The sequence below is a fragment of the Cinclus cinclus genome, chromosome 2 (assembly GCF_963662255.1).
Source record: "Cinclus cinclus chromosome 2, bCinCin1.1, whole genome shotgun sequence".
Taxonomy (NCBI): domain Eukaryota; kingdom Metazoa; phylum Chordata; class Aves; order Passeriformes; family Cinclidae; genus Cinclus; species Cinclus cinclus.
In genome coordinates, this window is record NC_085047.1 from 57,050,986 (window position 1) to 57,339,343 (window position 288,358).

The 288,358-nt window shown below is 41.3% G+C and overlaps 8 protein-coding genes and 2 non-coding genes across 17 annotated transcripts; 5 read left to right on the forward strand and 5 right to left on the reverse strand.

Annotated features, from left to right (window-relative positions):
* Window positions 1-24,699: 24,699 nt before the first annotated feature.
* On the reverse strand, window positions 24,700-25,671 carry CBY2 (chibby family member 2). Its single transcript, XM_062514766.1, has one exon. The coding sequence runs from the start codon at window positions 25,669-25,671 to the stop codon at window positions 24,700-24,702; it is 972 nt and encodes a 323-aa protein (XP_062370750.1).
* A 48,036-nt stretch (window positions 25,672-73,707) lies between these two features.
* COG3 (component of oligomeric golgi complex 3) lies at window positions 73,708-104,381 on the reverse strand. 3 transcript variants are annotated; one of them, XM_062487716.1, is made up of 23 exons: window positions 104,214-104,381; window positions 102,207-102,353; window positions 101,626-101,687; window positions 99,808-99,973; window positions 98,964-99,038; window positions 98,752-98,844; window positions 98,334-98,459; window positions 96,060-96,140; window positions 95,793-95,836; window positions 95,460-95,586; window positions 94,873-94,964; window positions 92,315-92,454; window positions 90,934-91,094; window positions 88,662-88,767; window positions 86,686-86,810; window positions 84,988-85,077; window positions 83,025-83,145; window positions 80,657-80,745; window positions 80,423-80,557; window positions 79,329-79,404; window positions 77,756-77,883; window positions 77,075-77,173; window positions 73,708-75,854 (listed from the first exon to the last, which is right to left on the reverse strand). In XM_062487716.1, exons 1-23 carry the CDS (start codon window positions 104,379-104,381, stop codon window positions 75,825-75,827), a joined length of 2,481 nt encoding a protein of 826 aa, XP_062343700.1. In that variant the 3' UTR covers window positions 73,708-75,824. The 3 variants fall into 3 exon arrangements, with proteins under 3 accessions (XP_062343700.1, XP_062343701.1, XP_062343702.1); XM_062487717.1 differs by lacking the exons at window positions 73,708-75,854; window positions 101,626-101,687; window positions 104,214-104,381 and having other exon boundaries at window positions 76,642-77,173; window positions 102,207-102,269; XM_062487718.1 differs by lacking the exons at window positions 73,708-75,854; window positions 98,334-98,459; window positions 104,214-104,381 and having other exon boundaries at window positions 76,642-77,173; window positions 102,207-102,269.
* A 2,904-nt stretch (window positions 104,382-107,285) lies between these two features.
* SLC25A30 (solute carrier family 25 member 30) lies at window positions 107,286-116,698 on the reverse strand. The gene is made up of 10 exons (XM_062514767.1): window positions 116,678-116,698; window positions 114,693-114,771; window positions 113,009-113,156; window positions 112,250-112,344; window positions 111,893-111,978; window positions 110,609-110,704; window positions 109,625-109,749; window positions 108,976-109,114; window positions 108,055-108,135; window positions 107,286-107,327 (listed from the first exon to the last, which is right to left on the reverse strand). The coding sequence occupies exons 1-10, from the start codon at window positions 116,696-116,698 to the stop codon at window positions 107,286-107,288; spliced, it is 912 nt and encodes a 303-aa protein (XP_062370751.1).
* Window positions 116,699-138,953: 22,255 nt separating this feature from the next.
* TPT1 (tumor protein, translationally-controlled 1) lies at window positions 138,954-144,066 on the forward strand. Of its 2 annotated transcripts, none has more exons than XM_062487720.1 (6): window positions 138,954-139,057; window positions 139,321-139,394; window positions 140,039-140,229; window positions 140,951-141,056; window positions 142,294-142,410; window positions 143,840-144,066. In XM_062487720.1, exons 1-6 carry the CDS (start codon window positions 139,030-139,032, stop codon window positions 143,840-143,842), a joined length of 519 nt encoding a protein of 172 aa, XP_062343704.1. In that variant the 5' UTR covers window positions 138,954-139,029; the 3' UTR covers window positions 143,843-144,066. The 2 variants fall into 2 exon arrangements, with proteins under 2 accessions (XP_062343704.1, XP_062343703.1); XM_062487719.1 differs by lacking the exon at window positions 143,840-144,066 and adding an exon at window positions 143,715-143,778 and having other exon boundaries at window positions 142,294-142,427.
* LOC134041466 (small nucleolar RNA SNORA31) lies at window positions 143,644-143,774 on the forward strand. The gene has a single exon (XR_009933009.1). It is a non-coding gene; the product is annotated as a small nucleolar RNA SNORA31 (small nucleolar RNA).
* Window positions 144,067-144,731: 665 nt separating the features above from the next.
* On the forward strand, window positions 144,732-144,867 carry LOC134041467 (small nucleolar RNA SNORA31). The gene has a single exon (XR_009933010.1). It is a non-coding gene; the product is annotated as a small nucleolar RNA SNORA31 (small nucleolar RNA).
* Window positions 144,868-152,053: 7,186 nt separating this feature from the next.
* On the reverse strand, window positions 152,054-232,851 carry GTF2F2 (general transcription factor IIF subunit 2). Of its 2 annotated transcripts, XM_062514769.1 has the most exons (9): window positions 232,742-232,851; window positions 226,252-226,325; window positions 225,762-225,780; window positions 224,801-224,945; window positions 218,034-218,078; window positions 194,588-194,669; window positions 162,391-162,490; window positions 157,452-157,595; window positions 152,054-152,843 (listed from the first exon to the last, which is right to left on the reverse strand). In XM_062514769.1, the coding sequence occupies exons 1-9, from the start codon at window positions 232,805-232,807 to the stop codon at window positions 152,724-152,726; spliced, it is 795 nt and encodes a 264-aa protein (XP_062370753.1). In that variant the 5' UTR covers window positions 232,808-232,851; the 3' UTR covers window positions 152,054-152,723. The 2 variants fall into 2 exon arrangements, with proteins under 2 accessions (XP_062370753.1, XP_062370754.1); XM_062514770.1 differs by lacking the exon at window positions 218,034-218,078.
* On the forward strand, window positions 204,445-205,218 carry KCTD4 (potassium channel tetramerization domain containing 4). Its single transcript, XM_062514768.1, has one exon. The coding sequence runs from the start codon at window positions 204,445-204,447 to the stop codon at window positions 205,216-205,218; it is 774 nt and encodes a 257-aa protein (XP_062370752.1).
* Window positions 232,852-247,823: 14,972 nt separating the features above from the next.
* Window positions 247,824-267,998, reverse strand: GPALPP1 (GPALPP motifs containing 1). Of its 4 annotated transcripts, XM_062487724.1 has the most exons (9): window positions 267,842-267,998; window positions 266,481-266,546; window positions 262,329-262,470; window positions 261,244-261,345; window positions 257,292-257,400; window positions 254,591-254,722; window positions 254,195-254,359; window positions 253,676-253,774; window positions 247,824-251,578 (listed from the first exon to the last, which is right to left on the reverse strand). In XM_062487724.1, exons 1-9 carry the CDS (start codon window positions 267,924-267,926, stop codon window positions 251,360-251,362), a joined length of 1,119 nt encoding a protein of 372 aa, XP_062343708.1. In that variant the 5' UTR covers window positions 267,927-267,998; the 3' UTR covers window positions 247,824-251,359. The 4 variants fall into 4 exon arrangements, with proteins under 4 accessions (XP_062343708.1, XP_062343711.1, XP_062343709.1 ...); XM_062487727.1 differs by lacking the exon at window positions 266,481-266,546 and having other exon boundaries at window positions 257,316-257,400; XM_062487725.1 differs by lacking the exon at window positions 266,481-266,546.
* Window positions 267,999-268,004: 6 nt separating this feature from the next.
* Window positions 268,005-287,167, forward strand: NUFIP1 (nuclear FMR1 interacting protein 1). The gene is given in 11 exon segments (XM_062514927.1): window positions 268,005-268,101; window positions 268,104-268,649; window positions 268,902-268,990; window positions 270,093-270,197; window positions 270,828-270,890; window positions 271,222-271,298; window positions 277,651-277,743; window positions 281,380-281,642; window positions 283,090-283,218; window positions 284,085-284,317; window positions 286,829-287,167. Coding segments are annotated over 11 exon segments (2,034 nt in total).
* Window positions 287,168-288,358: the final 1,191 nt, after the last annotated feature.

Genomic DNA, 288,358 nt, shown 5'->3' on the forward strand with positions numbered 1-288,358 from the left:
AGGGCTGACACAGCTTGGCTTTTAGACCAGTCAAGTTGGGCAGCAGCCAGGAACAGCTTTTATTCATTACATGTAAACTGAGCAAATTGCTCAGGGAAGGGAGTCAATAAACATGGAGCCTCATGGCACAGTTTTCCCAGAGTGACCTTTCAAAGTATAATTGCATGTTAAAAGACTCGATGGGAGTTGTCTCTGATAAGAGAAGCACTAATTGAACTGGACTGGGAACTTTTTTTACTCAAGTGGGAATGTGTCAGAAAAGGGCTGTCTAGTTAGAGACTGCTTTTGGCTAGCTCCCATGTGAGGCTGTGATCAGGAGAACCTCAAAAATTTTTGGCCTCAGCCTCCCTGGGGAAAGGAAGAAATAACAGTGGTGATGCTGGGAAACATCTTCATTACCACTAAAATCCCTATGGCTTACTGCTCTCTTCTCATCCCATGGTGATAGCCACATTCAGATCACTTCATCTAGGAGAGATTTTGATTGTGGTCATGGAGATGCATGACCCCAAGCATGATCCTCAGTCCTTGGGACCACAGCCTTCAGGCTGCAGCTCCAGCTCAGTGTCATGGGGTAAGGGTCACCAATCACAAGAAGAGCTGGATATCCTCTCATTACCCCACCCCCACACTTCTTCCCTGGAAAGCCCAAACACCCCACAAAACTATCCTTATTCCTCCACAGGTAGCAATCTCATCCCCTTCCAATGCTTAAATCCCTCTCTTTGATTCCTTTAAAAGGAACATTTTCCAGCTGGAAAAGTAAACCCAAAACACCTTTGTAATGTGTCAATATAACTGCACAAGTATTCATATCCCCAGAGGGTTAGGGGATCCTGGGTTTCTCTTCAGCCTTGTGTTGGATGCCACATGTCATAACACAGTGTCATTTCCCAGGACAGACATGCTGAACCCTTAAGGCAAGCTAGCCCAAGGCATTGCAAATCGCGTGTCAGTCAGAAAAGCAGCAAGAGACTGAGAGACATCCTTCCAGTTCCAGCTAGTTAGAAAGGCATCAAGGAGTGCACTAAGGAGGGCTTGGAGCTGGGCTGGCAAGGTGAGCACCCCTGGAACTCAGCACAGGATTTTGGAGGAGAGAGTTTCCTGGAAGATGACTGCTGCATTATTAATGACTGTTCAGGTCACTTCACCCAAAAACTTAGATTATCCTCTGAGAAGCTGAGATGTGTCCATCTGTGAGCATCAACGACAGAATTGCAAGAGCCCATTTCCTCTTTTAAAATTCAAGCAGTATCACTGCATAACTATGTCAAGAAAATTAATCCTCTGAGAAATTGAAACTGTTTTTTTTTTTGGATAGACAGTTAAAAGCTGATCCTTACAGAACCATTTAATTGTTTAGGTTGGAAAATACCTCTAAGATCATTGAGTCCTACAATCAACACAGCATTGCCAAGGCCACCTCTAAACCACATCCTTCAGTGCCACATCTCAAATCTTTTAAATGCCTCCAGAGATGGGGGCTCAATTATTTCCAACGGCAGCCTATTCCAATGCCTTACTACCCATTCCATGAAGAAATTCTTTCTGATGTCCAACCTGAACTTCCCCTGGAGCAGCTTGAGGCTTTGTCCTCTCATCCTGTTGCTGGTTGCCCAGGAGAAGAGACCAACCCCACCCGGCCACAGCCTCCTTTCAGGCAGTTGTAGGAATGATAAGGTCCTCCCTGAGCCTCCTTTTCTCCAGGCTGAACACCCCTGGAACACAGGCTTCAAGGCTGTGGACTTACCAGAATCAAGAGCAGGGGGGCAATCACTGCCCTGATCCTGCTGGCTACACTATTGCTGATACAGACCAGGATGTTGTTGGTCAAGCACAGACTTGAAGGCACAAATAACCTGCCTGAACTCAGGTGAGGTATGCCAGATTGGAATTCAAGTAAAGAAAGTAGCATAGGAATAGGTAATTTACTGTACAAATCCTAACCAGTGTTTTTCTCCACACGTTTTGACACATATTTGTATTTGCTTTCATTCATCTGCCACCATCTCCCCAAATATTTGACTTTGACTTAACACGTTACATTGCATGAAGTGCTCTAATTTAACATGCAATGGTACCTCAGAGAGAATTTCTTAATCTGAACCAATGTATATAATCTTCTAGAAATTCTTATGATGATGAAAGAGCAGCAATAAACATTTCTATGGGTATCTGTAAAACATTTCACAATGTGTGCCATGAAAATCCTATTTGACATTCTCAGCTTGTATCACCTGCTTGCAATGGAGGGCTGTTTTTATAAAGAGGATGGTGCATCATGAGACAGTTAAAATTAAATACTAGGAAGAAAGATAAATTGTCAAAATGCACTGCCTGCTAAAGCTTGTCTTACAATTTGTTTGCTACATTTAAACTTCTATAGTCACAAATAGTTTGAAAAGTGTCACCATCACCAAAGGCAAAACAGAGGTCCCTGTACGCCTGCTTAGACTGTCCCTCATAAGCTGGGTTTAGCACCACCTGCAATTTGTAGCAGGAGCTTGAAAATCCACTTAAGAATCAGAGTTTGGACTCGTGCCTAGCCCAAAGCTAGTCCTGTGGAGAAGCAAAGAAAGGGGTTCTTGGCATTTTCTAATCTTTCCGTCATTTCATTAAATGGAATCAACATGAATCTGCTCCTCATTTCTTGCAGGCTTTGGGCATAGATTTTTTGTCTCTTTGGGTTTTTTCTTCTGGATAATTAACAGGGAATATACTTTAGCATTACCACACAAGTTATCAAAGACCTTCACAGATTAATTACTTACTTTCAGGTCAGTTATTTGCAAGATCAGATTTGGGCAGGATCTCTAACCCTATTGCCTGTCAATTCCTTTTAACATCATTTTTTTTTCTTTGCCTTCTTATTGCCAAAAGCTGTTTCAGGCAGTCATGAAGCTTGATAGGAATTGCCTTGAAAATTCAGCTGAGTGATCAAAACTGACCAGACATGCAAGATGAATATTCATGGTTTATTGAAGCAACTTCCACCCTCTTCTCAGAGCAGGATACCTTCAGCTGACCTGTTGTCTCTCATACAAATTACTGCCTTATTACCATTCCTTCCTCTGGAACTTAGCTGCAAGGGACATTGAGCTCATGTTAAATAATTCAGAAAAAAAGTGAAAGAGAACTGTATCTGATCCAGAGTGGAGGCACCTGAAATTACCTGCTGTATCTGCACGTGGAAGTGGACTTGAAGGGACTACAAGAACCAGCTTCTCACACTGGACATGAAGCATGGGTGTTACCCCCTTTGATTTTAGACAAGTGGAAGGTAAGTGTCTGCATTTGCTCAGGTGACCTTTAGTTTCTCTTGTGGAGTGTAGAGGTAAGGGCACTTTGAGGATGTGATACATTTCAGGTATTTAGACATCGACTTCAGGAGCCAAGGAATAAAATCCTAACATTGTTCACATCAACCTCCACTCTTCTGGGGGCTCAAATCTCCAGGAAAACCAGACTGAAACCTGTCTCAAACACCACAGGCTAGGAGCAAAGGGTACTTCGTGCTTGCCCTCTTCCTGTATGTTAAAATTGCTGAGGAAGGTCATTCATTTACCAGATGGCAATAACCAAAGGTTACCAAAGGAGGACCCTGGGCTGTGGGTTAGCACTGGGCTCCAGTTCAGCAGCAAACAGAAAATTTGATTTTCATTGTCCTCATTTCTATGGCCAGCCAGAGAAATCCTAACCTTTATTTCGCCAAAGTTCAAACAGGAGAGCTCTGTGCTTTCAGGATTGACAACTTTGTTCACAACAGAAACAGAAAAAATTGCTGATGGTAGAGAAAGAAGATGTGAAAGGTGATTTTCCTCCATTTACCCATGAACGAACACACTGGTGGTTGCGAGAAGATGCTGATTTGCAGAGAAGTCTGTTGTGCCTTAAAATCCCAGGCAGGAAGGGGCAGAGTGCCTTTTGTGGACCAAAATGATGTTTGGGGAAGGCATTGTGGTAACTCCTTTAGTACAGCCAGATTTTATGTGCAGCAAGAAGAGGGACTAAAAATAGAGCAAGATGCTAATGAGGGCCTGGCACACACCATCTGCACAATGAGATGATGATTCTTTTTGAAAATGCAATAATTTAAAGGGTTGTTTCGTTTTGTTTCTTTCTGCTGCTGCAAAATGTTCAAAACATGAGGCTGTTTGGGTCTTCAATTTTTTCTCCTTAATCTTAGGAAAATGAAATTGCAATGGACAAAGAAGAAAACAACTAGAAGCAAGAGTTGCTTTATTTTTCCCAAGGCTGCTCGCATGTGATCAGCAAACAAAGTGGGTCAGAGCAGGCTTTCATAACACTTCAGGTGGATTTCCATACAGCCCAAGATGGGGGTTCGGGATAATTTTTAGAAGATGGACTTTGACTCTTTTTCCCAATTTGTTGCCTCTGTTGCAGGCACCACTGGGAGCTCCCTGTCTTCAGCTTGGTCACTTCTACACCCAAAACCTACCTGGCAGCCGCAGGTTAACCTGGGTACACTTGCTTTTGTGGTACACAAGTGATTCCTTGTCTGCCCCTTTGGCTCACACATAGACTTTCCCTGGGGATGGACGTCCCACTACCCTGGGAGAGAGACACAGCAGAGGGAAGGACTTGCTGATATCTGTTAGGAGCATGGGCACAGCAGAACCCAAATCCAGACTGGGATGCAGCTGCTGGTGGTGAGGCTTAGCTATCCCCAACTCTGGTGCACCCAGGCAAATTGCTCAATTGTTTGGGCATGATAAGCACATTGAATGATGCAGGCCCATGTAAACTACATCTCTGAAGGAAACCAGGCTGAAAAATCACAGCAATAATTGCTCAGGATTTTTTTTTTTTTTTTTTTTTTGGTCAGAGAGAGCCAACTACCTGCAAGTTATCAGTCTTTGTTGGTGGACCATAAAAGCATGAAGCAGATCAGGAACAGTTTTCTGTGCTTTCTGGCACAGGCACACTCATCTCATACACTCACTCATCTTCCTTATTTATAGGAATAATTGCTGCTCTGGGAGGTAACAAAACAGGTATTGTCTTTTAATGCTCCCATTAAACAGAGCACACAGATGTTAGTAGTACCTCATAGCATGGCTAAATTGTAAGGAGAGATTGCTCCAACAAGAATTCGCCCCAAGAACAGCAGGATCCAGATTAGTGCTCATTTCATGATCAACTGCTTCTTCATTCCTTGAAGAGCTAGGGACCAGCTATTCCACACTACTGAAGATTTATTTGTCTGCTTTCGTGAGCTTTGCGCCACAATGGAGCTTTGTTATCTTTAATAGATTCATGTACTCCTTCCCTAGTGCTTTGTCAAATAATAATACTTACAAGGCAATAAAAGGGAAAAGAAAACACAAAGTAAAGAACTACCCCCTGTACCATAACTCCTGGGTATGTGAATGTTTGTGTATTTGTGTGTGTTTGTGTGTAGGAGAAGGGTTGTTTATTGCACTGTCCAGAACAGAATTAAATAATATACGTACCATCTACATGCAAATGTATCCTTCATTTAGGTAATAAACGGCACCCTTGTATAATTTACCCAAACAAAGGAGCTGTGAAGACACCGCCACTAATCTTCAAAAATCAACTGTGCCTTTTCAAAAGGGATTTTTGTCTGTCTGTGAATTGATCAAACTTGACAAGTAATTTCAACCTAATGTTCACGGCTACCCTTCTCTCTCTTCACCATCTGTAGGTGAGAAATCCTATTTTCTGGAAGTGACAGGGTAATGCAGGAGGCTGCAGACATCTGTAAAGAAAAAAAAAAAGAAAGAAAGAAATTGGTTTTCCCAGAGATACAGGCAAACCAAGGGTGGATTCAGGAAGGATATGAGTGGTTTTTAACAAATTATAAATTCTTTATGCCTGCAACTGCCCAGATGGAGTCATGTATTTTAAGCCCCTAAATTTAATGAGAGCATCTGAGAGATTAAAACATCTCTGTATTTAAAATACTATAGTAGAAATGCTTCACTGGAATAGCCTTGCTCTTGTTAACAAATAAAGACCCTCAGAAGAAATTAATTCTACAAAGTTATTACATCAATGAAAACTACATTATAAACAAAGGGACTGAATGTAAACTCATTTTGCTTCCAGATTTGTTTATAAAAATACCAGCTTTGACTGAAAGCTGATCAGTCCTACATCAAGCAGTGGAGGTGAAATAGGAAAAAGGTCAGTTATCATGCCAGCAGGATCACTGACATGACTGAGATTAATCCAAAACAATTACAAGAGAATCTTGTGCAAATTTTGGTGTTTTCTCACAGGAAGTACAATACCAGATTTAGGGCCATCTGGGGCCATATCAGGACACTTCAGGGAATACAGCACAGCCCCCCTGCACCAGTGGATGGAGATTCTTGTATCCCTAGGCCAAGAGCATCCAACCTCAAACATAGGCACATCTGTGTGTAATCCATATAAATACACCAATGCTGAGGGAGTAATTATTTTCTTTCTACTGTGCACATGCTTTCTCCCTTTCTGGATCACTGCTGCTCCTGAGAAATTATTCAGGGTTATTTTCCCTAGCCAGTTGGAGGTTTTCATGTGACACCTCAGATGCCCTCACACCCAGCTCAAAATGAAAGTGTCTTTTATTCACCATACCTCAATCTAGATAACTGGAGCCATGAGCTGCCTCAGCTTCTGGGTCCTGCTGCATGTGTCCTGCCTCCAAGAGCCTAAAGGCAGGCTCTTCCCTACACACATTCCCCACACAGAGGCATTCCCTACATCCTCCTCTCTTCAACCCTCTTCTGGGGATGCCTATTGGCATCTTCAGGACAGACACATAAGCTGAAGTGCTCATAAGCAGAAAAGAGTTAAGGTTCAAGGCCAGCTGAAGATCAGGTTAAAGCACCTGGCTGGCCAAGGCACAGGGGTCAGCTGGAGGATGGCAATGCACTTTGGTGACATGGTAACTTTTGAAGTTCTGAAATCTGCTTTCATTTCCCCATTAGAAGAAATCCCATAGCTTCTGATGGTTTTCACAGCAGAGGTTTATGTCAAAGGAGATTGAAAAGGTCCCTTGGAAGATTGAAAAGGTCAGGGTTTTCAGGTCTTTCTCTATTTCTGTATTCAGGTCTTTCTGTATTTCTCTCCCTTTGTTTCCCTCCCTCAAGGACTTAACCAGACGGTCCACCACAAACTTCACTAAAACAGAATGAGAAAACACAGTCAAAATCAATATATGATTATAAAATGTCTTCTTCAGGAAAAAAAAGTAATAGAAGATAGTAAGAAAATACTTTCTTTTATTAAAAAGAAAAAAAAATCTCTGCCACTTGCCTAAATGCATTTTCCCAGCCATCCCAGCTGAAAGAGAAATTAAGGTTCTTTCTGTTATCAGGTAGGTGGACATTATATTTGCTCCTCAACCAAGACAATTATCTTCATCTAAAGGTCTGGTCATTGCTGGGCAATGCAGGTCGTTGAGTTTTCTGATTGCACACTGAAGAGCTGATCCCTTCGATTTGCCCTGCGAGGGCACTGGCAACAGTAAAGTCAGTAGAGCAGGGGCAGACTGGCCATGCAAAGACAGAGATAAGATTGGGTTTGGTCACAAAACTCAGCAGAATGGATTTCTGAGTCAGGAAAAGGCCAGGTATGTTTGTTTCTACTTCAGTAAGAGGGATGAGATTTCATTTTAATTTTGTGTAAATAAATAGCCATTTGCCAAAATACATTGTCCTGTACTAACAACATTACTATTGCACATAAAACAAAACAGAGCATTTATAATAATTCATCAATTTCTTGAATCATTCAGTCCTGAAGAATACAAATATTTTTTCCCTCCAAACCTTTGGGCTTCCTGAGGTTGTGGGCTTAAACTCATTGAGAGGTCAAAGAGACACTCTCCTCTCCTCTCCTCTCCTCTCCTCTCCTCTCCTCTCCTCTCCTCTCCTCTCCTCTCCTCTCCTCTCCTCTCCTCTCCTCTCCTCTCCTCTCCTCTCCTCTCCTCTCCTCTCCACTCCTGTCAGTCATCCATCAAATCAAGCAGAACTGGACATGCTGTTTTTACCACCAGTAGAAAAAGGTTTATTAAGTTTGCTAGATCATTTGAGGCACTGTAGGGAGCAGGGCAAGAGCTCAGTGCCAACAAAACCTCCATTTTTCTCTGAAAGGAGAGGCAGCAGCCTAAGTTACTGCCAATTTTCACAAAGCCATAAAAGTCCAGCAGTATCACTAAGATAGGATTCAGTCCACGGCTCCTCATTATTCAAAGGGATGGGAGGATATGGAGACACCAAAGTAATCTGGAGCAGACAATGAAAGTTGTCAAGTCTCCTCTGATTAAAACTGCAAATCCTAGCACCCTAACCCTAATCCTTTCCTGTGGAAAGGGGAGATTAGTCTGGGTCCCGAGAAAAGATAACTCTATCTTTTCCTTAAGTTACATGTTAAAATTCAATCTTCTCTCAAGAGACGGCAGGCATGGATATTGCTTTTTCTCTCCCTCTAATTAGAAAACCATACGAAAGTCAACACTGCTGCTTGCACAGTGAGTGCCATAGCAGAGCTCTCTGCTCTCTGATTGCTTCATTAGCACCCCAAGACTACCAACTCTGACAGGGAGGCCAACCTTTTTCCAGCCCTTGGGGGTTACATGGTGTTTTGTAAGACACTGAAGCAATCCATAAAGTTTTGTGTCTGTGTGGATAGATGCGAATCATCAGCAAGCAGTCATGCTGTCAGGGAGAGCCCCAGCATGCCAGGGCACTTCAGCCCCTCTGCCTTCTTGGTTCTCTAGTCATTAGGAGCAATATTTAAATGGGACTACACTCTACATGATCTGCATAACCAGGGGTGATCCTGATGTCTCTGAGGCTCCCAATCCAGCCAAATCTTAACATCCCTAAAATCCACCTTTAATGTCAGCAGGTCTTCAGGCTGTGAAGGCAGCTTTCTCAGCAGCACTCTGAAGTGATGCAATTCTGTGTTCTGTAATAAGGAGCTCACAGCCCACGGCAGAGCCTGAAATGGCCAATGTCCTGTGGGGACAGAGACAGGGACAGAGGCAGCCCCACGACACAGCTGGCAGCTACTGAGGTGGGCACTCACAAGAGGCTCAGGGCTGGTACATGGTGAAACACTCCCCTCTCTGGTGTCCTCTGCCACCCTCAGGTCCAGTGAGAGCCCCTTGCATTCTCTCCTGGCTGACACCTGGGCAAGAACAGGAGCAGGCATGCAAGGCAACGAACAGGGAAGGACTGTACCGAGCAGAGGGGCTTTTTCCAGCCCCCACTGGTGTCAACACTTCCTCCTCACAGCATGGCATATCTTTGACAAATTTTCTTCACTCAGTCTTTCAAGCCATTGTGCTCACCAGTGCCTCCATATGGGGCTGCTAGGTTTCAGCAGGAAAAGGCCAGTTTGGAGTATAAGGTGGAGCAGAGAAACCCAGCTGGAGAAGTGCAGCCACCACAGGGCAGGGGTCCGCCACTGTAGAGGTCAGCAAGGCTGAGTGGCACCAGAATGGGTCTCTGCCTGTGAACAAACCCTTCACAAAGCCTGGAGAAGATGACAGTGTAGCAGCCTGCATTGATGTGATACTTTTTTTGTTAGCCCAGCTGAGATTGTGCTCAAATAGTGACAATAATAAGTCTCTGTGTCTTGGTTTCCAAACCAAACACAGATGAGACCTTTGTGATCAACTGGAAACCCTGCTGATGTCTTTAAAACATGTCCATGGGAGGACTACAAAGCATTAACAGTAATATTTATTTTTCACAGCATTACTGTGTTTTGAGAAGGAGGGGGCAATGCTCATTAGCAGCACAAATGTATTAACCTGTATTTTCAGGGTATTAATATGGTGGCTAGTGGTGGTTAATGGAAATATAATGGAATTAGATGCTTTTAAGGGTATGGGATTTAGCACAGTCAGGGAAAAAAATCAAAGGCATTAATGAAATTTTAATGAGAAAATCAGCCTGCAGTAATTTTACAGGTAATGATTATTTCCTTGATTTGACTGCCCTGAATAACTTTGTCTTTGGTATGATGCACTTGCAAGGTTCACACATGAGAGCAGTGAATGATGCATAACAGGCCACAACCAAGACTGTCCTGGGAAAGAAACATAGTTTGACGTACAGAAGATCATCTGCCTGAAAGGCTAGAGCCTGACTATCCCCTTTCCACCAAAGAGCCAGAAAGAAATCTCAGACCTGCTTTGTCCATTGGCTGCTAGTGACACATCATATCACAATTCAGTTATTTCAATATTTGGAGTCACCTACCCTCCTCCTTTGGAGCTGGAGCTGAGGCTCTTGGCATAGGTAGTGCACTCTGCCCTCCAGCAGCATGTGCTCCTAATTAGGCACTCAGTATAAACCCAGTAATGCACAGGATTTTCTCACTACGTGCACACGCATGCCCACCTTACAGAAATTTTCTCTTGGTTAGGAAGTGGCCAGTGCTTTCACCCCTCTCTGGGGCTTGCTAACATCACAGCTCTCCATCAGTGAAGCTGATCTGGAGGGACTGAGTGGTGCTAATCAGGTTAAAAGGGCCAGGGATTTGTTTCACCTACCTTGGGGTACCAACAGAGCAGTCATCTCTCTCAGCTCACTTTAAAAGTCTGTAGGGAGAAGCGGGTGCATTCAGCATCTGTCCCACCTGACTGCTTTTGGACCTCTGAGCTAAGAGAGGCCTTGCTCCTTGAAGGTGCCTGTTTGCCTTCACTGGAGATACTACTGATCATATCTGAGTTTGAAACCGCCACAGGAAACTTCCCATTTGCATCCAGACAGACTTAGTCAGTCCTCCCAGGAGTGTCCTGTAGTGAGGCCAGTGTATAGACCTACATCTGTCTTCTCTGCTGATGGCACCAGAAATGCCCAGGGGCCCAAGGAAAGAGCAAGAGAGGCATTTCAGGGACAGATCATGGTAGTTTCTATCCTACAGTTCCAAGTGAGTTTGCTTGAGCCTGCCTTATAACTCCCTGCGGTATGGAGGATCAGGCAGGAATATGTCTCCTTTTTCCACTGAGACAACATCACCATGATCCTCTGCTTGGAACACATCTCACTGACCTCACATGGCTGTAAAGTCATGTGAGTGGCATGGTTAAATCTGTGTGCATCTTAAAGGACATCGCCTCAAAGAGACACTTAGTGCTGTTCCTGGAGTCTGACATTTAGAATATCCTCTCACCCTTCTCCAGCTCTGCACTAATTACAGAGAGATAACTTATTCTATAAGGTATAATGTCTCTGATCCCCCTAAAGAGCTGGATCATGGTAGTTAGCCAGGGAAGAAATTCCCTGTGACAAAGACTTGAAACTGCTGGTGCCAGCCACTACTGGTCCAAAATTCATAAATATTTGGGAAAGGAATGAGCAAATCTCCTAGCATGAGCCCCTTGACAAAATTAAGGTCCACTTGATTTCACTCAGTACTCTGACACTGAGCTCAAAACTTCTTGCTCAGCTGTGTCATGCACTTCAGGAGAGCATCCAATTGCTTTCCAAGGTCACCAGCAAGAAAACAAGACTGAAAGCATCAAGGAAGATTGTCACTTACGGTGCCCTCTTTCTGAGTATTGGTCATGCTTTTCATAAAAAGAAAACTTCAGCCCTGTCAGACTGAAATGATTTGCTAATTTTATGCTCAGTGTTCTGCCTCCACTTTTACTGCTCACTCAGATGAACAGTGTGTGAGCTTCCAGTGTGGGAGCTGTGTGCTTTGACAGGCTAAAGTCCAGGAAATATTATTACTTAAGATTTTATTGTCTTTCTTTTTTTTTTATCTCTTTCCATTTTTATGGTTTCTTTTTGTTTGTTTGTTTTCTTCTGGATTTAAAAGAATTAAAGTGAAAACTCAGAGCCAAACCTTCATGCCTGAACTTCAGTGACCATAACACAGCAAGGCAGCTCTGGCCATTTCAAAACTGTATTACCCATGAAATCAAGTGCACACCTCTAAGATTCAGAAGTCACTGGAGGGACCATCCATGATTTCAGTTTTCCCAATGGATTTATTCTGTTATTTGTTTTTGGGGTTTTTTTTCCCAACATACCATTAAATTTGAAATTAAAGATCTACTCTAAGGAGAAAGGAGAGCAAGAAATGTTATGATTAATCTAAAGTGCTAAAGAAGAAATGAAAAATTCAACAAATATGTTTTTTTTGCTCTCTGCCCTTAAAACTAGAGTATATTGCTCTGAAACATGTATAGTTCTGCAAAGAACGCTTACTGCCATTTGGAGTATTGCTCCAAGCTTGGCTGCCTGCAACTTAATTTCTCCAACAGTTTCTACCTAAAAGCAAATTTCATATTAGGGAATGACACTGCAAACATGGATCATGCAGAAACCCTTTTTATCATCAGCAGAAGTATCAGTCCCAGAAGCACTGGGGAACTGCGGGTTTGCGCAGAGTTCTTGCCCCTCCATGCCCATGGAGCCAAAAGGGATGAAGCAACCTGTGTCACTGCCTCATGACCATTTTCTTTCTATGTCTCCAGCAAGTATTATATTAGTGAAATGTCATCCCACAGAGTTTCGTTTTAGTCCTTGTCACAGACAAAGCAAAAATAGTCACCCTTCTTTTTAATTTCTTACTTTGATTTCACTCACTGAATTTTCTGCGGACTGAACTTGTTTGCTTCAAATCCTGTGTCAGCAGAGTACAAAAATATGCATTTATTATTCAATGGGATATTAGTAGAATGTCTTGTAAACACTTTCAGGATGGAAAACTCTGTCTGTGTTAAAGCTATCTCTTCCTGTCGAGACAGGAAATTAATGGTAGTGAATTATTTCAAGTTTTTGCTGTTGTCAGCGTTTTTAATGCAGAAAGCTGGACTTTGCAGTGCCAAATGTTTTAGTGTGAGGAACCAGAGAACTTTCATCCAGTCTTATACTTTAAAATGTAGATGTTTACATCTAAAGAATTTGCTGTGGCTTCCTTTATATCCAAGGAAATAAGTACTCGGTGGGTTCTGCCACAGGTCCCCAGTGTAGATACTGGTGGCAGCAGACCCCCTGCATGCCAGAGACCAGAGTCGTGGTGGGTCCACACAGCCTTCCTCAAGGGTAAGCCAATTTTTTCCCTAAAACTTGAGAAGCGTGTGTTTCCAGCTTTGAGCTCAAGTCATTGATTTCTTTCTTCAGCAAAAAAAAATGAAGCCAGTTTGCTGAGAGTGGCAGCATTTCTTCCTTCATTATCCATTTGAACGAGGCAGGTAGTACTACCAAGCTGTTCAGTTCATGGGATTTATTGTGTTTTCAGATCACTGTGAAGCTTCAAAGTGCCATGTAATATTATTGGGATTGTGTTTCCAAAACTATTTGTTACCAGTCTTACTGCTGCATGTTTGAGCATGTAGCTATACCTTGAAAACATCAAACCCCTCCATCTTGTATTTGCAGTATTTATTTATTTATTTACTTATTTATTCCTAGATACCTTTAAAAAATATGGAAATTAATTATATTTAATTACTCACATATATATGTGTGCGTGTGCACATGTGCATACACATATGTATATAGGGTTCATGTATCTTTTATATATTTATGTGTAATAAATTGGAATTACGTTCAAAATGGATCATCCTGAAAAATAATTAACAAAGCATGGCCTGTGCCTCTTCACCTTCATTTTACCTCTAATACATGTACTTGAACAAGTGCCTTGTTTCCACTCTTGCTGCCTGCATTAGTGTCAACACAGCCTGCTAAAATAGATGTGGGAAGGTGAAGTTGTGATGCTGAGGAAGCAAGAGTTCAAATGACTGAGAAAACCCCAACCGTAGTATTTCCTGGGATATTTATGTGGCACACATATTGGTTAGCTTACTAACAGGAGGGTCAGAGGCCAGGCAGAAAGGAAAGCTATGTCTGCAGATGAACAATCCCCCAGCAAAGAAGGCCATCCCAAGGGATACTCAAGCTCTGAGAGGCTGCAGTGCTGTAGCCCCAGCCCCAAGACTCTTTTCCCAAGGCTGAATGCAGCAGGCAGCTAAGCTCCTTTCTGCAGACCAAGAAGTTGTCAAGGAGCCTGGCTGTCTTCCAGGGCATGTCAGTCCCTAAGGTAAAATGGATGGGTCTTCAGATCGTTTTGCATGTGTTTCCTGGAGACTGTTACTGGGAATAACTTTTATTACAGCACTGAAGAAGAAAAAAAAAAAAAAAAAAAAAAACAGGCAGCTGCCTTTTTGGTCTCTGACTTCACCCCGTCTCTCCCAGAGCAAGTGGGTGTTGACTGTCCCTCTGTCATAGCCATCAGGCTGGAAGCAAGTCCTAGGGAGGGCCCACAGTTCCTTGCTATCCCTCTCCCTTCCTTTGCATGCTTTCTCTCTTGAAAACCATGTGTTTTCCTGTCCATCAAAGTAGTGGAGCAGCACAAAGTTGTTACTGGGTGCTGCTGTGATGGGACAGCTGGGTCTCAAAGGAGGGAGTGGGTGAGGTAATATTTTGAAATCTGAGAGTTGACATGCCAGGAGGGTGCAAATCCTGGGAAAGGGGCTTGTCATCAGTTCCTTTGCCTAAATCTATGCCTCCCTCACATATCCTGCAAATCACTTATTGCAAGGCCAGAACTAATATGCCTTTAGTCCTCAGGGGGAAAGACTCTTTGCAAGCCATAGTGAATCACAATATAGCAACTTTTCTAACATGATGTCTCCCTTTTCATGGAGAACTCAGCTGGGTACAGGCAAACAAAAGGGACTTCAGCCATACCTGGCTGCTTTTTCTATTCAGAAAAATTAGTACAGCTCCATGTCTGAGCAAGTCTGTCCTGCCGTGAGCCAAGGAAGTTTAAAAGAAGTTGGCAGGTCTTATTAGCATAGCACAGCCCTCTACACCTGTGCAGTTCTGAGCTACATCTACATCAAGTCCCACTGTGTTGGAGTGACAGCCCTGTGGCTGCACTCACCCTGCAGATTTGCCACAGGTTGCAGTGGTAGAAATCTTAAAGCTAGATTATTAAGAGGAAATATTTCAAACAGGGCAAGAAATTTTGCCTGCAAAACTTCTATCTCCATGTTAGCACTTGCAAAATACTTCTCTGTGTACTTACATCTCTCCCCACTCCCATTTCTCCCAGCAAATAGCTGAAGTTGTATCTGAGCTTGTTCTTTAATCCCAACTGGAAAGAGTCCATGCAAATTGCAAGGCTGACCTTCTGAAAATGAGGCCTTGAGTTATCCCTCTCTTGTATTTAACTTGCAATTTACCACACGGAGGGAAGATGAATTAGATAGGTTAATTAGGAAGCTCTGGAATACTGTTCATCATTGTGCTATGCAATCGTAGATGCATCTTGCCTTTAGGACCCTGAATATGCTGACATGAAGCCTTTTCTGCATGCCAGCCTCGTGGCATCTCCATCACAGTAAAGGAGAGGGAGGGGAAGATGGAGTAGCCAAGCAAATCAGGAAAAACAACCATCTAAATTGAGTGCTTTCTAATCTAATGCATTTAAGTCATACTCAATAAAGCTTGCCAACAGTCCCTGCCCTCTCTGCTGCAGAGTTCACAGAGGCATCTGATTAGAATAACATGTGTCTTCTAAAAATCCTCTTTTAAAAAGATTTTCATTCTGGATAGGGAATAGTAATGAATTGAAAATGTCCCTTTGGGAGAGTGGGGTGAAGTGGGGCATTCAGCAAGCCCACCCAGCCCCAGAAATCTGACTGCTCTCTGCCTGCCTCAAGACGGAAAATCCATCAGCTACAGCAAACTTTATATTCCCTGCCAAAAATAAATAAATAAATACAACAGAAATAGCCCTGATCTGTTTTATATTCAACTATCTTCCTGAAACTATGGGAAATCCAAGCCCAGTTTCAAATACCAGCAATGGCAGTGACATATCCAAGAGTCCCTAGGAACCTCATTCTTCAGAAAAGTGTCAATTTCAACATGTGTGTTACGTGACTTAGGGTAACCCATTCGAGGTAAGGTTTTTGAGGTTTAAGGGATGAGAGAGGACAATGACTTGAGGAGAGATTAAGAATATGGTGAGAAAATGGACAATCACTGTATTGTATCATGAGCAGAGGGGCAGAGTCAAGCTGTGACATGTGCTAACAAGAGTAAGAGGAGAGAGATGTATTTTTTCTTTTTTAAAGGCAAGCTTTGTGTCTGAATCTTGAAAACCAGACCACATGATATGTAGTAAAAGAGTAAAGATTGCCCAACAAATGCTTTGTCTGTGGCTATAATTGCCTGGAGCGTCTTCATGGACTCTGTGCATCCATGCTTTTTTTTTATACTTCCTTGGAGAGTCAGAGCTTTTTCCACTTACAGAATAGGTGGAGTCAGAGCCAGAAAAAGAGTTCTTTCCTGGACAGTCTTGGTCAGGATAATGCTAAAGCTGTGGAGATGTTCTCTAGCAGTGTCACTTGCTGCTTCCCCCACTGCCCTCTCAGCAGAGCACATCAGCCTGAACAATATCATAAATGGAGTCTCAAACCTTCTTGAGCAGGACTGTGTTGGCTTGTTGTATTTCACACAGGTATTAGAGCCAAGAAACCCCTCAGGGTGTCTCAGACCATACCTGGGCAAAGCTTTGCTGGCAGCAGTGATGTTAAATGTACCTTCCCTTATTACAGTCCCATTTCTCAAGACTTCTGTTATCTTTGCAGCCTGGGAGTTTTAGAAGACATATGATGGAGAAGCTGTTTCTGTCCAAGACATGCTTATTGGTGTAGTGGAGAAGGGAAGGGATGAGTGCATACTCAAGAGAGATCCATATTGGCCTTGACTGGACTCAATGACCTTAGAATTCCATTACAGCCCAAATGATTATATGGTTCATTGCCCTTGTCCAACAACTTCCTGAAGTGTTGAAATACAGCAAAGCTCATGGCCATTTAGAGGTCTTTATGCCCAGTCAAAGCTCTACGTCTGGCCTGATGGGGTGGGATAGCCTCCCTTTTCTAATCCAACTTCACCTGTGGGAGGTGATCAAATCTGCATGGCCCTCTGCTCCTTGCCCAACACCCACACCACTGTAAAACCCAGCTGATGATAAAAGCCTAAGGTAGCTGAAAAAATGTACAGTCAAAACAGAATTTCTGTGTACTGATGCATGAGAGGAGCCTGTGCTGTATTCTTCAGTTGCATCAACAGTTCCCATGACCTCACAATTTCTTTGGAAAATTGGACAGGAATGAGGACATACCTCATGATATCTGATACCTGGAGGATCACTGAGCTGTCTTGGATTTGAAAACACACTTAAACTGAGCAGTAAACCATTCTTGAAACTTAGCACCAGACTCTGCTTTTATTTGCTCTGACAAAAGGTTTCAATGTACTACTGGTTTTACCAGGAATTAGACTGCCGGCTTCAGTGTGGCATATGGCATTTTGTTGTATCAAGAATTTACAGGCATGTCATTTTATGCCTAAGGCCAGCTTCTGCCACGCAGGAAGGATTTGCACATATGGTGCGGATTTCCATAAACAAGGAACTTAGGTAGAATAGCAGAGCACTGGAAGATTGTGCTCAAGTCTGATTGTATCATGAAGAATTATAATTTCTCCTTGCCTGTTTCATTTTGGAACAGCAATGCACTACCCCTAACCATTCCCTACAGTGTGTGACATAGAAAATAATTTTCCATACTCTTTATAGAATTATATTAGCACTGTTACAATTCCTTCTTCAGGATGTTTAGGAATATATAAGGAACCTGCTCCTAATCTCCAGCTGACACACGCACATGATTTTATACTTGAGTATAAGTGAAATTTGCTCCAATCCCCTGGTTACTTCCTTGTTGAGTGCTCTTTTGCAGTGCATATGAAATCTCTGACTTTTAAAATAGTTAAAAATAGCTATGGGTTAAGAGCACTTGAACCCTCTCATACTCTTTGAAGACTAATTTAGGAAACCTGACAGGGTTCATCATTCTGTTTCTGATCAGTACAATCTATTAACAGCCTTGGCAGTGAAGTACCAGCTAGACCAAGGGAAAATGACTGCTCTCAAGTAAGCTGTTGAAATAAAAATATATTAAGCAAAAGGCTTGGACATAATTCAGTAATGACCTTCATCAGCTGAAATGTTTTTGTGTTTTAAGTGAATTAATGAGCTATAATTATTAGTGATCTTGGAGATGGTGATCAGAGGAAGAATTTTGCATAATGCAAACAGAACAACACAAATGGAAGCCCTGTCTGTCTCAATCAGACAAGGTCTCTTTTGTTATAATTAAATGTTATCACCTTCATTACTTCTTAAAACATGCTTCACAGTTTACACTTTGACATCCTCATACCACCACACCACTGCTATTTATGGTACAGTCACACCTGCCATAACAATGGAGGTTTTGAAAATGTTTTACCTGACTTTTAACAGATGGATGTTAATGGGATATTTAGTTACAGAATAAAATTAAATTGAAACTGAATCTTAATGCACAATTTACATAATCAGCTTTGTTCTGAGCTGGTGAGCTGTTTTTCCAGCACTTGGGACCCTTCAGTCACAGCTGCATCAAAGAAACAGCCACTGAGAATGGAGATTAAACAATTTCCTAAAGCTAGAAGTCTTGATGAGAATCTATTATTCCCTACTAGAATCCCATAATTTCTCCAGACATTGCCATAAGATCAAAGATGTATGTTAGAGCTTTGGCATAGCCCACGATCAAAAGGAAGATGTTCAATTTGCATTTAGAAAACATTTTGGCCAATTCTATTTTTCTAATGATTTAAAAGTTTTGTGATTTTACCTTTTGCACTGAAAGCATAAAAAAATCTATGAAATCAGAGGCATAGAAAGTCCAAAAAACTGAAAGGTATGCATTTGCAACAAATTAGGAGAGATTTGCTCACCCTGTTTATGTGATCTACCTACAAACCTCTGCCCTGCTGATGTGCATCTCGGCTGGAGTTTTAGCACAGGCTTCAAGTGGCACAGAACAGAAGCCTCAGATGCACCGCTAAAAACTTCCTTTGTGCCTAATCCCTAATTCTGAGGCCACATGAATGGCTGTAGGGCTGCATGGGGTTGTTTAGACCCAAGTTTGGGACCCAGAATTTTCCCTTGTTGAACCTCACACAACTGGCATCAGCCCATGGATGCAGCCTGTTGAGATCCTTCTGCAAAGCCTTCCTGCCTTCCAGCAGATCAACACTCCCACACAAGCTGGTATCATCGACAAACTGACTGAGGGTGCACTCTGTCCCCTCATCCAGGTCAACAGTGTAGATATTAAACAGAACCAGCCCCAATCCTGAGCCCTGGGGACATCATTAATGCCTGGCCACCAACTGGATGAACCTCATTCACCACAGCTCTCTGGGCCTGGCCATCCAACCAGTTTATAACCTAGCACCCATCCAAAGTGTGAACAGCCAGTTTCTCTTGCATAATGTTGTGGAAAACTGTGTCAAAGGCTTTACTAAAGTCAACATGGACAACAGCCTTTCCCTCAGCTCTTAAGCAGGTCACCTTGTCACAGAAGGAGATCAGGCTGGTCAAGCAGGATGTGCTTTTCACAAACCCATCCTGGCTGAGCCTGATCCCCTGGTTGTTCTGCATGTGTCACATGATGACACTCACAAGGGCCTGCTCCATAACCTTTTCCAGTACTGAGGTCAGGTTGACAGGCCTGGAGTTCCCCAGATCTTCCTTCCAGTTGAGGTTAGAGAGTTGACTCACATTTAGCCAGAACTGCTGGTAAATGGTGGGGAGTACCTTGGTGAGCACTTCCAGCAGCTCCTTCAGTATCCTTGGGTGGAGCCCAATGGACCTCACACGCCTGTGTGTGTCTCAGTGGGGAGGCAGGTCACTGACCTTCCACCCTGGGATGATGGGGGCTTCATTCTGCCCCCTGCTCCTGTGTTCCACCTCAGAGGGCTGGAGACCCTGAGAACAGCTGATCTTACTGTGAAAGGCAAAGAAGGCATTAAGTACCTCAGCCCCTTCCTCATCCTTTGTCACAATGCTTCCACCCACATCCACTTAAGGGTCAAGATTCTCCTTAGCCCTCCTTTTCTTGCTGATGAATTTACAGAAAGATTTTTTACAATAGCAACCAGATTAAGTTTTATTTGGGATTTGACCCTTTTAATTTTCTCCTTGTATAAACTCACAACATCCCAGTGCTCCTCCTAAGTTGCCTGCCCCTTATTGTCATGAACTCCCTTTTTATTTCCACCCCCCCTTAGCTCTATCCAAAGGTCTCTGTCAACCATTCATCAAGTGATGTGACCATCTCTCCAAGCCTCAACTCTCCCTACCTAATCTTGGCCCCTCCAGGCTCTCTGCAGTCAGCAGGGAAAGACCTGTACCTTCTGGCATTTCTGCCTACCTCCACCAGCTGCAGAAGTGACCTCAGGTGGCACTGGGACTCAGTTACGGCTTTCATTTAAGTGTCTCCACCTAGGTGAATTGAGTACCACTTAGGAAAATGTGGCAAAGTTTTAAAGCTTTGTGCTTCAAAACCAGCCAACAGCCACTGTAAGAAAGAATTTCCTTATGAAACTTATCTGAGGAGTTACACCCCCTCTTCTTTGCACCTCGCTACAGGAATATTTTGAGTAGTCTGTGCTCAAATTGGATGTCAAAAAAAGAAGATGACTTGTTCAGGTTCAGCACAAAGGTTGAAAGACTTCCACTGTATCCTGCATTTAAATGTACACTTATGTCTAATTCTGAGCTAAACTGGAATTGGCTGGGAACTGGCTGGGAAAGAACAAACTGGGCTGCTGAGAACAGCAACGAGCAGTCTGCACCACTGTGGAGACCATGGCTTTTGGCCAGCACAACAGCTTTTGTAGTACATCCTCAACTTCATGAAATCACAAGCAAAACTCTGGGAAAACTGTCTTCAGCAGTTAAGAGGAGCAAGTCGGGGCTCAAGGAAGCTCATAACACATTGAAAAAATTCCAAAGTTGCAATTCAGGGATGAGAGGATGTGGTGGGGCTGATGAGATGAGCACAAAAGGCCAGGGCAAGTGTTCTATGAAGACAGTACAAACCCAGATGTATTAGACTGTCTAGAAAGAAATGAGAACAGGAAAGTCTGTATTTCCAGAGAGCCCAGATAGAGGTAATAATCAAATTTACAAGGAAATAAGAAGCTGATAGTGACCTTGCCAAAAATCCAGTTTTCCAAAAATAGTACTGATAAATGTGTAGTAAAAATAAGGACCTAATCAGCAACAATAAGGAGACGCACAAAGTTTGTCTCTCTGCAAAAGGTAAACTATGCACTATAAGAATGACATCAATTAATTTCAAGCCAGAATAGCTACCAGTTTCCAGGGACTTGTAAGCCAGCGAGCAGACTAGAAAAATGTATTAAACTTACTCAATTTTTTCCCAAACCTGCCTAAATTTTATAATATTTAGTTCTTCCTGTAGATGCCTGCTGTTGCACTTTTCTTCCATTTGTACCTGCAATAGTGTACAAAAACTGTCAATCCAACCATTCTCACTCGCACGCACTCTAGAGATGGAGACCTGTAGGATAGCCCCCAGTGAGCTGGTAAATGGCACTGGCTGGGGACATGGAACAATTCAGAAAATGGGCAGTGCTTAAGACCCTCCCCATGCAGTCCTGTGCCACTCTGCAGGCCACTCAGGCAGATCTCACCATCTGTGCCCTTAGCATTAACAGATCGAGCAGTACTCCTGATCATCTGCCTTTCCAGCACCACCCAGAAATGATCCTCCACTGTTGTCACTGAGTCGCTCCGGCTTGTAACCAAACAAGCATGGACTGGAGATTTGGTACATTCTGGGATTATGAGAGTGTCCTGGGGTGACTTTATGATGCTTATATCCCCAATTGTCTGTTCTGTCTATGCTGGATATTAAGTTCTGCACCTCTAAGACTGGTTCCAAGAGCAAAGTGGGGGAACAGAAGCGCAGATTGTTTTCAGAGACTGCACTTGCTCCCCGTATTTCCTCTCATGGAGTGTGCTGTCTGCAGCACAGACAGCGGAGAGAGCTCTCCTCTGTTTTTATTTCGTTTTTAGTTAGCTGAGGCAGAGAAGTTCCCTGGACTGTGGCTTTTCTTTCTCTTGGAACTGATCAGCCCTGCTCTGGACTGAAAACCCAGAGGAACACCAGGAGCTCACACCTCTGTCCCACTGGGGCTGGGACGTGGCATTTCCCAGCAAAGGAGGGATTGATAAGAGACTGAGTGAGCCAAGCTGCATCCCACAAAAAGGACTTTGTGAATTTGTCATCTCTTCAGTACAATGAGAGATTTTATTGTTTAATATTATTCATTTTCCCATGTTTTTGAGTACTTTTCTTGTTAAATAAACAAACTTTTTCCACATTTCTCAAAGGAGATTTATGTCTCCCGAACTGGTTGGGGAAGGGACTGCTTGACTTTGCTTTCTAGGGAGACCCCTTTGGAGGTTTCCTCCCAAATTTGCCCTAAACCAGGATAGAGAGTTGGAACAGCAGAGTCCTCTGCAAGACTAAGTGCTGGGTAGTCTTTTATGGAAATTGTCATCTCATTTGATAGACTTGAGAAAACTTAAAGGAATGAGAAATTCTACTTCTCTGTGAGAGATGCCAAAAATATAAACCAGGTATAGATTTTTTGTAACTGGGAATACCAAAGATCCAAAGAAGTGATCAAAGTGCAAAGGACTCACAAAACCTAATTCCTTCCAGAAACATCATTAGCATTCAGGAGAAGTAGCGTGTTCCCCTCAGGATACTACATGTGTGCATGATATTTAAGCTCTGCCCAAACTAACTCAATTTTATTCACAAAGTAATAATTTCTCTGCACAATAGAGAGATCTGAGTCAGCTGATTAATGAAGGCATCTCACAGAAAGCAAAGCCAGGGCCTGGGGCACACTCCAAGCTTGTGCCACTTCACCACTTGATGAAGCATCTCCTCTGCCTAGAACTGCCAAGTTTCTCACTCAGAGAGCTCCAAACCAAATGACTAAGTTGGAGTTAATTGTCCTTGAAGTAATTATAGAGGCACGAGAGAGAAACAAGGGACTCCAGCTGGTGACACAGCCTACTTTTAGTCTAATAGGAGCCAGATTAATCACAGCCTGAACATGCCTATTCTTTCCTACATGATAGAAAGAAAGCCCAGGAAGACTAGCTGAGATCTGGATGTCCTGTCCTGGATGGACACCTGACATTAGATGGGATGACTCCTCCCAAACACTCCCAAGTGTCTTTCTTGTCCATGTGTAGCGACATGGCAGGAGTCAGTATTCTGACCACTGGCAAAAGAGTGGTTCATTTATTCTAATGGGACACAGATTCACTTGTAAAGATATGAACACATGATCAGAGCTTTTTACTACTGTTACCTTCCTCTGAACCTCTGCATTAGGGTCCTCGAAGTCCTGTTTCTCCCTCTTACCAAACATTATGTTCAAGCCTGGTGAGGGAGATGGCAAAGAGAAAAGCAGCGTGTCTGAAGGCACAGAACACACACTTGTTCCCCAGCACAGTGCTAAGGTATTTATCTATTAATAGCTGTGACCTAGTCATTAAGAAGGAGCAACTTGCTGTCTGCACATCCACTTATTAATGAACATTTCTCCTCTTCTTCTCACCTGATCTTTACAGATGCAGCCCTACCCACATCACTGAGAGCCAGCCATTCAACTTCACATGTGAGAGATTTGCCTCAGCATCCCAAAGCCTGAACAACAGAAGAAAATACCTGTTTCAGAAGAAAATACCTTGTTTCAAGCCTCTCAAGTAAACAGTCATCATTTGCGGTTGGAATGGTGTTGTCTGAGTGAAATGCAAGGTGAAACATAGTTCATGTTTTAGGTAATTTGGTGCCAAATCACTTAGAGACTTTTAAACTAGAGTGACAGCCTTCTTTTGGGGTCCTGTTGCAACAGATAAACCTCACTGTAACTTCTCCTTTGCTTTACAGTAATGCTCCTACAATTGTTCTGCAGAAGTCTCCCTGCATCTGTCTTGTCAGATTACTTAAAGGCTCCCATATTCTGTCTGAAAGATTGTGACAAAGTGCACTGCATCCAGACTGTCCAAGACAGAGGAAATGCATTTCCAGCCAGTCTGGCCGCACAATTGAGACTAGACCAGAATTTCAAACCTGAGAAGATCAAAAGGCTCACATCTTCTGTGTCAGCACATCACTGGAGACTGACTTGTCCACTGTACTGTGACTAGATGCCCTTCTAAATACTGGCTTAAGCCATGGAATGGCCATAAAAATGCTAGTTTTGGCAACCTATTTTCTTGTTCTGGGGGCAGCTAAAAACCTGCTTTGTCTGACTATCCAAGAAATCAAGAGGGACCTCACTGCTCTGTGCAGAAGAAGTCCTGCTGCCTGCTCCATTCTCTCCTGTGCCACCCCCCCCCCCCCCCCCCATGATGTCTGGGAGGAGGAGCCCTCCTTTATTAAACTCTGCTTTTTTTTTAGCAGAGACTGTGAGTATGTCCTCGGACTACAAGCTGGCACACTGTAATCAGAGTTGAGATCCTCAAGCAATTACCTTCTGAAGATCTAGGCCTTACTATCAGAAACTTTGGAAAAAAAATGAAGAAAAACATTATTCCTGACACTAGACAAATTCATGACAGTCACCTACACCATATAACTAGAAGGTGAAATATATCTAAGTAGTGCAAGAAAGTTTCAGAAAGACACGATGTTCCCCAGATGTCTTCAGGCTCTATTGGGATTTTATTAGGTTTCCTGAAAAAAGGGATTCTTGGATCTGAACTAGGAGTTCTTATGCCCAAGCTTCACATATCTCCAAGCTGATGCTCAGTTGCCTGCTTCTGCCCTGCTTCTTCATACACTGGGGAAGTAATAGCAATGATCTCCTTTTCCAGCATATCCATTTGAGCTGTAATGTCCAACACAGTGTTCTTCACAGCATTCAGCTGCAGCTTCAGTTTATTGTAATCTTCTTGGAAGGTACTGCTCACATCATAGAGTTTGTGACAGCACTGTTTCTCCCCAGGAGGATGGTTCATTTTCAGGAAGGTGTGGAGGAGCTCACGTAAGTCCTGGAGAACCCAGAGGATCTCATGCTCTCCCGGCATCCTTGGGGCAGACTCAGCCTTATTCTGAGTTGGAGCAGTGCTCTTCCTTTTACCTTCATGTTTCTGCTGGGAGACTGGGCCTTTTTCCACAGCTGCAATGGTATCGGGGTTCTTCTGAAGATCTGAGCTGGCATCTTTACTCTCTTCATGCACAGTGATGGCTTTTTGGCCTTTCCAGGTAACAGGGAGTGCTTTATTCTCCTGCTGGAAATCCTCAAAGATTTTATTCTTTTCCTGGACTGTCTGAAGAGCTTTTTTGCCTGAGCTGAACTGAAATCCTCTGCTCCTCTCTTGGAAGAATGGAAATGGCTTATTTTTGTTCTTGAGGCTTTGAATAGCGTCAGTATAAATTACCTGGACAGATTTGTTCTGTGACTGGAGATATTGTAGGGCCTTGTTTTCTTCCCAGAGCATCCTGTTTTTGATCCAGAGGACTCGGTTTTCCTGCCAGAGTGCTCTGTTCTCCTCCCAGATGCTCCACTCATTCTGTGCCTTCTTGTTAAAGAGTTTCTGGTGGGAAGGAAAGGGTGGCTGGGAGAAGATGTCATTCACCCACTTCCCATCAAAAAAGACAAACATCTCACCCCTTGGCTTCACCCGAGGGGTGATGTAGTCTGTCTCAGGCTCTGTGTGCTGCATGCTCTGGTTCCTCTGATCAAAGGCAGACATGGCCCTTCTTTAGCAAATTCAGGAGGACTGTGGGAAAAGGCTTCTTCCAGGGCTTCTACAAGAGGCCACTGACCAGTGTCAAGGAGTAGGTGACACAGTGGGGGTGGAGAAGCTTGATTAGGACTGAAAGAACAGGGAACACAAATGCATAGATTTACTGCCAAAATTCCAAATCAGAATTAAACTGCATTAAGGACAGGAGCAAGCAAATAAAACAGTTCTCAGAGTTAACCATGTTGCCCCTCTGATGCTGAAAGGTAAGGAATCCACCAGATACCTGGCTGATAGAAGATGAGAAAATTGGTATTGGTAGATGAAGCAGCACCATGGCAGCACTAAAAGCTTTCTTATAAAAACCAGGACTTTCATTTTATCTCTCTACTTCATTTTTACAGGTCTGAAAGGGAGTAAAATGCAATAATATCTTCTGCCTCAGAATATCCTGCTCTCAAATGACTGATGCACAAACACATTAAAAATTGTTATGTGGCTGAAAAAAACTTTTCAAAATAAAGCATTTTTAAAGGTTCATAGAAACATCTGGCCTTGAGAGCTGGTTTTTCTTGCTGATGCTGAATAGCTTGTGTTAACAGGATGCCAAAAAAAATGTAGTGACAGTTTTGCTTTTTAAAATCCTCAATATGCACAGATCACTTGAAACTCCAAACCAAAGCTTTGGGATATCAGGACCGAGACAGCTCTGTTGCTCTTTGCATGGATTTTTGACAAGGTCCCATCACCATGGTACAAAAACTGTCACAACCCATAGATAATTCTCCATCTTTCATTCTCATTTCTCCTGTCACTCTTCTTCTTTATATCCTTTGATAACTCTGTTATTTTTCTTGCTTTCTAGCCCTGCAATAGTGATTGCTTATCTTTTTTCCTACAGTTCATCTGCCTTTTTTTCACATCATCAGAAAACTCATCTCTAAAATCCATATTACAGGGACAAACCTCTAATGTTTCTCATTTCAGACACAGAAACCTCCAACTTATCTGTTGAACACTCTTCCCTCCTTTCCTCTACTCAAAATATTGCAGCTTAAATCACCTTCTAACCATGAGTGAACTGGGGAAAATGAAGTATTTCAGTTTTTGACATGGAAAAAAAAAGACCAAACAGACAATCAAAAAGTACTATTTTGTGCCAAAGAAAAGCTTGTTTTCTGCAGCTTTAACAGAAATTAAATTTATGTGATTTTCATGATAAAGTTATTTGATCTGAGGATGAACTATTTTTATAACTAAATTGTTGGAATTCTCAGGGTGTCTTCACAGAGTTTCTGACAGCACAATGTGCCATTTTATAATTAAAAAAAAAAAAAAGAAAGTTACTTGTCAAATTTCTCTTAGGTGTATTCCTGCTGAGGTCTCCCAGCTTCCCTGCTGTCCCTTGGAAAGCCCAGTTCTGCTTTTCTCTCTGTGAGGAGAGTTTTACCTTCACGACTCTTGCCCTCATATCTCTACCCCAAACATTAAGCAGGAGTGACCACCACACACAAGCCCCTCATAGCCTCCAGCTCTGCCATCACACTGTGCACCCCCAGTCCCTGTTGTTGCCCTCTCCTTCACAAAACTTGTGGCTCTCCCCTTTCTCTCTCATTGCCACCAAACACTGCAAGCCCAGGATCCTCCAAGTTACTTCTGAGAGGCAATGTCCATAGATGCATCCTGCACCCCTTCCCAAGCTTGTCCAAACACTCATAAAATGACTGCTTTATTTAAAATCCAAAATTCCTTCATTTAGGAGAGGGCTATAGCAATATAGGTCTGTTTGCAATAGCATTTGATTTTATTGCAACCTGTTTACTGTCTGAATTTCAGGGCTGTCTTCCACATCATCTGCTGCTTTATCTCACATCACACTTGCCTTTTCATAATATCATTCATCTGCTTAAAAGGTATTCCCCAAATGCTCTGTTTCGGACAATTTTTTCCACTTACGTTATGTCCAGAGCTATGCATTGCTCCCTCCCTTACACTCTTTCCAACACATCTAATTACATTGGGGCACCCAGTCCCATTTTTTCCCCTAAAAGCCCCAAAATGGGGGTGTGGTGGGGAGTGAAGGGGCAGAGGGCAAATCAGCCAAGGAGGGAACAGACCTCTAATTATCCAGGGAAGATGCAGAACACATCCAGCATCAAAAGCCAGCCCAGACCAGCGTGCCTATCATGGACAAGCAGCTACAGTTCTTAAAGTCACTTACAGATAAAGTGTTTAGATTGCACATTTTCAGGATAAACAGAAATGTATAATATATACGACTTTGAAGGACATTATCTCAGGGGCAATTAAACTTGACAGTGGCTCTGTCAGCTCTTTTGCACTTCCAGGGAGACATCGACCCAAGCTTGAGGGAGACATTTCAAGTTCTCAATGCCTTCCATATTATTTTTTTCCCTCCATCTCTGAATAATCCCAGGAAATGCCAGGCAGCTGGGTGGATGGGCAAGGCAGCCAGCTGCAGGGAAGCCACACCAAATGAAGGCAGGCTGGGCAGTTTGGGAGCACAGCATTACACATTACCCAGCCCATGCTCACCTTGTCAGCGAGGCCAGCGGTGTTCCCTCCCTCTCCCCAGAGCAGAGTGAAGCAGCCCGGTCTGAGGTCTCTGCTGCCAGGGTGTCCAGAGCAGAGGGATCACAGCAGGGATCAGGGGACTGAGGCTGATGTGAGCACTGGCAGGGACCTTGCCCCAGAATCAGCCGCCTGTCCCCTGACCGGTGGCTGTGAACTCCTGCACACCCTCCTTGCACAGCTCACTTCTGCGCTCCTTCCCCACTGTCCTCTCAAGATTAGCTTTGACTTTTCCCAGCACTGTTCTTCTGGGTTATTTCTCATGGAAATGACCTTTCTGCTAGCTCGGCTCCCATGCCCTTTCCTGAACCCAGACTTCCCGATCTCTCTTTGATGCTCATAACTGAGAACAGTTTGGATGGATTCTTTCTCCTTCACTTCCTCTTAAAACAAATTTTGCTTTTATTCTGATTCTTCAAATTCTGTTTGTTGCTGAACTCATATTGATACATTCAAAAATCACTTCCTGGTATGCACTGTGAGAGTTGAAGTTATTTTCTGGGGACAACATGAAGTTCTTCTTTGACTATAAGTTTAAGAGATGACTATAGCTGAACCCTATTAAGAAGAAAATAGAATATATATGACATTCAAACATTGCAGGTTTAGATATTATTTGTAGCAGCCATTTCCATTTCCACATCTTTACATTTCTAATTAAGTCTTTCTTATTTGCTACATCTTTCAGAGCAGATTTTTTTTTTTCTAATCAGGGTTCTTGAATAATAAATACAGCATTTAATTTCTTTTTCAGTGAAAATTACTGAGTTGACATCACCCTCAAGGTGACTACTATTGCTTTAGGAACTTGAAGGTACATTTCAGCTTTGGTGTTATATGAAAATCATAAACTCAGGTATAAAATCCTTCTCTGTAATTGCTCCCTTGCTTATATTTAATCTTGGACAACAAAAACAAATCACAGGTTACTATGGCAACTCCCCAGGGAGTATTCTTCTTTATTTGAGCTCCAGTATCCTGTACAGGAAAACAGAAAAATGTCCTCAAAAGAGAAATTATTTTATCATGGTCTGTTTGTGATTGGCCTGTCATCAGATGGGAATGTAATGGTGCTACCCAGTGCAAACAGTTTTCAGGAGAGGTGACTGAAATGTCCAATCTGAACTTCTGCAGACCCAGGCTATGGTCACTGCGAGTGACCTTTGATGAACATTTTATGGTCTAAAAGCTGACTAGAAATAGAATTGAGAGAAGTGCAGCACAGGACTGATCAGCAGGCAAAGCCTGCTTAATCCAGAACCATGGAGAACTGATTTAGTGGTGAGGGTGCTTTTGCTTTCCTTATGCAGTATTTTCCTTAAAGTTTTGTAAAGTTCTTCTACCAAGTCTGAATTCAAATACCAATACATTTGGATCAAATTCAGTGAATATCATCTGATGTGTTTATGCGCACATCAGAATTGGAAATGCTGCAAGAGCTTACATCAGGATTTTTTATAGTAGCTACACGGATTTCTGAGCTGGACTCTCAAAAGAACTGAGATGTCACTCACAAGATTATAAAGGCAGAAATAATGCTGAGTGCGTTCCACTCCCTGCCAAGAGACAAGTAACCCCTCCTCTGTAAGAGGGGTTTGAAGTAACTTCCCAGCTGCATGCTTTGTCCACAGCTTCAGACCACTCCGATTCTCAAAGGTGTTTCACTATACAAAGAATTAAATATTAATTGGAACCAAAGCCTTTTTCCCCATCCTACCTGCACACTTCATCCTCAGCTGACTTTGTTGTCCTTCTTCTTGGAGATCCAGTTGGATCTAGAAAGGATCCAGTGGGAAGGATGTGTGATCCCAGACACACTCATGTATCATTTTTGATGCTTCAAACTGGGTTGCAAGAAGTCACCATCCAGGGACAGGTTGAAAGCCAGGGGGAAGAGCACAGTATAAACTGCTGCCGTGAAGATTTTTCAAGAAGGACCCTGAAGACCCCATACCAGCATCCTTTATATTAGATAGTAGCATGTACCTGCAGTAAATGGCAGCTCTTTCCACCCTTTGCATCCTTTACCAGAAGATCTGGTAAAGTGTCTGAGGTCAAAATAATCTGTGTAGAGGCTTTTTAGTAAAAAGCATGCTGCATTCCCAAATCTTTATTTGATAAAACCAAAAGTATCTGCTGCCACTTTCTACCATGCCAAACACATTTGTGCTTTTGAAAACCAGCCTCTGTTCATTTCAGTGCAGTGGTCTCACCACGCACTCATCCACTGTTCTCCAGGGCATTAAGCCTGGATGTGAATCCCATCTAGTCACTAAAACGACTCTTGCATAACTGAGTTCTCTTGAATCATCTCCTGATCTCGACAACTGTGTAGGGAGCAAAAATGATGTTTTCTCAGTTTCTGAGGCAGTGAAGTATCTGGAGGGAGAGGTGGTGATATCTCAGCATTGTATTCTGCCCAGGAAGTGACAGTCAGCAGTGTGAAAATCAGTAATGAATAATTCCAGATCAGTTTTTTTTCAGGCAGATAAATGGCTTGAGTGACACACCTATGTCATCACCTATTTGGACTAATTGTCCTTCCAGGTACACTCTCACAGTGCTGCTGCCAGTGTGCCTCAGTGTAACCCTCACAACACTGAGTGTGCAAGTCAACAACCCTGCATTCTCCTGTCAGCACTGGGTCAGCTGAGAGCTGAAATGAGGGGTGGAAATATCTACTTTCATACCTTCCCTCTGATCCGAATTTTATTTTAGACATTGGGTAAGTCATCATTTCCTCAGGTTCTCAATGAGTTTGGGATGCTGACTTTCTGATGCAAGCTGTCAAGAGAATTTAATTCTCCCTTGTAAAGTGCCTTGAACATGAAAGCATGACAGCAAAGAAGCCCTATACACCACTCTTATTTATCCCCCTGATCGTGATACACACATAGTTTACAGGGTGAAATAAAGCATTTAAGTACTGCTAGTAATAGACTTGTTACAGACATGTCAGGCTTTGTGTTGTTCCATCTCAGATCTCATTCTCACTTTGCTTGCTTTGTACTTTAGCTATGAATATTTTTTTAAAAATCATCAAAACCCATGTGCAGTCTCTTGGTCAACTCTAAGCCATTTCCTGTCAACACTGCTCCTGTGTGTTGTGCCACTGTGAGCCTTGCCAACAAAAAACAGCCCAATTACCATGTCACTCTCCTAGTTCTGTCTGAACAGATCAAAATTTACAGAGCACTCCATGCTGCTGAAACAGCCTGTTGTTCACTGTTGAGTAAATACTAGAAGAAATGATCACTGGTGCACTTGTTTCTGCTCTGAAGGCAGAGCTGGCATTGCCCCTGGAGGAGGTCTCTGGCCTTCCCATATATAGGGACAATTTGGAGGGGTACAGTCACCTCAGTGTACTATGTGGGAACATGGGGTATCCCACATGGCTTCCCTGGGATGCCCTGAGAGTCAGGCCTGCCAGCAGGCTGTGCTGGACACACTGTCCCTGATCTCTGATATCCACAAACCCCGAACAGCAATAGGCAGTAGTGATCAGGGAACAGACTTGAGCCCTCAGTGACTTGTCAGCCAAGTGATGCTTCAGCCCTCACCACTGCTCTGATTAGGTCTCTGGTGACTGCACTTGAGCTCTGAGGTCCTGCAAACAGATGCAATGTTTGGGAGTTGGGGGCATTTCAGCTCATTCTGAACCCAGAGCATCTCTTCCATGTGACAAGTCTCTCTGGGTGAGAGGAAAAGTCAGTGGCTCCATTCCTGATTGACAGGGAGAAAATTAAGGGTTCAGGCTTATTAAACAATCTCTAATAGTGATTTATGGGGTCCTGTATATTTTAATCTAACAAAAAAATTTAAATCATCTAATTACCTAAGTGTTTAATCCTGTATATTAATTGTCTATTAGCCACTTCTTAATTATAATGGAATGCTTATCAAATAACATGTGATGGCCACGTAGCACCAATTTAAGTCATTATCAGACTAGCTCCTACTTTAATAAGGATCTCTTTAACTGGAGGCTAACCATTTCACTTTATTTTAAAAGCTCTACAGAAGAGGAAGCAATGACCTAAAAACATAGTATTCCATTAGGACTTTCTAGACCCTTTACTGTAAACACTATCACAAAACCAACCTAAAAAATCCAAGGAACTAGCAAGGAACCTGGAAACCCAGATCTTGTGTTTAAATTTGTCCAAGAGTTCCTTGCTCATGTACACAGGCCTTCCAGCATTTGTACTTGACTTCCTCTTTGTTGGGATGCATCACTCCTGAGCTTGGAGGAAGTGATCCTTGATTATTAACCGGCTTTTCTGGGCCCATCCTCCTTCCAGGGTATTCTACTAAGGAGATCCCTGAGGAGATCAAAGTCTGCTTCCCCAGAGCCCAGATGAGTTTGTTGTATGCTCTCCTCAACGTCTTAAGTATTCTAACTTCGTAATTTTGTGGTCACTTTCAGCCAAGGTTGCCCTCAAGCTTCATATGCCTAGTCAGATACTCTTGTTGGAGAACACAAGGCCCAACATTAGCAGCTTCCCTCATTGCCTCCTCGCTAATATCAGCACATTCCAGGAACGTGCCAGATGGTTTATGGCCTGTTGTGTCGTTCCCCCAGGAGACACCACGGTGGTTGAAGTTCCCTATAAGGACCAGGGCTTGTGAACATGAGATGACTCTCACCAGTCTACAGAGGAGCTAATCTACTTCCCGGTCAGGCAGCCTGTAGCAGACCCCTATTATAATGTCACTTGTCCCTGCTCTCCCTTTAATCCAGACCCAGAAGCTCCAAGGTGGCAGCTGATCCATCCGCAGGCAGAGCTCCATGAACTCCTGATGGTCACTGACATGGAGGGTGACACCTCCTCCTCATCTCCAGACCCTGTCCTTCCTGAAGAGCCTGCATCCCTTCATTCCAACTCTACAGTCCTGCAGGCAAGCACAGTTCTCTAATTCCTCTGGTTTATTCCCCATTCTGCTTTCATTCCATAGAGACATTGAAGCTGGGCCCCCACTGAGCTGAGTTACTGTCTGGAGTGGCTGGAATCACACTGTGCTCCTCTTCAGGTGCTCTCCTACTGACCTGTGACCTCTCTCCAGGCTCTGAGCATCTCTGGCTAGCACTGGCATCACACTGGTGGAGTGGCATGGATTGAGGTTTCCCTCCCCTGGGAACATTAGTTTAAAGCTCTCTTCACCAGCCTGGCAAGTCCATGGGCAAAGATGCTCTTCCCCTTCTCTGGCAGATGAACCCCATCAGCTCCCAGGAGGTCAGGTTTCTCAAAGAGAGCCTCATGAATCTAAGTAGCTGAACCTCTGGTTGTGGCACCAGTGCTGTAACCATCCTAAGATTTTATATGGACCCTTCCCCTGCTGCCCTTTCTGGTTACTCATGCATCATCTTCCAAGAAATTTTGAAACATCTTACTCAGATTTGTACCCATGTTCTAATGAGCAAACACTGCTGAGTGCATCTCTCTCAGTCCTTATAGGCACGCAAGAGTTCTTCTCCCTTTTTTTTTTCTTACTAGATCTGCAGGAGCAGACTTCTAACAAGGGACAGTACCCCTCTGGTAATCTTACCAAAATCAGACTCGGCTTTCAGAATCAATCTTTACCCAGTGGGTTTCTCTAATGGTAGCTGTATCACCTGGTTTTTGCAAAGAGCTCTGCGCTCAGCTCCCAGGACTGTCCTTCCACAGAATTTTTGCTTGTTACAATGGCACACAGATTTTTACTGGAGCTGATGGGCCCATGCAAAGCAAGCATCTTATGAAATATATAAATATCTTGAAGGATGTCTGAAGCTTAGTGCTAGACAGTGTAATTTTGCCAAATTAGAAATGCAAAAAGCACATTAAAGAAAAAAAAGATAATATAGGCTTATAACTAAACTTAAATGTGGAGCAGTACTGAAAGGAGACCATTTCAAGCTCTGTGGAGCACTGGTTTACCTTTTCTAGCACATATCATGATTTGATGGGCCATGGCACTCTTTGCTTAGAGGAACACAATTTTAACATCTGCTCATCCCAGGGTTTAAATTGGTGCCAGAGTACTCTTTTAATGGGATGCCAGAAGGAGAGAGGTTTCAGCAATGAAATAAGAGAATAAACAGTTAGAACACAGGTACTATGGTTAAGCACACCTAGGAACAATTAAACAAGAAATTTTAGAAATGCTATGCAACTCCTAGGAATGATTTCATGCCAGAGAAGAAGCCCCTTTTTATCCATTTCCCTCAACTTTAAACCTGCAAAGTCTGTCCTGAGGTGAATGGAGGTTACAAATTTACCTGGTTTTCCAAAATTGCCTGCAAACCTCTATGCAAGTTTAGGGTCACTGTCTGTCCAAGTGCTCTGTGGTGGCTCTTGAAAAGTAGCTGGAACCAGAACACACATCCACCCAGAGAAATGCAATGAAAAAGAAATAGTTTAACCTGTCTTCATAAGTGTCCAGAGGATATCATTAACATTAATGTAGTCATAAAGCAGCACCTGCTGGCTCAACACAGCACATCTTTGCCTACTGCCAATTAACTCTTCAAAAAATAATAGAGAATAGTTTTTGCCCTTCTGCCCCAAGCACGATAACTTGTTTCCTGTTAAGTTTTATTAATTGTAATGTCCCTGATGCTTTGTCTCACTGAAATGAACAGTCCCATTAGTGACATAAGCTTCATAGCAGGGTGTATCTCAGCAGGAACAAGTGCAGAGTTATTTGGCTTCAAAGATATTACACTGTTTTTTATTACTATTGTTGTTCCTTACTTGTTATAGAGCTTTCACTCCTAACCATCCAGAAGGTAAAAAAACCCACATATCTCAGTCAAAGCACAAATCCCACCTAGTTAAAGGCACAAATTCCACAAAGATGTTCATATTATGGTAATGTCAATGATTCAGTGAGCAAAGTCCAAGGAAAAGGCTTAGGTGTGGCAAATTGTGTGATGAGATGGGCAGAGACACCTCCCCAAAAAAGCTATAACCACGTTTTGCATTGCTAAATGTGAACTGCAGTCAGACTGCTGATGGGAAGAGTGAAGGTGAAGGTGACCCTTCCTCTGCGATCAGGTGTAAGGTGCTGTGACCGTGGTGCTGCACATCGGCTGGGTGCTTCCAGCTTTCACAGCCCTTGGCTCTTCTCCAGGGTCCTTTTAGGATCAGCTCTTGCCCAGTGCACTCAGGCTATACAGCCACCCCTTGTGCAAGGTTTCTGAGTTGGTGTCTGATGAGGTCACTCACTTATACGTAAGCTTTGTGTCTCTGATTTACAGTGTGAAGGTCGCTGTCTCTTCTGCAAGGTGTCTCTTACAGCCTATTTCATGTTCTGTGGCTGAGCTGCCAGCCCTGTGTGAGCAGACACCACCAGGTCTGAGCACTCCTGGTCTGAGCAGAGTTGGCTGTACAAGAAGCAAAGCTAAGCCTGTTCTGCTTAGGGAAAGGACTGCTCTTCCCTTTCCACCTGTATGCAGGGATGAGGTGGCAGACATATGAAATGCATTAAAATATTTTGCATGGTATTTAACCTGAGCATTTTGGCAGAAACCATAATCCATCTGAGCTGTCTGTACAACATAAACATACATTATATGGCAGCCAGCCCACTAACTGAAGAGCTGTTTTGAATAGCACATACACTGAGGTTACACATCGTGCTTATGTTACCCTTCCTATCTTAACAAAGTCACTTGCTGCACAGACAGGATGTCAGGAATATGATTTACTGTATTTGTTTCCGAGTGCATTGCAGGTGATCACAGAGCAGGTATCATTGCTGAATGGACAGACACCAAGGGCACTGGCTCCTGTATTTAGAACAGAAAGACAGCAATGTGCAACCAGTTTCTGTCTAAAGCCAAGTTGCCATTAGTAGCTTGTAGAAAGCTGCACAATTGCTCCTCTAAAAGTGTGCCTGATTGCATGTTTATTCACAAGTTTGAAGTGCACATAAAAGTGCTGCTGCTTCGGTTGCCAAATCTGTCAGTCCTTCTTTTATGAGACAGCCAAGCCTTTCCAGAGCCATGAAATGCTTTGTATTATTTGCTGCTGGGATTGTGACATCTTCTGTATCTAACAAGGTACCTGGAGACCATCCTTCTATTTCTAGGAAAGATTTCTACCTGACACTAATAAGATGACAGCATCCCAACACCACATTTTTGAGGCAGAAAGGGGCACTCCAGTGACCTGGGAAGCCTCATCTGAAATGACTAAACCAAAATCTTACAGACAAGGTACAAGCCATCAACCCATATCTCACTCACCTTCCACCTCAATGCTGATTAATTTCTCCAAGTGTCATCCCAAGAATTGCTGAATGACACAAAAAGAGGTATTTCTGCAGCTCACAGGCCAGTTTTTGCAGTGCATCTTTATCTGCTTTGCCGGATTGATCAAAGATACCATTATCTGCTGTACTCTGCAATCTCATTGACTAGGTTCAGCCTTGCTAACTTCTAGCCTTCAACGATCATAAAGATTGCTAAAAATAAAGTTTGAAAAAAAAGGAAGGCTTCTTTTTTTTTCTGGATTATTGATCTTTATAGAGGTCAAATCTCCTTCACACTCCTCAGAGAAGTTACTTTCTTTCTGATGACAGTGGACGATCTCTTGCAAATTATGAGAGACTAAATAATGCCTAATTATTTGTCTTTGTTTTTTCCTTCTCTTTGCATCAGCTCCACCTCACCAAACACAGAGCCCTTAGAAACCATAGCCAGCCATGTCCATTTACATCCACACATATCCCCCATATTTCTTCTTCTGGGCAAGCCCCAGGCAGTACCGTTTAAAGGCAAAAAGTTCAGATGTAATAAGCACACTTGAGCAAACAAGATCAGAAATTGCTTGCCTCGTTGTTGAAACCCATCACCCTTGATGCACAGCTGCCACCAGTGCACAGCCATACCTGGGTGATGGCAAGAGCTGAGCTGCAGGTCTCCTGGGAGACCTGCCAAAGAAACTGCTTCTGAGATTTAGGTGAATGGTAATGCCAAGTGAAACTATTATCATTCTGTGGGATAGCTGTGCTCTTCGTGAGGAAAACATAGAACTGGAAGCACAGGCACTTACAGGAATCTGAAGCAGTGTTCCTTCCACATTATGCATACTGAAACATCAATACCTGAGAAGTGACATCCCACAACCTTTTTTTTTCCCAAACAAGAGAATCACTGCCAAACTTCCTAAGTAAAGAAAAGCAGATTGGTTAACAAAAGAAATAAAATATGGTTGGAACAAGAAGCTTCTTAAAAATATAGTTCTTTTAAATGCTTTGTCATTTGCAAATACATTTAAAATAAATGATAGAAATAGTGGCTCTTCCTTATATTGACATCTTCTGTACTGTGTCTGAGAAATCACAGGTACAAGTTCACATACATGTCACTGTGCAAAGTGCTTGTGCTAATCATTTTCATGGAGAAAAATAAGCACTTGAAGGACCATATATTTTATGTCATTAATTCAGTTAATGCAGACATCAATCAGATTGTCAAAGCTGTTTACAGCCCATGACTGGATATTTCCAGCTTTTGACATATTATTTCAAAGAGAACCAGAATCCTTGAAACCTAATTTTATAGCTCTCTCTCTCTCTCTCTCTCTGTCTCTCTCTACTAACAATTTTCTTCCCATATTCAATTTTTCCAGTAAACTCTCTATATCATTTGCAGCTGCTTCAGAATTCCACACTCACCAACTTATTAGCAACATCAAGATCACATTATTCCTCTGCCCTGGGTTTCTCCCAAAATTTGCAAGAACTAAGATTAGCCATATTTAGGTGGCTTCAACTAAACTACCACATCCTTCTAAATTAAATTGCTCTGATAATCCTTCATGCATTTGCACATCACTATCTTATAGTTTCTTCCATCCAATTTCAAAAATATACTGTCATTCTTTTCTCTCCATGGTCTTGGTTTTTTTGTTTTTATTTTTTTTCCTTTTGTGCTTAATGACTTTATGTCTGGCTGTTGATTACAAGCTGTGTCTCCTCTGGGGCTTCTTCAAAGTTTAGAACTAGTCTAAGATATATTAGTCCCAAAAGAGGTGTGAGAAGGAAGAAGCATTGGAGAATCTATATTTTTTCTTGTGAAAATTTAGAATCCTGGAATTAGAAATTACCCTCTTTTCTGTATTTTCCTCCAGATGAAAATCATTAAGAAATACCATTTTTTCTCACCATGTATACCACATGTAACAAAACAGGGATTTTGGAGTCAAGTATTTCAAGCCATGAAGACACAACACTCACTTAATCAGTACCAGCACAGGAAATTTCTAGCAACAGGCACTGGAAAGATAAAAGCTCAGATGGTACTTTACACCATCACCAAATGAGATCAGCTCCACCTGATGGACTGTCTTTAAGAGACAGACACTGGACTTGACAACCAGCCCATGAAAAATGAAGAGGTGTGATTTATTCAAAGGACCAAATATCTCACAAAACTGGGCAGGGGGAAGGGACAAAAATGCAGGAAAGGAGAGGGGTCAGACACATTCCAGAACTTGTGCAGGCAACTGCAGCATAAAAACAACCAAACAGTACTACTCCAAGAACTTGGTCATAAAGTTTAATGGCTTATTATCTATACAAAGACTTCAGCAACACAGTAAGAAGTGCCTGTTTTCTCTCACTTCTCATCTTTATTGTTGAGTGCTTTCTTTTCTGTCTCTCTCTCTCTCCATTTTAATCTAAACAGTATATCTGGTTTGAGTGTGACTATAAAGCAGACTCTTAGCAGGGACAGAGGTGTGTGCCAACTGGAAACAGCTCTGCTCCCATCCTTTCCCAAGGTCACTCCCCACCAGCCCCACCTGAGGGCAACAAGCCTGCAGTGCTGTGATCAGCCAAGAATGTGCTCCAAGGGTAACAAAGAGACAGCATGCCCCTAGTAGCTTGCTGGGTTGTGCTTGCATGCCGCAAGATTTCGAATCTTTGAGGTGCTGTCAAACATTGTTTTCCTTCAAGACATGTATTAAACACTGGATTATAGAGTGTCGTGATAGGTTTGCATGAAGGACATTGTGAGACTGACTGACAGACTGATGGGATAAAGATGTCAGGAAAACATTCAAAATTTACTTTTGGCAAAAGTCGAGAAACAGAAGTAGAAAGCATTCCAAATCTTGTTGCAAATAGGCTTTCCCACAGATTTATTGGGGAAAATAAATGTGCAGATTCTGAGACTCTACTTTGAATCAGATTAATGATTTGAGATGCTCCATCATTCTCTACATCATATGAACTGCAGACTTTTGATTTCCCAGACTCTGCTAATAACAAGCCTTGTAATTAGGTATCTGCCCTTTGCAATCAGCACTATGGCTTTCTGTTCATAGGAGAAAAATTGTAGGGTAGAAGAACCACTCAAGAGCACAGGAAAGCTGTCACTGGTGTAGTGTGGCTGGCTAATGGTTTCAGACACATTATTCAGTATGTAGCATGCTAATAAAAATGTTCTTACTCATTTATCTGTCTGATTGAACCCACACAAGTTTTGGGTGCGAGCTCATTTTCTCAGACTCCAGTAATTAAATAACAGATTTCTTCTGATTTCCTCCTTCCCTGTACCCATGAGCTATTTGCCTGGATGACTGGATACAGACTGTTCCTGCTCATTAGACAAGATTTGCTTTTGAAGTTTGATACAGCAAGATGATGTAGAAAGGTGTGATGGAGAGATGCTGCCTAGGGATTTACCCTCCCATTTTACCCTGTTTTTTATTTTGCCCATGCAGTTTGCTGGTTTCTGTTCTTTGACTTAAAAAGAAGAGCCCAAGCATGTCAGCAGCCAAAAATCAGACTGTTATTTGACTATCTTGGAAAGCTTTGAGAGTCAGCAACAAAGAGACTTCAGTGTAAAACCTTGGCCTGTTGAAGTCACAACAACATCAAATGCGTGAGGGATTTTACATCCTATGGTAGAGAGTCTTGCCAGTCTTATCACAGCCATTAGAAGCAAAAGTGTGAGAGAATAAATCTGATTACACTGCCTACAGTAAGATAAAAGTCTGCTGCTCACTGCACTGCATTGTTGATAACACAGCAACTCCACAAGCCATTCTAGTGGAGCTCCTCTGGACCCCATTTTAAGTCTGGAGAAGTAAATTTTTCAACCAAGTTGTCTCTGACTACATTTTGAAAATTAATTTAATGCCAGTGCATCCCATTCTTCACTCCAGCAAAACTGCCTTCGGAGAAAGCAATGACAGCTCTCAGACATAATTTTCTGTGCAGTACTTGCCTGAGAGTCTCTTCATCTCTGAGGTTTCCAAAGCCAGGAGGGTTATTTTCAGGGACACACATATTAAAATTAATACTAAATTCAAAGGACCACATGCTGTGGGGCTTGATTGGATTTGGACAAAGAATGTCACTTTCTGAAGTCAACCTGCATGTAGATAATTTTTTTTTCACCACGTAATCATGATTGTGAGAACGTAAATCATGCGAATTACAATGAGTGGAGTTGATGAACGTGCACCACAGGAACTCCAATCCTCTTGGAGGTCACCACTGGAGAAAGTCCCTTCCCTAGGGTTTGATTTCTACTGCCTGGCACATTCCCTCCTTAGCCACACTCTTTTGAGGGAGATGAGAGGTACACTGCCTTTGCTTCTGCTTTTTCTATAACCTATCTATCCTTTTAACAGGAAAATGAAGCCCAGTAAGTGTCCTGGAAAGACTTCCTGTATTTTTTCTACTTTTCTTTACAACCAGGCTCTTAATAATTGGATATAAAGTGAAAATCCTCAGAAGCTCAAGAGTGAAGTCTGCAAGTATGCAGGAATTCAGTCCTCTCAATATTTATGTTTAGCATTAAATACTTCATGCAAAAACAATGACTTTGACTCCCAAGGCCTTCCCTCTCTTATCTCAAAAACTGTTCATACATATGCTGCAGGATCCCTATGCAAATATAAAAAGGGGATTAAGTTGTACGTGTAGTAAATCCTGTTTTTACATTAAACAGGCAAGAGCTAACAGAGGGCCTTTGGATTATAAATAGATCCCTCTTTGCTGAGCAGACTAAAGCATTCTTACCTCTGGCTTCCCTGCCATGGAGGAATTGACTTTTTCCTGGTGAGAAACTAAAGTGAATTATAAAATCTATAGTGTATTAGAGGTATGTTCTGTAAAATAAACTATTTTGATTTAAATAACTGTATATTAGAGAATATGCCCTGCCTCCACAATGCCACTCCCTGTTTTGCAATGGGAATCTGTGCCCCAGTCCATGTATGACAGTAGCATTGCATAAGAAACTTCCATGCCATTAAGGAAATGTTGGGGACACAAGGTGAAAGTTGACATCACAACTCTCTGAGTAGGAGTTGAGCACTGCCCCGGCCTCAGACATCATCTTTGGCCATCACCTAGTGTTTACTCTCCACCCCTTGCAGCAGGATCCAGGACCAGGAAAACTCCAGTCCCACCGGATCAACTGTTACTTCTAGGACCACACACCAAACACGTTGGCATTGCAATTGGCAATTTTGGTTCCATTTTTATGGCTTGTCCCATGATAAAGAGGAAAGTCAGGCTGTGGTGTTGAGCTGAAGGACACAGAGAGCAGAGGGGTCAGCAGGCAGCCCAGCTGCATGACCGCTGACCTGGCCATGTGGTTCTTTGTTTCACCCATTTTCATTTGTTCCCTTAAGATATTTTTTAAACGACCAAAACACTGCTGAGCACAAGGCAAATTCCTCTCTCTGAGTCTTGTGAGACCAGAAGGGGTCCACAATGAACATAGTCGCTAGAGTGGAAAGCACCCCACAGAGTCTGATGGAGGGACTTAAAGGAACTGACTGCAGAGGGTAAAGCACAGCTGGAGGAAGCAGAGATGGAGCCACAACTTCCTGAGAGCACAAGTACATCTCACAGCTGGACTCAGGCCAGCGTTCCCTTTAAACCTGGCTTTCCTTTCCTTTCCTTTCAAGAAATCTCTGGGAGAAATGTAGAAGCAGTTTTTGCCCAAGTCATTAACCTTTGCAACTTCCCCAAGCCCTTTCAGCTCCGACACTCAGCTGATAGAATAAGCAGCAATCTTATTTCACCTCTGGATGTTAGAAAAAAAAAAGGCACATATACAAAAGTCCTCAACCCAACAAGCTGGAGAGCTCTTTTTGAGGACAGCAGGGGTTACTGACACACTCCATGCTCCAGCACAGGCAGATGGATGGGGTGAGGATGTTGGTGTGCTGTGCCCCCCACGGGGGCAGCTCATGCCAGAGAAGGCTCAAGATGCAGGACACAGTGAAAAAGAACAGCAAGGAACACTTGGGTGGAACCTGTCCACCATGACTTAGATGGTGAGAAGCCCAGGCTCTCCTTTTGGAGAAGCACAGAAGGGCAGGTCACCCACCTCCCCTCAGGACTTGCCAGAGGCAGGGTAGCTCAGGCACCAGCAGTAGGATTCTTCCTCCAGACAAGCTCTCAGGCTGGCATCCCACTTCCAGCATGCCAGGCAGGGTTGACATCTCTGGATGTGATCTCACACATCCTCCACCACTGCAAGACCCTGCCTGCTCCATTCCCCAGCCTTGGTCAATCTCCCACAGTCCCACCAAAATATCCAGGAAGGACTGCAAGCTGGCAACCCTTTACTGAGAAATGTGTCGTGGTAATGTGGGAACTATGGCAACAGGATGCCCATAGAATCCTTTCAGAACCCCAACAGAACCCCAAGTCCCCAGCAAAACGTGGGGGGTGGGGGGCCAACAGCCCAGCAAAACAGTGAGAAGAAGAGTCCCAACACCTCCCAGGGACACTGAGAACAGCCAGAAACCTCCCAGCCAGCAGATCTCCACCTGGTCCTTGTGGTGAGGAGTCTCCTGGATATTCCTGCCCAAAGAGGTAAGCCTGTTCTGTGACACCTGTGCAGGGTTTGATGGGGAAAAAGCTTTCTTTTTTTTGTGGCTGCTTTACCATTTATCTCACATGTATCCTTGTTGAACTCAAATTTGCTGTTTTCCTTTTCTGGTTTCCCTTTCATATGGAAGATGAAAACCAAGTCCCTGATTGAAAAATCCCCATCCTGTGTGGGAATTAGGAAGGAAGGAGGAGGAGGAAGCTGCAGGACGCCCCAAGGGCCATCCCTACCCTGCAGCAGGCAGGGATAGAGACAAGAGGGGGGTAATGGGATGTGGAGAGATACAGAGCCAACCTCCTTCCTCAACCATCCCTGAGATCAGACTCTCCTGAGATGTAGGAGCAACAGTAGACCAGACCACATTATAACATACCTTAATAAAAATTAAAAATGGAAAGGTGCTGATGGACAGGGCACAGGCAAGAGGTTTTTAAGGCATCTGGTAGGACTGTGTCTCAGCAGGGTCAGTGCTGACAGCATTGTCCCTTGGCATCTTTCTCATTCTCCATGTTCTCTTCATAAACAATATTCACATTCCTCTATCTCTTTATTTTCTTCATCATAAATTTCTACTTCAGAGCTTGTAGTTTTAATAGACAGTTCTGTGAGTATATGTATTTTTACCTTTGACTTTACATAACATTAAGATATCTGGATGTGAATCATAAATAAGAGGCTCTGTTGAATAGCGTAAGGATAGTTTATTCCATCAGGGTAAGGAGGAAACACCAGAGAGCTTCTCAGCTCTCTCTCAGTACAGCTGGCTCAATATTACTGTGATTTTTTTCTGCTTGAAACCTACAGCAGTTGTAGTTACTTGGTATCACTACAAATTTACACCACTGGCGTTTGACTGGGTGCATTGTGACTATGACCTTTAGTTCCATGTTTAGAGGATTAGTTATGTATTATTTGCCACCTCTTACAAATGCTGCTCTCTACTAAAATATTTGACTGCTGCAGAGGGCAGGACAAGAGCTGAGGCTCCCCTTTTGCACTGCAGGACATGAAGCAGGAGAGACTGTCCTTCCAAAATTCCTTTGCGTGGATGAGAGGATCAGGCCCTGTGAGCGAAAATGAGGAAAAATGTTTCCACCTGCAGTTTGCTGCAGTGTTAGAAATCAAAACCACAGCCAGCAGTAACTTCAGCTCTGTGTTACCCAGAGCCAAACTCAATAAATCCCTGGCGTTGCTGTCAGATGAGTCCTTTACTCTTCCAGAGCATGAAAGCGACGGAACCACCGGCAGTTAATCGGGGACTTCTGTGCTGTCAGACAGTCTAACTTCAGCCCACTTCTTGAGTCTCACACCACAGGTCCCAGTACACACACTAACAACCATGATTTATGGCTGGAGCTGCTTTGCTTTACTGTGTAGTGTAATTGCTGTGCTCTTGAAGTGTCAGGCATTCACGGACTCCAGCTCCTCAGCCGTGGGTCCTGTCTGCTCTGTGGCCCAGGCAATGGCATTTGCCAAAGTCTGGTTTTAAATCCCAACAGTAGAGGTTGGTAGTCTGATTCTGCATACCCCTCTTAAGCTGTTTATGCTTACATGTTACAAATGCAATTTTTTTCTGATTTACCAGAATAAATGGGTTCCATTCTCAATTGCAGGTGTTACTGGTTGCAAGCAGTAACAAGCTGGTTCTCATCCCTACACCTGCAGAACTAGCATGGTCTTTAAAACCTTGAGGCTTAGTGAATTCTCTGGGGCCTGGATTATCACATATTTGTCATATATTTCTATAAGCCTACTAATGGCCACTGCATGTTACAGAGCCATGTTATCAGCCACTCAGCTGGAGCCAATGTCACTTCTATGAAGAGACCCAGGCTTTTGGATGCAGCCCTTCAAATGGAAAGATACTGCTGAGATGAGTATTGCTGGCTCTGCTGGTGCTTACAGGACTGGTAGGATGCAACAGGCACAAGAGCTGCACAACAGGAGACCACTCAAAGAGTCTTCTGTGTGATTTACTGTGACCAATTGCTTTCCAAACATCTTTCAAAGTGCAAAGCACAGAAACAGAGTTATTTTAGGAGATTGTTTTCTCTACAAGAGTTGTGCTTATAACTCAGAATTTGGAGACCTATTCTGCGTACAGCTGCAATGGCAGAAATAGATAAAACAACCTGCTTGCTTTTAATAGACTTATTTGGCAATTAAAGTCCATAAATGTGTTGGGGTTTTTTTTAGAGAGATATATATTCTATTGCATTATGTTATATATATGAATGTATATAATATGTGTAATAATAACAACAGTACAATGTGTATAATGTGCACACTATTCTCATTGTGCCTGTATGTACATACACACAAACATATCTGCCTCTTTAGAATTTAAGGAAGTGTGGAGTCCACCACCCCAACCTGCCCTTGGTAGGCGGTGTTAAGATGTAGCTCTGAGCATCACAGCACCCGTGGTGCCAGCACATCCCTCTACCCCCCAAAAAATGGGGAGACTGCAGTGATGCTTTACTGGAGACCCCAGTCCCTGCTGGACTGTGGGTCTGACAGCTCCTGGCATCAGCTATTGCACAGGAAAGTCCTGCCAGAAAGTCACATCTGAACAAAGTCGAGGTACCATCAGGTGCCTTGCATTGCAGTGGGCTATAAACTAGGAGATTATACATCCCATAGGATCAAGCAGGCATTGCTCAGAGGGAAAGATTCCCTCTACAAGCACAAATATCTTGAAGATTGCGATGGAAAGCAGAGGCTGACTAAACTCTTATTTACATTTCATTCTCTCCAGACCTGCTGTAGAGCAGAAATTCCACTGCAATGTCTGTGTGTGGATGTCTCTCTAGTCTTGTGTACACAGCCCTCCTCTACCTTTTGCGATATGTGCAGGGGTCTTAGAATCAGAATTAATTTAGTTGACATTTTGCAGTATGACACAGAGTTTTGTGTTTTCATCTCATTTGATGGTATTGTACTCTCTGCTTTCTTCCTCTGCCTGTGGAGTTACTGATGTGCAGACAAAAACATTTCCCCTGAGATGATCCTACAGGGAAGATATTGTCTCTTTTGCAGCACCCTGCAGAGCTGCCTGGGACACTAGCAGGTGCTGTCAGTGAAAGAGCTTGGCTATGTTTTCCTGGCCATCCTTCCCCACAGTGGGAGACCCCAACCTAAGGGATGTGGTCATAGAAAGGGTCAAGCCCGTTTGATTCTTAATGGAGGATGATGGGAGAGCTCAGAGTAAGGAAAACAGGGCTTTGATGGTGAGGCTGGCAGTTGTGATGGGAATACCCATGTGGGGCTGGGCAGCTCAGTTTGCCACCTTCACTTTGCCCAGGGAAGTGCAGTAGGATGGGGATAGCAGGAGGTGCTGCTGTGGCCTGCCCTGGACATATCCAGCCTGGCTGTGTCTGAGAGCACAGGAGTGGGGTGCTGTGAGATGAGACATGACAACAAGAACTAAAGACATATTGGGGTAAGGGTGCCAAGGAGGCAATTCCACTGTTATTAACACAAACACAGCTATCGCTCTGCCTTTGTCTCCTGATGAATCAGAGGAAATTGCCTCCCAAGCCCTTTGCCTTCCAGCTACTTCAGCTGTGTTTTGTTTCTCTAAGATTCAAATATTCTGACTAGATTTCAGCATATTATTATGAGAACAGAAGAGCTATAGAGAAAGTGAAGCTTCACAGAGGAAATAGCCAGTAAACGTTGTTTTGAATTCTCTTGCTTTTTATGACAAACTCTGATGTCAAGGACAGATATGGCTTTGGAGAAGATGAGTTGCAGTGCTGCAGATGTGTTTATGAATACTTAGTGACAATCTCCTGTAACATTGCAGTGGGCAGTTTACCATCATCTATGAGATTTTTAGTCCCGACATTTTGATATCACTGATTCTTCTACTTAATACCAGTGCCCATGAACCAAGAGCACTCTTCTTTGCATGGCAATCCTATCTGGCCACATTAGCAAAATGTTCTATTTGCATTTTGCAAAAATATATTGGGCTTTGTAACAATAATATGTATCAAGTGAAAAGTGTCAAGTGAAAAATACGAACAGTTTGATATCAAAATCCTGGAATGATGGAGAGGGTGAGGCAAACTTCCAAAGCAGGAATATTTAATTTTGGCACTTTCAAAATGTGGCATTCCATTCCTCCAATTCACCATGGTCTTTTTGTTTCAAACATTTCTTCTGATGAAAAGAAGAATGAAAAAAAAAAACAACCAAACAAACAAACAAAAAAACTCCATATTTAGAACTCAATAAAATACTTCATTTGATCCTCTTCAGTTTCTTCAAAAAGTTCAACATGAACACTCAAGTGCTGCATTCCTTCAAACTGTGTGGAAGTTGCTGATCCAGGAGTTAAGCAGCTTTGATGTGCCAAGTGCCAAGAAAAGGTTCTCTAAAAGCTGCTGTAATTCAGATTATTTGGTGGGACTGTCCTGATGGGTCTGAAACCTCAGTCTGGTAGAGTACAAGAACAGAGACAGAAATTGTTTGTCCTGAGGGCTTTACCCTCCAGATCTATGATTCCCATAGGGTCCGGTATACGTTTGTTTTTTTTTTTATGGAGTGACACAGAGAGAATGGGATAATCCATTCTAAACGCTTTTCCACCAGTGGATAAGTAGTTCTCCACACTTCTTGTATGAGGTGATTTTTCTCTTTTGTTTTGGAGGAAGTCAGGATAGGAAGGGTGACAAGGCAATGTAAACAAGCTGTATATGAAGGATGAGATCCTGCCCTTGGGCACTGCTGCTGCTGCTGCTGAATGGGGTCAGGCAGGGAGCTAAACTCTCAGGTTCACGGCTTGTGCTCTTCCACTGGGTTTGAGAAATGCTCAGCCTCAGCTGTGTTTTTTATTTATACCAATTCCCCATCTTCAAAGTTGCAAGAGAAAATATTTTAAAATCTTACTAATAATACATAATAGAACATCCTTTAAAACATTCATGAAGAGGAAGAGTTCAAGGAGAGCAGTCAGTGTTAAGCGATGGTGGTGTGCAGGGATGCACATGGGTGAAACACTGTGCACACACACAAGGCCAGGACAGCCCTTGCCACACAGACATTGTGAAAGTGGCACCAGCTTGCCCCAGAGCAGACTGAGATTGCCCAGATCCATGCACTACAATCCCAGGCAAATGGCAAGTCCAGGGTACTGCAGCATGGATGCAGGCTGTCCTGAGTTGAAGGAAGACACAGCTGGGTTAGATTTAACTTCCAAACACAAGGTGACGAAACATAATTATAACCCTCTGCTTGGCACTGGTGAGGCCCAGTATCTGCTTGGCTGTATCTTGTCCAGGACTCCCCACTGTGAGAGACAACATACTGGAGCAAAAATTCACCAAGACAGATAGAGGCTGGAGCTTAAGTGCACAACAGGAGGTGAGGACAAAACAGACTTCTAAGAGCTGCACTGTGGTGGGATAAGGGGCAACAGAAACACACTGGAGCATGGGAATTCCAATTAAATATTAGCAAAAATATCTTCAGCAAAAGGGTGGTTCAATATTGGAGTTGGAAAGGTTGTAGAATCTTAGCTTTTGGAAATACTTAAAATTTGCCTAGGCAAAAACCCAAGGACTCTGATCTAGTAGACTTGCTTTGAGGAGAGTCCTGGGCACTGGTGGCCTCCAGAGGTACCTTCCAACCCTGCTTGTTCTACAGCTCTGTGACCACAAAAACTTAACAGGGAAAGTAGAATGACAGCAGTAAAAAGATCAGCAGAGCTAATGACATAGAGATGTCTTAAGGTATGGTTAAGAAACAAAGGGATATTAAAAGTCTTTTACAAGAGAAATGGCAGAATTGTTCATGAAAGGCAGAAATGACAGACTTTTCCAAAACTAGTTCCCTAAGGAGATTAAAATTAAGCAACATAATTACATTACATGATAATAAGATGCTTTGTGTCCCAGCAATGAAGGATGCAGTGTAAAGCTAGGTTCTTTACAATCATGTGTTGTCAGCTAATCTAGACCAAGGAGTATTAAGAGAAATCTTTGAGGGTCTCTCTGGGTCATTTGCAATTCGTTTTCACCGTTACCTGGATCAGAAGGACAGGTCCAGAAAACTGAAAAGAAAATTATCCCAAGGGTAAGAGGAGAATTAAATGTCATCCTTAATGTGAATTCAACTGAGAGTTAGGGAACATGGCTCTTGCCAGACCAACTAACTCAGTGATTTCTTTTAATGAGATATTGTGCAAGTCTGATTGACGAAGGTGAAAATACTGACACCCCATACATGTGCTTCTCTGTAGCACTTGAGTTCATTGTGCCAGGCAGTTGTATTACACAAGCAGACCAGTTTAGCCTTGTGGATTCAAATACCCTAAACACCGTGTCTCAGGCTTACACCTTCAGTACACAAGAAGTGGCAGCACAGGACCATTTCCAGAGCACCTCAGAAACAGTCCTGGCTGGGACCTTGTCTGGGCAGCATCTTCAGCTTGGACACTGCTGTGTTGGTCTTGCTTGGCACTTGCCTACTCCCTTCTCAGAAATTATTCCACTGGGGAAGCCCAGCCAAGGGGTGAGGAGCATGCCCCACTGAGCTATCCCAAGGGCACCCGCAGTGCCTAAGTGTGGATGTGTCTGTGAGCTCCCACAGTGCTGGCAGGGCAATGGAAGGTTTTGGGTCTTCTATGTTGATAAAACACCTGGAAACAGCTATCTCAGTTTGCATTCAGACAAAGCAGAGGAGCATCATGCCTGATGGGAATTGACAGGGAGGGGCAGGCCAGGAAAGAGGAGGTTGCAAAGCACTAGTTCTGCCAAACTAACCTTATTATTTTTCCCTCCTTTATCTTTTGACATTAAACAGACTGAGTGGGTGAACGGAAGATGCAGACACAATTAAGCAGATATTGCAAACAGGAGGGTGAGTTGCTTTTTATGGCTAGTTTATGTTTCAGGCACACAGCTATACAGAATAATGCAATAAGAAAAACCATGCAGTATTTACCCTGGGTTTATTCACTGCAGGTCCTCTGAGAGCTGCTTTTGTTTGTCTTTATTTAATTGGCATGGTCAGATGGCCACCAGCAGGTCCAATTAAACAGATTCAATAGATTCCACTGTACATTTTTTTTCTCCATCAGCGTGTAGCAAAAACTGTCCAAAATAATTTGTCTGAATACTAGTAATGAATATAAAGTGTACTCTATTCCAGCCTGCACACAGTAAGGTTCAGCTGTACAGCATTTTACAGCCAAAGAAAACCAGGTTAGTAATGAAATCACTGATGCAATCTTTAGTACAGCCTTAGTGGGGAAGAGGGTAACATAGTGTGTTATGATATATTTACTTGCTCGACTTTGGGCATATCTGAAACACAGATAGGCATTATGTCATCCTCTGTAGCTATCTTAAGCTTTGGCCTTAAGTGTGAGGTGGGAACAGTTTAAGAAAACCCCACCAATAGAACCTGAGCATGCCCTTGATATCAGGTATTTGTTTAAGTGCTTTGTTGAATTGGAGCCTAGTAGATCCTCTTGAAAAGAAAGTGATTTTCAATCTAATAAGGTTATCTTAGTGTGAACATTTTAACTACATCAATCAATATGGCTATCAGGAGTAAATGACTAATGGGATTTCTCTTTTCTTTCTTTCTTTGTTACAAGAATGATGAATTGACTTTGCCTGTTGCTAAAGATTCTCATCTCCTTAATGCATTGCAGATATGTTTAATGGACACAAGCTGTCAGGGTCTTGCAGTAACCTGTTCCAACCAAAAGTATTTCCCCTTCGGATTTGGTCATCATATCCTAGTTCTGCTCTCACAGTGGAAAACTTGAAAAGGTTGGAAGAGGAAGATGCAGCTTCTAAAGAAGCCTTCAATATGCAGAGAATTCAAGATTATATTGAACAGACTAATCTTGCTCTCTTCAAAAAAAAGACAACTAGGAGAACCAGCAGAAATTTGGTCAGTGATGCAGAGCCTGAAGGAGCCTCCTCATCCCTTCCTGCAAAACAAGCAAAAATTGCAGTCAGGTTTCCTGAAAGAACTCTGAAGAAAGAAGATATATTGACAGGTATTTTTTAGCAATCTGTTACAAGGGAGGAGAGAGAATAAGTCAGCTGTTCTGGAGCTTTCCTACATTTCTCTCTGCATATCATAGAATCATAGAATGAACCATCATAGAATGTCTTGGGTTGGAAGGAGCCCTAAAGATCATCTCATTCCGACCTCCCTGCCATGGGCAAGGACACATTCCACTAGACTGGGTCGCTCAGGGCCCCATCCAGCCTGGCCTTGACCCTGGCTTCCAGGGATGAGGTATCAACTACTTCTCTGGACAACCTGTGCTAGTGTCTCACCAGCCTCACAGTAAAGAATTTCCTCCTAACACCTAGTATAAATCTCCCCTCTTTCAATTTAAAACCATTCCCCCTTGTCCTGTCACTATCTGACCATTTGAAAAGTCAGTCTCCTGCTTTTTTATAAGCTTCCTTTAAGCACTAAAATCCCTCAGCCTGCTGGTCCCATCCCTTTTGGTGCAGCCCAGGATGCGTTTGGCTTTCTAGGCAGCAGGAGTACATCACCGGGTCGCATCCAGCTTTGCATCCACCAGAACCTCCAAGTTCTTCTCCACCCGGGCTGCTCTCTGTGAGTTCTTCCCCCTGTCTGTATCATGTCTGGGATTGCCCCAGCCCAGCTGGGTCACCTTGCACTCAGACTTGAACTCAGGAAGCTCTCATGGGACCACTTCTCAAGCTTGTCTGTGTTCTTCTGGATAGTATCCCTTCTGTTGTGTCAGCTGTGCTGCTCAGCTTTATTTCTATCTGCAAACTTGCTGAGACTGCATTCCATCTCACTGTGTCATTGATGAAGATGCTAAAGAGCACCAGTCCCAAGACTGATGACCAAGACCAGTCCCAAGGTGCCCTGAGGGACGCCACTTGTCACCAGCCTCCGTCTAGACTTAGAGCCATTTACCACAACTCTGGCTGCATCCACCCAGCCAATTCCTTATCCTCTGAATAGTTCACACCTCAAATCCATGTTTCTCCAAACTGGGGAGAAGAATGTTATCTGTGTCAAAGGCTTCAGCCAGTCTTCCCTTGTTGAGTGTTGAAGTTGTTCCATCATCTGGTGAAATACGAGTGCCTGGGCACCTAATATGGTGATGGATTGTGAGGATCAACACATGCCTGCTCTTCCCTGCCTGAAAGTGTGGGCTGCTGGACTGTTTTGTACCATGTTTTGGACAAAAAAGTACTGAGCTGTGAGAGCATGGTAAGGCACACCAGCATCCAGACCTTCATGTCAGCTGACATCACAAATGAAAAGTACTACTCTGGAAAGAAAGGAAAATCAGAATTAAACCAAAAAAAGAATTTAAACACAAAACCCACCTATCCATTTCAGGAGCACCCCTTTTCATTTCATCTGGATCAGAGTTGCTCTGTTGCATGTAAATACCAGCAAATAAATATTAGACAGTTATCTCTCTTAAAAGACTCTTCAAGCTCTGTTTACTTCAGATAGGTAGATATATAAATTGATAGGCATGTAGGTAAATATAGCTAAATATACACATCCTGCTTTTAATAACATTTTACAGCTGATTAAGTAATCCAGCCAGGGTAGGGTCACAGATGTCCCCTGCGAGTGGGTGAGGAAGGGACAAGTGGCTCCATCAAGAGCCACTGGAAGGGAGCAACACAGCAGCCCTAGAAAACAGCATCTGGTTACCTACACATGGGGAGTCTGGCTTTCTGCAACACACACTGGAGCACAAACTGGGGTCCAGGTAGGACAGCTTTGCATTATCTGAGGTCTAAACCATTTTTTGGAGGAAAGATTGGACTTTTTATGTTAATTCTTCTTCGAACATGTTATGAGCAGTGATTCCACCTGTCATGGAAGAGCCCCTGGCACAATCAGAAATGCACAGCCAGCTTGAAAGAGCCAGGCTATTCCTTGAAGTAAAGGGTTACCTATTTCCTGAGGAATTCATTCTTTGGTCCTCACTGGGGGTTATCAACAGAAGTGTTTTCTGCTCACTTTTGTATTTTTCTCAATGTAAATTTGCCAGCTCCTGAGAATGAGAAAAATAAACTGTTCACACGTATAAGGTTAATGTATTAAAGAGATTTCCATGTGGAAATCAAGTATTCTTATCAGGGATACATGTGAGCTGCATCCTAGAGGACAAATCTATCCTGCCAAGCGGCTGAGAGTCTGAAACCACCACAAAAGACAGGAAGCAAATGCATGCAGAAACCTCTCTTAGTGCTATCCTAGGTAGTAATTTCTTGGATTTGCACATCATAATTAAAATTCAGGTGATATATGAAGTTTGTTTCAGGAGAAAGCTAGTATGTAGACACAGAAAGACTTATCAAGGAAAATCAAATATGGGAATGCCTCATTAAGGACCAAGTGTCAACATTTAGTACGTCTTCAAGAATTTGTATCTTACAGTGGTTCACGGGGGGGGGGGGGGGGGAAGATTGGCTTCTTTTGATCTCTTTTCACTGTTTTTTGTCTTTCATAAGAGTGGCTTATGTAATCTGAGCAGTAACCTGCATTTCAATGCTTTTTTCTGGCTCCCTGTCATACCTATCTATATTTCTCTCTTTCAGCATGTGTCTTACTCTTCTACATTTTCTTTTCTACCATCTCTTCTGCCACCCTACTGCCCTTCTCAAATCCCTCTTGTCCCCTCTCTTTCCCCAGACCCCTGCTTGTCCACAGGCACCTCTCCTCTCCCCCACCTTCTTCTGCATACGTCTGCCCTAAATCTCTTCCCTCTGCTCCCTCTGATTTTCTGGAAGTAAGACCACTTGGTATGGAGACACTGAGGTAGGTTGCATAAGAGCTGTAGGACCTGATAGAGCATGTGACACCAGCCAAGGTGTGCAGCTGAGCCATAGGTGTGGACTGTAACAGACCCCAGGTCTGCGCTCAACGCAGAGGGAAATGTGCAGCCTGTGGCCACTGAATTAAGGCAAACCTGGAGGAGAAAGGTGCTGTTCTGGCAGCAAATCCCTCATGGCACGGCAGCCAGTTGTATGACATGTTTGGGCCAAAATCACCATTTTGGGTTCACTCCCCATTCTTGTAGCATCATGACCTTCCCACAGAGGGGCACCCCCAGCCCTCTGCACCCCACTGCCCCTGTGCAGCAGCAGGGAAGGTAAAATACCCATGGGAATGTGCCCTTCCAAAGAGTCTCTAAAATGAGGAGACCCAAGCTGTTTACAGATGAAACCTGAACAGAAAGGCAAAGTAAATTAGCTTGTTACTCTTGCCTCTTCCTCTGCAAAGCCTGCCCTCAGTCTCCAGCAAGTTTTTTTACAGTTCATTTTCAGGAGCTTTTTCTTTGCTCTCCCTCAATTTATTATACCATTAAAACCGATGGGGAAAAATGTTCCTCGTTAAGGTGAGAAGGTTTTATCTGAAATACAAAATAACGAAACGGCAAGAAATCTCAAGCCTGGAAAAAACCCAACCAGCCCACTGTTCTACACAAAAAGAGGATCTTTTTTATTTTTATTTTTAAAGAAAGCTCCTTCTCTCCCCTCCAGCACCAGTGACATATTCTCCAACAGCTCAGCCCACAGGACCTGTGCCAAAGGAATCCAGGCAAGCAGAGTAATTGGTAACATTTTTCTATATAATTCAGTCACGTTAGGCTGTATTTATGCCATACACAGGCAAGCAGCAGGAACAGTGAGCAACTGGAAATTTACAGTGTGCCTGAGACACTCACAGCCTGGCAGCCTCTGCTGTGCCCTTGCTATTAGTAAACTGGAAGTTATGCCTGTCCGAGGGTTGTCTTTGGGCCCCTCAGCATCAGCTGTACTAAAAGGGATGCTGCCAGCTTCTGCAGAGGGGTTTTAAAATTTTTTTATTTTATTTTGTAAGACAGATAAATCCTACACAGCATCTCTCAAATCAACTGAGATGTGTGATTTTTATTTTATAGGCAGCTCTTCCAGCTGGGGAAAAAAATAAGTCTGATTCCCCAGCCACAGTAAATCAGCATAATACCACCTTTCCCACCACCAGCAACACGGATTTACACCATCTGGAGATGTGGCTCCCTCCTCCCACCTGCCTGATGTAAACATATAGACACATCTAATCTTCCTTGCAGAGAGAAGGCAGGGAAAGAAAATTGAATAGACCCTCTTGTTGAGAGGCAAACAAAGACCAAATTCTTTTTCAGTGACCTTAAATAGCACTCAGTTCATTAATAACAATATTTATAGGAATATCCAAATTATTTTTTTAAACTTCTTTCTTCCTTAGGCACCAAGGGAAAGGGATATAAGCAGCTGTTTTAGGGAAAGGTGTTACATTGTTACATGAACATGCTGCAAGGTGTTTTTTGATTATATTTTATAAATTACATTCATATAAATTGTAAATATGTTGTAGACATTAAATAAATTTGTCCAACATTTATACAAATTACTGTTCTAAATTCATAATTTTCACCCTGAAAGAGTGCAGACTCTATTTCTTTCCCAAATTTTGAAAATGTTATGGACTGAAGTAAAACCTCTGAAGGCAAATCAGTCTTAAAAGTTTCCTGGCTAAAGTCACTACACGAATGAAAAAAAAAAATACTTCCCCCCACCTGAAGGTTTGTGAGAGGGCACCCTGCAGCCCAGCTCCCTTCAGGGCTGACTTGAGCTGTCCTTAAGGGCCTGGCCATGATTTGGGGTGCAGCAAGGAGCTGCCCACGCATTGCTGAGGCTGCCCCCAAGCCCCTCTTGGGCAGGCAGGTTGGTCAGTCTGAGCACATGTCGCTCTCAAGCAAACACCAACTTGACCCAGGGAGCATCCCCAGTCACCCACCCACCCACTGTTCCCACAAACAGGGGTTTCCATGAGATTTGTTACTGGTCCCAGTTAACCTGCACATAGTCCTTTGCTGGGCTCTACTCCTCATGTGCAAGGCAGAGAAGATGATGGCAATTTACTGCCTCAGGAGAACTGATAGAGCAAACACACAATGGAAGCATCCACCTGTTCCTCATCAGCTTTCACCCACAGATGCATTATTTTGTGGGTGCTCTGCCCAGAATCCTTTACAATTCATAGGTAACTAATACGAAAGCAGTGATGTGTGAAGGTCTTGTTGAATTACTAATGGAAATAAATAAATAAATAAAATTTTAAACACTCTTTACTCCTTACCTTGAATCACATCGGAGTCAAGCCCCAAACACAGTTTGTTCAGTATCTTATTTTCATGATTTTGTGGTTTGTTTTTTTCTTTTGCCAAGGTCACAGTTATCTTTAAATTAGTATATCACAGGGACTGTAAAAATTATCCCTACATTACACAGATAGTAGTGTCTGGACACCTTGATAGCTCTGTGTTATAGGCTCAGAATGATCTTGTACCCCGACTGACAACTTCAGGTGAAAGGAGAGAGTAGAAGGATGTATGGAAAACCTCAGTTGCTGCTGGACATGCTGTGGTAAAAGAGAGGTGTCCCAGCAGGATCCGAGTCCAAGTGGGTGCAGAGGGATACCACATTGTCAGCAGAATGGGGGTCACCTACTGCCATTTGCAGAACTGTGTAAGCTGAGATCAACAGGAGAGTGACTTTAGGACTGATAAAGCCTTGTTTTGTCCACGGTCAAGGAAAGCAGTAAGACCACAAAAGAGTCTGCACAGCTGCTACCCATACTCCTTGTCCATCCTGGTGTGCTGGCTGTTACCTTCTCCTCTGTGCTGTCCTTAGCTTTGTGAGGGCAATTCTCTCCCTCTGCTTGCTGCAGAGCTAATTTCAAGAGCATAAGTGCCTTTCATACCTGTATCCTGAGTTCTGCTCCTCTCCTCTTAAGCAGGTTGCCCTCCTGGTAAGCCAGGGCAGTGCTAAGCCCTGACAGCCCAGCAGGGCTCACCTGATAGCCCAGCAGCTGAAGAGCATCATCAAGAGCACTCTGAGGAAATGTGACCCCAGTCCACTCTGCCAGAGAGCAGGGATTAGCTCCTTTTGCTGCGCTTGGAAGGCTGCTCTCCATCACCCTAAGCCATGATGCCACAGCTGAGGGATGACACCTGCTGAGGTGGGAGGATGCCCAGAGGTGCTCAGCATCTCCAGCCTAAGTGTGTCAGTGTGGGCTGTCTCATCCAGCAGAGATGATCGTGACCCAGAATGGAGGAATACTCCAGTCTTCAGCTTCTTGATTTTAACAGGCCTCCTCAGGGAAGTTAATTCACTTGAAATTTTGCAGTTCAATGGTGCTCTCAGTCTACCATCTGTGTGCAAAAACTCTTCATCCCCTCCCTGCCTTATGCAGTCCTCAGGTTGTGCCTCCTCCTTGCCCAGCCAGCAAGGTGGCTTCAAGGCCAGCATCTCCTTTTAGGCTAGCACAATTCCTCCATCTCCAGACATCCAGGTTTCAAAGGACACTTGAGGGCCTTCTGAGCCATTCACAAGTGTGATTCAAATAAATCACATTGATTTCCAGGGATTTATTAGACACCTCAGTGTTTTAGGGGTTCCTGGCCTAAGGGTTTCTCCATGAGAGAAGCACAACGTTGTCACCAGGCTATCTCAGCCCATGAGGGTTTATGAAATGCTTAGCTGGCAAAAACCAAAAGCATTAACTTATTGGCTACAGCTTTCTGCCAAAAGATAGGCAGGTCGTGCTTCAATGCAGATGTCTTAGGGAAAAAATGTGCAGTGCATTAGAGAGCTGTGACTCACAGAATAATTATCCTTGTTTCTCATAGTTTATTAATAATTTAAACCCAATCTTGATGTTATTGATCTATCATTGAATTGGAGATTTATTTCAGATCTGTAGTCACTGAAGCAGTAAATTTAATCCCCCATTCCTCCCGCCCTTCCACCCACTAAACTCACTTTATAACTAAAACATGATGTTTAGACGGTTTCAGTAATAGCACAGGAGAATAAGAGCTCAGAGGCAGTGGGTGGCAGGAGAAGCCTTAAGCCCACATAATACCAAGGGAGGGCATATAAGGTTCTGGCTTTAATATGTCATTTTGACCAAACCATCCTTTTCATGGTCTCGGGGATGCCAAAAGGATCAGAAGCCACTTGCTGGCATGTGCATCACTACCAGATCCTGGACCATTTTTTGCCTATTTTCATATAGATTTGATTATCCATGCCATAGTTAACCATCAGTTTTGCACACATCACCCCAGCTGTGTATCCCACTCCTACTCTTTGTCACAGATATGAGCTCACTGAGGTAAAAGTGCCTGCAACACGTGGGCTGTTGCAGGGCACATAAGCTCTTGGGTCCGATAATAATCTTACTTAAACTGGCAAAAACCTGAAGCAGCTGCCTGGGTGTCCCTGGAGCATCATGAGTGTAAAATCCATTTATGTGTGTGAAGGATCAAGCCAAGAGAACTATAACGTGAAGACTCCTACAGCAGTGCTCACTGGGCTGCACCATGTGTCTGGTGAATTCAATAACACAGCAGCAAGACTTGGCCTTTTAGAAGAAGCCAGGAATAGAAAACAGCATCCTTTATGGCTGTAATGTGCCCAGAAGAGTGATTTTTGTAGGCAAATGAAATACATTTTTATTAGACCAATTGTAGTGTGCAGTTGGGTAGGAAAATGTGTTCTTGGCTGTACCAACTCTTTCTCAGGTCTGAAAGAAAACAAATGTGCCTAAATGCATGTCTGTTCTTTTCTATCTATATTAATGGACACAATTAAATATATCTCCATCTTCTTCCATCTTATCCTTGCTGCTGACCTTAGACCCTGCAGCTGAAACCACAGCAAGGGGTTTCATCATCCACCATGGCCACCATCGGGGTCCCTGCAGCTACAGAAATGTGTGACAGGGCCAAGCTGTCACAGCCTTGCTCTAAAAGGCAAACCAGATGGGTATCACAAAACAGAGAGGATATGTTGGAGTGGTTAGTGCTGCATGTACCCACAAGTGTGTGCTCTTAGTGTGCCTGGTGTTTCTTGCCCAAGTAGAGACATTCCTAGAGAAGAACAGCAGGAAAACAAGGCACAGCAAACTCAATGTAGTTTATTTATGTTTTCTGGAGGTATCATTCTTAATGAAATAGTTATGAAGCTCAGCTTTCCTTTGTTTGGGTTTGTTGGGGAAGTTTTTGGTTTCAGTTTATGTTAGCTAAACCTGGAATAGAACCAGGGAAATGCTGCTATTTCTTTAATCCTGCAGGACAAGGGATGGTGCCAGCAGTAACACATGAGGGTGCAGGTGCTGGGTGTCGCAGGGCTGCTGGGAAGGGAACAAGCCCAGGGAATGGAAATGTATGTATGGAAATGGAAATGGAAATGGAAATGGAAATGGAAATGGAAATGGAAATGGAAATGGAAACGTATCCCCCCCATGTATGAAAATGCTGCTGGATGGCTGGGTCCCTGTGTCACTGGGTGCTCCTGCTCTGATGGGACTGTTGTCACTGGCAGGTTTTGCTCCTGCAAGACCCAGGCTCAGTGGCATTAGACCTTTTTCTTCTTTGAGGCCTGAGAGCCTTCTTTGGTGAGTCTTCACCTGAAGCCATGAATTCCTGGGAATTGGGGCTTTTCTGCAGTTGGAAAGGAGTGACCACCCTTTCTCCCTGTCCTTGGTGAAGAAGGTGGAGTGAGTGATCACAGGCATGGGCGCCCATCACCATTGCCAGTGCAAGTCTGTTCTGAGCACCCACCTGTGACAGGAGCAGATCTGGTGCCTCTCTAAACACATAACCTCAGCTCCCAGTTTAGTCCTACACCAGGCAGCTTGGAGGGTGTTTTCAGTACTCAGCAGCCAAGTAGAGAAGCTGAGCACCACTTCAGGGCTTGGTCCCCCCACGCTATGCCATTTAACATGTCTAGGTGTCACTGCACCCTGGTGAGGTGAGGAAATGTCTTTTGCTGCCCTTTTAGAGTGGGTAGATAGAGAGCTGTTTCCATATCTCTTCCCCCCCAGGATGCCTGCCTGCTACTCCAGCAGGAGGAGGTGGCTGTTCCTTGCTGTTGACAATATTAGGCTCCTAATTCAGGTTAAGTTTCACTTAGGGTGTTGACCTTGGGCCCTAGTTCAGCTCACACAGGACATGTTTGGCCTTCTGGGCTGTGAGTGCACATTGCTGGGTCGTGCTGAGCTTCTCCTCTCAACAAACACCCCAAGTCCTTCTCCTCGGGACTGCTCTCAGTCCACCTTCTGCCCAGACTTATTTGTCCTTAAGGCTGCCCTGACCCTTGTGGGGGACCTTGACTTTGTTGAACTTCATGATTTTCACATGAGGCCATCTCTCAAGCTTGTCAAGACCCCTCTGGATAACGTTCGTCAGGCAGAGAGGGGTTGTCCAAAGCAGAGGATGGGCACTGTGGTGAGGTCTGCTCCAGTGTATTCCAGAATAAACACCAGGCAGAAGCAGTGACACAACTGCAGAGTCACTGCCTGTGCCACTTCTCTTTGCCCACCTCAAACCTCTCAGTCTCCCATCAGTGGGGTGCAGCAGCTTGAAATCTTCAGAGGAAGAATTCCTGGAAATCTGGCTCTATGCCTTGCCCTGCCCTGCAGCTTGTCCCAGCAACCCTCCTTCTGCTTGCCAGGCATTTGTATAAATAGGATTAACATCCACAGTTACGCTTAGCTAGGTTGCAAATTACACAGGCTATCAAGGCTCGTGCTTCAGGGCATACACTGATTACCATCAGAGGGGCAAAAATTAGTTTTTCCAATAACAGAATATTGCATGATTGACTGGGAGCATTAGAGGGCAGAGTGGATTAGCCTTTGCCATCAGTATCAGTTATATGTCATTACCACATCAAAGCACCAGCCCGATCCCATTCAGGCAGAGTGGAAGGCAGCTGGGTCTCCAGGAGCAGGGTTGGTTGTTAAACCCGACACAGATTTTGAAGCTGTTAATAAAATGTGCTTCCAGCAAGCTCTGCTCCCTTCTTCTGCTTGCCTACCTCCTGAGCTGCTCACCTTCCGCTGGCCAGAACCTCTCCCCTGCCTCCTGGGGTTTGCTGGCTCAGGTGGGATCACAGGGTATCAGAGCATCTGGGACTCACTACAACAGGAGGCTGGGAGGCACCTGTACTTACAGGTCTGTTGATGCCATCCTCGTGGTGTTTCCAGAGGCTTGCAAGGGGAGCTGGAGTCCCTGTTAGCTTTCTATTATGGATGAACAGCTTTACCCACTTTTAAGTCATCTCATTTCCTTCATCTTGGCAGCAAATGATTTTCTCATTTGAATGGAAGAGCTAGAACTGACAGAAAATCTAAAATAAGAAGTATAATTAGCAGCAAAAGTTTTAATTCTCCTTTCTAAGCCATTTCTAAATGTGTTAGTGCTTATTTATTGAACCTGGCATGGCATTTAGACAGTTACTTTTAGCGTTAATAGGGTTGATTACTGGGTTGAATACTACAGCTTTGAGGAAATGGCTGCTCAGTATTCAAAGATGCCAAGTTCCCTCCACACAGAAATACCCACCTTTCTTCACAGGAAATGTGTTTTATTCAGCACAAATATATTAAAATAAGGCTGTCACAGGAGCCACAGGTGTCACAGATGACCAGTAGCCCATGCACGAGATGTGTGGCTGTGGGATGCCAGGGCTCAGCCTTCCTGGGGCTAAAAACTCCCTCCAGCTCAGGCAGGACAGTGCCAGCCTTTGTGATGGGAGTTGGGCTGGGAATTGCTCCAGATCTTTGGCTTGGCTCTGGTTCCAGAGGGCACCCTGAGGGTGGAAGGACCCCTGACAATGATCCATGGGGAGATCTGAAGAGGAGAATTAGGGGAGAGGGCAAACAACTGGAGGAGAGGAGGAAGAGGAAGCTGCCTGGTTTCCCCAGGTAACAGTCAAGATCTGGGGTTTCCTTGCCCACTTGAAGTTCACACTGAAATCCAAGACTCTTGTCTTCCATCCAGAGCCAAACAGAGCAGGGTCTCCTTCCTAATAGAAATCTGGGGGCAAGAAATGTGGGTGGGGATTTTTTTTTCCCATAACAGTCATTATCAGAGTAGTTGCTCCAGTGTGTGTGTAATGGACCTTTTTGTGTTCCCTCTCCTGCTGATCAATCAACAGGACAGATGTCTGATTATCCTCCTGTTCCAATGTATATCATCATTACTCCTTTGGAACTGCTGCAAAATAGCACAGGTGTCAATAAAAATAGAATTTGGACTTTCATCTACTTTCATTTAGGCTTTCTAGGTAAAAATGGTAGTTTTTCAGAAAATAAGCCTCACCGTCACATTACTGAGCATGTGATGTCAACACAAGGCTGCTTGTGTGATGCAGCAGCCTCCAGAAATAGGGCAGGCTCCTAAAATCTGAGAAAGCCAAGCCAGCCTGGCCTGATAAGCTTTGCCAGTGGCTAGCCAAGTGCAGTGAGATTACCCTGATCTGGGGAACAGAGATACTTGAGCTCAGGAATTTCTCCCTGGGTGTGATTATCTTGTAATAGCCACTATCCCTCATTCTCATTTCTAGCTGGGAAGGAGGTGCAGAGTTTACTGGTTTGCGTCCACGAGCTTGTAAACTGCCAAGGCATGGCTTTTAAGGCAACCTTGGAAAAGTGCACAGGAACACAAATGTCTCCATCATTAAGGCACTGAGATTTCAACTAGAAGGGTCGTTTGCATTGTCAGTGCAGCATCCAAGTGTTTGTTTTTAATTTATTGGAGGAAAATTCAGCAAATCACTCAGGTTTGGACTGACCATTAGAGCCACTGCTGTACATTTTTTTCCCTCCCTCTCGTTGCTCATAACCAGGCATTCTCTTTCAGTGGTGCCTTGGAACAAAAAGCCCAGGGTGACCCAGGCCAGGCAAAGTGAGATGCACATGAGAAGTCTTCATGGAGAACAAGGCTTCATCCCTTGGTTTCCTGGCACATTCCAGAACAACTTGTAGTCCAGCTGAGAATCCTTGTCCATCAGGTGAAGACTTCTTTGGGAGCAAAAGGAAAATGGGATGCACCTGCCTGTGGGTCTTGGTGGAAGACTTTTTAGGATGCAAATTGTGCCTGATGTAGGAACAGTACAGGCAAGAGCACCAGACACCTCAGGCTTTGTTTCAGCCATTCCCCTTAGTGAGATGCATGGTCTGGTGTGAAATGAAGGACAGAGGGATGACTGAAAATGGCTAGCCCCCAAAATACACCTGGCCTAGCATTCTGCCCTGGATGAGACCCAGCAGGTGCTCAAGAAGTAATACAAAAATAGAGCAAACATTTGTTTTCACTTCCCAGAATACTTTCCATTTCCCAAGTGGTCTGTGAATCAGGAACCTCCTGAACTGTATAGATGCCATCTCTTCATTTAATAGCCCTTGATGGATTAATCTTCTATCGATCAGCTTACACCTTTTTGAACCAACACAAATTTTAAACATCCACTGTACCCTATGGCAAGGAGTGCCACCTCCAAAAATCTCCTGTTTATTTTGAACTTGTCACTTGATAGTTTTTTTTTGATGTTCACTCTCTTCCTTTGAAGAGCACTGAATAATATGAACAGCTGTTCCCCAATCACATTGCTCTTCCTTTCACAGAACTCGGTCATATTTCTTCTTCAGTCATTTTTTTCCTCCAAGATAAAAAGTCTTAATCTATTCAGTCATTCTCTGAATGGAGGCCCTTTTGTGCTTTTGATCATCTTCAATTGCCTTCCTGTGTAACTTTTCTATTTCTTCTGTATCATATTTGAGATCAGTGAATCAGGACTGCACAATGGCATTCAAGAGAACAGAGTCCAAGGATTTATACAGCAGCATAATGATTTTCCCTGTTTTGCTTTCTCCTCCTTTCCTAATAATTCCTACTTTTCTGTTTGCTTTTTTGATTGTTGCTGAGTCTTGAGCTGACATTTGCATAGAGTTATCTATTTTAACCTGAGGATTTTGCTCCCAAGTGGAAATAGCCAGCTTGGAGCCCATTATTTTGTACATAAAGCTAGGATTGTCTTTTCCCATGCACATCACTTTACATTTATCTGCATCAGATTTTATCTATGATTTTATTACCCTTTCATTCAGTGCCACAAGGGTCTTTCTGAAACTATTCACTGTCAGCCCTTTGCCTCAACCACCCTTAATATCATCAGCAAACTTCTCCTCTCCCTGCTCACTGCTATTTCAAAATTATTTCTGCATATTTTGAAAGCATGAGACAATGTTTTGGCTAATTCAACAGCTTCCTCTCTCAAATTTGAAGTGCCAGCTCCCAGGGAGAGGGAAGAAGCGCCACTTCCTGAGCTCTTGGGGCGTCGCTGGAGAGCAGCTGGGGATGAATGACATTGTGCCTAAGCAGCACTTCTACCTCTCCCTTTGCATAGATAGGATGGGGACTTGCTGGGAAGTGCGTCAGCCCTGTACCAAACCAGCTAAAATGGCATCAAGCCCAAGGAGGTGAGCAGAAGCCCTGGGGCCCCACGAAAGGGCACAGAGTGGAAGCAGTGGATGGCAAAGCCTTTCTCTGAGAAAACCTCTGCACACAGAGTTGTGTTGAAGGAACAGGAGCCAACTGGGAGCTCTTCCTCACAAAAAGCAATCTGCGAGCCTGTCAAGCTTGCCCAAGGCCAGAGTCAGACAAGGAGCCTCTCTCCAAGGGAGGAGAACACAAGGGTGGTGGAACATCCACTGCCCTCTGCCCAGGCAAGGTGACACCCAGCTCTCCCAGGTTGTTCGGTGAGAAAAAAAAAAAAAAAAACAGAAATGACCAGTGAGGAGCACTTTCCCAGTGTTGTGTTTTCCCTGGGAAGCAGCACCTTGCAGCAGTGCCTGGCAGGGGATCGGTGTTGGGTAGCAACCACTGGGGCTCTGCTTTTTATTGGGAGCATCCTTGTTTGGGGCAAGAGGCTGGACAGTTGCCACTACCATTTGTAGGCAAAGGGAGCCAGACTGAGCATCTCTCCAGCACCACAGGGGAGCATGAAATTAATTCACCTAGAGGAAAAAACCAGGAGCGGGTTCCTCACCCCTGTCCAGTGGCACTACTCAGAGCCACAGTGTCACACAGAATTTGTTTCCTTGTGCTCTCTGATCCTAGTAAATTCATGTTGCAGCCTCTAGAGACAGACAGTGCAGGATTTTCCCACTCATTGTTGAGATGCCTTTCAGAAAAGGCACGTGGCTTTCAGAAAAATGCTCTGTGGAAATGAGTTGATGCTCCTGCACCTGCAAGGGGGAAAAGAAAGCATCTCTTCTCTGATTATAGAGCAAAGGTTCTCCCCTTTTAAGAGACTTAAGCTTGACCATCACAAAACCAGAACCGTTCTCATGACAAAAGAAAAGAGCACACCTCAATGACTCGAGCACCAAGTGTTTCTTGAGCTATGGGAAAAATTTTGTCTCCTGGCAAAGAGATTTGTGTGCACATAAAGAAAAGACCAACTGGTTTCACAGAGCCAGAGAGCAAAACAGAAATTCAAGAGAAAGCCAGTGGCAGACCCACTGATATTGCAGCTGTCCACTCCCTGCTCATCCCTGTAGGGAAGGCACTCAGCTACCATGGCAGGAGTCATTTCTACCCCAGCCTTTGGGTTCTTGCTGTGCCACTGCCCACTCCAGGGACTGAAGCTGAGGACCAGCAAGTGGCCAGGGCTCCCCCAGAGTGGGTGAGGATTTCAGCAGTGCCCTTCACCTCTTGTAAGGGTGAAGTTTGGGGTGGAAACCACGAGGTGTGACCAGTGCCAGCCCAGCATTAGTGACCCACACCTGCATGGCTCACACATCTGCACAGCCCCACTGCTGCGACAATGGGGATAAAATCAGCCCCTTCAGATCCTGTTACAAACTTTGCATTTCATTCAGGTCAGAGCTAGATGGTCTTTGCCTTCCTGTCTTGATGGGAGGTTTTGGAGAGGAATGAGTAAAGAGTAACAACTCTTCTCACTGCCAGAAAGGCAGATGTGGATCATACACACAGCACAGCTTTTGTATAAGCAGCAGTGGCAGCAGCCTGTGTAACTCAGCCAGCACAAATCCACAATGCCTGCAAATAAAGCTGGAGTAAGTTGCAAAATGCACAGGTGCCATTCATTGGTCCTGGTGGCACCAGGGTTTGTGCTGTCAGCCAGCCCACCCAGCCCTGGACCACAGCTGGTTGACACATAAGGAAAACCCATCTGGAAAGAAATCTGGGAAAAGATGGGCTGTGTTTAGGTGACAGGACTGATCACAGTAGAAGGCACCAGAATGGCTACTATAAATATTACAGAGAGGAAAAAGGCCCTCACTGCTTTTGAGTTATTATCATACAATCACAGAATGGCAGCATATTTTGGATTGGAAGGGACATTAATGATCATGTAATTCCAATCATCTAGTTCCAATCCCTTCACCCTGGACAGGGATGCCTTCCACTAGATCAAGTTGTTCAGGGTCCCATCCAACCTGGCTGGCCTCGAACACTGCCAGGAATGGGACATCCACAGCTTCTCTGGGCAATCTGTTCCAAGTGCTTCATCACCCTCACAATGAAGAATTGCTTCCTAATACCTAATCTAAACTCTCTGATAGTTTAAAGCCATTCCCCCCTTGGTGTATCACGACGTGCCTTTGTCACAAGTTCCTTTCCAGCTCTCCTGAGCCACCCTTAGGTACTGGAAGATTCTATAAGGTGTCTCTGGAGCCTTCTCTTCCCCAAGCTGAACAATAGGCTGGAGACAGGCTCTCTCAGCCTGTCTTCAGAGGAGAGGTGCTCCAGCCCTCTAACCATCTTTGTGGCCCTTCTCTGGAACAGGTCCATATCTTTTCTTCTCTGAGGACCCCAGAGCTGGATGCAGGGTCCCAGGTGGGGTCTCACCAGAGCAGAGCAGAGGGGCAGAATCCCCTCCCTCATCCTGCTGCCCCCACTGCTTTGGATGCAGACCAGGACACGTTTGGCTTTCTGGGCAGCAAGTGCTCATGTTGAGCTGCTTGTCAACCAGCACCCCCAGGTCCTTCTCCTTAGGGCAACTCACAATCCATTCTTTGCTTGGGAAATCCCCAGTCAGGAAGGAGGAGAGCTGACCATGAATGTTTCCATTGCAAATGCTTTGCAAGTGCAGGCTATTTTACTTTCCAAAATGAAAATTTTCTCATTTTCCTTGAAGATTCTTCATATGAATGTTGTCTTAAAAACTGAGTGTGTCTTGACTTCTAATGTAGTATCTCAGGGTTTTCTTTCTAAAGAAGAGACAGGAGCTGTTTTTTAAAAAATTGTTCTTAAAGTTTTAAGTTTTTAAAAATGCATAAAGACTTTTTTTTTTTCTCTTTTTTTTCCCTTTCTCAGTTCTTCACAGGATGTTAAAAGGCCAAATTCCCAAGTTGTCCATATTTTCATATGAAAAACAACTACAGCTTTCCATTGAGCTCTTAAGAAGGAAGTGTAAACATGCCAACTGTGTTTATGTGGGAGCACAGATAATTAAATATAACCTACACTTCCTAACATTATATACATATGTATGTATATATATATGTATATGCCTTTATGAGAAGAGTCTAGATCTACAGTGTCTGATCAGAAGGAGCAGCCCCAGGAAAATGTGAGTCTACCCATACTGTGTGAGCATGGCTGTAGCACAAGCTTCTTCCTGTCAATAAGGGAGAGTGACCATCCCGTGGCAGTGGCAGGGAAACAGACTCTTCCCACTTCCATGGGAAACAGACTCTTCCACTTCCATGCCATTCACCTCTCTTGCCATCCAAACCAGGCTGCTCCATACAAACTACCCAGTGGGGTCAGATCCAGGCTCCTCAGCTAGGAATCACAAGAAGTGTTCCTGGTCCTAGGCCAACAATTTAACAGCACAGGCAAAAGTTTTACAGGGTTCAGGCAGCCTTGAATTCATGAGTAAGGATATCACCACTGCATTCAAAAAGGGATGGGTTATCTTGGGACATGCCCTCCAACGAAACTGCCAAGAGAAGCAGCACCCCAGGCCCTGTTATCCCAGCTTCTGTGACCCTGGAATGGCAAGCAAGGACTGGAGTTCTGCTCTGTGAGCCAGGGGCTGGAAGGGATCTCCCTGACAGCTCAGATCCCTGCAGCATGGCTCTTCTCTTCCCTGCCTGCTTCTCCTCTCCCTTCCCCAGCCAGACGGCATTGCGGTTTCTGCCAGCATGCAAGAAAATTACCTGTGATTTATCACACAATCAATGATTTTGTTGGCTTTTTTATTTTGGACATAGAAGCACGTTATACTGCTCTCCCACACTGAAATATAGGGGTAGCAAATCCGCCTGCCTGGGACTGTCTGTCTTTTTAGCCTCATAAAAAGCCTGAAAAATGAAAGCAGGAACAAAATCGTTAGTTTGTTGGTTTTTTTTGCTCCCCTCTCTCCCTTACAAACAGGAAGGAATTCTTAGCTATTCTGTAGATCCAAAGCCTGCACCTTCAAGTTATTAAATTGGTGCCACAGCTATTGAAGTCACCTGCTTCAAGCATACAAAATGCCTCCACCTGGGAGCTGCTGTGGATGAGTCCCTCAAGTCCCTACCACAGACACAGCCCAAGAAAGGTCCCTTTCTGCAAGGGAGAATCGGCTGCTGCATTAACAATGATCTCTCTGCTTCCCCCTCTCCTAGTTGCTCCCCATTCCTCCCAGAGAAGCAGGTGGTATTGATGCTTCTTTCTATTAGAAAGTATTAAACTCTGCTCCCTTGTAATGCTGGGAGCTAAGCCCCTAGTGAAGAAATGTTTCTATGTTCCTTGTCAGTACCTAGCAGGATAAATTACATTTCTGCCTGATGAAAAGAGGCCCCTTAGCAAATCCTATCATCAGAGAGCAGCTAATAACATAGAATAAAAAGAGTTATCTTTATATGGAATGTAAAAACACAGAAGTGAAGGATGAGTTTTCCTCAGTTATTTGAAAGGGTTTAATTAAACAGTAAGCAAACAAACAAAAATACCCAAGGCGAGGTAGAAAGCACAGAGTGTGATGGTCTGGGGCTGGTACCAGTGGAGAGGGTAAGAAGGCCTGGGCCATCACATCCCCATCCCCTCTGTCCAGGCAGGCATCCCCATCACACTTTCCCGTGGAGCCCCAGGTGGCCACAATGGAAAAAATGTGGGCTTGTTACCCGCACCTGAGAGGGGAACATGCAGTAGAGTTGGTTAGCTTTAGGTCAACATTGCTGCTGGATTGTTTCTCATCTCCAGTGAGTGCTCCTCACTAAAGATTGACTTAGGTGACCAATTTCTTGCAGTCTAAGTTGTTATATGAGGTAAGTGATGACTTTAGTAAAAGCTGCAAGCATCTGAGCCATCAAATAATAATTTTTGACATCCCATTCCTAGTCTTCAAAGTTTCCCTTCAGAAAGCCCATATCTGGGAGAATCACTAAATCCCATCTCAATTTTACAAGTCCTCCCTGTGCTGAGGCTAATTAATGGACATCTTAAATGTCTAACCGGCTATTACAAATCATTTTAAATAGCTTTTGCAATAACGCTTCCATCAGACTCCTGCAGTCCTGCCGTTTGCCTGCAGAGATGTTGGTGTTCCATCCATCACACAGCAGCCAGGTTTTACAGCCTGACACCGAGGAGATCCTGAGCAGCACTAAAACATCACTGACGTGCCACCAGTCTCTCCCAGCTTCACAGGACCGACCGCGCTGCTTCCCATCGGTGCCAGCCACGTGCCGGCTGCTGGCTCACCTCAGGGCTGCTGCAACACACCCAGCCTCACCCAGCACCTGCACATTAAGGGCAGTGCCAGGTGACTACTCTGATGTTTGTGAATAGAATGTGGTAGTTTTGATGGGAGGAAAAGAGAAAATTGACAGCTTGTCCTGCTTACGGACGGGCTCAGGCTTGCCCGTGGCTGGTGCTGTAACACATCACAGATGCAAAGTTAGATTTCTTTTTCCTTATTGTTTTCCAAGCTGTAGCACAAGGTAACACTGAGGTGGACCAAGTCACTTTTGCAGCCTGGTAAGAATCAACTTCTTCATGCTTGGGCAGGAAAAACTCAATGCAACACATGCTGTGAATGATAAAAGCTCCCTGTGTGCCACGGTTGAGGGTTGCATCAGAACCCAGAGCCGTCTACCCAGGCCATCATGAAAAGGAGAGAATCAATTTGTATTTGTATGTGTAAATATCGGCTGCCTTTCCCTCTCCTCCATAGTTTGGCAGGGCTATTTCCCATACCCAGCCACACACAGCCATACACACATGCCTGGAAAGCCTCTTTTTAGGGACTTTCAGTTGTTGACATGAAATAGGAAGAGAGGGATTGTGGAAAGATGACCAGGGTAAACAGGATAATGGTGTGGAAGCTGCTGCGGAAAATACAGCCGTTACTCCCTGGATGGAACATGGGCAGCATACCCAACCTTTCATGCGCAATACAGCACTATCTAAGGGGGGCTTAAGGGAGGGTGGAGTGAAGACACCACAGCCAGGCTCTGTTGAAACCCTCGCAGAGGAGGGAACTCAGTGGTACTTCCCAGTTGATAAACCCCACAGCAACTGAAAACCAAGGGAGATAAAGGAAGGTGTCCTGCTGTTGAATCAGCAGCCATGGTGAAAACACTCACCTTGGACCAGTACATGTTCCCATCACATGGGTCCCATCTTTCTTGGGGTGTTGGCAGACCAACCAAACACAAAGGGTTTGAGTCAATCTCCCCTTTTCACGTGACAGGGACTTACAGAGCCCATACTCCCACCCAAGGGTTTTTTTGTTCTATGGGGACTCACAGTTCTCCAAGGGGCCATCCAATTTCTGTAGCGTGCACTTATCAAAGGACAAAAACTTACCAAAAAACAGCCCCTGATTTGATGCATCAGGTCCCAGAAGCAACTCTTGAACAGAAAAATGGAAGTTTGGTCCAGCTGCAGACAATATGTGGTACTTGGGACCAGTAACTTCATCTAGCTGTGTATTTCTCCTCAGGGCCACCCTGGACCCATGTACTGAGATCTACTTGGGATGGGAAGGGAAGGAGACCAGAAGCACAGATCTGGCTTGGCTTCAGCCAGCACTCTCACAGCCCTACTTTCCGGGCCATCACCATTAAATCCCAGATTTAGGATCACACTTACTTACTGTTCCTCAGGCACAACAATCTTGTGTGTTTCAATGTGGGGTCCCAGCTCCTGGTGAGCACTTTCTGTGACATCCCTGCCTGGCCAGTTCCTGCCTACCAGCTCCTTGGAGAGCAGCAAGGAAACCACCCAGTGAAGATAAACCTGGGACTGCTACATGGTCACAAATTTTCATGCAGGAAAATCACTGTTTTGCTCAAAACCAAATGTCCTGCCTGTGTGACTCTTAATGAAATTCTCTCCCAGGAAAGCATTAAGAGGAGTAGAAATGCTGTTACTGAAGGGTAAGAACAAGACTCACAAATCCATTTTGAAACAGTTTCTTTTAAAAGCATTAATATTGAATGTCAATATAAGTACAAAGCTTCTGTTTTTATCTAAACACCATTTCACTTAATATGAAACAGGCATGTGGGGAGAACACCAGAATCCTTTGGTATTTGTTGTCACCCACTCAGGTTCCCACCTCTGACCCTTAGAGGTGGAAAAGCTGTTCTGGCCAGGGTTGAGCCCTGTTTGGTGCCAGTGTGACGGTCCCAGCCAACTGGTGTGCAACCCTGTCCCTTACTAGAGGCAAACACAACTGATCAGCACTGAAATTACATATTACCCATGCTTGGATGGGGGCTGAGGTCTCGGGGAAGGATTCAAGTTTTCTTCCCTGGTGCAGGCACAGACTAAATGCTGCCAGCCCTCACAGCAATGCACTGTACGTGGTCACAGGTACATTGCTAATGGAAATAAACTCTGCAGTGGCTGTTCAGGAGGGTGGCAGTGAGCGAAGGTCCCAAGTGTGCACAACCACAAAGCTCTGGCTACTGCTCTTTGACCCCTAAAATTCAGACTTCTTCTCAGGACCATCTGCTCTGTTAGATAAGGAAGTAATCTTCCTTTTCCCACTACTTCTGGGCAGCCCACCCCCACTCAAGCTGGCTCAAGCTGTGAATTCAGTTCTTTGCTCCTCAGTCCCCTTGTACATATGCTGGAAGAGGATCAGATCCCAGGAGCTGTAGGGTTAGTGTGCTCCAAGGGCATGAAGGGAAAGGGCACCCATGGCACATTGCACAGTGAAAGGCTGAGTTACTAGAGATTCAGGATGCTCTCCCACTTGGCCCCCCCTTAGTTTAGCATCAACATCCTTCACTCTGCACAGGCTGTCTTTGCAGCTGAAAGAGCCAAAGAAAAGCCACCCACTTAGGCGGCCAGAAAGCAGAATTCCTCCTTCAGTCTAAAAACATTCAGCTCATGAACCTGCTCTCCAATAATCAGTGTTGCAATACTTTTGGCAATCTTGTTCTCACTAATACCACTCCTTGCATTTTGTTATCTTCTATCTGCCTGAAATACTGAAACACAAGAAATTAGTGCTCACAGCAAGCAGTGACATCAGCATTTCAGACCAACTTTTCCCTTACCAGAGTGTTAACAGTCACTTAGCAATAAAAACTATGCTCCCTTCTTCGAGCTCACAGTGCCTATCTGTACACCAGGTTTGCCTCAGCTGAGAGCGTGTGATGGATCCCAGTCTGGCCAGCAGGGTTACACACCAAACACAGTGCCTTGAAGCACACGGCTTCCATACTGCAGCTGAGGAACTGGAAATTTGGAAACTGGCTGTGACAAGTGTGCTTGCTTTGGCTCTCAGCCAGAGACATCTGTGCTGGTGCAGAGGGGATGGCAAAGAGCAGCCTGGGCATCGTGACCACAGGGAATCCAAGAGAGGGAGCGCAAGGTGTCTCCTGTGTTTCCAGGCTCCAGCTGATGGCAATATCCATGGCTCAGTGGCATGGTTAGCCACCACTGAAAGGAACTGACTTTTTCCTTTTGCTCTATTTAGAGGTCTTTATACCAAAGACCTGACTTGTTCCACATTTTGGCTTGGTTTTAGGGCTCAATGAGAATGCAAATGCACAAGAGTAGGAGGAAACAGCATTTGTGGATAGAGCTGGATCTACCTATTTGCTTCAGCAGCACAGACTATTCCCCCTTTTCACATCCACATCACTTTGTCAATACCAAATATGCAGTTTGAGGAAAGGACTATTAAGTTTCACTTGGAAAACACATGGCACAGCATGAGATTTTGCTGCAGGCATCACTGTTGTCCAAAAGCTGGCCAGGCATTCATGTCATTTACAAGATGCAATGCAATGGGCCAGACCCCTAGAGGAGGCTCCAAGTGACCAGGAAGCTCTAGTCACATATCACTGCCTCATACCTCAGATAGAAGCCAAATTCCACAGGGAAGGAGAGCCTTTACTTTGATAGCTCGCTCAAATGACATTGTGAAAGCAGAGGGTGAAGGGAAGCTTCATGCTGGCATTACAGGGGACAAACCACAAGCTCCTCCATGATGTGTTTTGTTTTACACCACCAAGCAAGGGCCAGAAGAGCACTACAGGGTAATGAGAAATCTGGGTAGATGAGCCTGTGAATAACCAGGCAAGAATAGTCACCAAACACAGTAACACTTGTGTTTTCTGCCACCAGCTCCCAAGCTCTCTTAGTAAAAGCCAACTTAGTTAAAATATGTTATTGTATTACAGTTGTGGTTCACAGTTGTGGTTTCTTTCTCCTAACAAAACTGCAAGGAAAGAGACCATTTAGTCACACAAAGACTGCTTGTCAGTAAAGAAAATACAGATTTACTTTTATTATAACCATGAAGAGGCATTAATTTAACAATTACCTGTACATTCAGCACTCAGGTACATATCTGTGCCAAATAAACTCAATTCTCTTACTGCTAAAAAAAAAAACCACTTCTCAGCAATACACAACCTGTGCTTACAGGATGTTTATTGTCTCTGTATTAGTTATCTTGACAGACAAGCCTCAGGATACAGAATAAAGCTTTACTCTTGGACCAAAATCAGAGGCAACATTTTTATTTTAAAAAATTAAAAACAGCAAGTTTCTAGTCAGGTAATATAAAGCATCTTAAATTAATCTTTTGAAAGTATTTACACTATTTGTAAACGTAAATATCTGAAACTGTACATGTTTAAACAAATGTTCATTTAGCAAACAAGCTGTATAAACTGATTGCTTTTCTAATCCTTCCACCAGCTGTCCTAGAGCTGTCTGGGTACCCTATGAGAGAAAAAGATCCCAAGCACAGGAGTGACTACTGCCATGGTTTACCCTTCACATCTCCTCTGTACTATGTCTGTATTAAGTCAGTCATAACCCTGTACAGTGACCATGCGTTTCTTCTGAAAAACTTTTATAAAAAACAAATATACATATATTACAATGCACTGGACATTATTTTACAACCTGTATTTCTACATAAGCAAAGGGAAAGGGCAAGTTTTTCTCCTTGTTACTTCCTTCACTTAATTTTTAAGGAGTCACGTAAGGTCCTATGAGTACCATTTATGTATCTCAGCACCACTGCTTTAACACTTCTTGTGGTAGCTTTTGATCCCACCATCTTACACTCCAGCCTTGTTATTGATAACAGGAAAATTATTAAATCAAAATACCACCAATGTGCAAGGAAATTTCTTCACATTCAAAAGTACAGAATGGGCTTTATAAATAAGTTAAAAATCTGTCACATCACCCACTACGTTTCCATATTGCAGTGCTGCACAAAGAAGATTTACACTGAGACACCCTGAAGTTCCATTAAGTGCCAGGCATTTGGCATCCAGCTTTGCACACTAATGTCCAATTAATGCTCATTCAACAGCATGCACTGTTTACCAGTTGTTGAGTACTTATCCTCTCTTTACAGTGCAGTTTTGACAGCCTTGCACATGAGGTTCAGGTGTCCCCACACCCCCTGATTAGCACTTTCTCCACAGCACAAAGGCTGTGCCAGTTCCAGGTACCCTTCCCATTTCAAACAACGTGATACCACCGTCTGATCTTGGCAAAGGCAAAAATACCAACCCTGCCCTAAAATTAGGTAGCTGAAAACTTCAGTGATAAGCACTGCTGTAAAGCATCTGAAAACATGTGGCTCCCTCAGAAACAACAGAAATTATGTTGCATAGCTTTCCATTGCAAATCCCAAGGATCTGAGACTCTTCACATGGAGAAAGGCTAGAGTATGACACTTCAGGTCAGACCTCACAGCTCCCAGTCACAAGAGTGTAAGAAAGACAGCCCATCCAGAGTTTCAATAAACATTTCATATGTGGGAAATTAAGCTTTCCCAAGCAAGAACCTCTGAATTACTTTCAAGCATGTGGTGGATTACCAGGATTTTCAAGGAAGTTAAAGAAAAACTCAGAGCATGCCTGCTTAAGTCAAACTGTCATACCAATATGGTCATCTCACAAACATGTATCACTGCTCTGATTTGACTCCCTGCACTGTATTTCCAATGCCTCTTTGAAAGTGTGACTTTTCATTGGGTTTATCAAGGGAAAGCAAGAATGCTTTTTAAATAAAAAAAACAAACAAGAAAGGTTTTCAATTTAGAAAATATCTGGAGAAGGCAGTATTTGAGCTTCCATAAGAGTGATCAGCAATGGGGTTTTTGTTTCAGTTTCTTCTGCTCAAGAAAATTCTTCTGCCCGCTGCTCAAGCCAATGAACAGGAGGAAGACCTTTACCAATGAACAATCCTGTTCATTTTATGTTTTTTTCCCTTAAACAGGGCTAAGCAGCCTAAACAGTTTTGATGCAGACCAGACTGCATAGTGGGATCCTTCGTTCACTTCAAGCAAATGTGTCTGCATTCCCTTCACTCCCTGGCATTTGACTGAAGCTTATTCCAAGCAGCATCACTGTTGGGCTATTTGGACATCGACAACAGTAAGTTCACCTGAAAGACAAAATGAAAGCCTACGTTAGACAGACCAGCCAAGTTTCAGAACTGATGTGTCATATCTTAACCTTTAAACAGGATTCCTAGGAAGCACATTAATCAGAAGACAGTTACAAAACAACAGCCAAAATTTTCACTCAAATGCCTACTCACAGGCTTTTTAAAATGCAGCTGTTGACCATGCTGACCACTCATTTCAGCAGTCACAAACTACTGTGATAAACTTCCTAAGATAACTTCATGCATTGTCAAGACATTCCAAAACACTGGCAAAAATGTTACCATTCACCTCAAATATCTGAAACACGTTTGGGATCCTTCACACTACTTGTTTCCCATAGATTACAATATGGTTTCCCACACACTTCAGTTTGTAGGATAAGTGATCCTAAGGTTCATGAGATAAACAATTAGAGGAAGCCATCTCCTCTAGGATAACCCCAACTCCTTAAGGCACATCACTCCCACTCAGTGCTCCAGGACAATTATCACACATTCCTGCGGCCACACACACTACAGGCAATACCCTCTAATCCATAAACTAGATTACCTGTTTAAATACCAGCATGCTGTGATAATCAAGATTCTACCCACGTTCTAACCAGTTCCCATGACTACTAAGGTCAAAGCAATATTTCTAAAAGCCTCCTTGGTTTCTGACAGAGAATCCTAATATAGGGAATTCTTAACCCAAATTACCTCTGAGACTAAAGACTATGTAGGGTTACACTTCCATAAACATCTGTACATTTTCTCAATACAATTCACTTTAAATGCACTTTAGTAATACATTCTTGTGCTTCCTAAATGTAAAAGCTGCTGCTTTTTGCATTTGTCAAAAGAAAGACTGCCTTCAAATGCACAGGTTTTTTAAAGGCATATTCACTGGCTTTGATACTTTTCCAAGAAGACAATGCCAGGAAATGGCAAGATGTTTTTACAGTGCTGTGCAACTCAATCTCCAGCAACATCAATCACCACCTTGCTTTAAGAAAATCTACTAGACATTCATTAAAAAAACCCAACCAAAGTTCCCTCCTAGCTAATAGTCTTAAGATCAGATAAAGCCCAAAGTTTAATCATCCAGGATTAAGGGGGATAAGAAATAAATAATGATTCTGAACACTGAAAATAGGAAAAATGAAAAAAAACCCAATGTTTATAAAAGCCAGTCACATGAAAGAGCAACTGATAAAACAGGGAGCTTCAATATATACCTGTTCCATCGAAGGACAAGCTATGATCTGGAGGTCTTCATTACTAAATTCTTCCTTTAACAGAGCATGGAGTCTCTGGAACATCTGCTGGATGTTATTCTTTTAAAGGAAAGAAGAAAAAAATCAATATTAAAAAAACACAACACCCATCTTAAACATGAACCAGAATGCTCATGAAACACAATGTGCATGGAACAGCTACTGAAGTGACCAGGTAGGAAGAAGCAGTCAAGCTTCAGAACTTCACTAAAACAAGCCCCAAAACAGCAACAAGGAATCCACTTTAGTTGTGACATAAGAACTTCAGCTAAGATGTGCTAAAGTGAAACACTGAGCCCTAAAGACTTAACCTGGAAACTTAAAACTCAAGCTTGGCTCTGCTGGTGATTTACAGCAGGTTTTCCACTGAATCTGTATCATCCTCTCTGCCTCTGATGCTCCTGCCCATGCATAACTGACCAAAATCGACTGGTTGGTGAGGGACTGAGTTGATTTTCCTTACGGTAGCCCATTTGGTGCCCAGTGGAAGATGCACACAATAAAGAGCAGCAGTTACTTCCCTGTAAATACGTGTGTGTTGCACAGTACAGGCAAGAGCAGTAGAGCTGTTTGGATTTGCTTTTTTAAACTAAGGATATCAGCCATGAAACATCTACAGGAAAACACAGCAGCAATACTCACCCTGACTGGCTTAAACAGAATTAATTCTGTATCTTTATTGGACAAGTATAAGGACATGCTTCGTAAAGTTGATGGCAACTTTGTTTTTATTGTCTTGTAAGTGGAAGAGACCAGATCGTTGATCTTTGCTGAAAGTAAAAGAAAATATGTTTACCAGGCTAAAATGGAGTTCTGCTTGCTGCAACTATGCTCCAGAAAATCACCTCAGCTCTCCTGGGGCAGATCATTACCACAGGTTTGAGTGGAAGGGAGAGAGGGGGTGCTGGGCTGTGCAGTGTCAAACCCATCACAGGACCACAGCCTGCCAGACACTGCTTCCTTTCCCTGCAGAAAATGTACCTACCCCATTTCTGACAGCTACCACATCCTCCTGAGGTTTCTGAAATCACAGCCCTTCAACAGCAATGAAGTTCTACATAGGTTCCCTCCCAGAAAACTTACCTGGAAAATAAACTGCTGGGAAACAGTGCTAATAAAGAGAACAGAATATCACAAATTCTCCCTACTGATCATAGGCCATGTCTGTGAGAGGAAAGGCTGCAAAGAAATCTGGATTTTGAATTAACCAGACAGGAATCCTCTGTCAGACAAGGCCTTTCTTTATTGCTATGAATTTTAATGATTTTACAAGATCATTGTTTAAAGGCCAGGGGAAAAATATATTTTGTAGTTTTAAAGTACTGAAGTTAATATCCAATGTGGGTTCTTCCCCTCCTCAACTTCTGCCACATCTAAATTTTCTGCCTAGTCCCACTTCCCAGACAAATGACTCCAGGAAACAGCAGAAGCTCTGCTTCAATCTGCTTCTACACACATAATTATCTCCAAACAAACATTAAAAATACTCCTGAAGAAGCAGGAGATGTTAAGTAGAAGCTCGAGTTAGCCCTTGAGAGTGTCTGACCCATGGAGCAGCACTGAATTATGTATGAACATGGCTGGCTTTGCATCTTAACAATATGATGCAACAGAATGTTCCAGAGAATGATTTGGAATAATCAGATTTTTTCACCCAGAAGTACAATTTTGCAATGTGAAGAGCAAAACCAAGGAGCATCTAAAACTGTTCCAAATGTTCCTATGAAGCGCTCACATTTGAATTTTTAAAAAAGAGGGAAACAAACCCAGATTCCATTTTTGCATAGAGACAGGAAAACTGAGAACAAAGTAAATACCAAATGTATAGACAATAAGGGCTTCAATGAAGATCCATTCTTTCTTACAAAAGCAAAAGCTTTATCATAACATAATCAATTAATTCCTTAAGCACATTCTGTATGCAGTTGCAGAAATGCTGTTTACATGCAAGAACAATCACAGCCTGAGAAATACGCAAGGGATTCATCTACTGCACCAATTAAATACATATTCTGAAGTTTGTCAGGTTTTTAGAACTGGCTTAAGACATTTCAAATAGCACACAGGCTAAAATGGAAGCCAGGATTTGCAAGAAAAAAGGTAGACAGTTCTTATGTATAATTCTTCAGAATCAATCACAGTCTCTCAGTCCAAGTTATTCTGACCACCTCTTCAGATTCCTAACAGTAATATGAATATAAACCAAAGTAAATACCTGGTTGTGCCCAAGGTTGCTGTGAAAGGCTGTAATTGGGACCTCCTTGACTGGCCATTGTTCTTAAAGCAGCTACCTAAACCAAGTAAAATCAATAAAACAATGTTTCTTTCAGTTGAGCTCCCAACAAAGTGACCAAATAAAAATTGCACAACTCTCTCAGATACTACAATGTACAGAATATCCACTGCTCTGTCTCTTCTATGACCTGACTTAACAACACACAGGGGAAGCAGCTTGACAGAAATGCAATTCAAAATTACAACCATGATCAATTCTTGAAAGTAAAATTCAAAATGGGATTAAATTTACAAAGATGCTTAGGCACCTAAGGGATAAAAAAACCTCAAAAGAGACTTATCCTTAAGCAGCTTAGTTAAACTCCCCAGATTCCCAATGAATCATTGAGATCACTCAGACAATCTATCAATCTCACCAGTTAACCATTTATATTTTAGGCATGCCTCTAACCCCTACCCTAGCATGACAGGCATGAGTAAATTTAATACTCTAATCTTCTAACTTCTCAAAAAATCAGCAGCTGGGATATCTGGAGTCCATGTAGTTATGTAGCCCCAGTTTCTGAGAGGTCATGTCAATTATTCTCAAGACCTAAGGTTCAGAATAGATCCTGTTGCAAGGTTTTCTCAAGAAACCTAGAAATCCTGACCTCTAGAGCAGGTTCTAGAAAGAAATGCTTTGCACGTAACAAGACATCTAATACTCTAAGAGCTCCCTCAAGAACACACACGACCCAAGACAGTTTTTGAAGGCTTACAAATGCAGTCAAACTAGTTCCTGCAAAAACAAAAGCTCCTGCCAACCTTCACACACCTGTCACAATTCAAGGAAAAATTAAAGCTTCTTGATCATAGAAAACACAAGGGTTGCCTTTAAAAACAAACTACAACATGCTTGTTTAACCCATTAATCTCAAAAATAATTGGAAAATTGCTGTTGGAACTTAAAGGAAAGCACATTATCTTCAGCTAATCGTGCAGCACTAGCAGCTTGTAATATACCCAATTTAAATACCAATTCCCTTATCTTACAAGTACTTCAGTTATGTTAACAAACATACAACACATTTGTACCTTTGTCATGAACTCCTCCAGCTGTTCTACAAACTGTTTGGTTTGCTGCTGAATAAACTGCTCACAAGCTGATTTCAGATGACGATCTACATCTTTCTTGGAGTCAATATAATGTTCTCTGATTTCTGGAGTACCCTTGAACAGAGAATGACAATTCTCTTCTTTTTATTTGCCAGAGATCACCACACACTTAAATGACTCAATTATTCTTAATGCAGTAGGACTCCGCATTACCTCCAGTAAGAACTGTATCAAAGCGTTGTTGCTGTTTAGTCTAAAAAATCTTGAAACTGCCTTAGGATTCAGGATTTTAAATGCTGCATCTGTGAATGAGAAAGTCACTCACACTGTAAGTCAATGCCACTCTGGAACTACAAACTCTAATCACTCATTTATGCGTAAAAAATGGCCCAGCATGAATGATTATGACTGTAACATTAATGATTCTAGCACTGCTTGGAGTGGATGCACAAGTGCACGTGCACAGAAGCACACAAAGCTTAATTCACTACTTTTCAATGGCACCTATGGTACATCTGTACCTAACAGTTGCACGGTGTAAACAGATAAATACATTACAAGAAACTGTCAAATTGCTGATATTAACTGCAGCACTATGAACATGAAAACTGTGTGAGCTCTCCTCCTCTTCTTGTTACTGTATCTCCAAGTGGAAGACTTTTACATAAGCTATTTAAGCATTTACAAACAATATGAAAAATTTTGCACACATATCCTGGGAAAACCAACTACAGTTGTATGAAATGCCTTCAAACTGGCACTTTTTATCTCTGTGTTTAGCTGTTTTAGTTCGGACTAAACAACAAAATATCAAGGTCGATAAACATTCATGTTTATGTTCTCTACGGAAGTCTCAAGAAGGCAAAGCAACAATGTCTGTAATTAATGCAATACTGAAATTACACCTATAGTCCTAACAGGATGCTGTCAAGCTGAAATCTAGTCAAATTGGGAAAAAGAAAATTATTAGTTGCAGTATAGCTTTTTACCCTACTGTCAGCCATTTATCATCCTACACATCCATCTGCTTTTTTTTTTTCATTTCAAAAGGAATTCTGCACTCTGTATAAAACAGGGGGAGGGAAAAAAGACACAAAAGAAGTGCTCTCTGAGGCATTAAATTAAGAGAGAATACCAAATATATAGGTTTGTAGGTTTTGCACTGAACTAAGAATCTGCACTCCTATGCAGTGAAAGGTGAACACAGAACAAGATTGTTTTTGTTCTCTGAATTTTTTATCAGCAATTTGAGAAATTCCAAAGACTTCCCAAATTCTTGATTAAAAAACTATCATCTAGTCCTTTGTCCCACCCAGTTTTTCAGTTACATAAACCTTAATGTTATACTACTTCAGAGAAATTGGGCAAAAGCATGACTTCTACAGTAAGCAGTATCACTTCATTTGTAAATACCAAATTAAATCTTAAACCTGTATGCAGGAAGTTTGGCTAGAACACAGTAAAACTATCAGCCACGTTATGTTTCTTCTACAACTCATCCCAAACATAAAAGCCCTACTGGCCTATGTTACACCACAGTAAGAATTAAGCATAACATACATCTTTACAAAACCACTGCCACCACCACCCAATATAAAGAAAATGTTTTCCATTACTTACCACTACCACCTGCAAAGCACTGGCTGGCACAAAAATTTATTCCATTAAATGAAGATGGAGAACAAACTTGCGTGTCAGCCAGGGCAAGACACCAAAAGGATGTATTTGCCCTTCAACCTCCAGTCAACTAGAAACCACTCAACAGGTAGGAGGTTTCATTGATGTTCAAATGCAACAAGTGAAATGGTTAGTGTAAGAAATGCTTGCTTCAGAGTTAAGACTGCAGCATATTAGAAGGAAAGAGAAGTTATTTCTTGAGCTTTCTCTTCTGGAACGGAAGGAGAGAAACTTGACATGCTTCCAATAATTTTCCCCGTTATCCTTACAACTTGGAAAGTGCATGACAATTTAATTCTGTACTGAGAGCTTTTTTTCCTGAATTTTACAAGGGAACAATAGTACAATTTCAAAAACCATGACCATGGCCACTACTTCTCTTTTCCTACAAGAGACATGCTTGCTACATAATACTATAGTATCGATACTTTTTATTGAACTTGCAAAATAAGAAATCTTTCTCAAAAAAAAAACCTCACAGAAAGGTCAAGGAAATCCAAGTTTGCTCCAGCTAAGTTGACTACGTATTGTTAAATTCACCTGCTAAGCATCAATAAGGAAAGATATTCCTTTAACATTTAAGAAAAGAGGAAAGACATCTCCGTGCAACAGAAATGTAGATCACTTAGCTGTTCTTAAAAAAGACTGGAAAAATTAGTTAGGTCAGCAGTGGAAGTAGGGAAATGCATTTCATACAAAAATAAAGGATTTATCAGATACATCTTGAATTGCCCTAAACAGGAAAATGGTTGGGGTTTTTTTTTTCAGAGAAGCTAGGAACAAAGCAAGAGATTAGGAAAAGCATACAGGTCATTGCAAGTGAACATAAAATAAACCCAAAACTTTTGCTGGCACAAAGGGAGGAAAATCCCATCCCATTCCATAGCCAGCAACTGTTCAGTACCTCTAGTTTTCTTAAGGTCCAGGGAAATTTCCTTAATGGTGAAATCAGTGTGGAAAGGAGCAATTTGTTCACGAAGAATCAGAAGGTGTTTTATTAAGAATAGCTGTCCATCAACCTGGGTCTACAGTACAAGAGAAAGAACATGCATTACATGTTAAAAAAAAAACACCTCAAGCAATTAAATGCAGAGCAAAGTTTCAGCATTTCCACTTTTATAAGTTAACAAGCTTTTTCCATTAGTCTTTGTGTCATTAACTACACTCTGGGATCAACAAATCCCACTTCTATATTATTCCTAATACACTGCACTACAGAAGCAGACCTCATTCCCATTTCTTAGAAGAATTAGATTACACAGCCATATTACTAAATGTCCTCATTAAGTAAAGGTATTCTCTATTTGAAAGATACACATTTATTCTTCTTCAGAGAGAGGAATTATCTCATGTAATTCATATAATTTATAGCTGAAAAACATGAGGTTCTAAATTTGTTTTCATCATTACAATGACTAAAAAAAGTTAATGTTCCTGTAATAACCTTGATTAACTGTGCTGTTCTGCAAAGGTCTTACAATGCATTCTTCTCATGTCATTAAACACAAACCCTAGTTAATTTCTAAACAGTACAGCAAAGATACAAAGAGTAAAAGAAGGCCAAGTTCACACCATCAAAATTATCAGTTTTGCATTGCTTGTTATTTTAACTACATACTTTATACTGCGTGCTGGTTTTAATCTTTAAAGTTCATGGTTCATTGAGGTAAAAGGAGGAGGACTCTAGAATTCAAATTTGCTTTTGTAAGCTGGAGGAGAACTTTACTTGATATAATGTTAAATAAACCAGAAAAGAAATCAGATTTAAATCTGCAGTTTCAACAAACAGAAATTTCACTAAAAATGAGGTGGTAAGGGCTTCTTGAGTTGTTTGGCTTTTTTTTTTAATTCTTATTCTTATATGCATCATTTCACCAGATAACATTAAATTAACATGCATCAAGAATAAATTGGTAGAGATCCTAATTCTGGGCCAACCTATTTAGGGTTCATTGCAGGATGAGATTCATTCTCTGCAATACTTTTAAGTCAATGCTGGCCAGGTGCACAGAGCTGGAATTGGTATTTAACTGTAGAATTCTGAATCAGTTACACAGGAAACAGTTATCTGCTCAAGCTAGAGAGAAATGTGGCTTGAATTTCTTTTTAAAGATGCTATGTTTAATAAATATTTTTCAAAGGACACTCAAAAGAGATACTTTAAAACAGATCATTTCCAATCAGAACTAAAACCTTTTTCATTACTAAATATTTACTGCTTATAAAAATCCAACAATTTACCCTGCTAAGAGGTTTTTTTTTTTTTAATTCACTTCCTGGCTGTTAGGAATTAACAAATTACTGCAGGATTTAAAGGACTGTGAGAGGAAAAAGAAAAGTTTACTCCAACTACTTAAACACAGTTAAAGTTTTAATGACTTGATGAACCTGCATTGAACTCTGAGCAATACATGAGATCAAACCTTTTGATAATACAGTTCTGAGAATGCTTAAAACTTCTTCCCAGTAAACATAAGTTAGAAAGATTTTTGAAAATTCAAACAATGAAGGCAGAGAAAAAGAGAAAAGAGTAACAGACAGTGAAAATAAATAGAGAGAGAGTAGTCCTCTAGCAGAAATTTCCCTTTAGGCATCACCTTACTGAATTCCCTTGAGTTAGAGCAGCCTGTAAACACAATTGCTATGATCTGTATTCCACCTTTTCAGACAGGCTAGCATGTGAATCATTATCTTTGCCCTGCAATACATTAACCATAACTAAGAACCGGCAAATCCCTCAAGTCTCTGGGGGTAGAGCAACATGCTTTGACTAAAATTTTAACACAATTCTGAACCGCTGCTTTGTGACTTTAGATATACAAGGGGCTGGGGGCTGTGAAAATCATACCCAAAGCACAGATTCTGACCTTGTTTTTGCTGATGGAATCAGCAGCTCCCAGCAGCGACTGGATGCAGGCAGATAAGGCCTCTTGCGATAATCCCTGAAACACTGCCCTCTGCAGGGACGAGGAAATCAGACGAACAAAAGAGGTGTTAGCAAAGCTTAGGCAGAATTTTAAGAGTTGCACTTTGTGAACGATGTGTTTACCAGCTTATAAAACTCCAGATTAACTAGCTGCAAACATGGTGGCTAAATGCAGTGACACAGGATGGAGCATTCACGTACAAAAGCTTGCTGCAAGCACTCAGGCTGGATGCAGGTACCCACGCAAGCATGCCCTGCTCACCCTGCAGCTCTGAACAGGCACCTGGGTGGTGACATGGTCAGTGACACCTCACACATTCAGAGCCAACAGCATGAATAGTGTGCGTGGGTAACCTGACCAGACACTTCTTCGTGTGCCAGGGCAACTACCTGTGCGTGCAAGCTACATCTGAAATAGACACGAGATCATTCGAGTGAGCTTAACCTCGGGCAGACTCAAATTACCTCACATTTGTGACAGCTTAGTAAACAAACACGACAGCTGCCATGGCCCACGGGACACAAAGCAAGTCCTTAAGTGGCAGCAATATGATCCTACAGCTGAGCCAGCCGTAGGAACACAGCTCGCCCCCACCAACACTTCAACAGAGCACAGAAGAGCCCTGACTGCCCCAGACTTGCCAACAATGCTTCATTCACGTCTTCTCTATCTACAGGCTGCAGGCAAGGGGTACCAGTTCTGCTACAGTGTCTCAGAGGAAAACTAAACGAACCTCTGTACAGACACACTGTAAATGAGCCTTGCAAACAACGCAGCAATCACCTCATTTACAAAGGTCCAGCTGAAAACAAGGGCAAATATTCATCTATCTTTAGCGGGATTAATACTTTAAGCAATAAAGCATTAGTACTTTCCAGCTTCTTTTTTTGAAATAGCATCTTGGCAGGAGTTTCATGTAACACCTATCAAAGATATTTTGAAATCCATTAAATGTATCTAATAGAGATACAACGCATGCAGAAAAGCAAAAACACTTGCATTAATTTCCTCCGAGACTTAATCAGTCTTATATGCTGTTAAATGAGCAACACAAAACATATTCTAATGGTAAAGTCTTAAAATACGTGTTAAGCAAACACTGCTTTTGTTTCTGCTAGACAAGAAGATTTCCACTGTCTTAAACTTTGAAAATGTGTTCCTACGTTTTGGAACATGAAGAGATATGCCACAAAAAAAAAATTTCAGAACTTTTTCAAAATGTAGAATCAGTAGAGTCATGATTTTTAAGGCGAGACATCACAACAATGAATTCACCTAGTAATCTCAACAATAAAATCATTCCCTGTAATTGACCCAGAACCTTCTATTGTTTCTTGTCCTATTCACTCCTCAGCTTTGGTAAGACCAGTATCTTGAACATCAGGCACTAAATTACTTCTGTAACAGCAAAAGATGTACAGATCAGTGCCATTTTTTTTAATCCTACAAATATAAAACTGTCTTGGAAATTAAAAACCTAAATTTGTCAGTTCACTTGTTTTACATAAAGATAGCAGCAGAAAGACCAAGAGGTTAGAGACCAGTAATCGTCCATTCCTAGTTTGTATTAAAATATTAACACATATCTACACACTTCATAACTTCACCTAAAAATTAGATAAAGAAATTTTTGCTTACATCTATACATCTGTACAGTTTTGAGAGACACACTAGAGTCCTTCTGACAGTAGGATACCACATTCCATGCAGATCTGCAGGTGAAATCGTGCTCTGATGCCTGGGATTAAGGGATTCAGCTGAACCTGTTTAAAAGCAAAATACGCACATGAAAAACTTGCCCCTCTGTCCTTTCAACCAAAGGAGACTGTAATATCAACTGCATTTTAAACTCTCTACAGAGAAATATGACATTTTATTCTACCCAAACAAGTTAATTTTTTTTCTTTCCTTCTGAGCAGGTCAGTATTAGATTTCTCATGTGAACCAAGCACAAGCCTGTGAAAGACATGAATTTGCTTTCAGGGATGGCCCAGCTCGACCTTTTTAATGAGTTAGTTTTACAGGCATGTCTCCAATGACATACACCTCTCACTCAGCTAAACAGCTGAAATGATCAAACAGTTACTGAAAAAAGAATAGCACAGGAGAAAAGAGAAAAAAGAAATGGTTAGATATCACAGAATTACAGGAAATGTTTAGGGAAAAAACCTTCTATTTTATTTCTTCATGCTTTCCTTTCTGCTGGGGATAATCCTACATTAATTAAATAGTTGCAGAAAATATAAAGTTTAAACATAATTTTAATAACTGCAAAAATAACAGCAAAACCAATTTTGCCATGAGGTTGCCGCAAACATTAAAAAGTGCTCCTCCTGGGTAAGCTTCATAGTAATTCTCTGTGCTCAAAATGGATATTCACAACACCTGACAGACAGAAGTCTGCTTTCATTTTGTCCTTAAATCAAGCTGGGAAACATCTGAGTCAACAGCATCAGAACTCTAATTTCAAATACCAACCATTTAAAAAAAGTAAATCTTTTGTAGTTTCATCTACTGACAGAAAATGCACTTGTGTTTATGCGATCAGTGCAGACATCATTTGAAATAATCCAGTAATATCTTTCTAACTTTTGCAACCATAAATTTATTGTCACAGTAATTAGAAAGTCTGTAAAATCTTACGCTATCAGTTTGGGATTCCTAGGCCATTTATTAGTCATTTCAGCTACTCCTGCAGGTACTGAAATGGTAGAGGCACCTCTGAAGGGCAAATAATCCCAATTATCTCAGAAACATATCTTCAAATTATATCATATAGGTTCCTTCCATTTCCTGAATGCAGGTGGGATTTACAGGACTTGCAAATTCCATACACCTGGGGTGAAGAACGATGAACTCCAACCTCAATGGGATTTGCTAGAAACACCTCTGCAAACCTTCCAAGCCAAAAGCAAGAAACTACCATGTAATCAAAAGGAATATAAGAAACAAGTGATAAAGAGCTGAGAAAGATGCTGCTGGGGAAATAACACTGTACCAGTCTGAACAATGATAAAATGAGAAATTCTTCATGGATCTTCAACAGTAATTTAAAAATTTGTAACACTCAAATGACTGGCATCAGAACAGCCACATTTTATGGCATTTTCTTGTTTGCTGTAATTTACAGACACATGGGTCACATGTTTAAAATGCCAAGGACTAAATTCTGAATTACTGTAAATACCTATAATTTATGAGACGTGCCTGGCACACCAAATCACCTTTCTCATCTTAGGACAGCTAACAAACAAAAGTATCCTCAAGTACACATCTTGATAGCAGGGATACTTTTCAGTGGAGAATACAAAAGCTCAGGTTTATACAAAGTACAGTAGATGCTGTTGGCTGTAAAAGTAGTTGCTTCACAAAATGGACTACATTGGAAGCACAGAAAAAGAAATGGCATCAGAAGAGCAAGATTAGGCTGTTTCTCATAAAAAATACAAAACTAAAACTTTGAGACAAAGTTCACCTCTCAAAATCGCTTATGAATTTGTCTGGGAAAATAACCCTTTTAGAAACATGCAAGTTTCTCACAGATGGCTCAAGTTAACACTCACATTGCATGAGTTTTTATGCATTAATTTGACAATATGAGATGCATTTCATACCAGATTTAACTAAACTGCACGACTCAGGATCTTCTAGCCGGACATCTGAAAATGAAGCTTCAGATGGCAGCTTCTTCTGTTCCTCTTTCAAACTCTGTGCAATTTGCTGCAAAGAAAGATACACAGTCATATTCTAATATCACATAACACTGCTTTGGTTGCAACAGATGAAAGCATACTGAATTGCAAAAGAAATCAGCCATACTCAGCTGCCAGTGTTACAAAGACATTTAGAAGAAATAGGCAGATGTTTCCAAAACAGTAGCAGAAATATTGCAATATGATAAATATCCACAAATACCTATCTGTGTAAAGCACTGTTCTTTCCATTTTGCCTATTGATCTCTCAGTAATGACCTAATAAGGCCACCTAAGAAAGAGAAGTTCAAAATAGGGTAACCCAGTTCAACACTTACTTGGATTTTAAACAGGTAATTTTTTGGTGGCTTTATTTCCATAAATGGTATGTGCAGATGGCCCAAAAGTACTCTCTAGTTTATTCCCTGTGGGAGTTCAACCAAAAGCTTTCCCCTAACATTGCTCAACATTTCCACACTTCAACCTTTTCTACTACTTGGTCTGCTTCAAAGCAACAAGAGGCAGCAAGAATGGGCAATGAACTGCATTAATATTTGAGCAGAACAGCACAAAGAACACTTCTGCCCTGTGCTTTTAACATTTTAATAATTCATTTACTAAGACAGAAGTTCTCTCTAAATAGCAAGGTTTTGAGGTTTAGAAGCAATCAAGTAGCAAAACGAATCTCAAACCAGGCAAGCACTGAAGTCTTATGAGGACATATGAAGAGCAGTGTAATTTCTGAATTTGGAATGAACTTTCTCTTCCTTAACTGAAGGGCCATAGCACCTTTGTTAGAAAAAAAGGCCTCATACAGACCAAACAGCAAAATCACTTTCCTAAAGATGCTTATTAGTCCTTAAACTTTCAGTACTAAGAGCATGTACTCAACAAACTCACTAGCTTCAGGGTTTAAAACCCCATGGATATCCCACAAAATTGCCAAAGTACAAGCTGCAGCACAATATAAGCTTTAGATGTGTATAAAGACAATATCATAGCAATGTAAGTTCACTACTGATAATTTTCTCAGTGTTTTGCTTGTTTGCAGCCAAGAATTGAGCACAGTTATACAATGTTAATTTATTTCAGCCCACAGCACAATACATATATTTTAGGTAGGTAGGGAAAGAGAGAGAGATATAGATATCTATATATAGATATAGGTATCTATATCTATAGATAGATAGATAGACAGACAGACAGATAGATAGATAGACAGAAAGCTTCTGTAGTTTTTATAAGTAACATTCTGATTCTCTAGTCAAACAGCAGCTTCTCTACAACAGGTCAGCTGGAAATAAGTCCTACAATATTCTAGGCACCAGCCAGCTATTCTGGCAGCTAGGTGGAAAGCAAAATACAACAATAAAATTTGGATCTTGCCAGTCCATGTTGGAAAGGCCATTCTCAATCACCTCAGTCCTTTGACAGCTTGGGCCTCCCATTATAAAGTGAATAGAAATAGTTATTCAGAGGGGGATCTTTACTACACTGCCTCCATGCAATCTTCATGCAGTTGCAGCTTGTTCTAGTCAAAAACTCATTAAAGGTTTCTCATTGGCCATTTATTTATTCCTGTGAGATGTTTCATTCTGCAACTTTCATCAATATAGATAGCATTAACCTTTAAAAGTAAGTAGAATTAGTTTGATCCATTTCAACAGAAACATTGACTCAAAGGGCTTGGAATGACTAAAAAAAATACTTAATACCGATAAGAACTTGAAAAAAGCTTCTGGTAGCCATTGCTAACATGTTAAATTGCCTAAAACAAGTCTCCTCTCACACTGCCCAAGCACAAGGTACACACATGCCTACCAAAAGCTAGTAGACCAGTAATTCTGAAAACAAACTTGCAGCTAGCTGGGACTGTCTAAAGCATCTCTTCAATTCCAGCTCAACTAGAAAACTGGGAAATATCTATTACTTAAGAATGTAAATAAAAATTCAGAAGCTTCAAGTTTTGATAAAACTGTTAACTGTGAGAACTATTGCCAGTGCCGCTAAGTTTGACATAAAACGTTGACTCCTAGTTTAGGGTCATAATTTAATCAGCAGGTGTCAATTTAAAAATGCCAGTATCACTAAATACACCTAAGAACAGGGAAACCCAAGCTGCAAAGCACCGTACTGCACAACTGCATACACTGCACGTACAAAGCCAAGGACAATAAAAAAGCTGAGGCTGTACCTCCATCATTTCCAGCTTGTCAGGATAGGCAAGATCTCCCGGCGCAGGCTTGTAGCCGGTGATGTCAGTCTGAATGTAAATATGAGTCCTATAGACAAGGCGCTCTTGCACATCTTCCAACATCTGCTTGACACCAGCTGCAAATGCACCCAGTTGTTCAGCTGACAAAGGTAAAAAAAGGCACAAACTTGTTAATTACAAAACAAGCTTATGGAAACAACTTTGAAGTATCACATATAGGACCATAAAAACCTGGCTTGCTGCAGATGGAGTCAGGCTATTCCTGGAACAGCGGCATGCAGATTTGTGATGAACAAGGAATTTACTGTGCCCCATGCTGCAGGTGCTTCAGCTATCCAGATTTTCATTAGACTATGAAACCTCACACTGATGGCATCAGACGCCTTGTTAGAATTAAGGGTTCTAATTATTTCAGACCTGGGTACATTAAGTGGAATTTTGGTGGAAGCAACAAAGCAAGGTGGCTTTGGTTCTATCACAGCCAATATCCATGGTGTGACTGCTGGGAACTGTTAAAATCAGATGAACAAAAACAGCTCATATCAAACTTAAGAACTACTGTATCAGCCCAAATTTAAGTAGTAGGAAGACACTTCTTATGATAAGCCAAAAAGATTAAGTCAGCAAGTTTTTGCTCATTCCCAACAGTGTTACAATTAAGCTTCCAGAAAAGTGAACAATTCTTCAGGATTATTGGCACAGCTTCGGCAACAAAGAGCTACATTGGGGTGATATACCAGCTACCAAGGATGATTTCTGTTTATTGTGTGGTGCAGTAAAGATATGAAAGGATTCCATTATACACTGGTCATACTACGAAATAAGACACCAGATCAGCTCACTCCTGAGAGTCTGAGACTCTGCATACTTACTAAACTCCAAAATCTACACTGCTACTTAACTCCTCTACTGAAGTTACAATTTCTAGTCTGGGAAACATGACATTAAGGAGAATTGAAAAAAAAAAATCAGTTTGCATTCCTTTGTTTTATCATCATTATGCAGAAAGCTCTAAATGGATGATGCATTAGCAGGGTCAAGTGAAGCAATTAGTTCATTTGAAAACTTAATTTAAATCAACCCTGGTGCATGCACGTGCACTGGGTGGATGCTTGCTAGCATTTGTACAATCTAGAGAAAACATGACTAACATCAGTACATTACTTTAAATGTGCTACGCAGACCCAAAGATACAGACCTTCACTATAAATGAAAAAGCATAATTAATTTTACATGTCAAAGATGAGGTTAGAAGATTCACTAGGAAGAAATAAGCATCTAGAATTTCTGACTATGCAATTAAATAATTTTATCAGTTAAGAAAACACTTAAAAACAATAATATTCAATCTGTGAGTTACCATTGTTCTGTACATGATCCTCAAGCATCTCATTTTTGAGAATCCCACAGAGTTCAGAAAGTGTCTCTAAGTGAATGACATGGATGATCATTGGCCTCAGGACATCATACAATGAAAGACATAACTTCTCCAAGAGTTCACTGTGAAGGAAAAATAAAACAAAACAAAGTACTTTCAGGATCCCCCAAAAACAAAAGAAGATTTTATCACAAACACAGGTTATTTTGTGGCAAAGATTTTTGAAAGGAAGGTGAGAAAAGAAGTGTCATAGAAGACTTTAGACAAGACTGTTTAAAACATAAACCCACTATTTCCTACAAAGTGGGAAAAGTTTTAAAAGACGTGGCATACCAACTGCTTAACCATGGTGTTACAGCTTTTCATTAATTTTAAAAATCCACCTTTGTTTGGGTTTTTAACAAAAAAACTACGCACACCAAACAACAACTCAAAGAGAAGATAATGCAAACCGGTTTACTTGGCTTCTGTGTAAAAAAGTACTCCTGCTGAGCTCAGAATCATAACCCAAATTTTCCCTTGAGAAAAGGCTCATCTGATTCCAAGTACTCAACAGTGTATTAGAACGAGGAGCACACAAAGAGGGATGCAGGAGGAGAAGCTTGGTAATGTTTTCTGTAATTGCTACCAACATCTCAGAGCACACTTCCCAATCTAACTAAAGCTACCATATCAATGCAGTTACACTCCACAAGTCCCATTTCAGTTTTTTTTTTCTTTCATATTCAAAGTGACACATACCTTGGTTAAGACACCAATAGCACTCACTCTAGACATTTTTGGCATTCTCAATGCTCCCTTTACTAATTACACATTAGGAATTAATGTTATTGCCAGTAGCTGAAAATTCAAGTAATTTCCCAGTTAGAGATGGAAATATAAACATCAAAAACACTGAAGTAATCACGGTGTAATAAAGATATCAAGTTTATTGCACAATTTGTTTTTTTCTAACTCACAAAGAATGTCTGTCAGTAGAACAAGGATACCTCAGTTCCTCAAACAGAGAACAAAAAAGTTAATGAAAGAATACTCAGAAGAAACACTTTGAATGCCTCTTCCTTTGCATCCTATAGCACTATAAGCAACTTGGTAAAACAGTAACTCTCCACATCAAAAGCAGAAACAAAAGAGAAAGTTTTAGCAGCCTTATCATTAAATACAATACTCAATCTCAGATCTCTGCTCTTGGGTAAAATTTTGGTAAACTCTTATCTCTACATAAACACATGCCTCCAATGTCTTCAGAGCACCTTAGCACTGCAGAAAAGAAAATGAGGCTATGTATTATGCTAAGAGAAACCTAATAAAGTAGCTACTATTTGAAACATTTTTCTTAAAATATTTTATTTAGCTGTAAGCAAAAAAAAAAAGAAAAAAAAAGGAAGCAAGTTCTTAGAAAACGAGGTAATTACATTCCATCAAAATTAAAAAAAAAAATCAGAAGTTTATTCTCATTCTTGGTGTGAACAGCACTAGTGACAAAATTTCTGGATTAACAATATTTTACACTATTTTCAATTAGGGGTGTTTACTCCAGGATTTGGACTGAAATAGCTAAACTGATTTTTAAGCAAATTTATTTCAGTCACCTCACATTCTGAGCATCCCCCACACGAGCCCACAATTCCTCAGAAAAGACTGTGCCTACTTGGGCACTGTGGTTTATCTCTAGTGAGGCTTTATGCAGTTTTGGTTTTCCTTTAGCTGTGAAGGATGGGGAGGGCAGCAGGCAGTCTTTTTTTCAGATTACACACTTGTTCAACTCAAACTATACTCAATTTAAGATATTGCAACACTCAAAAACAGTGTCTCAGTTATATTAATAGGAATATACTTTAGTCAGGAACTTTATAGCAAGGGAACATGACCTACCCAAATTTCAAAATCAAGTATCATTACTAAAACATACCAGAAAACTGGAGGAGGAGCATAAACTATTCAATTGCTTTACTATTACTGGTCTGTTGTCAAAACTTCACAATACTTTTACAGTGCAATTACTGTAAAAATCTGTCCCTTTTTTTAGGTTTAGGCTGAGGAGACTGGGACACTGTTCTCATCAGGCATCCACTACCCTGCCTTCTGTCCAGCCCAAATACAGGCAACATACAAATACTCCTTGACAGTAAGGGCAGATTATTAAATCCTTCTGGAAAAACAGCTGGCGGGCAACAGCCTAATTTCAGGCCGAAGCAAATGAAAGCACTTGTGCAACAGGCTGCACAAAACCAGCAGAGAGCTGTAGGCTTCTATAGCTATTTTCAAAGAACCTGAGTATCTTTAACTTTTTCAGACTATCTACAGAGCATTTGCAAAGATTATTTATGGAGAATGGGAACTATCAGCTTTGCTTCAAGAGAAAAGGAAACACAAGACCATCATATTCTGATGCTTAAAGAGATTAAGCTGTTTTTAGTCTTGCTAATTCTTACCAAACCACTTGAACACAGCCCTGTTTGCCATATAATGTTGTCTGCTACATCACAACACACTAAATACAAACATGCAATAAAGCAAAACCAGCATGTACCACCTACTCCAGTTTTGGTGTTGGTTTTGTGAAGAACTCATTGTAAAGCTGGTGCTCATCCTGGCATACATGGACCATAAAGGCACAACCACTTCGTACCTGCATTCACAGAAATACAAATACTTGATTATTAAATTATTTTCCTTCCATGAGTATCATGAGAGATATGACAGGTATTACTACTATATATTATATATCGTGTTGTGATTATTACAGCTATGATTAAACTGAAGCTTTGTAAAATTCAAAAGTAATGAGATGAACTCTAAGACTATGGGCTGAAAAGATGTTACTAGCCAAATAAAAGCTCACTGTACAACTTCTGTCCCTTTTTTGCTTCTGAAATTTACATTCTGAAATACATTTAATACCTCTTTTTTTATCCTCCCCCCTCTGTGAGGTTTGTAACAGGGTGAAGTTTTTACAGAAACAAAACATGTATGGCTTGAAAATATTAGTAGAATGTTAATGATTCAAACCCACAAACAACAGTAACAATTCTGCATGTAAATGACTGAATTAAGTACATTCTACGTGGGGGAGAGGGGATTAAAACACAACAAAACTCACACAGCACATGACTACTTTACCTACCAGAGCACAATGATCTCTGTTATTCTGACTGGTTAATTCTGTAACAGTGCTAGCAATACTTGGACCAAGCAAAAGCTCCCGCTGGTCGAGATAACATTGATGGATTTCATTGAGAACTTGCTGATACCTAGCCAAGAAATTAAAACAGTAACTGCATCCTGAAAATAATTTTCTGGCACACATAAAATGCATTCTAATACCGTCTGTAGGTCTGTGTAATTTCAATTTTTAAATCTTTCTTTTAAACATGTAATGTGTGTAACAGTATTTAAACAATAGTAAATATTTTCAAAACTTAAAACTGCTGAAGAAAAATTATGTAGACATACTCACTCTGGCATTTTTTCAGATCTCTGCTCTACTTGTTCAATAAGAGTCTACTCAAAAAAAAAAAAAAAAAGAAAAAAAGAGAAAGAAGCATTATCAGTAAATTACTTTTTTGTAGTAACTGGAAAAGAGTTCATAGTATTTTCCCATGGATACAATACGCAATCTTTGGACATTCACACTTGCACAATATGCAATCCTTGCATTCAGACAAATAAATTCAACCCTCATTTTCAAAACTTCCTTTTTAAAAGTTAGTTACCCGCTACTTACTCTGACTTTAGGAGCAGCTGCTCTGAATTTCACATAAAACAGCGTGAAGGCATTGTCAGAATTTGGCACAGCTGAAGGATCCTGAAAGAAGAGATAAGTAATTGATTAAAAACCAAAATGCTGTATTTGGCCACTAGTATATAATGGCTGAGATAATTAGCTTCTAAAACAGGGAACTGGTTCTTTATGGACATGCTTCCAGTGGAACAGCTCTTTGCCACTTCCCACCAACAAAGGCGTGCTGGTTTCAGAACTCGAAGTCAGACAGAAGAACAAAACCCAACCCAAAAGTTTCATCCAACAGCCTCTACAGGAAAAGGAAGATTTTCAGTAATTATGACATTCTCCATTAGAGACAACAATTTTCTCTGGACCTGCCAGAGTAGTACTAATTGCTGGACCCTAACATGTAGTATGAAAATGGGACAAATTTCCCTTTTATCTGCTGATCCAAGGCAGAGAAGCTAAGTTTCAAGCTTGTATTTAAGCTCCAACCAGAATATCAAGTCTTGAGGCAGCTCCCCCTACAGCTCCCCAGCCCAGCAGGGCAGACAGCCTGAACTTAGAAAAATTCTAGCACTAATAAAGCAGAGCAGAGACCCAACTTACACACCAAGCTTTCTTCACCTTATCCCTACTGAAGCGAGAGACAAGAGATGATCTTCTTTGGAAACATGATGGGGACAGGAAAATTCCTCCATTCTCACCTCCTATTTTCCTCCCTGTGAGCAACCCCATAATCCTTCTACAAACATACATCAAAACCTCCACCCACATGTGTGCATCATCAAAAAACATCCAAATCTCAGTCCCTTTGCAGTCCTGACAGTCTTATTCTGTTGAACAGGAAAAGTCAGCACTACAACTAAAAAACACTGATCCAGTACTGCACTTTAGCAGAAGGTGCCATTTGATGTTTCAAAGTATACAAAATATCCACAAAACTCCCACGTACATGGGAAGCAAAAGGTCATCCGACTCCTAAAAGACATATCCTTCCTGACTTAAAAATCCTAAGCAGCAATTCAAATCCAGAAATTAGGTTATACTTCTTTCTCTAGATATGCTTATTACCAGAGATGTTCAATTTTGTTTAAATTCAGCTCAGTCAGAGCAACCCATTGGCATCAAACCAAGCTATGATACCTTTTTTTAAAATAAAACCTAGGTTTGTACCAAACACAAAAAACATCCAATGCCACTTAACCAAGATCTTCACTCCAGGAGTACCCTTTCCATGAACACTGCCTAAAATTCCCTTATTTTAGGTGTGCCAGTTCTGAATTCTAGCATCTCCCAGTTTCACCGATTATCCCTCAGGACACCCAGTTTGCCAGCCATAGAACTGAGCACAAGGTACACAACAATTATTTGGAGAAAGAATCAAAGTGCACAGGACGAGACATTCCCCTCACCCTTCTGCTCTGCCAGAATATTGCAGCATGAGACTATCAACATTTTAATGAGACCAAAAAAACCTCCCTGCTCACGTTTATGCCTAAATCTCACTGGAGTGAGGGGGAGTAAACAGCTGGGACAGGGTGTCTCTTTCCTGGGACACTCTAGCATCACTGTCAACATTTTATAAATGAAACAAAAAAAACTGGCAAAACTAGTAGGAACCTGGCACAGCTGTTATCTGCAGCTACACAAACCACTGCAGAATAAATGAACATTTACATGACCCAGAGCACCCAAGAATACCTACTGGAATGTAACACTGAAATGATCACAGCATGAATCAGAGCTGTCCTTTACAATTACCATCCTATAATACCCAGCTCCTGTATACTTTTTTCAAGTATTCCCCTCAGTCTCTCTCCATCTTCAAAGCACTCCATCTCCACAACAAAACACCACAGTACCTCTGTTTCTCTTATGCACCTTCCCCATTTGGCAACAGACCAACAGGCAGGTCAGAGCTCCAGTGCACACTCTGGTTCAGGAAAGCAAACTGTCTGGCCATCTGCTGTCTCTAACAACAGTCCTTCATCCATCCCTGGCCTTCACCAGCTTACTGCTCACCTACTTCAATTCACCGACTTCACCTTCTTCAATTGCCATAATTTTTTAATTATTACTGCTTTTACATCTTTTGGATCACTAGGTCTCTGTCATATTTGGCTGAGTATTGGACAACCTACACAAACACCACAGCACTGACCTATTTTCACAAAAAAACTGACACATCCCACTCTTAAAAAAATAAAAAAGACAACTGCTTGATGTTACAATAGACATTTCAGTACAGCTCCACTTCCCGAATCACCTTACCCTTTTCATTAACTGGGTTGTGAGGTTCTGTAGTGTATTCACAGTGTATGTCTTGATAAGGTGCATAGCTTTAGAAAGGCATTGTTTAAACTTTGTCAAATATACAGGATAGTCTTTAAAATTTGGCTGAAAGAAAGAAAAAAATCCATTTTAAATAGAAATAGTAAGAGTCAAAAATTTATCAAAACTTAAAACACTCACATAACTAGCTAGCCTATACAAACTAAAAGCAGTATTTTACAAAAAATAAGCAGAATAGTAAGTATATTCAATAAAAATTTCCTAAGTCTATAAAGCACCATCCTTAACTTCTTCCTGTATTTGGCAGAAAAACTTTTTATAGGGAAAAAAAAAACATTAAAAAAGTATGAACACATAGTTGTGACAATTTAACTAAAATTAATACAGAATGACTTACATGTGATGAAATATATGCAATACAATCATCAAGTTTAGCCAGCGTGGGAATGAATCCTTCACTGTTCACCGACAGCGTAGGGGAATTCAGTTTCTTTGGAAAACAAGACAAGGCATCATTGTAAGGAACCTAAGTGCACTACTGTTGGTGACTAAGTTCAAATCCAATACATTTTCATTTTCTAAGACTATTAACAATGAAATAATACTTACAGTGTTGATGTTTTCCAGCTCATTAAAGTAAGAAAGTTTCTGCTGGATGTTTTCAGCCAGGTCAACAAGTTCTGACTATTCAAGAAACAACGAATGAAAGAAAATCATCTACTTACCAAGCAGTTTAAATATATATATATACACACACACACGTGTGTGTATAAAATTATTAAGCCTCCCTTTCAGCTCTCAGCACACATCATTGAATAGCTCCAAGTAACTTAAAACTAATTACATACAACAGAAGATGCAGAATACAACAGCGCTCTCTTGCTCTCTCTTACCAGAGATTGACACATTATTTTCAGTAGTGTATTTAAAATAATATATACTACAGGTTTGTCAGTATTCCAAAGACAATGCTGCATACAAACAGCAGTGCTGCCATCAGCATTATGGAGAACGGTAGAAATCCTGTATTTCAGGACTGGAGTCTTAAAAAGTTTTCTCTTATCCAGTCTGACTATAAAAAAAAATGTTCACTGTATCACTGTTGCAGAAGCTCATCAGGAAAAACAAAAGCATCTGGGAAAAAAGCTCCCATATGTAGGGATCTTGCAGTAACCAGCTCAAAATACTTTTGCAAGTGATATGCATTAGTAGTTCCAATACAGTTTGCACTTGTCAGGCATCAGTTACAAAAGCTGCCCTCAGCTAGCTTTCTTCATTAAAGCATTTACTGACAAATACTGAACATTTTACTGCAGAGCCTGACACCCCAGCTGCAGGTGAAACACACCCAAAAAATTAGGTCCAAAGCAAATGGACAGATTGTTAACACAGCTCACATGTTTTCCCAGCCCAAGAAAAAGCAGTTCCCAGTAATCCTTCAATCAAAGATTACCTGCTCTTTCAAAAGCTGTTCACAGGCCTCATGCAGTGTTCCTGTCTTTGTCGACACAAAAAGATACTGTTTTTGCAGTGACTCCAGGTGCTGAAGGGCACTATTCACATCATCCAAGATAGCATCACACTGCTCCTGAAAGCCAGACAAGTAATCCCTCATCTGTCTAGAAAAAAGAGAACCAACAGATAACAGAAGTAAAATTTCCCTTCCTGTATTTGCAATCCAGCTGCCTGCAGGGACACTGCCACCACTTTTCTCTCCCTAGGAATAAGAGATCGCTTGCATCAAGCAAGAGTGCACAATAAGCAGATGCTTCATCACCTCAGTAATAACAGAGCTGAAGGGTCTGGAATAGTCACTCCATTTCCCTGACATTCCTTATAGCAAGCCTACCTAGAAAGCAGCAGCTTGCACCACAGTTAGTCTGGAGCGCATGAATACTGTCTAAATGGGCAGCACAAACACAGTGACTTCTGCAAGCAGCCAAATTCTACCTGCTTTGCTCCCAACAGGGGTGTTAATTTGACTCACTTCTCTACAATCTTCAGTTTCCGTTTAGAAATTACTTTTTTTCTCCTGAAGTAGCTGAAATTATCTAGAAGATTCAAAACTTATTGCGAGGATTGAAAGAAGCTTAAATTAAATAGATCCAGTGCCTACTGTCACCAGATTCATCTAAGGCTCAATGCAGACAAAAACTCTAAATGATAACTGAGTGTTATGTCAAGCATTCAGCTTATCTAAAGCATATTAAAAATTAACACTCTTGGATGTCAGCTAAAACTTCTGAGTTCTACTTTACCACTTACAAAGCCGCAAGTAAAACAATTCCCTCTGTCCATGTACAACAGGCAAAGAACTTATTTCTTTTCCTCCTGCACCTTTGGCCTCCTGCAGACAGTAGCATACTGGCCAGCCTACAAACCACTGGTGTGCATCCATGGCACACTTGAGCACCTGTGTGCAACATTATGAACATGTCAAGTGACAAAGTGCAAGCCTGCTACTCCTTTTAGGTTCTTAATTATCAGATCATGGGAACCAGTATATGCCTCACCCTCTGCTTTTAAGAAAAGTCATGTCCTCAAATGTCAGAGCAAAAGAGAAAGAAATAGCCCAAGGAAAAGCAGAAGAAAAACGCAAGAGGGAATACAGCAGCATCTCTTTGTGGCCAAGGGCAAGTCTGTGAAGTCTTAAAATAGAAGCCAGTTTCCCTAAAAGCCACCAGCAGATCCAGCTAAGCCATTCAGCAGTACTTCAGACGCCCAAGGAGTAACTGTCAAAGTCAGTGGGAAGGGGTTCTTCTGAGCCTGATGGGAAAGTCAGCTACACAAAAACAGATGAGAATGACAAGACTCAAAACTGGAGTTGAACAAAGTGTCAAGGAATGCAGATACAGAATGACAACCATAGTCTGGTGAGCCAAATGGTGAGAACAAAAATGACCACAGTCACCGCTGCCTATAATCTCACCCTCAGAGGATGCCATTCCAACAGCAGCAGCAATTGAAACATCACAGGAAAGCTCTTACATTGCCTTTGCCTACACCCCTGTCTGTAAGCCAAAACTAATTTCCATCTGTCCAAACATACTGGGCAATTCAGAAGGAAATCTGCGTCCCCTTTAACTGCTCTGCCACCTGGGCAATGGCCTTTGGGAGTGAGGCACACAGCCTTGGAAAGCTTCAGCTGCCCCAACACATTCCCCCATTCCCCACCAGCTGAATGTGAACACGTGCTAACATTAATGGACAAGATGAAATCCTTCAAGGGTGGAACTGCTTATAGTGAAAGGAACTGAGGAAGAGCACGTACCTATACTTGGCACCTTCATCTTGATCCATCTGTGTTTGCACCTGAGCAAACCACGAGAAGAACTAGAAGAGATTTTATGGTGTGAACAATATAGATATCACATGCAATCAATTTAAAAAAATCAAATCTATGATCTATGAAATGAAGATGAGCTTTTGTTAAAAACAGAGCTGTTTCAGAATTCAGTTATTAATCTAGGGAACAATTTCCTCACTGTGGGTCCCTTCCAACTGAAATACTCCATTCTATCCTTTCACTGAGTTGAAATGGGAAAGAATTTCATCTGGCTTTATTTGCACAAGAACAAGGGTATCACATTAGAGAGTGGGGGTTCTTCTTCTTCAAGAGCAACACCACTTTACCAAGGGCGTGCCTTATTCTCACATTAGGTTCCACTCCAAATGCAAAAAAGTACCTGTCACTTCAGACCTAAGACTTCAGTGATGCTTTCCCCTCAAATTCCCCCTTATGCATCTTGGAAACGGCCCAAAAGATTTAGCAAACCCACCAAAAGCTAGGCAAGACACAGAAACTAACAGAATTCTCTGAAGATTACTGCATCTTGGAGGTCATGAGCTTACCTGCTGTGCTGTTTCAATTCTTTCATCCTCCATCCCTAGTGTTGCAAATCCCTTCAAAAGGACATCCTCCGTGGATTCTGGCACCGCAGCTGTCAGCAGAACAGGGAGCGACTGGGACGTCAGGCTGCACAAGTCCTCAATGGGAAGCTGCTCACAAAACACCACAGATTTGGTCAGACAACTCACTGAGAATTCATATATGCAGTTCAACTACAAAGCAACCCCAAACAGTAAGATGAGAAAATTACAGGTATATACTCCTGAAGAAAAAAATACAACAGATATTTTATCTATCAATATGATAATCACAGAATCATTAAGTTTAGAAAAAACCTCTGAGATCACTGAGTCCAACCATTACACCAACAATTACAATATCCATACATTTAGAAACACCACACAGGAACTGTCAGGTTTTTTTACCAGACATTCAAGAAAAATTAAATACCACTGCCATAATTTATTCAGAAAACAAAGAATAGCTCTGCTGAATAGGTATTATTTTTAGCCACAATTATTTTGTTTAAGCAAGAAAAACATGGAAAAAAATAACTTGAGATAAACTGTATTTAAGTATGACCAGAGACTATAAATTAGCCTATAGAGAAGAAATTAATTCAAGAAGAAAAATACTGTTATATACACTTAACTAATATAATACCCTCTTTAACTGCGTGATGATGAACTGCATGTTTTCTGAGAACATCAGTAGGGTAAAACCAGAAAATACTGCTTAACTATAAACTGGTATCTCTCTAGCAAACAACTCGCTTTCTAAAATATTCCCTGCCTGGTAATACTAGTCCAACAAGAAAGAACCATCAGGGTTTCAACTATTTGAGAAAAAACAGATCACCATACATTGCCCAACTTCCACAAACTTCTCAGCCCTGCCCCCCAAAATATGCCTGAACCTAGCAGGGGAGACAGGGTTTCTCTCATGTCTTACACAAAGGAAAAGGTGAATCCATCAGAGTCAGCTGTTTCAGGACAGCTGAGACATCACTATCCCTATTCCCTGAAGAACTCAGTATCTTGGCTTTGCTGTTGTCCCCACTGGCAAATAGAGAACCTGCCCTGTTGCAAAGCTGGTTTAGATCCCTAAGAACATCCTCTGACAGCAGGATATCCTTCTACAATCACTCTGGATGCCTGCCAATATTTACTTTTTGCATAGTGCTTACACAAACAAAAAGAAACCAGGAAGAATTAAATTTAAAAGGTGCATTTGAGGAAGGAATTGCTCCCTTTTGCAGTTCTGAGCTTTCAGACACTTGCTGAGAGCAAGCTTTGTTGATTTTATGGCACCGTATCTTGCACCACAATCCTATTTAAATACAAACCCTCTCCTGAAAAGTGCAGTTAGGAATGCAAGCATTCTGTTCCACCTTCCTTTGCAGACAAGGGAGTGTTCATAAATAATCACCTTATCAGAGTTTGGAATTTTACACAGTAGGAGACCATGTCCTCTATGGTGCCGACAAATTATTAAGCTTTATACCACTATTCCTGGCTTTCCTCAGTTCGCTCGAGAGCGTGCAATTCGTAGCAGGAAATAACGTTGGCGCCAGCAGCTATGCTTTGGCAAGGAGCAATTTAAGAGGACCACAAGAATGAACTCCACGACTAAAGCTCCCAACTTCATGATGACAAATGCTGGTTGACTGAGGGAAGCAGCTAGGGCAGGCAGAGAAAGCCTGCGGATTCTCAGGGGAAGCTCCCACCGCTGCCTACAAACCCATGCCAGCCAGGGCGGGCGGCGGGAGGCTCCTCGGGAAGACTCCCGGAAGAGCGAGCCCTCCCGAGGGAGTGGGAAGGCTGGGGACGCGGCTGTGGGTGCGACCCAGAACGCAAAACGCTGCTGAGCCCCCCGAAACGCGGGAGCGGCCGCGGCCCCGCAGGCCCAGCCGGTCTGGGCTGTCACCCCCGTCCGCCTGGCGACGTGGCACGGCGGCCGTTCCCGCCCTCCTCCCGCCTCTCCGGGCCTGGAAGCGCCGCCGCCCTCACCTCGGCAGGCACCGGCAGGTTCTCGGCGGCCGCCTTCAGCTCCAGCACCGAGTCGGTCTGGCGGTCGCTGAGCGGCGCGGTGGGCTGCGGGCGGCGGTCCCAGAGGCTGAGGAGGTCCCGCACGTCCCTGCCCGCGGGCGGCGGCTCCGCGGGCGGCGGCTCCAGCATGCTGCCGGCGGCGGGAGGGGCGGGAGGGCCGGGACGGGCCGGGAGCGGCGCCGGGAGCGCGGCGGAACGCCGGGAGCGGGGCGGCGCTTCCGGGGGAGGCTCGGAGGGCGCCGCGCCGCGTCGCGTGGGAGCGACGTCATGGGCACGGGGCAGAAAAGGGCGTCATGAGGGGCGGCGGGCGGGGAGGGCGCCCCCTGGCGGCTGGGAGGAGCGCGGGCGGGGGCGGCACCCCCGCGTCCCCAGGTGTATCCGCCTGGAAAACACCTCGGATGGTCGAGGCCAACATGTGACCGAACGTCACCATATCAGCTAGAGCATGGCACTGAATGCCACATCCAGTTATTCCTTTAACGCCTCCAGGGACAGTGACTCCACTGCAGCCCTGGGTAGCCCGTTCCAGTATCTAATGACCCTTTCTGAGAAGAAATTGCTCCTGATGTCCAGCCTAAACCTCCCCTGGTGCAGCTTGAGGCTTTGTCCTCTTATCCTGGCACTGGGTTCCAGGGAAAAACGACCTCCTTTGAGGCAGGTTTAGAAGTGATAAATGCTCCCTGAGCTTCTTTTTCTCCAGGCTGAATGAACAGCCCCATCATCTGAGTTGTGCTCCAGACACTTCACCAGCTCCACCACCCTTCCCTGGACATGCTCCAGCAGCTCAATATCATTCCCAGGCTGTGGGGCCCAGAACTGGACAGAGCACTTGAAATGCAGCTTCAGCAGTGCTGAGTACAGGGGCACAATCCCCATCCTGCTCCTGCTGGCCACGCTAGTGCTGATATAGGCCAGGATGCCAGTGCTTTTCTTGGCCCCCTGGGCACACTGGCTCTGTCTCAGCTGAGATCCTGAACTACTGCTTCACTGCTGTGCTGCTTTTGGGGCTTAGCAGCCAGTTCCCATCCATCTTACCCAGCTATGCCTCCACCAACTAGCTGGTGCAGTCACTGACACTCCAAACTAGCAGATTCCTCATCCCTCTTAGCCTTAGTCCATGACATTGACCTACCACACACATGAGCTCAAAAAAAAATCCATTCTGGTTACAAGTATGATAAAACTTACTCTGTTGCTACATAAAACTAAGCTGATAGATCTGTTTCAGGCCAAGAGCTTTCTCTAACAGAGAGGGAAATGGTGTTTCTGTTTAAGATATGCCAAAGAACCAAAAACGTGTGATCAGTACATGTTATTCAGCCACAAGTCACAGGAATACAAGCTCTTAAATACAAGCAACTTTAGTATGTATGCCTTAGCTAAACAGGGAACAGCTCACTGCCAGCAACAGCTTTCATTTAAGTACCTTGAAGTATCTGAAACTTCAAAACTGGAAGCAGCTCTAACTCATCACACTTTACATTGTAGTGCTTTTAATAGGCTTGAGAATAAAGTAAAACATTTTACTTGTGTAGCATACAAAAATATTTACATTTTTTTTTATTGAAGCACAGAAACAGTTGTAAGGGAAAACACTGCACTTCAGCATACCCCTAATATATAGAAAATGTTTTACCTTAGGAAAGAAAGTGCCTTGTGCATTTAAAAAAAACCTGTGAATTCAAAATTAGTAATTTTAAGTGATTATAGCAATTTTGATAAAGAAGTTTCATTGCAGTAAGTGGAATGCATGATTCTATGAAAAGTGTGTAAAAGATGAACATAAGGCCACAAAAATCCAAAGCTATGGATCCTGCTTTGCTGCCCTCTGTAAATACAGAAGATCCACCCTACAACTTGCCTCTCACATATTCCTTTTCCCTGGAAAAGCTTGATATAACTGTTGGAGTTAATGGCCCTGAAGTTTTGATGTACCTTTAATCCTAAAGGTAATATTTATAGAAGGTGTGGTTGATTTCTACATCAAATGTTTCCTTGCATGTAACAGCAACTTGAGCCTCTTTGGTATATGAAAGTGTTCACTAGTTCTGGACTTAGGTGTCTTTTTAAAGAAGGAAAGCAGTCTTCACTTTTGGAAGGGCTGGTTCTTGTCACACATGACAGAGCCTGCCTGCTCAGTGTGAAACGGCCGGTAACCAATAGTTCTTCCCAAGGATGGAAGAGGTATTGAAAGTTCCTTTGCAAGATCAGCAGATGGGCATGAACTTGTTTGAACTTCATTCCTATTCACAATTTCCATATGAATATGCTGAAGAATCACTTATGCTGAAATCAAGAATTATACATTGGAAGAAAAAAGAAACACTTTCTTCAAGCTATACAAAGCTGTCAACTGTACCAACCACACTTGCTAATGAAGCTGGATTATTCCCAGAAAATTAATGCAGATATCTCAGGACTTAGAACACAGGAAAGCTTCAAAACCAGGAACAGATTTTATACTGCAGTAGTTATTTTGCCAACCTAAAAGCCAGCAACAATGTCTTGTGACACTTCCAGTTAAATGGAAGCTTTAAGCTATTACAATCAAATTGTATACATTTCTGGAAGCAGGAAAAGCCCAGCTCCTTGGTTCTGCTAGTCTTCCCTTACAGAAATACTTTTTTCCTTTACAGAAATATTTCTTTCCCTTCCTTTATGGAAATATATAGAAATACAGAAAAAAAAATACCTGTTCTTTGACTCTTATAAAAAACGCTATGCTCTGAGACTCAGATGCATGAAGTTGCATTGCAGACCTTTACATTCAAGAACATTGAAACAGTTGACAGAAGGTATTCCAGCATGTTTGGTTCAGTCTGAAAAGCAGTGCACATCATCCACTCAATCGCATGCACAAAAGATGGTTACAGGAGCCAGTTTGCCTTGAAATCATTTCCAGGTTCTTCTCACTCAGTCTTGCAGTGACCTCTTCCTTTGGCCAGCAGCTCAGACGAAGAGCAAACACTCAAGACAACTTGCGCATTGCTCTAAATTCAGATAGTACATTAACAGAATTCTGTACACTCAATGTCAGGCATCCAATTTCTTCAGCTGTTCATATGTCAGAAAGAACTGGCACAGCTGATTAAGAAAAACTGTTTCCTGTTCATGCAGTGAAAACTGATCATTTCACTACTGAAGGTCAGATGCATCTGTGTGCAACTGTGTTCCACTCCTTGCTCCTTCCTAAACCATGCTGCAGGTTGGCCACTTTTTTTACAAAGTGCTAGGCAGAACAATGAAACTTGCTATAAGGCTGGTGATACAAATTACTTTTCCATCTCTCATCCTGCAAAAAGCCCTTTAGAGCCTTCACTCATTTAGCTTTGATAGGCTAAAGGAGGTTTGTTTATTTTAAAAAAATGCTTCCACCAACCCACTTCCCAGGGCTCTGATCAGCAGGCTCTTGAATCAAAGCCAAAATCATGAGACTAAGATTGCATCAGTAACTGCCCCCAGTTCCCCTAGTTCTGGAAATAGCTCCCATTCCTAATTCACCTGGTCAACTTTGATTAAAACTAGGCTCATAACAAAGGAAATGGACAGGTATGAAATTGGCAGAATACAATTTTTTTTGCAAGATCGTATTTTAGTATTGACTCTGTGTGAATCACAAATTCAGTCTGACTGGAAGCAGTTAACCAAAAAAAAATCCTGTCAACTGCACAATTTTTTATTCATTAAATAAAAGGAATATCTGTGCTGATATGATAGCTCTCACACTGAGTAATTTTTCAAAAAGCAATACTTGCTGTTGTATGGCTAACTTAGTAGTTTTGCACACCTGTGGAAAGGATACAATGATATTCCAAGGACCAAGTCTTAACCAGTTTGGCCAAAATCCTTTATACAGTGCAAAAAAGCCTTCATTCTTCCATGTCTAGGACAAAAAACACAAACAAAAAAACCACAAGACACTTATGTAATTATTTTTAGTGAGAAATCCAGACACCATCTCAGCTAACAAGACTGTACCAGACAAGGGGGTGGCCTAGTCCTGTAATCTTAATTTAAATTTGTCTAACAGAACAAAAAAATACATTTCATTAGATGCAAACTTGCAGCTCACATTTGGTAGCCCCTTGAAATTTGCTGCATGTAAACCTGTAGCTAACATTTGGCAGTCCCTTGAAATATTTCAGTTTGCTTTATGGACCTCAAAGAATTTCACTGGACAATGTGACTTGGACTGTTCAGTCAACAGTTGGACAGCAACAGCTTACTATCCATTCTTCACCATGTGAAAGGCCATCATGGTCCCACCTCATACCAGAGTTAAAGACTTAAACCAAATCAAAGTAATCAAATTCAGAGGCTGACCTTGTCTCTGGCTGTACTAGGCTTTCCATTATGCAGTAAGCAACATAGAAAACCATCTGCTCCAGAAGATCTTGTTTGTCAAATACTATGAAATTATAATTTCTTGTCAGCCTGACATAGTATAAAGTTGAACAAGAGAGACTGCTGCTGAGAGCCTTCCTCTCCTCATCCAAGCACCCAAAGGAAGTAAAAGGTTCTGCAGTAGACACTTTCTTCCTTTCTGTTCAGACAGTAGATACTTTTCACACTTGAGTGCGTTACTGACAGCATAGTCCTTTTAAGCACTGTGGCAAAAGGCATATCTAAGTTATTAGATAAAACAGAACAATTTTGAGCTCTACAGCAAAACCACTGCTTGGTGGCAGCAGTTCCTACTTATGATGATACATTAACTGCTTACCTGTAACAAGCAATCCAAAGTACCCTTGTAGGCTGAGTGGCCCCCATGTTGTTGGCTTTTCTGATTCATCATGCGTGTTCTTACAACATCAACTGGGTTGGATGCAAGGGCTCCAGCTAACCCACAAAGAAAACTGGAACTAGTAATAGAAGGGTTTAATGAAATCTGATCTACCACACAGATGTACAAGAATTTCCCCTTCCCAAGAAACACACAACAATAATGACTGTTTAATGCTTTTAGTGAAAAAAATTAAATCAGCCAATGGAAGGGAAAAGTTACTTTTCATTTACAATAAAAACAGTTTTGAAAATGTACTATACAACCCTTACAAGCAGTGTGTTTGAAAAGATGTTCATGCCCCTGGGAATAATATTTGACTGTAAATTTCTTCTAACCTCAATTTGCACAGCTGAATGATTCAGACCACCCACAAAACAAATCTCCTTATTTCAAAAGAAAGCTAAATCCAAATGCTAAATAAAATTAGCTTCCACGCTACCGTGTGAGATGCTATTACACTAAATATTATAAAACACAACAGAAGTATATTTACATCTAGACAGATGGTAGGAAAATCAAAATACTCATTTCCCCCATAGCAAGAACTTGCCAATCATGAGGTATACAACCATTTATACACACTTACAGGAAGTGAGTATACACCGTATCTCCCATATAGCCAGACACAATTATATGCTTCTTGGTAAGGTCATACACTGGCAGCTCCACTCCAACAACAATAGCAGCTCTCTGTGCTGTCAATGATACCCCCTGGAAAAAGAAAGGATAGACCTGAATTTTGAAGTCAACCTTCATGCAGTGCTAGAAAAGCTAAGCTTTTATAATACAAAGCAAAACATCACAGATGTGTTAAGAAAATTGCAAAGTCAAATAAGGCTAATTAGTACAAATCTTAGCTGTACATGCTCCAAAAGCAGAAATTTGAAATAACAGCTAAATCACTTCTCCACACAGAATAGCAACTTCAGACCCTTTAAGTTATTTTCTATCTCTGCTTAACATCTCAATTCTTCCATCAAGAACAGCTAAAAACTCAAAACCAGTGTTCCATTGCTGCTAGATGAAAAACTGACAAAGTAAGGAGGGTGAACAGAAAACTGGAGATTAATAACCTCTGTGAGAATAGCACACTAATAGAAAAATATTCCTACTGTCTAGCTGTTTCAAAACAATTGTCCATTTTGGCTCTTCAGTTGTTATGCAGTCATTGATTATAACTGGCCCAAGAGACAACATCTCAGACTGAATATAAGAATTCCTGAGCTACAGGGGATGCTCATTAGCTCCTTTGCTTCCAAATTTTCTTTGGCACATGTTTTAAAAAAGATAGCATACAGATTGAGAGGTGTCATGCCAAGGGTTGTTGAACTATTCCTAGAGTCAGTCACCCTAACTGAACCCTACATTTGTCTTCCCTCTCCTAAGTGGCAGCTAATCCTCACACACAAAGCTGTCTGTAACCCTTCACCAAAAAGCACTGAGACACCAGCAGTGAAGCAATCAGGACAAATGACAGACATTACATCCTCCATATTTCAGTTGAAAACATGACATTCAATTGAGCAAGGATGTGTAGTTGACACGTAAGATACAGTTAAAAAAAACTTGCCTTCCATAATCCTTTAGCACCTTCCTTTTGGTAGATCTGTATGAAGTTGCCCATCATTCCTCCTTGAATCATTCGACCTTGAGCTTGCATTCTGATCTGAGAATCATTTGAAGATACCATTAAAAGATTAATCTAGCTTTATTATTTTATTGGCTGTATTTAACTATTAAGTTACAATCACAAGTAGTAAATTTCTCTTTGAGTATAAAAGCAATAGCTGACATTAACACAACTATAGCACAAACTTTTGCCTTAACTATCCAAATGAAGCTGCTAATTTTGAACAAGTACGTGGCAGAATTCTTAGCTGCATTAAGTCACTTCTATTTCTGTATGGGTACACGGCTCCATTTAGATAACACTGGCAGATGGGTTCTGCAGGATGTCCTTTACAGTGCTCTGACAGGAACATGTTGAAATGAAAAGTTAAAAAGATTAATGTTTCAGCCACTGAGAACCATGGTCTTCAACCCTGTAGATTTATAAGAATATCCATAGGAACCTGCCAAGGTAGCTTCCAAATACAAGTTGTCAACAAGTGACTTGGTAAGTAAACATAATTTTAGGAAGTAACTAATTGAAGCCACACTTGAAATACAAGCTTATGTTTGAAACACCACTACATAACCCCACTAGCACTATGAAGGATTAAGTTTTTAAGTAGATTCAGAAGAACATAGTTTTCTTGACTTTCTTTTCATTAGGAGAAGATATAAAACTGGAGCTTGTGACTTAGACAAAATAAATACTATCAACCCTCTCAAGTAACTGACTGATTAAGCTAACATTCTTAGAGGTGGTTGCTTCACTAATTCACTTTAAATGACTGATGCTGGAATGCCATTTCCTTGCAACACAGGTTTGCAAAGCCTCTCTATGGTGTTAAGGTATCCGAGTACAAGTAGCATTCACTGGAACTCTTGCCTCTGCATCAATTTTCACCTATTTTGAGCTCTAGAAACATCTAAGTGTAACAATGTTACCAAGAAGTTTAGATGAAATAGGCAGTGTGGCTTCCACACAAACACTACAGTGTCAAAGCTATTCTCCCTTCACACTCAGAAAAATGTGGATCTAACTACCTCCCCAGCTTTCACCTTCCTCATGTGTACTTCCAAATGATTAGTGTGGACCAGGAGGATAGTTCAAGAATTCAGGATGTTACTGATGTTTTTAGAAGTTAAGAGATGAGAATAAATAGGGCTACACAACAAATCCTATATTCACCAGGTGACTGTTTTAATTTCAGGAGAGAACAAAAAAAGACAAGCTCTACATAATTACCTTTAAGACGTCTGTAGGGTTGGCGATAGACGAGGAGATTACTCCCGAAAGAATGCCACACAGAACATTCATCATGAGGGTTTCATCTATTCCACAAACAAAAAGTTTAGATGCAGATTTACAAAGCTTAAGATGCATTAGGACAGGATGATGCCTCCCCTCATTTAACCAGAGAGTGCCAATTACAGAAGCCATAAAACCTGCTCTGACGAGTTACCCTTGCTGACTAACTTTGCCCTAACTGGTATAAGGAATGTCTTCTCAGTAGACTTGTTCAAATGCTACAGTAAGGTACCAAATGGAAACCATTATCTTCAAGCAAACCACTCCTCAATTATATAGAAAATAACCACTCACCTTCTGGATGCTCAACAAATATTCTTTTTAAGCTCTGGTAAGTGCCTATTTTTATAGTTCCATATGAAGCTTGTCGTAGCATTGCAGGTGCAATTCTGTAAAAACAAGCAGCAATAATGTTTATGCTCAAGATCTAAAACTCAGAAAACTCTTCCTAGTGCAGAGGTAACTAGCAGAGAAAGGTTTATTCATTTAAATCAACAATTTAAACTCACTATAAACAAAACAAGCTTTTGAGCTTTTTAGGTTTTGGTTTTTGTTTTGTTTTCTTGTTTGTTTTTTTTTTTTTTTAATAGAGCCTGCAAGACCACGAATGAACTGTGAAGGGATTATTAACATTAGACCATGCTTCAACTTGTAACCTATAAAATAGCTGGCAGTCATGTCTGAAATGCAGTTCCTCCACATCCTGCATGTTTTTAAGAAAAGCAAAGCATTCTCATTTATAGACAAAGATAAATTCAGTTTCAATTCTGATGGATGGAGTAACCATAGCAGCACTGTAGAGAATAACCTTATGCTATCTTGTTTCATGTAGGTTTTGTTGCTTGAGGGTTTGGTTGGTTTTTTTTTTTTTCAAATATAAAATACTATGGCAGTGAAGGTATACTGAAGGTATCAAAGCTGGGTCTTCCAACTTCCAGATTAAGGCTAGCCAAATACCTTGTAAACACAAAACCCAAAAATTCACATACAGTGGGCTTATACTGATATCAGTAGACTGTTCACAAGCCATTGCTGCAACTCAGTTAATCTTACCCAGAGTATAAGGCTTTCAATCCTTCTTCTCTGCATATTCTGACCAGTGCGTGCAACATTCCACGGTAGCGGATCTCTTTATATTTGGCATCATTAACTTGACCTTGAACCTGGAGACGTGTTTTGGTCAGATCAATGGGGAAAGTACCTTAAAGGAAAATCAGTTAGAAAATTAATGAAAGACCTACCTAACCAAAGACAGCAGAGAACATCATATAAGAAACAGCAACATTCATTGTATATCATGATATATAAAAGTACTCCCATGGGAAAGAAGCCTTTCTTACCAAGACATTCTTTTAAAGAAGTGATGGGTATTCTATCACCTTGTTTCTTCTAAAGGCCTGTCAGAGGCCCTGCCTACCTCCTGTGTTTACATTCCACAGTCACTATATTTTCAGGCAGCATAGCATTTCCTGGCTGTCCATAGCCACACTGAACAGGAGTCTGCAATCCCAATCAAGCGCTGAGTTTGCGCGTGTATGCCTACCAACACCTTCGAAGAGGATGTCACTGAAGGCAAATAAATTCCATAGGACACGTTATACAGATTCTGGCCTAGTATCTGAAAAAGCAATAGCAGCAGTACCTATTTCTGTTACTGCTTTCCCATAGCCTACTGCTTATGTTATGTTCAATTCATATTCTCCATGCTCCCCTTATAAAAGGATTCAGAAACTGTATCCATCCAAGTAAAGGACCACCTCAACATTCCATACTCACCTAAGCACTAACAGGAGTCAGGATTAACTCCATCTGTTCAAATGAGATTTACCAGACAAGCAAATCTTTCATGAACTGTTTGTCTTCTTGAAAGCTTTTGGCATTATTTGCCATATTCAGTCAAGTCAAGTAATGACAGGTTTCAAACTCAAGTTTGCACAAATTTCCTAAGTAGAAATCCTTCCCATCCCTGGAATTATTCAATATCAGATTAGACAAGGCCTGAGCAACCTGATCTAATTGAAGATGCCCCTGCTCAAAGCAGGAAGGTTGGAGCAGATGACCTTCCAACCCAAACTACTCTATGAAAACAAAATAGTAGTTTTTAAGTGTAATTTTATACTGCATCTGCTTCACTAGACAGACCTTGCATGCAAGCCCACCACATGCCCAATCATGTCCTGCTATGAAAATCCAGATTTCCTTTATTTTCATGTACACAAATTTCAGATACAAATTTACAAAGATGTTGGTATTTTAGGTTTGCCTTTAGAGCAAGCCTAAAATATCAGATGCACTGTCTCATTACAGCAATTATTCTCTGCTGCTCACTATTGAATTTAAGTGTTCAAATCTAAGCAGCCATTTACATTCAGGAGAAGATAATTTTAACTGCAACATAGATAGTAAAGTTAAAAGAAAAATTTAAGATCATAACTTGCCTACTGCAGCAAAGCCAAAGTTGTATCTACCTATGATCACTGTCTAGGAACAGATCAAACAAACACCAAATAATAAAACAAAGGCAAAATATGCATAAAAAGACTCACCAGGGACGAGAACTTACAGACACAAGTCTTCTGACATTTCAACAGATCAAAGCAACTTCAGTCAGCATTAAGCAAAAAACTCTATGCTGCAGACCACCATATACTACTGTGTCACTGGCAGCATGGAACCAAACATGTTTTACATAGAGACAATCAAATAAAGAAAATAATGTCAACAATTAAATGCTCACCACATTCTGCAGTGATTGATGCTAAACCTCCATAGACAAAGGGCTTCCAGTTCAGTGCTGGCATTATTGGTTCCTCTTTCTGCGAAAGAGGAAGATTTAACGCTACTGTAAGTACATGTCAAATATACATGCTAACACGTAGTAAAAATTTTGTGCCTGGTCCATTTAAAATGGGCCTTTCAAGCAAAAGTGAAGAATAAAAAAAAAGCATAAAAAACATTTAACACTTTTGACAGCGAGAAGAAAGACAGGAAGACCATAGAAAGACATCTGGGTTCAAATCTGTGTCTGCTAAGTATTTGGGCCACCACTCTCCTCACCGTGAAAAGTTAAAGCATTTTGTCTCCCAGGCACAATGTTCAGGACCACCACAGTGAATAGCCTCCGAGGACTTTTACCAAGCTGAACTAGTTTGACTACATCCTGCAGTATTACAAAGCTTCCCTTTATTCCAGTTATTAATATTTAGCATGAACCAAGCTGGTACATTTAGACAGAAAGTAAGGCTGCATATTCCATTTTGCTTCCAGTCAGACCTATTTCTGCTACCAGTGTTCATTCTTGTGAACGTTACATGAAAGTTGTGTCAATTAAGTCAATTTGACAAAGTGACCACAATTCATAATTAACTACAGCATATGCTTTGCAAGATGTTAAAGTAATCCAATTACAGTAGAAAAGAGATAAGAACTTCAAAAGCAAACTAGTCCAGCCAATACAAGACTGCCCTTCCCAAAACCAAGCACGTCTCTCAACATCTCATTTTTCCCCCTTCCTCACAATAATTACTTTTCATTCCCCATATTCTATAATAGCCCACTAAGCATTGCATTCTACAGGTATTTCTGCCAATTAATTTTATGGGAAAATTGTATCTGAAAGTACATCCCTTGGCACTTACACTCCCTGTTATTCTCCCGTGCTTAATCACCCATAGTGCCCAACTAGAAAATATCACAAATACACTAGTTAGCACTGCCTTTTGTATAGCTGAACCTTCTTTAGTCACTTCCTCTAGAAATGCCAACAACCCAGCACCTAAATGAATTTTCAGAGTTGCAGACACTCAGCAGGCCTGAACAGTTCCTCAAGCAATAGTTTTCCTTCTATCATCTTTAGTTCATTATGAGTTACCCAGTCTTCTGACACATGAGGAAAAGAAAGAAGCTAAAACCAGTTTCACATACTCAACACCTACATGCACAGAAATCCCTCTTACTCTTTAGGCTGCTGCAAAGAATGCCATTGGTGGAAGAAAAAAAAAAAAAAACCAAAACAAACAAAACAACAAAAAAAAAACCAACAAAAAAAACACCACGAGGAAAAGGCAACTAAGGTTCCCCCCCCCCATACTGCTAAAAGGCGTGCAGTATAGAGGTCTGGACACGCAGGCTTAGATCGTGCCAGCTTTTCAATACAAAGGAGGCAGAGCCACATGGATATGACACTGTATCAGAGGGAGGCCAGTTCTAGCGCCTCATAATCCTGTTCTGCCATGATTAATGGAAGATCATTTAATTAACAGAGAAAGTAATAAATCACTAATAAAACTAACAAATCCTTTTTTCTGTTTGTTTCATAGTTCACTCTGCCTAGGCAATGAAGGCTACTCACTTTTTCTATGCAACTCTGAGCATGGTCAAATAAAGTTTTCAATTTGCACACAGATTTACATGCATTAGTTGAAGCTTCAAACTATAAATAGGATACCCTAATGCAAAAACTTTATAGCACACACTTCATTTGACGGAGCCCTAGGTGAAGGTCAAGGTCTGTACATCTGAAAGGCTTTCAGGTCTTATCTCCTGCCAGTATGCTAAACTAACCACATGAATCTTTCATCTTCTAATCTCCAGACCCTTCTTCTAGATTTTTATACTTTAGGAAGAAGTATGAAAAAGAAGAAAAAATAGAGCAAAGAGAGAGAGTTTTTCTCAGGAAAAAAAAAAAAAAAAAAAAAAAAGAAAAACATCAAAAAGACACACCATCCAGTAATTTCGCCCCATGACCTCAGGTATCTCATTTCCCGCTTATGTTCCAAATTCTTGGTTTGCTTCTTAGTCAGAATGTCTTCCCTAGATCAATAAAGACAGTAAGTATCTCTGCAGAAGACTTCTGTATCAGCTGAGTGAGTGGCAAACTAGTTAAAAAGAGAATCCAGCCATCATTATAGAAAAAATTACAGTCTCCACCTTTACTAGAAAGATACTGACTTTACAAAACATACGTTGCCATACTCTAAATATCAGTGATGACAGAGGAGATAGATATTCGATCCTAAAGGACATTGGGTTGAACTAATAGATATTCATTCATGCACTTTCTGCAGAGGTCAGAAGAAAATCTTCTCTCTCTTAACCACAGTGTGACCAGACTAAAACCAAAAGCCCAGGCTCCACAAAACAAAAAATCACTTAAATAGCTCGATATTTCCCGACGGGGAACAGGCTTGAAAAGTCACACATCGAATTACATATTAGTTGAAAACATCACTAGCATATTAAGTACGCAGTATACTCGAGCTTATAGTAGTTTTAGCTATTTAAAATAGATTCGGGTCTAGGGACACAACAACGACTGTGTGAGCTACACACAAAAAATTATCTCCCGCCCTCCAAGACCCGAGGGCGGCAGCAGCCGCTACCCCCACTCACCACCGAGCCTTACTCCTCCAGCCGTACCGCTCACGCCAACCCCAACTCCCAGCACCGCTCCCCGCCGCGGCTTTTTGGGGAACACGGGGCTCCGCCCCGGGGCGGGCTGGCCCGAGGAGCCGAGCCAGGAGCGGGTGTGGAAGGGGTGGGTGTAAAGCCGCAGCTAGTTTGAAGGGCTCGTCGAGCAGGCTGCAATTAGCCGGGGCAAAGATTAACCACGCTGACCTTGCAGACAGAGGTCTCCCCTCGCCGCTGGCCTTGGGAGACTGCTGGGCTGGCGGGGCAGGCTGGCATTTTCCATTAGCATTCCTGCCCCAGGAGAATGGAGCGGCTGTGTCCGGTGTTTCAGCGCTCCCCGATTAACGAGCAGGTCACTCGCCCCGCAGGATTCATCCTCGCCGTTCTGTATCAGGACAGTGGTTTTGTCCCTCGGTTCACGATCCTACGGGCGCCTGTGCTGCCTGCGACACCCTAGCAGTACCTGTGCTCTGTGGAGGAACAGAAAGGGGCAGGGTGGGCTTGAATAGCTACTTCGCTCTCTAAAACACACTCTTCTATATTTTTGGCAGAACAATTAGACGGGTGATTCAGTAGTTGTAGTGGCATTACATAGTTCTGTGCCATTCTGTGTTTCTTTGCATTACCAGGGCACAAACTCCGGATTCAGTACATATATTTTAGATCGCTTTGTAATACACACTCAGTGCATGTCCACAAGGAAAAGGCTATCCGAAAGGGCAGGTCTTAGCCCCTGTACAGGTGGCAGTGACCAGTGCATGCAGACTGGATGAGAACCAGAACTATTCTGCTTCCAGAGCCCAGGGCTCCTTGTGAAATAGTTGGAATCGGCTCTTCTGCTGCCCCTAAAGGCAGAGTGTTCTGGCAATTCAGTGCTTTCTGTTTTTGTCTGAAGAGCTGCCAGGACCTGCTTGTAAGGACCTACCCCGACGGTGCAGCCCTGCTGCCTCTGTCAGTCCGCTGCCTCGCAGGCGGGTGGCATGCCTTACTCCGGAAAGGGCAAAACATCCTGCGGGATTGCTCCCCGAGCCGATCTCAGGGCAAAATTGGGGGCTGAGAACCTTTATTTAAGCTTACTGGCTGCTGAAGAAAGGGGGTAACACCTGCTCAGCCCTTATGAAGTAGCTGGATGTGGCTTTGCATGCAATCCTTGGTAAAGCATAAGGAATCCAAAATTCGGGTTCCAGTATGCATAAGTACTTCATACAATGAGAATAGTTCTCTAAAGTAATCCAAGTCTGTTACAGACTTCCCACAAATTTTACATTTCACTTATTAAAGGATGGGTACCCTACAGAGCTCATGCTTTAATCACAGTGTTGCAAAGTTAACTTTGCAGGTGGGCCTCACAGACGGTAGCTACAAACTCCCACCTTAGAACTGGTATTCACGTTCTAACCCCCTCCCGGAATTCCTAGTAACTGGATATTACTTTACAGGTTTTATATCTACAGCAAGTAGTAGTATGATCTTACTTGAGCTAAACTTTGAACAGCTCCTTTCTTTTTGCACAGAGGCCATTTGGACTGATTCTAACACTGAGTAATATTCCACTTTGGTGCAGCTGCTTTGGTTTTCTGACTTCTCAAATTTCTGCCTCCTTTTAAGAAGGACTTCAGTTACACTCTGATACTGAGTTGGGCAGCTCCTTCTGCAGGCAGATGGGTTTTGTTACCACTTATGAAAATCAATTCCTGCTCATGTTATATCTTGCACCCAATTGTGTTTCTTAAGCACCTAGTTGCTAGTTCTCAACTGTGTACTTCTGAATACAGAAGAATTCAGGTTAACTTTTGTAACCGCTAGTGACTTTTGCATGGCTTCTCTGAAAAATGTCTTCTGCTGTATTCTCAACCCAGTTCATACTACATATGAGGTACGTAATGCTTTTGTCAACAGGCAGTAGACTACTTTTGGCAAGATGCCTTGAGCCTGGCATCTGCGTCATACCAGCATTGACTGAGGTGCTCAGCATCTTTCCACATGTGCTGCTGATTGCAGTCTTACAACAGCTTTATCCAAGTGCCAGTTCTTTCCCAATGGGTGGTTTAGAGATACACTATAATTAATTAGTTCCCAGACCCCTAAACTTACTGCTCCTAAATTTCCTCACACAGTTTTTGTTTCTTTTTTTAAGCAAAAGAATACAGCCATCAAACCATTTTACCAGGGAGCTCTGCTTTTTGTTCATTCATTCCTGTTTCACTATTTCCACTGCTGCTAAAAATGGAAAATCATTTCACTTCTGGTCTCTGCAGCGAAGACAGTTTTGCCAAGTCTCCTACTGTTTAAATGAATGGTTAGTGGAGAAACACAGATGGCTACAAGTATTGTTCACACTGTCTTGTGGTTTTGTTGCTAACTGTAATCCTGGAGAGCTACCTTCTTGGAAACTTCCACGATTATTACATAATTGATCTGCAGTTTTTGTGTTCCATTGGCTGTGTGCTGAAAGGAAATCTAGGATGTGGGAGTCAAGAGCTTCCTGCCCTAGCACAGCCTCCTCACCTTCAGTTGTTTTATCTTTCTCTTTGAAGAGCATTTCATCTGACCCTCAGTCATACAGCAGATGACTTTTTTGGAAAAAATAGACAGTGTGCTATTGGCATGTGTAAAAATGTAAGACATAGCACTTCAGTTGTGTTTCCCAGGGGCAAAGCCTCAGCCTGGGACAACACATCCAGCTATATGTGGTCCATTTAAGGAGTGCTGTACAGAAAAGCTAGGGAAAAAAAGGCTAGGAATACAAAACACAATCTGAAAGGAAAAATTAAAATAAATAGTCTTTAAGGAAGATTAGGATAACATAATCTTCAAGACTGAAAGTTATCCAAAAATAGGAACTTAATTAACTATTCTCCACCGCTTATATTAGACATAGAACAGACTTGCTAATGGTGTGGACAGTGCTAGATGAGACTGACTGTGGAATTTGCAGTACCTTCATCGTCACAAACTTTTAAAAACTGTTAAGCAGCTGTTTTTTAGACATAATTCAATGTGGATTACCCAGCCCAAGCACTGGGATGGACTCTCAAGGATCTTTCCAACTCTTTCTTTCTGTAATTATTCAATGACATTTCCTCCTCCAGCTGCTAGCATATGTCATGTACAGTGACAAGACAACTGAAGTTTCCAACTTAGTAACAGACTCTACTGTGCAGAAGTCAAGGAGAAAGGAAAGTGAAATCAGGATTAACAGTAAATGTTAGTTCGTATTTTTAAATTTTTTTTTTATGGCTCTGGCATTGGCAGGAGCCAAAGGTCTTTACTGTGTCATTGTTTTGTGGATATAAAAGGGTCATGTTATTTGTTTTTAATGGGTAAAGGGTGAAGGAACAGAGGGCAGTTCCAGGCTTTGAGTGGACAAGTCATGCAGCGTAAGGTCCCAGCAAAGGCAGTTCTAGTAAATGTAAACTTGTAAACCAAACAAAATCTCCTGAAAGTGTTGCAATCTTGCAGCAGGTCCTGAGAAATTGATTTGTCTTCTTTCCTGAGACTGCATACAGAGATAATAACTCCTATGTACGTCACAGTGGTGGGCTTGATGTTATTTGAATGAGCAATGAAAAGCTACTAAAGTTGTTCAGACAGGAAGGCACTATAGGAGGCTTTTCACTACTACAAAATACTTTCCAACCTCAACAGGTGATCATCCAGATCCTTGCTAAATAAAGATCAGTCACAGTTGCCTCACAGAGGCTTTTGTATTTTTTACATTGCACTGCACTCAACAAGTAGGAACTGGAAGAAACAATGCCAATTTAAATGCTGGTAGAGGCAACACAAAGAAAAGCAAATATTTTTCTATGTGCTACTAAAAACCAGACAGAATATGGTGTAGAGATACAGCCTAGCCTTTCCCACGAGAGAGATGATTCAACTCTGAATGAATGACAGAGGTTGATGTGACACCAAATAACCTCTCACATATGGTATATTTTCTGCCACTTTCAGTACACCCCTTGCTGGCAGTATTCAATATCCAGGAATACTAGGGAGCGTCTGCTGAGGGAAACATCGGTGGAAGTGTCTGCTGGGGGAAATATATATTTGCACTAGACCATCCTGTGAAAGCAGAGTTGCTGTTGAAATAGTTCTACAGTGAAAGAAATGTGACTCAAACAAGACAATGATCAGGGAGATGCTGGCAGGTGACCCCAAGCCATTTCCTTCACAGTGCAGGATTTAGGTTGATCAGAATAAAGAACTGCCTGTGTAGGAAAATGTCAAGCTTTCAGTGCTATTACTTCTTAAAGGAGCCAGACTATTCCCTTTCCTGATTCTCAAGTTTTGATGTTTTTCCTCTAGTCTTTACAGAATGCCTTGCATTAAATCATTACCCAAATACAGCTTTTCTTCTGGTAACTCCACTCTGGCTCTGGATAACCTAGCTTTCACTATCAGCATCTGAATACCATTTCCTTCCTTTTAAATTTAAATATGTACTTTATAAAATTTTGTCAAATTAAGCATTTAAGTAATTTTTTTTAATAAAAAAGTTCTGAAAAGGCAGGATGCTTTCTGAAGAAGTATTCTCCTGCCTTGTAGGCCTGCTGATCCACAGGAGGACAACACCATAACTAGCAATGTTTGGCTGAGATGAGCTGATTGCTTTTAACCTTGAGCAAGACAGGTTATTCTGCACAGCAGGGAAAATAGCTGTAGAATTTTGTCCTTGTGGTAGCTGTCTGCCACAAAAACCACATCCTGAACAAGTAGCTCAGGACCTTTAATGTGCAGTGGGATTCTTTGCTGATGCTGCAAAGTGGCAGTCATGGGTAGGAACTCACATCTCCACTGCTCCTAATTACAAAGCCTGGCAGAGTGGGAAAACAGCTGTCTTCCAGAGGCTGAAGAAGCACAGACTACAGTCACAGACATCCTGGTTTTCCATGAAACACAGCATCTGACATGCTCATGCACCCCCATTTCCCACAGTTCTCCTTCCCTATGCTTGGTGCAGTGGATGCCAGCTTTTGGACACAGCTCATGCCTTAGGAGGCAGCACCAGGGAGCAGAGCGATGTGCATCACAGCTGTAAAAAGGGTCTTTGTTCTGCAACAAGGCAGCACTGATGTAGCATCTCACTGCCAAAAAGGTAGATGCTCCCTTGCCTTCCCATATTCCCCTCCCATTCCCAGACACAGTTCTGGCCCTTTGCTTAGGCTGGTGATTGCTCTCACCTGACACAGGAGTGGGTTCAACTCACTAATTAGAGAATGCACCCACTGAACCCCAGGCTTCTGCCTGCTGATGGAGCTGAACTGGCTTCACACTAGCAGCAGCACTAGTGTAACACAAAAAGCAGCAGTGCGTGACTTGAAGTGAGTTCATCCTGTTGGGAGCATTGAAATATTAGACTGTCTCAACATCTCACAGGACTTAGCCACAAATACCTGGCAGAGCAAAAACTCTTGAGGGGTTGCAGTATGCATCCTGCCTTTAACACCCCATCCTAATACCTCTGGCCTTCTGTCTGGCTTGCAGTAAGAACAGGAGGTGACATTAATGCCCAGACTTCACACAGTATGCTAGCAATTTTTTCTGACCTTCAAGGCCAGAGGAAGAGGCAAGGCAGAGCCACTTTGCAGCCTGCAGGCTGCCAGCTGGATCATGTGTAAAACCTCATAGAGGAACACATCAACAACACAACAACACATCAGCATAGAAGAACTCTTACAACATAGATAAAAATGCAAAGTCTAATTCATGCCAAAGAGGAGTTGGCCCTGTTTCAGCTCTATGGCCATGGGGAATCCAGTCTTGCTAATCAAAGAAGCAGCCTACAAACATCCTTGCTTTTCATTTCAAATACAAAGCCAGCAAGAAGACAGGGAGAAGAGAGACAAAAAAGCAATTAAGAGTAACAAAGACCAACAAGAGAAGATAGTTCAAATGAACGTTGAGACAAGAGATACGAGGAGAACAGGCCTATATAAATTGTGCAGAAGGTTCTGCTGGTGCTAGACCGTCTGAAATTACAAAAGGGCTTTTTGTAAGCGAAAGAATAAGTGATGCTTTGAAAACAGATGGTTTACCAGTTCAGTGATAGTTGCCATGCGGACTAAGACATCTAGGAATCTTGTTCCAGACTAAAGCACTACGGGTGAAAGCTACTTCTCACACTTTCAAGATTCTTAGAGAAGAAATGTTCTAAGGAAGGCGTCTGGGGATTGAATGATTGTCTCCACTTCCTGAAGGAGGTGTTGCAGGATCCTGGAAGGTCGCAGCACTATGCAGTCACACCTCAGGATACGCAGCATGGCCATCCTTCCAGGCTGCTTGGAGCACAGGACTTAGCAGTAGATTATGTACTTCCCCCTGGATGGGGTTAAACTTTGTGGATTTGTAATATCTGTAAATTATATAGGAAACTAGCCCAGCTCTTGTAGTTCTTGAACATCCTAGATTTTACCTGATTCCAAAAGATATGCTGTTTTTATTATTTTTATAACTTAAATAACAGTCCCTATCTGAAAGGTTTCTATAATGGAGGTAACTAGAGAAGCTACACAACTTTTTTTTCCCAATGTGTCTCAACAATATGTAAATGACAGCACTTTTTTCTGATGTTGATTTTCTCTGCAGACTCCACTGTAACATTGAATTTTGGAGACTATAAACAGGCTGTTCTCTATTTCTAAAACCCTGAAGTACAAAAGCAGTTCCAGAAATAGGGGAACCCCAGAAAATGGTTTTGATCAGTAAGTATAGAGCATCTGAAAGGAATGGGAGGGGTTAAAGTGTGAACAATAAAATGTAGGCTATAGATGATCTTACTCACTCCATAAAATCCAGTACATGGTAGAGGCATTTAAATTGTGTGGTTGAAGACTAGGTGGGGAAGATAACAGTGGTGTACAGACTCCTGCATCTCCATCTGGTTTATCTGAACAGAGCTCATTCAATTTGCTCAGCAAGTCTCTAATCAGCAAAAAAGATCTCAGTTTAACCACTGCCCATGTCACTGGTGCAGAAGGAATTAGCTCCAAAACTGAATTCATCTAACCATGTTAGTACATAGTTATGTGTCTGTCTTTTCCATGTAAAAGTTAACACACCTGACTTCACAGGTTTCAAGCATCAGATTAGTTTTGTCCCAAAAGCCCTCTAAACTTAGCCAAACGTAGGCTTCTGGATGCCAGCCCAGAAACAGTTGTAAGAATTTTCTTACAGTCTGCATTTTGCTGTAATCCCCTAACAATTGTAAGATAGGAGACAGAGCTGCAGCAGCAGTGAGACCTTCAAAACTTTCTTTGCGTGTTGCAGGAGGACAGCATCAGGAATTAATTCTAGGCATGCTGTCAGAAGTGCAGCAGTTAAATCAGAATCAGGACTTTTATGATCAAAGCTGTTCTGCCAGTGCCGCAGATGTTTTGGTTTTGCTGTTTTGCATTAGAAACAATGAGCAAAATTTTTGCATTTTCATTAATTAACATTCTTGGTCAAAATCAGTTTACACAGAAAGCTCAACTGAATAGCTTCTTGTTTTTTTCCTATTAAATCTTCTAAATCCACTGCAAAATACATCAGTTCTCTGGAAAACAGTTGTTCAGACAGGCTACAGCATTTTTGCTCCCATCCATTCTCTCAACAGTTCCAGCAACCCCAGAGTGCATTTGCAAGGTATTTGCTATTTACTGGCAAGTGGCAATGGCATCAGGCCCTGGAGTTTCTCACTGACATTGAGTTCTTTCTCCTTTATTTTCCCTGTTTTGTTTACTTAAAATGCACTGAAACAAGTGGCCATATAAATGTTAATGAATTACAGGCTCATTATTCGGACTTGGGTTTGCCTCTAAGATCTAGCTGATCTCAGCCTTGTGAGCAATGTAGTATGAAAATTCTTGAAAAGCCGGTTTAGTTTCAGAGGGTGGTTGTGGGAGGACAATTATTATTTTGTTATGTTCTCAGACCATTACTTTTATTCTAATAAAAGGGGGGGGGAGGGGGGGGAAGCCTTGAATGAAAATCAAGAGCAAAATATTCTTGCAAGGAGAGCAACTGCTCATCCTGATCCAAGGGTCTGATCTTCCAAAATTAGGCTAGACACAGTAATGTCAAATTATTCCACGTCCACCAGCACTCCAGGTGCTACTGCAAAAGATGTGGCTGTATGAAGCAAATTATCCTGTCTAGTGTACATTACACCTAGAGACATCCTGTGACAATGGCAATCAGTATTGCACTCTAAATACAGAGATGTGTGTTCCAACAGTGCTCTGAGCTCACAGAGGCTCTGCTCTGCTGATTTGAGTTGACTGTGGCCATTGGGATGAGGAATCAATTGTGCTAGGCACATTTGTAGTGAGTCTGCATTTTTGTTGACTGAGATTGGCTGGTTTTATTCACACTTAAAGGTTGGTTCAGCTTGGCTCCAGTACGTCTCAATTTTAAAATCTTCTAGAGCAGAGACTGAAATGTTTTCCATTTCCATTTCCATCACAGAACAAACACACAAATAGAGATACTCTCCACTCCACTCCCAACCTTACTTCATACTTGAAGAAGTGCTTGCAAACATGAACCTTAAGAAGTACAGCCAAAAGGGCAGCCAGGAGCTCTGTGGGACAGGTAAAAAGATTATATTAAATCTCCTCTGTCAGAACTGCATCTTATTTCTTGCTGACTCTGCTTTTAAGCCCAGATTTGAATGTCTGAACTTTCCCCCAAGTAGCACATGACAAAGCCAGTTTGTGCCAGGTTCCAAAATCAGCTCCTAGAGACCTTTCCTGACCACAGACAGGAGCCAGATCAGGCAGTGTGACCTTTCTGTGGGGTCACTCTGTGACCATGTATTAAAAAATAATTATTTTCTTTCTTGCCTTTCACTTCTGCAATTACATGAATGTTTCATTTCATATACACTATTAACACAAAAATTGGTGTTTGAACTAAGTCAAAACAAAGCCATGATATCACTTGCCAGAGCATGGAAAATAAAACATTGCATTGAAAATCACAGCTCTTGTCTTGTAAACTGCATGATTAAAAAATATAACAACTGCAGCCAGCTCCATATTACTATTGGATCACACACTAGGCAAAGCCAGAGCTCAGGTATTCAACAGTCTTAAGCTCTCAGATAGCTACTGAACATTCGTATTAAAAGACTAAAGTACTTTCTCCATGAGTTCAATATGCAAGTCCAGGTGTGCAGTATATACAGTCTGTAGCTTTCATATTTTTCACATAAAAATATGTTTATATAAGCCAACAGTAGTTATTATTGTGTGTGCATTTTTATATAATTTTTAATTTTTGAGATTGATATATGGATAATATTATATTGTTTAAATGTTGTGGTGATAATACTATCTTCTCTTTGTGCCTTTCTGGTAAATTCATAGCTATTCTTGGTTACAGTTTTTAAGCTAGTAGGTCCTTCACATTAATTGTATTAAAAAAAAACAAATAAAGGACTTCAGGACTCTGAGTATGACTGAAATTGCACTGACTGGGAAAAAAGGCTGTACCAATGCCTGATGCTGTTCACATCTCTGCAACCAGGCTTGAACAAGAGGGTGCAATTCTTACATGTGTTGTAATACTCAGTCTTCTTCCTAGAGGCCTTAAAGGGATCTCATCTCATAGACTGCACTTCTGAGCTGTTAGCAATGACTCTTCAGGGTACTTCTTTGTGGTCTGGTACTGCTTACATGTACACATTATGAATAAAGGGACTGAAACCAAAAAATGGAAATCCAAACTGAGTGTCAAGAACAAGACCTGAGCATCACAGGAAGCTCCTGCCTCTGCTGGGAAGCAGAAAAGTACTTTGATTCCTAAAAGTTTACTTACAGGCTTAGCCCTGAACACCCTGGAATGCAGCACAGCTCAGCAGGGCTGGGACATGGGAGTTCTCCACTGTCAGTCCAAAACTCAGCCCTTTTTCATGCTTCTCTTTCAAGATTAACATTTTGTAACTTGGGCCAAATGCCACACTCTGCAAACAAAGCTTGTGCCTCTCTGTAGACCAAGCTTCAGCACCAGCACCACTGAAAAATTATTATCATGGCAAGATCTCAGGTTCTCACTACCCATCCTGAATATCCATGATCTCCACAGTTTTGTTTCCATACCTATGGAAATAAGTAGTAATATGTTACAACTGCATTACACCAGGAGAGAAGCTATGAATGAAGAAACACATTTGGTCGATATAACTATCAACCATCATGACTGCGTTCAAGAATGGAGAATATAATCAGAAATCAAGGAAACGACAAAAAAGAATTTTCCTGGTCCTTAATTTTCAGTGGGCTACAAAAATCAGATGACTTGGCCCTTATATTTGCACTTTTCATGTGAAATGCTAAAAAAAAAAAAAAAAAAAAAAAAAAAATGCCCTGAGCCTTTGTCTGCCTAGGTCAGACTCCAGGTAGGAAAGATGCCCACAAATTATCAGGTTGTAATTCTGAAAAAGCTGACCCTCAGGGAAGCAGCTTGCTTATAAACAGAACCGCATGCAGAAACCGAAATGATGCCTTTTGTATTCAGCAGCAGCAGACCTGTTCAATAAACTAATGGAGAAATTGCTATTTTTCTGTCTGTGCTTCTTGTGTAAAGCATGTGACTGAGGGGTTTAGATGAAAGCCAAGTCTTTCAATAGTACTGGCCACCACCAGAAATCCAAAGCAGTGGACAGTAAACTCAGATTAACAAAAAGAAATAAAAACTATCTCCATTTTCACAGCATTGCTCTTATATGCCTGGCTGGAGCTCACCTCTCTGTCTTGCCCCAGAGGATTCTGAAGCAGAAGCCAATTTCTATCCTGCTGTGTAGGGGCCTGGCACAGCTCTGGGTGCCACGAGCACATCACACCATGCACGCTCTCACCCTGTGCCTGCAACATCCACTCTCCCCAAAAGCAGTTTCTCTCTAGGATGTTCAGCACAAACTCATCTGTGAATAGTGAGAAAATGCACCAAAAAGACGATCAGAATAATTTTCATATATTTGATGTTCAGCGTAGCGCATCTGTTGCATGGTTTCCGTATTCATGCTGTTCTCAGAGGAGAATCATTTGCTTTGTGCTGTAAGAGCTACGCCCACGTGCCTCCCTCATTTCTCTGCATTCACTTGCTCCCATATGTATTAATTTTTTTCAGTAGGATTTCTTCCTGGTTTCCTATGCCCATAGACTAGTAATGATTTGTTCTATGAAGCCTTGCAGTAGGTGGATAAACATTACTGGCCTCATTTCATGCATGGAGAATCTGAGGCAGGAGAGTTATGCACAGACTGCCATCCCAGAGAGGAGGGGCTATAAGCACCAGTTTTGACATACAGGAATTTCTCTGTTGCCTCACAGGTGTGTACTGTGCTCCCACCCATGTCCTTGAGCTTCTCAAAACTGAAGGATAGCATGACCTTTTAGGAAAAACAAGCCCAAACCTGCTAGGCACTATGTGCACCATGGCCACTGTGGTTGTTATTTACAGCAGAAAAATATGTGTGCTCAACTTTGGAGCATAAATGTGTTTCCTACGTCTCGATGCACTTTGCTTGTACACACGTACATGTTTGTGAGTTGAGGCGTTCATGTGTGACAGGATGTCCCAGACAGGAAATTTGCTGTGATTTAATGCCTGATGAGCCATAGCTGGAGGAACATAGGACTAGACCACACTGCAGAACAACTTAAAAGTGAGACACGCAGAGGGGGCCTGTGGCTGCACAAAAGAGTGCAGAGGGTGGAGTGATTTATTGGCATTGCTGAAACAAGGCAGCCTGACCTCACAGCACCTCTGTAATCCTTCACTTACTCAGGGATATCTAATACTGCCTTGGCTGGGCATTTGAGCACAGTCATTAAACAGCAAGGAAGCTGGTGGCCACTAAACCACCTGTGACATGTCAGGAAGGTTTTGATTGCTCTTTCAAATGTCAAAACCAGGTCACAAATGAAAGACAGCGGACTCAGACGGAGAGAAGTCCTCAGGGCAGCAGCTAATGTAATTGGCATAGCTGGGAGCTGGTGAGGCAGAATGGGCAGCAGTCCTCCCTCACCCATCATGGCCCCACAGTTCACCAAGGGTTATTTCAGGCCAGAGAAACAGACAGAGATTATTCCCTAGCCTCCTTATGACTTTCTTTCCCCCTCAGTGTTTCTAGAAATGTTCTCCCCTAAGGCTGCATATGACTGACAAGTTAATAAAGGGTATTTAAGGATATGGAGATATCATCCAAACTCCTTCCTGAAAAACATACAGATCTATGCAGAGGAAAGCAACATCTCAGTGTTAAATTTCCTGACCTCCAGCAGTCCTTGACTGTAGGGCTTCTTCCTGAGCCAGAAGTGCTTGGTAGTCCTTTCTGCAAGTTTTAAAAATTGCTTTTTCAATAATCCAAACTTTTGGCATCCACAGCATCCTCAAGCAGTATGTTTCACAGGGTAACTGTACACAGGGTATTAAAAGGAGCCTTCTTTTGACCCTTCTGAACTTGTTACCTCATCATTTTCTTCATATTCCCGTATTTCCTGTCTGCTGATAGATGGTGAATAGTTGGTGTCTTTTCATTTTCTCAGCTCTGCTGCTGATTTCAAAGATTGCCATCACACCCACCACACCAGATATCTCTTTTTAAAGTTGCTGAGTCCTATTCCAGATTAATATTTTGGTCCTTGTCTCTCTTCTTGGTACTGGTCCCCCTTTTGTTGTACCTTTTTGATACTGGGAAGCCAGGCCTGCACATGGCATTTGATATTCAGGCATATAACAACTATATACAAAATGTGTGTTTGTGTGTCTGTGTCTGTGTCTATGTGTCTGTGTGTATTTACTCAATGTGCATGTATACAGATACATGGGATGTTTCTGGTTTTATTCTCTATTTCCTTTAAAATTTCATAAACAGTTTAATCTTGTGATCAGCACTGAGAGATGTTCTTATGTTTTCATGGAGGTATCTATTATCACTTCAGGCAACTCTGCCCTGAATTATATTTGTTAGCTAAACTGCTTTTTTTTTCTGTAAAGCTCCTGAAGAAATACACGAGATTAGCTGGCTCTTCCATTTTTTCCATTTTCCTCTCTACCTTCAGTATCACGGCTGTGGAGAGACTTCCACGTGCCTACTGACCCAGTGAAGGAACCAAACAGTGAGGAACACCCTGGTTCATCATGTGTGAAAGTACCCACAAATAATACAGTTGGGGTTTTTAATATAAATACAGACATCGTGTAGCCAAGTATCTGTGTAGAATGGTGTACATTGAGCTCCATAAAGATCTGAGCATCAGACAGACCTCAAAATCCACATTCATACAGGTTATGATCCATTCTATATTTGCAACACTCACAGGGGAATGGTAGGGGCCAGCCCATTTTTCAGTAAGCATTTGTTCTGTAGAGGATGATGGAAATCTCCAGCATCAGGAAATTTGAAAAACAAGGTGAGCAAATATCTTCCCAGAGTAGTGCATGTCTAATTAATCCCCCTGATTAAAGAAGACTGGCTGACTGAACTCTCAAGGTCCTTTTCTACCCTTATCTTGAAGTGCCTCAGATTATCAGCCACCTCAAAGATAGATAAATGGATCAGCCTCTACTTACCCAGAACATATTTGTGGATAGAATCTGCAAACACCTTCTTCTCTCATCCTTCTCTTAAAATTCCCAATTTTTGAATAGCTCCTACTGTGCCACCATACCTTTCTGAAACATTTGAGCAATTAAAAATCACTCAGAAGCTGGGAGGTACCTTCTAAGTGTCCCACATACCCTTTGTCACCCAGGTACCTTTTTGATTTTCACAGAAGGGAGGAATGTAGTGGACACATTATTATCAGCAAATAATAAATATCTGTCGTGAGATCTTTGAAAATGACAGCAACTTTGTATTTCCAGCTGATATGTGTTATGACCTCAAATTACTGGATTTGAGAAGATGTTTTCCAGAATGGAATATTTTAGTCCTGTTGCATGCTGTCCCCCACAGTAATTTGAAGTGATGCTTTGAGAGACCAAAAAGTTAATCTACCCATATCCTTATAATGTGTGTTAAATCCTGCCATGTTCCTGGAGCATCTGCAGCAAAGTTTGCTTTCTAAATGTAACTGTGTTATGCGCTGGTAGTGTCAGAATTCTAGGGACGACACCATTAACATACCTAGTGCTTGATATTATTTCCCTATTGACAAGACTGGGAGCTCACACTGTGTAACAATGACCTAAAAAGCACACATGGAGGGATTAAAATGGCAGAACTCAATTTCAAGCTTCATTAAGATTTCCGAAATAAATGCCATTTTGAAAAATGGCAACTGAGTGAGTTCAGCATGGCAGGATTAGCCCCTGTAATGGTTAAGGATTCAGCAGATCTCCGCTCGCCACGAGTGGATGCTAATTATCTGGAGTGAATGGTATCTGTGTGCAGCACCCAGCTGGCCGGGAGCCCAGAGCGGCTGCATCAGTTACAGGCGCAAGATCGAATTTTACTTGTGCTGGTCCTGGGGCATTTCAGGTGACATGGGAACGGTACCAACAGCGGTGGAAAAAGCTCTGGCCTCCTACCAAGGTGAGCAGAGCCCTGCTCGCCATCCACCAGCTCCCATCCCGCCATCTAGTGGAGTGACTCCACAGGGCACAGGCGTTCAGAACGCCTGAAGCCTGGAACGAAAATAGAGAGCTCGCGGGAGGACGTTGTCTGTGAGTCTTCTCAACAGGGATCGCTAAGTTTACTGAAGATGTCTTCAGGGTGAAGAACTGGACAGAGACATTTGCCTTAGCAGCACTGACTAACTTTGAAGTGGTGCCTGTGGACAGAAATTGCAACCTTGCTTTTTTTTCAACTTTTACTCATGTTGCAGCAAAACCAGCTCCATGGATGGAGCGGTGAGCTGCCCTGCTGGGACCCTCTTCCCCAGGGCTCAGCAGCTGTTTGTGCTCAGGCCCCACTCCTCACTCCCCACCTGTGCTGTGCTGCAGCAATGCTATGTCCGGCCCCATGTCTGGCTCATCCCAGCCCTGGCATGGCTTTAGACATTGGTCCCACACCACTGGTCCAGCTGGGACACCCTGGGACTGAACCTTTGCCGGGGAGGACTTCCCCTGCCTGCAGTTCCACCTCCCCTTCCCTTATGTTATCCCCTTCCCCTGGCTGCTCCATGACAAGTCAGCCTGAGCTCTCTTAACAAAGGGATCTACTTGTGAGCTATCTCTGCTGGAGACATTAAATAGGATAAATTCAATTTCCATTTTTTGCAAAACAATTGGACTGGCCAGGCATTTACAGTTATATTTTTTTTTTAAGATGACTTTATAAAACCTCCACTCTGCTGTATGAGTGGATCTCTCTGCAGAGAGACATCCAGGTTTACTGTCCACAGACTAAGGAGAGTCCCAGACAACACAAGAAATTAGGTCTCTGCTCACCTTTGCCTAAGGTTTGGCATGGAAGAAGCCCTTTCTGCAGCATACCTCTAATCTGAGTCAAAAGACTATACAACATTGTATTTAAGTAGGACTAAAATAGAGGCTCACTAGGATTATAGCTTTGAGCACTGTACAACCTGAACGCTTCTCCTTCTCTGCACATGTGATTTCCATGTAGACCCATCTTGCCACACAGGGCAACATTCCTCTTTCATAATGTCTCTTTTCCAAACCCTCTTGTTCATTCCGAATAGGGATTTGAGGATATTTTTTTCATCCCAATTGTGTAAACACTCTAAACAGGTATAAATGACAGCAAATAGCTCATCTAAGAATCACTTGGTGATGAATAGGGTTAAAATGGACCTAGAGGCAGTCTGTCCCTTTGCTGTGGGGCAGAATCAGCCATTATCTGTGTCAATAATAACAGGTCTAACATGATTTCTGATCTCCCATTAGCTGGTTCCTAGATTATTCTCAAAAGCCTGCCAGGACAGAGAACTAGGTAGAGAGCCTATTCTTTGCTTCTCTATTGGCTGTACTGGAGAGCATTTCCAATGGCTAATCTATATCTTCCTTGCAGCAAAACTAACTCATATTCCTTCTACTCATTCCCTCTGCTGTTGTGAACCTTTGCTGATCAGTCCATACCTTTTTCAAAGTGTGTTGCTAAAGCTGGAGTCAGTGTTCCAGGAAACACCAGCACCACCAAACAGAGCTTAGCTCCTTATAACTACAACAGTACAACTTTCTTACATATAACATCACCACTAATCTACTCCAATAGGTGTGGGCTTTTCTCAGAACAAGTGAAATAGACATTAGAATTTATTTTTTCCACTAAAAGGCTGGTCAAGCATCAGAACATGCTGCCCAGGAATGTAGAGTCACCATCCCTGGAAGTATTTAAAAGACACATAGATGTGGCACTCAAGTACATGGTTTAGTGGTGGACTTGGCAGTGCTGGGTTAATGATTGGATTCAATGATCTCAGAGCCCCTTTCCATATTAAATGTTTCTATGACTCTATGATTGTGGTTCAGCTTTGGATCCACCAGTATCCCAGATCCTTTCTGTAGAACTTCTGCCCAGTTCTCTGTCCTGTGCCTGTGGCTGATCGTTTCTGCTCTGCACTCACAAGCATGGCATCAGAGCACCGATATGAAGCACATCATCATCTCAGCATTCCCTGGCATTTGCCAGCAGCAGAAGCCTACACCAGACCAGAGGACCAGAGTCAGGATAAGGCAGTACTTCCCCTATGTACTCTTTCAGTTTCTAGTAATGTGTGGCTCAGAGCTTGTTTGAATGTTATGCTGCATCTTTGTGTTCAAAAGCCTTTGGTAGGTTTTCATTTTAGCAAAGGTTCGACTGCTCATTGACCTGCTGGCTTTGTCCAAATGCCTTCTGACAATTCAGGCCACTTGTCCAATGTGTCAAGAACACTTCTTAATTCCAGTCTTAATATCCAACACACCTGTGGTCCTTCCCAACCTATTGTTACTGCCACTTTAATGAATGCACCCTCTATTCCATCATTCAGCACATCAGTACGACACACTGGCAGCAGGCCCAAGGATCAGGTGCAGGCCTTTCTACCACAGCCCTTTCAGTCACATGGAGGTTTATGAGGTTAGTAAGTACAAAACTGCAGGTGGGCAGCACCTTGCTTCATAGCTCTTAACTTGGGAATCGCAGCCCTTTTTTCCTAAAAACGCAGCAGTTGTAGCGTGGGATGACAGCCTCACACCCCCCCAAGGCTGGGTTTGGGTGAGCTGGCCTGGTGCAAGCAGTGCCACAGATAAAAGGGGGGGGGTTGTGGCTGTGCAGTGACCTTTGTGTCTGCTCACAAAAGTGCAGCAGCCAGCGAAAGAAACAGAGCTCTCAGGGTCCCAAATGCAGTGAGAGGAACTGTAAATACTGAAAATGCCAAGGTAATGGCATTTTCAAATGCCACCTGCATTTGTTCCAAGTGCAAGAGGAGCTGCTGTTCCACCGAAGGCCTTCCTTGTATTCTAAAAAGTGATGCCTTTTTCTGGGATACCTTCATCTATCTAGTCCAGTATAATATGGTCTGTCATTTATGAATAGATCTGAGCTGATAAGCTATACTAATGATCAAAGTTCAACTCTTTCAAATACTAATCTTGGGATCAGGAATTCTGGCTTAGTACACTGCCAATGTAAATCTAAATTATGAATTTTGGCTTGAGATCCAAAACAGCCGAAGGATTGCCAAATACTGGAAGACTGATTATAGTCATAACATAAACTTACCTGAAAGAATCAAACCCACGGTCTGGCTTTGTAAGATCAATTCCCAATTAATAAGAAGGGGTAACAAGCAGTGATCAAATCTTTACTGCCTGGAAATGCCCTGGGGAAAGAACTTGAAGGAACCAGTTAAAAGCTACAGTTTCCATCTGTGTGTGTTGAAAGAGTGACTATAAAGTCACAGCTCTTTGTTTCAGTCCTAAATTCCAGACAGATTTGTGAAGACATGAGCTGATCACATGCATCCTCTCTCCCAAAGCCTCTGTGCTGGGAGATGCACTGGGGAAAGGGGCACTGGGCACAGATTGTCCTGCCAGCCTCTCTGCAGTGCTTGGTCAGTCCTTTAATCTTCATTTTCCCAGTTTCTTTCTACCAGCAGACATATATATACATATATATATATATATATATATATATTTCTGTATGTATGTATACACACACTTAGGATCCTCTCCCCCACTCCCAGGAAATTATGTAAAACATCACCACTATTATGTGACTTTCACAGCCTTTTGCAAAGGTTAGTAAGAACACACTGGTGCCATCCCTGATGTTACAGCCCAGTATCACCTCTCTACCTCCAGCCTCACCTCTGCTTTATTTCCACTGATTGCACCCTGCAGGAGACTTAGTGGAAGGCCGGATTTCCTCCCTTTTCTAACAGCTCAATGGGAGTTGCCACAATGGGCTGCAAATGTACTGTTTTTTTAGGGAAAGAATGATGTAGTATCAGCTGTCATCTGGCACTTTAATCCAAGACACAATTAGTTGAGCACAGCCATATCCAGATGCTAACACTTGATAGAAGTAATACCGCAGTAATTCACAACTCTCTGAGGCATGGCTTTCCATGAGAAAGGCTTCTTGTGAGACTCTGCAGACACCTGCCTAGAAAATCTTCCTCAGGTACTACCAGAAGACTCATCTATAAACCCACAGGATTTCCATCAGTCCTTCGGGATTTACACAATACCAAAGGTGAGGTGCACTATCAGGAAAACCTGTCAAATTATTCTGGTTGTCAATAGGCAGCTAAAAAGGAGGAGAGGGAGGGAGGAAGGGAGGGACAACATTTTCAACCTATCACTCTGAAATGTGAATCCTACTCTGGTTGGATGTGAGAAGTGCTTGAAGAGGCTGCCTGGACAGAAAGCGGGTGAGGAGCACGAGGGGTTTTTCTGAAAAAAAGGAAAAAAAAAAGCATTTTCAAATCTATTTCACAAAGTATCAGCACATGACATAATTCTCTGTTTATAAGGGATCACAGGAAAATTTCAGCACTGGTACCACAGTGAAGCCTATGCCAATTAAAACACTGCTAACTTCAGCTTGATACTGATTTAACTTAACCCCACATCAAACTGGTGTTCACACAGGAGTCTTGACCCATTTAACAGACACATTTTCAAATGACATCTCAGATTTTACACCTGCAACTCTTAATACAGACCCACAGGCAAGGCAAAGCAACCTGAAGGTCCATCTATCTTCACACACTATGTTAAAGGCTTTCTACCCCGACTTCAACAAATTGAGTCGACTGATAAATTCGTAAGAGTTTTCCAGAGTACTGCAGAAATATCCATTTTTCTAGAACAGTCTCTCGAAAATAAAACCAATTTGAAGCACACCTACTAACTGGATGCTTTTAGCTGCATATTACACTACATAGAAGGAGCCAAATGTTCCCCTGTCACTCAACACACTGCTAAAGATGTAAGTTGCTCTTTTTCTACTGTGGTTTGTAAAAAGAGGGGCTATCTTTTATCAGGCCAGCTGCCACTGAGGGGAAAAAAGAAACAGGGTAAGATTTTGGGTAGAAGCCCCTTCTTCAGGCCTGAAATAGCAGCAGTAGTCTTGAAGGTGAAAACCAGCAGAGAACGACTTATAAATTTAATTAGATTATGTAAGCAGCTAGACCATCTTAAAAAAAAAAAAAAGGCACTGCTTTCTGGAGCAAAGGAAGAGCAGGGAAGAAGGAGATAAAAAGGAAGCTTCACCGGCACAGGCAAAGAAAGCAATGAGCAATTTACTGCCTAAGGAAGGTGAGGGACAGGGAATTGTGTCCTGTGCCCTGATGTCTCTGCCAAGTCCAGGATCATTAGCACCATTAAGCGCTTCAGGTCCCATGATGTCTTTTGAAGCTATTTTATCAATGTCTCTTAAGAATCAGAGTTCAACTGAGGTCCAGATTTGTTACAGCTGTGACAGGCTGCTGCAGAAAAGTATGTCCAAAGGGAGAAAACGAATTCTAGGCATAACTGTTCTTCCATCTTTCATCTCGACCCTGACTACTGGGCTAAATCTCACTTATCCTTAGAAAAACAAGAAAAGCATACCTGCCCCAGCCAGCCCTTTTGCAAGTGCATAAGCAGTGTCTCTGAACATACCCAACTCAATTTCCCTGAGGGATTAATAACAGGAAGCGTCCAACAGCTTCCTAGTCATTTCCCTGTTCTGAAAACTTCACTTATCTGGGGGAGATGCAGCACCCAGTAGAGCAAATGTATGTCCAGGTACAGCCAGTAGGGTGAATGACTTTCTGTGTCCCCATGTCACAGCCCTTGCAAGGTCCAGAGTGCCTCAGCAGCGTGTGGGGATCGTGGCGAGGAGGCAGCATCTGGAAGTGGCCAGGACAGCTCACACAGACACACACCTGTCAGGGTGCCCATGAAGGGGACACTCTGCCTCTGTGGTGGGACACCGGCAGCAGGGCTTCCCAGGGGTGCTTGGGAAAAGCTGGGAGCACTTCTCCTTGGAAAGAAAGTCAGTGTGTGGATTTACAAGGCTGCCTGTGTTAAATGGGAGGCTAGTTTAGAAAATGTGGGTGCAAAGATGCTTCCTAATACAAGGCAAGGAAAAGAGAGTGGATATACATAATTGTCTCCCTGGGGAAAAAAAAAAAAAAAAAGCGAGGAAAAAGAAAGGATGCAAAAGCTGTACCATCTCGCACCAACTGGCAAAAATAAAGTGCAAATGTGATCATCCCAGCTCGGTGACGGTGAGTAATGAGAAAAAAGCAAGTGAACACACACTCCAGACATCTCATAAGAAGTTAGACAAAAAGAAAAGTGTTGCTGAGAGCTTAAAAGATTAGAAGAGGAAAATTGGTGTCGAAACCCATGAAATGCAACCAAAGGCAATGAGGGAGGCACCAGCCCTGCCGTGTCACAGGGCAGGACCAGTTGCTCTCCAGAAGTCCCTGCCAGCCCTGACTTGCTCTGACTCGGGAAGGATGAAACCCTGCTCCCTGATCCATACAATGAATCTGAGCAGTGCCCTGGCAGCCAGGAGGGCCAGCCCTGTCCTGGGGTGCATCAGGCACAGCATCACAGCCGGGCAAGGGAGGGGATTGTCCTGCTCTGCTCTGAGCTGGGGCAGCCTCACCTCCAGTGCTGGGGGCAGTTTGGGGTGCCACAATGTAGGACAGACATGGGGCTATTAGAGCGTCCAAAGGAAGGCAATGACGTCGGTGAAGGGCCCCGAGGGGAAGCCGTGTGAGGTCACCTGGTGTGTTCGCCCTGGCGGAGACCGAGGGGAGGCCTTCGGACAGTCACAGCCCGCTCTGCGGTCCCCGCTGTGCCCGTTGTCCCCGCTGTGCCCATGCCCGCTGTGCCCGTTGTCCCCGCTGTGCCCGCTGTGCCATGCCCGCTGTGCCCGTTGTCCCCGCTGTGCCCGTTATCCCCGCTGTGCCCGTTGTCCCCGCTGTGCCCATGCCCGCTGTGCCCGTTTTCCCCGCTGTGCCCGTCCCCGCTGTGGCGCTGCCCCCGGCCCGAGCTGCAGGAGCCCCGCGCTCGCGCCCCCCTCGCGCGGCGGTTCCGGGCGCGGCCGCGCGGGGGCGCCGCTGGCGGAGGGGCGGGGCGGCGCGCAGTGCGCGTGCGCGGTGACGCGCGGGGCCGTGCCCGCTATATGAGCCCCGGCAGGCGCTGACTCGGCCCTTTCCGCCCCGCTCCCGCCCCGCGCCCGGGTCGCTGCGCTGAGACCCAGCCGCCCCCCCGCCGCCGCCATGATCATCTACCGGGACTGCATCAGCCGTAAGGCCGCGGGGGGAGGGGTGGCGGCGCGGCCGGGAGGGGCGTCCGGGCTCCGCTCGGAGCGCCGGGGGGGGGGGGGTGAAGCCGGGCCCGAGCGCCGGGCCCGGCGGTTCCGCCGCGCATGTGCGGGGCCGGGCCGGGCTGGGTCAGGGGGGGCCGCGGGCCCGGGGGCGGGAGCGATGGGGGGAAAGTGGTGGGCGCCGAGAGGCGGAGGCTGACGCGCCTGGGTGTGTGTGTTGTGTGTGTTTGTCTGTCCCCCGCAGAGGATGAGATGTTCTCGGACATCTACAAGATCCGGGAGGTGGCGGACGGCCTGTGCCTGGAAGTGGAGGGGAAGGTGAGTGCCCGCCCGCCCCGAAGGAGGGAGGGAGGGTTGCTGCGGTGATTCACGGCCGGTGGGGAGTGAGGGTGGCGTCCCTGGCAGCACGGGAGGGAGAGAAGGGAAGAGCCATCTCGGCCTGGTCCCTGGTGCTGCCGTGGATGGTGCTTGAGAGAGCCCGGGTCAGCCAGGCTGGAGTGTGATGGAGCTTGGGTTGGGAACCGTGGGGAGGTCGTGCTGGGGAGTCACAGAATCATAGAATGATCTGGGTTGGAATGGACCTTGTAGATCACCTAGTTCCAACTTCCCTGCCATGGGCAAGGATGCTTTCCACTAGACCAGGTTGCTCAAAGCCCCATCTAGCCTGACCTTGAACATTTCCAGAGATGGGGCATCCACAGGTTCTCTGGGCGACTTCTTGTCATTGTCTTCCCACGTAAAGGATTTCTTACTAATACCTAATCTAAACCTACTGTCTTTCAATTTGAACCCATTCCCTCTTCTGCTGTCACTGGGAAGTTAGTGCTCTAGCTGCAGCCAGGTTTCTTGCACCGAACTGTGTCTCTGGAGTTGTGCCCTGCTGTCAGGTCATAGGTGTGTAAGAGCAGTAGCGTTAAGGTTTTCTGCCGAGCCGTTAAGTTTTTTGATGTCTCTAAATCTAGATGGTCACCAGGACAGAGGGTCAAATTGATGACTCTCTAATTGGTGGCAATGCCTCTGCTGAAGGTCCTGAGGGAGATGGAACAGAAGCCACGGTCATAACTGGTGTTGACATAGTAATTAACCACCACCTTCAGGAGACCAGCTTCACAAAAGAATCCTACAAGAAGTACATCAAGGATTACATGAAAGCGTAAGTGTTGGTAGGGTTTTCCTTTCAGCTGGATTGCAATGGTTTTATGTGCCTGAGATTATAAAAACAGCATTGGATTTATTCCTAGTAGGTGTTAGTTCTGATACAGATATGAAACTGGCTGTGAACTTCAGTAATGTCTTAATGCTTGGCAAAATTGCAGCCCTAAAGAATGGGTGCTGGAATATCTGTGTTTATTTTGGCTGAGGTAGAGGACCTGCTCATGTGCTTTGGATCTTATTTGTAACCTTGCTGTTTTCTTTTGTATTTCTCCATGCCAAACCTTCATGTGGAAGGGACTGAGATGGTAAAGAAAAGCTTCCAAAGCTTTTCTAGTGTGACAATGTAAACAGCTAAAAAATGTGTGTGAAGGGGTCTTTTTGCTGTTCACAGTGTAATTTCTGTTGGTTGGTCTTCAGTGGGGTTAATACTGAAAGTGAAAAAGCTTTATGATATGGATGGGTGATGCACTTGGTGCTGTGGAGAGGGCTTCCTGATTTTTGCCTATCGCTAGCCTACTTGGTAGGAGTACCAGGTACTGGTCTGTGATTTCACTTGCAACATTAAGTTAAAATTTGGGGGCTTTGGTATGGAGTGGGGGGAAAGGCAGCAAAATCTGAGTTTGACAGGTAGCTACTATTTCTGCTATGACCTTCTGCCAGACAGTGAAGTTATTAAGCTAGAACATGTTTTCAGAGCATTTTTTTCTTATTCCTTCCAGAATCAAAGCCAGACTTGAGGAACACAAGCCAGAGAGAGTAAAGCCTTTCATGACTGGGGCTGCAGAACAAATCAAACACATCCTTGCCAACTTCAAAAACTACCAGGTAAGTTATGTCTCCTTACAGCAGTATTGATAAGCTGTGATTGGTTCATCTGCTTAACAGCTTGTTGAGAATTTTGAGGGCTTCTGTTGTGAGGATGCTAACCTGGTCTTCTCTGGGAGTATGAGGGGCCCTGAGAGTCAGGGAGGAGGAATAGCCGAAAACTGTTAGCTGTTTGGGGTTCTCCTTTCAGCTGGTAATGCTTGTAGCTAGCTATGTTTGTCACAGCAATTCAGGGACTGTGCAGTTAGATTTGGAGGGCCTAACTAAGGGATCCCTTTGGCCCTTCCTGTCTCTTACTCTTCTCATACCAGCATGAGCCACAGAATGCTTTGGGTTGACAAGCATCACTGAGTTTCAATCGCTGCCATGGGCAGGGACACTTTCCACTAGACCAGGTTGCTCAAGGCCCCATCCAGTCTGGCCTGGAACACTTCCAGGGATGGCGCTTCTCTGGGCAACCAGATTCTGTGCCAGTGTCTCACCACCACCACAGTAAATAATTTTTTCCTAATATATAATCTTAAATCTGTCTTCTGAGTTTGAGTTGTTCCCTGTTGTCCTATTACAACAGGCTCCTGTCAAAAGTCCCTTTCCGGACTTTCATAGCCTTCTTTAGGTACTGGAAGATGCTGTAAGGTCTCCCTGAAGCTAGGGGTGAGCAGCCTCAGCTCTGTCTGTCCTCATACGAGAGGTGCTCTAGGCCTGACCACCTCAGTGGCCCACCTGGGCTTGTGTCCATGTGTTGGGATCCCAGCTCCAGAGCTGAATGCAGCGTTCCAGGTGAGGTCTGAGAAGAGGAATAACCTGCTGGTCACTCTTTTGTTACACTTGTGTTTTTGGGCTGCAGGCTCATAGTGCTGGGTTACATTTGGAGTTATTTGTCATCCAACATCCCAAGTTTTTCTCCTGAGAGCTGCTGTCAATCTGTTCTCAAGCTCAGCCTGTATTTGTGCTTGGGGATACCCATACTCAGGTGTACAGTATTGTACTTGGCCTGTTGCACTTCACAAAGTTCCCGTGGACCCACCTCTCCAGCCTGTTAAGGTCCCTCTAGATGGTATCCCTTTCTTCTGGTGTGTCAGCCACAGTGGCAGCAAGATGGACAAGCCACAGAGAAGGAAAATCCCTGTGGCTGGTCAGGGAAACTGAGCTTGGTGATGGTGCATTGTCTGTGTAAAAAAAGCATTTTCTCCTGGCATTAGCCAATTAAATGTCTTAGTGACATATTCCTCTGAAGTTCTTTGTAGGGGAGAACATGAATCCAGATGGAATGGTGGCTCTCCTGGATTTCCGTGAGGATGGTGTGACCCCATATATGATTTTCTTTAAGGATGGCTTAGAAATCGAGAAATGTGTAAGTACTGAGCTAAAGTGGGTGAATGTGGCCAAGTACATGGTAAGCTCCTTCATCTCTTGTTCTCCTCAGTCCCTATTAAAGTTGAACAGTAGCTGCCAGTTTGAAAACTAGATTTTATGTAAGTACAGCGTGATTGGTGCTTTCATATTATACAAAGTGCCTGAAACTTTGAGTACTATTAAGCTGTACTGAAAGGGCATGTAGTGTCACTGCAGTGATTCATGGTGACTTAATGGCTAAGAAATGCAGAAGGGGTGGCCTTGCTAAGATGTGTGTAATTGGAAATGGGTTTAAACCATTAAAGAGCAGGTCCTCAGAAATGGAGCGCTTCTACTTTGGATCCATTTTGTGGGGGTTAATTGTGAAGTTCCTTGCATGGTCACGTTCCGTTTTCTTTCACTTAAGATGGTGCCCTTGCACAAGAACTGTCTGTATAAATATTGTCCTAAATTTGGGAACACAGTAATACTTGACCAGGTACTTAACCTTATTCTATTTGGAATCTCCTGCTATCTGAGCTCAGGACAGGTCCTGTGGTCCACTTAACTACTCTGTATTGGAATGTGGTTGCCACAAGACAGTATTTGGATCCCAACACTTGTGGGTTTTTAGCTTGCTTGGAGACCTGTGGAATTCACTGCAGTGTTGGATCACCAGTTGCTTTGCCCAGTTGTTGGGGACTTGTGAAGTCTGTATATAGACAGCTAAATTTATCTGTAAAGCCTCTCACAGACTTTCTGGTATGCAAGTCATGTAAAGATGAGCCAGAGTCTGGTGTGGAACAGTAGCCCAATTAAAGGAATACTTTAATTGTCCAGACAGACACAGCACCTCCCACCGCCTGGTGGTGGGGGGCATGTCTGTCCTGGCCCTAGAACAGGTGAACACCTGGAAGGTACCTCCTGGGAGCAGAAGCTTCTGTGCATCTCCTCTACAGGATCACACCTTTTGGATGTGTTGTTTGGGTAACTCCATCCACTTCAAGGTGGAGTAAAAGAACAGTGGCAAAGTGTTCCCATGGGCAGAAACACCTGCTTTCAGCTTCTTGGTGCAGCTGTGTTCAGATACAGCAGGTACATTGTAAGCTCTGGTACTTGTTTAGGATGTGCTCTTACTTGAGAGGAAATCTGAACCTTGGTGTGTCAAGCAGGAAAGGTGTGAATGAGTGTTCCATCTGGCTTGCTCAGCAGCTGGTGGGTGCCAGTTGCTCTGTACAAATGTAAAAATGATCAGCATCCTCTGATAGACCATGAGCACTTTTCCTGTTGCTCCCTGGTTTGCACTAAGATGCAAAAATAACTTCCTTGCGCTTTCTGCCTGCCTGACTTGTGGCAGCCCAGATTGAATTAGGGAATACACAAATGGGTTACAGAAATTTGCTGTTACTGTCATGACCTTCAACTAACTCTTGCTACTCTTGTTTCAGTAACAAATCAAACAATATGGTTTTGGATCACTTGTCTACATAGCTGGCTACTGTTTCTTCTTCATCAGCACAACACCTGGAATCAGCAATGTCTAACAACTGGACTGATGTCATCTTGAGCTTTATTCACTTATTTTTGACCCTGATTTGGAGTGGAGGCATTGTTTTCAAAAACAACAAAAAAATCTATCATGTAGGTTGTCTAAAATAAAACTCATTTAAACCCATTCTAGGTGATGTCTTTTGGTCTGATGTGTCTCAAGGTGACTCGAAGGAGAAGTTGCAGCATGGATTGGGTGCTGTCAGTAGCACAGCTGGTGCTAGTGCACTACAACTGGACTGTTTCCAGACAGATTTCACAGTTTGCCTGCAGCACTGGAATACAAAAGGAGGTTAGGTCAATAAGGCAAAGTCCAAGAAATGTCATAATGGAGTGGACCACATTCATCTTTTACGATTGTGCAGAGGCTTATCTTGAACAGATAAGAAATACATAATAAAAACATCCCAGAATGGAATATGTGCTACTCAAGCTGAGTGATGGCTGAGCTGCTTTGTCAGACAAAAACAGTTGAGCCTCTCCTGAGCTGTAGTCTTTCTCCAAGATCAAGGCAGAAGGTTGAATGTGAATACTGTGGAGGGAAAGTGAAAAAGCTCAGTTTTCCAGCACAGCCTGGCTGTGGTACTGTGTATTTGACAGCTGCTGGGGAGCATAGGAACTAGAATTCAGTCAAGTTGCAGGATTTGGGGTCTTTCTGTAGTTGGCCTCTTGGAGAGAGATGTTGCGATTGCCTGGCCCTGCCCTAGACTTGCTCCCAACCAGGTGAATGCCTGTATTTGAGACTTACCGGAGTGTTTGTAACTTAGTTCCTGCTGTGTGCCTTGTTAGGGAATGCATCTGTTTGACAGACCTGGAGCAAACACTGTTGCTTCTCAGGTTCTCTCTTGAGATGCAACATTAACAGGTTCCTTGCGCTTTCTGCCTGTCTGACCCAGTGGCAGTTCAGATTGAATAAAGGAACACAAATTCTTTAAGAGCCCCACCTGGAGCACGGGGGTGTCTGTTGCCGCTGACCTTATTCGTGGCTAGGGATGATGCCTTGGACTGCTAATCATTAACTTTTTTCTTGCTGCAGTGATAGCAGAGGTATAGGAGGTTAATGTGCCTGAAAGGGGAGGGCATGGCCCACTTGCCAACTGTTTATCTCCTTCAGAGCTTTCCTATCTTTGCTGTCTTGTGTCAATTTTTGGTCCCTCAGGGTGGAGGTGGAGATGGGAGTTCTGCATGGGTGAGATAGATGTGGCAGCAGGCTGGGAGGAGTGAGAGACTGGAGGAGGGAGGAGAGTATGCCCTAGTTTTCTCCCAGGTTCTGTCTGGTTAAATACACCCTATTTTAGTTCTATGGGAACTTCATGTATAGGGGGGGGGGGGGTGTGTGTAAGTTTTTTTAAGCTCTTAGAAGAAAGGATTTTGGGTCAGCTGAATTCTGGATGCAGTACAATTTTGGTATAACCTGCTTCACCCAGTGGGGCTGGGAGGCGGGTTCAAAGCCTAGGTAAACTCTTGTTTCCTTGCAGAGGGTGTGATTTTCCCTTTCCCACTGTATTTGCATTAAAAAATGGGAGCATTAAAGGAGAGGGAGAGGAAAAAGACTTAGTTGAGACTTCTCAGTTGAGCAAGGTTAGAGTGGGCAGGGCAGTGCTGGTATGGCCGTGCTGCCCCTCATAGCCCTCCCACTTCCTGTGAGTCAAAGTTTAAAACTGGGTAGAGCTGATATGTGGGAGTGGAAATGACTCCTCCCCCTGCCTGGCTGGTCCTGCCGAAGCTGGGAGCCCTGGGCACGAGCCTGGAGCCAATTGCCACGTGGCACCTGTGCAGATGCAGTGCTGCTTTGAAAAACAGGTGCTTCACAGCACAATGAACGCAGCCGTGCTGCGTGGTTGAATGGCGAATAGTGTGTTATTCTGTCTGCAATCCAGGCTCATTGGGGTATTTAATTGTTGTGTGCAAACGTTCCTAACTAGGGACTTCAAGCAGGTGTGCTTTTCTTCATGGAACAGCCTCTGGTGGGAAGGCTCCTTTCAGCCCACTGTAAGGAAGTGTCAGTTCAAAGGTTCTGGGGCAGCAGGATTTTATTTTTCTTCATTTAGCTGCAAGAGAAGTGTTCTTGCTTCACTCACTGCATTTCCCCAAAAATGCATCCCTGCCTTCATTTTCTCAGGGAAGAGGATAAGTTTTGCTGCTTTGCAGCATCGAGTCTGTCAGGTGCACCAAGGAGGGTGTGGCAGGGAAGGACTGCGGCAGTGACAAGTGCTTGTCACAGCTGCAGTGCTGTTGTAGCTGCCTGCTGTGGAGTCAGGGTGACGGAGAGGTGGGAGTCACTACATGCTGTGAAGGGGGAGGCCTGTGCTGGTAAATGCACTTTTCCACAGCCCGTGATGCAGCTCTGTATTGGGAAGGAAGTTTGCATATTTCCTCACAGCATAATTCCTCTTCTTGTAGCCCATCTTCATGTTGAGCAGCTGTTTCTTTCCTGGGCCTGAAAAGCTGAAGTGATTTGGAAAGGAAAATCTTCATACTTCAGACAACAGCTTTGGAGTTATTAAATTGATAAAATCCCCTATGATAACAAATTGTCCTGGTGCTGCCTAAAATACAGCGGGAACTGAAGAACATCTTTAACACTTGGTCTTGTCTCGTTCTAAAATGTGCTTATCAGTCTTGTATCTCATTCCTGGAAAGATGCTTTCAGTGGATTTGGGAAGGATCTTAACTGCATTTTCCCTGAGCCTCATGGAGCAGGTTAAGCAACTGGGTAGAAACTTTCTCTATGCTGACTCAGGTCTCAGGCTCTAGGGGCCAGCAGGCTGCTCCTGCACCCACTACGAGCTGGATGCTGACAGGAGAAGGAAGGGTGATTTGCTTACAAAGAACAACTTGCCTTTTTAGTTTCATGCCTCTCTGGTTAAAGGAGTGGTGCCTTGGGGCTGAAGGAATCAGCTGCTATGCTGGGCACATGTCCCATGGTCCCCATAACTTTTTGTCCTCCCACCCCACTGTTCCCCTCAATGTCTGCTTTTTGTCTTACAGTTTTGCTACACCACCTACAAATCCACTTCATTTTTGCCCTTTGGAAGCAAACAAAACCCCCCAAACACTTTCCATGTGCCAATGACTGATGTTAATGTCCAAATGCTGCTAGAGCAGCATTTTGCTGGTTGGCAATCTGCTTTGAGAAGAAAGGGTGCAGACCTAGGGGTGTTCATGCAGTGCAGGCAACATCTGGTGTGCTGAGAGAGGCACTGGTGTCCCCACTGACTTTTTTGGGGTGCCCAACCCTTAGCTTAGCCATCTGAGCATGGGCTGGGGGTGGATGCCAGAGAGCCCAAATGGGTGATGGTCTTGGAGCCTTGTGCAGCCCTCACCTTTGACTCGAGGAGGGAGAACCTGCAAAGAGAAGATTCTAAAACTATGTAGGAAACACGGTTGGGTTTGATTGGTGCTGGAGGCTTTTTTTGTGAATTTATTTTTAAAATCAGTTTAGCTTGCAGCCAGGAGGCAATTACAATAGGCTTAGGACATGGTTGTTATAATTTTATTTTTTTTTAATTTGGAAAACAATGGAAAAGCTGCTATTGCTTTCTTCCCTAAGCAAGTCTGCTTTTGAGCTGGCACAGGTCAGCCCACTGCAATCTTGGCAATGTTTTCAGCGACAGCCGTTCAGGGAGGATGCTTTCGTTAAAAAGCAGTAGTATCTACATCAAGATACTTCTACTTTTTCACACTCTGCTGCTCGCTTGGAGCAGATAGGATGCCTTCCTCTGCTCCTGCGGACCTCCATCTATGCTTTAGTTCTGTAGCCAGTTCCCTGGGGTGTTGCTACTATTGTAAGCTGGGATGTTTTGCTTTGGTCTAGGAAATCTCTGTGTCACTGTAGTCGGCAGTGGGAGAGCAGCAGTTAAACACCATGTTCATTAGCTCAGGGATAAACGTCTTGGTAGGAGGAAAAAACCCTAGCCAAGCCTGGAAATTTTTACCCTAAACAGTACTAAATCCATTCCCAAGAGTACAGTGTCCCTGGTTTGCAGTCCCTGTGTCTTGGCTGTCTTTTGCTTGAAGCTGCAGCTGGAAGCTGTTGTGCAGAGATCACAGCCAAGTGCCTGTGGCAAGGGCTGGTGGCTTGAGGGAGCTTTTTTTGGGTGCCAGCAAATGTTGGCAACCCTGCCAGTGTGTTGTGCAGGAGTGGGTGGGATGTCGTTGAGAGTGCACATTGCTGCCGGGCATTTTAATCCACTAGAGCTGCATTCATCACCTCAGGCAGAAAGGTTCCAAACACCATTTTGGTGGTGTGATGCCAATGTTGCCAATGTGGCAGCAGCTGGACACACTGATAAAAAGTTGAATCTTGTTTCTCTGCAGCCCACACTTTATCCAGGGAGCTAACAGCTGGGATTCACCTCCCCATCTGTAACCAGCAGCAGCAGGAAAGGAAGCACTGCTGGCATTTCGGAGAGCAAACCTCTTTCTTCCTATCAGCAAGGTGCAGGTTGCTGGCACAAAGTAGTCCAGCTGTTAGATCACTTTTAATATGAAATGTCCATGAACATACACGTCGAGAAAGTTTTTTAGAGATTGGCTTCCCAAATGTAACAGAGTAGTCAAAAAATGGCCATGTAAAGCTGGGTACTCCCACCCTTCTCAGCTAACAAAACAAAACCCCACCGTTTCAACTGGAATAGTCCGGTCCAAGTTTAGCTGCTCTACCTACAGCTGTGTCTGCACCCGAGCTGGGCACCCTGGGCCTCTCCCGTGCCAGCAGGGAGGGATGATTTCGCTGCCCTGCAGCTGTGGGGTTGCTGCAGCCACACAGCTGCCTGCAGCTGCTGGTGCTTCCTCACGCTGCCCACAAAAAGGTGTTTTGGGAATCAACTCTGCCCTTCACCCACCGGCTGCAGCTGCCCCAGCCCGCCAGCCCCCCCCCCCCCCCCCCCCCACAGCATGTGCACCCCAGTTCCCGTGTCCTGATTTTCAGCCGTGCTCATTTCTGAGTTAATTGCTTCTCGGTAGCTGTTACAGTGCTGTGTTTTGGATTCAGAATCCGAGCAGTGTCGATAACACACCACAAACCAAAATTCTGTTTTTCTGCTAAGTCGTGTTTACCCTAAGTCAAGGACATTTTTCCATTGTCTCATGCTCTGCCAGTGAGAAGGGATGCAAAGAAAGGCGGGGTGGGGGGGAGGGAGAGCACAGCTGGGACAGCTGACCACAGAATGCCCAGTATATAAATGGGGGGGACTTACCCATAAAGCGGAACTGCCCTGGGTTCAGGAAGGGGGGGGTCTGCCATCAGTCAGAGGGTAGTGACCACTTGTATCGTCCATCACTCGCTTTTCCATTTCTATTACAATTTTAACATATTTTTTACCATTACCATTTTATTTTACTAATCTTCAGCTATTAAACTGTTATTTCTCAACATGGAAGTCTTATTTTGATTCTTCTTATTTCCCTGGGGTGGGGGGAAAGAGAAGGGAGGTTGAGTGAACAGGGAATCTCTAAAGGGGTGGCTGTCACCTCGTGTCTGCTCAGGTCCCTGCTGGCACTGCCTGAGCTTACCATGTATGAAATTTCCAATGACTCAAACTGATCATTCAGGACAAGCAATGCTGGGGAGTGGACACGCTTTTAATTTCATTTAATGGCATTTAGCACACAGAATCTTGTGCTTGTGCCTGTGAGACCTGCTTACCAAACACCATTTTGACCACTAATATTCAAGAACATCTACGTGAGCAGAGTTCAGTGTCGAGCAGAGACAGCAGCAAATAGGAAAACCAGCAGGGAATTGTTCATCACTGCTGCAAGTCCAGAGTGTAGATTAATCCAAATGTGTGGGCCAGGGAATCAGACCTGAACGCCTTCGAGCCTCCTCCTTTCTTCTGGCAGATGGAAAAGCTGCCAACAGCACTTGTGTGAGGGCCTTGTGCAGAACAAGCACAGCAGAACTGGAGAGATTTTGCTGGTTATTAAGTGATGGATCCAAATGAGGTTCTCCCAAATGCTTAATTTTTATCTCAGCCTTGAATGAATTTAGACTAGTCCTGCAGTGCCTTGGGTTATTGCAGAAGGTAGAATATGGGGCCCATAGCAGCGTGTTCATCTTGCTGCTTCTGTCTCTACGATGGTTTGTACTGCAAGATCGCATGGCTTATCTGCAGGCTAGACGATGACCTGCCAAGGGCATCTAAAAACTCCCATCTTCATCTTTACCATGTGCTCCTACCACGCAGGATCCAGCAGAAGAGCCCTTGAGTGCACGGCACAGGTCCTGCTGCCAGCACAGGAGAACATCTTTCATTGTCTAGATCAGCATCTCTGTGGGGTCATTGTTCCCTTCTCTCATGCCATTTGGATTTTGTGGCAGCTTTTGAGGCTAAAATTCCAATTGCACCCTAGCATGCTGGAAAAACTTCAAATTCATGCAGGAAGCAGGTAAAAAAAAAAAAAGTTCACGAGCTACCTGGCTTCTGGACTCTCCACTGGTTATCTTTTCTTAGTTTACTCTGATATAGCACTTCCTAGTTCCATTTTTGAAATGGTCTTTCCTCACTGTCCTGCTCATCATTATTTGTAACTGGTGCTACTTTACAGAAGGCTGCAAGCAAACCAATACACCTTGGCATTCCTCAACCTTTCTGGCTGCTTGCTGGTTGAAAACTCCATGGCTTCTTTTTTTCTGTTTACTTCTAGCACTCTACATGTTTTTAATGATACCCATAAAAAATCAGCCCTTTGCAAAGACCATAAACCCCATAAAAAACAGAGTGCTCTGCACATTTTCCATTACTCCTGAGCAGAGTTTATTTACCCTGTCCAAAGGCACTCTGCAGATCAATAAAATATCTCCTTTACTTACATGTTCAGGCATTTCATGCTGACTGATTATGTCCCTCTCGACTGAAGACAAACTGTGAAGCAGCTCACATAAAACCAGAAATACAATCAGATCAAAAACTTTCCTGCTAAACTAATCTTGCTGGGGATCCCACTCAAGCTAATAATTTCCTTCTGAAATGTCACAGTCATTTTTACCTGTGGTAAGGAATTACACCACTAATCAGGATTGCAAGGCACCCCCTGCATGGTTTTAGAGGACCATGTGAGGAGCAACACAAGGGAGAAGCTGACCTTGACTTGCTGGCTGGTTCAGCTTCAGCTGCTGAAACAGGACCTCTGCAGGACACAGAGGAGTCCAGCTCATGAAAGGCAAGAGCTATCATCCTACACATCCCTGAACACAAGTCCACAGAGGACTCAAGCAGTACAATAAGGACACCAGTGTGAGCAGGCCCTGGCTACTGCTGGGGAGCACATCATGTTCCACAGCAAGACACAAAGGCTGACTTCCTGCGTTCCTCAGCATCCTCAGATGGCTCCTGCAACCATCTGCAAGCTGGGTCCTGCTGTAAAGCCCGAGGAGACACGAGTCAGTGGCAATATTTATGAAAGTACACGCCCTCCTGGAATGTGATCTGCTCTTCAAAACTTTCAGCAGTCCCTCTACTGGGAATGGACGTTTAATGCCACAGGATGCTGAGCACCAGTCCCAAGTGTAGCTGTAGAGAGATACCTACACAAACAACTCTAGAAAAAAAAATTAATTGAGCAAAATTATGATTTATGTATAAGAGTAGTTTTACAAACCTCTGAAAGCATTTGACCACTCCCCGAGCCTTTTATTGCTTCCAAGTTGGCCAATAATGGAATATTTGAATCTCACACACACCTTCTGTGTCATTAGGGTGAGCAGAAATTAGGCATATACCTGAAGGACATGACAGAATGTGAAAGCTGAGCTATCAAACCTCACCTTCTTCTTCATTTACAGGTATAATAATGAGGTTATCCCACTTTGTGTTCTTTGCTCTTTCTTTAACATAAAAGCTTTGAGAATATAATTAAATAGTCCCCTCCCTGCTCCCTCCTAAAAAGGATGTCGAAGGGACAACCCTTGCAGTGTGCATTTCAAAAATGGGGGAACAGAGACACAGACACATTTAACAATCTTTCCCAAACCACAGATGAACTCAGTGGCAAAGCCAGCAATAAAAACATGCTTTGAAGAAACACTTCAGCCTTATGCCATCTAAATCACAACGTGTTCAATCAATAATGTAGAACATTGTGTGGTACAAATTAAAATAATGCTTTTATTGGTATGCTTAAACAGATCACAGGTATCAGCATAAAAATCAAACAAAAGATAAAATTATTCCTTGCTGTACCTAACAGACATTTCAATTTTTTTCTCAGTAATCACATGGAGGGGACTGACATCTTCCCACTGACTTTATGGGTTTTTAACTGCATTGGTTTGTTCCCAGGGAGTCTAAGGACTGTGATGAGCACCATGGTTGTGGCAGTTTTTCCTAAAGCCTGATATCCATAGGAGCACAAAGGGTTGTGCACATTTGCAGGCTTCCAAAGCCTTAACAGATCCCAGTAGAACTGAGGGTATTAACCTGGTTACACTGGAATGCAAACCCACAAGGTTATGGGTTCCTCTAAGACACATATTCCATCAGAGTTATCAAGGCTTGAAAAAGCCACAAAGCTACCAAGACAAAGTAAGAGGAAAATTCAAAAGATTTCTAATAAAGTTAAATCTAATACAAAGTTTATTCTATAAACTTTTCCTGTCAAAAGACAAAGCATATATAGAAACATATAAGAAATATTCCTTGGGGAAAAAACTACAGAAAATTACAAAGTATCAGCTGCTTTAATTTTTCTTTATCACTGCAGAACTGCACTGTGCTCAGTCCTGTCTGTAAACACCACAGTTCCCTCAGTGCAATCACTCTTACATCATAAATGTTTTTGTTAATCACTCTTTTCTTCTCCTTGGTAATGTCTGTATTCTGGCTTCAGCTCCCATGTGTTTTTGTGGGTCCCCTTCACATTGTAGATGCCTATTTCTCTCAAAATTTCTTTCAAGTATATCTGAAAGGAAACAAAAGTTCAAATTAATCAGGTGGGCAATTGTCACAGTTCCTACACACCTGCTCAATTGCAGGGACTCAGTTCCTAAGGGGCAGACAGCCTGGCTGGCTGATGGGCACTAGCTAGTGTGGGAAGGACTCTGGGATAGACTTCTACCCTCAGGAACCAGGAGGGATTAGTGCAAGCCCCAGGGGTGATGCATCAGGGAGCACCTGAGCCCCAGGGGTGATGGCTCCCAGGCAGTCCTTCTGAGAGGCAAGTATTCCAGGGGCTGCTGAAATGAAGTTACCAGCACCTCTTGGGAACTATTATCTTGTACATCTTCCTCCTGCTGGAATTCCTCCAACTGAGCTAAAAGCTCTTGACCTTTCTTCCTGCTTGGGCTGGGATTATCTTGAAAATCCTTGCCTTATTCAGACTTTGTCAAAGCCTCAAGCTGTTGGTTTTCATGCCATTTTGCAAAGCTTTAAGCATTTTATTATGCCCTCATTTTTAGAGGAGAGCTGAGTATGTGTCTGAGAATTTTCTAATACCTTTAAATATCAAGGCTTGGAAGAGAAAGAAAAAAACCAAAACAAGTAGAGCTATTATACCAGTAGTATAATCTTTGAGAAAAACCAATTCATTGATGTTGCCCTCCTTCACTCTTTATAATAAACACCAGTAATTTTCTTAAGAGTCACAAGAGCCTGCTTGTGTGTTTAATTATTAATTGGGACTGAGATGAGTGGATTGTCATGGCAACCACAGACCACAGTTTAAGAATCCCCATATTAAATTCATAATTGCTCTAGTTTGAGCAATTTAATCCTGTTGGAGTGCTTATATTGAACTGGAGTTGCTGGAAAGCTTGTATTTTCTGCATCTGCAGTTCCACTAAGCACAAATATCAACATATTCCAAGCAATTAAAACCAACAAATAGATATTGAATACACAGGAAAAAAGAAAGGCTGATTGTCTATGACCTGTTCCTTACACTCTTCCCCTCTTTGCTAAATGGAAATTAAAACCAACAAATAGATATTGAAGACACAGGAAAATAAGAAAGGCTGATTGTCTATGACCGGGTCCTTACACTCTTCCCCTCTTTGCTAAATGGAAAAGCTAGGAAATACATAAACAAAAACTATGTTCTCAGACAGTAAAACAAGTGTCTTTTAGAGAAACTTATCCTTACTCTCCTTCTCCAGGTACACATCAAAAATATACAAAGCAGCCCGACAGGTAAGAAAGGTTGCATGTGCATATGAGCCAGTTCCTTAGGGTCCTTTTAGGGTGTTTCCTTTGAGCAGAGCAGCTGGGCACAGGAGCAGAGAGTTCACTGTGCAGGGATGGCTCCTCAGCCTTCGGGGCACGGGATGCGAACCCCAGCAGGTGGCAGCAGGAGATCACCGACGTCCCCCCCGCACACCTCGTCTGTTGCAGAGATGCCGTCATTATTCCCGTCTGGTACCCGGGACACACTCTGGCTACGACAGCGATGCACCACGCCCCGTGTGAAAGGTGCTGGGAGAAACAGCCATTTCTGCACGGGTGTGTGCAATGTGCACACCCGTATATCCACTGCTTGCTTTGCAATCCCTGCACACGAGGCAGTGTCACCGACAGACACTTCAAAGCATGGCTGAGAGGGTGGGAGAAACACCTGGCTGCAAGGTTAAATTCTGTTCTGGATCACATGGCCAGAGAACTGGAAGAAATCCCCCATAACTGCACTCAGTGCCATGAGGTTCATTCATGTGCAGTTCCTGAACTGGCAGATGCAGTCTGCTTGGGAAGCTGGGTCACAAGGTGTTGCTGGGCTCAAGCAGGGTGAAACCACTATGGCTGAACTTCCCACAGCACCCACCCAAACCCGCCCACCCAGGTATATGAAGGCTATTTTTAATTTCAACTTCTTTTCAGACCTAATTACCCAGGCAGTTCTGCTTCTCTCAGGGCAAAACTTCCAAGGATGTAGCAAAATGGAACAAAACCAACCCAAGCCGAATAGTAAGGTAATGCCTGTGCCACAGACAATGGCACTTCAAGCTGGAACCATGACCTGCAGCAGCTGAAGATTTGCCACATATTCGTATTTCCCATCTCTGCTGCAGGGGACATCCAGGCAGCAGAGGTGTTAGGGAGGGCAGCTGAGAGCATTAACCCGAAAACATCACTGTGTGTGCACAGACAACACTGAACTGCTGGAGTTTTCAGACAATTATGAAACATGGATAATCCCACTGTGCTTGTACTGTACCTGACAGCAAGTGGCTTGAAGAGATGAGTTCAGAAGATGCTATGATTTTTCCTGCAGGATCAATTCTCCTAGAAACCAGGACTCCCCACCTGGGTCTGCACTGCACCAGGCTGGCCTATATATCTTGAAGCATACTGCTCTGATATTGTACCATGGAGAGAAACCCACACTACTCCCAGTGATACCAAATACTGAATTTTAGAGCCTGGGGATTGATAATCAGGGGGCCACAATTTTTTCTCAGAAAGGGATCCAGTGTCTTTATGTACATACAATTCTAGCACATAAGCTCATCTGTAGGTGATCTGTTCATATATTTAAAGCATCCTCTGCTCTGTTCTACTTTTTGTAATTATTTTTTCCACATAAACTGAAATATTATCATGGAATTATGGGATAAAAAATTTCTGAGGAGCTAATTTACAAGCTCTGAAAATCCTTCGGAAACTTTGAGGGGGAAACAAACTCCACTGTATTTAGGATAACCATTACTTAAAGCTAAAATAGAAGAAAAAAAATCCAAACAATATACTCAATTTTTAAAATATACAGCTCATCTTATAGCACTCACTCCATCCTGGTTCCATTCTTCACAAATATTTGATTCCTCACAGAGAGTTGTATTATGTTCTCAGCCATGAAGCCCAAGTCTGGAATTACTGCAATATTTCTAGGGAGCATTCAGTACTTACATCTGGGTAGGTGGCAAAAGATTTGCCTACTACTGCAAATTGTTATTTTGCATTAGAATTAAAAACAAATAAATCCAGGTTTCCCTAATATAGCAGTAATTTACATTCAGGAAATATTTGTTTTGTGATTTCATTACACAAATAAAGATAGCAGCAACTTTTTGTGTAACATGCAACATAGTCTGTAGCAAGGGTTTAATTTACTATTTACATTTACCTTTATGTAAGAAAAATACCTTTATTTATGTGTAACTTCAAGTTCTCCGATGGCTTAAGTGGGAGCTGTGGGTGACTACTGCAAGCTGGTGTCATGGTAGATGAGATAAATCTGTTCCAACTTGCATTCAAAGTGATCAAGATAGCGACTGCAACACTTCTCTTACCCAAAAAAAAACCCACTTAAAATTTTCTTGCCACTTCCTCCATATCTTCCTCCTTCTCAGCTCCCATGACCCACGCACCTTCTCTGCCACAGAGATAAGGAGCTGACTCATGAGATAGATGAATGGAAGACATGGATATGTTACTCAACTTTCAAGTTTCTTTCAAGGCACTAGAACACAGTGAACCTACATGGATTTGACCTGGGTAACATCTTCGTGCAGCTTCTAACCAAAAAGATTGTTCACTTATACAAATGCTCTGACAGAGATACACTTCATTCTAAATAAGTGAGCAAAACTAGTAAGCATCTTCATTTCTACCCTTTTTATTTACAGAGTATTTTTTTCATAATCCAGCTGTTACTGTTCTTTCTTCTGCCTTAGCTCTAACAACTTGTGACATTGTTGCTCCATTTAGACTCAAACATAATTAAATCCCCTTAAACCTTCTGAAATCTGCAGATGGGTTGAGGATAGATATTGAAGTTGGCAGTGAAAAACATCAAAAACACCAAAGGTCCTTTGCATGTTACTGTCTCCCTCTCACTCTTGCCTGTTCTGCTCAAGGGAAGCTTGAACACAGAAAGAAGGGAAAGAACTGTAAAGTTATGGTTCATACATGAAGAGACTAACAGACACTGCAAGACAACAAAACCATCCCATATGCAGACGTCTTGGTGCTTTTCTTGTCTGTGTATCAAAACACTTTAAAATAAAATCCCAAATAAATCCTAAATATCAACCACCTAATTTCTTAACCCTAAAAACTACCCTATTTTTAAAGGAAATCCAGTGATTTTGGAGGCACTGTCATGATGCCTAAGCTCCTAACATGGATAACCCCCGCATTTAATACAAATTCCATAAAATACAGAAAAAGAGCAACCCCTGTTGCTGTGCCAAAATAAAGTTCAGAAGCTGAGGGAAGGACTGACCATAGACTAACATAAGCTCACTACTGCCAAGAGAACTAGGCTTCAGTGAGGACAGGTGTAGCAGGGTAGATAGAATCTGGTTCCTAGTATTAAAGGAAACCTAAATAAAAAAGAGACCATTTAGGTGATTTAAACCACCTCTGTCAAGAAAAAGCACACTCTCTGCAATGTTTGGTGTCCTACACTGTCCTACAGTGCTGAATTTAAATCTTGGTGATTTCAGTTTGTTGTAAAACGTATTTAGAGAGGAGTTTCTAAGGCATATAATATTTGTTAAACTATTTCTGGATATGTAAAATGCACACAGTAGTAACTACTGAAAATGACTGTATTTACAAGACGTACAGTACATACCACTGGCTGTTTGGTTATGTCCACCAGGTCTTTAATGTTATAATACTGATGTTTCTCAAAGGCTGAAAAAAGCATGTCCAACACTTGCTGTTTATCAGCTCGAGCTCGTTTTCCATCTTCTTTCTTCTTCTTCTCATATTCAATCTGTTACAAAACATGTTTTAAAGACGTTCATATGTAATGCTGTGTAATTCTCAGTGCTGAACTTCAAGCTACAAAAAACCCTCTTCTATTTAATCAAACACTGTTCAATGACTCAGTGCTTTTCATCTGGAAAGTTTTCTTTTGAACATTCAAATATTCTTTTATGAACATAAACTAAGCATTTTGTCTTCAGCACAATAAGCTTCTCAGACGCATGTATCTGCTTTAACCAGAAAAAAAAAAAAAGTGGAAACAGAGCCTACAGGTGCCCAAACCTGGAAAGAGAATTAATAATAGTACAGGAATCCAAACTGAGATGGTATTCTCACTCCACCTCTGTTGTTATCAGCTTCTGAGGTACAGTGACAAATGTCAAACAACCTCCAAACTGCCATTCTTGGGAATATCCACAGACCAACATGGCTACATCCACAATCATAACAAGCACCTGCCCAAAGGATGTTCCCAATGGCCCTTGGGCACTGCCTCATTTTCTCCAGAAAGGAGCACTCAAGGCATCAACTCCATCATCATACAACCAATCTTCAAAGACACACTTTGAGGATCTGGACAGTTTCTCTTCAGGAGAAACCAGAGTAGCATGCATGAAGTAGTTACACTAGTCCCAAAAACCCAAACCTTCTAAGCAGACAGAGGCCCCTTGTCGCCACACATCATCCTACTTCAAACTGTACACTAAAAGTTACTTAACCATTATAATCTGCACCAGATGACTATATATTTTCACAGAAACTTTCATCGCCTCCAAAAATACTTCCTCTGATTCATCATCAGAAGCACAGACCAGCACACCCCAAACAAACCCCAATCACCAGAGAGCACCAACCACGACACCTCCAGCATATCACCCCATCCACCCCCAATACCACCCTCGAACAGAAAATCAGCCAGCTCCTTGTAACCAACAAAAGTGATCCAGAAGGTAGTGTAAGTCATGTAATCATCAAGTGCTTTCAGGCAAACTGCGTGGGTGAATCCATAGCGGCACAATGTACAGCAGAAAAGATGCATGTGATCAGTAAGGGACACACGCCTGGCTGTAAATGGGATAATTCTGTATGGGAAGTCATTCTGCTTCTGATGGCTCAAATCTGGTTCTCAAAAGGAAGATCTTCAAATGAAAAGCCTAGAAATGAAAATGCACATATCTACTGGATACTAAAGATCTTATTTTTAAGAAGAAAGATTGGTTTTATCGCATAATTTATTTTTTCCTAGGTATCCTTGCCAGCTAACGCCCTCCTACTCTCACGGTGAAAATAGCCTGTCTCTTGGTAGCTGTCCCAAAGTGGCTAAGGACAATTGCCACCTTTGCCATAGCTCCCAGGTCCCCAGCCTGCCAATTACTTCCTTCACATTCTGAAATGGATGTACACCATTAAACTGGATGCAGACCAATTGCTCCCAGCCTGCAGCTTGAAGTCCCTTACTTCTGCTTTAAACCTAAAATGGGTGTGTGCAACCAAATACTTGCCTGCTTTTCTAACTCCATGTAGAGTTATAAAAGCTACAATCTCACCACACAAACCTCTAATGCAACTGATTTTTATCCAGTAACACAGTTTAGTGTAATTATTTAACTCTTTAGCCACTGCATTTAAAGAAGAATACATCATCAAAGAGTAATAGCTTTGCAATATAGCAAACTGTAACATCAAGCAAACCAGCTTGACAGTACATCATCTTGGTTGCCATGATCCACAGCAGAACTGCTGCACCACAGACACAAGAGGAGGATCATAAACCTATGACCCTGGCCTTCTTTTAAATAATAGCATGTCAAAACATTTGCTTCTTCTGGAAGTCCCAGAGACAATTATAAAAATTCCATGTGAATATGCTAATATTCTTAATCCATTAATGTGTAAAATCAACTCACATAGAAAACTGACTGACAAACCTTCCCTTTATTGAAAAAGTTATGAGCAGCTGGTGCCTCAGTTGCCCACTCTCTAATTAGCAACACTCTAGCATTGCCCTCTAACTTCAGCAGCATTTTTCACTGTTATCTAAAAACAGAGCACATTGAGAAGTGCTTAAAAAAAAAAAAGCTTGGTATCTTCTGTTGCAGATTTTTTCGTTTTGGTTTTGTGAATACACTGCTCATAGCAAGTTACAATGCAGCCTTTCACTTTTTTCCTTCTTGTTTTCTTTGCAAACAGGATCTTCTATGCAGTAGGCTGAAAGCACTTTTTAATAGTCATGCAATAGAATGCACCTACTCTGTAAACGGATTAGATTTCTTTAAAGTTGTGTGGTTTTTTTTTAATTTAAAAAACATTCAAATACTATTTGATTTCAAGGAAGGACCATTTTAGAACAAGCTGTTTAGCATAGAAGCTGTGAGTTTATCCCCAGAAGACTTTACACTGAAATCAATTTCTCTTTGTTTACCTTCCCAGGATGGTGTTAAGCTTGCTGAAAAGCTGCCAAAATTGCCTTCTTGAAAGGACCGTTAATACTAAAGCTGATGTAAATGCTTTGGTAGACAGCAAATACAAAGGACATAGAGAAGTTAGAATAAAACCAAAGTTTTATCTAAAGATGATTTAAAGTGATCCTAAAAGGTTTTCTTGTGTCCTGGAGCACGGGTACCAACCTCTACAGTACAGGACATTGGGAAGAGAGGACCACAAAGAAACCACTAAAAGAAGACTCTGAAGAGATAACCTCAGAACCACTGAGGAACTTTTCTGCTGCATTACGAAAAATAATTAAAGTCACAGAAAGTTTCCAGCTCCAAGAACATTAACCTTGCAACTTTGTAAACACATTCATTATTTATAGATATAATGGAGGGAGGTCTCTTCCCCAGAGAAGTAAAGCTAAGTTACAATCTTAGCATATATTGTAATGGAGTTGCAATTTCTTCAACTAGAAATGTAGGCTTAGTATAATTTCTTGCAAAAATAACCTAATCACTTTCCCAGGCCTTGAATTCAAACAAGCTATTGCTATTCCCCATCCACATATAATTTATTTCCCTCCTCCTTCCTGTTGTATGTCCATTTGCAGGCACATGGGGCAGGCACACTTAAGCCCCATTTTATATTCTTTCCTTCAAGAAATGTTAACCCTTTCTGTCTCACTTAGTAGACATTCATTCTTCCCTCAGAAACTGCCCAGATGATGAATGTATTAGCATATGTGTCAGTTTGTACATTTTTATTTCTTTCTGGTTAAAGTCCTGTCCCCAACACAGCACCCATGTGATTCAGTGCAGCAGGTTCTAAGAAAGCAGTTGCTGCTTGAAAACAGCAGAAAAATTCAACGAAGAGGTTTTGGAAATTCATAGACTTCTCCCAGTTAGACATCCTTTTATCCATCTAACCTGAGCCTTAATAAAAGACTTAAAATAAAGATTTTGTAGAAAGTAGTCATGCCTCAGCCTTTAGAGGCAAGGCAAGGTCAAGGTGACTCAAGTACAATTATGTCTTACAAGATTTTCCCATCAGAACACCTTTAAGCTGGACATGAAAACTAAACACACTGCTGATGGATTTCCCTGACCATGGACAGCTATGTAACCAATAAAAACATTACAATTAGGACACAAGAGCATCATCACTTTTAACAGGCCTAATTATGTCTTGGTTATACCCCCTCAATCTCACATAAGATTTAAATTTCCATAATGATATGATGACCTGCTGTTTGCAGCTGGAATAAAGATAGAAAATTATCTCCAGGTTGAAGTCATATTGCTGTAATTATGCTGGTGTCAGGGAAATGGAACAGCAACCCACTGAAAAGAGAAGCTGTACCCCACCAAAGCTTATTCCAGAATTAAAGAAGAAGAACACTAGCAGCATCATAAAACAATATAATGATGCAAAACTGCATCTGCATAGTAGGACATGTGTGACTGTTTTGGTTAAATGGCATTCCCTCAGCTGCAATAGTTATATTGGTAAGATCATCCATGTAGAGAGTAGGCTTTGAACAGTAACTACTATAAAACAGTCCCATGAGAGATAAATTATTATTTCTGGTTTTGTGGCAATAGACTGACTTTCATAATAATGCTTAAATATCATCCAGTATATTGTCACTTGTTTTATGTAAATAAAATCTTAATAAAAAGTGTAAAAGTTTAAATGACTAACACAGTGATTCATTTTCAGTATGACTTAATGTTCCTTACATTCAACATATTCAAAGAGGATCTTTAAGGAAAAGGACGTTAGAGTTTATATGTACATCAACTGATCTGGAACAGTGGTGTGGGTGTAATATTGACAAAGCCAAAGATGCCAATAACACGTACTGTGAAGGTATGAAACTGAGAAAAATTATCAGCTGTTACTCTTTTCTACTTGTTGCCAATTCCTCCAAAGGACTGGAAACTAATGACTCTTTTCAAGTCCTTTACCCTCCTGCAGATTATAAGTTATTTGGCTCAAAAGAGTGCTTCCACATCTCATAGCATAAAGCCAGAACTGCCTTTCATCCACAAACGTCAAAATTACATTAAAAAAATAAATTATTAGAAAAAGAACGTAATAAAGCCATTAGAAAGGGTTGGGTGAAGGTGGTCTGCCCACCATCAGATAACACAAAACAGCTGCAACTGGCAGACCTTTGCCCCAAGGGTGATATTGAAAGACGATCCCCAGAAGACAAAATCAAGGAGAAACCAGATGACATAGAGCATTGCCAAAGACAGTGGCCAACTGTGAGCAAAAGAGCTGTTGGACAGCAGTACAGTGAGTCCTAGAGTCCTAAGCCAAATTCCTCCTGAAGAAAAGAAGGGAAAATACTAAAAGCTACTTACATTATACTGATGATTAGCCACTGGTTTGTAGTTCGTGGTTACAGCTTTGTCCAGCTGCTGTGATAACCTTACAGGTTTAGAAGATTCTTCTATCTGTAATCTACAAAAAAGAAAACAAGAATAAAAAGTTCAGACAAGCACACACTCAAAGTGAATTCCAAAAACCTGCAATTATGAACCAGCTGTTACCAAAGGTCAGTTGCAAACAATCCATAAGGCAAAACAGATGCACTCTTCTGGATTAATTCCTCCAACTCTATTTTTGCTTAAGGATATTGAAGTATTAGGGTGCTCTATGCGACAGAAGATACTGAAATGATGAAAATCAAACAACTGAAGAGAATATACTAAAACAAAGTTTGAACACAAATTTCACTGCAAAAACCTAATGCTCAGATTGAAAAAAAAAGCTCTTGCTCTTAAAAAAGACAAACCGAACCCAAATGAATGCAAAATCTCACAGCTTACTCAGCTGAGGGATGAAAAAGCTTTTCATCCACCTCTGCTTACCCATGACCTTCTCTTAGATATTGAAATGTAAAAACATAAATTTCTGTGACCTTTCTTTTGGCACTACAAGTATAGTAAGAGAGTGCAAATAACGACACCAAGAGCATTATAAAGACAGGAAGGTAGAAAAAACCACCTAGCTTCAAATCAATGTGCAATCAAGTCTCTATCACACAGATAACAATAGGCGACCTTCAGTTCTCTTTGTGAAAGACTCTCAGAAGGTTAGAGGTTGAGGACATCTTGTTGGGTTCATCCCTATGTAATTTAAAGTAGAGGGAGTGCTCCATTTAATACATATTTAGCACTCCAGAATTTCTCCTTGATTATAAAGAGGCAAGAAACCAGCTCTAGAAATGCACAGGACAATGGCTCTTCAGACACAATGGCTTTATGATACATCCAATTAACATGTTAATTATCAATGAAGGTGTTTTGTTTCCACAGGTGTATGTTGTAGGCAGAGGAGTCAATTTCCACTAAATGCAGTACAACACAGCCCAATAAATGCACGGTGATGCTTGCTTCTTTCCAAACAAAAATTAATATGGTGACATTAATGCATATAACAACTGCATGGTTACTAGTGTAAAACATAAAAATGATAAAACTGACAGTTTTTAAAAACAACTGTAAATGTTTGACATCACTGATTTATTTTTGTAAAGGTATCATTTACACCCAAAAAGATAACATTTCAATTCAGCGTGCTTCTGATTTAACACCTGAACAACATAAATATATTTGAAGGAAATACCAAATTAAGAAATAAATTCTCTAATCATAGCAACTTGACAAAAGAAAATAATCCCTCATAGCTGATATTGCTGGACAGTAGGTGGGTGTAGTTTTTTTCTCATACATAGATAAACTTGCTTCCTCTTGAATCCTTGCAGACTTGTCATTTTTTCTGTAATTTTAACTAGTCTTAAGCAATCATTGCCTCATATTCTACATTTTTATATCAATGCTGCCTTCTGTCCATATGTAGCATATTTCTTTCTTAGCTTGAAGGAAAATCAATTGGAAGGTAAATGAACAGTGAACATTTTTTGCTTATCACAAGAATTTATCTCTTGGCCTTCTATCGAATTAAATGATTTTAAAGATTTTCTTGATCTGATAACCACAGGTCTTCTAAACTCATGTTTCACAAAGAGGCATAGACCAAAACTAAAACACTATCTTTTCTACAAATGAGTCTTTTTCTCTGCTTCTCCATTACTTAATATTTTATTTCTTGGTCTCAATGACTTCTTAAATTTTAAAATAGTTTGTCTTTAATTTTCACATGGTTTGGCTTTAATTCTTTAATTTTTTTTCCAATTCATCATGTTTCCCATTGGTTTGATCAGGGGAGTTTTCCAGTCCTCCCTCTCCTGTATTCTAGCTATTTTTCATTTCACTTCTCTCCCCATTTTTCCTTTTCATAAAAGAGACTCCTGCGCAGCCTATTTACTGATACATCTCCCGTTCATGAGACAGGGGTTCCTTGAGATGAACTGGGAATTCTTGTCACTCTCTTCCCCTCCAAGGCCACTGCACCAACTTCTCGTGCACCAGATTAAGTTATTTGGTTTGAAATGTTGCCCCAGAGTCCTTCTCATAATGGCTGCAGCACAGGATCCTAACAATACTTAAATACATCAGATGGCGTCATGTTTTCAGGGAGCACCAGGCATTCAACAATGGCATTTCTTCACAATTAATCCTCCTTGCATTGCACTTTATATTCATTACTCTTTACAATGTAAATTTACAATATCCTCCATTTCTTCAGGTAAACAGCCAAAGGACATTAGCTCCTCAATGATGAATTTTCAGCCACGGACTTGAGACACCATTCATGTTCAAGGCCTCTTCCTGATCTGACATTTTAAACTTACGATAGTGGAAATTTCAACCCCCATTCAGTACAGCTTCCTTAAATTAATTCTTCTTTGCATGAATGTACACCAGCAATTTATTTCTTAACATTTTGCACTCACTGTGCAGGATATGCATTTCAGCTCTTTTACATTAACCTCCCAGTTTCCAAACCAGCAGAAAACCAAACGTGTAAGACAGCTAATACTCTTCTCAGAGGACTCCCTCCAAAGGTTGATGGAAGTGAAGGTACATTAACAAATAAAGCTCTCCAGCACAAAATCTTGAAAACAAAGAAAAACTTACTGCCTGCTTAGGAAACAGAATGGAAGCCAATCAAGTGAATATGGAGAGGGACCATCTAAGTTTGTTTGTGAAATGGCTGAAAACTTCAGAAAGTTCTATACATAGCAAGCAACAAATACATCAACTACAAATGTATGTCTCTGAAATTTCAGAGATACTTGTGTTGTATGTCAATATTTCTTGTCAAAGATTTCCAAATTACAACCACAGATCTCACAGATCTCAGATGGTCTTTAGGAAACTGGCTTACAGTAAAATGTTAACCCTTTTTTTGTTTGTTTGTTTCTACTGCTGTATTGAGAGCTAAAAATACATTACATTCCTGATACTACTTTTTAATGCAAACAATTACAGCAGTGGCCACGTGCCAATATGGAAATTTATATAGGAAGCATGGTGACTCAGAAGGCAAACATTTTTATTAATAGCTTTTATTCTACACATGCATCTTGCTCTTCTCCCTAATGGCTGACCTTCCCATTTATTTTTCTGTAGCTCTCACGATTTCACAGAGCCTCAGGTTACCTTCCTTTACCTTCCTTCCACCGGGCTTCCAGGTGGAATATTGTCACATAATCCTATGTGGAATAATAGCTGATGCACATCCGGAGTTGGCCTCCCGAAAATGCACGAATAAAGGGACTGACAAACATAGTATAAAAACCAAATTAGTAAATGGTTCACATGGGGATGAAGCACTGAAATTTGCTTAGTGCATTACAAAGGGTGAAGACAAATAGCCCATAATCATTCTGTCCAGATGATTTGTTGATACAGACACTATCTGCAGGGAAAATATAGCATGGTTGTTTGGGTTTTTTCCAAAATCACGCTGCAACTCTGTTATATTCAGAAAGTAGTATGTCTGAGGGAATATAATTGACTTTTTAAATTTGCATAGCTGTTGTCTGAAAAAATTTGATGAAATAAAATTACATTCTAGTATACACATATATATTCACACTGAAATATAATTACATTCTAGTAATTATACACTCAAAAATACATGACAAAACCTATAAACTGGGAATTATACTAGCCTTTTAGACAGATGTTTAACTTGTTACAGATATAGTTACTTTTAAGTGCTCATTTCTTAAACAGAATTTAAAAAGCACTATTATCCAAGAATATCAGGCAGTGCTTTATGTAGAATTTTCTCAGAGTGGACCTGCCGAATCTTAATTGAAACTGCTTGTAGGAATAAAGAAAAAAATCAATAGATATTCTGAGTCATCGGTGACACTGATTTAAAGGAGCAGTGGCTTTTTACCTATTACTCTTTATTATGATTTGCAGGAGTTAAGAGACTTAGTTATGGCTCTGAATGACACACAAATCTTCAAGAAATTAAGTTTTACACTGCACTCTTGTTAAAATATCTAGAGCAATAATTAATGCTAATATCTGGCCTAAAAAATAAAGAGAAAATGCAGATATTTTTTCCCCAAAACTGCCAATGAATTAGCAATGGAAGAGCCATCAGCCTATACACTGTGGTTTTCCCTTCCACCACCAAGATCAAACATAGCTCTTCCACCTTGAAATACAACATGTAACTGGCACAACATTGAATTCATCATGGTCATTGCCCAGTGAAACACATTTCCTACCACAGCTTTGATTCGACACTGTGCTTACAGTTGAATAAGGGGAAAAAAACATTCAGACTGGAAATAATTCCATAGGACTTGGCAATATGTAGCAAGCTCATAAAAGGAGACAGATAAAGACAGTATGTACATTCCTAGATATTGTTTTTAAAATATGTGTAATTTTCAGCAACAAAAAATAAACCGAAGACGTTTAGAAGTGATAATCTACTGTGATTAATCTTTTGTCACAAAACAAGGATTTGAAGCAGGTACTTATCAGAAACACTGCTAGGGCTTGAATTCTTCGCCTTTCTAAAGAAATTATTTTACAGATGAGAAAGGGAAGTTTATATACCTTTTTGTGCTTGGCTTTATGTACACAGGGCACTAGTAAGTAAGAAGTCAGTCTTACTGTTGCAAAAGAAGAGAAGTTGTCTCTCTTCTCTCTCTGCAGTATCATCCAGCAGAGATGCACTGGAAGAAAGCAAGCCCACTGCCCAAAGCTTTGGAGGGGAAGAAACAAACTCTCTATCTTTGCACAGTTTTATAGCTTTTCTCTAACTGCTCAGAGAAGTTCCCAGTCCACTACCAGGGAACTGAAAGCCAAGGACTAATGCTCTCATCGTCCCTTACTCAGTAATTCTGTACTAGAACCTGCATTACATGAAGTTTCATGATACTTGGTATGGGCCACGAAGCTTTTTCTTTGCTTCCTTATTTTGCTAAGTATCGCAAACATGACAGAAGTAGGTACATTCTGAAAATCTCATCCAAAACAAACTAATAAAATAAATGTGTAACAATATAGTCTCACACCTACTCCTCTTGCATTCATTTGGACTTCTGCACCTTGCTGAGGTTCAGATAGCATCTCTTTTGATTTTCCTTCCAAGTAAGAATAGCAGTAATATAAAAAGCAAGCAGATGATCAACAAGAGATAAACATTCTTATAAGATACTGAAACTTTAAAAGTTTTTATAATTCTGTGAGAACTAAGGGAATTCAGCACCCTGCAGTGCGCATCTTGCTAAAACAACCCCATGGCAGTACTCAAGCACAAACAACATAGGAAATTACCAGAATGGCCACACCACTAAAAATACGCACTATCCAATAATAAAAATGACAATCTGCTGCTACACCAAACAATCTGTCACATATTCTCAAAGATAAGAACAGCACATGAATTCTGCACGTTGTGTTTCATTGCAAGGAGCCCTACTGTCTCACGTTCCATGGAGGCGGATGACAGCCTCCATCGCACAGAGGAACGAAGCCACTGTTCTTCAGATACTCAGTGTTACTCCAGCACAGCTGAAACAAAGTGAGTCTGTCCCCATTTATGAAGACTAGACAGGCAGACAGAGAAGAGCATGAGCTGAATGAAAATGGCATTAAAAGTGCATTTGCCAGTGTTAAATAAAGAAATGTTTCGGATTGTTAATACAGGATATGATTTATAACTAATTTTAAGTCCTGAAACCCTAGCATTTCAAGAAAAGTGCTGCAATTATTATGTGCTCAGATATTAGATTTTTCAGAAGTTGACATCTTCAACCATATATGTTGAAGGATAAGCAATGAATCATATGTATAGATGATAATTCCATGTCTAATACCCAGACAGGCACCACAGCCACAACTCAAGACTCCAATTCTACATATTGTATCTTCCTTCAGTACAGAACATCAGAGATTATTTTTTATCATCAGAGATCATTTATATCAGAGATATAAATGACAATTTAACAATAAGTAACAATTTCTTATGCATTTTATTTTCTGGATTGACAAGAAGTGAATAATTGATTAAAACCAACCCAACTTTTCCTCTCTGAGTTTAGTGTTGGAAATGACTAAAACCTTCTCAGCTAAGCTTGTGTGATCAAATAATGTAAAGACAAAATAAGACCTATTTTACCATTCTATGAGTGATATAATGGAATAATTTTCTCTATTTATTTGATGCACAACTTTAAACATGTTAAGAGATGCACTAATGCAATTAGCATGAAGAAAGTTGTAACATCTGCTTGACATCACAGATATTTTTAATCAAGCTCACGTGTGTCGACAGAAACTTCCACTGGAAGCATTCTGACCCTCATGAAGTCAGGCTCTGGCATTGCCTGATACACACTGGGGACAACACAGTAGAGTTCTACCTGAGGCTAAGTTCAAAAAGGAATCATACCTCAGAGGTATCTTCTATGACTATATTCTATATTCTACATTAAATAAGGCTATAGTTAGCCTATCCATTAATGCATCTGACAATGTTTGTTTCTTGTCCCTGCCTCCATTAGGGTTCTCTGTCCAGTCTGGGTCTCTATGTTTTGTTTGCTGCCTCCCCCTTTTACTCAGCACCCAGCCCTCATTGCAGTGAAAAGGGTACATGACCTGATATCCTTAAGGGCAGAGATTCCCATTCAGCCTCGTGAAGCGAGGTAGCCTCTGCACCCCCCTTGTCCTTTCAGGAGGACTTAGGTCACGACTTGGTCACAGCACCACCCCCTTGCCCCCAGGTGAAAAGGCCCTTTCAGCACTGTTCAGGCTGTTGATTGACAGAAAATGGCATAACCAACCACAGAATCACATAGTAATTTCAGTTGGTCATCAGTTTCAAAAGTCATCAATTTCAACCATTAACCCAGCACTGCCAAATCCACCACTAAACCATGTCCCAAAGTGTCCCTACAGGCTGTTTAAATGTCTCCAGATATGGTGACTCAATCACTACCTTCGGCAGCCTGTTCCAGTGCTTGACATCCACTTCAGTGAAAAAATATTTCCTAAAGTCCAATCTAAACCTCCCCCGCTATAGCTTGAAGTTGTTTCCTCTTGTCCTACAGCTCATTGCGAAGAAATGAACACCTCCTTATTACAATTCATGTACTCCAGAAGAGCAGAGAAGTTTGCAGTTTTGCAGTTGTTAAAAATGTCAGGATTTTGCAGTCCTTTCCAACCTATGGTCATCACAGTCAATCAATTAGTGCCCAAAAGGAACTTTCTGGTATTGGTTCCTGCCATACTTCCAATATTTTCTTATTAATACATATACCACGAACATCTCTGTTCTGCCCAGTTTCCTGCTCAACACAAGTGATAAGGTCAAGTTTGAGAGCAAGCAAAAGCAGAGCTAAAGGGGACAGTCTTCCTTGAGGACTAAGTGAGGGTAAAAGTCCATCCATTCATGCTCAGTTGCATGCGGTAGCTCTATATGGGGCATTTCATCTTAATTTCTAAATGGATAAAACACAGTAGATTTTTATAACAGGGTGCTTATACTTGTGGCTTATTCCAGAGACAGAAAGGTCAAAAATTAGGGTGAAGTAAAGCCTGGATGTCCCTTCGTGTTGTCTGGAGAATGCAAGGGTACCTTGACCACAGGCATGAGACAAGGTTTGAGACTATCAGTGGTGAGCTATACCAAACAAAATATTAGGCAACATGCCAGGATAAATGGTAATGCAAGTGAGACTTTGGGGAGAGAGCTGTAAAGAACCATACAAATGTACATGACACATATCAGTCCCACATGGAAAAAGAGAGGGTGGCAACACAGAGGCTGTAAGAGAAGGACAACACAATAGGAATGGCCGTATAGGCAGAAGTCTGGTGCACATACTCCTAAAAAACAGCAAGAAGGGGAAAAAGTAGGTTGAAAAGCCTTTGGGTATATTCAGCTAAGACACACAGGTGACGATCCATGGGCCTCTGCTACTGAGCCAACCCTTTGACACTGCAATCTGTACAGCATGGGCAGATGCCAGCATCTGAAATACCATAGGGATGAGTAACCACGGAGAGGTTCCTGGCTCCGGGGGAAGCACCAGCCCATTACTAATACTAGAGAAGGTGATCTAGGAAAAGTGACTCATTTGCAAACTAAGCAAGACAGAAAAAGCCCAGCCCTTTAATTTTAACATGAATATTATCTCCTGAATTAAAGCCAGATAAAGTCTCCTTTCTTACTTCCATTTACAAAGATGCAATTTCCTTCCCTCCTCCTGTTTTTCTCAGTCCTCAGATTTCTCCAGAACAAATGGATTTACTTGCTAGACACAATTTACTTGCTAGACACAATTAGGTTTTAGAAGAGGAATTCTAAATTCTGAACTATTATTTTTAAAAGTAAAACAAGTAGACTAGTCTCAGTATTACATAATCTTTGTTTTTCTGCCAAAACTAATCTGGTGTGCTTGGAGCTGTTTGAGAAACCAATTGTAGAGGTTAACAGGAGATTTTTAGGTCCAGGCAACAAAAACCTAAATAGTTCTTGTCAGTCCGCAGATGCAGAAATCATGTACTTTGCTAATGGGGACAAGAAAAGAGAATTTTTAAAAAGTAGTTTGTTAGACAGAAAACGGACATTTTTACCATACCCTGAAAGGCCTAGGTCTTGAATTAATGGTAAAAGCATGTATGATTTACAAGCTCAGTGAATTCACTCCACAATGAAACTGCTCACAGCTAAGAAGGTAGAAAGAAAGAGGCAGACTTTTGGCTACAAGTCCTCAAATGAAAAAAAAAAAAAATCCCTACAGCACCTCAGCTACATCTCTTCAATATGAACCTCTTCTCCTCCCCTTCTCCTGCAAAATGACTTTATCAAGTTACAGCTGCCAGCACTCTGCCTCCAACTACATGCTGCCATCTCTTAACTCCAATTCCCAAATACTTCACCACACTCCTGATTGATCTGCAAACAGCCATGGCATCTGGCTCAATTGGGGATCTTCCAGTTAAAATTTACTGTAAACAATTTAACAGTTTGTGACAATCTGGAAAACATTTGGACTGCTTCCCTAGAAAACCTAGCTGGCTCAAATCCTCAAGGTTTTTCCTCTGTCTCTTCCTTCCTTAGCCTGCAGACCCTGAAAAGCTGAATAGCAAGAACACCTTTTTGAGGACCCACCCTTCCCTTCAATTAAAATACACTTGGAAATAACCATCAAGGAACTGCTGCAAAGGGCACTGAAGGCAGCTGCTGGGAGGCTGTATTGCACATGCCTATGGATTAATGACTACACACTGCCTTTGATAGTTTAGAGTTGAATCTTGCACAGTTCAGCTGCTTCAATGGTTTAAACATATGGTTGCATTAAACTGCAAGATTAGCTCACACTGAACTGCTGAATTAACCTACCCATTACTCTTTCCTGCAAGCAAATAGAATGAAATTAGTTTTAAGTGAACTCTGAAATCATGTTTAATCCAAACAAAATCATCATTAAGTTAAAAAGAAGAGCTGGGTAGGTTCAACAACCTTAGAAACCCCACGCTACAAAAACCAAAGAAAATGAAGGAAAGAAATCTGTCTTCCCCCAGGTGGAAAATTTATCAGTTTCTCCTGCAAGCCACAGGAGAAAAAGTGGTAACACAGCACAGATTGAAAGATATATCAATTAAACCAGAAAACTAGAGATATTTTTAAACTTTGATCATCATTCTTTCAGCCAATTGTATTTCCTTTGCCAGTTGTACAGAACTCCTGTTCTGCTATATTTGCTCAAGTAGTCTAATTACATTTTACCTCCTCCTGTTTTGCAAAACAAGTGCTCCTCCAGCTCCCTCTCCCAATATACTACATACCTGCCCACCTCCACCGGAAAACCACTGCTGGATGTCCCTCACCTGAGGCAGAAACCAGCCGTGCAGAGGGAACCCAGAAAGCAGAAACAGGGCTGGGAGCTGCAGGGCTGCTCTGCAGCTGGGACATGATGGCAGTGGGCAAAAAGAGCCACCAAAGGGTCACCTGCCACAGGCCTCCACTCCTGCTCATCAGGTTGTGAAGAACGGTTTTATAGCAGCCCTGCATCATCCAATTTGGTTCAAGTCACCCTCCTCAAGGTCTGGTCTTTGAAATGCTGCCACAGAGGGCAAACCTGGATGATGTTTCCTTAAAAAGCCTTAATTTGGTTTCTGTGCATCATCTTCAGGGTGGTGTTTATCAAAGCCTCAACTGTAACACCATTAGCCCAGAAAAAAGCTCTCAGTAAAGTGAACATACCTTCAGGGTCAGGAGACTGTGGCTCAAGACTCAGCTTCAAGCTCTGCTCTAGCTTTAAACCAACAATTCTCAAAGTTATTTCAAAATACCTTTCTTCAAAAAGCACACTGATAACCAAAAAAGCACAACAGTGACATGACTAGATTTTAAGGCAACTGAGTCCAGAAAGCATAAGATTTCACTTTGAATTTGAAAAATACAACTTTTAAAATATCTCTGCCTTTGTTTCAAAGAAGAAATCAACATAAGCTTAGTAGTAAAGAACATCATCTTTGAAACACTCCCTAGAGAGCTTACTTGTTATGAAATAAACCTAGCTCCCCGCACTTTGAGGTCTGCTACATTAGTATTCTCTTAATTAGAAATTTTCAGAAGACTGCATCTTATTTGTAAGCACAAAGAAACTCACCCAGACTTTGTGAAGCCATACCTATTTTGTTATTAAATAAAAAACTCCAAAGATTTGATTATAGATTTGTCTGGCATGACAAATTCCAAAAACAGTTAGTGACCGAAGCACAAACATTGTCTAGCTTCTCCAACAGGAAGCTGGATAATTGGGTTTTCCATAAGATCTGTGTGAAAGCAGACTCCATTCATGTGTAATTTCATTGAGTATGTCTTCCACAAGGAAGGGAGGGGAAAAAATCATGAAAGAAGTTTCAGGACCATTGTATTTTAAAGCTTGCTTTGCATGGTGCTCCTTAATTAATGTTGCAATTTTTAAAAATGCATACATATAAAAAGAAATGCTCCACACAAATTTCACTAGTTTGTCATGAACTGCATTTGTTAGTCAGTAATCCAAATGTGAAATGTAACATGAAACCATTATTACTATACTAATAAACTGTGAAACCATTATTACTGAGAAAAGTATCCATTTTCCAATAACTTACACAGTTTTAAATTCAATGTGCATATATTTCTCAAATGGCAGAGTAAAACAGAATGTATCAGTGCACTGACACTGACAGGGATGGGTTGAGCCTTCCCCACAGCAGTCCCTGAAGTGCCTGAGCAGCACCCATACAGCATCAACACCCCCAGGGGCCAAGAGGCTGGGAGTGGGCAAGAGGCTGGGAGGGGATTCTGACAGGACAGCTGACCCCTGCTGACCAAAGGGATATCCTCTATCATTTGGTGTGATTCTTAGCAATAAAAGTTAAAGAGAAAGGAGGAGGATGACATTCTTTACAAAGGCATCCTCTTCTGAAGCAGCTGCTATGTGTACTGGGGCCCAGCTCCCCATAAAGCGGCTGGACATTGCCTGCTGATGGGAAGTAGAGATTAAATCTATATTTTTGCTTTACTTCCATACACAACTTTTGTTTTCTTAAATTAAACTGTCTTTAACTTGACCCATGATATTTTCCATATTATTTTTTTCCACTGCCCTGATGAGCAGGGAGTGTGAAAGAACAGCTAGGTGGGCATGTGGCAGTCAGCCAAGGTTAACCAACCACACTTAAAAATGCTAGAAAATTTGTAACTTTATAAAATGTTACCTCACCATTAGAGATATTTAGAGCTGTAAATGTTTATGTAAATGTTAAAAACACTATGTCAGTGGGAGAAGTTCTCTGGACTCAACAATACACACACTGCTGTTGGCAGACAATACACAGCAGTTAACATAGGTCAGCTGAGAATGATGTGAACAGCTGGGTATCTGCTCTTTCTTCAGTGGCATACATGGTATACTTCCAGGAACAATCATGGGATATCACATACACTCAATATTTTACTACACCTTCTAGTGGAACGTGTCCCTGCTTATGGCAGGGGTTTGGAATCACATTATCCTTAAGGTCCCTTCCAACCCAAACTATTCTTTGATTCAATGAAAAAGGAAGTACTCTTTTTTTTCTACTGGCATGTCTCTTACTAAGTTCCTTTTGGCTTACACAATCATCTTGAAAGTCACACATTAATTTTTGTTATTATTTATATGCTTTGTACAAAAACAAAGTTATAAGCATCTCTAGAAGAAAAGAGAAACAAACCATCTTTTGTGAAAGCTGTGAAAGCTCTTTGGTGCTGGTTTAAATTCCATGGGAGATAAATTTTAAAATTCTAGCTCTAAGTCTAGAAGAAATGAAGACATTCTAGAAAAATGAACTAGAAGAACTTAAAAATCCACCTAAAAGAAAACAGCTGTAGCAAATATTGAATTTTTAAAATGTAGAGAACAGTCAAGCAATTACTCAGGAAAGTAAGAAGCCCAACAGTTATTTTTTCCCCCATACAGATGCTTTTATATCATGTTATTTCCGCAATACTTTTTGGACCACTTGCTCTACTCCACCACATCCTTTAATTTAATAATTCCACAAAATTTTGGAGGGTTCACACATCCTTCACTGCAGCAGGAAATGAAACATAAATTACCTACCACTTTCCTTTTTCTATTGCTAGAGCTGCAAACATTTGTGGTAAGTGGGGAGAAGAAAACTGCCTCTGCAAACCTCTTTCTCCAGCTATACAGAGCCTCAAGACTTCTATGACAAGTCAGCACTTTCAGGCCAAGTACCTCCTGCTTTACAGACTACAGAATCTCTGAACTAAAGAAGACAGGTACTACATACTAGTCTCTTCTGCATTTGGCTTAGCAGAAACAGAACATAAACAGTTTATCTGGCCTTCATAATTTTGGAAAATCCTCCATTCTGAAGCTTCTTTTTCACAATGGGAAAAATGCCAAATTACGCAAAAATCCTGTCATAATTAATTAAAAATTTCTCTCCACTTGATAAATGAAGAAAATAGCTGTCCATCGTTTCTTCTCAAGTGCAAATTTTATTAATGGCTCCATGAACACTAGGTTTACAAAGAGGACCAGCAGCATGCTGCTTTGTAATACAAAAGGGGCAATGGAACATAATAACATAAAAAAAATACTAAATAATAAACAATGTAGTACCATGGATTGAAACAACATGCCCTTACAAGAGGTGTTCTGTTATGCCATACCCCATGTAACACATGAAGTAAACATTTTTTTGCCATGGAATACAAACAACCTGAAATGGGACATCTCCCTTTGCACATGTTCCCTGACAGACGGTACTGGAATGGTATTTGCTGCAAACCAGATTAAATCAGCTTTAGAAACTGAATTCCATCAATGAACAGATTGCACCATCTGCTTCTACTAATATACATTAGAGAATGTGTATTTTCCATAGCTGCATGTTTACTCTGTAATCAGAAGCCTAGGAGACAAATAAGTATAGCTTAGCTATAGAATGAATGACTGAAAAGCATCATCATTTGAGAATGTCAAGGGTGTAAACAAAATATTACTTAGGTTATTGAAGGCTGTGCAATGAAGTAATAAAATGAAATTAGGCAAAAGAAAATTTAAGCAGCACACTGGGACACTAACAATCATTGCAGTGATGAGAGAAATACAAAAGCAAAAAGCGTAGATGAAATAAAGTTTCTTACTAATAATGTGTAGAAAAAAAAGAAGTAATTTTTCAACTGAAGCCTAAGTAGGACTGTTCAGAATTGTGAATTTTTATTACATGTTTTTTGTGCTTTCAAGAAAAAAAACAAAAAAACAACAGATTTGAATCAGGAGGTAAGCCAACATTAGAAGTTTTCATGGAACAGAAATCCTGCAAAATTTTGTTTTGGAAATCCAAACATGATGTTCCCAAAACAAAATATGCTTTCCCAGTATCCTCAGCAGCTGCTGACTGAAATTAATGCAATTCCTTTCATTTTATAACTGCCATTTTTATGGCTTGCTGTGGTGACAAAAATGACAAAATCTATCTTAGACTCCAGCTCAGGGACTGCTGAAGCATCTGCAAGACTTTCTCTGTAACAGTGCAGCCATGTGAGTTGCTCAGAATGCCAGAGCCTTTCACTCCCAGGCCAGCTGGCTACCCACACCATCCATGGTCTGTACAGCCAGCCAGGTGACTTTAGAGCCACTGACATCTCCCACACAAGACCCCTTCTTACAAGCACCTCAAAAGTCAGGCTGACACATTGGTGTGACATTTTGTGGCACAAAAATGAACCAGAAAAAAAGTTTGAGAAGCCAGGGTGAGATTTCACCATTATTATTCTATGTATCCTCAGTAGCAGGATGGTTATTTCCAGGAGTGTAAGATACCAACTGCAATTAATAAAACAGTATTTCATTATAAATTGTGGTCTTCTCTCTGAAAGAACAATAAAAGAAACAAGAACTATTGGGGCACTAATTTTCCTTAGTATAAATGCACAGAGGAATGTAACAGCTTACAGTTTAAGAAAAAAAAAGAGAACTCTTCAGGGCCAAAAAATAAAAAAAATGAGACATGAAGGTATGACTGAGATGTATGAATTCATTCAGTCCAGGAATAGGGAACAACTGTACAATGTGAATACCAGAAGGAGCAGGCATTAAATCACAAGAAAATCCACAGCAAACAGAGGAAGGCAATTCTTCACACAACTTGTAAATAAGTGGTGGAACTTCTTGATGCAGAGTATTATGAATACTAAAAGTACATATGGGCTCCCAAAAAGTAACTTTATTGATGACTACTAAACACCAGGACAACTCAACAGTCCTTGAGATATGTGTTTCACAGGACAAGCACAGGGTGCTGGGTTTAGCAGGAAAACTGAGAAGACAAGCATTCCCTCCTTCCCCTGAGCAGAGCTGGGCACTGAGCCACCCCCACCCAATAGCCAAAGTGAGCAGTGTCCAAAGTGAACAGCCTGCTCTGTGTCACTAAGCACAGCTCCAATGCAGGTCTGAAGATCTGGATGTGCCAAGCACTCACTCCAGCTCAATAAAATTGAGGTTCCCAGAAGAAAAACACATCAGACGCTGTTGTGATTTTTTCTCACGGTCCTGAGAAATATTAATTACTGGGACAGTAATCATGTTTCATAAACAGCTGCTGCAGATAAGGAAAGAAAAATAATGTCATGCTAAATGTGTGTAGATTTAATTAGCTTCTTTTCAGAGATACCTTTTAAGAGAAGGAGGGGATCCAACACAAAGACGCAAAGGCATTATATTGCTGCAATCCTGTTGGTGGAAGTAAGTTTAAGATACAGAGGACAACTGAAAGGAAGACTTTCTGAGTTGAGTATGTATTATTTGAAAACCAAGGCTTCTGACTTCAGAGTCTTGCAGGGGAAGAAGCATCTCATATTTAAACCTATTTAGACAAAGGACAATAAGATGAAACTGGTCTTTGCCTGAAACTGGGACCATGCCACAGAATTTGACATGCAGAAGAGCATCATCAGCTCACTCACCAAAGCAGGACTAGTCAGCTTTCTCATACCTCTATATCCCCACTCTAAGTCACAGCATAAAATCAACCATTCAAAGTGCAAATCCTTTTATGACCCTTGGGTACAGACATATTAAAGACAGTATTAACAAACTCCAGTGGGCCATGGCATGACCATGTGAATAAACACAGAGGTACTACTTTGGAATAAAGTGCAAGGTAAGCAGTTAAGCCAAAACCAGTCAGAAGAGCAAAAAAGTGAAACATTTATTCCAGCTGTCCAATGAAACTGCAGAGAAACTAAATTACTTCTTCAAGATGGAAATACATGACAAAGCTGGATACTTACACCCATGATAGAAAAGAACTACAAGATTAAAAATAAGAGTTTTTTAAAAAAGTTTGTGAGTTAGTGTATTATTTAGAATGAAGTAACACAGTCATGACTTGATGAGGATAGTCTCAAGCAGGGAACCCTACCCATCCATACAGACATTCAGACAGGCCCACCTCCTAAAGCTAGAGAAAATGAAGAATGAAAATGTAGACAGATAACTGGAAGAGTTAAATAATCAAGAGGTCGCAATTACATAAATTAAAAAAAAAAATCTTCAAAAAGGAGTAAAGGCACAACAGGGAGGAAAAAAATAACCAACAAATAAAAAGGAGAAGTCCATGAATAGTCTTCCTAAGATATTAATTTTCTGTACTTCACTTAGGAGAGGGATAACAGATAGAATTTTGTCTTCTTGGGGCTCTTAGATAAACACATTCATTTGTAGGTGGACATAGTGAAACTACTATTGCACTCATCTCCATCCAGAAGTCAAAATAAGGCATCCTCAAGGATAATTCAACAAGGAATAGAAACTGTGGGTGGATTAAAGTTATCTCTTTCTTGTAATTCTGAGGGGTGTTTTATGGCTTTTTTGTTGATTTTTTTTAATGTCTAGAGGTTCTCCTTGAAGATGGGCTACTAGCTGCTTGGTTTGAGTCACTTTGACATACTTGTTTATAAAAGGCTCCTATTTGCTGCAGCAAGAAGCTGTATCTGAACAAGAATCATTTTGTCATCCAGCTTTTAAATCCTCTCAAACCAACTTTTCTTTCCCTTCTTTATTAATATTGCAGTGAACTGAAAGTACTTCTGCATTTTGCCAAAAATTTCAACAATCTTCTTTAATTTCAGAAAAATTCTGAACAAAATCAAAGCAAAATATTTTGTTTTTTTAAAAAGTAAGGAACATGCCTATACTCTGAATGAAGCTACTGATTTACCTTAATAGAAGGTAAAAAGGCAGGGTGCACTAATTGCCTGGTCCCTGAGAGCTCAGAGCAGATTACTCTTTTTAGCCTCAATTCCTTTCACAGGGGACTTCCAATTCACACACAAAACTAAAGTGAAAGCCAGGTTCAATTTATTTTATTTGGACATTAACTTAGTCCAGGGCACTTGCTTGTGTTCATAGTGATTAATAAAGAGAAGAGATATAACTGTCAAGCCAGTGTGAGAAGCCAGGTTATCTGAAGAGCATCTGGGAGACAGAACAACACTTAAATCATTCCGAAGGCTGTGTTGCAGAATGGGTGGCCTTCACATCGCATTTTATTTCAGGGAAAAATCCCTCACTATTATGGCAGTATCATCTTTGCTTACATGGTAGGAGCAGACCCATGAGAAAAGGAAAAAATAATTGAAAAAGCAAACCAAATGATCACAAAACATAGCAAAATATAGGATTCCACACCACCATTAATGGGGTGATTTAATAACTGCTGCACCTGATGGAAGTCTTCCCTGATTTGACAGGATTTAGGGATCAGGCCCTAAAAGCTCTTAATAACTACTTGGTTAGTGCAGCATGACATAAATTCACAACACTGATTTCTGCCTTTTAAATTTTGCTAAATAAGTGCCTTGTGTATCAGTCACTTCTTATACAGACACAGAAATACATCAAAAGATCCTGGCAAACATCAAAGCTGACCACATAACGTGATGCTTCCATTTCTTCCAAAAAGGACACTGGTCTTTCTGAATTAGTAAGAGCACGTGCTCTTGTTTTTTAGCAAGTTTCAGATATCTATACAAAGTATTACTTCTATTACTACTATTTTGCACTCACCAGGTTTCCTAAATCCTAGACTTGAATTCTGTATTTATTTTTTTATTAAAATCATGGCACATGTGAGCAAATACACTTATAACTCTTCTTCATCTTCTCTGGATAATACATAGGACATAGCTTCTGAAATGGATCTGCCCATAATCTTCAGATTACTTCATGCATAATTAGGCAATTCCCGCTTTTCATTACTCATGTTCATCGCTGCACTATCTACACAGTATCAATCATACAGCTGCCCATGTGCAGATTGGAACACACCACTAATTACATATGTTTCATTTGGTTCTATTCCTCTGCAAGTGAAGTTATGGTTTTCAAGGGCCATGTTCCAGGCACATACCCAGATGTTCAGGGACCAGGAAGTCCCTGAGGTGTACAATCTCATTTGAATTTATTGACCCTTCCAGAGAAACAGAACCACAAATAAAGTATGTCTGCCATTTTATTTCCTAACTTGTGTATCTACAGCTAAAATATGACAGCTTGGATTCAGTAAAGCTGGTAATGCTTTACTTGTGATTCCTTACATATAATTTTGAAGTATTTTTTAAAAATTATATAAAAATAAATTAGAGTTTGAAATCTTTGTTGGAAAATAGTAACAATAGATCAATTTATCATTTGTTTGCTCTTCTCTCATCATTTTAGATGAATGACTATGTCCATTTAGACCAAACATCTGCTTTTCAAGCAGCTTTCACAAGTCTTACTTTCCTTTATTCAGCTGAAGTCTCATTATATACACAGAAGACAAAAATACAGTATTATTTCTTGTCCTTTATTTTAGCCAGTTTCTAGACTTCCACAAATGCTATGCTTAGGTAATTGAAGCATGTGAAATATTTCTTTCAGCTGTACTATGCAAACTTTTCAACATAAAATAGAACAGAAAACAACTTCTTAGATTTTTAAGAGCCTGTAAGGCAATTAAACAAGTAACTGCCATATTCCAATCCATATTCTGCCAAATTTCATAATGTAAGTACAGACTACACAGCAGCTAATATACTTCACTGAATACACAAAACAATAGCTCACTTACCATAAGCACTGGCTCTTGAGCATGTCAGGAACAAAATCTATATGCTCACTGTGGCTAACATCTGTAATTTACTCACTGAGCATCTCACCTACATATAGCTTAATTAAATAATAATAAAAAATCTAAATGCTATATAATAAGCCACCTCCACAGAGTACAAACTAATATCCGAGAGTCGTTCAAAGTTAGTTTTTTATTCTTTAAAGCAGCAAAAGGATGTATTAATTGATAATTCTTTCTGTACCAGACAATGCAAATCTAAGAGTACAGGCTAGAGAAGAGGGAAAAAACACTGTGTAAGACTGCAACGAAATGTATTAAATCAGGCAGATCTGTTTGCTAGCTTTGTCCTTGTTAAGATCCCAGAAATTGTGGGAAGCACTTTTTACCCCTAGAGTGGATATTACATTGTGTATTTGTCTTCTAATATGAAAATGGGCTAAAAGGAGTTAAAAGAAGAAATAGCAATAAAAAAATCAGCTTTAATAATCTACTCCAGTTGGGTGATTTAGGCATCAATTTATAAAACCTACACCATTACTCCTACTCTAATATGTGGCAGCATAACTATGCTGTAGGCATCTCTCTCCAAGTTGCCCTGAGTACCTCTCATGGTCAATATTGCAGTAAAAAAGTGCATTTCATGTTAGTTTAAATTTGTGGTATAAAGACCGGGAAATGAGGTTTAGGTGCACAGTTAGAAATTCAAAACAGATGCTTTAATTCTGCAACAATTTATTAGGAAATATGTATATGATTCAGTTTCACAGCATGCATGAATATAAATCCTCAAGAGATTTAATTAGGTGTATTTTATCATAAATTGCATTCCCATAGACATGCTGCTCCTGTTTCCTGCTGATAATAACAAAGACCGACTGACACTTAAGAACACACTGAAGTGTGGTTTTCTGATGACATTAGGTAGAGTAAGAGAATAAAAAAATGGTGGTCAATATAAATATCAGTGGTTTTCCCAGTTGCTTTAGCATACTGACTTAGAAGGCAGTTTATTTTATAGAGTACAAATTAACCTCATGAAGTTCTATGTTTTGTAAATCTACAAAATACATCTTTTGTTTCCAATACCATGAACATGGCATATGAAAAAATTCTGTCTGCAGTACCCATAGATGTGCTTCATGAGAGCCTATAAAAACATTCTCTTGTTTTGAAAATCATGGTTTTAATCAATTAACATCTTAGTAACTGAGTCTTTTCTGCAATACAGTGATTTCTTAATGCTCTAAGCATTTTGATCATAGTTTCATACTTTCAGGATGTAGCACTTATTCCCTGAATTTCACTTCAGAGAAAGAGTACGTAGTTTTCATGGACTTTGTTGAAAAGTTCTTTGTCAACATGAGCCACCAACTGCAGAATAGTTAAAATGATCTTGATTTTTCTAAGTAGCTCCCAAAGTCAAAACAGAAGCCAATACCTGAGCTGAAATTAGAATTCAAAATATAGAAATTATTTGAAATCTAATTTGAAAATTACATACAGGTGGTTTGGCTTGTTCATTTTTAATTTTAGTTTGAAATGTATTCTATAAATACAGATCTAAAGCATAATTCTCCCTCAGATATTATCATTTAACATCTTCAGGTATGCATCCACATACTGGTGTTGATTTCCACGTAGTCTGCTATTTTTATCACATATTTTTCTACTCCCGCCTACACTCACATACAGTGAAATTTCTCTTTCAAGATGACTTCACAATTCAGAATATATCCCAGAATGCAGGGATTTTCTTCTCTTTTTTTTACAAAAAGAAATCTGGCCATGGATATTTTTGTGCTTCTGTTTCTCCTGTCTGTTTTCCAGTTAGGAAAAAAAATGAAGTGAACTATGATACAGATAATATTCAACCTTGTAACAGGTTTTGAACACAGGGCTTTCTTTAACCTCAAAAACAGCTATAGTTAACACTGCTGGAGGGCAAGGACCTTTTCAGAATGGACACAGGAACTTTTAAAAATAAGCTTAGCACACAGAATGTGTGCCTCATTACTTCTAGGCCACATTAAACATCTTTTTAAAAAATCTGAACCATTTTGGAAATGATTTTTTTCACCTCCTTCTAGTTTTAGATCTGAAGTGGTTGGATTGTTGCAGTCATGATGGTCTAAGGGTTAACACATGCCTGAGTTCATGGGAAGATATTAACTTGCGTTAAGCCATTCTTTTACACTTGGATTCTTCACATAAAAGGTGTTAACCTGAGTCAACACTGTTCAATCGGTTCTGAAGAAGGACAGAAGCCTGTGCATCTCCACCATCTGCAGACTGGAATCATGAAGTCAGAACCTTATGTTATAAACAGAAATGAACCCTGTAACATCCTCAATTTTCCCATGCCTATTGTTGGGAATGCAGTGCAAAGCCTCAGAACTGAATACAACCAAGAATGGAAGGACAGAAGAAAGCTCTTTGGTGAGCTGTTTCTTTGTCTAACTCATTACTATTTCTTTCTTTATCTTCTTCTTTGGCAAGGTCTCAGTCAGCACTCAAGGACACACACACAGTCTGAGGGAACAGAAGAGCAGTAATTCAAATTCGTAGTACAAGTCGCAGGGTACAGTTCCTCCTGATTCTGCCACTATCATTAAGAAAGAGGTTAGTCAGATATTCTTGAAAAAATGCAGACCTGTTCAAAGACCAAACATAGACACTTCATTGCCATTAACTTTGGTTAGGACCCAGTCTATTCACACTTTTCTCAGTTACTGTTTCATTTTGTCCAAGACCTTTAAGTTGGTGCTGTTCCTGGTAATTTCTGGCAAGTATTTTTCGAAATGTAGAATTAATTCTTAGAACTGTCTGTCAGGATGGACTAATACATTAATAAGGCAGCAGGTTTGCAATCTTTGGCATTTGGAAAATCAAACAAATTCTCAATAGAATACACTGTATGAGTTGAACACATATAAATTTCTTTATATTTTAAAACTGCTGCTGAAGATAACTCCTGGATAAACTTGCAACTTCACCTTAGACAGAAAGGGCCACCCTGAATTTCTACCACCAAGTATTTGAGTGCTTGACAACACCAGAAGCATCCAGCACACCTACAGTATGAGTGAGAAAAGTATCCTGGATGAAGGAAGGGAAGGTAGGGGATAAAAGAAGACACACGCAGTGACCAACTGAAAAAAACCCGTCAGCCTGTCCTCCAAAACACCCCAAATCCAATCAGTCTGCTGCTACAGGCTTCACTATTGCCCTTCTCCACTTCAAAACCTAAGTTCTGGTCTGTGCACAGAGCAGTTTCTAAAAGTTCGGAAATGACTCAACTAGAAATGGCTTTTTTAGATAACTTATGTTACAACACCCTAGCAGAGACAATGGATCCCAAAGAAAAGAAAACTAAATAATTTTGATAGAGCAGGTAACATATATCAATACCTACCAACACGATACTCTTGGATATCAATAGGATATTAATCCAGGCATGCAGAGTCACTTTTAGTGCAGAACATTATAAGCCTTGAGGTGTGTCAGAAACTTGGGTGAAGATGAAAGCATTTTTAAAACAATTTCCATTTAGAGGCTTTGTTATATTAATTACATTCTGTTGAAAACTTTAATTTCAAGTAGCAGCATATAATCTAACTTTCACTACTTTATGCTATACACCTTGCTTTCAAACTTGTGGCTTGCCAGCACCTCAGACAGGAGAAGCCGACAACTCTCAGGTGATGCACTATCCATTTTAACTTTGGGGTTGAACATTTCAGTCTTCTTGCAAGGTACTAGGAAAGCACAGAGCAGCCACCTGGAACACGACACTCCAAGGCAAAACAGACCATTACAACTCCTGTGTGAGAAGCTTTCTGGGCTGTGAGCCCACATGGCCAGCTCATGTCCAATTTTTAATCTACCAGTATTCTCAAGTCCTTCTCTACCAGACTGTTCTCAATCACCTGTTTTGCACTGATATTGGGGATTGCCCTGCCCCAGATGCAGGACCTTATATATTATCATACATTTATGTGTTCTACAAAAGACATACTACAGAACAAACTTATACAAAATTATAAACTAAAGTAACACTGACCGTAAACCTTAATGATCACTGGTAGCTGCCACAAAGCTGCCTCAGTTCCAGCTTTCTGCCAGGGCCAGTGGGGGATGAACTAAGCAGCAGAGTCCACAAGCACTCTTCATGCTTTCCTGTTGGGGTCATCACAGCATTCAAGGTACAAGGTTAGTTCAGAAAAAACTTCTCATTTCAATCTTAGGTATGGATATGCACATCAGCCCTATAACAATTTCACTGTACTGTTCAACAAACATACAGCCAGATTTGAGTTGTAATACTCTTTCTACTAGCATAGAGGTATTTGTGTTGAGTGCTAACAGTGGTACTGGCTTAGTGTGCAGTGAAAAATTTTCAGCGAATTATCACAGATACCAAAATGACAGTGATTGACTCCCATGCAAATCTACTGACTGCAAACAAAGGAGGCAACAGTCTAGCAAAAACATCATAACAGGCTTCAGGAATTGTGCAATTATCGTATTCAAGGTTCAGTTAAAAAATTTATTTCATTTTATTTCATAACAAGCATAAAGCAGCTTGAAAATTTCAAACTCAATGTAGACTTGAAAAGAAGGAATATTTTCAGGATTTACACATCACTAGAACTGGCATTTAAGTCATACATTCTGCTGATAAAATACCATTTCAAAGAGAAACCACCTATTCTCTCACAGTCATGTCAGCCTTGCAATGGTAACTGAATTAAAATAGCAGCATATGTTTTTCTTAAGACATATCTGCTTAAATGAAGGCATGGAAAGAATAAAGAATTTGTGAGCTATTGTTTTTATATGAAATTGTTAAATTTGTGCATGCACATGAATGTACATAATAAATATTTCAGGCAGTGGTCCATTGTACTAATTTCTGCTGCTTTCAAGCTGTGGGAAGTAACTGTCTGTAGAAAAGCTTTTGTGAAAAATATTACTGAAAATTATTTGCATTTGATTTGAAGTGTAAATAAGCCTCCTATGATTTTAAAGTTCCTTCACTGTATTTGCAGCTTAAGTATAATTTGTTGGCCTTTGATACTGGCAATCCCATTTTTTCCATCCAGATGATTAAAGAGAAAAAAAGTGAGTTTAAGTAAATTAGATGAGTGAATTTCAAAGAATTTTACATTATATCTCTTGCTTACACCAAAAGAAAGTGATTTACTGTTCTTTTCCATTTCATGGCATTAATTTGAATTCAACTCCTAAGCCTTTTTAAAAGCATCCCAGACTCAAGCATTAGCAGGTGGCTGCACAATATCCTCTCTTTTGAAAAACATTTCAGGATTGTGCCTGAGTACTAAGTGATGCAGTACTTCGGTATCTTGCATTAATATCTGAGGCATTTGGAGAATGAGAGAGTCTTCCATAAAATGCAATGCTGTGATTAATTTCTAAAGCTGGCATCTTTTCCACCCACAGAGCCTTAGAGGAGCATAGGAGATACCTCCACTGCTTTTGCCCATGGTGTAGCTGGTCCTATGATACTCTAGGACTTAAGCTCACACTGGAATTTTGTCATGTTTTCAGGAATTATATCACCCACTAATCACAGGGAAACCCAGTTAGACAAGCACTGAAATCCTACAGACAGACATTCCTTCAAAAAAGAACCAGAAACACAGGATGGACAGTTTGTCATCTATGAATTTCTTTGAACTTGGTGACATCCCAAGTAACAGATGCTATTTGGAGGGACACATGCACCCTGCCACCTTTCAGTTTCACCATTGTTAGAGTGCCTTCCTGTAGCTTCATACATTTCAGAAATGTTTTGATAAGCCAGGAAATCAAGACATCAGCAACAGAACTTGCCACCTGATGATTCTAATCTTTGATTCTGCACCAGGTAACTTTGTACTCAATGATATAATAGAATTTTTGGAGCATCTTTGTAGCAGGGAACTGTTGGACGTTGCCAGTCTACTGATCTGTTACAAACTCCAAATATCATCAGTAGTATGTGAACAAAATGGCTTAAAAATAGATGTGGTATAGTGCTGACATTCGACATATTGTGGAAATTTGAGCTTGTCAGGCTGGTAGTTGCCAAAGCAGTTTCACAGAACCCAGAACACTGGCAGCACTCAACATGACTACAGCATTTGGAATGGTGGCCAGCAAGAGAGCCATGAGCTTCAGTGAGCTCTGCAACAGAGAAAATGCTCACACTGATGAAGAAATGAGCTTATTTATTTACATCAGTAACACCAGATCAGTCATGGTAGTTAAAACTGAACTCTCTGATTTTCACCCACTATAGTGTGACTTTCATATTACAGATGGAAAAGAGGATGAAAAGGAATGTGCTACCCTGGGAAGAGGAAGGATGTTCTTACATTCTAAACAAGTCCCTCACTGAAATCTGGAAAGAACCTTAGCAGCAGAGACATCTTAGTAATTATTGTTGCCCTTGTAAAAAAATAAAGTTAAAAGACCTCCAGCATTGCATGACACCAAGGACTCTGGTTTCAAGAGAAGGAATCAATGCCACTGACGTTAAGGTTTACTAGAATTATAAATATCCAGAACTTCTGGGGCTGAGCACTGGTACTGAGTGAAGCTTTTTTCCAGCCTGAAGAAGCTGGCTACGACTGAAGCCTGAACATACTCCAGGGTGACTATTTTTAGCCTCACTGCTTTCAACAGATATAAAGGAAATGGATGCTATTTTGCTAATTACCATAAAGGCAAACTAGATATATTCTTAAATGCAAAGCCTCTGTTTCATGAACTTTGTGTCAAAAAAAAAAAAGCCCAGGACAATGAGAACTCTCTAATTAGAACTCCTGATTTCATTCACAAGGCATAAGGAAAAATTCATGGAGTATCTACCATAAACTCTTCTTAAATATTCATCCCAAAGCATCTCTTTTTTCTGAAAATGACCTTCATGCTAAGCTTCTATCAACAACACACCTTTCTAAAGAGGCACAGAACACATTCACTACGCTCTCTACTCAGAAGTTATTTCAGTTCCAGAGAAATGCAGAGGAATCTGGACACAATCTTGGGCAACCAGTTCTAGGTGGCCCTGACTGAAAAGAGGTGTTTGGAACAGATGACTTCCAGAGGTCCCTTCCCACCTCAACCATTCTGTGATTCTGTGACTCTCACCTGGAAATAATGTTATTTAAATAACAGAAAGAAGGTAAATTTCATGCCATGCTGTAATGAAACCATTTTAAGGTAAAACAAAAGGAGAATTGTAAATCAGCCAACAAAGCCTACTTTTTTTTTTTAATCCTGCCTCCAGGCTTTAAAAAAAAAAAAAAGGAAACTGAGACCCAGTGATCAAATCAATGGTCTCTCCCAAAATTTAAGGAAGTATCAGTTTCCATAACCAATATAATTAATACACTAGAAAGTGTATAAAAAAAAGGAAGAAAGGAATGCCTTATGTCTCTCCCCCTACCCACAACTCCCTCAGATTAGCCCATATATGCTTGGCTACTAGAAGCTGAAGACAACAACTAGGTAAAAAGAACACATTAACCTTCTGCATCCAGCTGCAGATTTAAGAGAAACACAATAAAATACCTGCTGCATTACCAACAGTAGGCTATGCCTTTTATATTAGCATCATTATAATGGCTGGAAGCATCAACCAAAATTACAACCTTTTTCATATCACTGAACAAAAAAGCATAGTAATACAAAAGACCTATTAAAATCCAGTCCCAGAACAACACTTGTAAGAACAACAAAAAGTGACAGGCAAAATGAAAAGGCCAAGAGACAGTGAAAAGAGTCTAAGATCACAAACAAATAAATAGCAAACAAACAAAAGCAACACTCCTGATCACTGCAATGGGGAATAACCAATTCTCTGTGCTGCTGAGCTCATCTCACTTAAACCTTGTTTTTCTTACTTGCTTCTCTCCACTACTCTGTTAAAAAATGTGAAAAATTGATCAAAAAAATGGACATAGATACTGAAGTACTAGTGTATCTGTTACACTGTAGTCTAATGTTCACAATTAGAATGTTGCTTGCTTGATTTGTTAAAAACTGGTGAGTGTCCAGGAACACAAGAATAATATAAAATACATATCTTAACAATACAGCTTAGCCTATATGAACATGATTAACATTAATTTTCTACAAACTGCACATAACTCTTCCAGAAAAACTGCAATTGGAAATAATCTAGCATATGAAATTTTTTTTTTGTACTTGATGAGTGACTCAAAACATCCCAGGAATGTGTTTCTGTACTATGCTGAATCTTACTTCAAGACAGAGAAACTGATCTTTGTTACTTGAAAAATCAAGGTCGCATTGACTGACAGGCAGATGCAATCTCAGCCCTGCATAAAAATGGCTTCCCACCTCAAACAAACCGAGCAGCATTTGTGCAGCACGTCAGCCTTTCTGGAAAATGCACAGATGTATGCATACATATATATTTTGAAAATGAATTCATAGCCAACTAAGCATCTCTACAAGAATATATAGGAAGTGGCATGGTGGTCAAATGACTCATTTTCTTCTGCTAGTAGGAAGTATTTGTGGGGCTGGGGGGAAAGGAAGAAAACCCAAAATAACCCCAACCAAAAAAACAAACAAACAAACAAACAAAAAAACAACAAACCCAAACTCCTGGCATAATGCTCATTTTCCGCAATATACTGAACTGTCAGTCAGTCAATACTCTCTCAGTACTTTAGAAAAGGTGAGCAACTCATCTGCACTAATTTAATTTCACTTGCCTGACCTAGAACACCAAGCTTCATGACTTCTAGAAGCCTCCGCAATATGGTTGCAAAGAAATGTGACTTTTCACATGTGGAAGTTCACTGATTATTCTAGAACGTCTAACAACCCGTTACTCCTAAAAGTCTATTATGTATGCTTCTTCCAGCAGCTTTTTCTAAGGACTTTCTTTATATTCTCTGTAGAAAACTCTTATAAGAAAAAGTAAGAAGATAGACAGAATTCTTGCAGCCTTGTTACAAGCTGTCATACTGGCAATCACTATATTTTCACTAATGACACTTCAAGATGTATTTTTAAATTATTTAAGAGAGCTATAGGGATTACCAACCTTGTCACAGTGTTAAATGTTGGCTCTTCTAGACTTTTGGTAATCCCAGCACTCCTTTTTCATTACTTGGTGTACAGTTTGTGAGAATTCAGTAATTGGATTAGGTATAGTCAAATCAAAAAGGTATTCCAAAAAGTATTAGTATTTAGTATTCTAAAAGCAATTGTGAAAGGTGACCAGCATTTCAGCATCACATTTGAGAATGAAACAAGTGCACTGAATGAATCCTTTTTTGCCTGCCATTTTTCAGTGTTGCAGAAGTGCTAACAAACACTTCACACAATTCATCAACTGCTTGAGCTGCTCTTCACATGTGCCTTCAAAACCCCCTCTGAGAACTGCCAGCCTGGCTTCCAGCCACCCCAGTGCAGAGGACCTGAGCAGTCCTGCAGACCTTTCTGTAGCTGCTCAACTTGGCAATGTCAGTCTGAATTGGAGCTTTGCAGAAGTCACTCTCAGAGACTTTTTTTCTTCTTAACTTTACCTTAAAATGAAACATGTAAGATACTGATGTGTTCCAAATATCTTTTTTTTTTTTTTCTGTGAGGAAATGAAGAGGCAGAAATGGGAAAGGGGGACCGAGAAAGAATTGGGGAAGAAGAGATTTTGCTATGATCAGAAGAATGAAGAGAACAAATGTGAGGACCAGTGCAAGGATGGAAATAGGTAACGTGACAGAAATAATCTGAGATGCTTATGACTGGCATAACGATATTTAAAAAACAGAAGAAAGCAAATTTCATGCCATGCTGTAATGAAGCCATTTTAACGTAAAACAAAAAGAGAATCGTAAGTCAGCCACCAAAGTCTACTTTTTTTTATCCTCAGTCTCCAGGCATTTACAAAAAGAAGGAAATTGAGATCCAGTGATCAGATTAGTGGTCTCTCCCAACATTTGAGAAAGTATTAGTTTCCATAACCAATATAATTCATATGCCAGAAAGTGTATTATAAAACAGAGAAGAAAGGAATGTCTTATACCTCTTTTTTTCCCTTTGCACAACCCCAGCCCTCCATTTTCCCTCTTTTGAGAATAGCAAGCACCCCTTAGGAGTATCAAAATCTTATTCTCATCTCCTCTCAGGTCACCTGGAGCCTGAAGGGATCCTGAACGTCTGGAGAACACCTCTCTTCCTGTGCCCCATGTTTCCCAGAGCAGAGAAGCTGCTTGGAAGAAGCTGCTATATTTTTTTTTTTTTTGGGAGGTGGCTGGGGTCATTAATCCAAGGTGGTTAAACAGTGGGATCGCAACATTAAAATCTCTTAAGCCTAGTCTGGTTCATGTAGGACTGGCTAGGAAGGATGTGGAGGGAAGCAAAAGGCAACAACCTACCTGGATGACATGGATGGTGGGGGCACAAGCCTAATGCAAATATTGAGTGTGCTGCACACTGAGCCATGTGTGAACCCACCTGTGACATACACACTGCTACCACAGTTCACATGTGCCCCCACTGTCTGACAGGCTCCATGGGGCAAGAAGGGATCTATCATAGAGCAGTGTAGGCACAGTATTTTCTGTGACACTGTGCAGCAAAGCTGTCTGCTGTTAGGAATGGTCTGCCTACCTTTTTCTCCACACAGTCCAAATATTTTTAAATGGGATCATGAGATCCACTCCCACAAGACAGAAATTGTGACAGGTGCTTGGAAACCACATAATATTTTCCAGATAGCCTCAATAACTGCAAATGTAAAACCAATCATTAAGGTGCTATGAAGAAGAAATACACTGCTAATAAAAATTTTGTAGGAAATTCAATAGCACTAAGCTTTCCTAGTGCAGGATAGTGGGAGTTTCATGATATTTGTCCCTATTCTAGAACGTGAAGTTCAGAAAAACTGAAAAAATTTAAATAAATCTGCCAACAACAAAACTTGCAAAATGGAATACCAAGCAAAGGTCATACAACCTCTGTTTTACTTTAGTTAGGGAGCAGTTATCCTTAGACACACATTCGTACCATGTATTCAACATGCTGCGAACGTCAGCCATCTTCATCCTTTCTGTAATCAAAAGCTGGGGGGAAAAACCCTCCCAACTACTACGTCTGTTAACACTTTCACTCACATGTCACCAGTTTCTGTAGTTTCATTATCCATCCTTAAACCCACACGTCACACTTATCTCCCACTAAACTGCTGGCAAGCCCATCACCACACCATCGCTTCATCCTCACGCTGAAACTCTACAGAGCAGCAAGGAAACCAACACCACACCATGCATCCATCAGCTGATCTCCTTGACCCAGGTGCAGATGGACAGGATCAGTATCTGCATTTAATACCAGGAAGTATATAATCCTTTTTAGTTACTGCCAGCTCTCAGAAAAAAAAGTGATTACAGATTTTGAGAATGTGCAGTTTCCTCTTCTAGATCTTCAATGTTTGAAGCAACTGCATTTATCTTTTAATTTTATTTCCTTCCCAACTTAACTTAGTATTATAGCACTCAAAGCCTACACAATAGACTTGCTGTTTTATCAATATTATAAATTCCACCTTTGAGGAATCTCTCTCATATAAAGCACAAGAGTAAATAGAAAAATGAACAAAATGTTTTAATATAAAACTGCTCTATAATGTATGTGTTTTATCTTTAATTCTGTCACCTTTTTTTATGTACAGACTGTAGCATGTTGAGGGTGGGAGAGCATAAAGGGAGTGAAGAGAAAAGTTAGATCCTACTACTCAAATATCAGATACAGTATTTGGATATAAACCAATTCCTTCTGAGGCTGTGACTGCTAGAAGTGCTAAATCTCATGCTGATTCTCAACAGAACAGACTGGGGTTTTTTTTACTTCTTGGTAGAAGGCAAAAAATCTCTAGCAACATGTGAAGTTAGAAAGTAGGAATACACAGCCTGACAATTTTTCTAGAGGAAGGAAAAAACAACAGTACCATTGTTTTCTCCTGTCAGTGTTTTCAGAGACAAAATCTGCTTTTGTGTTTGTACTTCTGTTGCTCCTGTAGGAGTAGAACATGACAAAATTGAAGACCAGGAGGGGCTGCATCCATGCATGTGTGACAGAAAGCAGAACGCTGAAAAATTCAAAGTTTGGGTAGTACTTAATTAAAGCTATCAGTTCTGTTTCTGCCTCTTTCTGTGGCCTTACCAGAGATGCTTATCTGATCAACTATGTACAAAATACAAAAAAGCAGTTGGATCATGAAACCTGATCCTGTGATTACAACAATTATGAAGCAAATACAACTTACATTCTATATTCGTGTATATTTAAAACTGCCAGATTGAAATGAGTCCTTTTCTATAACATTACATTTGCCTCATACTCCATTTCCTACTGATGACAAAAACCATGATGGCAACCACAGAACTCCATCTGAAACAAAGTAGTTCACTGTACGGGAACAAACTTATGGTACTAATTTGCCAACAGCTAGAATATAAAATGTCAGAACTGTATGAATTCAGTAAAGAAATACTGGAGCAATTTACATGACAGAGAAGGTTAATAAAATACAAGATACTGAAAATGTATAAATACACAGAAATCATATCCGGCATTGGAGAAAAACATCACTTTGCATTTTCTGTGTTCCTTCTGACAATTCTAAAACCAGTCACAGATGATTCTCTTCCTGAAATTTCCTGCTTTGAATTTCTCTATTTACAACAAACTCAAAGTGTAAAAGGGTGATTTAATTAAAACCCACATGCCTAAAATATATACAGATGCACTTCATATACAGCACAGTTCAATCCCAAATCTGATTACTAGAGAACATCATCAAGTTAATTACCCATACGATATATGAATCACATGGTAAATTCTAGAGGTATTCACTTAAATTTTCAGAAGCCACTAAATGATCCTGTTAAATGTGCATGTTGTGGTTTCCATGCCACTTCTGGTATTTTCAGTCACTACCTTTTCTAAGAAGCATGCCAGTTTAGGTCCAGCACTTCTCCAGACATTTTAAATGTCTTTTCAGAGATCCTTTTTGTCTAGCATGGCACAGTGTAAAGTGGAATTAAACTTGGGTGATCCACAGAAACCCACAATCAAGAAGTGCGTCCTGAGCAGACCAATGTAATCCCTTAAGTCTTCAGGAAATTCAGCTTCAATCACATTTGAGTACAGTCATACGTTCAGATATGAAAACGTACATGTGCTCTAGTAAGAGATTTGCATGTGATGGGATGCAGAAGTCTGCATCATCCCACCAGACAAAACCAGAGAGGGATAAAACTCCCACAGCAGCCTTCACTCCATCCCTACAGTAAATCCACCCCAAAAGCAAGATCAGTTCTGATTCTGTGTAAATCTGGTGTAAGACCATGATAATACTGAAATCACCCTTCCCTAGTAAGGCAATAATAAAAGCACCGAAGTCAGGTATCACATATAATTTGTCATTAAAGACTCCTACCTTTTCAGCTTCATATAATTTTCACTAGCTGCAGGTCTGCATTCAGCACGTTGCACCACTATTCCTTCCAAGGCAAGTTTATCTAGAATGAAAAGAAAATTAAGTAAAACTGGATATTAAAATAAGATCCACCAAGATGGTCAACATTTGAATTATTTTTCACTAATTAAGAATTTACTAAATATAATATAATTTTAGTTCTCAAATCAAATTCTAAAATCTCAGCTATTTAGACACCAAAGAAATAAGCAGGAAAAATGTGTTAGTATAGCTGGTATACCCTAGACTTCCTTATTTTGCCTTCAGGTGTTTTACATACTAAAAATAAATCACAGAGATCAAATTTTAAATAAGAGATTGCAACTCCTTTCTCTAGATGTTGCACTCAGATTATTATCTAGGAACTGTTTTCTGTAAATGGGCAATTAATATAATCAGTGACTATGAAAAAAATAACCTACAAAGAGAATCTGATAATCTGAGTATCCAAAATTAGTGGAAGATAAAAGATGATTTTATTCTTATTCTCAGGAAAAGAGTACCACATTTTCCTGTTGTTACAAGTTTTTTTAAAAGTACACTAAAGGAACTGAATGCAAAAAAGCAATAATACAACATATGGTAACAGTCAGGGAAAAGAAGTAAAAGCTTTCAGTGAGTAATCTAGGGCACCACATACATGAATTTAGGTAGAACTCCTCTCTGTATATTCACCTCTGTGATGCAGTCACTTTGCTACCCCACATGACCACCTTTTGCCTGAAGCAATGATGACTAACACAGCAGTACCAGCCCACACCATAAAGGTAGGTAAACCCAAAAATTAAAAGCAACTTGACGCAGAAATGAAGAGAGAAGCGATGGTGGGAAAGCTTCTTCACTTCTACTACAATGTCCTAGTGCATAATGTGCAGATGTGGGAGAAGCACATGTCAATTCATGCATCTCTCTTGGGCATAGCCAGTGGAGTATGTGTTGAACAAACACCTCTGGAACAGCCTTGCATTACAACAAAGGATGACTTTTAAAGGCTTGATTAGCTCTCAGTATTAAAATGTCCTTCCAAAGGCACTACACTGTCACTGTCACCTCCTGCTGGCAATATCAAAGAAGATGACAGAAATTCTTAGAAATGCTGATGCCCAAGTAACCTAAAGCACTGTGATACTGCTGGGTTTCTTATCACCTTATAGACTGAAATATTACTACATCTGCACATCAAAGTCTGCTCTCCCTGAATAATGTCAGAAGCAATTACTTAAACATCATATATTTTAAAATTATTTAATCTAAAATTTCTGGGATTGATTCAAACTAAATCTTTGAAAGCAGTAAGAATGCCATATTTTTTTAGATAGGTTTGAATGAAACAGAGAAAACTTGTTCTAAGATACTTGTGATTTTGTGGATTCCCAAGTTAATGGTCGAAAGAGTCAACCTGAAAAATGTGCCTGACTACCTATGCATCATGAACAGAAAAATTTTATGGTCTTTCTCCTTTACAGAACCTAGTAAGTTATTTGTGGCTAAAGTGGTACTGATATTGCTGGTTAATTTCTAGTAAGAATTTGGCTTCAGCTTCTAGCAGTTGGTTCTTCTTATGACTTTCTATACTATGGTAAAGAGCCTTTCAGTATCTGGTGTTTTCTCCCTTTGAAAGTACTTAGAAATTGTAATCAAGTTGCTTTTCAATCATCTTTTCAATAAATGAACCAATTTACGTTCATGCAATATCTCATCACAAGACATTTTTGCCATACTTAAATCAGTCTGGGGTTTCTTATTTGCATCTTGTTCAATCTTGAAATAATGTTTTAAGATTAAAGAGACCAGAAACCAGACATAACACTACTGTACTGATTTTATGAAAACTATATATAGAAGTAAAATAATAGATACAGGAGCTGGAATTTCTCTCCCCTCACACTTAAGCCATTTGAAAGTTATTCAGCAGAAACTATGAATTCAGCCTGAGAGAGGGAGGAAGGGGGACTGTCAGGAAAAAAACTGTCCCATCTCATTTAGAATTCAATTATTTTCTGGTGTTTTTTTGTTGTAGGGTTTATTTTGGAGGAGAGAGCACACAGTGTCTGTGTCCCATGACTGTTTCAAGCTAAAACTGGGTTAAGATCAATTTGTCTCTAAAAACCAAGTTCTGGAGGTTTGTGGAGTTGACTGGCTATTATATTACTAGCACAACTATTTTGAGTCCTAGTTCTAAGCTTCACATTTTACATATGTGCTCTGCATTGCCTAGGTGTCTTTGGCTTGGTGAAAATGCGTTGTCTTTAAAACAGATTCTGTGAATCATGCAATCCCAGTCACACCTTGACAGTCCTGTCATAGTTGTTCACTGTTTGGCCAGCAGTTGTGCCAATCATGGCACATTTTATAAGCAGTGATTCTCACCTACCACTGTCCTTGCTAATCCTGGAGGAAGCCCTTCAAACTGTAACTCAACTGGCTTCCTACTCATAATTCATTTCTGATAACTGTCAGCTAGTTCTTAATCTTGTTCTGTGCTTGCTTTTTTTTTTTTAAGATATAAATCAGAATGTCACAAGGATCTAGACTATGTGCATTAAGATATGTTAAGCAGCCTGCAAATGTGCTGTTACTTTAAACACGCAATCTTTAAAATAAATAATATTAAGTTTGATTGACCAGAAAAACTTTACATAAAGACATGTTTGCTAGCATTCATTACATTTCCAATTTTATCTATCTCTTGAACTCCGTAACAATTTTTCTGCTCACTTCTATGGAATAAGTTTCAAGGCTAGATAACCTATATTTGTCTGAACCATCTAACCCAGCTGCCTGAACACTAATATGTCACTATCAATCTCCCTGCACTTTGCACAATTTTCAAATTATTCTTAAGTTTTAAGGATCAGTACAGCAGAGTTCCCACCCACCAACTATTTAGGAAATGAACATGTCAGTTAAACATGTTTATCCTTAATATTACCACAGAATCACATAACGGTTTGGGTTATAAAGGACCTTAAAAACCATTCAGTTCCAACCCCCCTCTCATGGTCAGGAAGACCTTTCACTAGACCAGGTTGCTCAAAGCCCCACCCAACCTAGCCTTTAACACTGTCAGGGTTAGGGAATCCACAACTTCTCTGGTATCTCATCTTTGATGTCTTAGCTAATACCCTCTTTTAATTACCACTGATTCAGATTTGACTTTTGCAGTCAAATCCAGACAAAATGTTCCAACCACTTCATGTACAAGGCTGTGCACGGTCTCCCAAATACTACATTGCAGCTAAACTTGTCTGCTGTCTCAGAATATCCACCGTCCAAAAACCAAGGCTTATGTCCCACTTCCCCTGGACCCTCTTAGGGATTTTAACACAATTTTAGAGTCTAGCAGAATACACAAAGATCAAAGATACACGCAAACCTCTGGATGCAAGACTGTAGTTTTTATTCCCTTTGCAGCCTAATTAGACTTCATTCACCAAACTCAAATTCAGACATGAGTCTGTCTTCAACTGTTGCAGAAGTGCAATGAAAAGATATCCAAAATACTACATATCTGCCTTCATATTTCCATAGTCTCATCAGTCTAAAAGGTATGATTGAAGCATGAAAGTGGTAGCTCCCTGTTAAAAACACCTACTCAAAGTAGATAGTACAAAATAAATAAATAGATCTGAAAGATTAGCTAAGATGAGTGATGAGAAAGGAAAATAACACATTTTCCCAAGAATCTCATGCTCTCAGTTGCCCAACAAGTGTTGGCAGGTACAAAGTATCTTCTTAGTGCACCTCCAGACAGGCCACTCCACAGAATCCATAGGTTCATCATCAGCTGCCAAATGCATGCTCACCCTAACCTCCCTGCCTGAATGCCTTGGTGGCAATTCATAAAGCAATTTCAACTATTATCTCAGTGAGATGATAGATATGCTGCAGAGACACAGATTCCAGCTTGGAATCCTGCTGACAATCATTATCAAAGAACAGAATATGGTAGAAACATTTAAGCCAGTGCTAATAAACAGGCAGAAGAGAAATTTACTGGAATTGTGCAGTAGATGATCTGATAGGGGTTGGATTGTTGTAGTCTTTAGAGAGAGAGATGGACTGGCTTGGAGATTTTAATGTATTAATCGTCTAGTCTGACTGCACTCAGCTTTGATTTCCAGCCACTGTCTTGTTAGACCATTGACTGCTAAGTTGAAGAGACTGCTAGGAAAGCATTTCTGCCCATCCAAGCACTTACATGGTCTCCACCTTTATCAAGCCTAATAAAAATAAATCATGTTTTCTTAAACCTTCCATTATGCCAATTCTTCAGCTTCTTAATTGTTCTTATTGGCCTGAGAAAGTCCAGTTCATGTATGTCTCTCCTGAGATACTGTCTCTCACAGCCAGATTTGACAGCACGTGGGTCAGGTTCTGGAGCTTACCAACAACTCTGCCTTGTGAGCAGTACCAAGGAGAAAAGGAGAAGACCACACTCAGGATGCATGGTTCCCAAACAGCAGGAAAAAGGAGATAGAAGTGCAGTCAGAACAGCTTGTGGGGACATGTGCCTCCAGCTCCTCAGCTGTTAGAAGATGGGCTGATGCTTCCCAGCTGTCAGGGTTTAACCGCAACCAGCAATCAAGCCCCACACAGCCACCCACTGCCCCACCAGCAGGATCAGGGAGAGAATAAGGGTAAAAGCTGGAAAACTCTGGGCTGGGATAAAGACAGGGCCATATCACATATAATGGTTATTTGGGAAGACAAATGCTATCACTCCAAATGTCCTCCCTCTTCCTCCTTCTTCCCCAATTAATATGCTGAGGATGATGTCACATGGTCTGGAACATTTGGTCAGTTTGGGACCCCTGTCGTGCACCCCCGGGCTGTTATGCACCCCTAACTTCCTCACCAGTATGTCAGTACAAAAAGCAGAAAAAGCCTTGGCTCTGTGTAATCTCTGCTCAGCAATAACAAAAACATCTCTGTGTTATCAACCCTGTTTGTGTTCAGAACAAACCCAAAATGCAGCCCCATACCAGCCACTGTGAAGAAAGTTAACTCTACCATGGAAAATCAGCACACCAGCATTCAAGTCAGAAGCCCTGGTAAGCTCACACTGCTCTCTTAAACTGCTGTGCAGCTTCCAAGGCTCTTGCACGTGTTGGCTGAACAAGACACAGACCCTTCCTTCACTAGACTTCAGCTCTGCTCTTACAGATCAAAGGCATTTTGTAGCACCTCTTTTGCCTCAAAGCTGGTGACCTTCTCAGACTATCCTTCCCTGTTAGCTATGCAACTAAGGAACAGGATCTCCAGACCTTCACTTGGTATTCCCTTATTTAGGCTTTCAGTGATCCATTCTATGTTTGTTTTACTGACCATTGCACAGAACAATGACCTCATGCTCAGCTGTCAGTGATGTATTATACATAGATAAGAGCCTCTGCCCTAACTCTCCTGCAAACGTAAGTACTGCAAACTCTGTCTACAGGGTGTTCCTGGACACATAAATATTGTATTTGGTGATAATAAAATGTTACCCTAACCAACTATCCAAATGGTTCTGCATCAGCAATGTATCGCCTTACTGACTGTACTCTCATGCGTATCATCTGCAAAACCATCAGCAACTACCTCCTTGATCACTCACTAGAAAAAAATTGGACCATGAACCAAATCACAGCAACATTTGAGTGACAATTTTTTGCTTAACATTTGCCAGTTTGAAGCCTGCAGGTTAAGTTCTATATAGCTAAATGATAGGGAAACTAATGCAGTATATAGTCTACTACAAAATGACAAATGAAACATCCTGAAGAATTTAACAGAGAAAAAGCATCACCTGCTTTGCTGAACAAATTCTAATTAAAAAAAAGGGCAAAAAAGCCTGGGTCCACCCACATTAATTAGTATTATATTACCCTCCCTTAATTAACTGATTGATTTCCAAGTCAGAGATTTTATCGTTTTTCATACAGTATCTTTTCATATTTAAATACCTGGCTCATCCAAATAGTCTTTCATATACTGGTGCAGCATTTGCTTTTCCAGTCTTGTAGAATTGCAGTGCTCAAAAATTATTAAAAATATCAACAGCAACTTCAACAGTTTCTTAGACAGCCCTTTAGAAACTCTTGAATGCAAATTGTTCAGACTTGCTGGTTTGAAAATCTTTAATTTTAATTACTATGTAGTGATTGTCTTCAATAGCTGTTAATCAACGCCTGGAGATATTACTGAAATGAGAATTTCTGTGCTAACAACACTGTGAGACAGGAGCTACTGAATGGTCTAATTGTCCAACAGGCTGGACAATTTTCTGTGCTATGACAATAAATGAATAGCAAATTGCCTCAATAACCCTAACAGATTCTATTAGCATGGCTTCTTAATACACTTCTAAATTTCTCGTCCTCTTATTAGCTGGGAATTTTCCTTATATTTTTTTGTACTCTAATAAAAAAGTAGCTGGTTTCTGTAACCCAGGTTATTTTTACTGACAGCAAACTGTTGGTAAAGCTGATGCTCCTTGGATAGGCAAGTAAGCTGAACCACCTGTAAAGCACCATCTTTTCCATGGTGTGATCTGGTCCTGAATTCTCAGCTCTATGGCATGCTCAAGCTTACAGACCAGGAGGTTCAGGAAGATGGTGGAGGTTGAGTGGGAGTGAGGTTATTTTCCAAAAGGAAACATGTAGGGCAGAAGGAGGGGCAGATGCCTAGCTCCCTCCTCCAAGGTTTTGTTTGTGTAGCTGCTAGACACTAGCACTGAATTTTCACTGTCTCCAGGACAGCTGAGTGAGAACCTGGGAATCTCCATGGATTGCCCTTCTGGCACAACCCAAAGTGTGAGCAACTTGGGAAGGGAGTACTACTAGTATACGCACTCTCCTAAGTGTGCACAAGGGTGCTCAGTGTATTTTCTGACTTAATCTGAAACCCAAACAATATCCTTTCAATTGCTGGATTCCAGCACCACTGCCTACTTCAACAGCCATCCCAGCATGCAGGTGACACTAATAATTTGTGAGGCAGCAGTCACTTCAGAGTTGCTACCCCACAGGACACTTCAGCTGGATAGGGCAGGAACAGTACCCAGTACCCTAACAACAGGGGAAAGCACCCAGCAGTAAGTTACTCTGTTTCAATCCAAGTGGGAAGCAAGAAGATCTGGGATGCACTTGGCACATCTCAGCCACCACATGCTGGTACACAACACAAAAGAACACAAAAATGGTCAAAGTCTCTAACTTGACTGCAAGAAATACTTCTGTATCTTTGCCAAAATGAACTTTTGGATGATCTTTCAGTGCATGGACAAAAGGACAAAAAAAAGGATATCCAGCATAGCTACACCTTCAAAAAGCAGTAAATTATATGAAATCACACCACTAAAATGACATGCACTACAATACCATATGTATCGCCAAGTGCCCAGGAAGAATGAGGGCTTTTTGGGTAAGTCTGGTAGTATAGCACAGAAAGTGGAAAACTTACACCAAGAAATGCCAAGTTTTAATTTTATGTTACAGATGACTGTCAGCTGCAGTGAAATAAAGTGAAAATTTTACAGCAGCTCTAAATTTTTCAAGTCTCAAAGGTTTAAGTGTAAATATTCATGAACTCCACAGAGTATATTTTCCACACCAAATCCATTTTGAATATTTTATCATACAAACCACTAAAATGATTTTGCATGATCTTTCAAAGAATACTTACTTGCTCACAAAAGTAGAAAATATCAACTGCAAGTGTTAGAACATTCAGAAGAAGATGAAAAGAGAACACACACTGCTCCATAAATTCTGGCTATTAAAATGCAGACAGCTTAACTGGACATGGAAAATTTCTTATATTTTACAAATCCCTTCTCTCCTTGGAAATCCCTATTCACTTGTACTAGGATGCTCCTAGCTCCCCTTTAAAGTATTTCAAGTCTACTGTGTGAGGTGAAAGCACCATCAATCATTCTCTTAATGTTTAACAGAAAATAAGATGGTTCGATGCTTTAGCTATGCACAATCTAAGCACATTAAGTGAATTTTCCATCATTTGACAATAAAATAAATTTGAATGGATGTCTCCTGTAATGGAAAACAAACCTTACTTAAAACTAATTGGCTTTTTCATTTTCTCAATTACTAATTCAGTAACTTGAACTTGAAAAATGTAATAATTAATGAAAAGAGTTAACCTTGAAAAAAGTCCAAATATTTCAAAATTAGATTAAAATCTCTGATTGAAATATCTTTGACTTACATTAAACATATCCATGGCATCAAAGAGTTAAAAATAAAAGCATTACTAATTCCTGCTAAATCAAACCTGATTAATAATACCTGCTTAATATATCATATACAGGAGCAGAAAGATTTAGCATATCAGTCCCAGGGATAGGACACCCTGGCAACGAGAAGAGTGAGAGGAAAACATTTATTTCCACTAGAGTCAGTTACAAAATAGTAAAATATTATAGTGTTGATTCTGTGGTATAAATAAACAACCTTACAGACAGTGGGAACAGTAGGAATAAGATACTTAGAGCAGAAGAATTTACAGAAATATAATCTGCCTTTCCACTACTAGTCAGACAAAGCAGGACACATCTACCTGTAAAATGAAAAATACTTCTTGAAAAAGATGAAACCTCCTTCTCTCCAGCTCTAACCCAAGGAAAGCCTTTGCTGCCATCCACGCTGGGGAATGCATGCAGTGGCTCCCATCTGCCCACTCCCCAAGGAAACGCCCACAGAGATGTGTGGAGACCTTTTCCTTTCCTGCTCCAAACTGCAAATGTTTAAAGGGGAAATTTTTTCTATGAGGCAACTGAGAGGCTCAAAGTGCAGGAGAGAAGATGGGCATTTGATTCCAGTGTGCTGTGCTGATGCTTCTGCCTCCCTGTACCCCAGTGTTGCTAAGCTATGGTGTTATCTGATGTTCAAAGCTATCTGTAGGCACACAAGCCCTTTGTTCCACAGGGCAGCTGAGTTTTTCTATAGAGAAAGAACAAACTGATGCTAGACAGTCTTGGTGACTTAAAAACCATTATCAATATAAATGGTAAATCCTTCCTGTAAAACTGTTTTTGTCTATGGCACACAGGAAGGCAAAAAGCAAAACCTAATCAGGCTGCTGTTCTTGTGGTGGTGAGGATAGTCCCTTTGACTGCAAATAAAAGCTTTTGCCACAAACCTAAAACAGTCAGACCAACAAGTCCTTAGCACCACTTCCAGGGTATCTTCTGTGGAAACATCTTACTGCTGCACACGTGCCTGACAAATGAGTGACATGCATGTGCACACATTCCACAGATGACACCCCCCTTTTACACACAGGGATACCTTTTGTTTCTGTGTTGTCCTGCTGTATGCGTCAGGTACTATAACAAGTACTAAAAATCAATGTGAAAAAACAGGCTTTGTGAAAAGAAAAATCCTTGAAACACAAATGAAGCTGTTTAACACCATAAGCACAAAATATGATTTGGCCAGCTGACACTACAGATACATCTTCAAGTATTAAAAATAAGTTGCCATTTAGTACAGCAGTATGTATTTCTGTGCAGAACCACCTAAGCTATGCAAACTACTTACACTTAAAGGAAATAAATAAACAGTTATTGTACACTTCTTCCCTTACACAGTTAAATGCAAATTCTCTCTCACAGTCATATTCCTGCTATCTCCCTGCACACACAGCTGATACGCCACCTACTGCAAACCCAAGCTGACAGTCGGAGCAATGCGAGCAGCATTTCCATTCCAACATCGAGCTGGAGCTGAATAAAGGTGCTTTTTATTAAGAAACATCCTCCTTGCAAGCTGACAAGAGCAAAGCAGGATAGCTGTATTCTTGTCCTAGCTTCAATAATGGAGAGAAAAGCAAGCAGGAGAGAAAACGAATGTGAAGAAAAAAACAGCAACTCTGAAAGCTCTGAGCTAGACAAGGACTATAAAACGTCTCTGATTACTCTGAATGTCGGTGGTTACCTATATATCACACAAAAACAGACACTAACCAAGTATCCAGATTCTTTTCTGGGGGGGATCATAAATGGAAGAATAATGTGCCCATTTGATGCAGACGGTCATTACTTCATAGACAGAGATGGACTCCTTTTCAGACACATCCTCAACTTCCTACGGAACGGAGAACTTCTTCTGCCAGAGGGGTTTCGAGAAAATCAACTTTTGGCACAAGAAGCCGAATTTTTCCAGCTTAAGGTACTCTCAGAGGCAGTGAAATCAAGGTGGGAGAAGGAACAGCTAGCATCTCGAGAGACTACTTTCCTGGAAATAACTGACAGCCACGACCGTTCACAAGGACTTAGAATCTTTTGTAATGCTCCTGAATTCATTGCAAAAATAAAATCCAGAATTGTACTGGTGTCCAAGAGCCGGCTGGATGGATTTCCAGAGGAGTTTTCAGTATCTTCAAATATTATTCAATTCAAGTACTTCATAAAGTCTGAAAACGGTACACGATTAGTACTGAAGGAGGACAACACCTTTGTCTGCACCCTGGAAACTCTTAAATTTGAGGCTATAATGACGGCTTTAAAATGTGGATTTAGACTGCTGACCAGTCTGGACTGCTCAAGAGGGTCGATTGTTCACAGTGATGCACTGCATTTTATCAAGTAATCACAAAGGCAAAGGAAATGAGCAAGCAGCCAGTAAACCTCCTTGAGCTGCAGCCTCCTGGCATCACAAATAATGCATCTAACTAGCCCTGTACCACAGAGCTCAGCTGCTAATCAACTGATGTGAGCTAATGGTATGTAAATCTCATAATGACATCTATCTCTGGCTTACTTAAGCTGAATGAAAATTTTATGCCTGAATTTAACAAGAATTATCTGCTAACATTGTAAACACAGACGGAATGCTTTATGCTCTTTGTAATATGTTTTCTCAATGCTGTCTTTCAACCGGAGAGTCTAGCTGAATTTTTGTGTACCTGTGTGATGAATGTGCATATACCTAACTGCTCTGCTGAACAGCAGTAAGAGTATTTTCATATAATAAGCAGGCTTAAAGTATGTTTTGCTTATAACAAATTCAGAATGGATTTTAACCGGAATAAATGATTTTGACTGTTCATTAGTGTTTATGGTAATCTATTGTACGGAATTTGCAAAAAAAAACAGAATTGCAAGAGAGTTAAAAATAACTTAATTTTTAAGTTAAATGGTTTCTCAACTCAACCCCAAATTTATACCATACTGCTACACTAACAGCAATTGCCAGAAACATGTAAACCAACAAAATAATGCTGGGGGAGATAAATTTTACTATAGGAATTGGGTCTGATCTGCACAGAGTATTAAATTTTCTAATCATACATACATATCAAATAGCTAACGAAAGTATTTGACATTAAGTTTAGCATAACAGTTTTCCAGTAATGGCATCCTACAATGCCACAGTCAGTATTTCCTAGCAATCATTTGTGCTCATAAGGACAGGCAATGAACAGAGCCCTTGCTTTGCACAGCAACTTAGTAAATTCAAGGAGTACTATCAGCTCTGAACAGACCACCTGCTGGCATTAAAGATTATTCACTCTAAGTAATGGAATAAATACCCTCATTCTCCTCATCTCCACTGTTTATCAAATCTTTTAATTTATATTTTAAACAAAGTTTTAGTAGTTTCTATAGAACAACCGTAACCAATTTAAACACAAGTATTACAAACCAGTATTACAAACCAGTTACTTCACAAACACAAACTGAAAAATCATCACAGAAAGCAAGAAGCAGCACTAACTCTAAGCTTTGTTTTTCATTGAAACCAATCATCGTTCACAGCTCATATGAACCCACAATAGAAGGAAAATTCTTATAAAGAAAGAAAAAAACCAACTAAGTAGTTCTCCCAAAACATGGATTTTGTACAGGAAGATAATAATGTCAACAAAAGGCAGTATAATCTCTACTAGAAGTGACAACCAAGAAAAACAGCTAACACAAGGCAGGATGAGAACAGTTGTAGCTTGGATTTTAGGGGGAACAAATCAATCCTTAGTAGCAAGAGTGAAGAATACAAATTCAAGGTCCACTTATCCCTCAACATGAAACTCTTTTTCACTTTTAACATACAACAGGTGTTGCTACCTAGGTCCCTTGCTAGAGATGAATTAATACAGAAATGCTACATCTCCAGACCAAGCAGCAGTGAGTGAAACATACTCCGATATTATTTTATCAAATGGGGGAATTCAACCTCTCCAGAATACTCCATAAGAATGAATCCACTGTCTAGAAACTATGAAGTTTTCTATCTAGTCCTCATGTTAAAGACTTAGAGTTCATAAGAAATGTGGTTCTATATAAGATATGGTCCTAAGTGGAACTTTTCCAGACTCTAATGTTTAAAAATCAGATCACTTTACATTTCAGGCATACAAGAACTGTTCACATATCCCAAAACTTCTCTGAATTTGTCCAAACGCATTAATTATAAACACACAAAAGGTACATAGTAAAATACTATTGTTTACATATGCCACTAGCATGTGTCATCTTCTCTCCTCCCCCTCCAAGCTATTTTCAAATTGATATATTAAAAAAAATCTTCATTAACCACTAATCTTGTGCTTATAAGAATCTGTAGGACTTCTGTGAAAAGCAAATGTGAAAGCTTCCTTAAAAGAAATACAAAATCCTGTTGATTTTCTAGGACAAGAACTAGAAACACAATTGCCCAGAGTAATTACATGAAAAGCCCTTTGTAGACACAATTCTCAACATGAGCAAGATAAAGTGGCAAGAAAATCTAGAAAAGCTCCATAATGAATCCACAAGTTTTAAAGCAGCACGCTCACAGTGCTGTCAAAAACAAAGACTGCGTGAGCACAAAGTCTGGAGGAGGCTGTTGCTCCTGGGATGTCAAATCATCCACTTGCATTTAAATACTTTTGATTATAACCTTCATTCGTCCTGGGTCTTTGACTGAGATTTAAAATGTAATTGCAGCTGAAAAGAAGGGCAGCAAAAAACAATTTTTATTTCAAACAATTAATATATGCTAATTAAAATATGTTGTGGTTGCTTGCCTTTCAGTTGGGCTCTTAGGATGCCAAACACCAAGAAATCAATTGTTAGCACTTCCCTATCAGAAGGCAGCACTAGTTTATTATTGGAGCATGACTTTTACTCATGAAAAATCAGTAGGGAATTTGATGGGTCTGCACTTATTGTAGAAAATACTTTCAGAATGTAAGTTAATCATAAGCTCATAATCACAGGTAACATGGAAACCACCCGAAGCATTTTTAAATATTCTATAGCTGTTCATAAAAGATTTCTTTGCCATGCGTTTGGTTCAGAGCATCTACTGCCCTCTCAACCTACGGAAGAGAACTTGAGAAAAAATGTTTTTTAAGTGAAAAATTTACTTCTCTATCAATTATTAAATAGCTTGGTTGGTTTATTGCAGGTTGGTTGGTTGGTTTAAAATTCAATCATTCATTACCTTATGTAATTTTAGCTGGATCTTTTGTATATTTGCATAAGTAACACTGACATCTATGGCACACATGTAAAGTCATCCTGGTGCAACACTAACTTCAATCTTGTTTCTATTCCCTTTTTCATGAGCAGTGATGCATTTCTGCAAGTGTCAGGGTTTGAAATTTTTACATGCTACCTCTGATCGAAGGCACCTCACTCAGCTCTTTGAATTACACAGCAGAGAGGAGCACGGAGGTAAAAAAATTAATTCACTTCTCTATTCAGAGGAAGCAAGTCCACAACCATCTTGAATCATGCCATATCAGCTACAATTAGACACTTCAAACTAGATACAGACTTGAGTAATTTTTCAGGGCAGGAGTGTCTTGCTTTGGTATATGAACAAAAAGACCACATAAAATCTCAATAATGTGAACGTTTCCTTTGTACTCCATAAACATACCAAATATAACATAAATATATTTATTAGCACATGTTCAGTCAGTCAGGTGGATACTTGTGTTCCATCACAGTGGGATGAGCCAGAAAAAGTACCCAGTCATGCATCAGCTACCTTTTCTTTCTTTCTTTAGAGTCAGAAATTTCATATTCAATAACTACTATGACAATATGAAAGCTGCAAAATCAAGTGCTTAAGTCAGAAATACCCGCAGTTGTTCTAACACTAACATTTCTTAGTATATGATGTGCATGCAAAATAATTCAATTATCCTTTCTCTCATTAAGACTTGGATCACAGCAAACTTACCAAAACTGTCCTACAAGAATCAGGAAAGAATGACAATTACCATAATTTCTCTGATGATCTTCAACTCCTCCAGTAGGAGTTAAGAAGGAACTTTCTCCCATTTCCCCAAGGAGGCACTTAACCTGCTCCCAGGCTTGGTCAGCTCTGTTTGCCTCCCTGCCTATTTTGTCAGGTGAGAAAAGGGGTCACCAAGCAGAAAGGACAGAGGCAACTGAAGGCAGGACTAAATCCATAGATTACAAAAAAATGTCCATGCCCCTATTAATTTCTTGAATGACTGATCATGGAAAAATATAAATAGCTGCCAAACTGACTGAAATACTGACAATTGGATGCCCATCTTTCCACAGTGGTAGAGAAGAAGCCAAGGACTCTATCACACTTGTCAGTACACTGGCATAGATACCTACTAAATGGATTTCCATATGAGAATTAAATCTAAAAGTGGCTGCACTATGTCAGACTAAAGCCTGTTCTAGCCCAGTTTTTCCTAGTGACTGGGAACTGTTTCTAAACCCAAAGACTTCACATGTCTGGGAGAATCCCCATTTTTGATCCTTGGACCCTCAAATTCCTTTCCTTGTCTTGTTCTCTCCTCTCATCACACAACTATTTTCCATTTTTGTTTCACTGTACCATTTCCTTCCACCAGGCCACTTGTGGGGCTTTGTCAAAGATGCCTAGGAAAGAATAAATACTGTGAAAAACATATACAATACCTGCTCAAAGTATTTATTCTGTCTCTAACCACTTACTGCCCAATGACTTCTAGAGTCAGATGCTGTTTCTGGAGGTAGTCTTGATGGTGTGAAATACAGGGGCTGCATAACAAGGTCAAATTGTAGCTCCAATTCTGTACCTTCAGTACTGACTCACCCACTGACCAGTTTCACAGCCTCATAATTGCAGTATTGATATTTTCAAAGGCTCATGTCTTATTTTTTATTTTTTGCATTTGTACCTATTACAAGTGTTTAAGCGACATCAGGTCGCTTCTTTTCTACAGTAAAGGTAAAAATTACATCATCATTTGCAGAAAATTGGTGGCATTGTTATCTTTACCTCGTAAAAGCATTACAAGGTTTCTATTCAGTGAGATGAGAAGAGGTTAAGAAAATTATCTTCTTCCTTCACTCCTCATTAGTATACTAACAGAATAAGGGCAGGCAACAAATAATACAATTTAATAAGAGCAGTGTCTAATCCATTCATTTATTTGTGTAGAAGGGTGATGGTGCCCTAATGCTGCTGAATGATAAATCAGGATTGGGGATGAAGAGCACAAGTTCACTTGTGTCTGTGACAAAATAAATACTATTATTCTAGGCTGGATCATCTTTGCTAAGTAACTATTACATAAACCTAATGTTGTCTGCTGCCCTGCAACACAGGGTAGATTGCCAGGAAAGTGACTACTAGTTAAAAAATGAGAGAATCCTTATATGAAGAGAGAGGCTTGCATAATTTACCATATTACAATTTAGCATTTACCATAATTTACCATTAAAATTAGTAAGTAAGGCACAAAAAATTTAGGATCAGAAAAAAATGACATTTGGGGTTTTATTTACATTTGAAATAGACATTCTGTAAATCCTGTGTATTGGTATATCACAGAGAAAGCTGTCTCAAAACACTGCCTCTGTAAATCATCATAATTCCCAATAAAATGCCAGAAAACAAGCAGCATGGCAAGGACTGGGGAAGGTAGGAGGAAGATGAATGATGACACCTGAGGAATGCAGATGAGCAAGCACTCCAAAAAAGAAACTGCAGTTGCCTTTCTTTCTGAAATTGCACAATATTCTGTAGAGCTAGACAGTTGATTTCTTTTCCCAAAAATGCTTGTAGTAGGAGTACCACACACAGCTAATGCAACAGCCTCCCAAGAAGCTGTTTCTATCTGTGCTGTTCAAAGCTGGTATAATAATTATAGCTTTAAACAGAAGCTATTCATTTAAAACACTATTACGACATGATAATATGCAAGCTCAACAGGCTAGGATTTCAAAAGCGAGTCGTTAGAAGATGACTCCTATAAATTGAGTCATTCTGAATGTCTGTAAGGTTTTCCTGATAATGCTAAAAAATTACCACAAGATTGTCTTGTTCACTGGTGTGACCTTGGGGGACATAACCTTGGTTTACACAAAGTTCACAAAAGCCATCATCTTTCTGGGCATTAAAGCGGGATATCACTAATTCCACCCCAAGCATTATTTCAATTTTGTGAAAAGTTAGATCTCTACAGTTTTCTAGAATGCTTTTTTTTTTTTTTTTCTTTTTCCCCCATTGGCACCACCAAACTTTCAGTGGCAGCTTTGTTCCAGGTATGGAAAGCCTGCTCCAACCAAAGGACAAGGTCTTCTTGTTCACAGCTCCTGAATAAGAGATTTGGCATCCTGCGTAAGGGGGTGGCACTGTACCAGCAACAGAAACACTTCAAAGAGATGTGAATTCAGATTTAAAAACCCAAAGCTGCTCGCTGGGGAAATGCCCCAAGAAGATGAAGTTCCAAGGGGCTTGCTGGAACCTGATGCTCAGGGAAATCAGCAGTGCTGGACTCTCTCAGCTGTGAGAATGAAGAGGGAGAAGTGTGGTGAGAGAGCCTATGAGCACTATGAGATGAAGAGAAAGGGACCCACTTAGTGTCAGCTGAGGGTCTTGGTTTTGTGATGAAGACAGATGCCCACACAGTTCAACACTGAGGTTATACAATACAAGTAACATCTAATAATCCTGAAACTAATAAATAAATAGTGGGGGGAAATTCTTATAAAATCCTCTTTTTGCTTTTCATATGCCAGCTTTCAAAGAGGCAATTTTTTTCATTGTAGCAGAAGTCAGAGGAATTAACTTCTTTTAAAAATTGTTAATAGAAAACTTCAAGCTACAAATCTCCTGCCGCAGCTCCACAGAAAGCTATTTGTTAGCTCCTAGGAGGTTCCTGATTTTGTAGCACAGTGAACAGATGTGAAAAAAAACCCCACAGGTCAGAGGTGGATACAGACTCTCTCAATTAGGAAGAAAAAATAAGCAAACAAACTAGCAATGAACAGGCTAAGCATGAAAAAATGTAAACATAACGAGCAACTGTAACACCAAACCCAGTCATTTATTGCCTCTCTACTACTTTAAAAAGGCCTTTGGCAAGTATTAGGGATAAAGTAGTACATGTTCTCAGTGCTGAAACTGGTAATCTCAGAGGAGACAAATTAAAGGTTCTGCCAGCCAGGTTGATAAGAATCAGCTAAAGAGAGGAAAAGAGGTTAGAAGTCCTATCAATACTGACATTATCTAAGGCCTGCAGCACTGCCAGGTCTTGTGACATTTCCAACACATTTTGTAAAATGAACAGCAAATAAAGTTCTTTCCCAACATATCAGAAATCTAACATATAGGCTATCTTATGCCTTCTCATATGATTATAAAAGTCTACTTCTATAACTTTTCTGCCATGCCAAGATTATGATTTTTTCTGCCATGCCAACATGATGGTTTGCCCACAGAGTTCCCTCAGACAACCTGCATGAGTAGGAGAATATGCTGTAGCACAGCTACACACTGCTCCTGCATCACCACTGCTATTGGCAAGATGCTGGGGCTGGAAAAGCCTGACAGCTCAGAAAGAGCACAAAATGAGCTTTGCTAGACTGTTTCCAGACTCAAGCATACAGAAAGCTCATATCCTCCAACTGCACTACTGCCTCCAGTGTTCTTGCAGCTGCAGTTATGAAAATCAAAGATACATTACTACACACAATCTTGGAAGAGTTGGTCTTACTTTAATTGCTTTCCTCCAAAAAAGTTATTTCCAGGGTTAAAAAGAAGAAACTTTTAATTAAATACCCCTGGTGGAAGCTGTGCAACAACAGTATAGAGCTGGGGGGGAAAAAAGGCAGGTGGCAGAAAGGGAAATAAAGCCTGAGTGTAACAGTAGTAGATCAGACTAAAAGTCTGCTTTGCTCAGCATCATGACTGCAGTGGTCACAAGTGAACATCTCTAAAGAAACCTAAGGACAGTGCAGCCATGTATGATTCTCCTAGTAGGTATGCATCCTAGTGTCCACCTGGCTTTTGTGGCTTGGGGTCTCTCAAATCAGATGTCCTCTTGATCTTAGTCCCCTTAGGTAGATTTTGGTTGATCAGAAGCTCAACATAACCCAGAAATGTGAGCTCACAGCCCAGAAATTCAATCGTACCCTGAGCTGCATCAAAAGAGGAGTGGCCAGCAGGGTGACAGAGGAGATTCTGCCCCTCTCCTCTCTCCTGAAATCCCATGCAGAATACTGCTTCCACCTCTGGAAGCATAAGGACATAGCATAAAGACACAGCCCTGTTGCAGAGGTCCAGAGAAGTGTCACAAAGGTGATCAAATGGCTGGAACACCTCTCCTATGAGCACAAGCTGAGAGACTTGGGGTTGTTCGGCCAGGGGAAAAGAAGGCTCCAGGGTGACCTTAGAGCACCTTTCAGAACCTAAAGGGGACTACAGGAGAGACTTTTGACAAGGGAATGTAATGACATGACAAGGGACAAAGGCTTCTCAAAAGAGAAAAAGGGCAGATTTAGATTATATATTAGGAAGAAATTCTTTACTGTGAGGATGGTGAGACACTGGAACAGGCTGCACAGATGCCCCATCCCTGGAAGTGTTCCAGGCTGGGCTGGATGGGGCCCTGAGTAACCTGGTCTAGTGGAAGGTGTCCCCGCCCATGGCAGGGGGGTTGGAACATGATGATCTTTAAAGTCTTTAATGCAACCCAAACTATTCTATCATTCTATGATCTTTCATATCCCTTTGGTTTCTTCTAAGGTTATGTCAGTCTTTAGTAAACACTACCTTTATGTCCACATCTTCTCTCAAGGAATTCAATTACATTTTGAGTGCAGAATCACCTCATTTTATATACTTTGAAACTCATGCGAGCCTTACACCTGTTACATGTCAGTCTTACAATGGCCAAGCCAGAAAACATTTGATTTTCCTCTGCTCCTTTGATCCATCATTCAAGACTCTGAATCTGAAACACTCCAAAAGTCTGAACCCATCAAATGTGATCATGCTGGTAGGTGGGTGAACTGCAATAATCAGCGAAATACCTCATAGAAGAAAAACACAATTTGTGAAGTCATGATCTGCAATGCCCGGCATGACTAAGATTCCTGGGATTCCTCAAGTCATAAGGAAAACCAAGAACACTGGTACAAGCCAAAAGCACACTTCTGTTTAGTTCAGTACTTCTGCAAGCTTCTTGATGGACATCATAGAAGGACAAAATACGGTCATGGGGTTAACTGCCATTGTTTTCTATCAGATTCTGTTCTTAGGAGAGAAACTGTATGACAACACGTACATTAATTTGCTCAGACATACATGTTAGACTATTCATACTAAAATAAATACACTGAAGTATACTAAAATAGCCAGACTCTAAGGACACCAAGGACAGTTATCCAAATTCTCAAAAAATTTAACTCCAGTTAGTGCTGACCTACATTAAATCTGTATCCTTTTGCTATTCTTCCACTGCACCTTCCCTGTTCTTCCACAGTATCTATTATAGCCAGTACCATAGGCCTTGACTACATGTACCTTAAAGCAGGAATCATTGCTTCTTTACATGTTTCAACAGCTGTAAGTGGAGTCTCACATTGATTACGGCTCCTGGAAAGCTACTGGGAAGCTTGCATTTTAATTTGTGTTGTATTTATCTGCCAACAAACCCTGTTATATTTCCAAGACCAAAACGGTTTCTGTGTCTTGAAAATGGCAGAATCCGCATGTAAATTATCTTCAACACTGAGTTGCAAGAGTATTTAAATCAAAAGTTACTGTTTTATTCCTCCTGACAATCATTTTTCAGTTAGTTTCGCTTTTGAAGTTTAATTAATATTTGTTAACTGCTTGAAAGAGGATAAAACCAATGTGCATTTTGTAGCTTTATACCATCCCATGTTATGCTATAAAAAGTCTGTGTCTACCAAAAAATTGCTGATTTTACCACATGGAGTCCAGTGGTTATCATCATGCTTACAATGAATTTCAAATATTCCAACATATCAACATGTGAATCCTCTATTATTACTACAGTATCAAGAAATTAAGGAAGTGGTATCTACAAACAGTTTGAGTATTGTATATTTGTGTCTGCAGTCACACTCATACACTCACAATTGGTAAAATTTTAATACTAAATTCACTCTACATTGTCTGGCTATATGCTCAAAGGTTGGGCAGTCAGTTGCAGCTCATGCAGCTTCTATATAATGCACTTCCACAAGGACAGCACCTAATTGCATTTGCCCTTTATGCATGAGAATGCATTTCTTTACTGTATCATTCTCAGCAGACTACACAGGCTCAGAGCAGCAGCTTCTGAGTACTTTTATTGGAGGGGAGCAGGTCACACTTTATACTGGCACAAATGCTTGGTTTTCACAGTTTCTGTCACCACTGACAGCACTTTCAGGTAGGTGCAAGCAATGCCATAAACAAACAAGAGCCACATGCACATATTTGGATTTAAATCACTTGCTCATCCTCATACAGGACCAAGCAGAGTCTTTCCCTTTAGCTTAGCGTGTCATTTGCTATGCTCCTTTCACTTCTAGCATAAACCAGCCTTCAGGCACTAAACAACACTAGCTGAATCACCAAGCACTGTTTATCACAAGCTCTAAACAAATAGGATTTCTGTATGGAAAAACTGATCAAAAATGATAAAATTCAAAAGTATCTCAAATTTAATTTAAGGAAACTTGTCTCATGTGTGTCTTGATTCCTGAATATTTTGACTGTAAACATCATTCAAGATATTATGGGTACTAAAGATTTTACATGGGCTCAACCAACACGGACACTTCATAGAAGAAAAATCCATGAGGTCCTGTTAAGTAAAACACCATCACTTCTGGTTCTGGAACTCCCTGAGCTGTGAATCATAGCTGGAACACGTTGCCCAGAGAGAAGGCAGATGCTCATCTCTGGAAACATTCAAGGTTAGGTTAGACAGGAGTCTGAGCAACCTGTTTTCGTTGAAGATGCTCCTGCTTATTGCAGGGGTGTTGGACTAGGTGAGCTTTAAAGGTCCTTTTCAAACCAAACTGTTTTATGATTCTATGAGAAGTATCTTGGGGAGGTACCACTGTGCTTCTACACTGCTCTTACACTCATCTCAAGGTATCTACTGCTGACCACCACTGAGAACAGGACACCAGACAGATTATCTTTGGCCTGATCCTGTGAGTATCACTCATAGTCTCTCAAACAGAATCATATAGAGTAGTAACACTACCATGGCTTTTCTAGGTGGTTCCTAACTATCCCAACAATAAATGTGATTAAAAATGCCATATATAATACTAAGGATTTTAAACATAAATTCTAAAGTTTGACAGCACCTTACCAGTGTAAAAATTTTAAGGATGTAAATAAAATGGTTTCTAAATATCATATCTCATTTACTTTCTTTACTTACTAACCTTAACATATTTTACTTCAGTAAGACCCAAAAGGATCTTAATATGCTAACACGCTACATAAATACATAAAAGACACCATCTTTGCCTCAAAAGTACTTGATGTAGGCCAAGAAACAGTAGATTAACCAAAAAATTGAGTACTAAATAACCTGAATTACTTGAGAAGTAGTTTGGAAAACATCATTTGAGTTCCACAATGATTTTGAGAAAAAAGTGAATAAGCAAATAGTGTAACTGATGGCTGTGAGTCCTCCTTTATATGCCCCAGGATAACCAACTACCCTCACTCAGAGAGTGAATCCATAACCAGCTTGATTCCATCAAATGGGTTTAGAACTCCTCTTATCAGCACATGTAAACAGCCCACACCACACAGTAATTCATTCTTCTGGCCAAAGCAAAAATACAAACAACTAAACATGTGGCCATCTTACACAATGTTCACAGAACACAGAGGAGGCACGAAGTGAAGAGCAGACAATTCAACCATTCAAACACAAACCGAAACAAAACAAACCACAAAAGCTAAGAAAAACCAAGAGTGCACCCTAACATCTAAAAAACCAACTAAATAGAAGTATTGAAATTCTGATTAGCAGTTAAAATCTCACTATCTGCTTTACCTGAGACACTGCACAGCAGTGAACCTTACTTTTCAAGTGATATAAAATACCAATCTCTAGGAAGTAGCCAGTCTTGCCTTAAAACGGCACCGAGATTCACACAGAATCAGAGTGAACAGGTTTTACCAATTAACTGAGAAGAATTGCAAGCTATAAAACACATCTTGGATTCAGTACAAGTCTGCAGACTATAACATTCCCAACACCAATCTTCTGACATGCTTAGGCCAGTGTAATAGAAGGAATCTCCATTTTACAAAAAAATCCCTGCTACAGAAAACACAACCCAAACCTACTTCTAGCCAGACACAAACTATATACTTTTGACAATACTTTATGCTGAAATGAAAGTCAAATAAGTCAGATAATAGAAAAAGCAGACGACTCAATGTTGAAGTGTCCAAAAAGTACTTTCAAGAAGACATTTTAAACAACCACTAGCATTAGACTGGTGTTTAGGAAATGCTTTTAAGAAAAGTAGGAGTTTGAAACTCATTCACATCTTTCACATGAGCCATGTACTATCTGTGCCATTACCACTTAACAAGTGCCACTCCAGTCCCAGTACTATGTAATCCATGTGCATCAGAGATAATCCTACTTTTTTGGACTATTTTTATGATTACTTAGTTTATGCAATTGGAATAAAATAACAAAAGATCTGGAAATGTGTTACAAACTTTCCAACCAAAAGAAAAAAACTCAAACTAAATGTAGACTAAAACTAAACTAAACTCAACTAAATGTAAATAATAAATAAAAAACAAAAAACCAAACCAAAACAAAAACAAAAAAACCCCAAAACAAACAAACAAAAAAAAAACCAAAACAAAAAAGGTTGAGAAATAAACTAAAATCTAAAACAACATTAGAAAGAACATTACATTTCTAAGCCTCTCCCTCATAATTTTATTCCCCTTCTCTTAATAAAGATATTAATAATTTAAACTTTGGGGCACAGCAGATAAACAGTTTATGAAGTTATTTTTTCATGTTATGATATTCGACAAAATATAACAAAAAAGACTTTTTAGAAAAAAATCTACCAAGTTCTTAAGAAGCAAAACTCAAAATCTGCTCTAAGAAGTAATTTCTTAAGTGCTTCAAAGAAAGTGTCTGTACTCACCAGCACCAGCACTGCCACCTTCTGATTTTTCTTCTGATTGGTTTTCTGAAAAAAAAAAAGACAGAAAAGTAAAAAGTAATCATAATGCTTCTGTGTTGATTATTTGAAATTACATCTAACAACTCAGTTGTAAAGAATGATAAATTGTTATAAAATTAAAATCACTGGATTTGATTAATAAAGGTTTATAAATATATCTTCTGATAAATAATTTGCTACAACTTCTTTTGTTGCTAAAAGAAGCAACAACAAAAAAGTCCTTTAGTGCCTAAACTCACAACTTAAATGAGAGAACTCTATTGCACCTCTGACTGAGCTCTGCGAGAACAAAGTTACACATATATAAAATCAGTAGCAGGATTATGCTCAAGCAATGTACATTATTGATTTATCTCACTGGTCAGTCTAGACAAACAAATATTTTTGTAATATACAAAAATAATCAGGGTTCAGCAAAAGAATGTTCTTAATGGGCATTACGAAAATTTTTGACCTTGATCAACCTCTTCTCCACCCTTTCTACAGGCCATGGAAGAATTTATATCTTCAAGCATTTTCCTCTCTGATTATTTGTCCTCAAATGGTACTATAGTCCATTGGTGTTTTTTGTTAAGTACTTTTATTTGTCAAGTACAACACATACTTATAATCAGAAACATCTCCTGTTCCATGCAGCAGAGAATCATAAGTAGGTATGAAACACAGTGGTGCAAAGTGACTTGATAAAAAATCATCACTCTGGTGAATGGCAGAGTCAGGTTCAGAAGCAGCTTTCTGCAAGAAATTCCAATTCCACATTTCCAGAAATGGCTGCCAGTAGATGTATTGTGGCAACCTGAGTTGTAACCCCTACCAACTCCTATAAGATTAAACCCCTCCATTAATCTGTCAGTATTATATTTGACTGTTCCTCCTATATTTTTCCTTTTTATGCATCCTCTGATGCAGAGAACAAAAAGAACATTTTCACCTCCCTGAAACACAGTTAGAAATGATAAAACATACTTGTCTTTTGCTTTTAACTCAGGCAAGTCACAGCTGTCATTACAGGCTATTTACTTACAGGCAAGAGTGAATTACTGCTCTAACTCAGACAGTAATTTTCGAGTTCAGTTAGGTTGATAATTTCTGCCATTTACAGGCTGGGTATTGAAAGAACTGAAAACATGAAGTATTTTAGAAAACCGTTTTCTTGCCACTGATTCTTGCTGGCTTTGAAGGCTCCTGTCCCTCCTTTCTCATTGACATGGCTTGAGAGCCTAAGGACTAAATGAAAACATAAAAGCCAGTATCTTACAGCTCCTTCTTTCTTTACACCAGGTGGCTGTCATTAGTCTTAGAAGATAAAGGCACCTGCTTTCTCTATGAGTAACAATCATTATATAGCCCCTTCAGAGCCATGAGTATTCACAAAGTGAGTAAAGATCCCTGCCAACTTTCAGACATACATCCAGGGTAGGCTATTTGCAGAAAACCAAGTATTTTCTTGTTGACATTATTTTTTATCCATATTTGGTACATTTACAGCATGACATAAAATAAATGCCCAACCAATACCGTAACTCAACTGTAGCTTAAAGAAGGAAACATTCAGTAAACACACCAGAAGAAGAGGATGAAATGAAGAACATACAACATACAAAGATAGGAACACCAGTCTGAAGTGAGAAGTGAGATGCAATTGGACTTTGACGCTGTTCAGTTTCAATTCAATTTCAATAGAAGACCAGAGCTACCTCACCAAAACTATTGCCAAAGACATCACACTTGAACATTGCTAAGAGCATCTCTGAATAGCAATAAATGTCTTGTGTCTACAGGGAAAGCGTGTGTGTTTGTATCTGCCCTCAACAGTGGAGACAAAAAAAACCAGACAAAATTCAAGCCTTGCAAAACAGTGCCATTTTAATTCCTCATAATTAGACAACTCAGTCTTGGTATGATTAGGTCACAAGTTCTGCTTTAAAAATCTTCTCAGCATTATTATAATGAAGAAAATAAAGGAAGTTGTGCTATATCTACTTAATATGTTTCATTTGCAGACTACAGCTTCTCAGCCTCCTCTACAACATGCAAGAGTTGATAAACATCACTGAAAAATGTCAAGAGATTGGGGCTGGTTAGTTGGGGTTTTTTGTTGTTAGTGGATTTTTTGCTGTCATTGTCATAGTGGGTGGTGGTAGGGTGTTGGGTTTTTACACATACATCAGTGAGACTGAAAACAAAAGGTATTTTAAATCAATGAAGTATGCAGAAATACTATTGCCATCACACTGAGCCCATTCTAAGATATTTTGTGTGTTATATCCTGAATTTTTCAAATTTGTACACGAATTAACAGTCTATAGTTTTATAACAGAAATGAAAATAAAATTGGTTTATCCCTGCCAGCCAGCCGAACCTGCTTTACAGTACTTTTTAAACCCCCCAACAAGCATATAAAGTAATTAAATAAATATAATTTACATTTTTTTGAGCTGGAGAAGGAGTATGATGTAAGCAACTGCAATTCTTTTCTAAATGGACTGTATCTCTCAATAATACACACAAAATTTGGAGCTATCAAAATAACATTTGCAATTAAACTAGCTTGAGCCACAGATTCGCCTTTTCTGATCAAGGGTATCATCTTTATGATTCTCAAAAATATTTGGAAGTTTGCATAAATGTCACAGATTTGAAAGGCTGCTGTTCCTTCTATTTCTTTTGATCGTGAGGCTACAGATAGGTTTTCCGCTTCTGCTAACGGTCCAGAAAAGACTGAAGTACATAAGAGAACAAAGAAGCATTAGGTTAGATCCCAAGACCTTCTGGAGAGTGGAATATGTGGTTAATGACAACCTGAACAGAAATAATTGGAAAGTACTCTTAACATAGACAGGTACACGTCAAAACTCCTCATCAGGCTGCACTAAGGCAGAATAGTGAGGGTGTTTATTTCCTAAATAACAGTTTGATGAGGAATTTCAGAACTCAAACACTTATCTAGTAGAATTGGAAACAGTATTACAAGGCGTCAAGATTCTGAGCACACTGTATTTTACTGAGAATAATTAAGTGTAATTAAAGAAGTAACTGCTTTAATGAAAGGTTTTTATTAGGCTTTGTTCCCTTCACATTTCTTTAATGGCAGGATATAGCTGATACTTAAAAATACATATATACAAAATACAGAATAAAAACCTCTGAATATTCATTTTCACTGGAATACAATTGGATATTGTATGTTATATGGTAAGTGTGATTCATGTACAAACTCAGAAAAGGTCCTTTCATATATGAGAAGCTGTATAAAGGAAAAAACCCCAACAATTCAAAACAATGGGAGAATTTTCAAGGAAGGTGGGATCTAAAGGAGACGTTCTTGGGTATATAGGCAGAGTTACATGTATTATTGAACAAGAAGACAAAAATAATTGAGTGTCATTAACTGAACTTCTGAAGGAGAGAAGGCTCAGGAAACTGAAGAAAAACAAAATATTAAAAGCCAGCAATGTTCTGTGAAGCACGGAACAGTGAGACAATACATGCATGAATGCTGCTCAGAAGCAAAGCCCTGGTATGTGTTCTGTCTATGGAATTCTCTGAACACTTTTTACTTTCAGTAAGATGGAAAGAGCATGAAAGAATAAATTTAAAGATGCAAAAATAGATATTACGGCTATCCCACTTATGAAGGGGGAGTTGTGAAGATATTTTCAAAAATTAAATAAAATGAATCATCCAATTTTACAGAAATATCTGATACTTTATTTGTGTCTACAGTGTAAAATCTTCTCCACCCATCAGTCCTTTACAGTCTGGGATGCAATAGTCTGCCAAGGTCTGTGTTTGCACAAGTCATATTAGTAGCACATTTTTCCAAAAAAACCAGTTCACTAAGAAACTTTTATCATTATCTCTAACAAAGCTGCAATTTTATTTTTATTACGATCCTGCAAACCTAAACTATGTGCTAGCAGAAAAATTGAGCATTGAGCAATTAAAGCAGTTAGGGAAGTAATGTATAATCATAATCAGAGAAGTATGCAGTTAATGTTTAACAAAAGTGTCTTCCCATTCCTTCAACCAAGAAAGAAACTGTTAAATTATAGTATTATCTTATGCTAGGTCGTCTGCCAGTGGGAAGTGCAGAAAACAATTTTAACCAAATGTATGTAGGTATGTATCAGGCCCATTAATTGCCCCTTGATAGTTTCTAGCTATATGCACATAGAAAGAATTCATCTTCTTCAATAAGACAGATTAAAATATTTGCAAAATCTTCTCCTTTTCACCCGCCAAAAAACCACAGCTATGATAGCTGATGACAAAGATAAGATAAAACGACTGGAAGCACAAATAGCATTGTAGCATAGCAACTGTTGATGTACATATGGTGATGTTTATGGAACAGAATGTAGTTCATATTCAATGCAGAAATAATAGCAAAACCAGCCTAGACAGCAAGACCTAGACAGCAAGAGACAAGTGTGCTTTGGATCCCTCTGCAGACATTAGGGAAGCCATGCTTCCCACCAGCTTTGCTGCACTCATGCTCAGGAATGCCACCACAGGCCTCAGTGATCTGCCCCACGATGAAGACATCACAACGTCCACATGTTCAACAGCCTTGCAAAGGAACTAGGGAGATACTTTGCAACTACCACCTTCAGAGGACTCATGATTATTCACTGGGGCTATTTCAAAATGCAGAAAAAGGAAAGGAAAAGAAAATAAATGGGAGAAATCCCGGAGCTAATCCAAACAGAAGAGGCAGCACATGTGAAAGCCAGCACAGGCCAGATTTTTAACAGTATCTGGGATGGGAGCCACTCTACCAAGCTTCATATTAGCTCAGATTCTCGGTGCAGGATAGCAAGAAACTACAATTCATTACATTTTGGACACAATAAATTGCACTTTAGAAGAGCCTCCTGCTGTCCATTAACAAATATGGGACCACCAGAGATGCAGACATTTACAATGAAAGAACTAAAGGATTTCTTCCAGCACTACAACTAGGAGAAACAAGTTCAATTAAGACAAAGCAAAACAAAACCAACAGAAAATCCATTCAGAAGACCAGAAATTACATCATGCAGAAAATATTAAATTACTTGTCAAATTTGATCTTTTTAGCTTGCTCTAAATGACCTGATGAGTCAGATGAAGTGCTGAATTACCCAGAATATATAAACTGCCTACAGCATCTTCCAAGATCACAGCATATTTCAGAAAAGCCATCAAAAAGACAGTCACTACAACATAAGGATCCCAGGGTTAAAGAACAACACAGAGAATGGATCTTAGGACATTCAGAGTGCTCAAAAAAAGGGTGGAAGGGGGAACAAATCATAAAACCACAATCAAAAAAAGCCCCACTCTGTACAAAACAAACCCAACTGCTTTATGCCATTTGCTCTGGTTAATTTAAGTCAGTCCTCAATAAGGGTATTGACTGAGAGTAATCGTGCATGAAGCACTTTTTTTATCCTAATTCCTCAACTGCACCCTTCTAGATGGCATCTGCCATTCCATACCAGCTTAAATTTTGGCCCATGGTTCAAACCAATATATTGCTTGTGTTACGTGGTGCAGTTTAAAGAAAGAAAAGGAACAAGATGCTTGTCAGAAAAAAATATGCTAATTATAATATGAAGACTGTCTGTGAACCTAGGAATGAATGAATTTCAATTTCCTATTACTGCCTTACTGTGGATTGATGTGCAAAGATATGTAAGTTTTTATTGAGTGCTTTTCCATGGTAAATATATTAGGTCTTTCTATGGGGATTTTCTGGCATCCAACACAGTAGCAGACTTTCTTTCAGTTGGGACATCTGTACAGTCCACTGTCCAGACACCTGTTTTCCTACTAGCTATAATTCACTTTGAGATTTGTCAAAAATGGACATGGAGCTCAAAACATGCCCACACATTCAAGCACATGGGTGTAACCTCATAAACATGGCACCGTAAGGAATCTGACTGGAATTTGGAATATTTGTGTCATGTTCATTTTTAAAAGCAGAAAATAGTCAAGCAAGAAAGCACAAAAAAGTATATTTTTGATTGTACTGTCACTATACCAATTTAAATGCAACAGCAAAATTAAATCAGTTTCAGGAAAACTCACTGACTGCATGTTATGCTTGCTAATCTCAAATAAAAACAATTTTGACTGGATCTACTCTTATTCAGTGCTTCATTCCAATCATTTCTCATGTAACTAACTCACTACTCTTTGCTCCCAGTTAATATAATAATTTCTATTCAGTAAATCCATGGCCCTCAAATAACTTTTTCTAATTGCTAGGAAATGCAAATTTTTTAACTTATTAAATAAAAAAATGAACAGAGGGAAAAATCAGCATTCTTATAAAACTATATTCACAGCAGATTCCAGTTCACAGAGAAAAAAACAAATACTAGTTAATACAAAAAATACAAGGGAACACAAAAACATGCTTTTTCAGTCAAAACCCTAAAGGAGAATGCACACAATGTACTGCACTCTGTATTGCATTCCACATTCCCTCGGCTCTCTCCAGCAGACTCAGAGCTGGAGTACATGTACATACAGAAATGTACATGGTAACCCCTAAGAACTTAAATCAGTTGCTTGATCACACCAAGTAAACAGACAGACAAAAAATTCAACAGTGTTATCTATGCAGAAAATAACAAAACAGACAAAATCTGACATACAAGTCTTCTGTCTTTTACAGCACTGAGTTTACTGAAAGCAGACATAGAGGAGTCATAACAACTTTAATCCTAACTTACCTACTGAAGTTTCTGTGAACACTGTTAAGGTCTGTCCTCCCACACTTTGCAGAAGAAATGGATGTTCCCTTGGTGCACTGACTGAAGCAGGCTTTCCTCCAATATCATTGATGCTTGCAAGCTCTTCATTCAAAGTAAAGGACACCTAACAGTCACAATTGCCACAATGTTACTAAACAGACTCAATTACACTGTTTCACAAGTTATGGGGAAACAAAGAGAGAAAACACAAGCAGTATTTCAAAAATAAAGGGTGATGTAAGAGTCCTTCCACACTGATCTCTTGCTGAAATACGGAATTCAAAACTTTCAAATTTCAAAACTTTTCTACTTTATAAAATTTACTCAGCTTTCAAAAAGTTGTAAATTACTTCCTCCTGAAGTCAGAGAACAATTTGATTTTACTTACTAAAATATAGGGCATACCACGTTTTCAGCCATTGCTCAGTATGAGTAGTGAAAAATGTTTCACACAGCCAAGTGAGCTCCAGAAAAAGTGCTGAAGTACTACAATAAGTGTTACTAGCCTGAGACTCCTGAATTGCATACAGTCCAGAAGAGGTTTAAACACAGCTCCTTTGCCATGCTCACACTGTATGGCCAATACAGGAGCTAAGGAAATGGGGACTGGATAACCAGAATCCCTAGACACAGGCCACAGCCAATAACTCAGAGGGATACTTCACACCAGCACCACGTGTTTTTTCTGTGCATCCTCCTTAACCTTTTGTACTAACACATCTCAAATTGTTTGAAGAGAAGATAAACAGAGTGAGGGAACAGAGAGACCTGACCCAAGTCCCACAGGCATCTATGGGCAGAGCTACTAACAGGAATCTCTCCTCCTGATTCTGTGGTACAAAGCTTCCCTAAATTTATAACAAAAAATATGTGACATTAGAAACCAGCATGTTCTAAACAGGTTTTAGAATTCAAAATATAAACTTTAGCAATTACTTACTTCCGTTCTTCCTTGATTTCTGAAAAAGAAAATATTTAATATTTAATACATATATAAATATTTAAAAATATTTAACATTTCTACAACCTAATTCCTCAAGTTTAGCTTTCCTGATAAATTCTAGTTTTGTTATTCATCTTTACTCCTGAGCTGTTCAATTTTTTGTTATGCCAATGCCCAAGAACAAATGGGAAAAGTCAGCAAGTGAGAACAGAAGCAGCAAAATAACACATGTAAATAAAAGCAAATTCCACAGTTAGGTTTCCTTAAACCCAGGATATCAAACCTCATGTAATGGGACAGAGTGACTCCCCAGTATAATTTTGTACAATTTAGATTCCTTATCACTACACAAGCAAATACTGCTCATGGATCAGAGAAATGCACACTGCTGGCAAGAAACAGGATTATGTCTTAGAACAGATGCAACATATTCTTATTTTATGCAGGTAACTTGTAAGAAATGCAACCAGTAAATGTAAAGGCTTACTTGACAATCCTTAGTTTTCCCACTTCACCTCTTCCTGTAGCTTTACTCCACTGTTGTGACAAGTATTTGGGGACCTAAGAAAAGACAAGAGATTTCAAGAAGAGCAGATTTTAAAATTCTATACAAATTGTATGTGTGTAAATACTTTAAATGCTCTTACCCTGCCCATGTCAGAATAAAATGAGCTAAATATAGTAGACAATAGAGAGCCATAGATGGTTTTGGTTGGCAGAGGCCTTAATGGATATCCAGTGAGCAAGGACATCTGCAACTAGATCGGTTTGCTCAGAATTCCATACAAAATGACCTTGAATGCTTTCAGGGATGCCACATCCACAACCCATCAGGGCAACCTGTGCCAGTGCCTCACCACCCTCATCATTTTTTCCTTATATCTAGTCTAAATTCATCCCCCTTTCACTTAGAATCATTACTCCTTGTCCAGCTGCTATAGGCCCTTACTAAAAAGTCTGTCCCCATCTTTCTCATCAGTCCTCTTGAGGCACCTGCAAGGCACCTGCAAAGTCTCCCTGGAGCCTTTTCCCCTCCAGGCTGAGCAGACCCTGCTCTCTCAAGCTGTCTTCACAGATGAGGTGCTCCAGCTCTCTGATCATTTCTGTGGCCTCCTTTGCACCTGCTGCAGCAAGTCCATGTCCTTCTTATGCTGGGGACAGAATCCCCTCCCTTGACACGCTGCCCATGCTGCTTTTATTGCAGCTCTGGACAGAACTGCCTTTCTGGGCTGCAAGTGCACATGGCTGGGTCATGTCCAGCCTCTCACCCACAGCATCCCCCAAGTCCTCGTCCTCAGAGCTGCTCTCAGCCCTGTCCTCCCTCACCTTGCATTGATACTGGGGGTTGCCCCAATCCAAGTGCAGGACCTTGTGCTTGGCCCTGTTGAACTTTATGAAGCTCATGCAAGCCTCCTTCTCGAGCTGTTATATACATGCACACATGCATACATATGCATATATATACGTGTGTATATATATTCTGTTAGAGAGAGCAAAGAGAGTAACGTAGCACAAAAATAACACCAGAGTAGAGTCTCAAATGAGAGAAAAATCTTAGTAACTTCAATCTTAAATACTACTATCCAATCATAAAAGGCAGGAAAAGATCAGCATCATATTTTTAAACTAAGAAGTCTCGATATTTTATTGGGTAAAATTATACTTTTAAATATTCATTAGAAATTATCATCTCTCTGGGGAAAAAAAATCAACCGACCAATCACAGTGATGAGAAGTTAGGCAATTTCTTCTGTGAAGGGAAGGCTTAGAGTCTGGGACCCTCAGACACGTTGAGCAGCAGACCACAGCCTACTGCCACTCCTCCAACAGCAGAACCGCCCTAGGCAAATCTGTCCCACATCACTCACTCCCAGCTCCTTGCTGCATTGGGCACAGTCTTTGTGCAGCTGGTCAGTATGTAGAAAGAGCAAAGTGATCTAACTAGGAGGAGTGGGAGACTTCTATGTTTTAGCTGTGCTCATTTTGTGTTTAGCACGAGGAACAATCAAAGCAGTTCCCCAACTCGTTTTCCAGAACAGCTGCACAAAGTAGTGGTTAGTCCAGGGACAGGAACAAGACCTGCATAAACTGAGGATTAAAAGCTGCTGCAGTGCTGTTACCTCACCTACACACTAATTCCTTCAGTTGCAAAGTCTGTGGTATCTGCAGCATAGGGTGACCTGGGCTCAAAATGGACAACAAAGGCTTCTGGCAAGCAGCACACTCCTCAGAACTTTACAGCCATGTTCTTTACTGGCACAGCAAAGTTTGTCCTGGCTCACACAGTCCACAGCTACTGAAAACATCTGTGTCCATGTGAGGCACAGCCACTAAGAAAGAGAAATGCACTAAGTTATGATGCCTGGGGCATTTTCTGCTTCAAGTAGCAAAGAAGCACTTTGAAGCCTAATTTTTGTCATGCATAGAGAGAGTAAAACTAAGCCAAGCTGGGGAGGAAAAGAGCCTGTTCCAATAACTTGCTGACAAAGAACAACCTCCTAACTTCCTAAAGCTCAAATTAAATTAACACTAACTTTGCATTTATCAGTTCTTCAAGAACTCCAGCAGATATCTTGTAACTGGTGCTTAGTTAGCACTTACCTTTAGACTGACAGCGCCCCATGAAGGATGTGTGGAATAACTACAAAATCCAGACGCCTCCAACTGCTCAGACAAACTAAATGGCAGTTCAGGTTCCCATAAAGTTCAGATAACTTTGGTCAAAATACCACAAAAGCACAATAGAAAGCCATGAATTGGCACAATCTATTGATACATATTTTTTTCAGTTTTCAAAGTGGTAACTTTCTACAGCAGATTCCATGCCAGATCAGATAGTTTTCTTTCTAAAGTCAAGATAAATGCTATGACATGCTCCAGCTGAGTCAACAGAACTATTACGTGCTTGCACCTAATCTCTATTTATACTGCCAGCTAATAAAGTAGATGCACATTCAGTATGAGTGGACAAGGAGAGAAGGGCTCTCATGGTGTTAAAATCACTGACTTGCTATATAATAAATTCAAGCTGGGAATTTAGTCAGATTAAGAGGTTGCAGATCAATCATACTCTTTTCAGCTGCATGGGAAAGTCTCAAAGAGTGCATTTAATCATCTTTCTGCTGGCCTACCTGCAGTCAAGGGCTATGCAGAGAAAGACTAAGGGTTATGAAGGGCTGTGATCAAAGAATTATTTCCAAATATCCATAGGTACTTCAGATAAAACCAGGTGCTACTCACAAACCCACATGCTACTGACACAAACAATCAGGAAAGACTAAAGTCTTAAATGCTACAGACATCCTCTGCACCTCTCTTTTAATTATGGTAAATAGTCAGGTTTCAAAGTCCTAACAATCTTTGAAAGAACACATGGAAAACAAGAGCAACCTGTTTTTAGAGGGCGCAATTTCCACAGATCCCGCAGGAGGATTTTGAAAAATACATACCCACAGAAAGAGTGACCTGTGGACAGAGTGGCTGCCCAACTGAAAGGTTACTGAACGTAGCCTTTCAGGACAAGTGGCCTTTATTCTGGGATTTGTAGGTAAGAACACTCTTCTCTCCAAAAATTAAAAAAATAAAAAAAATACAGTTTAACCACTAGAACAAATCAGACACACTAAGGAGCACCACTTGGAAACCTCTTCCCACTGCTGTTCTCCTCTTGCTACTCGCATCACACAACCATCCAGGCTGCAGTACATGAGGCACACTGCAGGCACTGTAGGACAGAGGGCCCCTGCTCCACTCACCTTTCAGCTGGGGCACAGCCTCCTACCCCCCTTTAGAAGGGAACATACAAGCAGTCCCTATGTGTAACAAACTACTTCCACTTTTCTGCAAAAAATTAAATTAGCTCTTTATATAGCAATCCATATGCAGTGCATACAAAAGAAACTAAGGCTGATGTCAGATTCTATGTTTTGATTTTTCTTTGAATATACAAAAATAATTAAATAAATATATCAACATTCTAGCTATAGAACAATGCAGCAGATTAAATTTAAAAATCCAGTACAAAAGACTTTACATACATTCAGGGAACAAGAAGTTAACATTCTAATGGCTAACACTAAAAGGGCTTCATTTTACCACAAGTACATAACCAAATATTCTTACAATTTCTATACCTTAGCTTTCACTGAAAACACAGAAATAAAAATCCAGTTGCTTTCTGGATTTGTACTAAAGCAACTCACTCTCTTTATGGTACCTGCTTTTACTGGTCATGCTTCTAAAATACTCATCACTACATCTTTTTATTGCCTTTTAAGTAGTCTCTTTGGAATACCTCCTGTGCTAGCACAATGCATGCTAAAAGGAAATCAAATAAGCCAAGTTTTTTATTCCTTCAGAACTGAATGCTCTCTCCCTCAAAGGAAGGATAAATTCAGCCTCGTTTTCCTAGCTAGTGAAGATAAAAGGTACAGGTACTATGCACTGTTGTGCCTCTGAGTTGGAAGTCCTATTAACAGATGTGGTTGTTTCCAAGTTCAAGTCCAAAGGAAATCAAAGGATAAAATCCTGCATCCTCCATGTTATGGTCTATCAGTGTTAGCATATTTTCAATGTTTTTTACTATCATTAATATACAAAAAGACAGACATAAGTTCAAAACACATGCATGAAGGAGACTACATCAGCATTTACTTGGAAGAGTAACACTCCAGCTTTCCTTTCAGTCCTGTTTTCTCATTAAACAGTGACACCAGCTGTAAGCACACATGTGCCTGAAAATTCCTTGCTTCAGGAAACATCAAACTGTATCAGACTAAAGGACAAGCAAGTTCAAGTTCAGTGTCCTGTCTCCAAATGCAGCCAATGGCAGTTCCTTCAGCAGGAACATATGAAGAAAATATATTTCCCCAGCATGCTCTTCTAATTTCTAGGGTATTTTAGCAGACATGCGTCTGGCAGCATATTACTTTTTAATCTCTCAATTTAATTTTATTGCCTCAATTTGACTAACTGTGCTTGAGCTTCTGCAAAGTTTTGACATTCAGAACTTCTAATTGCAAGAAGTTCCAAAATTTAATTACACATTGTGAAAAACACAATGTAAGTACGTCCTTTGCCTATGCTGAGCTGCATCAATGAATTAATCTGACGCACCTCTAATTATTGTGTTTGAACTGATTGTTTCCTGTTCACCTTTGCCTATTCACTTCTTATCCACCCATGACACTACTCATTGCTTCAGATCTCTACAAGATTTCCAAATTAATCCTCCAGCCAGCCTAAAAGATAACAATGTATTTAGGAGTTCCCTTCACAGCCATCATTCCTTGTAGCCAGGACCAGACTGGGTGCTCTCCTCTGTACTGTCCCCAGGTCCACTGTACACTTTCCACAGCAGGGGGATGAGACCATGACTACACAAAGCATCCCAGATAGAGGCAACATGATGGTGCAATATTATTTTCTCTTTTATTTTCTGTGTCTTTTGTAATAATGTCCAAAGTTGACTCTGCTCATTTGACATGTTCTTACAGAGTTACCCCCATGTACAGAAAAAAACCACTCCTCCTGAATGACAACAACCAGCAGAAACCAAACTGCTGCATACATATATAATTATGATATTTTTCTCAGTGCATGCCAGATTAGATCTTTCAACTTTTAGTTTCATCTGCCATTTTATTATCCCGTAACTCAGCATGTCATGATCTATTTTTGCAGCCTTCTGCTGCTAGCATTAATTGATACTGCCCAGAAAAAGCTACTACATTTAGAGCACTTGCAGAGTGTTCATTGTGGCTTCATGAGTGGCATTGTGGCTTCAGGTGTCCATACAGAAGAGAAGGCCAGATGCAGCAACCTGCCCACCAGAAGTTCTGCACAGCAAACTAAGTCTGAAACCCCCACCATTTTAAGGGCCACAGAAAGAAGTTTTGGTAGTTGAAGTATGATAAGTATGCCGGTGTTACACCCCCTTCACCACCCAGGACTAGTTATTTGGGTACCACCCTGTCCCCACAGGTTCTTTCAAGTTGATGGTCTGAACCTATTCCTAAGGGAGGAAGGGGAGGAAGGAACTGTTTCTCCCAGGACAGAATAAATACAGGTCTAGAAAAAGAGGAGGATGCCCGGGGGGGGACTCAAAGCAGGCAGGGCACATGCTCCTCTATCAGCTTCAAGTTCTTCTTTCTGAAGCAACGCTCAGTATTGGCAGCAAAATGTCTCAACCACAAGACACTTGCTCCAGGGAACAGAGCAGTGCCTACTTGTAAGTGGTGGCACCAGACTGGAGTGTGGCCCTGCACCAAACAGGTTTGATTTTACACCCTCACTACCTTTTCACAGCCCCTCCACTACAGCTGTATTCCACTACCACCAAAGGGAGCTGTAATGACAAGACATTGGCACTCACTTTCCTTGTTGGATGTGGACAGGTTTTTAATCAGGATGTGAATCTGGGTGCACTCAAAACTTTTCCAATTCTCAAAGTTTTGGGGAAATAGAAGTTATACTGCCATGTTTGGTGCTTGTCACAAACCCTAGCAAGGACAAGGAAGAGATGTTTTACTGTGAGGATGTGAGACATTGGCACAGGCTGCCCAGACATGCTGTGGATACCCTATCCCTGTAAATGTTGAAAACCATTCCGGATAAAGCCTTGAGCAACGTGGTCTAGTGGGAGACGTCCCTGCCCACCGCAAGGGGGGTTGGGACTGAACGATCTTTAAGGTTCATTCCAACCCCCTCAACATCCTGATTCTGTGCTAGCTCCCCGGTAGCCCAACTTTCCCTGAGGTGTCTCCTTTACTCATCAGGCGCCCGGGCCCAACCTGATGCTGTTCCCGAGAAGGGTAACAAGCGCAGTGGCTCTCCCGGGCCACAGGGCGAGCCTGACGCGGGCAATCCCGGACTCAGGGCGCCCACCCCGGGCACGCCGGGGCGGGGAACGCACGGATGGGCCCGGCTGCCACAGGCCGCGCTGGACCGGGCCCGGGGCCACGGCGGCGGCTCCTCACCTTCACCAGCCACATGCCCGTGTTCTGCTTGGCGCCGGTGAGGTCCAGCTCGCCCTTGTCGCTCATGGCGGGGCAGCGGCCGGGCCGGGCCGGGCGGCGGACGAGATGAAGAAGCGGCGAGCACGGAAGCGGAGCGCACCCGGCAGACGGCGGCTGGTGAGGGACAAACCTCCTCCGCTCGCACTGCGCGGCGGGGTGGGCCCTCCTTCCGGCGGAGCCGCGGGTTCGCGTCCCCGCGCCGGCGGGGCCGTGCGGAGGGGGCGGGAAGCGGTGGTGGCTGCAGAAAGTTCCAGTATCACAGAATATCCTGGGTTCGAATGCACCCTTAAGGATCATCGCGTCCAGCTCCTGGCCCTGCACAGCTCCTGTCCCACCATGTACCTGAGAGCACCGTCCAAATGCTTCTTGAGCTCTACCAGGCTGGTGCTCTGATCGCTTCCCTGGGGAGCTGTTCCTGTGCCCAAACACCCTCTGGCAGAAGAACCTCTTCCTGATATCGAACCTGAACCTCCCCGGGCACAGCTTCAGGCCATTCCCTGGGGTCCTGTCAGTGGTCACAGGAATGAACTGATCAGTGCCTGCCCCTCCTTTTCCCCTCCCAAGGAAGCTGTAACTGCAGTGAGAGCTCCCCTCAGTCCCCTCCAGGCTGAGCAGACCAAGGGACCTCAGCTGCTCCTCACATTCCTTCCCCTCAAGGCCTGTCACCACTGTCATTGCCCTCCCCAGGATGCTCTCTAACAGCTTGATGTCTTTTTTATGTTGTGGCACCCAAAACTGCACACAGGACTCAAGGTGAGGCAGCACCAGCGCAAGGCACAAGTTATTCCCTCTTTGTACCAAAGGAGTTATCCCTGCATGCTGAGGAAAGACGGCACCAGGCAAATGATCTAGGGAAGCTGGAGGAGCAGCCTGGAGAGAGGAGGCACTATCATGATGGTACTGTTCTGTGTGGGAGGGAAATGGTAGCTAAAGGAGCAGCTCCTGCGAGAGGGATCAGAACATCATGGTGTGCCCAAAGGCCACAAAAGTGAGGAAAACACAGCTGGTGAATCCTTTACTGGGAATAAAAAGTAAAGAGTTAAGCTTAGCTTCCCAGAAAGGGAACTCACAAGGAAGTGTTGGAACAGGCTGCCCGGAAATAGGAGGGCATCTCAGACAGTCAGGGGAGAGAAAGTGCCTGCCTATCCTACTTTGAGATGGGGGTATTTGGCTTACGAAAACCTAAGTTTTTATTTTTTACTGTGCCTGGGGAAGTTTTCTCCCTTTGCAGTTTAACCTCATTATCTCCCTTCTATCCACGGTAGGCACAAGAAATACATAGACATGCTGGAGACACTGGCAGAGGGCTGAATCCAGAGAAGTTGTGGATACCCCATCCCCGGCAATGTTCAAGGCCAGGTTGGCCAGGGCTCTGAGCAACCTGGTCTAATGGAAGGTGTCCCCCTCCACTGCAGGGGGGTTTGAACTAGATGATCTTTAAGATCCTTTCCAATCCAAACCACTCAATGATTCTGTGGCATGGAAAGCATTTTATTATCTTCCTCTCTTGTTTACTTTATCCTTTTATTGAGATCTAGCCCTTTGATTTGCCTCCTCTCATACTAAAAAACTTCACTTTGTTCAATTCTGTCTCACAGGTCTATTTTCCAAACCTCTGGTTATGTCCATTGCTCTCTGAATTCCCCCCAGTACAAGTTTACATCCTCTTTGAAGTCTGTTTGCTCAATGGTGAAGGTTATACTCCATCTGAGTCTGTACCAGCAGCAGGCAGTGGGTTTTTTCTGGTACAATATGCAAGAAATTGCTCATCTGGCTCACAAAAAAATGATCTCAGTATTACATCTCAGATATGATAGTCTGCCTTTCTAATTATAGGCAAGCGTCTAGGTAACCAAGGAGGACAATGCTGTTATATGTATCTGAAACAATAACAACTAACACTGAACTATTAGGATGGTTAGGATTAGTTACATTTTAATTTAATTACATTTTAAAATTGCTTTTGTTTTTACATTTGAACTGTGTTTGCGGAACTTAGCTGGGAGGGTTGATAGATCTTATATGGTTAGTCAGCTTCCACTGAAAATTCAGTTTTCTTGAAGGCAACCTTACATAGACACATTAGAGGCGCCTCAAATGCTAATAAAAGTGGAAGTGGATGCATCTCAACAGTTGTAAGGCTATCCCCATTTTCTGGGACTGTGTCACCACCAAATATCATAGGTCTAAGACCCTTTGATTTTGTTCACCTGGAAAAAGAGTGGATCTACACAGACAAACACCATTCCTTTACAGTCTGCTTTGGATCCTATGATCATAGCACAGTTTGGGTTTGAAGGAACCTTAAAGACCCTCTAGTTCCAAACCCCCTGCCCTGGGGGACACTTTCCACTAAACCAGGTTGCTTGGGGTTCCATTCAACATGGCCTTGAACACTTCCAAGCATAAGGCATTCACAAATTCTCTGTATGATTTTTTCCAGTGTTTTACTACTCTCATTTAGAAACATTTCTTGCTGATGTCCAGTCAAAAACTACCCTCTTTAAAACCATTGCACCTTGTCTTTTCACTACAGGCCCTGAGTAAAAAAGTGTCTCTCTTTCTTTCTTCCTTTCTTGTAAGCCCTTTTAGTGTACTGAAGGCCACAAAAAGGTTTCCCTGGGGCTTCTGCTTCTCCAGGCTGAAAATGCTCAGATCTCTCAGCCTGTCTTCATAGGAGAGGTGCTCCAGACCTCTAAACCTTTTAGTTTCTTTCCTGTGGACTTTATCCAACAGGTCTGTGTCTGCCTTGTATTGGGAGGGAACCCCAGGGCTGGATGCAGTACTCCAGGAGGGATCTCGAATGTTCTCCCAGGATAAACACTGAATTAATAACAAAGTTGTCCCTCTGCCACTGCTCCCAGCTCAGTCTGTGTACTCAGATCACATGCACCACCACATTTCAAAAAGAAAAAAATGGTGGAATGGATGTCTCTAGTGGGTGACATTTGCAGCAAAGCAGCTTTGCAGGGTTTCAGATGAGCCTGTGCTCCACCAGATGGAAGGAGAGGAGCTCCACTTGCAGAGAGCCCAGCTGCAGGTGACAAGAGTGTGGCTGACCACCTCAGGACCCCCTAGAGGGGGAATCCATGAGGAGTCCTCATGCATATTCCAAGCATAAATGACAATAGCGAAAATCTCTGTAAAAGCTGACAACTGGGGTGGCTCAGCTGGCAACCCAGAGGGGAAGGCGGCCAGGCAGAGATCTCTCCTGTCTCCCTCCAGGCAGCCTTTCCATAACTGTTTCCATGGAAACTGAATTTAAAGGGACAACAAGCAGGAAAAAGAATGCATTTTCATTAATTCCTCATTTAAAATCTCAACCTTATGTTTGCCAGGGACACATTTAGTGACATGGAGGAGGATCCAGGGGCCAGCTGCTGAGCCACAGAGCTATGTGTTACTCACAAATTTTCTTGCTTGCATGGAAACAGATGTGTCTGAAAAGAGAGATGGCCAAAATCAGATTTGCACAGCCTTTCTCTCTTTATTTTCCCCTTGTCCAACTAGGTGAGATGAAGAGCCGGCAGTGTCATCAGCAGCCACACAAAATTTCTCTTCACCCGTTTTAGGAATGGGCTAATTTTTGCAGCCTGGTGGTGCTAAGTGATGCAGGAGGCCTGATGCTGCCCTGTTGAAGCTGATGGGAATTTTGCATTTAGGAACCCATATGCTTTCCTCAAAGCCCAGCAAGTACTAGAGAAAATGTGCTCCTGGGAGCTGGTGGTCCCACAAGGTATCAGTGATGGTCACCACCTGAGTGGTGCTCACGTACTGGAGGAGCTGAGTGCTGCCCACATCTGGATGGTCAGATGGGCCTCCATGGGGTCAAAATATTTGGATCTAGAGCCAGAGATGAGATCCACTGCCAGGCCCAGAGGGAATCTCCCTCAGAAGCTGGTTTTACTTTGGGAGCATTGAGCCAGAAAGACTATTCATCCAGCAGCTGATGCTCTAACTTCACTCATTCCTGCCTGCCAATCTCCTCATCAACAAATTAAGGTGGGCAGGAAACTCACCTGTTTGAAGAGGAAAACTAATGGAGGGAGATTGTTACAATGTTGCTTGTCCTACTCTGTAACAAGTACAGCACAAGAGCAGCAGAGCTCTGTCTGCCAGCAAGGATCTATTCTGTATTCTAAATACCTGAATTTTCAGCTAGAAAAGATCCCATGGACTTACAAGGATGCAAGAATTAAATCTCAAAACTACCATTATTGCTTGAACTGCTTGAGTAAGAGGAAGGCAAACTTTTGCCATCTTCAACTGTAATTCGTCATTCTCTTGTTTGTGGTGCACTTGATCTGTGTAAGCTGGAAAAAAGAGAAGAAATAATCTGCAAAGATGAAAAGAACATCTAGGCAGGTCACAATCATTTATTTTGGAATAAGAGAAAAGAAATTCTGTGTAACTTATTCCCAAAACAGGGCATGTCCCATCAAGCTGCGTATCTATTTCCTGAGGCAGAAAAGGATTCTCAGTGTGTCTTTTTAAGACAAAAATATATGTTGCAGCTTTTGTGTTTTCAAACTGCTTTTGAGCAACATGTTAATAACAGACTTGTTTACTCCAAGCTGTTATGTGGCAGAGAGATGGAAAACATCAAGAACAGGGCTGAGCTCCTATTTCAGTACAATCCTAGGCAGTATGAAATCTTCAACATGGCACTTCTGCTGCAAAACACAACACAAAAAGGCAGTTCTGAACAGAGGGCAGCCTTCATTCATTAGTTAATATTTTTTAATTCTTTCTGTATATTTACAACCACACATTTTTTATCTATGCTATGTATTGGAGAACACTTAGTTTTCATGGTAATGGCACTTCACCTCTGCTTGTAGTTCCAACCCATACCATGTCTTCCATCATATTCAGTGTGCAGTAAATTTGATTGTAGGCAGCTTGGACTCTTGCTTGTTAGGATTTTCACCATACCAAGGAAGGAGTGGGAGTAGGGGAAGAGAAAGAATTGAAAGATGCAACTGCAAATTATTTTTTGTCAAAGGAAGAAAACACTTGTCAGAGAATTTCAGATACTTGGTTTGAACCTAGTTTAAAATTATTTCTTTTAAAATGACCATAAAAATGGCATTATCTCTTTAACTCAAGGTACTTTTTGTGCCTCTCAGGCATAAAAAGTATTATCTGGCCTTTTTCACTAGCGTCTCTCAAGAAGGAGTTTTAAGTGTGCACATTTTCAACCTAGTAATAGTACAAAGATAATGTGAGGTCTCAGAAACTCATTGCTTTTTAAAGTGCCTTTTCATTGTAGATATATAGAATATGTTACACAGAACTGAGCTTTTCCTGCTCTTCTTGACATTTTTTTCTGATCCTTTTCTCTGGTGATGTAATACCTCAGCACAAAAGGTCAGCAGCATCTACAGTCACTCATCTCCTGGACTTGCCACTAATGAGTTGGTGAAGAGCAAGACATTTTCTGTTCAGCTACCAAAACAATTGTTTTCAATGGATTTATTTCCCTTGTGTTATAATTTAACAAACTTGATTCTATGGCACTGATATTCCCCTTATTTTGTAGGTGTAGACAATGCACAGTTACCAAGGGGTGTTATTGATGCATAAATTATCTCCTAATGAACTACTGTTTTACAGAGGGAGCTTCCCAGAGAGACTAAGAGAAAGGTGTGTGACTAAACTGAGCAAAAACAACATTATTGACCAGAAGAACAAATCTACAGTGCTCCTAAAGAAAAACAGGACACTTCCTATTGGGAAGCCTGTCAGCCTGAAAGCATAGGCAGATGTATATAATTTTGAGATTGTGAGATTTTGTGTACATATAAATGCAACAAAGGCATCTAGTTTGTGGGTGTCACTGCTTCAGAAGTGATCACCCTGGGGACCCTTCAGTGCTACATATGTCAGTGCTGTCATTAAAGGAAAGGAACCACATGCATTTACACCCAACCTCGTGTCCCACCCTTGCACCTAGCTGCAATTCAGCCACAGCCCTGCCTCACAGCAAACTCCCACTGAGATAATTAACTGGAGACATCAGAAGTGTCTGTTTCATGACTGCTGTGTGCTGTCTGCAGATTCCTTCCAAAGTTTTTGCACCTAATGAACTCACTTTTTTCCCTGTGTACTGCTTGTTGGCACTTCTCTAAAACAGTGCTAATGATCTAATAAATATGGTTATGGTTTGTCTCCTTTCAGCATAAGCTAACCATGCTATTACAAACCAGAGCAAAATACATTCTCTTTGCCACAAAGAACAGCTTTCCCACCAAATTGAAATAAATAAACTGGAATAAGTAGAAAGTGTTACAGACCTGCAGTTGAATCACATTTTACTGGATTTCTCTTGATGGGTGAGGTTAAATAAGGTATGAAATTTTGCCTTCTAGTTAATTGTTATGGCTTAAACATGAAAAAAAAAGAACAGAAATTATATTTCAGTTAGTGGGAGGAAAATAAGCAGAAAAGGAACCAAGAAAAACAGAAAATAAAACCAGTGAGATTAAGAAGAAGAAGATCCAATGAGAACACAGGGGCCAAGTGATTGTGAGAGGGATAGAGACCACAGCTAGCCCTGTTGGCCTCGTGTTGTTTCATTTTATCTTCTGGCAAATGGCACATGGGGCTGGGGAGAAGAAATACAATGATTCTAGGATTATTTATTCTCAGAGGCCATTTCTTAATAGTCTGCTTCTTGTTGAAAACTGCCGACTTGCCACTGAGAACACTTTCTTCTAGAGACTGAGCATTTGGCAAGCAGCGGCCCTCAAATCATCACTTGCAGCTTCTGGGATATGTCCACCTCCCTCCTGAAGCTCACCCCCTGTTTCACACACACTTGTCATTTCTGGAGTCCTCACATGACCAGGTCAACTCTTCATTTCATATACTGTTGAGGATGAGTCACTGAAGCTTTTTCTAACAGAGCTGAATGTTAACCTCTTTGTTAAATTACGTGAACTTCTTTGTTCACATTGAGAACTTCTGGGGTGAAAGAGAAGGTATCTTTCTAACAATGCTAGGAATAATGAAGTCTGATTTCTCTTCTGCTGGAATGTCATTTGATTTACTTTGAGTCCTTGTTTTGGCTGACATCGGCTGTAATAAAAACAACATAAAAATTGTTCATTAAAATAGAAGGACTACCAAGAGTTCAATAAAATAACAAAGAATAGAACCAGATCTGAGAGGGCACAAGTCATGCACCCGTAGTCCACAAGAATGTCTTGATTAGTTTGAGCTGAGTTAATTAACCATACTTAAGTATCCATTGTTCAAATTGTAAAAAGGATCTACTGATAAGGCAGAGGTTCTGCCGGGAAGAGGAGTCTTCTTCATTCCAACGACTACCGGAGAGCAAAGTACGACCCCTATCAACAGGCAGTGCCAGCGCAGACACGATTGCAAAAGGGACACGTACACCAGAAACAAGGGGTATAAAACCCAAAGGACTGAGAGAGAAAAGTGCGTGCCGTTGGTGGAGTGCTAACTCCCGGCCGCCCAGCGCTGCTTTTGCTTGTTACCGCTTGCTTAATAAATTCCCCTGCTTGATGTTCAATTGGCTCTGAGTCAGTGTGTGTGACAAACACTTATAACATCGGCTTTTCCCTCATTACTAATCTTAGGTATTAATACTATGTTAACGGATGTATAATACTTTTCAACGTGTAAAGAGCTGGAACTGAGAAAGGGAAATACATAAGGATTTTCTCACCATGTGGAGAGATGAGTAGCAGACTCAAGATTAAATTTCTTTGTTTTGCTTTCCTTGACCTTTTGTTCTGATCTCAGTGACATATCAACCATGCTTCTGCTGTAGAAAACCCAGACCTAAGAAGTCACTTGTGCCTGTCAGCTCATCATGGACATTCAAGGCATACAGAATCCTTTGCAGAAAGGAGCCCACTGCTATATTAGAAAGGAGGACAACACAAAATCATTGAGATAACTGCTCAATAAAACTCAGCTTTTGAAAATCAGAGCAGGTCACCTGAACTGTCACTGTCCTTGCACCTTGATGACTTACTTGTAAGTTTGGCGTGACATCTGTTTTGAGCACTTGTGGTGAAGTAATTTTCCCCTCTTGTAAAACACTGTTGGTTGAACCACAATTATGGTTTTGATGAGGGACTTTGAACTGGCCTGTTGGAGTAGCAGGCGATTTCACACAAAGAGAAGCAAATGTACAAAGAATGGGTAGCAATTTCCTTTGGGTACAGTATGTACTTAGCTGACATGCCCGTGCAGAACAAAAGGCCTGGATATTAAACCATCCTGTTGCCTCTGCTGAGCGACAATTCAAATTACTTCTGACAGCCATTAAGAGGTGCTTCAGTCAAGCACCCATAACCGTGCAGCTCTTCACTAGAAAATTTGCTGATATTTTGAAAACATTGTGATACTTCACTAGCCTCAGAAATCCTTGACAACTTGTCAGAGATAAGAGTCTAAGTCTCCACACTAGTAATTACTCTGCTAACCTGGTAGAGAAAGTGCCAGATATTCACCTTCCTCTTAGGAAATGTGAAGTTTCTGGCAGATAATAACATCTTTTTAATGTGTTCAGAGCAATTGTCCATTGTGATCCTCTCCAATAATGTAGTTTCTGCTTTTGAGAGTGCCGGGAGAATGCTGGCTGGTAGCAGATTTCCATTCTCCCACTGTTGTTAGTGTGTACTTGTAAACAATGACTCAAAAGAGAAACGTGAGTGTTGTTTGAACAGCCAGTATTTGCTATGAAGAAAGTGGCTCAACAAGTAGGGGCAGATCCCACAGCCTCTGATCAAGTAAGTCACCTCCTTGCACACAATTGGTGCTGGCAAGTTCAATAAGCCTCTCTGTGCAAGGCTCGAGGATCGGACTCATCGGCCTCCAGTCATCCATGGCATGGGGACAAGGATGTGGATGGCTTTTGCATTGCTGATCCTCTGCATATTTGTGCACTGGGTTTGTGAATCTACTTCGGTGAGAGTGTGTGAGGGAAAAATGCAAAAAAGGTGAAAATGAACAGAAAATTACAAGGCATCTTCCCCCCCTTAAACAGAGTCCATCAAAGTTTACATTGCCATTTACATGCAAAAAGTACTATATTGAATGTAAAAATGGTTCATTGAAAGAATCATTAAAATTACAAAGTCAAGTAGCCAAGCATTAAAGGAGGCCAAAGTTTAGGCTGCTCACACCCCATTATTTCTGTACTTCTATGTTTTTTGCATTATAATAGAGCCTTGAATGTAATGAATACATAGCATTTAGCTTGTTTTTCTATGGGATGGAAGCCCTTGGAGTCATGTTGTCTCTGTAGGCGTCTGCTTGACAGTGGCTCCATCCCTAACCTTTGAAACAATCCATTAGTTTCAACCAAAGCCTAAAGGTACTATACTGCCAAAAATCTATGGAAATTAGAGGTCCAACTGAGGAAAGAGATGCTGCTAGAACTGCAGTGAGAAAGCAAGAGCAGTGTAAACCCAGTCCTTAAGAGCTGACAGAGCAACCTGAGGGAGGAGAATACTACAGGTATGAGAAAGGCCTCAGCTTGTCTCATGCTATATTAAAGCCTTGGCCACAGTCAAAGTTTACCTCCTCTGTTCTTCTAATGGGATAAGTATGTATTGTGGTGATTCTCCTTCACCCTGCAGGCTGGGTTCCTGCTGGTCCCAGAGCTACTCGCTCTTCTGCACAGCTCAGTCCCACACTGTCAGCACTTCCCGTGGGGGCATTGCTGCAGCACTGTCTTGGGGATTCCCTCCTCCTCTGCCCTGCTTGCTGCCTTCCACGAGCAGTGCTCCTTCTCCAAGGCATCTCTGGAGATCTCAGTTAGAATGTCTGTCTTTAAGGAGAAGAGATTCAAGTGCTCTCCCACTGCGGAAATGTACAATAGAGTTGTTATACAGCTGCCCTGGGAGGAACTGGGAGGACACACTGTCCCTCTCATGCAGTAAGTTGACAGTGAATGTACAAACCCCTGGGGGAGAGCAGTGCAGGTGGTTATCTGGAGAGAGGCTGGCCATGGTCAGGAGCAAACACAAGCAGCGATGGATAAGCAGTGAGGGAGATGGAAACCTGGAGTGGCTAAGCCTCAGCCTGTCCTCCTTCCTTTTTCTAAAGATGGAAAACTCAGGCTCAGTGAAAGGGCAGCTCAGATGCAGCTTCCCATATGGAGAGGAGCCTCCTGAAGGAGTGCAGAGACGTTTCTTCCAGGCAGGGGCTGAAAGAGTGAAGGGGAGTCTGAGCTTCACAGGAGTTTGTAGCTATGGAATATGGCTGCTACTCAAAAGTGAGCACCTATTTTAACTTGGTGCTCAAACCCCACTGTGTCCTGTGAAACAGAACTTAAGGTCTTCTGTGAAGCACATCATAGTGTCACATGTATATTTTTCAGTCAAATGACCCAGTCAAATGCTGCCCCTCCTATTTGCAGTCTATGAAGCCTTTTGGCATGCCAGTATTGCAAGAGGCAAAGGTTTCAAGATGAAGACTTTTATGTAGGTATAATAGCTTTTCTGAAGCCAGCTAAAGAAAACAATGAGTTTTGGGGCATGTATGCTCCTCAGGAAAGATGAGGTGAATTTCAAACTTAACTCCATCTTGGGAACAATTGTTCTGGGTTTAATTAGACCTGCATCTGAGCTAGACGTCTGACAGCACCTGTGGAATGCAAAGACTATATTGGTGGTTATATCCTGGGGGGAAAAGAGATGCAGGTAATTTGTAGAATAATAGTAGCATGATATAGAGCACTGGGAGATCAATAATTAGGAAAGGTGCAGAGAGGAGGATGGTAATGTGTTCTAAAAGATTTGTATTCAGGAAAGTAATGAGATACAGTTCCCAGAGTTACCTCACAAAGATATTGTAGGATTTTCTTTGAGAATCAGGGCTGGGAGATCAGAAATGGAACAACTACACTGTAGGAAATGTTGCCTGTTGGAAGTGCTTCATCCCAGCTGACTCTTTTGAAGAGTTGAAGACTGCATCTTTTGACAGTCTGAGAAAGAAGCTTTCTTTTGCCTTTGCAAAGTTGTGCCTAGTGCATTTCAAATTCCCAAGCATTTGGCAGATTTTTACTGTCTTGTATTAGCTGCTAAACCAAGAATTCCTCCTGGTGAAGAGTTTTTATTATGACTTTGTAACCAAGACTACTCAATTGCTAATTGAGGAGATACAGCAGTCAAAATAGGATGATGCCTCAGCTGCCTGTATCGTCTCACTTGCTATTGCTATTTGGATGTTGGTTGAGATTCCTGCTTTTTCTGTGTGCTTAAACCCAGATGAAAGGTTACAAGTTCATTTGTCCATGTCCCAGGAGGTACCAATTTGTTGGGCTGTGCCCATCTCTGAGTGCTAGAGGAAATCACCACCGACTGGTGGTGACCAGGCAGTTCCTTCCACACTGTTTTCCAGGATCCCAATAAGAAGGATTTGACAAATATGTATGGGACAGAAATTTCACTGGTTGCCTCAGCTGGTGGCTGTGATACATCATTTCATCCCAGAAGCTGACAAGACAAAATGGATCTCTCCACATCCTTCAAGAGAGCAGGCCATGAGATTCCTACTGGTCAGCTCAGCTGCACAGATGGAGAAGTTTAATCCTCTTGGGTGGACAGGTTCCCTGCTCACACATCCACTCATCCTGTCATTGCTGCAGCCCCTGCATGGGGGAGCAGACCTCAGACAGCCTCCTTGCCTGGGGTGCAGCATTGCCAGAGCAGGTCTTGGGGAGCTTCTTCTTAGGTACCAACACATTTCTTCTCAGTATTTGTGACCTGAGAGGGTCGAAGGCTTGTGGCTGAGGATATATTTGGTAAAAAAAAAACAAAAAACAAAAAACAAACAAACAAAAAAAAAAAAAAACCAAAACAACAACAACAACAAAAAAAAAAACAACAACAAAAAACCCCCTACTCCTTATGCTAGCAAGAGTCCCAAATTTGCCTCTCCCAAATTTAAGTCCATATTCCAAACCAGTGCTTTTTAGCACACAGTGCTAGGAACTCTCCAGTATTGGCAGTGCTGGGGTTTGTGCTCTGAAATATTCTAAAAAAGTCACATTGATGTGATATTTTGTGACACAGGGTCTTGTGAGTGAATCGGAGCTGACACTTTTGGAGCAGGTAATGCCAGCTTCCAGAAAAGCTGCAAATATCTGGAAAAGAGGGCCTCCTGCTGCCAAGTTTTTCTGATAATGTTTCCATTTGGTATCATTGCAGATCCCCTTCTGGTTCCTGGCCACACACTTGTCCCTCTAGAGTATCAATACTGAGCAGGAACCTCCTCAGCACTGCACTGCTGGTCTTGTGCTAGATTCCGCCCTAACAGCTCAGCCTGGCGCTTGTGTCCCTCTCCCTGCTGAGGTCTCTGTTCTGAAAAGGTGTTGGAGAGAAGATGTTGGAGCAGGGCCAGCAGCAGGGCCACTACCTGGGAGTGTGTTCTGGGAAGACTCTGTGGAAGGCTGGTGTTTCTGACAGGAAGAATTGCACAAAGTCTTCAGTGATGGCCTCAAGTTTCTCTGCTCCTGGAAACTCCCTTTGTGAACAATAATGCATACTTCAAAGGATTAAAGCATCCCACTCAGTACGTGACTGTGGGCACATCCTCTCACTCCTCTTCTCTCCTGTGCTGATTTTGAAGAGGCAATTAAAACCCAGTGATTTTTGTCACAGGTGGTGCAGAGGTCAGTAGCACCTGACCTGTGTGACTCCATACAAGAAGTGCCACTTGGTTTGCTGACAGCAGCCCAGCTCTCTCGTGGTTGTAACAGAGATGAAATCTGGGAAGCCTTCACTCCTTTATTTCCCTGGAAGATCCCAGGATGGCTTTGAGGCAACAGCCAAGCCTAGCTGGTGCTGATGCAAGCTGGAGAATTCATGGATCCTCTCAGATGAGCATGCAGGGAAGGTCAGATCCATGTGGTGTGGGCACTAAAGAGCTGTGCATTGATGAGGTTCCTGGGCTCTTGAATCATACCTCCAGTTGGAAAGCCACCTATGATAATTTTGAATTAGCTGATTCCATCTGGCAGGGAATCAGGAAGGTTCAGCTGCAGTGAATGAATTCCTTGTTCCTGCTACTTTGCCTCAGCAGGCTGATGTGGAAGGGTGGAAAGTGAGAAACCACTAGCAGAGCAGCTGTGGTAACACATGGCATTTTGTGTGTGCTTTGTTTTCCAAGTCAGACCCATTATTTTTGTTCTGCTCACATGATGGTAAATGCTGAGCCTTACCTGGGTGGCAAAAGATGGAAGTTACCTTGGAAACAACAGGAACACCTTCATGGCTTCTAGACACCTTCCCCCTGGCTACAGGCTTTGTACAGACCAGCAACCAGCTGGTCTCCTTTTCCTGAAGTTGCTGTTTTTCCCTTGTGCCTTTTCTCCCTCAATGGGAACTGACCACATTGAATTACCATCTCCTGGTGCTGTGGGGCATCAGATGGGGAATGGTGCTACACTGGGAAGCAGCAGTAGGAGCTTGGCTTGCTTTCTTTCACACAGCTCAGATGTCCCTCTAGGTCAGGCCAACCCTTTGTTGCCCTGACAGGAGAGGTGCATAGCAGCTGAAGAGAAAAAAAGGAACTCTGAACAGTGGAAAGGATCACCAGGCTTCCATGGCCTCAGGGCCAATGGTGTATGATACCCTGCAAACACATGATCCTCTTGTGGGTCATGGAGAAACACCTTGAGGTATTTACAATAAAATGATGGGTGTAAGGCTCTTTGAGGGATGTGGTGGGAAAATACATTCTTGGGATTGTCTACAACTTGTTTGGGATATTTCCCAAGGGCTGTGGGAACATACGAGACTTAGTTCAGGATATTGGGAATGGATTAAAAGTGGGGAAAGGAAGGAATTGAGGTGTATTGGAAAGGAGCAAATGTGGGAAAAAGGTATAAAAAGGGGAGGTCAGTGTGTTTGCCTGAGCCCTGCCTGTACTTGATCACTCCAATCTGTTCAGTATTCTCATTAAAACCTATTTTTATCTGGTTTAAACCAGATTGTTCTTTCTGTTCTGAGTGGGTGTGTGTGAACACAGCCAACGTGATGCTGGACCGGTTGGTGAGCAGCAGAAGAGGGCTGAGTGGTGTGGATGCAGCAGGGCTGCAAGCCTGGGGCTTGCATGCCCAGGTACCAGCAAGACTCTCTGAGAGACAGTCAGGTAAGGACAGAGAGAAGATGAAATTTGCCCCAAGTGGTCAGATTCCTGTCCAGGTGTCACATGCAAGGACATGTGGCTACAGCCCTATGAAGTGAAGCAAGTGATTGAAGTGTTAAGGAGCTGAGAGGCTGGGACAGCCACTTCTTCTTCTCCCCACCCCCCTCCCCCCCAACCCCTCCCTCCCACCAAATCTGTTTATGAGAATTATTTTTGAATATTTATGTTTGGAATAATTATTTGAAAGAAGTCACAGCTGCATGTGCTCCAGCTGAAGTGAGAGTTTGTGCTGCTGTCTCCTAGAGACCTTAAACTCCCATTCTGAAAGAAAGATCTTGTTTTTTAAAACTACAGCTTGATTTCCATGCTGATTCAAAATGGGTGAAATTTCAAAGACCAATGGGACTTATTACTGGTTTAACAACCAATATAAGAAAACAAATGAACTGAATCAGTGGTTGTTGTAGCGAGGACTCGGAAATGGCTGCTATGAAAACATCAGGTCTGAATGGGTAATACCTCAACCTTCATGTCATGTTTGAAAAGAACAGAAATGCCACATTTGTGTGAGTTACTGTTGTGGGTCACCACTTCCTATACATCTGCCAGAGCTGGAATCATCAGAAAGATGCATTTCAGAGGTGCACAACAACGGGGAGCCACAACTGTGCTCCTCAACCACCTTTGTGAGCACATGAGAAAAATCTGAAGAGGTGGTCTGAAAGACACTGCAGTGTTGGGTTTTTTTGTCCAGCATATAAACTACTGCATGCAGTTCATAAGGACAGGAAAACACACGCACGTGTTTTATTTGAGAATTAGGTAATTATGCAGTTTGAAACTATATCCATTGTACACAAGGTGGGTGGCAAGAGATGAGGATGCATGCACAGAAAGTTTTGAGATTCTGATTTTTAATGCTATATGACTCTTAAATCAACACGTGATTTATATTTGGCTGGAGAGAAATAGCAACAAATTTACATTTCAGAAATAAAACATGTCCCAAGCTCAATTAAACCTGGACTCTTGGAACCTTCTGGAGCATTTTAAATCTTCTTTTATGTGGAAAACCCCCTTTCCTATTGGACATAAATGTGCCAATGTTTCATCTCAATGTTTCTTTCTAGAAGAAAGATATTTCTACAATGCCATTTTAGTGCTATCAATATGATACCATCAAAGACCTAAATAAAATACTTTTCTATTGCTGTTGATTATTTGGGAAATGCAGTTCATCCCAGGAAAGCCAGCATGCACAGGGCATCCACCAATATCCATTCTGCAACAGCAAAAGCAAAAAATAACTCCACAAATAGGTGTTTACATTGGAAGAGCATAGACAGAGATTTTACCCAGGTACTACTGTTATCATATTCTAACAAAATTTTCCATCTCAGACAGCATGTTAGCTCAATATATCTGTCCTGAAGACACATAGAAAGCAATCAGTAAGTTTTCTTGAAATGTCTTTATTGCTTTTAATTGTTCCTTGGTAACAGCAAAGTCAACAATTGTTTTTTTGGTTCTTTTCCCTTTCCTTTCTGTTATTAACATATAATGTTCCTTAAAATTCCTTTTAAACATCTGATTTATCATATGCCTACCACAAAAGCCTTCTTTTTATTGACTGTATTATGAATTACACACCTATTTAACATTTCAGAAAGAGGGAGACCTCACTCTTGAGCAGGAAAGTTCACCATCAGTGTAAATAAAGGACATCTATGCCAGCACAAATCAAAGGCAAGCACACTAAAATCTAGGCTGGTAGACTTTTCACATCCAGGAAAACCTCCCTAACATTTCTTTTTGCAAAACAGGGTTTCCTGATATGCCTGGAGCCAATATGCTGTGATGCAGGCTGGCACTGCAGAATAGCAACAGCATACATTAAATCTGTGTTGGGAGCTGGTTACCAGAAACACTGCATAGTAATTATGGTGAAGATTCTCTGTGAAATAGATTCTGGTTTTTCAAGTGAGATTCTGAAAAAAACACCTCCTAACATTTCAGCAGAAATACTTTACAACTTGTCCAAACTGTAGAATATGTCTCATCTTTTCTCATAAAAGCTTACAGAGCTTGTAATTCACTGAGTTACTGCTTGTTCTAATACCTATCTGAGGGAAGGGCTTGGCATGGAGTAAGAGATGAGTAGGTGCATTAATTCAGTTCAAAGGTTCTTACAATTTATAAAAAGTAATGAAAAGCTTAACTTGAACTCTCAACAACTCCACTTTCCCCCATCTCAAGTTCATAACACTGATATCGTCAAGTTTTTAAGAAGCTGCCACAGAGAGGGGAGGAAAAAAAAGAAGAGTCACCAGCTCACACCAAGGCTTCATTAAGCGGAACCACAAATCACACAGATGGAAGAGCAGTGCACGATGGCAAAGGGGCTGATGCACACCTGTTATGAGAGCCTCCTCTCCAATGTGGCCTTGGACAGAGCAGGAGACCGTGAGGCCAGGCAGGGCAGAGAGCAAACAGCAGGAGCCAACTGGATCTGGCCATCTGTGACATCTGAGGACTGGTCCTCAGTTTGGAGGAGGAGGGGACAAAGAAGAAAAATCAAAACAGAGCACAGAATGACAACAAGATTTTTATACAAGCAGCCCTCATCCTTGTTCCAGACTCCAGCAAGGACTGGAGCAAGGACTGCACGATGTGCTCATCAAGTAATTTTTTCTCAACTGTGAAGATGTAGCTAGTCATGCCATGCTCACCCTGTCAATGCTTTAGCTGCCTAAAAAAAAAATCCCAGACACTTCTAATACTGCTTTTCCAATAAAGAAAACTACACTTGCTCAGACAGTAGAATCTTAACAAGGCCTTGCTTGCTGAGTTAAAAAAGCCTGAGGTAAGAGAAGTCTGTATTAGGGGAGGAAAAATAAATAGCCCTTATTTAAACCCTCCTCTCACCTCAAAACAAAAGGCTCAGAAACTGAAAACTGATAAAAAGCAAATACAAAATGAGTCTCTTTCCTGAAGGTAGCACATTTTTCAGCTGGCAAAATAAATCGTCCATTAAAAAAAAAATAAAAAGGAGGTATCTAAATACATTCCATGTAAGCACTCATTTGCAACATTGGAAACTCTCCAAGACTTCTCAGCACATGAAGCCTGTGTCTCCAGCTCACACACAAATGCAATAAAATAAGACCAAGTTTTAACTAATCATTTCTGGAGCTTGTTAGGTCACTGCTCCATTAAACATGAAGCAATCCAGGCACCATTTCTCAGGATAGCCTTTTTCCAAATTACAGCAAACCCCACAGTATTTATACTGCCAAACAAATTATCAGCCTCTCACATATAAAATTGTTTTCATGTGTAGGTACTTTCAGTGACTGCTTAAGAAGAATCCCAAACATTTGAGACAAAGGGCAAAAGCACAGGTCTAATTTTAAATAATTAACACACTACCATTTAGATTGGAAAAGACTCCAAAATCATTGAGTCCAACCTTTGACTGATGACCACCTTGTAGACCAAAGCAGCAAGTGCCATATCCAGCTGTTTCTGGAACACCTTCAGGGATGCTGACTCCACCACCTCCCTGAGCAGCCCATTGCAAGGTTTAACAGCCCTTTCTGCTGGTAATCCACAGAAGAGGTAAAGAACTCTAAACATGAATGCAGACTTTTTTAAAATGCCAGATTTATTTCCTTCCTTACAGAAGAGCTGTTCTGGTCTGCAAATTAATGGACAAAATAAGCCTTATTTTGATTTTCACATTGTATGTGCTTAAAAAAAGATGGATTGCTGATGACAATCCCTTCAAATTGAAACTCAAGTTAGATTTTCTCTTGTCATATACTACCATTTTACAACTAACTCTGAAAACCTTGAGATTTTACTACTCCTGCTACCCCTAGCTCTTCCTGCTACAGTACAGAAACTATACTGCATACATATAAACCTGTATTTATGTACAGACACAGAATCACAGAAATAAAAGCACTGGGCAAATGTAAAAGCTATCATTTGAGTTTATACTTCCCAGCAGGAACTCCAATCAAGCAATGTTCTGCACACAAATGTAAAGGGGATTTTTCCACAGCCTTCAGGTCAGGCTCAGAAAGAGCACCTTAGGCATGGCAGGAGAAAAGAGGAAACTGCCAACTCCATTGCAAGATTAAATATAGAGCTCCTCAAAAACTCAACCTATTTTAATTAATTATTTTTATGCTAACAATAACAACAACAAAAAATATTTCAGAGTTTTAAAGTAGCAAATTTATATATATCTTTTTCATACCTCTACTAGTTTAGTTTTAGTACAGATGATCCTCCTTAAGAGAGTATTTACAGACAAGGAAAAATAGTTAAACATCAGGATATTTATTTTGCATACAAATATTTACAGAAAAATACTTACAAAAATCAAGTATTCAAATTTTAATTGACTTCACTTCAAAAAAGCTTAATGCTTTCATTTTATAAAAACATGTTGCCTTTACTGTGCTCAAATTTGCTATTCAGATCTCTGGATTTTCTTATAAGAGCTTTCTTTTGTGCTTCATCAAAGCGATTGACTTTGAGATCCTGCTCTCGGTCAAATGGCCTTCTTTCCTGAGGTTTGCTCTTTTCTTCAGATGCTTTGCTCTTCAGCTTTTTCTGGTGGATGTCCATGAGAGACTCTGACCTCTTTGACTCCTGGAAAAAATGAGGAGGAAGTAAAGTATTAATGAATATCAACAACAACATACAGAAAATCCAAATGGAAAGACTGGAGTCAGGAAGGCCAAGAGTTCCAGAAAAAGACAGCTCAGTAACTGGATATAAAATGGTAAATTTAGCATACATAGAGTAGAAAGTGTGAGCAATCTTGCATAGGCCAAAATACTAATAATTCACTGATGTAGATGGCCATAATGTTGTAGATAGCCATGATGTTGTTGAATCTCTACAGACAGTGCAGATAAATTATAAACTTAATGCAAAAGAAATATAAAAGTTGCTCTGACATTACTGGCAGAATGGAGACACCATGTCAAAAGAAATATCTCAAAGTACAGGCCTAGTTTCCTATACACATACCCTGAGCACCTGGATTTGGTCACTGCTAGGCACAGGAACAAGCTAGACATCCTTTTAATCTTTCATGCACTACAGTGGGTTTTTAAATGTGTGCTCCTAACTTTAAATCATCTGCTGAAAGCTCACAGGACAAAGTCACAGGTTTGAGCTGGAGCATGTGTTTTGCCAACTCAAGGGCTTTAGCTGCATTTCCTAGAGAGCATGATCCAGTTCAAACACAACATAAAACTTCTGCTGATTTCACACAGGAGCAGGATTAGCTCTCACAAGACCATGAGGCCTCTCACTTACTCATACAGTGCATTTGTGTATCTAAACCAACTCTCTCATCAAAAAGCGCAGAAGCTGAACAGCTGTTTTCTCATGGTTTTCCTTCACTTCCTGTGCAAACATGCACCACATCACATGCAAATAATATCTTATGCATGAATTAAGAAAAGATTCCCATGGAAAACAGACAATACTGATGCATGATGTAACTGTGTCAGTGTTGAAAAAATTGCACCAAAGAATGTATGTTACATTAGCATCGAAAGAAGAAATTACTTTAAGAGTGAAATCTGTTCTAGTGAAAAATCCTTGGTAAATGTCAGTGGAGAAAGAAATAGAAAATAATAGATGAAAAAACTTTAAAAGAAAAATACCCAAAACAAACACCTGAAAATCAGAAAAGAGCTGATTCAACAGAAAAGAAAAAACAAACAACAAAACAACCCAAGAAACATTGTTCTTGAACTTTGAAACAACTCCATGAATATTTGAAAGAGCAAATGCCTGTGTATGTTTTATTATGCATCAATGGCATAGAGGAAACCCCATAGTTTTACATAAAAATTGTTCTACTATATTCATAATGACAGTAGAGACAGACACTAAAGAAGAACCTTAAGACAGAATCCTAATAGCTCTGGATTTGCAAGTCTCTAAGGCAGGAGAAACATATGATTTAATGAACTGCAAATAAATTATCAGAAGTGCCAGATAAACATGTAAAGTAAGGCAAAGATGTGATTCTCAAGTTAATTGTCCTCTCAAGAGACAAGACTTTCTTCCATAGGAGTTCAGGCCATGCATCAGGGAAGAACTGGAAGTAAGAATTGTAAGGCACGCAGTGGCCTACACACTCTGAGGGACAGAGCTGACATAGAGAAAAGTGAGAGGGAATTTGACATGGAGTTCAGATTTCTAGTAATCAGCATCTGTCTGTGAACATCATCTGCTCCTGTAGAGATTGAGAAAAACTACATGTAACAAAGTTACTGTAATGAGTAGTTAATGTAATTAATGACAGAGGGCAACTAATGCAGTGACTTGCTTAGCCCATCAAGCCTCGTTCAGGTTAGTGCATTATGTTGGCCCAAAAGTTAAACCAGCACTACTGTTTAATTCTTAGGATGTCAGTAATTGGGTGAAGCAAGCTAATATTTGAATTAAAGTCCCAGCAACCATTTCCTGACATGAGGATGATTGAAGGAAAGCACCATCTAAAACTGAGGCAATATACACAAACCCAAATACTGTCACTTTGGAGAGGACCCAATCCTGTTCTTGTTGACATTAATGCCAAGTGTTCTAATGTCTTAAAATAGCAGTAGGTTTGGGCACTAAAAGGGAAACTGTAGTGGCATCACCATGGAAACCAGCAGCACTAGAAATGAGAACTAGAACAGTAAAGAACGAAAGGATATAGAAGTATTCTGTGATTACACTTACATTGTACGAAGTCACCTGCTCAATAAGCCTCTTGTCCCTCCCAGATAACTCCATTTCTTCATTATCTTTACTGCTTGACTTTTTTGCCTCTTCTCTTTCCTGATGAGTAGAAGAAAACCACATGTTACAGTAATCAGAATGTCTGAAGTAAAAAGCAAGCAAATCAATATCTACTTTAATTAAATTTGGAAAGTAAAGTCCTTGATAGAAGCCATCAGATATTTTCTGCTCAGCTTGACAGGAGAAGAAACTGGACATGCTAATTGGAAAGCCAATGAGCTGACACAGAGTATCTGACGACTGCAAAAGAGAGCAGAAATAAATGCATATCAATGATATTTAATGTTGCTACTTCATTGCCTTTACCTTTAACCCTGAATTAGTAAATTTGGATAACAAAGAAAAATCTGGGAAAGAAAATTTCACTGAACAATCCACAGTATCTTTACTTTGTTTTCACAGAACATCAGTAACACCTACTGCCTGCAAGTACATATGAATGAATAAATAAATGCTCACCTTGGCTTTTCTCTCTCTGTCAGCTGGAGTATCTGTCCAAATAGATCTATCACCTGATTTGTCATCAGTTCGTCTTTTGAATGTTCTTGGGCCAAATCCAAAGCTTTTCAACTCAGGTGGAAGCTCTGTCATCCATGATTCCCTGGTAACTTGTTTAGGTTCATCCTTTGCAAAAGAAGTAGGGGTGGAGGGAAGAGTGAAAAAAGCATAATCAAAAATGATTGTCTAAATCTCTTGGCTTCCAGCAGAAATCACAGACTGTTTTTCTTTGTGTTAACACCTACACACGTGTAGCATCCCAAATAGAACTGCAACCAGGGTTACACAGAAACAGGTGAAGAGAAAGACAAATACACTCCAGCAATAAAATACTAGAAATTAAGAAATCCAACTTACACTGTCGGCTGAAGTAAGCTTTTCTTTCATTCTCTGAGCTCTGCGTTCAAACTCTTCAGCCACATCAGATTCCACTGGTCCTTTTGCAGGCATTGGGCCTATAAAATTGTCTTCATCCTCGCTATCTGTCAGCTTCCAAAAAGAAAACATTTCTTTCAAACATAGTGTTAAGAGCATCAAGAAACACTTGAGCTTCACAGAATTAAGGAGTTTGTCTAGAAGAGTATATGAACCTAATGCAATGCATCTCCCAGACAACAAAAACCTGGATTAGAACTCCAGATTAGTCCTATTCTAGCACTTGAACATGGATATTTCATCTCCATTTTGCCAAAAGCAGCATCTCTTGTCTGAGGCAAGACTGGTGGTAAAGGCAGAGGCAGCACACAAAGCTACTTTACATTGCTCTGCATGCAGAGCACTGCATGCAGCCTCTGTGGCCATGGGTAAATTTAGAACACACAAGCATACAACTTCCATATTTTGGGCTTTACCATCACTAGCAACATTCAGATGCATTTCCCTAAAAAGGATCACAATTTCACACTGCAAGAACTGTCTTGAGCTCACATTCAGTGATGCTAGAAATATTAAAGTGCAAGGTAGGGTACCAGTGGCACAAGCTGCGCGTACAGCATCTCCAGCTAATCCTTTGGCTCTGTCATTCACTTCTTCAATCCCTCATGGATCCCTTCAGGAAGAATTTCTTCACTGCAAGAGTTATCAAGCACTGGAACAGGCTGCCAAGTAGGTGGTGGAGTCACCATTCCTGGAACTGTTCAGAAAATGGCTGGATGTGGCCCTTAGTGCCATGGTCTAGCTAACAAAGTGGTGATGGGTCAAAGGTTGGACCCAATGATCCAGGAAGTGTTTTCCAACTTAATGATTCCATGATTCTGACATAGCATTCTAAGCAATTTTTTGGAGAAGGGCTAAAAAAGTAAGTTTGTTAGGGATTAGATGTCAATACAAAATATCCCTAGTTGCCAGGGGTCATACAGAAAGCTCACTGGTGCCTTCCTCCAAGTTCAAACAGTACAGATGTGGATGCAAGCAAAACTAGACAGAAAATGGTGATGCCACAGTGCCCTGGGAGCAAAGCTAAGGCACCCAATATCTACAAAAATGCAAAGATTTTGCTACAGTCCAACTGTGCATGATAAAGCAATGGGAATAGGATGACAAGGCTATGTCATCCTATGTCATCAGGAAGCACAAAGCATTACTTGAGAAAGCACAAGGTAATGAGTCATTAGATTCACTAAAGCAAAGTGAAGAGTCAGCATGCCTCTAAAGATGTATTTGAATATAAAATAATTAAATAAAGTTTTTAAAAAGCCAACAAGAAATTACTCATATTCAAAATAGAAATATAATAAGAAAATATAATAAGAAAATATAAGAAAAATAATATTATTAGGAGGAGGTAATATAAAGATAATTATTAGGAAAAGAAAAAAGGTAAGTTCTGTAATACCAGTAAAAAAGCTGATGCTAGAAGATGTATTTATGAGAAAATAGACTTTTTTGTTTGCAAAATATAAAAACAGACTGGCTTTGACATCTCTGCCTCAAGAGGTTTGTCACTATGATAAACTGCTTAATCATTATTTGGAGTTATAAGACGATGAGTAGCTCCGAAATGTCAGATAATCTTTCTGCACGATGAATTACAACACTACTCACTGCAGGAGGCTGGAGAATTACATGCTTTGCAACTGCTAACAAAAAAAGTGAAGTTTCAGAGCAGCCTTTGCATCCTTCTTTCCTAGCATGTCTAACATCTTCCATAGTGTCTGGGAGTTAAATGTAGAAATGTAAGTATTCGAAAAATAAACAGAATAACCATTCATTCTCTCTCCCAGGAAATTAATATTCAGTTTATCATAGCATGAGAGAGATTCACTTGTCTAAGCACTGGTATCCAGCACCATTTTTGGTGTCTTAGGGTCTCTTGCCTGGCTTAAGAGGTGCTGCTCAAGAAGGGCATGATCTTCTGTAAAAGTGTTACTCTCTACCTGCCAGGCCCTCCCATAGGCAATTTGGATCCCTCAGAATGGTACTGGAAGCCCTCCTGTAGGAAGCTCAATCTTCCCCACAGCTGTATTTTATCATATGTCTTGTTCTTGAATGTTCTTTAGTAGCACATGAATTATTTTGCAACCATGGATGGCAGACTACAGAACTTCTACCTAGTTTTTACCTAACATAACCAGAAAAGTCAAAAAACATGAACTGAAGAGGTGTCCCAGTGTCACTGTCCTCCACTACCTCGCTACCAGTTACAGGTATCATCCTGCAATTGCTAGGAACAATTTAGTGACACTGCAATGCCATTCTTGAGTGTGTGCTTTTGGATAAACTTATTTAAAGGTTGCAGCCACTAGTAAACATTTTTAAGGAGGTGAAGATGTGTTTTCTGCCTGCAGTTTAGGATGCCAAGATTGCTTGTGTTCAGGTAGTGCACCACCTATTTAACAGCAAAAACACAACAAACCAGACCAGTCTTTTTGATTTCTCTTTTTTTAAAGGCTTATTTATGCTCCAGTATTTGACTTCAGAAAAAATATGCCAGACACTTTCTGGTCCAAAATTAAACTGTAATCCTGAGAAGTATGTCTGGTAGTCTCTTTCAGGCTGCAACTTGTTCAACCATTTCAGGGAGCTTTTTCTGAAACAAAAGGCTCATCTTTTCACAAACCTGGGGACGGGATTCTGATGAAACCGAAGGTCCTATGAAGCATCTGCTACTCCCGGTGTCCTCTGAAGATTTCTTAAAGCCAGGTGGTAATGCAGGACCTATAATGGGCCTTGACAGTGGCAGGGGGGAAGGAAAAAACAATCTTGGTTTTACAGTTGAGGGGAAAAATATAACAGATCAATATAAAAATAAAAATCAAACATTTATGATAAGTACGACTTTCCTTCCTCCCCACACCAAGTGTGCCCCAGTGCACATATCCTGCAGATAACTGAATAAGAGTGTCTCCGTTTTCCAGGAGGACCTGTGCTGACAGTTTTGATGCAAAAAAACCCAGGAAAGTCCCAGCATGTAGTCAAAGAAAGCCACATTTTTCTTCCCTAGTTTCCTTCACCAGATTCAAGAGCAATGAAAGGTGGTAAGACAAATACATGCTCCTCCTTTGCAATCAACAAACCAAATTTTGTTCTTGTCTCACACCTCCATTTCACTGTCCTTTAATAAGCAGAAACTGAACTGCTCTGATTTTATTTCACCTTCAAGTAGGAAAGAGAGAAGAAAAGTTTTGTGAGTCCAGGTAACTTCACTGATTTGTTTTTAAGCGGCAGCTCTGCAAGCAATGTTGACTTAGCTGTCTCCACAAACACAGAAAGGTGAGAATTTCTTTTCAGTGGTAAAAAGAATACTATAAACTGAACTCAAAGAAACTGTGCTTGCTGTATTGAAAGTCTTTTGTATGTGAGTTCCTCTTAATAATACAGCAGAATATTCTTTAAAGCTAATAAAAACTAATTAAAAACTCAAATAGCTGTCACTTGAAGTCATAACCAAGTGACAGTATCCTCCCAAAGTAACAGCAGACTTTGTTTATTATGATCTTCAGTTGTGAGCTTTAGGTTATCAAAAGTAACAGCAGCTGAATTGAATTTGCTAATTATGGCCTTTACTCAATCCCAGGTAATCTAATCAATACAGCCATGCTGTACTGATATTATTGTCAGGGTTTAAACAGGGGAAATAAAATACACAAATTCTCACTGAAGAACCAACCACAGATATACAGACATGAGCAATATATATGAGCTCAGGCCAGTACTGAGCACTGGTGAGATTTTAAAGCCAGTCAAGGAGCCTTGGTTAATTTTGAAGTTCCACCCCCACAGAGCTGCTGCAGTTTCATCTTCCTTCTTTCCTTCCTGACTACTTTCTTGTTAAGACCATGTTTTAAATTCCTAATGTAATTTAAAGAGATTAAGTTTAAACTTACACAGATACACCCCCAAAAAATCTTTAATTTTAGTATACAAGTAGCCTTATTCTGCATAGAGAGACAGATAAATCAAATTATAAAAAAAGTTCTCTACTGAAATATATATGAACATCTCTGTTGTGGGCTGTATCTGTGCAGCCTGTGAAAAAGAAGCAATTTCAAATGCTCTTGATTCTTGTCTTGATTCTGTCACAGCTTAAAGGTTCTTTAGGGAACAGAAAAATAGTTCTCATATTCGTCCTTCCCATGCTTTCCACTTCTTATGCTTTTTCTTTTCCCCCACATGAACATCTCATTGGTCTTTCCTCACCAGTACACAGGTAACATGATCCTTTACAGTTTCCTGGATGTCCAAAAGGTCTCTGAACAGGTTAATTGAATCTAAATACTAGTAATATTTTAAATCTGATAATATATTTACTCTAATAATATATTAACTGCTAATAAATAACTGGTAAACACATTCTACTGTTGTACGCAATTTCAGAACCTATACCAGTCAAACATACCCCTCAAACTTATGGATTAAGTGTTAATTTAAGGAATATTGGATTTCATATATGGCAAAGACTGTTCTGTTGTTGGACTTGGAAGTCCTTGCTAATGCATATTTTGAGACGGGTACAGCATTCTTCTGATATATTACAGTTTTCTTTAAAATCACCTTCACTCTTTACCTTGATGTGTGGACCTTTAAGAAATATTTATGAGTGCTGCACTTTTGTCTAACTTTGATAAACAATAACAAAATCTTAAAAATCGAAGGACATATTTTCACATATATATTTTACACTGGAATGATTCAAACCATTTTCAACAAGCTGAAGATTGCCACATCAGCTGCCCCTAATCATGGCCATGCTGCTTTGACAAGTCTGGAAAAGATGTTAAGAGAATAAAAGCTTTTCTAAAAGAACGAGTATGTCACACAGAACTGATAAACAGCCTGTCCATACAGTGAAACAAACGACCTGTGCTTCTTTCAATTATTCATGGCTCAGTTGGCAGCTGGCAATCTGCTCAAGGCTAAGGGCAATGCAGCAGGCAGACAGCAGCATTGTGTCTGTGCCCTGCACAGCTTACACACCTCCCAGACTCCCAGGTGTGTGTGGGTGGAAGATAGACAAGGTTCTTCCCACACACCACACCATTCCCACCCCACCTATTCAGGGAATCAGACTGGGTGCAAAACAACTCTCCTCAATCTGCTTTCTCAGAGCGTGCTAGGAGCAATTGTATGGTGAGGTAGGCAAAAACAATACAGTGAGTGCCAAGTGCCTTCTACTGCTTTAATCTATCACAGACACAGAGCAAACTCTTGCCTCAATGTCACAGAATCACAGAATATTCTGAGTTGGAAGGGAACCACAAGGATCATCAAGTGAATGAATATGAGTGAATGGCCCCTTCCTCTTCCATTTTACTGTACATATTCATGTCAAAAATCAAGCAAGCAAGGCAACCTCTGCTGATAGTAGAAGTTACAAGCATTTATTTTTAAAATATAGAATACATAATTTTTAACAACCTGCTCAATTTTATAATTAAAATAATACTTTGTGCATACAGAACACAAGAAAAAGGAAAACAAAATTAGCTGTTTGTGGGACCATCAGAGCACCAAATGATCCCATTGAGCATGATACCCACAATTACAAGAGTTTTTTGATTACAGCGAAGTGTAACCAAACGTACAAGAGAAAGACATTTCCACGTAACCTTAATTACACAAATTCTTACTTAGTTACATAAATTTTGTGCTGCCAAGCATCATAAAATTTATTCAAACTAAAAAAAAAAAAATAAATTAAAAAAATTAACTTTTAAATTTCTTTTGAGATGGTATATTACACACACAGCTCAACAGTAAATTGAGTCACTTCCCTGGAACTGAAAACTCATACCTGACAGGCAAGTACTATTTTATCTACTAGCTCCCTATTGCTCTGAGGAAGATAAAAGTGATCAAGGGAATACCTCGCATCAGGAAGTATCCCCTTGGAAGCACCAATTCCACTACAGTCTGTAATTTCAAATTATAGAAGGAAGTGCACAGATTGATGTAAAGACTAAAAGGCTGTGAGACACAGTTAAGTTCTGTCTAGAAAATCCATCTAATATTTTGGAGGAGAAGTATTTTATAACTGTAAGCAATCAAATGGAAGGCTTCCTGAGAGAGACCATAAATAATGCTTATTTGTGTAGATCTGACAGCCTCTTTTCCAGAAACCTACAGTGTTCAGAGTAGTTTTGTACCTAGGGACATGTAAACAATAATCCTTGATGCATTAGCAAATTATATGGTCTTGCACAACACACAAGGTAACTGCCCCAGTGCCTCACAGACCAGAATGAACTACACGTCCTTGTACCTGTAATTTGTTTTTTTCTCCACTGATCTGAGACCTATCAAAAGAAATGAAGGAAACTTGAAATCCAAAATACATCTCAGAAAATTGACATTAGTTCTTTTACTCTCCTTCCAACCTGATCTAGGAGGGCTGTGTGCTCTGTTTCAAGGTATTGCTGTTCTTGCTCCCAAAAAGTGGAGGAAACATTAGCTCTGATCATCTCAATCTCAAGTGCACAACTGAAATGTTCTGTAACAGTGATGCAAAATACTTAATCTAAAATAATTGTGTTTTAAGGAAAAGAAGCTGAATAAAATTCCCTTTTAATTACCTCTCTGGAGAATCATCCTGTTTTTTAAATCCAGGAGGAAGAGCTGGCCCAAAAAAGCCATCATCATCATCATCATAGTCTTCATGAATTCTTTTTGGCTTTCTGCAAATACAGATTTCACTTAATTATTACCTTGACATGCATGGCAATTATCTACATTTTAAAAAGGAAAAAAACCACAGAAAATTATTTCATAGGGTCTTCTGTACTAAACATCCTGCCGTTACCAAGGAAACAGTGCAAAAGGATGCAAAATGATTAGAAGCAATTAAAAAACTGGGACTATAAGATTCACTTCAAAAATATTCTGACATTTAAAAAAAGAAAAAGAAATTTAAAAAACAACATTAAGGCTTTTGCTGTAAAAATAAGTTTAGTATAATGTCGAAATACCCTTTTCTAGTCACAGAGTAATCTAAAAGTCAGTACACTTCTTTATCCATTTTTATACACTGTCTGCATTTTAAGTAGTATTTTTCCTGTTCAATTCTAATCAGGTGAAAAACTATTAGCTAAGAAAAAAAGAAAAAAATTGAATAATAATTACCCTAGCACTCACTAAGATGGCATAATGGCCTTCAAGTCTCGCATACAAGGCTTAGAGTAAACACACACAAATTCTTAACACAGCAATTTTGAGTAATCAACCCAACAAATGAGACTATCTGCAGACTCCTGTAACTTGCTAAACATTTCAGGATTTTTTCATTAGAATTGGCCTTATGAATGCACAAATTCATGTCCATAAACATGTCTTACTGCCTCTCAGAGAGAGCTAGTACACTGAAACCAGGGCAAAACTCAAGTACCAAATACTTATGCACATGGTAAGTTGTGTGTGTCCTTAGTATAAACATGGAAATTTGCAAAACTAAAATAAAACATATAAATGCAGATATCTGATTTGCCCAAATAACTTAATTCTACCCTAAGGTGTCCAATAGGTCAGCACAGAATCAGAAGTTTTACATAGGTACACAGTTTATCTTTTGTATACAACATTTTCCCTTCCTCATATGTTAGACAGACACATTACATTTGCAATTAAATTTGTAAATATAAAAATAACCCAAAAACATACTCACTTGGGTGCTGGATCTCCTGTCTCCTCTTCAGAATCTCTGTTTGTGTCTCTAGGTACAGGAAGAGATTCTGAGCTGTCGTCAGTGTCAGGAGTTTCTGAGCTACAGCTGCTTTTGTAGTCTGGAGGCAGTGCTGGTCCTGCAACTGAACATCCAGTTATATGGGATCATAAAAATCACAGAATGGTTTGGATTTAAAAATTATCTAGATCCAATCTCCCTGCTATGGGCAGGGAACCTTCTACCAGACCAGGTTGAATAAGGATACCTACTAAATGTTTCAAATGAGTGTGATCTATCATGGCATTTCCAAAACACATACTTACTTGGAATCAAGTTTATTCAATCACTGCTCTCTCTAGCATTTAGAGAAGATATCTAAACAAACTTCTAGAAGTTACTTCCTTCAGCACCGTATTTCCATCAACAACCTGCCCTGGACCGTTCTGACTTGGGACATTACTAATCCATTACTATATGAGCATACTCTGGAACAGGACTACAAAGCCCTGTTTTATACAGCAACCAATGTACAATGGATATGGCATAAACCAGCATATTTAAAACAAACACCTTAATAAAGCATTTGAAGCTTACTAGTGAAGAAATACTTCATCTGTACATACCCAGAGTGGGAGACCATAAATTATTAAATGGGAGCATTTGTGACCATAAAGTACTAAATTAATTGTCAGCCTGCTTTAGGAATGGTATGACGAATAAGGTTTTTCCCAGTTCAGCTAAATGTGAACAACAGGGACAGATTTAAGTACTCTGCTGAAAGGGGTATGATTTAGCCATTCAGAGAATGAGTTCAAAGAATTGTTGCTGTCAGAAGGCCAGGGCAGTGGATGGAATTCTCGTGCACCAGTAAAACCTTCATCCTCTGGGGTAATATCTCAACAAAATTAAAATTCAGACACTAACACTGCTATCAGGCCTGAGCTGTTTCTGGCACTGTGCCCACCAGCAGACACTGATCTTCATAGATTTGGATACAATACCATGTGCAATGGATCCAGAAGCAGTTTAGCCACTGATCCTACCAGCAAATGCCCACCAAACAAGACCCTTAACACAGATACCCCCACAGGCTTGATCAACAAGGAGTCAGCTGGAGCAAGCAAAAACCAGCAATGGTCCCAAGGTAAGAGACCTTCCCAATCCAGGGCAAGGCACCCATTTACACAAATACAGTACAAACAGCCCACATTCCCATGTAATGGATATTTGATTCTACTGATGATTTAACAGCCTGAGAGCCAGACACCATTCCTCCTCTTAATATCTCAAGCACTGAGTACAAGACTTACAGGACAGAGAGGTGTTTTGGTGAGGAAAAGACATTGTTCCCTTTATGAATAGTCAAGAGTCAGATGAAAAGATAAATGGTAGCAAGAAATTAGATCTCCAGTTGAAGAACTACAACTTTTTGATAGTACAAAACACAACCCGATGCATATTATGGTTCCATTGTTAGCTGGCAAAGTTTAGGCAGAAATCAAGTCCTTTGAGTGAGCTTCAGAAAGCTTTTAATCATCTTTAGCGCAAGACACAAGGACAGTCCACTAGCTACAAAGCATCCAGGCAGAACTGCCTTCACTGTTTCCTGTTTTAATGGAAAAGGTTTTAACTGGGACATACAAATCTATTTCAGCATTAGGAAGGGAAAAAAAAACAACCACAAACCACTTCCCTCACCCAAAAAAAAAAACGCCAAACACAACACCCTAGCCTATAAAGGTAAAATAAGTTCAAGATGAAAGGAAACAAACAGATGAATGATAAGCAGGAATAAAAACTGCTGTCAAGAAGTCTCCTCTTACAGTACGAAAAGCACCACTTGAATTAAAGCACTTGAAACCCAAACAAAACGTGCACAACTGCTTTCTCCAGCCATCTGGTACCCTGACATCAGGCAAGCAGACTTCATTTGCTCTAAATGCAAAAGAAAAGGCTCGGAGTGGAAGGAACAAACTCAGATACAATTTGATGAGTCTGATACTAGAGAGGAAGAGAGAAATTAGGAGTAGTTTTGTGAGGTGCACAGAACTAGTAAAACCAAAACTATTTAAGGAATGGGGGGGTGGGTCCCACTGGCACATTGTTCAACACCAGGGCTAACACACATACTTTCATCCCAATTCCTCTCTGCTGTGTTGGCAAAATTGTTTGCATAGGCTATGCAATAAGCTGGAACTTAAAAGGCATAAAAAACCCACTGCAAATCACAGCACTCCCCTGAAAGAACTGTTTGTTTGCAGAACTGCAGCTTAAGCAGGACAACCAGAAATTAAACAGAGACTGACTAATGAAAGGAAAATGGCATTTAAAGCTTGAGGAAGAAAAAGTCATTGGACATGGTGAAAAGAAGTGAGGGGAAAGAGACTTGGGATTAAAAATTAATATGATCATGGCACTGAGTGAGACTAACAATCAGCACAGGCAAAGACACAGCTATGGATCAGGACAGTTTGGGAAGCCACAAGAAAGAGCAGAAAGATAGGAATGGAAATTGCTAAGCATTAATTCTGGGAGCAAAGAAAGAAAAGGGTAAGGAGGGAGGTCAAGATTTAATCAGAAGTCTGTGAAATTCCCCAAAATCCATGGACAAGTGGAAAAATGCAGCCGAAAGGATGAACAGAGGAGAGCTCCAAGAGTCAAGAAACTAAACCTAATGAAGTAAGAAGAATAAACAGATGTAGCAATGGCAGAGCAACAGAAAAGTGACAAAGTAATTCAGAGCAGGACAATGGCATAAAAAAGTATGAGATGAAAATTTCGGGGATAGTGAGGAGAGAATCAGGACCAAGTGACACTTCCGTGAATGTTTCACAGCTACTAGAAGTGACCATCCTACTAATGAGCTGGCTCTGGTGACTACCTGCCTGTAAATTGAGTCAATTCAATTCAGAAACCAAATTAAAAGCTACTTTTTGTTTTGTTTTGCCAGGGTTATTTATGCTGCATTTGGGGATTCTAAGTAATCTACCACACCATCAGAGATGTACTGGGAAGCTCTCAAGGACAGACAAGGCCTTTCAGCTCCAGCACAGTGGTAGATAACCCAGAACATATCAACACATCCGTATTGTAACAAATGTGGCCTCAATGCTGAAACAGCCAAAACTCCCTTCTTCGCCTCTGGTTGTTTTTAGCCATTCCCTAGCACGTCTCTCCTGCTGGTACAAGGACAGTCCAGAGGCAGGGACAAATGGGCCAAAGGAAGTACTATTCCTCCAGCGGGAGCAGAGTTAGACCAGCTTCAAAGCACCATAATGAAGTGAAGAATCAGGAAATAGGGATATGAGTATGTCCAATGGGTTGGACATGCTAAAGAAGGTGAAGGATTTACCAGGGATGGGCTTTTGGGTCTGTCCAGCTACAATTTGCTTCCATCCTGTTTCCAGTTAAGGGTCACAGCAGTATTATCAGCATCACTTTTCTGACACCAGAGGTAGTCCTGTGCAGTGTGGTTTGTCCCATGGCAAGAAGACCAACAGATATTATGGGAGAAAATGTCTGCATGCTCGTATCCAAAGGGGTGGTGGGAGTAGGGCTCAAGGGGGCTGAGATATTTGCTACTGACTGTGGTGCACATCAGCCTGCACAAGGGTATAAAATGCTGCTGGAAACCAAGCCAACTACTCTCCCAAGGCTGCAGACAGAAAACAGGTGGATTGTCTCCAGAAGGAATGTATTAGCAATAAATCTAATCATAATCATACATAATCACTCTCCTATTTCTTGTGTCTGTCTGAGAGCCTTTTCTTATGCCTGAGAGTCTTCTCTGCCACAGGCTGCTCAAAATCCTACTTTGTTGCTGTTGGGAGACAGAAACTATGAAAGTAGACTAAAAAACAAGTGCTCTTCAAGAAAAGCAATGGGCAGCTCAAATGTCAGTGAGACTACTACGACAGAAAAATATCGGAAGAGCTGTTCAGTTTTAAAAGGTGAAGCATCTCTTAAAATAGTTAGAAAACACAAGGGAAATTGTTACAGAACAAATTCTAGGCCCATTTGACTTAAGACACAGAAGTGCTACAGCACAGAAGGTGCTGGTGGCAGCCCCACTGTGTGATTTTTGTCACTCCAGGTGCAGGGCTCCAGATGGAGCTGTAGCTCTGCACAGCAAAGTGTGTTATGCCAAAGTACTTGCTCTTCTTTTTTCCTCTGCACTGCAGCAGTCTGCCTCATGGGGTGAACAGGGACATTTCACTGCTGTAAGTCAAACTCAGGAAGTTTGTGAAAATTATTAAAACAAACAACCTGCCAGTAGCTGGAGTTTGGGGTTTTTGTTTGTTTGTTTGTTTTCAAAGGCAAATAAATTCCTTCACCCACTTCACAGAGAAATTTCCAAGCAGATCTTGGATCAGTTGCCAGTGCAACTGTAATACTACAGACCTGATTTACACTGGGACAAAGAGGGTACAAACTCAGCTGAGTAACTTAGCCTAGACATTGCCAAAACACCCGATGTTGCAAACCCATGGCCTAAGGATAAGTTTAACTTGTTTTGTTCATACACGATACAGATACTTGCAGCATGCATCAGTGTATTGATGGAATATGAATAAGCCATTAACACAGATACGACCAGAAAAGGCAGCTCGTGTAGTCAGGGCTGCCTCACAAAGCCGAGATCCGGACCCAGAGCTTGATGTTGCCATGGTGTCAGCTAATGCGGAAGCTTTGTCCCGCTTGCTATTGCTCCCTCTTCTGGATGAAAAAAATTAACAGAGCAGAGAAGCACAAACCTTTCCCATCAGAGCTGCTTTCTTCAGAGTAACTGAACGCTAGAAACTGAATATATGTACTAGTGCCTCGAACCTGGATTAAAGGCAAGGAGTGCAAACGCTCAAGGTGCTGCTTCCAGAGATATTGCTGACAGAGAACATGCAAGAATTTCAGTGGGGGAGCTGAGCTCCACTGCAGAAGAGCCAGCCTGGCAGTCAGCTGGTCTCGGTGGGATCCTGCTTCTGATGTGACAGCCCTTGACATGAGACCCTGGCAGACATCACAGCCCCACTGACCAGCAGGCTGCTCCACACGCTGATGTACACTACCTGGAAAACCACAGCCCATGAAGTGGTTTGGCTTGGCAAAAGAAAGCGTTCCACACAGGCCCAGCCTCTCCTTTCCTACCCACTAATCTCACACTTGGAGCTGCTGAAGAGCACAGGCATCAAAGGGAATGCGACACTCGAGCGGAACAAAAAGTGACTCAAAGCAGTATTTTCCTAAAACGAGTTTTAAAGCATTTCATACGCGTAGCATTCCATCAGACCGCATGTGACGCCTTTTTTTTTTTTTTTCCCCTGAAAAATAGTCACTGTAATAACCCTCCCGGGAAGTTTAGCTCCATCTAGGCGCCACACTAGCAGTGTACACCCTGCGCTGGGACACACCAGGCTGCGGAGCCCCGGTATCCCACTCACGGAGCATCCATCCCGCGCTGTGGAACACGGGTCGCAGAGCCCCGGTATCCCAGCGCCGGCTCGTCCCTGTGCTCTCACCCTGGCTGAAGTCCTCGCCCGGCTCGGCCTCGGCGCGGCGCGGGAAGCCGGGCGGCAGCGCGGGGCCGATGAGCTGGCGGGCCATGGCGAGGCGGGCTCCGGGGGCAGCCCGGCTGCTCTCCCCGTCCCGTCTCGTCCCGTCCCGCTCCTGCGGCGCTCCCGGATGACGCCGCGCCCGCCGGGAAGGAAGGAAGGAAGGAAGGGAGGAAGGCGGGTTCACCTTTCTGAGCCCGGACGTGACGCGTTCAGCGGCCGCCGCCGGAGGGCCCCACGTGGTGGTGCGAACGCAGCGCGGAGCGGGGTCCGTACCCGAGTGGCCTCTCCGGGCCCGACATGAACCCCTTCGCCTGGTACCCGCCGCCCCCGCCGGGGCTGCCCCCGCCGGGCATCCCGCCGCCCTTCTTCTGCCCGCCGCCCTCCTGGGACGCGAGCTTCTGGGCTGCCCCCGTGCCCTACCCCCCTCCCGGCCGCTACCCTCCGCCCGACAGCACCTACGCGTCCGCCGAGTCCTACTCGCAGCCCAAGAGTTACTCCCAGCCCGCCGAGTCCTACTCGCAACCCGCCGACAACTACCCGCCCGCTGAGACCTACTCGGATCCCGCCCAGAGCATCCCTCCCGCCGAGAGCTACTCCCAGCCTGCCCAGAACTACTCTCATCCCGAGGGCTACCCTCAGCCCGCCGAGGGCTACCCGCCGGCTCAGAGCTACCCGCAGCAGCCCGAGAGCTTCCTCCCCCCTCAGAGCTACGCGTCGCCCTCCGCCTGGTTCCCGCCGGCCTACGGAGCGCGCCCGCAGGGCCCGCACCCTGGTGAGGGAAGGGCAGCGGAGAAGCCTCTCTTGGACCCACGGGCTCCTTCCCATCCCGCGCAGGCTGGGGCCCCGGGGTTGTCCTGAGCTCTTGGGGCTGCAGGACTCTCCTCCAAGCATGCTGGTCGTGCAACCCTCTCTTTTCTCTTCCCATGATCTTTCTCTGTTGCCCACCGAGGTAGGAGGGGCGGTGTTTTACCAGCTCTGTCTGTGAATGGCTCATGGTGTGTTTTTTTTTCTCTCTATTCTGAAGGTGGAAATGGTAATTTCTCCCAGAAATGGCAGGGCAAGCAAGTGCCTGCATTTAGTAAACATTGTCCAGAAGAAAATAACAAGCCAAAGGTATGGAGTGGGGTCCCCAGTGTTGGAGTGGGTCCAAGGGAAAGGCCACAAAAATGATTTTTGGGGGGGGGAAGCACCTCTCCTGGGAAGGCTGAGAGAGCTGGGGTTGTTCAGCCTGGAGAAGAGAAGGCTTCAGGTAGAGCCCTGCAGCATCCTTTCAGTACTTTAAGGGAACTTAGGAGAGAGATGGGGACAGACTTTATAGTATGGCCTGTAGTGGTCGAACAAGGAGTAATGGTTTTAGATTGAAGCAGAGTAGATTTAGACTGGACGTGAGGAATACTTTTTTTACTGTGAAGGGGATGAGATACTGGCACAGGTTGCCCAAAGAAGCTGTGACTGGCCCATCCCTGGAAGTGTTGAAGGCCAGATTGAATGGGGCTTTGAGCAGCCTGATCTAATCATAGATTGTCCCTGCCTGTGGTGGAGGGGTTGGAACCAGATGATCTTGGAAGGTCCCTTTTTACCCAAACCATTCTGTGATGGTGTCAGTCTTATGGGACTTGGCCCAAGGCACTATAGAGATCACATTCTCTTGTCTAACATACTTGCTCTTAAAAGAGAGCAAACGTGACAGTCTGCAACTCTTGAAAGATATATGTCAACCAAATTCTTACACAGGTTTATCTCACCTTACTGTGGTGATGCTCACTGCCTAAATTACATTAGTGCTATTACATGGTCAAGACCAGCCATCCAGATGACATGGATGTGTGTAGTGGGAGAAGGAAGGGTCCGTGCTGTCTCTGAACTTATCTTGGGAGTCATGGTCTGTCTTGGGAAGGAAGAGACATGGGGCTAAATTTAGCCTAAATCTCATAGCCCTCGGGAAGTCCGTGGCAGCAGACTGGTGTGTTTACAGAAGGAATAATTGGTTGAAAAGTGGTGGTGGGAAGAGCTGAGTGCAGGGCACTTTGTTTAGAACATAAGTAAGTTAAACTTAACTTTCGTATTATGTTAGCTTATCTTTGAAACTTTTGAAACACACAACTGCTTTATTAGCAAAAATACTAGTAGTGTTTCATGACTAACTAAATACAGGAATATCTTGTAACTGCAATCCTGAGATGATTTCTTCTTTTTTTTTTTACCTTTTTTTCAGACCAAAAAGAAAAAAGAACCAGTTTTCTCTCATTACTGTGATACCTGTGACCGTGGCTATAAAAACCAGGAGAAGTATGATGAACATATTTCACAGCACAAACAGGTTAATGAGTTTGGCTTCTTTTATTCACGCTTTGATTTTTTTTCCTTTGTACCTGACAAGCAGTTATCTGTAGTCACTCTTTGAACAGAAAACATAGGAAAGAGATTCCAGAGCTATGTCAGGTATTAGTGGGGGATTTTTTTCTGAATGCTATATGTAGGGGGGCTTCAATAGTATTTTTGGTTTTATTACTGAAGCATTTTAAACTGTTTTTCTTGCAAAAAATTGTGAACTCATAGGAATAAATTAATTGACACCACTATGGCATGTACGGTTTTTGTGTGGAAGCACTTAAAAAGTTTCCTTTATTGAAAATTACCAAAATTTACAAGTATCAAAATTTGAAATTGAAGACTCTTGCAATTTTTTTTCTTAGGTAAGCTTCACTTTCTCTTCAGGTATCAGATACATTGCCTACACTGGTTATTCTAAAACCAGGTGAAATTTAAAAATATGTTATCCCTGCTTGTTGTTTTTACAATCACCTTTGTTAGCAAACTGGGTAGCTTACACAGCCTGTGCAACAAGCTGTACAAGCAGCTGGCACTGAGTTTATTTTAAGTGTGCTCAAAAGCTTGTTTATAATTTGTGTAAATTGGTATGTTTTAAGTTCACCCTCTTGTCTTGCAGTGCTCAGAAGAAGGTTGCAGTTTCAGTGCCCATGAGAAGATTGTTCAGATACACTGGAAGAATGTAGGTAACCTTCTGGGCCCCAAATTGGAGTCTGTACTGTCTTTACCATAGCCCCTTTTCTCATTCTTCAGTGGTTTTCTTTCATTCATCTGGAAAGAAAATGTATCACCTCTGAGGAGAATCTGTTTCAAGTCAATCTTGTGGATGAAAATACGTTAAATACTATGGAGTTTTCTTAGTGGGTTCATTTTATCATCTCTGTGTACAGTCTCACCAGTTTTGGAGATGAAAATAGTGTGATACTGCTATACCTGATATAATGATGTTGTCTTTTTAACTTGTGGGTTTTTTCCTTCCTCTTTTAAACACCTGTGAAATACTTTTTCCTTAGGCACATGCACCTGGTGCTAAAAGAATTAAATTAGATAGTCCAGAAGAGATTGCTAGATGGAGAGAAGAAAGAAAAAGGTAAGACTTGTGGCCTATGGATATGTTTTACTGTATTTTCCCTGTTGGGAGCATTAGATGGCATTAGCTAAAGGGCTGGAGCAGCAAAATACTTGTTGTTTCTGCTCTTCCATTAACCCTACAAAACTCCTGCAGCAGTCATCTGTGTCAGAATGCCTTAGCCAGGAGAATGTGAGCTGCAGAGATTATAATAATTTAGAAGATTGTAATGGCAGGCAAGGTAGCAGGTGAGAAAGGAAACAGCTCTCCCAGGTGCTTGATATGGTACCCCAGGTTAGGTGAACATCTCATTCTTTTTGGTCTGATCACATTTCAGGTCAGAAGTGTTTGCGTGGTGGTTTTTAATATCTTAATAATCTGGAACTATAGTACTGACTATAACTGTAATAATGTGTGCAGATTTCCCCAGTTTAAGTTGTCTCAGTAGACCACACCAGGGAGTTTTCCTTATTTTTAAGGGTTTTCTGTGTTGCTTGATGCTTTTCTAGTGAAAGAGAACAGAAACCATGAATGATATGTTCTTGGGCAGTCTAACTTAGGTTGTATGCAGGGTGCAAGGTAAAATTCTCCAATAAGAAGCATTTCTCACTATTTCTTATCCTGTGATGTAACAGGGTATAACTTTTTTTATGTTGACCTGGATTGAAGTATTTATCTCCCAGATTTGTTTTTTCCCTTTAGAATTCAACGGGTTAAACTTTATGCTTTCCCAGAAGGAGAAAGATGCTGCAGGCTTTCCTCATTTCTATTCATAATTTAGAATATAGTCTTGCAAGTGATCAGTGCATGAGTTTTGTTACCATGAGCAAGCAGGAGTCCTATATGCAGAATGGGAAGTGATATAAGTGATTTCAGTTTGAGATCAGTGAGGATGAGCTAGGGCAGTGTACTAGTCATGTGGGATTTTTTTAGTGAAAATAAACCCAGTGGTCTGATGGAATCTTACTGATGTGTCCTCCTTGTGTCCATGTCAGAAGGCAGTGTTAATGTGTTCTTGCTTTGAATTTCACTTCCCTTAATATGTTTTTGTACTGTTTTTGTTCAAAAAGAAAAATTAATGGAATTTATTGTAGAATTTTTAACTTTCTCCCATCCATTTTTTCCCGTATGGTTAAGCAAAATTTCTCCCCATGTAATTTCATTCTTGGAGTTTTAATTTTTCTTTGAACGTGGTTTCAGCTTTTTCTGCAGGTCTCAGAAGGGCGAAGGGAAATCTTACCACTATGTGTCAGCACGTCACAGCAGTGAACTGTTGCACCTGCTGTTCATTTTTTACAAATGAAAATAATCCATAGGTTCTTTAAAAAAAAGGGGGCGGGGGGAAATGCTTTTTTGATACAGAAACAAGAGATGATTTTCTCCCATTTTTAAAATGCCATCATTAACCAGACAGAAATTGGTACTGATCTGTGCAAATCTAAGTTTGGTGTTTGATTAGGCAAGTTTTGGTGCTAGGTTACTTTTCCTTCCAAGGTATCCTTTTACTCAAAAGATGCTTGAGGGCTTGGTTTTTATTTGCTTTCAGTCTGCATATTGCTGTTGTGGTTTTTTTTGGTGACCTAATTTTTCTAATGGTAGTCCCAAGGAAGAAGATACATACTTACATGCAGTCTTTGAGAGAGTCTTTGCAACTTTTCCTACACTTCTCTGTTTTGGGAAGTGTTCAGGAGAGTTCCTGACAGCTGATGTCTGACAGCTGATGCTGAGGTTTAAGTGTTGAAACGATGTTTCAGGTGTATATGGCAGTATGTGCTCTACTAGAACATTAGGGAAGTGGGAATTGAACATGAAATTATAGATAAGAGATGGTTTGTGTGGGGAGTGGGTGCTATAAATCACAGGAACCTTTATCTAACACTTAATTGTGAGGCTAATGCTCTGCCTGAGATGGTTTTGCTGAACTTCTGAAGGATCTCATGTTGGTTTTACAGATGAATATAATTTGGCTGTGGTACAGCATTGCTGAAAGCCTTAGCTCGATGCAGCACAGTAAAATCAAAGGAAATAAAGTCTCATTGTCACAGCCACCAACCAGAAAAGGCAAAATGGGATTGGGACTGTCTGAGCCAAGGCCACTAGATGGAGTAGTGCCTTATCTTGGTACTTCAGGCCTTCTGTGGGCATCGTATTTAGCCTTGATAGATGGGTTTAGAATGACTACCTGGGTGGCTTTCGCTTCTCTTTGTACAGCAAGGAAGCTCTACGAGCATCCTTTTTTAATTAAAGAAAAACAACAACAAAAAACAACGGGGGTGGGGTGGGAAGCAGACAGAGAGAGAAAGCCAGCTGGAACTTTTGTGCAGCATTAATTGGGTCACCAGCAAAGCATCAGTTTAGTACTGAAGGTCTGTTGTTGACTCACAATAAACATTGCATTGTACAGAAAAACGGGACACCAGAGGGAGTCTGAGCTATTAAGCAGTTTTGGTTTATGGTGACAGGAAAAAAATCTTTTTCTTTCTAGAGGCTCCAATCAAAGCTAGAATGAATCTTTTTAGGTCATTAATAGTTTGTTTCTAATTAGGTTGCAGTGATTTAATATGTGTGTTTCCATGCTGCATCCTGTCTTGCTTGTTCTTTCAGCCGTTATAAATAATTACTTGCAGAGTTGAGATTTTTCTTCTTAATTAGCTGCTGTGTTGCTCAGTTGTGTATCCTACTTAAAATCTTCAAGAAAGAGCTTGTGTTTAAAGTATAGCCTTACTCATAGAAGAAAGAGGAGGAGGAGTGCTGGGAAAGAATATCTCTGGATGAAGCATGCTGGTTCAGAATGCTGTTTTCCTGTTGAACCTGCTGAACCAAGAAATCTAATTAGGCAAAGAGCAATAGAGATGAAGTTCTGTGGGATCTCAGGGTTTCCCTGTGTTTTACAGACAGATGGTTGTGAAGTCTGACATCAATTTTTCTTGTTTTGATTTGTCCTGTCCCTTCCAAGTGTTGAGAAATGTGCTGTCTTCAGCATATTTTTTCTTTAACATGATCTTAAAGAGAACTATCTGCAGTGCATTTCCTTAGTGTGTCAGAATGAGGTATTGCTGTCTTCCCTACTCCACAAGTGAGATCTGGGTCCTGCCAGCCCATCTGTTTCTCACCAACATTTTTTGAGCAGTGGTTATTACTAAGAATGTGGCAAGGCTGCTTTAATGTTAAAGCAAATCATTAAACTTACTTTTTCTTATCTCCTAGTATAACACTGGGGGATTTTTTTGAGCTTGCATGTTGCTTGTCAATTCTCCTCTTTCTGCCCCACTTTCTTTATCTCTTGGAATTAGTTTGTTCAGATAGGATTTGTCTGTTATACTTCCTTGCAATACATCTCACAGGCTGAGCATGTGCTTAGTGCCTGAAGTCCAGTACTGTTAACCACACCACTTTTAATTTGTGGCTTTTTAGTTGCATAATGATAAGCCTAGAGTAGTTTGGAATCCTCCCTGGTGTTGGTTCGTAGTAGTGAAGTATGTAATATGGAAAATAATTTCCTATAACTTGGTAGAAGTAGAGAAGACGAAGCAATGTAAAGGGGATGTGTTGGTTGATCAAGGTAAACATAGATACAGTAAAGTTTACACTCATCTGCTGGAATAAGATTAGCAGTAAAACTGCCTCAGCTAAGATATGGTTAAATCAGATGTGTGGAAGTTAAGCCAGGATTTTATCAGTTCTGTTGGGTCATTTTTGTTCCCTTTGGGCTATCCATGTCTCATTTAGTGCTGGCTGTGCAAATGCAATTAAGACCAGCTCAAGAAATTATTGATGCATTTTGCTCACAGTGCTGTTCCTATTAAAATGATGAACTTGTATAGCTCTTGACTCAGGAATTCATTGTGTAAACTCCTATAGAAACAGGTCTCTTTTCTGTTAGATGTTAGCAAAGCTCTGTTTCTTCACTGCTCTCTAAGAGCTGCTTTACTCCAATGTTTATGAGAGCAAGATAAAGTATGCTGGCCTATAAAAAATGCATGGCTCTGGCTAGTGTGCTCATTTATTGGGAAAAAAAAAATTATTCACTAAGAAACACATGTTATTGATCATGCTCAGTGTCACTGTTCCCTGTCTCTAGAAGCTTTAGTGTCCTTTACCTGCATGTCTCACTTCATTGGGATATATTTAATATACTCATCTTAGCCTGAAAAGCAGTTTTCTGGTATTATCAATTTATTTTGAAAAACTTTGGATTTTAGAAGTGTGTACAGTTGGGAGCTGCAACTGCTGTAAAAGAAGGCTGCCTTCTCAGGCTGTATGGGCTTTATTAAATCTGCTGGTTTAGCTCCCTTTTACACTAAGTTGCTTAGGTTTGTAAAGCCCTGTGGGGACTGATGAAGCTGTTTGTATTCAAGCTCTGACAAGTTGTTTGCAAGGCACAAATGCTGGGGTACATCTACTTCAGTGATGTTTGTAGGTAACATTTTAGGAACATCATTTTCTTAGGAGAGGAGGAGGGCTTGGCAGGATGCAAACCCACGTCAACTCTTGGGATTTAAGCATATGGTCTTTTATGTGGAGAGACTCAGTAAAGGCATGAGGTAAAGGCAGTGAGTAAAATGCCATTTAACATTTGAGAAGAGGTGGAGAAAATAAACACAGCCACTACAGATGCCTTCAGATGTGCTTCTGCAGGCATACTGGGACTTGTGACTTGAGCTCTCGCCAGCTGTCAGTTACTGCCTGTGTCAGCTGGAAGGCTGGTTTAGGAGAAATCTGTCAGTCTTGGCAGTAAATGGAACTGAAAGCATTGGTGCAGTCCATTATGGTGGCTCGTGGAGGGAGTGGTAACTCACAGGAATGAAAGTGGGAGGCATTCATGTCTCAGATCATGTTGTGAGAGCATGTCTGAATATGTCCTTAATCAGCATAAGTGCTGGAGCATTTGAAGACTTCTGTGCTCTAGAATTTAGGGTCTTCCCTTATATTTAAAACACACCCCACACCCCCCGCAATCTCTACAATAAGCTTGGGGATTTTTTTAGCATAACTACTTGTTTGTTAGCTTGCTATCCTCCTGAGAGCCTTTGTGTTTGAAGAAAAGCACCTTCTCCAAAAACAGTGGAGCACAGGGGTCTTTGTCAATGTGAAGCTTTTGAGATTAAAGAGTTCATTGCACATTTGCTGTGGGCTGGGTGTGTTGTAACATGGATGAACAAATCGAACTAACAGGGAAGAGTGGAGGTAAAACATCACATCCCTATGCTCCCTTGAGCTGTATGTCAGATTTCTGGGAGAAATCCAAAGAAAATAGATGTTGACAGCTCATGTTCAAATCCTCTTAAAGGAGACAAGTTCTGTAGTGTGTTTAGGTTTGTCTTGTAGAAAATGCTTCTCTTTTTCCCTTGGTATGTGGCTGAAGCTGTCTTGAATCAATGTGACACTTAGCATTCATGCTGTAATATGGAGGAAATGCATGTGATAAGATTAAATATTTAAAGAAATATACGTGTCTTTTTTGATAGCTATTTTTAGTGAGAAGCTGTTCTATGTTTCTCTTTACTCCATTTTAATAGACATCAAATATTTATACTTTGTGTTTCAATCCAGAAGCTGGGGAAGCGTGTGCATGTGTTTTTCATTTACCACCTTTATCTCAAAGCACTGGCATTTAGCTAACTAATGTTTGCAGAGCAAGTAGTGCAGCCATTTTTGGGCTTTGATGGTAAAAAGCCTGTTGCCCAGGCTCTGCATGTTAGAACCAGCGAGGCATTTGTCTGGAGGGAAGGATGGATGTTAAGGGAGGTGAGGAATGGAAGATTTGGGGGATGGTTGTAACAGTAGATTTCTTTTCATCTGCATGATTTGGCAATTTTTCTTGAACCTGGACTTAAAAAGGGGCAGTAATTCTGATGAACTTGGTCAGTGTGCTAGCACAATGCTGAATATTTCTCGAGAAGGTACTTGTGTGCTTTTCCCTAAGCTGTTCACATAACTTTTATTTTAAGTTTATAAGAACTCAGCAGTAGTTTGCTAAAGGCATGTCATTCAAATAATCCAGTTGAAGCTCCACAGAAATAGGAGAACTAAATCATGCTGTTATGTGTTGGGGCAAAGAAAGGGTCCTTGACTATAACCGAACTGTTTGTCTGTACCTTGCTTGATGGTTTGGTAAATCTAAGAATGCTAATGTGATAGTTTTTTGGTTTTTTTTTTTGGTCTTGTTCATTGTGTCTGGATGTGTAAGCATAAATGCACTGTTTTCTTTTCCTCACTAATGCCTTTTTAAGAAAGAAACAGTCTGCTAAATTTCCTTGAAAATTTAAAAAAATCTGTAATGTTTATAGGGGAAGCTGGTTTAGTAAAGGGGGTATTGAGAAACTATGGTGAATCCTTTAAGAGCCAGTGAAACTATTTTTTTTTCTTCTAGAAATTTTCCTACGTTGGCAAACATTGAAAAGAAGAAGGAAATGCAGATGCAGAAGGAGGAAAGGGGAGAGGTGCTGACTACCCAGCAGTTTGGGTAAGTGTTTTGAACCAAGCTTGTTGCTTTCCTCCCACTGAGTTCAAAAGTATGCTCTGTTACTGTGGTCTCCCAGCACTTACTGCTTCCATTATATACAGAATCTGGCTGCCCTTTAAGAGAGGACAGCACATTTGACAAATGGCTGATGTAATATTCTTTTGTTTAATTCATATTTCTCCAAAGTCCATCTCAGTTAAATGAAACAATAACTACATTAAAAATGTGGTATTCTGGCTTGTGTGAGAAAACCACTTTCTGGTGGCCATTCGTTAGATCAGCATAACCTTGGTTTCTGTAAAAAGTAGTAATGGGGACAAAAGTCACGCAACATAATGATTCCACATGGATTAATCCTTTATTACCTGAAAATGGCCAACAGAGATATTATTCTTACTCACTATCCTTTCTGATGATAAATCAGTAGTCAAGTGAAGAGGGGAAAAAAAATTAAGGTGATGGAGGGTAAGAGAGAGAAGTAGCACTACTTAAGTTATAATGTAAACTGTATGAAAATAAATCTATCTGCTACCATTGCTCTGAGCTAGTACTTACTCATCTTGGATTTTTATCTGTTCTCTGCCTTATAAATTATTTTCCAGCATGGTTTTGTTCTTTTCTCAGTTTCTTTGTTAGGTGGAACCAGCTAACTTCATTGGCTCTGCTTTAGGACCTGTGGGAAGATTGTTTTTTGTTTTTTTTTTTAAATGCTATAATGAGCCACACTCCTAAAATATCACTTGTTTAAACTAGAATGACTGAGCTGGAAGGCAGGAGCAGACTCAGTCCTAAAGGGCTCTTGTTAAATGCCATTTTGTGCTGCATGGAAGTGAAACTGGAGTTTTCCTAGCTTTTTGTATAGGGGATGACAGGAAACAAAACAAAACTTGCACTATAATAAAATGGTTGAGCTAGTGCAGAATAAGAAGTTAGTGAAATTTATTAAATGGACAGCGCAAATCACCTTGTTGCAGCATGTGCTTCAGCTGATCTGGCACTTACCTGCCCCCACCCAACCAGTTGCCTTTCATGACTGAAAGGAAAGGTTTATAGAAGACTGAAGTAAAACTACCTTCGAAGGATGTAGATTTGGCAGGAGTGCATTGCACCTGGGCATTGAAACTAAAGCTAAAAGCATATGATACTATGTTTGGAGATTCTTAGGAGCAAAGGTGGAATTTTTTTTGTCACAGTAAGAAACTGTTTGATGTCTACAGGTTTTATTTACTAGCTTTTGTGGCTGTGAGTCAGATGCATTGAGTAGTTTTAAATGCTCTTCAGCAATTCCACGCTGTTACATTTGTTAGTAGCTTTATATCTGGAAAACTGTTTGGAAAAAGAAAGCCCTCAAACTTGCAGGTTGTTTACTTCTGCGTAGCAACTTTTTGTTCTAGTTGATTCTACAAACTCTTCTTTTTTTCTCCTCCTTCCCCTGAGCTAGTTGCACTCTAGACTTGGTGAACTGTCCATAAACTGTCATTTCTGCTTTGTATATCATCTGTAAAGATTCCGGAATTGGTGCTTATCTGGCAAATTTACTGATGTGTGCGGAAAAAATAGAATACAGCTTGTTCCCTGCAAGCTGTACTATTAAAGCAAATAGCTAAGTAAGATTTAGAAAGGATTAAATGCTTAACACTTCCATGGTGCTTTCCATTTGTGGTTCTCTGAAGTGCTTTGCACCTCCTAAGTCTTGGCATCCCTGCATGTGAGATCAGAGATGCAGAAGGATCACTTTGGAAGCCTGTCTGGTGTCTCACAACACCTGAATAGTAGTGCACAGCTCTCCACGCCCTCTAAGTGGAGAGTGAAGGGCAGGATATCTTCCATGAGGGAATGGCAGAAGGCAGATGCCAGGCTGATATTTGCTGGGACATGTTTTTGACCTTGAGGTTTCTTTTGGGGTGTTTGAGGCCCCAGAGAATTTAGAAAGTTGTTTTTAACCCTTGGTCAAGGACAGCAGCTTTAACTGAGGTTGTATTTGCTCGGTATCTTCTAGGTTGTACAACATGCTGAATTTAGAGTGTGCTTGTACAAATTCAGAAATGCAGTTTTCTCTCTTGTTGGAGTTGAATCATAGGAGATATTAGCCTTCTTTTATGGGTTAGGGACTGATGTACAGGAAGGCAGTGGTTTGCCACTTGGGCCACAGGAGCACTGTGGTGGGTGATGCCATCATGGATGAGCAATCAGTGCTAGGCACTAGTGAAATGACTGAAGAATGAAATTAAATAAGTTTTGTTGTGATATAAAGTCATTTTGAGTACTATGACAGGCCTTGTTCTCTTCTCAAGAAGGATTTGGTAAGGCCAGAAAAGCATGGAAAAGAGGAATGCTGGTAATGGGAACATTTCTGAACAAGCGAAGTGTAGTGGGTGGCTCGAAAGGGCTGTGTGATGGAGGTCTAGAAAAATTTCATAGATGGAAGAGGTGAATAAAGTGAATATACACTGTTTCTAGTAACTCAAGAAGGATGGGGTACTAAATGACTTGTTTAGACCTCAGAATGAAGACAAACAAAAGGAAGTCCCTTGTCACAAAATATCAACACTTTGCTGCAAGATTTCAGGGATGGAAACACAGCATCCCACATCATGAGGCATGTGGTTGACTAGGGATAAGAGGACCTCAGCCATACTGTAGGTGGGGCTGAGGCAAGGAGGACTGATCATAACCAACCATGGGGTCATTCAGGACAGGTGATCTTGTGTAGTTTTTGCTGTTGTAATGTCCTGATGGTTAGTTGCAGTCTTGTTTTGCTGAATTAAGTTTATGTTGCTCAGAAATAAATGCTTTCAGGAAGCTTCAGTTGTCTCTTCTGTTTTTGCTTTTCTCTCTTGGTCATATTTATTCTTGTATCTATAGAATTCAACCAGAGTTTATGAAGCTTTCCAGGTATCTTCCTATCAATATGTGTTTATAGGATAACCTGAAAGATGATGGAACCATGAAAGATAAGTGGAACAGGCATGCTCTGCTCTTCCTGTATTTCAGGACTTGCTATTTTGTTTCAGGTTTTAAAAAAATGCATTATTCTGATGGACATTTCTTTTCTTTTATTCCTTTCTCTTGGAATGGAAAAGATGAATGACATGTTAGTTGGAGGCAGAAGTAGGTAGTCATTGCAGCTGATAGTGTCAGATGGCTGAATGGATTTGGTGCAGCAAGATGCTTCTCAGAGCTGTAACTAGAAAAAAAGAGTCTTCAGTAGTGAAAGAATGTTTATAGCAGATGCTTTTCTTTTAACTTCACGTTGCCACTGTTTTGAGTGACTTTAATGCTCAAGTGAAGAGAGTATTTGTTGACTTTGTTATCTGAAATGAAAATGCCGTCTTCGCGCTGCAGATTATCAAGGAACCTTCTTAGCCCATATTCCCTTGGCCTTGTTGGAAACTGAAAGCTAAGTGATGAACTTCAAACTGTTCATTCAGTTTCCAGCTTTGTCCCACTGCCCTGCCTGAGATGAGGTGTGACTGTTTTTATGGCCTGTCACCTCTTGTTAGCTGAGCTGGTGTAAGTCCTGGCATCTTTCTGTGTTGCTGAACCTTAAAGAAGGGCCTGAGCCATTTGGTTATGTCAGTTGTTTTTATTCTCATATCTTATCATCTGTATGAGCTTTTTGTTTCTGTTCTCCAGCAAAATGAAGGGGATGTGGAAACCTCCAGAAAACGGAGAGGCTCTTGGGCATCAACGAAGACACAGAAGAAGACAATGGCGCCCGTTCCGGATGAAATTTAGGAAAAATGGCAGCAATTATCGTGAACATGGAACTCAAAATGAAGCCAGTGGACCAGAAAACAGCACATGTGAAAAGGAGCATGAAAAGCAAAATGCTTTGGCAGGCCAAGCATATGAGAAAGACATGGACCCTCTTGGTCTTCTGGCAAATGGTGATGTTGGTAAGATGAAGGAACTTGCAGAAGTTTTATTTTAAATACTTGTTTTAAGTTTAGATGCTGAGACTTTGTGCTTGCTAGTCACCATTTTGAAAGTCTGACATGAAGTTTGTGTGCAGTGTTCTGATGTAAATATTGTACAGTAGTCCAAAGGCCATGCAGCACCAGCTTAGGGTGCTAAATTAACATGTGTGACGAGAAAATATTTACAAAACCAGAAGAAGAATGAAGTACTTCAACAGCCTAATTATTTTTAAAGACTATTAAATATCCCTTTGTGGTTTTGAAAATAACAGTATTTAGAAAGTGAAAACAAATGGATTTCCTTGTATGAGTTAAGTGAATTAGTTAAAATGTCAGTATTTTACTTTTAATTCTGTTCTATGCTGTATTGTTACTCTTGATATTCTCCATCAGTGTGTGTTCTCTGAAGTATTTCTGTTTAGTTTTTTTTACATTTGTTTTTTTGTTGGCTTTTTTTGTGAGCATGTCTTGTTTCCTCATGCTGGCAGCAATATAAATTCTTCAGATCTAACTATAATATAGTCAGCAGTGATGCAGTACTCCTAGAATATGGCATGTAAGCTGACTTATACTCTGGCTATTTTTAGCAACCAGGGTAGAATACATTCCCTGGAAAGATGTCTGATGCTGAGTTTTTGCTCTTGAAAACATGATCTTCAATTAGTGAGAACAAGAACTCAGCATCCCTATGCAATTTGTTTATTCCATTAATCTTTGCGTGTTGGGAAACTTAAGTATGTTTAAATATATCTGTATTTCCCTGCAGCATCTGTGTTTTACTTAATGATAAAAGGTCTAATTATGCCAAAGTCAGCTAGTGGCTTCTGTTATAGTAGGTAGAAAAGGAATGTGGTACTTGTTTAGTACACATTATTAAAGCTAGTTTAAAACTGAGAAATTGTAGCCAGAACAAATAATAACTAACACAATATAACTAGGTAGAATTAAAAGAAAATACTGCCCAAATCCATGATTTTACTGTATAGGCACATCTTTTTGATTCTCACTTTTTTTTTTTTTAATTCCCCCTGATTGGCTTCTAAATCCTTCTCCTCTATCTCAGAACCAAATCCAGTGAGACTTCAAAACATGTTATGAAATCCTCTCTCTCTTAACCTACAGTTGATAACACAATCTATAATTATATTTGGTATGCAAAGGAGGAAGCAGGAGGCTCAGGCTTGTGTTCAGGAAACTTTTTTGTTTCAGCAGCTTTGCTGGCAGGACTATAAACCAGTGGAAGCACCAGTTTGTCACCACTTATCTGTAGAGGGTAGGCAAGTGTGGGGGGGTTTCTCTGAGTCCACAGCACTGAGCAATGGTGCCCAAAATCAGGCGTGTGGTGCCAAGACAGGAATTTAGCAGCAAGGCTGGCTATTGCCAGGATTGCTGGGAAAAATCCCTCTTGCTTTTTCTTTCCCTGCAGAATCTGACAAGGATGAGGCAGCTGAGGAAGATGGGAGACTGGGAATGACAGTTGTCCCCAGGCAGGTGACCTCTGCCCTTAGCGCGCTGTCGGTCAACTATGGCAGCGCGTCCGACAGCGAGCCCGAAGGTGTGTAGAAACAACCTCTGGTCTGCTCCTCTCCCCTTCTACCCTGTGTCACCCTGCAGTGATGGGGACTGCAATCAGGACTGTGCCTTTGCTGCCCTTTTCTCAGCAGAATGTCCTGGGTTGAGAGAGGAGGCATAAAATATCTTTAATTAGATTGTACGTCATCAGATTTCCCAAGCCTTTTCTCCCTAGTTGGGGGAAAATAAGGAACCTGTTTTGGGTCCTACTTCAAATAATTTTTGAATAGTGCCAGGAAAAAGCTGTTATTGTCACTCCATGAACTAATTTCTATGTCCTTAAGGGCTTTTTCCATGGAAAGCTGCTGGGTGTTGCAGTAGGACTTGAAATTCTGTTACTTGGATTTTGTGCTTCTCTGAGTGTATGCATCAATGTGTGGTGAGGAATTGCTGTAAATATTTACTTACTTACTTATGCCTTACTTGCCCTGGGTGACCTATCCAAAGTTAGAGAGATCTAGCAGATGGTGAATTGAACTTGGGCATGCTCTGCCCTAACTGTACCGTGATTTTCTCAGCAGCCAAATTTGCAGCAAGCTATAATGTGAAGCGCTGTACTTCTTAAGTGATAAGAAAGCAGAGATTTGAAAATTTCAACCAGGTCTTACTCCTTTTATTTTTCTTTTTGTGCTGTAGAATTGGAATACCTTATTTTCCTTTCTGTGAATGTTTAGAGATTATTCTTTGTATTTAAAAAGAAAACCTTCCCTTCCTTCAAGTAAACCTTGAACACCTTCACATCAGGTTGTGTGAGCAAGAATAATACAAACGAACTGCCAGTGCATGGGGATATGAGCATGTTGAAGAGGCTTTTAAGTTTGAGATGAAAGTGTGTTCTTTTTCTTTAAGAATTCCCTGTCAAGACTGCAACAAAAGCTGAGAGAAACCAGGCTGTGCACAGAAATAAGCCTCAAACTACTCCTGCTTCTCAGAATCAGAAACCAAATCAAAACCGCCCAGAATGTGCAGGCACAACGTTAAGAAGCTCGAATTCAAATGTGCGTCCCCCCAGAGGGCCTGATAAGCGGGGCAAGAAAACATTACCTCGCCTTCCCAAGCGCCGTCCAACTCTGCTGGAAATGGTAAGAGGCTAAAATAATGCCTCCTGTGCAAGAGTAGAACTATTTGTGAGTGTTTCTTCTCTTCCCTGCGGGAAGTTAGAGCGGTCTGTTAGCACAGGGCCTGGCTTAAGAATAGTAAAGTGAGCATTTCACTTGGAGAAGGTGAAGATGCTTTAACAAACACATGGAAATACCCTGGCATGCATTCAGATAATGACTGACTTTGGTAAGCAAGAGATGACAACTGAATCATGTGTCGGAAGTGAGCTGCACAAGCTCATTTGTTCCTTTGTTCCTCTGTCTTCCCTTCCCTGTGGCAGTATCCAATTGGTTTTGCTTGTGTGCAATCCCAGCAGCCATGATCTTTTTGCTCCCAGCTTTGCTGTTCAGCCACCTTCCTCTGCTGGAGGAGCACACAGTTCTTTTTGCACATGCAGAGATCTTGTTGAGAAGTGTGTTGGAGACTTAAACTACAGAATGGTTTGAGCTGCAACCCTGCTTGCAGAAGGGTTTCTTCTCTTGGCATGTTTAGATCAATCTGAGGAAGGGACAGCACCTTGAAGAGCAGCAGGTTGGTGTCTCAGAAGGGTAGAAAGAGGTTTGTAAGGGTGAGTCCCAGTAGCAGTGCAAAGCAAACCATTTGGCTTTCTTTAGAAAGCTCTGACAAAACCTTGGAGGTTTTATTGGATTTGTTACTCAAAAGCAGTACTATCCTTGTGATTCCATACATAGAATAGAATTTCTCCAACAAGGGAAAACTTGTGGTGTGCAAAGCACAGGAAGAAGCAGGGTGCCACTGACATCAGAGCCCTGAAATAGCACAGGAGGTTTCAGCAAGTGATACCTGATAAGGTACATACCAAACTGCAGATGTGGGAGAAATCCCTCAGCAGTCTTTTTAGCACATAGTACCATTTCTGCCAAGAATTAAAGTTCCTAGTGTCTGAAAAGGAAGTGTTTGTCCTTTGTGTAGCTCCAAAAGCATGCACTTGCCTTTATCACTTGCTCTTCAAAGTTGTTGGTGATCAAAGCAGTGACGACTCTGGAAGAAAGTCAGATGAAGTCCCACATGCTGACAGAAGCTGGCAGTACATAGGAAACCTGAGTTGAAGCTTGCTAGTATAGTTAATTTTAAATTTTATTGAGTTGGTTTCCCTTTTCAAATTGCTCAGAGTTGTTTTTAAAGAATGTGTACTGTGGCTGTGAATCACACAGGAGGGCCTGAGATTTGCAGGTAGGCTTCCACTGTCATTAGAAATGGTCAGTGTGTGTAAAACTTGAGAGGGAGGAAGGTTGAAATTTTACAAAATAGATCCAGAAAGTGGATTAGAATGCTAAAAAAAAGGCTTCAATGAAATTATGTTCTTAAAAAAAAAGGGAGGTAAGAGAGTAGCTGCAGGTATCTCGGCAGTCATTCAGCAGTGAGTTTGGGCACTACTAAAACATGTTTGTTGTAGACATGCAAACATTAATGTGTATTTAGTCATTCTCTATGCTGACAAAATCAAAAGCTTGTGTACTGTCACTCCACTGATACCCATCCCTGCATAAAAAAATGAACTACAAAGACACAGTCTTTGATGGGGTGATTGCTGCAGCCCAGCTGGGCGCTAATTTGGCCATTTGGGAATTCAGCAGTTTCTCTCAGTCAAACAAAGAGAACATTCACTATGCTGTCCCTTGTCTGCCCTGAAGTACATCTCCTGTTCAGATAGAAGGTTCCTGAAAGCTCATTGTAGGTGTCAGCTGCTTGTAGCACCTCTTAGCAAATGATCTAAGTAGAAGTATTCAGACTTAAAAGTGGCTGGTTGAATCACTGTTGGAACTTGTAACAAAAAAAGCTTATCGGTGACATTGCAAGCCAAACTTAGCCAAATCTCCTGCAGTGTGTAGTACAGCTCTCCTGCAAATGATCAGGTAGTTACAGATTTAGCCATTTGGCTCAGATTTTGTGTTTGTTCATACTGCTAGTTCTGCTAACAGTTGCAATGAAAAAGGTTCACTCAGCTCTTTGGCTGATAGGTTTCTTTTTTCTACTACCAAAGTGAACTTAAATGGGATTAAAGTTGATGAGGAAGGCCTCTAGCACTTTGATTAAGCTACTAGAATTAGGCTGGTGTATGTATTATAGCCCAAACCATTTAGTGCTGTTTAAACCCATGGTTTGCTACCTGATGAAAGATGCCCTTTCCTTGTATTTATCTTTTACTCATAAGGGGTTTAAATTAAAAATGTATGGGATATTAAATTGCAGATACAGTATAAGTGTGAAAAATAGTAATAGGCCTGCTATCCTGATGTACTGGAATGCATGGCCTGGTATTACAGTCCATGATATGAGAACATCATTGTCTCTGGCAGGCACTCTCCAGCCCCATGTGTCCAGGATCTGTGTGAGAGAGCCAACTGTTTAACTCAAAAGATGCTGGAAATTACTGTGTAGGTCAGCATATCTTGCTGTGCTAGTGTCAGCTACAGAGCAATAGAGGGAAATGTGAATAATCTTCTCTCTTTTTTTTTTTTAATTTCCAGTTACTGGCCCAGGACATCCGACATGAAAGGAATGTGATTTTGCAGTGTGTTCGATACCTCATCAGAAATAACATGTTTGGACTTCATCTTAAAACAGAACCAAGGGCTGAAGCAGAAACTGAACAGTCCTCTACCCCTGCAGCAGAGCCTTCTATGGACAAACCCGATGTACCTAATTGTTCTTGTAGCTCTGATCTTCAGTTAGAAGGAGGACAAGAAGATGCATTATTGATAGCCCAGGGTGAGAAAGAACCTGTGGATCAGACTTCACAGATGGCTCGGTTGGCAGATGAGGACACATGGGAAACCCCATCAATTCAGTGTGAAGGAGCACCATAGAGGATGTCTGTTATGGACAGTAAAGCAAAGGCTCACATTTTCGACCCAACTGATGCTTTTTGAAAGACGTCAGTGTAACAAAAAATCATTAAAGTACATGCTGAGGGCTGTTAAAGCCACTTTTCTGATCTGTTCTGCTCTAGGTGGCCATTTCCTTGGAAAACATATCAAGTAATTCCCTTTTTACATGACACAAAGGCAGCAGTGGCCCAGAGTAGGTGCAGATCCCTGCTCTAGAGCTTCAGAGTTCTGAGTGTCTTAGCTTCTTAAGAAACACGTGGGAGTCCATCCCCAGAGCCAAGCAGGATAGATATTCCTCATGTGAAGTCATGGTCTGGTGTGTGTGGAGTATCTTGAGCATCCAGAAATATTTCAGTGTAGTTTCAAAATGGAAATTCAGTGCACACATTGTTTTACTTCAGCTTTTGTAAAATATATCCAATATAAATAATATATCTAGTGTAAAATATGGAAGATATGCCTGAACTGGTTAAAAAAGTACTGTTTGTACCAGAAGCCTCTTCCACCCTGAATTAAGCTGTTAATGGAGCAGAGACATGGAACCGAGGGTGCAGGTTTTATTTATTTAATAAATTAAAAAAATATACTAGAACTGCTCGCATCATTGTTGGGTTGCTTGTTGACCCCAGGCGCCCAATACTGAGCTTTAACTGCTGTTACAGTTATTGCCTGACACATTATCTTCTGAAGCAAACCCTCAGTATCATTATCAAAGTTTAGAAAGCTTACCAAGAGTTACTAGTTATCTTTTGCATATACCTTGGGAATTTATTAGTTGGCCTTCTGGAAGAATGCCTTGGTACATTGTAACAATGCTCCTCTAGCCCACAGCAACTGTTTTTTTCATGGGTTTGTGCGTGCATCCCTAGTGTTGTGAGCACTAAAAAAAGAAGCGTCAGCCAAGGTTTAGAAACAAATTTAGTATTTTGATTATATTGTGCATTTGTTTGCCAGAATGCTTCTTGTCAAGGGCAGGTGTTAGTTTGTCACATTGACACTGAAAACATGCCGCAAAAATACTCTATTCTCGAAACCTCCACTTCAGGATCTGCCCTTTGTCTTTTAGTCATGGTTAAATGTTGCAGTTAACTCTCAGGGACTGGCTTTATTTTCTTTTTCTTTGGTAGAAATTATGGCCTTCCATTCCTCCATCTGAAATAGGGAGACTCG

Coding starts and splice junctions, on each gene's coding strand:
- CBY2 (XM_062514766.1), bottom strand. CDS start 25,671: ATGTCTGCCTTTGATCAGAGGAACCAGAGCATGCAGCACACAGAGCCT.
- SLC25A30 (XM_062514767.1), bottom strand. CDS start 116,698: ATGGGGCGAAATTACTGGATG. Junction 113,157..114,692: donor ATCAATCACTGCAGAATGTG/GTGAGCATTTAA, acceptor TTTTCCTTTAAG/GTACTTTCCCCATTGATCTG. Junction 108,136..108,975: donor CTTTGGATTGCTTGTTACAG/GTAAGCAGTTAA, acceptor TTTTTGTCCTAG/ACATGGAAGAATGAAGGCTT.
- GTF2F2 (XM_062514769.1), bottom strand. CDS start 232,807: ATGAGCGACAAGGGCGAGCTGGACCTCACCGGCGCCAAGCAGAACACG. Junction 226,326..232,741: donor CGGGCATGTGGCTGGTGAAG/GTGAGGAGCCGC, acceptor GTCTTTTCTTAG/GTCCCCAAATACTTGTCACA. Junction 194,670..218,033: donor AGGTGGCAGTGCTGGTGCTG/GTGAGTACAGAC, acceptor TTTTCATTCTAG/ATAAACTTGCCTTGGAAGGA.
- COG3 (XM_062487716.1), bottom strand. CDS start 104,381: ATGCTGGAGCCGCCGCCCGCGGAGCCGCCGCCCGCGGGCAGGGACGTG. Junction 99,974..101,625: donor GATGAAGGTGCCAAGTATAG/GTACGTGCTCTT, acceptor TCTTTTTTCTAG/ACAGATGAGGGATTACTTGT. Junction 95,837..96,059: donor CAGCTGCTCCTAAAGTCAGA/GTAAGTAGCGGG, acceptor TTTTTTGAGTAG/ACTCTTATTGAACAAGTAGA.
- TPT1 (XM_062487719.1), top strand. CDS start 139,030: ATGATCATCTACCGGGACTGCATCAGCC. Junction 141,057..142,293: donor CCAACTTCAAAAACTACCAG/GTAAGTTATGTC, acceptor ATTCCTCTGAAG/TTCTTTGTAGGGGAGAACAT. Junction 142,428..143,714: donor TGTGTAAGTACTGAGCTAAA/GTGGGTGAATGT, acceptor GCAAAAATAACT/TCCTTGCGCTTTCTGCCTGC.
- GPALPP1 (XM_062487724.1), bottom strand. CDS start 267,926: ATGGCCCGCCAGCTCATCGGCCCCGCGCTGCCGCCCGGCTTCCCGCGC. Junction 261,346..262,328: donor ACAGGAGATCCAGCACCCAA/GTGAGTATGTTT, acceptor CTGTATTTGCAG/AAAGCCAAAAAGAATTCATG. Junction 254,360..254,590: donor AGCTTACTTCAGCCGACAGT/GTAAGTTGGATT, acceptor TCTTTTGCAAAG/GATGAACCTAAACAAGTTAC.
- KCTD4 (XM_062514768.1), top strand. CDS start 204,445: ATGGAGAGAAAAGCAAGCAGGAGAGAAAACGAATGTGAAGAAAAAAAC.